The sequence below is a fragment of the Bubalus kerabau genome, chromosome 1 (assembly GCF_029407905.1).
Source record: "Bubalus kerabau isolate K-KA32 ecotype Philippines breed swamp buffalo chromosome 1, PCC_UOA_SB_1v2, whole genome shotgun sequence".
Taxonomy (NCBI): domain Eukaryota; kingdom Metazoa; phylum Chordata; class Mammalia; order Artiodactyla; family Bovidae; genus Bubalus; species Bubalus kerabau.
The window spans coordinates 173,511,189-173,788,875 of NC_073624.1; the positions used below are offsets into that span (position 1 = coordinate 173,511,189).

General features: G+C 53.1%; 11 protein-coding genes and 2 long non-coding RNA genes across 35 annotated transcripts in view; 8 read left to right on the top strand and 5 right to left on the bottom strand.

The window, feature by feature from the left end:
* Nucleotides 1–646: 646 nt before the first annotated feature.
* Nucleotides 647–4,683, top strand: MEF2B (myocyte enhancer factor 2B). Its single transcript, XM_055566478.1, has 8 exons — nt 647–725; nt 1,239–1,442; nt 2,442–2,576; nt 3,041–3,188; nt 3,354–3,487; nt 3,576–3,669; nt 3,811–3,922; nt 4,238–4,683. Exons 1-8 carry the CDS (start codon nt 672–674, stop codon nt 4,461–4,463), a joined length of 1,107 nt encoding a protein of 368 aa, XP_055422453.1. The 5' UTR covers nt 647–671; the 3' UTR covers nt 4,464–4,683.
* A 6,568-nt stretch (nt 4,684–11,251) lies between these two features.
* Nucleotides 11,252–15,473, bottom strand: LOC129623341 (uncharacterized). The gene is made up of 3 exons (XR_008700495.1): nt 15,280–15,473; nt 12,995–13,115; nt 11,252–11,445 (listed from the first exon to the last, which is right to left on the bottom strand). It is a non-coding gene; the product is annotated as an uncharacterized LOC129623341 (long non-coding RNA).
* On the top strand, nt 11,635–25,913 carry TMEM161A (transmembrane protein 161A). Of its 2 annotated transcripts, none has more exons than XM_055540635.1 (12): nt 11,635–11,729; nt 15,379–15,482; nt 16,054–16,134; nt 16,530–16,627; nt 16,728–16,884; nt 18,314–18,510; nt 22,552–22,612; nt 22,712–22,855; nt 22,966–23,079; nt 23,233–23,407; nt 23,534–23,630; nt 23,929–25,913. In XM_055540635.1, the coding sequence occupies exons 1-12, from the start codon at nt 11,727–11,729 to the stop codon at nt 24,177–24,179; spliced, it is 1,482 nt and encodes a 493-aa protein (XP_055396610.1). In that variant the 5' UTR covers nt 11,635–11,726; the 3' UTR covers nt 24,180–25,913. The 2 variants fall into 2 exon arrangements, with proteins under 2 accessions (XP_055396610.1, XP_055396616.1); XM_055540641.1 differs by having other exon boundaries at nt 18,314–18,465.
* Nucleotides 25,914–28,182: 2,269 nt separating this feature from the next.
* SLC25A42 (solute carrier family 25 member 42) lies at nt 28,183–72,898 on the bottom strand. 2 transcript variants are annotated; one of them, XM_055540671.1, is made up of 8 exons: nt 72,614–72,898; nt 40,124–40,237; nt 35,512–35,617; nt 33,743–33,768; nt 32,663–32,829; nt 32,213–32,329; nt 31,577–31,728; nt 28,183–30,439 (listed from the first exon to the last, which is right to left on the bottom strand). In XM_055540671.1, exons 2-8 carry the CDS (start codon nt 40,202–40,204, stop codon nt 30,132–30,134), a joined length of 957 nt encoding a protein of 318 aa, XP_055396646.1. In that variant the 5' UTR covers nt 40,205–40,237; nt 72,614–72,898; the 3' UTR covers nt 28,183–30,131. The 2 variants fall into 2 exon arrangements, with proteins under 2 accessions (XP_055396646.1, XP_055396636.1); XM_055540661.1 differs by lacking the exon at nt 72,614–72,898 and adding an exon at nt 71,442–71,542.
* A 3,923-nt stretch (nt 72,899–76,821) lies between these two features.
* On the bottom strand, nt 76,822–93,205 carry ARMC6 (armadillo repeat containing 6). 6 transcript variants are annotated; one of them, XM_055540787.1, is made up of 10 exons: nt 93,068–93,201; nt 91,437–91,562; nt 87,595–87,666; nt 87,335–87,504; nt 85,962–86,044; nt 82,460–83,033; nt 80,288–80,433; nt 79,181–79,312; nt 78,693–78,830; nt 76,822–77,604 (listed from the first exon to the last, which is right to left on the bottom strand). In XM_055540787.1, the coding sequence occupies exons 3-10, from the start codon at nt 87,657–87,659 to the stop codon at nt 77,392–77,394; spliced, it is 1,521 nt and encodes a 506-aa protein (XP_055396762.1). In that variant the 5' UTR covers nt 87,660–87,666; nt 91,437–91,562; nt 93,068–93,201; the 3' UTR covers nt 76,822–77,391. The 6 variants fall into 6 exon arrangements, with proteins under 6 accessions (XP_055396762.1, XP_055396782.1, XP_055396734.1 ...); XM_055540807.1 differs by lacking the exon at nt 87,595–87,666; XM_055540759.1 differs by having other exon boundaries at nt 87,335–87,666.
* Nucleotides 93,206–93,212: 7 nt separating this feature from the next.
* On the top strand, nt 93,213–122,379 carry SUGP2 (SURP and G-patch domain containing 2). Of its 9 annotated transcripts, none has more exons than XR_008700496.1 (12): nt 94,152–94,286; nt 95,024–95,152; nt 98,824–100,431; nt 102,926–103,046; nt 107,641–108,128; nt 109,156–109,267; nt 113,293–113,813; nt 115,891–115,952; nt 118,777–118,913; nt 119,537–119,657; nt 120,132–120,225; nt 122,107–122,379. XR_008700496.1 is itself a non-coding variant. In XM_055540720.1 (11 exons), the coding sequence occupies exons 2-10, from the start codon at nt 95,035–95,037 to the stop codon at nt 119,655–119,657; spliced, it is 3,288 nt and encodes a 1,095-aa protein (XP_055396695.1). In that variant the 5' UTR covers nt 93,213–93,346; nt 95,024–95,034; the 3' UTR covers nt 122,107–122,379. The 9 variants fall into 9 exon arrangements, 7 of the variants coding, with proteins under 7 accessions (XP_055396695.1, XP_055396687.1, XP_055396703.1 ...); XR_008700497.1 differs by lacking the exon at nt 122,107–122,379 and adding an exon at nt 121,228–122,100; XM_055540720.1 differs by lacking the exons at nt 94,152–94,286; nt 120,132–120,225 and adding an exon at nt 93,213–93,346.
* Nucleotides 122,380–147,138: 24,759 nt separating this feature from the next.
* LOC129641907 (uncharacterized) lies at nt 147,139–149,085 on the top strand. Its single transcript, XR_008709502.1, has 3 exons — nt 147,139–147,662; nt 148,704–148,769; nt 148,874–149,085. It is a non-coding gene; the product is annotated as an uncharacterized LOC129641907 (long non-coding RNA).
* Nucleotides 149,086–185,970: 36,885 nt separating this feature from the next.
* HOMER3 (homer scaffold protein 3) lies at nt 185,971–194,639 on the top strand. 2 transcript variants are annotated; one of them, XM_055540835.1, is made up of 10 exons: nt 185,971–186,077; nt 188,220–188,301; nt 188,387–188,543; nt 188,999–189,130; nt 190,783–190,890; nt 191,969–192,090; nt 192,619–192,775; nt 193,109–193,219; nt 193,329–193,412; nt 194,236–194,639. In XM_055540835.1, exons 2-10 carry the CDS (start codon nt 188,288–188,290, stop codon nt 194,425–194,427), a joined length of 1,077 nt encoding a protein of 358 aa, XP_055396810.1. In that variant the 5' UTR covers nt 185,971–186,077; nt 188,220–188,287; the 3' UTR covers nt 194,428–194,639. The 2 variants fall into 2 exon arrangements, with proteins under 2 accessions (XP_055396810.1, XP_055396809.1); XM_055540834.1 differs by lacking the exon at nt 185,971–186,077 and adding an exon at nt 186,371–186,528.
* A 646-nt stretch (nt 194,640–195,285) lies between these two features.
* DDX49 (DEAD-box helicase 49) lies at nt 195,286–203,358 on the bottom strand. Of its 2 annotated transcripts, none has more exons than XM_055540821.1 (13): nt 203,213–203,358; nt 201,730–201,853; nt 200,994–201,079; nt 200,783–200,904; nt 200,023–200,210; nt 199,763–199,903; nt 198,725–198,800; nt 198,341–198,417; nt 198,096–198,193; nt 196,826–196,900; nt 196,106–196,194; nt 195,926–195,997; nt 195,286–195,827 (listed from the first exon to the last, which is right to left on the bottom strand). In XM_055540821.1, exons 1-13 carry the CDS (start codon nt 203,325–203,327, stop codon nt 195,639–195,641), a joined length of 1,452 nt encoding a protein of 483 aa, XP_055396796.1. In that variant the 5' UTR covers nt 203,328–203,358; the 3' UTR covers nt 195,286–195,638. The 2 variants fall into 2 exon arrangements, with proteins under 2 accessions (XP_055396796.1, XP_055396806.1); XM_055540831.1 differs by having other exon boundaries at nt 195,691–195,827; nt 196,106–196,214.
* Nucleotides 203,359–203,663: 305 nt separating this feature from the next.
* On the top strand, nt 203,664–221,843 carry COPE (COPI coat complex subunit epsilon). Its single transcript, XM_055540836.1, has 10 exons — nt 203,664–203,868; nt 210,669–210,731; nt 212,312–212,412; nt 216,086–216,238; nt 217,372–217,425; nt 217,883–217,964; nt 218,943–219,098; nt 220,305–220,373; nt 221,415–221,489; nt 221,644–221,843. Exons 1-10 carry the CDS (start codon nt 203,743–203,745, stop codon nt 221,689–221,691), a joined length of 927 nt encoding a protein of 308 aa, XP_055396811.1. The 5' UTR covers nt 203,664–203,742; the 3' UTR covers nt 221,692–221,843.
* Nucleotides 221,844–224,426: 2,583 nt separating this feature from the next.
* Nucleotides 224,427–243,897, top strand: CERS1 (ceramide synthase 1). 2 transcript variants are annotated; one of them, XM_055540889.1, is made up of 7 exons: nt 224,427–224,904; nt 227,096–227,255; nt 232,160–232,340; nt 234,438–234,599; nt 235,139–235,286; nt 235,503–235,612; nt 243,723–243,897. In XM_055540889.1, the coding sequence occupies exons 1-7, from the start codon at nt 224,668–224,670 to the stop codon at nt 243,763–243,765; spliced, it is 1,041 nt and encodes a 346-aa protein (XP_055396864.1). In that variant the 5' UTR covers nt 224,427–224,667; the 3' UTR covers nt 243,766–243,897. The 2 variants fall into 2 exon arrangements, with proteins under 2 accessions (XP_055396864.1, XP_055396855.1); XM_055540880.1 differs by lacking the exon at nt 243,723–243,897 and adding an exon at nt 241,957–242,517.
* Nucleotides 243,898–243,984: 87 nt separating this feature from the next.
* On the top strand, nt 243,985–245,844 carry GDF1 (growth differentiation factor 1). Its single transcript, XM_055540900.1, has 2 exons — nt 243,985–244,431; nt 245,035–245,844. The coding sequence occupies exons 1-2, from the start codon at nt 244,107–244,109 to the stop codon at nt 245,817–245,819; spliced, it is 1,110 nt and encodes a 369-aa protein (XP_055396875.1). The 5' UTR covers nt 243,985–244,106; the 3' UTR covers nt 245,820–245,844.
* Nucleotides 245,845–246,197: 353 nt separating this feature from the next.
* UPF1 (UPF1 RNA helicase and ATPase) overlaps nt 246,198–277,687 on the bottom strand; it is a 33,761-nt gene continuing 2,271 nt past the window's right edge. Inside the window, exons 2-25 of one of the 5 annotated variants that reach the window (XM_055540851.1) lie at nt 268,010–268,108; nt 267,437–267,579; nt 265,708–265,797; nt 263,221–263,388; nt 262,657–262,837; nt 261,373–261,534; nt 260,661–260,745; nt 260,379–260,477; nt 259,821–259,929; nt 259,505–259,664; nt 259,283–259,401; nt 258,698–258,862; nt 258,490–258,604; nt 257,559–257,702; nt 256,973–257,186; nt 253,877–253,994; nt 253,324–253,480; nt 253,015–253,157; nt 251,444–251,618; nt 250,852–250,933; nt 249,423–249,584; nt 249,074–249,291; nt 248,617–248,739; nt 246,198–248,038 (exon numbers count right to left, since the gene is read on the bottom strand). In XM_055540851.1, coding sequence (XP_055396826.1) covers nt 248,620–248,739; nt 249,074–249,291; nt 249,423–249,584; nt 250,852–250,933; nt 251,444–251,618; nt 253,015–253,157; nt 253,324–253,480; nt 253,877–253,994; nt 256,973–257,186; nt 257,559–257,702; nt 258,490–258,604; nt 258,698–258,862; nt 259,283–259,401; nt 259,505–259,664; nt 259,821–259,929; nt 260,379–260,477; nt 260,661–260,745; nt 261,373–261,534; nt 262,657–262,837; nt 263,221–263,388; nt 265,708–265,797; nt 267,437–267,579; nt 268,010–268,108 — 3,228 coding nt within the window. In that variant the 3' untranslated portion in view covers nt 246,198–248,038; nt 248,617–248,619. Of the gene's footprint in view, nt 248,039–248,595; nt 248,740–249,073; nt 249,292–249,422; nt 249,585–250,851; nt 250,934–251,443; nt 251,619–253,014; nt 253,158–253,323; nt 253,481–253,876; nt 253,995–256,972; nt 257,187–257,558; nt 257,703–258,489; nt 258,605–258,697; nt 258,863–259,282; nt 259,402–259,504; nt 259,665–259,820; nt 259,930–260,378; nt 260,478–260,627; nt 260,746–261,372; nt 261,535–262,656; nt 262,838–263,220; nt 263,389–265,707; nt 265,798–267,436; nt 267,580–268,009; nt 268,109–277,687 lie in introns of all 5 variants that reach the window. The other 4 variants (XM_055540842.1, XM_055540843.1, XM_055540870.1 and 1 more) reach the window with 4 other exon arrangements.

Genomic DNA, 277,687 nt, shown 5'->3' on the forward strand with positions numbered 1-277,687 from the left:
ATATATTTTAATGTATGTTTTCTGGTAACCATAGCCCTCAACTTTGCTCACGGAAGGGCTGTCGTGGGTGGACTGAATGAGTTGAAAAGTGTCTGCTGTGTGGATCAGGCTTACTTCCAGATCGCTGAGCCCCGCCGGGTACCATCATCGGATGGCCCTCCAGCCTGGCCTGTTGAGAGCCTCCAGGCTGCCGCCGGTGTTCATAACAGCACTGCACCCAGGGCAGCTGCTGTCTGCAGGGCAGATCTGAGTGCCCTGTGTGGGTTGGCTCATTTTATGCTCCAGCAGCGCTGGGCAGTGCACCGCGCTGTTATCCACGCACAGACAGGGGTCAGGCTCCCCTGAGGTCCCACAGCTATCAGCTTGTTTTGCTTTAGAGCCTCAGTTGGGGGCACCTGTACCTCTCAATCTTTCCCCCTTGGTCAACCTCTTCCTTATAAGGCATTGGTCTGAGGTGTTCAGTGAGCATTTGATGCATCCTGGGCTGGTTGATGGTGTGAGATGTGGGGGTGACCCAGCCCACCTCATTCTCCCCATTGTCTCCTGGCAGGGGTGGGAGGAAGATAGGGGTATGCTGGGGTGCCTGTCCCCACTTGCCATCCACCTGCTCTGTTCTCTTCTCCTCCCCACCCCCCACCTCCAGACAAAGGGCACTCCACCCAGCCTGGGACATGGGGAGGAAAAAAATTCAGATCTCACGCATTCTGGACCAAAGGAATCGGCAGGTGAGTTCACTGGGTGGAACAGTGGCTGGGGGAAAGGCTTTCCTAGCAGAAGAAACACAGCCTGGGCAAAGGCTTGGCCATCTGGGGGAACTGCAAGGGAATAAGGAGACTTGATGTAGTGTCAGGAGTTTGAGATGTAGCATTTACTCATTCTGATGATGATTTACTCATTGATTCTCTGTGATGACTGGAGCTCCAGTCACAGGAGCTCAACACACATCCAACTCAAAGTGCTGGGCCAGAGACAGGTACAGAACTGGGGAAGCTCAGAGAGCGAGTGTGGGGTCTGCCTGGAGACCAAGGAAAACTTCCCTAAGGAGAGGACATTTGGGCCAGGTTTTGAAGCATCAATAGGAGTTTGCCAGGTTGAGAAGTGAGGAGCAGTACAGTTGGAAAGAGCACATGCAAAGGCATGAAATCAGGAAGCATGTTCATGGAAAAATACGCCCCTCGACTCCCCCTCTCACCTGAATTTTTGTCTTCTCCTGCCCTGCCTTTGGATACTGAGTCCAGGTAACATTCACCAAGCGAAAGTTTGGGCTGATGAAGAAGGCCTACGAGCTGAGCGTGCTCTGCGACTGCGAGATTGCCCTCATCATCTTCAACAGCTCCAACCGCCTCTTCCAGTACGCCAGCACAGACATGGACCGGGTGCTTCTGAAGTACACGGAGTACAGCGAGCCCCACGAGAGCCGCACCAACACTGACATCCTCGAGGTACCCCCGGGACCCTCCTCCCCGGCCACACGAAGCCCAGCACACTCTGCACACTCAGAGCCTAGGGACTCTTGGTTTGCACAAAAGATGAGCTTTGCAGTTTGGCTTTGCTGGATCCCCTGGAGAGGAAATGGCAACCCACTCCAGTATTCTTGCCTGGAAAAATTCATGGATAAAGAAGCCTGGCAGGCTAGAGCCCATAGCATCGCAAAGAATCGAACACCATTGAGCGACTGAGCACGCATGCACACACGCATGCCAGTCAACAGGTCTGGGGTAATGGAGAGTCCCCTCTAGGGGCAGCTGCCTAGCACCATCCAGGATGAGCAAGATCACTGTTCATTTATTTTTTTTTTTTCTTTTGATTTTTGGCTGTGCTGGGTCTTCACTGGGCCCTCATCGTGGCACGTGGGCTTTTCTTCAGATGTCACAGGCGGGCTTCTCTCATGGAGCATGGGCCGTAGAGCTCACAGGCTCAGTACTGTGGCGCGAAGATCACTGTCACTTTGGATCTGGGCATCTTTACCCAGGAACGGGAAGCTGAAGCCACTGGGTGGACAGAGCACTGGGAGCCCCAAGGTGACAGAGTGGGGAAAAGCTGGTAGAGGAGAAGCAGGGGTCTAGGAGTACGGAGATCACTGGTCCCAGGGGCGTGACAGCTTAGGAGAGCCTGTCAAGTAGCCTCTAGATGCTCAACTAGCTGCATGCCAGGCTCTGAGGCTGCGCCTGGGTGCAGAATGGAGAAACCAAATCACACTCAGGAGGAGCATTAGGATAATGCCAGCAGGCCCGGGTGGATCTCCACCCCTGCTGTGTGACCTGGGCCTCTCTGGTCCCAAGGCAGGACAGTCCCTCTCTCACATACAGTTGGAAGTTACTAGATGACTCCCTGGGGTTTTTGGTTAATGGGATTGAGCTGGAGCAGCTGTGCCTGCACTCTGCCTGCCCACAGAGCCGGGTGGGATGGGGGCGTCACCCTGCTGTCTTCCCTTCCCACAGACACTGAAGCGGAGAGGTGTGGGCCTTGATGGACCCGAGCTGGAGCCAGACGAGGGGCTTGAGGGGCCAGGAGAGAAGCTGCGGAGGCTGGCAGGTGATGGGGGTGACCCAGCCTTGCCCCGGCCCCGGCTCTATGTAAGTGACTCCCTGTCCCACCTCATGGGGCCCTCCCCCCACTTCCGAGGCCCAGGTAGCTGGGGCTGAGACCGAGAGAAGGACTCAAGACCAGGATTCCTAGAGTTGGGGGGCAGGGAAGACTTCCTGGAGGAGTAGGAATTATAGTAGGGGCTTTGAAGGATGGAAAAGAGCTCAACAGACAGTTCCTTCTTTCTTTATTTCTTTAATGTGTCTAAACCTGGGAAGCCCCCTCAGGACCAATCGTTTGCTTAGTAAGAAGTTTCAGCTCTGGGCCTAGCTGTCAAGGAGTGACGGAGGCAGACACAGGCTCCCCAGCCACGGGGCGTTTAGGCCAGAGGGGCGAGTAGTGAGGGCTTCCGGAAGTGGAGGAAGCTGGCCCTCGAGCTCACTGGGATTGTCTAGGTTGAAGTGATGCCCTCATCTCCGTGCTCCTCAACCAATCCTGGCCTCTGTGCCCGCAGCCCGCAGCCCCCACTATGCCCAGCCCGGACATGGTATATGGGGCGCTGCCCCCACCGGCCTGTGAACCCACTGGACTTGGGGAGGCCCTGCCTGCCCAGAGCCGCCCATCCCCCTTCCGGCCAGCAGCCCCCAAAGCTGGGCCCCCAGGTGAGCATGGGGCACAGGCCCTGGGCAGGGGGTGAAGGTTCCGGGGGGCTGTGCAGCGGGGAAATGTTGGCTCTGGCCCTGCTTGGCTGTGGGCGTCACTCTGGACCTCAGACTTCATCAGATGACGTGGCTGCCTGCCTCCTCTGGGGGTCCCCTGCTCCCCAGGCCTGGCGCACCCTCTCTTCTCGCCGAGCCATCTCGCCAGCAAGACACCACCGCCCCTGTACCTGGCAGCGGACGGGCGGAGGCCAGACCTGCCTGGCGGCCTGGCCGGAACCCGAGGGGGACTGAGCAGCTCAGTGAGTGAGGGGAAGGGGTGGAAGGGCTGCAGGGGCAGGGCGGCCTGGCTGAGGGTCTCAGGCTCCCCTTTACCCTGTGTCCCCGCAGAGAGGACTCTACGGTGGCCTGCAGAGTCCCTGCTCCACCGCTGCCCCCGGACCCCCGCTCGGGAGCTTCCCCTTCCTCCCTGCCGGCCCCCCAGGTATGCACTTGCCCTGGCTTTGGGAGGGTGTCTCCACACTCCCCCGCCTGCCAGAACTGCAAACTGGCGGGTAGGGCGGGTCAGGCTTGGGGAGGGGCTCCCTGGGGTCAGGGCCTCAGTTTTCTCTTCTTGCCCCCGCAGAGTATGGCCTGGGGGATCCTCCTCCACCCCCAGGCTTGCTGCAGCCCCCCACCCTAGCCCCCTGGCAGCCCTCCAGGGCTGATGGGCCCCCGGCCACCCCCACGCAGCCTAGGTAAGTGCCTCAACTGTCTCCCCGGTCCCTCACTCCCCGAGTTCGGGTTCACAGTTGCTTCCCCCCCCCACCGCCAGTCTCTCAAAGCCCCTAGCCACGGCTGACCCCTGGTGGCCACTCTCAGTTCTGCACACAGCTCCTCCCGACTGGTCTGGTGGGATGGGCGGCTATTTTAGAAGCCCCAAGAGGGATCGCCACCCCCTCCTTTCCCAAGGTTCTCCTGCCCAATCTTTGCCCAAGCCATGCCACCTTTCTGGCTTCCTCGCTGAGCTCACGGCCCCGCTCCTCTCTCTCTCTCTCTCTCTCTCCCTGCAGTGGGGGCCGCAGCTTGGGCGAGGATGGCCCCCCGGCCCGCGGCGCCTCCTCACCCACCCCTCCAGTCAGCATCAAGTCCGAGCGCCTCTCCCCGGCCCCCGGAGGCCCCGGCGACTTTCCAAAGACCTTCCCCTACCCTTTGCTCCTGGCCCGGCCCCTAGCAGAGCCCCTGCGACCTGGACCCCCTCTGCGGCGGCTGCCCACTGCCGATGGCTGGCCCCGGTAGTCGGCCAGGGAATGGCACCGGTTCTGACCCTCATGTCAGGCCAGGCGAGGGCACGTGGGGTCCCAACCTCTCTCCCTGCATCCTTGGAGAAGACGCAGCAGTTACCACTGTTTCTGCGATGGGGGCGTGGAGTGGGGAGGCCGGGTTCGGATTCACAGTTGGGGGTTCTTTTCCCCTTTCCTGTGTGTGTATCCATCAATAAAACACACGTGGTTTCCGTGGACGAAACTGTCGCTGCTCAGAGCCACACCCCCGCCTGGCTCCTCCCATCTCTCTCCAGGGGCCTGTCTTGCCTTGTCTTGGTTTGGGTACCTACTCCGGAAGGAATAGGACGCTGAGAAGAGGCCTCCTGTGAGGCTTGGAAAGGGGTGTAGTAAGGGGAGAAGCCCTGTAGGGGCGCCAACGAGCAGGTGACGCCCCTGGCAGTGGGTGAACAGCCCACTGGGGGCCCTGGGGGGGGCCTGCGTAGAGTACGCACTTAGAGTGATTCCACCCCAGGAGCAGCGGGCTGGGCTATTTACCCTCCATCTCCTGGGAGTGTTGGGTCGAGGGCTCAGGCTGGGTCACAGTTCCTTGCAGCAAGGAGCAGTCGGGATCCGTGAGTGAATGCTGGGTTATGGGCTCGCTGGAGTGGCCGCTACGCTGTCCATCTTTAAATGGGCATATCTCTTGATCTCTTGACTCAACAGTTTCATTACAGCGGATGGAGGAGGGGGCAAGGCGTTTATCCACCCACTTTGGGATATGGCCAAATTCCTTCCACTTTGGCCTGTCCTGTGTAGGGCAGACTTGGGGGTTCAGGGGGGAGCCAGAGGGAGCTGCATCTGCTTCTCCCCTCCAGCTACTCCCCAGCGGGGTCTTTATAACAGACCTGACCCCTGACCTTCCCGAGCTCCTCAGCTGCCTCCACCCACTCTGTCCCCTGCCCTGAGGTCTCTAGAAATACTTGTTCCAGGCTAAGGCCATACTGATCCTTCCTCCTGGGCCACCTCCTGCAACCCCCAGCTGACTTCCTTTTTAGACTGTTTCTACCCTTCAAGGCCCAGCTCCATGTTCCCTCCTCCAAGAAACCCTCTGCACTGCCCCAAGCTGAGAAATGGCTCTGACAATTCTCAAAGGGTTTGCTTAGTAGAGATCACTGATTCAGACCAAAAAAATGTAAAACACACAGTGTTGGTATCAGCATTTGTAAGGTTTGTGTGCTCCTATCCCACATTGTAGCTCAGATGGTAAAGAATCTGCCTGCAATGCAGGAGACTCGGATTCGATTCCTGGGTTAGGAAGATCCCCTGGAGAAGGGAATGGCTCCCCACTCCAGTATTCTTGCCTGGAGAATTCCATGGACAGAGGAGCCTGATGGGCTGCAGTCCATGGGGTCCTAAAGAGCTGGACATGACTGAGCGACGAATGTTTTCACGACTTTTCATCCCACCATCATTCTAGCAAGGTCCAAAGCTGATTGGTCTAGCTTGGCCAGAGACACGTGAGTCAACTTGACCAATAATTTCAAGACCCTTGTTCTGGGTCTTCCTTGGTGGTCCAGTGGTTAGATCCCTGGTCAGGCAACTAGATCTCACATGCTGCAACTAAGACTGGGCACAACCGAAAAAAAAAAAAAAAAGACCCTGACCCCGTCACCCCAGCACTCCCCAGCGGGCGTCTCTCGGTAAAATTCAGTCTTGCATTCCACCGCTGGCGCACACAGACCTGGACGTGGATACAGAGGCAACATGTGTGCAGGCTTCAAAGTCTTCTAAGGGGTAGGAAGAGAGGGGAAAAGTATAAGCTGACAGACCCTCCTTGTGAAATGAGAGCTCTTGCTTGAACAGCCACATGTATAACACCATTCATGTCCAGATCCAGCCTGGGGTTTGTCCTCCGATCTTCCCAGTCCTCGTCACCTTCATCCCCAGTGAAGTTGGGGCTTCGGAGTTCCAGTTTCCAGGGGAGAGACATGATAAGATCAAAGTCTGTGCAAGCCTCCATCCCTGGGGCTTCTGTGGGCGGGAGTGGAGGTGGGGTCAGGGAGCAAAAGAGGCAGGAGACCGAGGGCGCAGTGGAGGGACACTCCAGGGTGTGTTTGGGGCACAGCCACCAGGACCTGTGGATGGCTCGGATGTCGGGGTGAAGGGCTTCACACGCGACTCATACAGGGAGTTCCCTCTTACACAGGGAAACCTGCAGAGAATGCAGAGGCTGTGGGGTGAACTCAAGGCCTCTGTGAAGTGTTCAAGTTCAGCTGGAGAGCTCTCTCACCCAACTCAGATGCAGGTCCTAAATCCTCCCACCTGCTTCCTTCTGTCCCTTCCTACTCCCAGAGAAGGGGCGGGCCGCTGTCTGCACCCCAGCCCGTGACAGCGCACTCTGGGCATCCGGCTGAGCACACAGCCCCGCCACGCCCAGCAGCACCGTTGCCACATGTACCACGGTCGCTATGCGAGTGCAAATTTCCATCTGGGGTACCCTTCTGGGGACCCCCTTCCTCAGGTCTCAAGGACCCTGGCCGTGCACATGAGGTGCACGGACTGCCAAACTAGAGCCATCCGCCCTCCCCAGGCCGCCTCCTCGCCACAGTGCCGCACTCACAGCTCCCCATACAACCAGACACCGGGCCAGGGACTTAGGAGGAAGAGACAGCAAGGCAGCCAGTCCTCTGGGGCAAACTGAGGTATGGCCAGAAAGGGCCCCTTTTCAACCTCTGGATCTTACCCACATGGTGGATAAGAAGGTGGGCCGGGCCCTGAAGTCAGTGCCCAGTGTGGAATTCATAAAAATAGGGGCTGCTTTCAAACGCTGGGGGCCTCCAGGGCCGACGGGTGTGGCTCTGCTCAAGCCTGGGGGGTTGCACTTTCACCATCTGCCTTTAGGTGGCGCCCAACAGTGCCCTTTGGATTCCGAAGTCCCCACGTAAAGTTTCAAAACAGTGAAATAGTAATAAATGGGGCTTTCCAGCTGGTGCTAGTGGTGAAGAACCCACCTCCAACGCAGGAGACATAAGAGACACGGTTTCGATCTTTGCGTTGGGAAGATCCCCTAAAGGAGGGCACGGCAACCCACTCCAGCATTCTTGCCTGGAGAATCCCATGGACAGAGGAGCCTGGTGGGCCACAGTCCATAGAATCACAAAAAGTTGGACGAGAACTGAGGCGACTTAACGCACATAATGATAAGTAAACCTTTCTTGGCTTCCAGGGAGTCTGCCCCATATTTTTCGTCTGAGGCTGAGGAATGAAAGAGGCGGAATGGCATGACACATGTCACGTGTGTGTGACTACACAAGTCCATTAAGATGGACTTGTGGGCTTGCTACCAGGCTCTGGAAACGCCCCTGAGTCCAGTGCTCGTTCTGCCCCTGCTGGCTCTGTGACAGTGGAAGCAAGGAGGGCTGTGTGGGAGTGTCCTACCACCAGTCTTTCTAAGGACACCATGGTGATGCTGGCCACGGCCATTGTCATCATCAGAGGGAGGGCCAGGTTTCCCAGGAGCTTGGGCACTGGCTGGAAGCGCCGTGGGAAGTCTGACTTGGATAAAAACAATGATGAAAGTCAGAGATAAGAAAGATGCATTTTTGAAAGCACTATAAATAGAGACAGTGAAACAGTGTGAAATGGGAGCGTGGACCTCAGCGTGGTCAGAAATTGTGGGAGGTTAGACATAGGGACTACGTGAAGGTGAAAAGTGACGTCATGTCCGAGTCTTTGCGACCCCATGGACTGTAGCCTATCAGGCTCCTCTGTCCGTGGGATTTTCCAGGCAAGAGTGCTGGAGTGGATTGCCATTTCCTTCTCCAGGGGAATCTTCCCGACCCAGGAATCGAACCCGGGTCTCCCGCATTGCGGGCAGATGCTTTACCGTCTGAGCCACCAGGGAATAGCCAGTCTAGGCCAGAGAACATGGACTCACTCAGTGCAGAACAGACAATGAAGAAGGTCCAAGGGAAAACGGGCAACATGAACATCCAACGTAGAATAGAGAACGCAGAATAGAGGGATGTCCAGTGTGGAACAAACAGCATAATACATGCAGTGTAGGACGGGGAGTGAGGAACGCTTCCTGCTGTATAACTGAAATGTTGGCATTTCCTGGTGGCCAGTGGCTAAGACTCCACGCTCCCAGTGCAGGGGGCCTGGGTCTGATCCCTGGGCAGGGACCTAGACCCTGCAGGCTGCAACTAAGACAAGACACAGCCAAATAAATATATTAAAAAAAAAAAAAAAAAAAGAACTGGGGCTTCCCTGGTGGCTCAGTGGTAAAGATCTGCCTGCCAATGCAGTAGACAAGGGTTCGTTCCCTGATCTGGGAAGATCCCACACGCTGTGGAGCAGCTATGGAGCCCGTGCTCTAGAGCGCGGGAGCCACGACCACTGAAGCCCATGCAGCCGAGACTGCTCTGCGACAAGAGGAGCCGGACAATGAGAAGGCTGCACACTGCGCCTAGAGAGGAGCCCCCGCCTGCCGAAACTAGAGAAAAGCCTGCGCGGCAACGAAGACACAGCACAGCCAAATATATAAATAGAGTTATTGTTCTTGTTTTTTTTTTTTAAGAGCTGACATGTTGAGCAAACAGTGAAGGGTGGACTACATGGGCCAAGAGCAGACTTTGGCATTTGTTCTGCGTGAGGTGGGAGCAAAGGATGGTTGTGAGGAGAGAAGGAATACATTCGGGTTAAGTGTTAACAGGTGCCTTTAAGATGCTTGGGGAAAACAGACTGTGGGAGTGGGTGGGGAAAGCAGAATGGAAGCTGCAGGAGACCAGGGAGGAGGGGGTTGCAGGTGGGAGATGAGGCTGGACTGGGTGCAGGCTGTGAAGGGAGGCAGCGGGGCTGGGTGGGACAATGGTCCCAGTTGGAAGGTGAAGCCATTAGGAGGGACTAACAGGTCAGGCATGGAGCAAGAGAAAGAACTTAAGGCCAACTTCGGAATTTGGGAATAAGCACCTGGAAGATGTAGCTGCCTTTTCTGCAACAGGGAGAGGCTGCAGAGGGAAGATCAGAGCTCCAGGGGGCGGGATGTGTGCGAGCTGCCTGCAGTTCACCACATGAGGGCGCTGTGATGCCTCGACGCATAAACCCGATGGCCCTGGGAGAAGTCAGGGTGTGGATTAGAGATTGGGGCCTTCCAGAGTCTCAGTATGTTTATCAATTTAATGGCGACAACTGTCCCAGCACCCTGATCTGCTGCAGAAAGCAGTCGAGTCAGCCTTCCAGCCTGGTGAGCAATGGACCTGCAGCAAAAGTCCCCCTTTTCTCTTGGTCCACCTTTTCTGACACCCTCCCCAAACCCCAGCTTCCCTGGATCCCACCTGGATGCTGTAGCCCTGAGGGATGTCTCATGACCCCCATGTAGGACCTGTGAAATCCTAGCAGCCCTCACTGCCTCTGTTACCCACCCTCTCTCAAGCCAACACATTGGCTTGAGATTAAAGTCACAGAGTGAATCTTCTGCAAACGGACATCCACATATGCTCATATGAAATGACAAAAACACTCACAGAGACAAGGCAATCAACTATTCATATTTGTATCAGATCAGATCAGATCAGTCGCTCAGTAGTGTCCAACTCTTTGCGACCCCATGAATCGCAGCACGCCAGGCCTCCCTGTCCATCACCAACTCCCAGAGTTCACTCAGACTCACGTCCATCGAATCAGTGATGCCATCCAGCCATCTCATCCTCTGTCGTCCCCTTCTCCTCCTGCCCCTAATCCCTCCCAGCATCAGAGTCTTTTCCAATGAGTCAACTCTTCGCATGAGGTGGCCAAAGTACTGGAGTTTCAGCTTTAGCATCATTCCTTCCAAAGAAATCCCAGGGATGATCTCCTTCAGAATGGACTGGTTGGATCTCCTTGCAGTCCAAGGGACTCTCAAGAGTCTTCTCCAGCACCAGAATTCAAAAGCATCAATTCTTCGGCGCTCAGCCTTCTTCACAGTCCAACTCTCACATTCATACATGACCACAGGAAAAACCATAGCCTTGACTAGACGGACCTTTGTTGGCAAAGTAATGTCTCTGCTTTTGAATATGCTATCTAGGTTGGTCATAACTTTCCTTCCAAGGAGTAAGCGTCTTTTAATTTCATGGCTGCAGTCACCATCTGCAGTGATTTTGGAGCCCAGAAAAATAAAGTCTGACACTGTTTCCACTGTTTCCCCATCTATTTCCCATGAAGTGGTGGGACTGGATGCCATGATCTTCGTTTTCTGAATGTTGAGCTTTAAGCCAACTTTTTCACTCTCCACTTTCACTTTCATCAAGAGGCTTTTGAGTTCCTCTTCACTTTCTGCCATAAGGGTGGTGTCATCTGCATATCTCATATTTGTATAGTTATATACAAATATACATATATAGTATATATACATATATACATGTGTATATACATATACAATTAACTATACACAGGCCCCACAAAGACCCTCAGACAGTCACACTCAGAGAATATGTCCACGTTCAGGCAGACATACTTATCCACAGAAATACAGCTGCAAAACTTGGGCTTGAAGCTCTTTCCTCTAAGCCTTGAAACAGAAAGCAGTCGATTCCTGAGGCTGACATTTAGTTCTTGATCTAGCCATGCCGGAAGCTGACAATGCTTTTGGAGTTTTCACACGGGCCAGTTTTTGCCCTTTATTACTGGAGCCCATGTAGGTTGGCCTCCTCACCCTCCACTCCCCCGCAACCCCCCACTTCCCCGCAACCCCCCACTTCCCCTTTCCACCCCCGGCCCCCACTTGCAACCAGAGATGAATAAGGCTTTTGGCAGATGAAATAAAGGTTGGGGGGAAGATACAAGAAAGCAGGGCTGGTGGCTAGCTGTACTATTGTGAGTATAATAGTGTTGGCAGCAGACTGAAGTCAGGCAGAGGGCTCCGGATTCAGTCTGAGCAGTGGGGGTCGCCGAATGTTCTTGATCATTGGAGTTCCAGGCTCCGAACTCTCTAACGGGAGACAGTGATTTGATGAATAAGCATATTCGCTTTAAACCTGCGAAATAGGTGCAGGTGAGGAGATTGGGTCTCAGAAACAATGGTCTCCCTGGGGTCCCAGGGCCCCCGATCGGAGCGCGTCAAACATCTTTAAACTACAACTTCCGCCAAGCAATGCGAGTGACTCCTGGTCCTCGCGATTTGCCCCGACTCCAAGCCTGACGATTGGTTGGATGGGCTGCTTGTCAGACCAAAATCGGATTCTGATCGGTCGAGTTCCGCGCTGAGCTCTCTGAGCTCCAGGCCCAGGGGTACCCGCGCCGCGCTCCAGTCCGCAGCATGGTAAGCCCGCAACTCTTAGCATGCGGCCCCCTGAAAGGCTACGGATTCCGCCGTGGGGGAGTCCAGAGAAACACCGAGGAGACAGAGATCCCTCTGTGGGGACTGGGGGCTCTGAGGGATTCGGGATCGCGCTGAGGGCTGTGTTTCCCTCTCTGGAGTTAGGTCTCGCTCCGCGATCTATGAGGGGGTCGGGGTTGTGCAAGGGAACTGGAAGGCCTTGAGCGTTCTGGGCTTCTGACAAGTCCCTGGGGTGCCTTCTAGGGGCCTGGGATCCTGCTGAGGGGCCGTCCCTTGGAGGGTGCTAGGGATCTGAACACCTTCGGAGCCCCGCACGGGAGATCTGGGGTCCGACTGGGTCCCATTCTGGCCATGGTGTCCTGCAGGTGGGGACATACCGACAGGGTCCATCTGGGCTCCCTCGGGGTATGGGGTGTGTGAAGTACCAGGGAGAATCCTGAGAGGGGAGGGCCATGCTGAAGGGCTCAAGGTGGGCTCTGGGCGGGCGAGGGTCCCAGAATTGGAGAGAGAACAGTTGGAACCCTCAGGTCTCACGTGGTTCTGGGTCCAACCCATTCAGTTTATTCTTCATTATCCTGGCCTCTGTGGGCAAGGCTGGTGTTGGGTGAGGGCGGAGGCCCCACCCCCCACCCCAGTCCCTAGGACTGGGCAGAGGCAGCGACAGACTGGAGCGGCTGGGAAAGGGGCCTGAACTTGCCTGCAGTAGGGGGCGTCCCTGAGGTGGGGTGTTGGAGGTGGGTCTGAAGTAAGAGCATTGATGAAAGGGGTTGGTGAAAGAGGAGGTCATTCCAGGGTGTGGGACGTTGTAGGAGGTGAGGGGAAGGGCTGTCTGAAATGGGATGCAGGAAAGTCCCATTGATGTTGTTGTTGACTTGCTAAGTTGTGTCCGACTCTTTTGCGACCTCATGTATAGCCTGCAAGGTTCCTCTGTCCATGGGATTTCCCAGGCAAGAATACTGGAGTGGGTTGCTATTTCCTTCACCAGGGCATCTTCCCTGCCCAGGAATCAAACCTGTGTTTCCTTCATTGACAGGTGGACTCTCTACCTCTGAGCCAGCAGGGAAGCCCGCCACACTGATTTGATGTTACTTAGCAGGATTCTGGGATCATTGATCTAGGGAAGGGGTTTGAGCAGAGGAGGGACATGGGGTCATGGGAGGCTCCAGAGATCTTTGGAGATCTGCAGAGCGTGGACCCTAAGACCAGAGCTGTGCGGGGAGGGACATGAGAAACATCATTGGACAGACCTTGGGAGCCTTAGGTGGGGGGATGCATGCCTTCCTTCTCTTCTCTTTCTCCCTCTCTTTCTCTCTTCTTCTCTTCCTCTCCCAGGTGCTGGGATCACAGTTTGAACCATGGGTCTCCTCCCTGAGAGGTGTCCGGGGTAATGGGGTTAGCGATGGAGAAGCCCTGGGGTCTGGGAGTGTCTCTGAGACCCAAATGGTTGGGCGTAGAGGGCGTTGGGGGAGAGAGCTGGGCAGTGAGGCAGGACCTGAGCAGGGTCCGCCGAGCCTTGCGGGCTGAGGAGTGGAGCTGGACATTCATTTGTGAGACTGGGAAGGTCCTGGGCCGCCTGGAGGAGGCATGTCCGGGGGAGGGATGGGTGGATGCTGGGGTCTCCAGGGAAGGGCCTGGAGGAGGCATGGCCTGTGGGCTCAGCAGAGAGATCTTGGCTGGAGATGCCGATGGGCTGGAGTCTTGCTGGGCTGTGTCGGTGGTTAAAACCCTGCCAGGGGATGGGTCACAAGGGAGAGGTGTCTGGAGAGCTAGGGAGACTGGAGAGCAGCTGCTGGGAGGTGCTGGATTTCCTAGGGAGGAGTGGAGGATGGGGTCCACGGGGAAGGGCAGGGCCCTTCAGAGAGCCCGCCCACGGGCTCCAAGCCGGCCCACTGGGCTATCGGTCATTAATGCCTGCTAACCAGTCTGCACTTGGGTAGGGGTAAGGGTGAGCAGTGAGACCAGAAAGATGATGTCCCACCTCCTTACAGAAAAAATGCTCCTGGTGTCAGTTTACAAGTCACAACATAGAGAAAATATCCTAATAGTCCTTTAATTTTAAAGATGAATTTCTCAACAGTCATTCTGAATTACAGGGCTAAACCCGATAGCCATCACATTAGAGCTTTTCCTATTGAAGTTAGCTTATTTTGGCCTGATTAAAGGATAATTTTAATAATTAGTTTTAACATTAACATAATCTTTATTTCATTTAGTTGTTAATACCATAATAATAGCCGACAGCCTTCCTGAGCACTTTATTTTACATAATTAGCAAGCCGGCTTCCCAGATGGCGCTACTGTTCAAGAACCCACCTGGCAATGCTGCTGCTGCTGCTGCTGCTAAGTCGCTTCAGTCGTGTCCAACCCTGTGCGACCCCAGAGACAGCAGCCCACCAGGCAACCCTGTCCCTGGGATTCTCCAGGCAAGAACACTGGAGTGGGTTGCCATTTCCTTCTTCAATGCATGAAAGTGAAAAGTGAAAGTGAAGTCGCTCAGTCATGTCCGACTCTCAGCGACCCCATGGACTGCAGCCTACCAGGCTCCTCCATCCATGGGATTTTCCAGGCAAGAGTACTGGAGTGGGGTGCCATCGCCTTCTCCGTCCACCTGGCAATGCTGGAGACAAAAAAGATGGGAGTTCCATCCCTGGGTCGGGAAGATCCCCTGGCAGAGGAAATGGCAATCCACTCCAGTATTCTTGGCTGGGAAATCCCATGGACAGAGGAGCCTGGTGGGCTACAGTCCATGGGGTCACAAAAATTCAAACATGACTGAGTGACTTAGCATTGTTAGCAAATGGTTATTTACTACATTCACGCAGGAAAACCATCTTCAGACTGATTACCAGAAACATTTTTTTTCTAAAAAATTTTAAAATAAGTATATGGAAATTTGTTATGCTTGTTTATGTTCCATAAACATATATGGAAATATGTTTAAAATGTTGTTAGTAGCACTCGGTGAGAAAATTCCTAATTAAAAAAATTCATCCCACTCAAATGTGTAAGTGTTAATCCTGAAACAGGTAGTGGCCAGAAATAGACCAGACCTCTTTTCTCTTTGGTTGATTACAAAGGAAGGGAGACGGAGAAAGGATGATTTCAATTTTCAGGGATAATTTCAGATGGAGAAAGACGTGGGGGATAGAGTCAGCTGGGTGAACAGGGAAGCTGGAAGTTCAGCTGAGACACAGTTGGTGCGTGGCGGGGCGGGGCGGTACCCCGGGAGAGGAGTCGCTTTCACTGGGTGTGCCCGGCTCGCTGTAGGTCCCGGAGGTGGTCGTGAGAGTATGTGAAACAAAATAGGAAGCACCCCATTTCCAGATGAGGAAACTGAGGCTCAGGGAGATTGTTACCTTAAATCCTTAGCACAGGAGGATATTGAGCCCCAGTCTCTGCTCCAGCAAGTGCTCTCCGCCACCGCACACCCCTGCCAGGACCCGCGCCTTGCTGGGGCTCCCAGGGTTGGGAGCCCACCCTCGGACCCTTCCCCAAGTAGCAGCTGGAGCCAGGGAGGGCCTCCCTCCCCCACCTGGCTTCAGTTTCAGCGTCTCTCTATAAATAGCCGGGTTTTCGAAGGTGAGCTTGTAACCCTCTGGCAGGCACTGCCTTTCACGTCTCCTCCCTGCAGGCGGTCCTTGGAGTGCAGCTGGTGGTGACCCTGCTTACTGCCACCCTCATGCATAGGCTGGCGCCGCACTGCTCCTTCGCGCGCTGGCTGCTCTGCAATGGCAGGTGAGCCACGCCCCTCCCCCGGGCGGTGGGCGGGACCCCAAAGGCTCCGCCCCCTTGTTTCCCCAGCCCCGCCTCACGCCCTGTAAGGCGAGGGTTTTTTAAAGAACTTTACTGAGATAATTGACCCAATAATTGCAAGCACACAGTTGGATCAGTTTTGACAGATTGTACACATCGCTGAGACCATCTCCACACTCAAAGGAGTAGCTGCTCCCCTTTCTCCCTACTCTACCTATAGATCTTATTTCCTAAAATTCTTTGTCAGGGTTTGGGTCTTGGACCCTTTTTGAAAACCCAGGGGCAATTGTGAACTCTCTTTCCAGGACAATTCACATGCCAGTTCCGCCAGGAGAGTTAGCCAGAAGATTCTAGGGTGTCTAGGACCCCTGCTGCACTACCGTGTCGACCCCCAGCCCACCTCCCCCACCTTCCTTTGACCTTCGATGACACTTGCCCATCCTGTCCCAGGCTTATCAGGGCCAGTCTTCCCTCTGCAGTCTCAGCTTTTGAGGTTCACCACACTGATCCCGTCCATGCCCAGGCTTTCCTGACCGCCTCTGTTTGCCTTCAGTCTCTTCCGATACAAGCACCCTTCGGAGGAAGAGCTGCGGGCCCTGGCAGGGAAGCAGAAGCCCAGAGGCAGGAAGGAGCGGTGAGTGAACCCCCAGCTTGAGGTCAGTGGCTCCCTTCCAGGGGAGACCCTGAGGGCACAGCGCCTGCCCTGCACACGTCCAGGCACTGCTCTGGGCATAGGCAAGTTGGAGACACCCCAGGAGAACTGGGGACACCCCAGGCTGAGGAGGTGGTCGCTGTCTTTCACTGTTTGCCTTCCGTTGGCATCCAATGCTCATTGGAAGTTTGCTCGGGGACAGCCCTGTGGTGGGTGGTGGCTACCCCCTGGCATTCAGAGGACACCCAGGCTGGGGTGAAGGTACCCTCTAGACACTAGAGCCTCCCAAGCCGGGGTGGAGGATGCCCCCGTGGCTCCCTGGGCAGGGGAAGACGGAGGCTGCCGACGCGATTCCCACTCATCTCCCCTGCTCCCAGGTGGGCCAATGGCTGTAGTGAGGAGAAGCCGTTATCTGTGCCCCGAGACGCTCCGTTCCAGCTGCAGACCTGTCCGCTCACAGCTGTTGATGCACTTGGTAACAGCTGGGTCCCCACCCCCCACTCACACCCTGGTGGAGTTGGTGGGGAGCCTCCTGGGCAGGCTAAGCTGGGAGCTGAGTGGCGTGCTTTCTGCAGTCCTGCGCTTCTTCCTGGAGTACCAGTGGTTTGTGGACTTCGCCGTGTACTCAGGCGGTGTGTACCTCTTCACGGAGGCCTACTACTACATGCTGGGCCCAGCCAAGGAGACCAACATCGCGGTATTCTGGTGTCTGCTCACCATTGCTTTCTCTATGTATCCTTTCTCCTGCTGGGGGAGGTGGAGGCCCCCGGAAGCTGGATCTGAGGCTCCTTCTCCCCACTAAACTGGCACATCAGTTACCTAGTGCCGTGCGGTAAACCTGCCCAAAACTCGGTGGGGGTAAAACAATTGCCGTTTTATTTGTTTTCCTGGCCGGGTTTCAGCTGGGTTGCTTCATCTCTGCTCCAGGTTAGAGCAGGCTTCCTCACCCAGAGCGGCACTGCAGGCCCCCTAATGCTTGGCCTGAAGTCGGTCCACCCCATCCCTGTCCATTCTCTGGGTCAAAGCAGCTCACAGGCCGGGGTAGATGCAGGGGCTAGCAAAGAGACACCCCTCTCTAATTGTCTTTACTAAGCTGCATAGAGAACAGAGGCGAAACTGTGACTTTGAGGACCCAAGTTGGAGGCGGTGTCCTTGTGGAATGGGGTTGTGAAGAAAGGCAGCCCATCTTGAAACCCACACCACTGGTTCTGGAAAGCCCTGGAGGGTCTCTCTCAGGAGAGGTTAGAGATAGAAGCTCTATCTCTGGCAGCCTCTCGGAGGAGCAGGAAACAGGACCTGTGAACGCAGCTGGGAGGCCGTGTGGGTAAGGGAGACTTGACCTGAAGAGAGAGTTGGTGGCCGGTGCTTTTTCCTTGGTTGGTAGTATTTACTTTTGGCTTCGCTGGGTCTTTGCTGTCGCAGGCGGGCTTTTCTCTCTAGATGAGTGAGCAGCAGGTTCTCTCGCTGTGGATCACAGGCTCTCGGGCACGAGGGCTTCAGTGCTTGCAGCCCCTGGGCTCAGTAGTTTTGGTACACAGGCTAAATTGTCTTAAGCCTTGTGGGATCTTCCCAGACCAAGGATCGAACCCCTGTCCTCAGCACTGGCGGGCAGAGTCGTAACCACTGCACTACCGGGGAAGCACAGGGGCTACTCTTGGTTGTGGTGCTTGGGCTTCTCACTGCAGGGGCTTCTCCTGTGGGGGAGCACGGGCTCCAGGCACACGGGCGCCAGTCGTTGCGGCTCTCAGGCTCTAGAGTGTGGGCTCAGTAGTTGTGGAGCACAGGCTTAGTTGCTCCATTGCATGTGGGATCTTCCCAGACCGGATATCGTGCCTCCTGCATTGGCAGGTGGATTCTTAACCACTGGACCACCGGGAAGCCCGTGCTGGCCATTTCTACCTGACCACAGGCAGTGTGATGAGGCCAGGCTGGAGGCCTGGCTCGGGCTCACTCGCTCTCCGGTAACCCAGGCCTGAAGAGTAGTGAGCCTTGTGTCCTGGGCTTTCCCAGCGTCTGTCTTCTTTATCACGGCCCTGCTCTCCAGGACTCTGAACCTGAACGTCCACGTTTGTGGTCTGGAGTTGGGGGTCACTGGCTGCGGTTGGAGGATGGGGTGGGGGGGTCACTACAGATACCCGAGGCCTCCTTAGCCCTGCCGCAGCAAGGTGTTCCTGACGGTGACCCGGCTGTACTTCAGCGCGGAGGAGGGAGGCGAGCGCTCCGTCTGCCTCGCCTTCGCCTTCCTCTTCCTGCTGCTGGCCATGCTGGTGCAGGTGGTGCGGGAGGAGACGCTGGAGCTGGGCCTGGAGCCAGGTGCGTGCGTCCGGGGCCTGGGGCGCCACCTCATCACTCCCTTGTGTAAGCTGGTGAGGGTGGCTGTGAGTGCCTTTTCACCTCCATGCAGAAGGTGAAGGAGGGAGCCCTGGGGCCGGGGCAGTCTCCACGGGTACTCGGCACCTGCGTGCCCCCTTGGGCTTTGGGGAGAGAGGACACCCCTCTCACCGATGGGGGCCTGCGCCGGGACTTTTCCCGGGCCCTTCTGCTCCCCAGGCTGTCCTCTGCCCAGCAGCCATGGTGATTTAATATTTACCCACTCTAATTCAATTTGGGAGAGGAAATAGATATATAGAGTAATATTCATAAAGTACAAGAGGATATAGAATAAAATCATCCTTCCACACTGGTTCTCCTCCCCAGAGGAAACCTAGGGTGGCATGTTGCCTTATTCACGTAAGACGGCGTACATGGCTCTACACCTTGTCTTTTTCTCTTAAAAACAATATTATTATCATATTAAGTGCAGTAAGTCAGACAAAGAAAGACTAATAGTGTATGATACTACTTATATGTGGAATCTTAAAAGATGATATAAATGAACTTATTTACAAAAATAAAAAAAAACCTTACAGGCACAGAAAACAAACTTATAGTTACCAAAGGGGATGGGGAGGGGCAGATAGGTTAGGAATTTGGGATTAACATAGACACACTATTATGTATAAAATAGATAAGCAACAAGGACTTACTGTATAGCACAAGGAGCTATATGCAGTATCTTGTAATAGCCTATTGTGGAAACGAATCTGAAAAAGAATAGATTTTTGTATATATATCTGAACCACTTTGCTGTATACCTGAAATTAACACAACATTGTTAATTAGCTGTACTTTAAAAAAAATAAGTATTGGAGGTTGTCCCTAGATGCTACATACAGTAATAGAATGTTACAGTAACATAGTAACAGTAATTCGATACCGCATTTTGTAACTTTATGAATTTTCTGTGATTATTTAACTAGGCCTCAATTTATGGACATTTAAGTCTTTCTCCTGTTAAATCTGTTGCACAAAGCCATGCTATTATACAACGGTGTTGCACAGGAGCAACCTTCTGCCTGTGACCCTGTGCAAGAAAGTGCATGTGTAATTTTAATAATGTTGTTGGAAAATTGCCCATCAGAAAGAGGTGTGTGAACATACATATCCCCACATCCTCGCCAATGTATTTCCTCAGACTTTTTTGTCTCGGGGGATCTGATGGGTGAAAATGTAAAAGAGGATCAGCATCTTTCCGTGTGTTGAAGAGCCATTTCTATTTCCCTTCTGGGAAGGATTTGTTCTTTTGCCCAGTTTTCTACTGGGTTGTTGACCATTATTTTATTGATTTGTAGGAGCTCTTCATATATTAAGGAAATCGGCCTTTATGTGTGATAGGAGTCGTACTTTTTTTTTTCAGTTTCTCATTTTTGTTTTGATTTTTTTTTTTCTGCTTCTTGAATGATCTTTTAAAAACATAATTTGGATCACTCTTCTGCCCAACACCAGACTCTAATGGTCTTTGGATAAAGATAAAAATCCTCACCGTGGCCCACATGACCCTGCTGACTCCTTGAGCTTTGTTATCACCAATACTTCCTACCTTTCAATTTTTAAATTATGTGATGAATATATATATATATATATATATATATATGAGAACAGATATATAAATTACAAAGCCAAATAATGTAAACACTCATGAATCTACTCTCCCATTCAGTAGGCTGCTTTTTTGTTTTGTTGATAGTTTCTTTCACGGTGCAAAATCATTTTAGTTTAATAGAGTCCCATTTGCTTGTTTTTGCTTTTGCTTGCCTTGCCTGAAGATACATGTTCAAAAAATATTGCTAAGACCAGTGTCAAAGCGTGTAGCACCTATGTTTTCTTCTAGGATTCTTTTGGTCTCACATCTTACATTCAAGTCTTTAATCCATTTTGAGTTTATTTTTATATATGATGTGAGGAAGTAACCCAGTTTGGTTTTTTGGCATGTAGCTGTCCAGTTTTCCCAGCATCATTTATTGAAGAGGCTGTCTTTTCCCATTGTGTATTCTTGCCTCCTTTGTTGATTAATTGACCTTGTAGAGTGCTCCAGGTATTCTTGATTAACATATATTCTCTTCCTCTCTGTGTCCAATAAATTCACATTTCCATCTTTCCATCTTCTGACTATATCAGAAACAAAAAGGGTTAATCTCCCTCTGGGATGGTACTGTGCTGTGCTAAGTCGCTTCAGTCATGTCCGACTCTCTGACCCTATGGACTAAAACCCTCCAGGCTCCTCTGTCCACGGGATTCTCCGGGCAAGAATACCGGAGTGGGTTGCCATGCCTCCTCCAGGGGCTCTTCCCAACCCAGGGATGGAATCCTCCTCTCTTGTGTCTTCTGCGGTGGCAGGTGGGTTCTTTACCACTAGCGTCACCTGGGAAGCCCCAGACTTCTGGGATGGTGGAAGTCTTAATTTCTCTTAGTAGTTCTGTAAGTGTTTTCTTTATATATTTTGAAGCTAATTGACAAGGTGTTTACAGGTTGGAAAATGCTACATCTTCCTGGAAAATCAGCCATTTTTTTTCATGATGTATTGACCCCTTCTGACTTACTTCCATCTTAGCCTAGTTTGTCTGGGTCAATATAGTCTTTTCAGCTGCTTTCTTCCTTCCTTTCTTTCTAAATTGAGATATAATTGACATATAACATTATATTAGTTTCAGATATATAACATGGTTCAATACTTGTGTGTATTGCAAAATGATCACAATAAGTCTAATTAACAACCTTCACCCCACATAGTTACACATTTTTTTCCTTGTGGTGAGAATTTTAAGATCTACTCACTTAGCAACTTTCAAATTTACAGTACTACCTTTCTTTTGACTAGTACTTTACTTTCAACCTTCCAGTGACCTCATGTTGAGATATGTCTACTTTAAAACACAATCAAGTCTGACAGGCTGTATCATTTAGCTTCAAGTTTAATCCACTTACATTTATTGTGATTTCTGACCTTTTTGGCCTTGTTTCTACCATCTTACATTTTCACTTTCTATTTGTTCTTTTCTGTTGTTGCTCTTGAGAGTGACTGCCAAATTAATTGTCCTTCCTTTTAGGTAGGACTTCTGACTGCTCTGAGTTCTTTGTTTTTGGTATTCCGCAATTTCACCACAGTGTGTCTAGGTATGGATGTCTTTGTATTTATCTGGCTTTATATACTTTGTATGTATCATGCATTCTGCAGACTTTTCAGTCATTCTCTTCCAATATCTCTTCTCCTTCATTCTCTCTCTTCTCTTGCTTTGGGGCTCTGACTTAACCTGTATTGAACTTTCTATTGTGTTCTCCTTGTCTCCTAATCTCCCTTCATATTTCACACCTTCTTGTCCTTCTGAGTTGGAATCTGAGTGATTTCTTCAGATCCAGTTAATCAGTTAATTCCTTGGGCTGTTTCTAGTATCATTTCAATAATCATATTTTCCTTTTGGAAGAGCTTAATTGGTTCCTTTGCAAATCCACTTGGTCCTCTGAGGTAGTCTCATGTCACCTGTTCTGTGACTCCAGCTTTTACTTTCCTCAGTCACTTCACACAGAATTTATAATACCAATTTCTGAAGTCTTTGGAACTTAAGCTTATCTTTTTTTTTTTTTTCCTTCTGCTGATTCACTTTGATGATTTGTTTCCTCATGTGTCTGGTGATTTTGGTTGTGAGCTCATATTTATTTGCTTCTACTCTATGGGAAATGTGGGGGCCTGAACTGAGAAATCTTTCCGGGACGTTGGTTTTCTCCTATGGAGCCCTTCATGACCCGCCAGCATCCAGGAAGCTCAGACTCAGTGCCCTGTGCCCCCATGTCCCCGAGTGTCTGCCTAGCACATCCTCCTGATATGCACATCATCCTGAGACGCACATCCTCCTGAGACGCACATCCTCCTGAGCCGCACAAGACTGGGAACAGTGCTTGTCGCAGGGCCAGGCTGTCACTAGTGTGTTCTCACCTGGGGAGCGAATGCACGTCTGGGAGGTGAGGCAGAGCGGCCCTGGGCCTGGGGCCTACTGGACACCGCCCTCTTTCTGTCTTCCCCAGGCCTGGACAGTATGTCCCAGAACTTGGAGCCGCTTCTGAAGATGCAAGGCTGGGACTGGGCGTGAGTCCTGGGAAGGGAGGGAGAGCCGTGGCAGGCTGCGACCTGCACACAGGGTGCGGGCCTGCCACAGGAGCCCCCTGACCCCTCTCTTTCCCCCAGTCTCCCCCTGGTCAAGCTGGCCATCCGCGTGGGGCTGGCGGTGGTGGGCTCCATGCTGGGTGCCTTCCTCACCTTCCCAGGCCTGCGACTGGCCCAGACCCACCATGATGCACTGACCATGTCTGAAGACCGGCCCATGCTGCAGTTACGTGGGGGACCGGCTGGGTGAGGGGTGAGGGGTTAGGGAGCCTGGAGGGGGGTGCAAGGGGGGCGGTGGGTGCCCTCGCCTACCAGCTCCGTGCCCTTGCCCCCAGGTTCCTCTTGCACACCAGTTTCCTGTCCCCCCTGTTTGTCCTATGGCTCTGGACCAAGCCCATGGCGCGGGACTTCCTGCACCAGGCTCCCTTGGGGCGCACGTCGTTCTCTCTGTGAGTATGGCAGTGGGGCTGGGAGGCCGGGCAGCTGGGGCCCCCTCTGGGTACTCCGGACTCTGAGGCTAAGGGAGGAGCCCTGGGTCCTGCGGGAGGGTCCTGCGACCGAGGACGGCTTCACTAGCCCCGTCGTCGCCCCTCTCGGCACAGGCTGTCTGATTCCGCCTTCGACTCACTGCGCCTCTGGGTGCTGGTGGTACTGTGCCTGCTGCGGCTGGCGGTGACCCGGCCCCACCTGCAGGCCTACCTGTGCCTGGCCAAGGCCCGCGTGGAGCAGCTGCGGCGGGAGGCCGGCCGCATCGAGGCCCGAGAGATCCAGCGGCGGGTACCAACGCTGGCGGGGAGGGAATCCGGGGCTCGGGGTGTGGGCCACTGGCCCCTGGCCCCTGGGGCCTGAGGTTACCCGGAGCGCGAAGGTCCCCGGCTGCAGCCACTGCTACCTGCCCCCCAGGTGGTGCGGGTGTACTGCTATGTGACGGTTGTGAGCCTGCAGTACTTGACTCCGCTCATCCTCATGCTCAACTGCACGCTGCTGCTGAAGACCCTGGGTGAGAAGAACCAGCCTGGGCGGGAGCGGGGTGGGGCTCGGGGCTGGGGTTGCAATGGGGTGTGTGAGCGGCGGGCATGGCCCGGAATGGATCGAGGTGAAGGCGAGGCCTGGCGATGAGGGAGGGGGCAGAGGCTGGAGAGGCTGGAGAGAGCGAGGCGAAGCCTCGAGTGGGGACCGAAGATGGGGTGCGGGTAGAGCCTGGGACGGGGCGAGTGACTGTCAGCCAGGGTCTGGGGTCCCGGAGGCCAGCACCGCCTGTACCTCCACCCGCCCCTCCCTCTACCCTCTTCTTGCAGGCGGCTACTCCTGGGGCCTGGGCCCGGTCCCCACACTGTCCCCCACCCCGCCTTCAGCCCACGATGGCCCGGTCGGCCCCGAGGAGGATGAGGCCCAGCAGACTGCAGCCCTGATCGCCGGGGCCCTGGGCAGCCTGCTCACGCCTCTCTTCCTCCGCGGAATCCTCGCCTTTCTCATCTGGTGGATCGCCGCCTGCCAATTGCTCTCCAGCCTCTTCGGCCTGTACTTCCACCAGCATCTGGCGGGCTAGTAGCTCTCTTGCAGACACTCCTGTGGTCCCGGGTTTGGTCCTGGGCCAGCGGGGCCTGGCTCACCCCCTCGGTGTCCCCAGGTGCAAGGCGCTCTCGGGAGTTCCCGCTGCGCGGCTCCCTCTTCACCACAGTGCCTGAGCCGTGGGCCTGGCCTTGGACGCTGAGCTTCTGCCTCAAAACCGCCTCCCCAGACCCAGCAGCAGAGGGTCCCACGGCCGGCCACTGTTCCCAGAAGGCACCTGCCCACTTTGACTGCAGGGGGCGTCTGCGGCGTCGGAGGGGGCACTCTTCTGAACAAATAAAGGAGCGAGCCGCTTTTAACAAACAGGATTCAAGTGGTTTGGGAGGCAGCTTTCTGCATGTTGTGGCAGGGTGGGTGGGGGCCCGGAGAGTCTACAGAGGGCCTACATTGCTGAGTGAGGGGAATGATGAAGGAAGAGCTTAGCAAAGGCCTGGAAGGAAGAAGCAAAGCCCTGGTAGAAAGCTGACATGGGAACAAGTAAATAAACTGGGAAAACTACACGAAAAGAAGTGATTTCTTTTTACAAGGAACGATCTCAGATGGACTCCGGGGAGAGACAAAAAAGCAGGTAGTGTTAAATTGTGACATGCTATTTTTTAACTTGTCAGATTATGGAAGATCAAAAAGGCTGGTGTTTATGATCTGAATTGTGTCTTCCTCCCAGTTCCTATGTTGAGGGCCTAACCCCCAGGACTTCAGGATTGGATTGTATTTGGAGATAGGGATTAAAAGTGATTATGCTGAAATGAGGCTGGAGACTTCACTAGTGGTCCAGTGGTTAAGAATCCACCTGCCAATGCAGGAGACACAGGTTTGATTCCTGGTCCGAGAGGATCCCACATGTCGTGGAGCAGCTAAACCCGTGTGCTGCAACTATTCAGCCTGGGCACTTAGAGCCCGTGCTCTGCCACAAAAGCAGCCACCCCAACAAAGAGTAGCTCCTGCTCGCCACAATTGAGAAAGCCCAGGTGCAACAGTGAAGATGCAGTGCAGCAAAAAACAAATAACAGATAATTTTTAAAAAATGAGGTTGATAGGGTGGGCCCTGATCCAGTAGGACTAGTATCCTTACAAGAGGAAAAAAAAAAATTATTTTTACAAGAGGAAATTTGGACCTGAACTTGTGTTACCTGAAAACTAGGTTCAGCTCTTGTCAGGTGTTGAGCCAAATGACACAACCGAGCCGAAAATGAACGAAAGGAAGGGCTTGTGTTGGCTTTCAGCAAGTAAGGGAAACACTCGGGATCTTTCCCAAAGCAGCGTCTCCCTGAACAGCAAAACTGGGGAAGTTTTAAGCTCAGGGTACACGTATATTCATGAAGGGGCTTGAGCAGAGGAGAATTCAGCATAGAACTGGGGCACAGGTCCACAGAGTCCAAGCTTTAGTTGACTGAAGTCAGAAGAATCAGTCATTCCACCCTCAACCTGCTTGGGGGCCTTAGTTCCTGCAGAACTCGAAGATATATTATCATAGGGAAAAGAATCTGAAAAAGAATATACATATTCTGTGCTGCACAGCTGAAACTTAACACGATATGATACAATAAATCAACATCAATTAAACATGTGTTTAAAGAGGCGGAACTAGGACTCTGCTTTATTGCTACACTGTTGTTTGACTGCCTTTTCTCTGTTCCCTCCTTCCTTTGTTCCCTTAAGATCGTTAATTACTGAGACCTGTTCAAGGGTAAGCACTGCAGCCTGGCTTAGATCACAAAGTGGCTTAGGCCACAAAGTGGCTTAGGCCAAAATGGCTTCTCTTATGTCAAGAGAGCCATTCCTGGTTCTCTTTCTCCTGGAAGCCCCTGACTTATCTGCTTACACTAGCGCAGAGCAAAGACAAGGCGGAAGACACAGGAAGAAGTCAGTCAGAACTCAGCGACAGATCTAGAACACGTCCCTCCCTCCTGGCCCTCAGAACCAAACCTGCCAACACTTTGATTTCGGACCTCTGGCTTCCAACTTTGACAAAATTAAGTTCTGTTATTTTAAGCCACTCAGTCCATAGTACTCTGTTAGGGTGGCCATAGGAAACTCAGACACCGAGGGCACGTGGTGTATATGGACACAATCTCTTTGCAGGAATAGCTAATGTTTCTATTCATCTTGGGATAGATTTCCCCCCAAAGATGACCCTGTCTCTAAGACTCAGGGACCTCACCTGAGAGGTGACCTCAGGAAGCCTCTAGGAGGGTAGGGATGTGACACAGGGAGGAAAGAAGCCAGCAGGGAGTGCCAGTGAGCCAGTGACTCTGGGCAATCTGGGCTGGGTCCTGCTGGGACCTCAGGGGGAAAAGCACAGTGCGCAGCCTTAGAGTGGCCCCACGCCGGTGTTGAGGGGCTGCATCACACACCCTTCAGCAGTCCAGTCACTGGCTCCTGGACTGCGTTCCAGCGGGGAACCCTAGGCTGGCTCCAAGTGACTTATAGTTAAAAACAGGGTGGGAACCATGAATGCCAGGCTTGCCACCAGCATCAACTATACTATTAACATATCCCTGATATTTACCCAGCATTTTCATTCCTAGAAACTTAGGCTACACGAACACTACCTTATGAGCTCAAAGAGGTACATACAATGAGGTTTGTGTCAGAAAGGGCCAGGAAATTCAATTCTGTTTTAAATAGAGAATAAAATGACTTGTGTTGTTGGAAGCTGAGAGGCAGTTTGGCTTCAGGTAAAGCTGAATATAGCATCCCAAACAGTGTCACCAAGAAATCCAATTTCTCTGTGCATCTCTGCTCTACTTTAAAAAAACCAAAATTTATTTGGCCAAGTCAGGTCTTAGTTGTGGCCTGTGGGATCTAGTTCCCTGACCAGGGGTTGAACCTAGGCCCCCTTGCACTGGGACTGTGGAGTCTTAACCACTGGGCCACTAGGAAAGTCCCTCTGCTCCACTTTCTGCAGTGGCATCTTCACCCTGGGATTGGTTCCTACCTTGCAGTCATAAGATAGCGCCAACCACCACCCAGGGTCGGGGTTTTAGCTCCTGGGCCAGCGGAAGAGGGAGGGTGCGTCTCGAAGGTCTCCCTGGAAATGGTTAGCAAACATCTTTATTGTCACAGGTCCAGATGGGGTCAAGAGCTCACCTCTGTATATCAGGGGATGCCGCAATGTTGGAGGAGAGTGAGGAGGGGCCGACCTCACTCCTCAGGCTCAGGAGATGGTGTGAGAAATGGTACAGACCAGAAGTTAGGATGGATGTGGGGGGAAATTCAGGAACCCCCAGGAGCCACTAACCAGGCTGTGGTGGCAACAACTGAGTAACACCCTAGCTGTTGGTCAGTAAGGGATTGGTGGTCTCATCACAGGCCACCCCCTGGGGAACACTAAACTGCTGCTAAGCGCATCCTGTGTTTGACAGCTACTGACCTGCAAGAAATACGGCTGGCTGAACGCAGCGCGCAGAGCAGCTCAGCGGACCGTCCCGGGCCTAGTTTGCCTCTGTGCGCGTGCGCGTGCGCTCACCTGGCCCCGTCTCTCCCCTGCCCGCGGAGGCTCCCGCTCCTGGTCTCGGTCTGGGTGGGTGCTGCCAGTCATTCTACACGATGGGCTGCAGGTGAGGTGAGTCTCAGGGGCCCCTGGGAGCCCTCTGGTGGCCTCAGCCTCCACAGAGCAGACCCAGGGCTCCAGGAAACCGTGGGGCTCTGGGGGCAGTGCTTGCTGATGGTCACAGCCCGTCCCGACTGACGGACCCAAAGGGACAAGTGTGTGCACACAGGATCTCTCCTAGGGGCACTGGCCACGGGAGATGTCCCTGCAAAGGGAACAGGAAGCCAGACCTACTTCTCATGGTAAACTCCTCACGCAGTTTGCATTTTCTAGCAAATCCTGACCAAATCAAGGTCGGGATTAACAATCCAGACAGCTGTTACATTTAAAAAAAAAGGTTATTCAACAATCTGTCAAAATAACTTTAACCATGTTTTTGGTTCCTAGGAAATGAGGATCAGAGCCGAAGAAGAGATATGGGCAGGAGAAAAAAAATCATTTTGATTTTTATTAAATATACTCTCTTGGCACAAATCTTTAAAATATATAAACATTATATATAAACAAAGTGTCTTCATGGCATCAAAATGTAACTCCAAATCAGGCCAGGCAACAGTGAGAGGGGTATGACTGCCGAGGGCAAAGGTCCAGCTGTGTGCAGGGCTCAGGGTTGAGGGGCGTCAGCGCTGCCGAGGTGCGCTTGGCTGGGAGCCACCCTGGAGAGCCGCACTGGGGCTGGGAACCCTGGGGGCTCTCCCTGCTCCTGCCCAGCCTGCAGCTCAGGGAGGGCCCTGCCTAAACATCCATTCGGTCTCACCCACCAGGGGTGGACCCCCAGCCTGGGCACCTTATGTTCCCATCCCGTCTCCCTGTGAGGGGTGCCCCTGCCTCTCCTGAGCGCTGGGCAAGGCTGAGAGACAAGGTGGGTGTGACGTTTACCCAATGGGACAGCTCGGGCTCCCTGGGAACAAGAGTCTGGGAACAAGACTGGGGCTGGCTGGTGGAGACATGCAGGAAGGACAGAAGGAAGGGTCTTCCCATCCAGGGGACTAAGGCAAGAAAAATGGAAACAGGACAGAATAAAAGGAGGAAGTGGAAGTCACAACCGGAAATGCACATGTGGCAGAGACACACCCTCTCAGACTCTCACACCTCACGGCTATTAAGCCCACTGGGAAAACCGGCCCTCGCCTTGTTCAGGTCCTGGAACCAGACTGGACTGGTTAGGGTTTACGGTGTCTAGACCCAGGGCCAGCCGGATTGAAAAACAAAAGCAAATATCAAACTCCAAACATCATTAGAAAACAGGTGTTTCTGAGCCCCTGTGGTTCCTGGTGGGCCCTGGGGGCTCTGTGGGACCAGCGCCCTGGGGGCCTGACTCTCTCGGGCTCCACCCTGGGACAATCAAGGCTGCCAGCTGCCTCTGTGTTCTCCATTCACGGGAAATCAGACAACCCGATGGGCCTTAAACTGCCCCAGGTCCCAGCCAAGTCACTGCTCGGGGGAGGGGGGGCGCCCACAATGTGCCAGATGCCATGGGTCCCCCCCCCCCCCAGGAGTCCCCACGCCTAGGGGCAGAGGGTCAGGGCCTGAGGCCCAGCCTCCACTACTGCAGCCAGTGGAGTAGGGCCGAGAGCTTCCTGGCAATCCAGGCAGATGTCTCCAGGTTGGGACTCAGACCCAAACCCTTGGCGATTTCTCAAACCCTGTTGCCTGGAGGCGTGACCCTCCTGGGAACCGTACAAACTGGGTGGGAGTGGGGTAACAGAGGGGAAGACCCAACTCTGGGACCTGGGATCAGGAGTCTGTGATCAGGATAACACTCTTGGGAGAAGCCTCAGGCTCTGGGGAGGGACAAGTCACCTGGGAAATAGTGGTGAAGGCAGGAAAGGCGGGGCAGGGTGGGAGCCTGCACTTGGAGCTACAGCTGAGCAGAAGGCTGGTCTCATGGAGGCCAGGCCTTGGCCTCAGCCTCTCTGGGGCTCCCCCTACCCCCTCCTACCCCCGCCCAAGAACACATACTCAGAACAGCAAGGGGCAGGCGAGGTCTGGCTCTGAGCCTAGTGGGGACCAGGTCCCTAGAACCAGGAGCCTGTCCAAGGGCAAAGAACACCCTAGGAGGCAGCGCTGGCCACGCCCCACTCAGGGCGTTCCCGGCGAACACCTCCAGTGGCAGCCCCAGCCCAGCTGAGGCCGGAAGAGGAGGGCGTGAGAACCCCGCCCCCAGTCCCAACGACGTACAAGGGCCCCGGGCTTTCCCCTCAGACCTGGGCCGCACTGAGCTCAGGCCCCCCAGGCCCCCAGCTTGTTCCACAAGGCGCATCCGTGCGCCTTCTGGGTGGAACCCAGCACATCTTTGCTCCCTGGACTCAGACACGGAAGGAGTCAGCGGCCCACCGCCAACTGAAGCTCAAAGGCGGCCGACCCCACCCGCCCCTAGCTCTGCAGGTGTCGCAGCAGGATCTGCATGAGGTCGAAGGTGGTGAAGCTGATGCCCACGGCGATGGGACCCTTGAGCCAGTTCATGCTCAGGCCTTTGTAGAGGCCGCGCACCACGCCCTCCTCCCGCACGATGGTGCGCATCGTGCGCACGATGGAGGTGCGCTGGTGGCCTGTGACGCCAGCCGTCTGCATGCGCCGCCGCACCACGTCCAGCGGGTAAGAGGCAGACTGCCCGATGAGGCCGGCGCAGGCTCCGAAAATCATGCGCTCAAAGGGGTAGGGCTGCGGGCGGCCGCTGTACTCTGCAGGGGGAAGGGTGGGAGGGACTGTGAGGGCGATGGGAAGGGGCGCCCTGGCAGCCAGAGGTGCTGGCATCCACCCGCGCCCCCTGCACCGCGCTCACACGTGAACACAGCGTCACAGCTGTGCTTCAGGGCCGACCAGCTGTCCTGGGCCTCGGCGTCCCTTCTTCCTCACCTACTGATCCCCCGTTTTTAATCAAATGTGAGATCCAAAAGATTTTTACAACTGAAAAGCACAAAGAATCATATAACCAAGTTCTGTGACCCAGAACAAGCTCAGACCCAGTCATTCTTGTGTCCCATCTTGTAAAGAAAGAATATCACTCTGCCCCGAACCCTCTAACTGCCCAGCCTGCCCAACAGGTGCCCTCTCTATGGGTGGTGTGAGGACCCACTGGCTGAAGGGAGGAGGGAACAGCAAGGGATCAATAGAGATTCTTTAAAAACATGCTCTTTTCAATTAGAAACTAGGGATTAAAAACAGGGAGCCGCCCTATTCACCCAGCAGACTGGCAGAACATACGGAACTTGTCAGCACCAGGAGCAGGTGGGAAGGGAGCCTGGTCCCAGTGCAAGCCTGGCCACTGGAAGAGCAGAGGGTGGAAAAGGTAAAGCAAAGAATGAGGTCTCACACCCACACAAGGAGGACAGCTCCTGGATGTCAGCTGAAAACCCACAACAGCCTCACCGCCCCAAACAGGACGGATCGGAGCTGCACTACCCATGTGCAGGGGGCAGCCACTCAGGTACCTCCTCTAACCAGGAACAGCACAAAGGCTGCACACGAGCCCAGGCAGAAGGGTTTGCAATGAAGGTGAAAGCCGGAGCCGAACCCTAATAAAGAGGCAGGGCTGAGGGGAGATGAGCTGAGGATTGGGTACCGGGTATCTGGGCTTAACCCTGTTTTCCTTAAAAAAAAAAAAAAAAAAACTTGGAGCAAATAAGGCAGATTGTTACCACCAGATCAAACCAAGTAGCAGTTATCAGTGGGCTTATTTGCTCTATGTCTTCTCCTGATCCAGACCCTGGGCCTCCAGCCTGCCCCTCCCTCCACTCGCCCCATCCACCTCCACCTCCCCACCCATCCACAGACAGGTGTGTGCCCCGCGGAGGTGCTGCCCTCCTGGCGCTCCTCACCTCGGTGCAGGCTCTTGAGGGTCTCATAGGTGAAGAAGCTCAGGCCGGCGTAGGGAATGACCCCCAGCACGGTCGGAACAAATCCGTGGTAGAGGGTCTTCAGCCCCTCTTCTCTCGAGATGCGGATGAAGACGTGGAAGATGTTGCTGTACCTGTAGGACAGAGCAGTGCCGGGGGTGGGGTGGGGGGCTGCAGACCTCAGCTCACTAATGCTCTCTCCTCCCCGTCAGCGGGGGCAGGCCTGGATGTCGACAGAACCCCCATGCAGAAGTTCTGGCATTTGAGGGGGCCGTGCATGCCCAAAGCCACCTTCACCACTGGGCTCTTTGCTGTGCTCAGCCCCTGGCTTTCTACTCAGATGCATTTTAAGCACATGTGTTTTCGACTCAACACAGAGACTCTGGGTTTCATGGAAGCACATTGCCACCCAAGCTGAGAGACCCAGTTACTGTCCTTCTGGAAAGCTGCAGAACCCAGGGAGGTCGGGGCAACACAGCCTCAGCACAGCTTCATCAGCCACTGCAGATAGAAGCCCAGACCCTATCCCCAGGGGCCAGGTTGGGGGAGCCCTCCTGGGAACCCCACTAGACACAAAGCCCCTGGTGCTGGTGAAAACGTCACCAGGGTGAGACTCACATTTCCTTTGGGGTCACAGCCATCCGCGCTCTGACCAGGTCCAGCGGGTAGGTCAGCGAGGCGGCCGTGGTTCCAGCCAGCGCGCCGGCGAGGAGGCGGGGCCAAGGGGGCAGGGCCCTGAAAGCGGGTAGGGGCGAAGGTGAGCCCCCAGGGCTCCAGGTGCCCACAGGTCTGGGGTGCGGGAAAAGATGGAACGGGCGGCCAAGCTGATGGGGGGGCGGGGGTGTCTCTTGGGGGGTGCCTGCCTTTGCCCCTGCTTGTCTGAATGAATAAGGGCAGGCGTCTTTCCACCTGCTCTGGGGCACAGCGGGGACTGTGGCCATCCTGGGATGTAGGTTCAGGGAGACCGGGGAAACAAGAAGTTCTGACATGGTGAACAGGTGGAAGACAGAACAGGGTGAGGTGGCAGAGCTGAGAGGGCCGGGTTTTTTGGGGGAAGGGGGGTCTCACTCTCCACGGAAGCCGTAGTAGCTGCCCAGGAGGCGTTTGTACTCCTCGTGTGCGCTGAACTGGATGGCGGCGTAGGGCACCACACGCACCATGGTGGCCGAGTTACCGCGCCACAGGCTCAAGAAGCCTTCGTGGAGGTAGGTGAAGTAGAGGAGCCGGAAGGCCTCCTGGGGGGCAGGCAGTGGAGAGGGGCAACCTCAGTGCCCTAGGCCTCTGAGCGTGGCCTTTGCGGGCAGAGCGCAGCTGCCCTCTCAGCTCACTTGACTTTGCCCAGCCCTGTGCCTGGGAGGGGGGGGGGTGACATCAAAGACCCCCTCCCACGTTCCCTGGGCTCCACACTGGGACCCCCACCCCTTCTCCAAGTCTGGGAATCATGAAGTGAGCGGGGGAAAGCATGGCTGCGAAGCAGAGGGGGTAACCCCCACTAAGGGGGTTTTGTAGGTGTTTGGTAGCCTAGCTTTTTAAAATCCTCTTTATTTTCCTTTATTAAGAAGGAAACACCTGCTCTGTGGGCTTCCCAGTGGCTCAGTGGTAAGCAACCCATCTGCCAATGCAGGAGATGTGGGTTTGATCCCTGGGCAGGGAAGATCCCCTAAAGGAGGGCATGGCAACCCACTCCAGTATTCTTGCCTGGGAAACCCCATGGACAGAGGAGCCTGGCGGGCTACAGTCCATGGGGTCGCAAAGAGTCGGACACAACTGAGTGACCAAAACAACAACAAACAGCAACACTTGCTCTGTGTTTAAAAATAAATCAAATATGAAACCTGTGAGTTTAGACCATCAAGTCCCCTCAGCACCACCCCCAGGACAGGTGGGTCTCCCGTCACTTCCCAGGGTGGGCTGTGTCCAGGCAGACTTGGGGTGCAGACAGATGGCCTTGGCCCCCGTGCCTGGCAGGGGAGGCCTTGGTCACCCAGCAGTCCTGCAGCTGGCCTGGGGTGGGGGTTGGGGAACCAATGGGAAAAGCCCCTTGAAAAGCGTTTGCCCAGCCCCTACCACCCACCTCCCTGCCTCTGCCAGCCCAGTAGGGCAGAGGTGAAGGCCCCAGAGACGGGGGTCCATGACCGAGCGGCTCACCTTGGCAGAAAATCTTTTTGAGGACACTGGAAAAAAAAAAGCAAACACAACACAGATTGTTGGATATGAAGGATGGGACCACCCTCCCACTCCAGTCTGCATGACCCCCACCACAGGGGTCTAGTTTGAGCATGGGGAGTGAGGGCCTCCCCTGGAAATGCCCCCCTTCAATCCCTATAAGGGCCGAGGTGGGGGCATCCCCAGCAAAGTCACCCCCTCCCCAGGAGCCTCCCCACCACCCCCCACACCCAGGCCACTCTGCACCCAACTTCTCCCCTTCTTCAGGGAGAGGAGCCCAGCTGCCACCTGACCCCGCAGGACAGTGAGGGCCTGTGGAAGGACGCAGCTCTCCTGGGGGATGTCCACCGGCTGAACTTCCTCTCCCCCAAGTCCCCTGGAGGGGAGGCATCCCAGCCACCGGCCATGCGGGGGTCAGCTAAGCGGCTCCAGCTCCCTCGGCAGGGGGCGTCTGCCCTCTCCTCCAAGGCCTGGCTCGGGCAGCCCTAGTTCCCACTCTCCTGCCCTCCGGGGCGGCCCGGCCCACCACCACCCCCTACTCCACGGTGAGCTGCACCACGTGGCCAGGTGGACCCGGAAGCCCAAGTCACGAGGGGGTCTCGGCCTGGCAGCACCCGCAGCGCCGCACTTCCCCAGGTCTGCTGCCTTCCTAGCACAGCCCTGCCCTCCTCTCTGTGTGGACGTATGAACAGCGCCTGCCTTCGGAATGAAACTCAGCTCCCCAATGAAACTCAGCTCCCCGTGTGGCACTCCAGAGGGAATCTGTTCCAGGACCAGCTCAGCTGATGGAGACGTGTCCTCAACTGCACACCTGCCCTCTCCCATATCAGCTCACTCCCCCCTCCTCAGGCAGGAGGTTGGTATCAACGGTCCTGTTATATGGACAAGGAACCTGAGGCCGGGAGAGGTGAGGGGACAGCTTGAGCAAGGGGAGGGGCCTGGCTCCAGTCTGCAGCTGCTTCCTCCCAAAGAGCTGAGGGGCAGGGGTCCCACCATGTACGGGACACAAAGGCCTCATCTTCCAGGGCCCCTGCGCCTGCTAAACCCTAAGGAGGGGGAAGCTGGATTCCTGAACTGTGTCTTCCCAAAGAAATATGCTCTCACTCTCAGTGCCTACGAATGAGGCCTTAACTGGAAACGGGCTCTCTGCAGGTGTAATCAAGTGGAGGTCATGCTAGAGCAGGGTGATCCAATGGCGTGGGTCCTTAGAAGAGGATCCAGACACACAGACTGGGATGGGGGGTGCAGTCACAAGCCAAGGATGCCTGGAGTCATCAGAAGCTCGAAGAGGCAAGGAAGGGTCCTCCCTCAGGGCCCCAGGAGGAGCTAACCCTACGGACCCCTTGAATGTGGACTTTCGGCCTCCAGAAAATGAGAATAAATTCCTGCAGTTCTAAGCTGCCTGGTTTCTGGTACTTTGTGATGCCAGTCCTAAACACTGACAGACTTTCTAAGTGGATTCTAAAGAGGCATTTCAAGGGCTTCCCTGCTGATCCAGTGTCTAAGAGTCTGCACTCCCAAGGCATGGGGCCCAGGTTCGATCCCTGGTCGGAGATAGATTCCGTGTGCTGCAATGAAGACTGAAGATCCCATGTGCCGCAACTGAGACCCAGCGTAGCCAAATAAATAATTTTTTTTTTTTAAAGAGACATTTTAGAAAGCCCGTGGCAGTGCGGTGTGGGGCCTGGAGGAGGCGGTGAGCGCCCGGCAGCCTGTCCTTCACAGGCGGTAGGTGCGCAGGCAGAGCTTACCTTGGAAGATGATTTTGGTTCGGTCCAGGGGAGCTACAGCTGTTTTGGCAAGAGCACCAGCCAGTGCCCCAGACAGAAGGGAGCTGAGAACTTGCCTGTGATCACTCTGCAAGAAAACACACGAACACGCTGTCTGTCATCAGGAGGGAGAGGAGGCGTCTGCTCTGCTTGGAACAGTGTCCAGGACAAAGGCTTTTCTTCTCCGCCTGGCCCCGGGCGGCTGGACGTATGGTGGCCAGGGTGACACCGCCCTGCTGGGCCCTGGGCAGGCTGCGGCACCGGCCACAGAGCCTGGGGGCACACAGTGAGAACCTCCTGGGCCGCAGGGACCATCGCGTGAGAGGCTGGGGTGTCGCGCGTGGTTCTAAGTTCTCAGAGACGGCCTCCAGTGGGATCGATGCCAGGCGTAAGAGTTGCTCTTGACCTGTCCTACCTTAGTCCCACCCACTGCCCACGTGCGAGGCACTCTTGAGCTTCCGTGTTTCAGGGTAAAGGCTCCTTGTGGTCTGGGGAGTGGGTGGTGGGTGTGACTCTGCTCAGCATGTCCGCTTTCCACCACTTTCTATCAGGACTTCCAGGGCCGGTGTCTGTGGCTCTTTATCCAGCTAAGCCGAAGGTGATGGGGACAGGCAGGGCTGACTTGCACTTCGTGCTCCTGTGGCCAGTCTCCGAGTTGGTGCTTTCCCGAGTCTTCCTGTGGCTCCCAGAGCCCTGGCTCAAACAGCCCTCCTTCCCTTGAGGCCCACAGAGCCCCGAATCGCAGCCCAGGAAGCCGTCTGCTCATGGGGCCGGAGGCTCCATTCCCACCTCCCCCAGACCCCCGCAATGACTCAGGCATAGCGCTTGCCGGGGGCTCTGTGCAGGACACACCCCACCTGTCCTCACTGCAGTGAGCAAGGAGGTGAGGAGCAGGGGGCTCAATAAGTCTGGGAATCTGTGACGTCCACTCGACCCAGGTGCCCTCAGGAGCCTGGAGTCAGTGTGGGGCAGGGGCATGTACGAGCCCCCACCGCTCCCCTCACAGGGCTGCCAGTCGGCAGAGGGAGCCAGACACGAACGAGCTCTTCAGACAAATGTGTGCAGAGTCAGCAGTCTGGGAGGGGCTGTGGGGAGGGGGCTGGGAGTTCCAGGAGAATGCAGTCTACGGGCCAAGGCTGTGTGATGAGGCGCACCTAGAGGCAGGGCGTGGCTGCGCGCACGAGTGCGTGTGTGTGACACTAATCAACCGGGAGGAACTGAACACTCAGAGGCCCCAGTGAGGAGCCGGGGACCACAAGGAGGGCAGGGCGGACACAGGGAAGGGGAGGGCCAAGGGAAGACAGAAGTGACGAAAGGTGGGCGAGGCTGGACCCCACAGAGCCTGACAAGGAGGTTGACCGTGGCCTACAGAGAAATGGAGACGCGTGCAAGGTGAACAGGTTATTTTAACTGGAACCAGAGGAGAGGCAGCTCCTGTGAAACCCAGGGTTGAGACGGCAGAGGCCGGGACCAGAGGAGGCTGCGAGAGGCGAGTGATGAGGGGGCATGTGAGGGGTTCGGCTGGCAGTCTGGGTTCCTGAGTGGGCTTGGTGGAGTCTAGGGCGATGCCCAGGTTTGCTCAGCTCTGTGGGTGTCTCAGGGTGGGGCTGGGTCTGCCCGCAGTGACTGGAGGGCCTCTCTGCACCCCGGTCCCTCACCTCGGTCACAGTCACGTGCTGACTCCTGGCCCAGACCCCAGATCGCGTCCCAGGTGAATGTCGCCAGGGCCCTGTGCCCCTCGACCTGGCCCCTCCCCTTAACGTCCCTGGTGCCCCCTCCACCAGCCCAGCCCACCTCTCCCTGAAAGAACGAGTCCCCACAGCAGTGTGTTCTTGACTCAGTTTCTGAGGCTGAGCTTTACCAGAGGGTTCCACCTTTTTGCTTCACAGAGACCCGTCACTGGGGACCCCTGCCTTTTCTGGGTCACACGGCAAGGTTCTGGACATCTGGCTTCCAGGGACGTGGACAGCAGATGCCAGAAGGCTCAGGGGTGTTTCTGGCACCAGCTTTGAGGCCCATCTGCCCCTCTGCTTCTGTCTGCTCTCTGTGAATCCGTGTGGCAACCACCGAGCTCAAGCCTCTGTGAGCACAGGGATGCCCTGCGGCCTGCCCACGGGCCTGTGAGCACTGGAGGCAGAGCCCAGGTGCCCCTCCATCTCCCCCACCAGGCACTTCCTGGGATGCCTGCGGTGCTCATCATCGCCAGGCCAGCGCTGCACATGCAAGAACACACATCCTGAAACCCAGCCCTTGGCGTGCAGCTCCGAAGACACTCGGTGAGGAGTGCACGCTCAGTGCAGAAGGCGGCTGCTGCCTTCCGCCGACACTCCCGGGGACTCCGAAATGACGCAGCTGGCTTATCCTTTAAAGATGTGTTAGTTGCTCAGTTGTGTCCTATTCTTTGCCGCCCCATGGATTGTACCCTGCTAGGCTCCTCTGTCTGTGGGATCCTCCAGGCAAGAATACTGGAGTGGGTTGCCACTTCCTCCTCCAGGGGATCTTCCCGACCCAGGGATTGAACCTGGGTCTCCTCCACTGCAGGCAGATTCTTTACCATCTGAGCCACCAGGGAAGCCATCATGGTTGGCAAAGGCATCACCAAATGGTCAAAGTCTCCACGACTATCATATGAGTTGTGGTTGTTCAGTCTCTAAGTCGTGTCCAACTCCTTGGGACCCCATGCGCCGCAGCACACCCGTCTTCACTGTCCTTCACTGTCTCCCAGACTTTGTGCAAAGGCATGTCTGTTGAGTCAGTGATGCTATCTCATCATCTTATCCTCCGCCGCCCCCTTCTCCTCTTGCCCTCAGTTTTTCCCAGCATCAGAGTCTTTTCCAATGAGTCAGTTCTTTGCATCAGGCAGCCAAAGTACTACAGATTCAGCTTCAGCATCAGTCTTTCCAATGAACATTCGGGGTTGATTTCCTTTAGGATGGACTGGTTTGATCTCCCTGCAGTCCAAGGGACTCTCAAGAGTCTTCTCTAACACCACAGTTCGAAAGCATCAATTCTTCAGCGGTCAGCTTTCTTTATGGTCCAATTCTTACATCTGAACATGACTACTGAAAAATCATAGCTTTGACTAGATGGACCTGTCTTGGCAAAGTGATGTCTCTGGTTTTTAATATGCTGTCTGGGTTGGTCATAGCTTTCCTTCCAAGGAGCAAGCGTCACTGTCCTTGGAGCTCAAGAAAATAAAATCTGTCACTGCTTCTGCTTTTTCCCCTTCTATTTGCCATGAAGTGATGAGACCAAATGCCATGATCCTAGTTTTTTGAATGTTGAGTTTCAAATCAGATTTTTCACTCTCCTCTTTCACCTTTATCAAGAGGCTCTTTAGTTCCTCTTCTCTTTCTGCCATAGGGGTGATGTCATCTGCATATCTGAGGTTATTGCTATTTCTCCCATCAATCTTGATTCCAGCTTGTGATTCATCCAGCCCCGCAGTTTGCATGATGTACTCTGCATATAATTTAAATCAAGACAGTGACAACATACAGCCCTGTCATACTCCTTTCCCAATTTTGAACCAGTCTGTTGTTCCATATCCAGTTCTAACTTCTCATCATAGGAGAGATCCTTGCAAATGAAGAATGAGGCAGGCAGCCTGATGGAGAGAAAACGGGTGGTCCACAGACAGGATCCACACAAGCAGCAAAACCACAGGAAGATGCCCGGCTCTTTCACCAAAGAAATGGGACACTGTAGAGTGAGCTCCCTGCACTGGGTTAGCCAAGCAGGCAAGACTGATGCGGGTCACGCCGGCCAGCAGGAGGAAAACTACTGCCGCGTGTGTCTGAGTGCAGGCTGGGCACAGGGGCCTTTGCTGGGCATGTCTGCTTGGCGGGATCCGTCTGGGCCAGTGGAGGGAGGGCCACATCTCCCTCATATGCTAAAGTTCACTGAACTGTGAGGGATGGGGTGCCTGCTCTGGGGCTCACCCCTCTGTTGACCAGCGTGGTGATGGGTGTCCCGAGAACCAGGCCTCCTGTCCGCCCGGTGCTCCACGGAGCAACCTGGAACTTGGGGAAAGGTCAGGAGGGCCAGAGGTTGACGCTGCTTCAGCCTTTGAGCCCCTGGACTTTGAGAACTGCCTGCGGGCGCCTGAGCCAGCCTGGCAGTGAAGGTGGATTAGTCCATGCTCGAGGTTCTGGTGGGAGAACTTCTCCTGGCTTCTGTGGTGAACAAGCACGGGCCTGATCCAATTTCTTTACGAGGGAATAAACCTTTTGTCTTCAACTGAAGGGCGTCACTGGGGATGAACTTCAGAGCTGAGGGTAAACTCCTCCCTGGCGTGAGGAGCTCCCCTCAGCCCACCCCACCTTTGGCTAATTACTCTGTGTTGGCAAATCTGAGTCAGAAGAGGGACCCAGGGACACCTTTGACATCCCTGCCAAATGTGGGTGAGGTTTTGACTTCTTGCCAAGCGATGGGGCGGCGGGATCCACAGCACAGACAGGGCTATAAAAACAGAATAGGAGGCCGTCACCCCCCACCGCCCCCGCCCTTAGTGTGGGAGGGGGTGATTTATATGAGGTGCGAGCACGGAAGAGGGAGCGGGTGAGCGCGCCCATGGAGGGGCAGGGGTACTTGCCTTTGAGGAGACGTGCGCGGGCAGGACGGGCTCGGCATCGTCACGCAAACGCACCACGCCTTCCTTCACACCAGTACCCATTCCAGGCCTGCTCAGGACGGCGGGGACTCAGTCCTGGGGAGCAAAACGGGGCGCAGTGAGAAGGCAGCCTCCTCCACCAGCCCAGGGCCTGGAATTCATCCTCAATGACCTCATGCCAGCACTGCCGCAGAGGCACACTTCGCCTAACCTGACTTCGGTCTCCCTGCAGGATAAAGGCAACAGAACCTGCATCTGGATGCCAGAGTCCCCTGCCCTGACTGCTTAATCATTTACAAGAGCACTTCCCATCAGCTCTGTGATTTCGTCGTCACCAACAGGCCTCTGAGTCCTCCATTGTTTTCCAAGCTGGCACCGACTGCTTAGGTTGGCTCAGAGAGGTTAAGCTGCCAGCCAGGTCACACAGCAGGAGGTGGGGGGGCAGGGTGGGCTCTAGAACGTGGAGGCCGGAGGTCTCCACCTGCCCTGGAGCCCAGTCCACTTTGGGGTGATGCCAGCTTGGACCTGAGATTCCGTTCTCAGAAATACTTTTAGAAAATTAATCTTTGAGCTTCACTAGTAGTTCTGAGCGACTTCACTTTCACTTTTCACTTTCATGCGCTGGAGAAGGAAATGGCAACCCACTCCAGTGTTCTTGCCTGGAGAATCCCAGGGACGGGGGAGCCTGGTGGGCTGCCGTCTATGGGGTCACACAGAGTTGGACACGACTGAAGCGACTTAGCAGCAGCAGCAGTTCAGTGGTTAAGAATCCACCTGCCAATGCAAGGGACATGGGTTTGATCCCTGGTCTGGGAAGCTCCCACACGCCGCGGGGCAACTACGCCTGCATGCCACAACTACTGAGCCCTCGTGCCCGGAGCCCGTGCTCCACGGCAAGAGCAGCCACCTCAATGAGAGGCCCGCGCACCGCAACACAGCAGCTCTGGCGTGCTGCAGCCAGAGAAAGCCCGCTCACAGCCACAGAGACCCAGGGCAGCCAAAAATAAGCAAATACAAGTAACTTTTTAAAAAGGAGATAGTCTTTGTCCTCCTGTGTGGCTGCCGGCCCTTTGTGGCGAAGCTTATAGTAAGTGTCCTAATACTTGAGGATTTCTCGCTGGCAACCTGTAAGCAGATCAATTAGGGAGTCCCTGGAGAAAGAGAACCAGGAATGGCTCTCTTGACAAAAGAGAAGCATTCTGGCCTAAGCCATTATGTGATCGAAACCTGGAGGCAATGACTGCCCTTGAACAGGTCTCAGTAATTAATGATCTTAAGAGAACAAAGGAAGGCGGGAACAGAGAAAAGTCAGTCAGATAGTAGTGCAGTAACAAGGCAGATAAGAAACTGTGGAACATTCTGAAAGAGATGGCAATACCAGACCACCTGACCTGCCTCCTGAGAAACCTGTATGCAGGTCAGGAAGCAACAGTTAGAACTGGACATGGAACAACAGACTGGTTCCAAATAGGAAAAGGAGTACGTCAAGGCTGTATATTGTCACCCTGTTTATTTAACTTATATGCAGAGTACATCATGAGAAATGCTGGACTGGAAGAAGCACAAGCTGGAATCAAGATTGCCGGGAGAAATCTCAATAACCTCAGATATGCAGATGACACCACCCTTATGGCAGAAAGTGAAGAGGAACTAAAGAGCCTCTTGATGAAAGTGAAAGAGAGTGAAAAAGTTGGCTTAAAGCTCAACATTCAGAAAACGAAGATCATGGCATCTGGTCCCACCACTTCATGGGAAATAGATGGGGAAACAGTGGAAACAGTGTCAGACTTTATTTTTCTGGGCTCCAAAATCACTGCAGATGGTGACTGCAGCCATGAAATTAAAAGATGCTTACTCCTTGGAAGGAAAGTTATGACCAACCTAGATAGCATATTCAAAAGCAGAGACATTACTTTGCCAACAAAGGTCCGTCTAGTCAAGGCTATGGTTTTTCCTGTGGTCATGTATGGATGTGAGAGTTGGACTGTGAAGAAGTCTGAGCGCTGAAGAATTGATGCTTTTGAACTGTGGTGTTGGAGAAGACTCTTGAGAGTCCCTTGGACTGCAAGAAGATCCAACCAGTCCATCCTAAAGGAGATCAGTCCTGGGTGTTCATTGGAAAGACTGATGCTAAAGCTGAAATTCCAATACTTTGGCCACCTCATGCCAAGAGTTGACTCATTGAAAAAGACTCTGATGCTGGGAGGGATTGGGGGCAGGAGGAGAAGGGGACGACAGAGGATGAGATGGCTGGATGGCATCACCTATTCAACACACATGAGTTTGGGTGAACTCTAGGAGTTGGTGATGGACAGGGAGGCCTGGCGTGCTACGATTCATGGGGTTACCAAGAGTCACACGACTGAGCGACTGAACTGAACTGAACTGAATAAGGCAGAGCCCTAGTTTCTCCTTGGAGAAGGCAATGGCACCCCACTCCAGTACTCTTGCCTGGAAAATCCCATGGATAGAGGAGCCTGGTGCGCTGCAGTCCATGGGGTCGCTAGGAGTCGGACACGAATGAGCGACTTCACTTTCACTTTTCACTTTCATGCATTGGAGAAGGAAATGGCAACCCACTCCAGTGTTCTTGCCTGGAGAATCCCAGGGACTGGGGAGCCTGGTGGGCTGCCGTCTATGGGGTCACACAGAGTTGGACACGACTGATGCGACTTAACAGCAGCAGCAGCAGCAGTTCCTCCTCAAAGGATATACATAATAATAAATATATCTTTGAGTTCTGTGGGAACTAAGGCCCCCAAGCAGGTGGAGGGTGGAATGATGTTGATCCTCCTGACTTCAATCAACTAAAGCTTGGACTCTGGACCTTTGCCCCAATTCTATGCTGAATTGTCCTCTGCTCAAGCCCCTTCCTGAATACTCATGGACCCTGAGCTTAAAACTTGCCCAGTTTTGCTGTTCAGGGAGACGTTGCTTTGGAAAAGGTCCCTTGTATTTCATTTAACTTGCTGCAGGTCATAAATCCTTCCTTCTCCCCACCTTTGGCTTGGTTGTGTCTACTGGCTTAACATTCACGAAGAGGCAAACCCAGTCCTCAGGTTAATACAGGTTTGTGTCCAAATTTCCTCCTATAAAAGAACGTTTTTTCCTCTTTGTAAGGACACCCAGTCCTAATGGATAAGAGTCCACCCTAACAACCTCAAGTAATAAATCCTTCCTTCTCCCCATCTTTGGACTTGGTTGTGTCTATTGGCTTGACATCCACCAAGAGGTGAACCCACTGTTTTGGTAACAAACCTACCTTTAACCTCCCAGAGGAAGCGCACTCAAAGCTTAGCCAACCACAGGGAGAGGACCAGGAGGAAAAACATACAATATGAAGGACCGGTGTCACCGAGATGCCACTGGGCACTGGTGTGCTTGGAGGCCTCAGTTCCATGCTTTAAAATCACCCAGTGAACCCACAGGCTTCCTTGGGACTTCCCTGGTGGTCCAGTGGTTAAGAATCCGCCTTCCAATGCAGGGGACATGGGTACAATCCTTGGTGGGGGAACTAAGATCCTACATGCCACAGGGCAGCTGGAACCCAAGCCAAAAATAAAAATAAGTATTTTAAAAAATATTATGCTTTCCTGTGCTCAGTCACGTGTCACCCCATGGACTGTAGCCTGCCAGGCTCTCCTGTCCATCCCGGCAGGAATACTGGAGTGGGTTGCCATTTCCTCCTCCAGGGGATGTTCCTGACCCAGGGATCGAACCCGTGTCTCCTGTGGCTCCTATGTTGGCAGGCGGATTCTTTAGCGCTGAGCTACCTGGGAGGCCCCATGCTTTCCTGTAAATGATGCAAATGAGGCAGATACCCGCTGAGCCAGCTGTGGAAGCCCCTCCTGCCGTCTGGGCCCTCCCAAGCACCCGCTGGCATGGGGCATCTTAAGAAGCACAAGCAGGATTGTGTTCCAAGCGGCCTCTGCTGCCGTTTCCTACCTAAAACGGTCCCTGACTCGGGGAGGAAGGGCTGCTTCTAAGACAGGGCCAGAAATTTAAGGATGAGCCTGGGCCACCCTGGGGTGCCGGGCAGGAGCCACAGCCCATGGTGCTGTGTCAATGGGACACAACGGCAAATCAAGGCGCCCCCAGCGGCCAAAGCAGGAACACCCTGAGCAACACAATCAGTAAAGCGGTGTTGGACTACGATTATTATTTTGGCAGCACCACAGCATGCTGGATCTTAGTTCCCCAACCAGCGATGGAACCCACACCCCCTGTAGCCCAAGTGCGGAATCTTAACCACTGGACCAGCAGGGAAGTCCCAGCAGTGTTGCATTATAACCCAAAGTGCAAAATAAATATCCACAAGTCCACACGAACATAAATAAATAATTGAATAAATAAATGAGGAGGAAGAGACAAATGTCCCAGGTTGAAGAATGTCAGTCCCAAGTAACTGACACAGGTGCTCAGCCCTGGAAGAGGGGAAGCATAAGCAGGAGCCCTGAGGTGTGGGCCATGGGTGGTGACTTCCTTTCAAAGGGCACAGCACAGAAAGTGGAGGGGAGTCACTTTAGTGAAGACAGCTGCCAGAAACCCCTCAGCCAGGCGCTCGAGGCCAGCACCGCAGTGGTAAGGCACGTTCACGGCACACGCCCTGGGCACCTGTGTGATGAAAAAGGCTCCTCCTCTCCGAAGCCCAGTCTAACCATGAGAAAAACATCGGACAAATCCCAACCAAGGGCCATCCTACAGAACACCAGGCCAGTTTTCCTCCAACCTGTTATGGTCATCAAGACCAAGAGAGTCTGAGAAACTATCTCAGCCCAGAGAAGCCTAAAGAGAAGTGCTGGTGATGACTAAATGTAATGGGAGGATCCTGTGACAGAAAAAGGACATTAGAACTGGAGAAGGAAATGGCAACCCGCTCCAGTGTTCTTGCCTGGAGAATCCCAGGGACAGGGGAGCCTGGTGGGCTGCCGTCTCTGGGGTCGCACAGAGTTGGACACGACTGAAGCCACTTAGCAGCAGCAGCAGCAGCAGCAGTCTTCTAAAATAATGTATCACACAAAGTTGTGTAAGTCTATGATAATTTATATAATATCAAGTTGATTTTATCAACTTGATAATTGATAATTTTTTCCGTTATCTTTATCATTTTTATTATCTTCCTGCTAGTCTTTTTTAGTTTGTTTTTAAATTTGGTTATTAATTTCAAACTTCTTGAATTTAAGAACATATATTGTTCTCTAAGAACTGCATTGTACCACTGTATATGTTTTGTTATTCAATATAATGCAATTCAATCTTAAATAGTTTATTATTTTTATTTTTCCCCTTTAACTGAGAATGTATGTAGAAATATATTCTTTAATTTCCAATAAAAAATAAACTCTGTATAGTTAGTTAAAAAAAAAAAAGAAAAAGGACATTAGGGAAACACTAAGGAAACATGAATAAACAATGGACTTTAGTTAATCATCCGCCTGCCGACGCAAAGGACATGGGTTTGATCCCTGGTCCAGCGAGACTGCACAGGCCTGGGGGCACCTAGCCCACGCATCCCAACTACTGAGTCTGAGCTCTAGAGCCCAAGAGCCACAACCCCTGAAGCTCCTGTGCCCTGGAGCCTTTGCTCTGCAGTAAGTAAAGCCAGGACAATGAGAAGCCCATGCCCCACAACCAGAGAAAGCCCGCCAGCAGCCAAACTAGGAAAATTTTTAAAAATTAATCACTTTAAAAATAATGACGTATCGGTACTCGTTCATTAGTTGTGACAAACGTAACACACTAACAGAAGATGTTATTACTACAGGAAACTGGGAGTGTGCGGTGGGGGGGGACTCTGAATTACTTTTGCAATTTTTCTAAATCTAAAACTGCTCCCAAAACAAACAAAGAGAAACTAGGCTGGAGGGCTTTTTCTCAGGCCGCTGCTGGGCGCCCCGTCGGGGTGCCTGCCACTGTGTCCCGCCCCACGTGCCTGCTGGCGCTCAGCAGCGCTGCCAGCGCTCTGGGGGCCTGTCTCCACGGCTGGGCGCCTGCGTGCGAACAATGCAACCTTTCTTTCTTTCTGTATTTATTTATTTGGCTGCTTCGGGCTTAGCTGAGGCACCCAGGATCTTTGCGCTGCACGGACTTAGTTACACCTAGGCCCTGGAAGAAGGGAAGCATAAGCATGAGCCCTGAGATGTGGGTCAGGGTCTTAGCTCCCGACCAGGAATCAAACCCACGTCCCCTGCATTGCAAGACAGACTCTTAACCACTGGACCACAAGGGAAGTTCCTATTTTTATTGTTCCTGTACTGCTCGACAGGTAGGATCTTAGTTCCCCGATCTGGGTTGGAACCTGTGCCCCTGTCAGTGGAAGTGCGGAGTTGCAACCGCTGGACTGTCAGGGAGGTCCCAATGCAGCCTCTCTCAGGGCTGGGTCAGGCGTGGTGCATGTGGACACATTCTGATAAACTGCCCTCTTGACAAAGGATCCAGCCCTTCGTACGGTCCAGCCTCATACAGTCTAGAGTCTGACGACTTGTCTTCTTGCCTCCCTCTGACTCTTGCTCCACGCTCCCCAGGAGGAAAGAGTCCCTGGCAGGTGGTGCAGGCTCAGCCCCGGGTTCGCCCGTGTTGCCCTCTGAACCATTCTTCACTGTGGCCCGGGCCAGGGGCCTGGCCTGGGAACTCTGCAGACCCAAGACAGGTCCTTGGTGTGGTGGACATGGACAGAAGCAGAGTCACTGCACAAATCAATGAAGACCTACAAGAGCATGTCCCATGTCACTGCTGGTGACAGCCAAGGCCAAGACACGGGAAGGCACCTGCAGGGGCTGAATGGTGCCCTGCCCCCTGCCCAGACCTGCCTGTGCCCCCAGAATCTGTGAACAAAAGGCCCTTGCAGAGGTCATTAAGGTAAGGATCTGGAGATCCTTGCCCTGGATGAGGCTGGGTCCTCAAATCAAGGACAAATCAAATCTCTTATCTCTGATAAGAGACAGAGAAACAGACACAGGCAGGGAGGCCCCGTGACAGAGGTGTCAGGGTGACACACCCAGGCCACAGGCCTAGAAACGCCTGCGGTGTAAAAGCTGGAAGAGACCAGAAGAGCCTCCTGGAGCCTGAGGAGAATTAACGTGGGGCGTGTGGCCTGCAGAGCTGCGGAAGGATACACTTCTGTTGTCATAAATAGGTTTGTGCTGGTTTGTCACTGGGGTCAGAGGAAACTAAGACGCCTTTTGGAGGAGAACGTGGGGTGCCCCAGGCTCCCTAACTCTGAGCAGAGGGGCAGCCAGAGTTTGCAAGCTGCTCCGCCAGGGCCTGATGCCTCCAGGAAACTCCCCAGGATTGCAGGGCAGAGAGAAAGAGATTCCTTCCACAGAGCTGTGGAGGGGTGCTTTCAAGATTTTGCCTCTCAGGCCAAATGCTAATTTCCTAGCTTCTGCCCTTTCAAAAAAAACCAAAACAAGCTCAAGACAAGGGCAAAGAAACCACCAGATCACTGGGAAGGAAATCCATGGGGTCGCAGAGAGTCGGACACGACTGAGCGACTGAGCTGAACTGGGGAGGAAAATCAACAACTAAAGAATACGACAGAGGGACTCCCTGGTGGTCCCATGGCTAAGACTCTGTGCTCCCGGGCCGGGGCCCTGAGTTCCACCCCTGGCCAGGGAACTGGGCCCCACAGGCCTCAGCTAAGAGCTGCATGCGCAACTGAAAAGAGGTCCTGCACGCCTCAGCTAAGACCCAGTGCAGCCAAATAAGTAAGTGACAGGTACCAGCCTGCACTCGCACGGAGAAAGGCAGGTTTAAACCCTCGTGGGGGCTGCCGGCGTGTGTCGGGACAGTAACTTAACTGGTGGATGAGCGGGCAAAGAGGCAGGCCGTGGGCAGCTCCTCTTAGCAGGTGACCTGGCGAATGTCTCAGAATGCGCGCTGTTCCCCTGACAGGTGAGCATGGAGCCTCACAGGCCAGTAAGGCCATGACCAGGCGCTGGTGTGGCCTGAAGGTATGGTGGTCTGGATGGGAAGCCACGGGGAGAGAAGGGAGGCGGGCACAGGGAGAAGGTGTGACCTCGGCCCTCATGGGAGGACGCCAAGCGGCCTGTCACTAATGAGCAACCCTGCCTGAGCCTAGGTGGGAGGCTGTCCAGATGCAAAGACAGGAAGCAGATCATGTGTTTACAAAGTGCTGTCAACAGTGAGGAGGACTCTTGGACACGGAGGGGACAGGGGACGGGGGGAGCCTGACCACGGGTGCAGACTTGCCAGCAGTTGGCACTTCGCTGGCTCCCACTCACACAGCCGACAAGGCCCCACACCCACAGTGCCCTTCCCTGGTCAGACCCCTCCCCTGCACTCAGGGACCCCACCCCCGCTTCCTCCTTGCTTCTTTCCCCCAAACCGCCACATGATTCTGAATTGACCCCTCAACTTGCCTCAAGAGGCCCCCTCACTGACTTAGGGCCCCCACTTCCCACACTGCTCCCATACTCAGGACAGTCATCAGGCCGCCTCAGCCACCAGGGTGGGTTCACTGAGGCTGGGACTTCTCCGCAGCTGCTGAGGCACACGCCTAGAGCCGATGCTCTGCAACCAGAGAAGCCACCGAAGTGAGAAGCCTGGGCGCTATAACGAAGGTCAACGCACTCACCGTAACTAGGGAAAGCCCGGGAAAAGCAACAAAGACCCAGCACAACTGAAATAAATTTAAAAAAATCTTTTTTCATACATTTGTTAGCTGACCAGTTATTTAAGAAATCTCTGTGACTGTAACCTACATTCAGAAGTATGTTTTGTATCATATATTCACTTATAGACGCTTCTGCTTCCATGCCCTAACTGCAACAAGAATTTCAGGAAGGAATAGGTAGCCCTTTTATTTTTTTATTTCTATTTATTTAAGAATATTTTTGGCTGTGCCACACAGCATATGGGATCTTAACTCCCCAATCAGGGATCAAACCCGAGTCCCCCAGCAGTGGAAGCGTGGTATCTTAACCGCTGAGCTGCCAGGGACGTCCCATAGGTAGCCCTGGGCTTCCCTGGTGGCTCAGTGGTAAAGAGCCCGCCTGCCGATGCAGGAGACCTGGGTTTGATTCCTGGTTTGGGAAGATCCATGGAACAACTGAACCCGTGTGTTACAATACTGAGCCTGTGCCCTAGAGCTTGGGAGCCTCAACTACAGAGCCCGTGTGCCCTGGAGCCCGTGCTTCACCACGAGAGAAGCCACCGCAGAGAGAAGCCTGCAACCGCAACTAGAGAGGGGCCCCCATTCGCCGCAACTCGGGAAAAGTCTGGGCAGCAACGAAGAAGACCCAGCACGGCCAAAAAATAACAATAATAATATTACAAATAGAATATAAAAAAATGTTCACATGCAATTCGCTCTGCCATCTCCCCCTCCCTCCCCTCTACTTAATTTTGATAAAGCTAACCACAACCAACTGCACTGACTTCATTAATAAAGGGTCTCAAGCAGCAGACTGAAGGAACACTGTTACAAGCTGTGGGTTGGGAGATGGTCATTTTTTCCTATCTTACGCATTTTATATTATGTATTAATACATGTGTATATGGCAACCCAATCTAGTATTCCTGCCTGGAAAATCCTATGGACAGAGGAACCCGGCGGGCTACAGTCCATGGGGTCACGAGTCAGACAAAACTTAGCGACTAAACCATACATAACACATCTTAAGCTCAGACTTAAACCCAAATTTCTTTCTAGGGTAGTGATACAAAATAAGCTTTAGGTGAATTAAGTTAGAGAAGAAAACTGTGCAGTGAATCCTGGAACAGGAGGTGCAGCTTTCATAACTGGGAGAGGAGGTCCCTAGGGATCTCAGAGGCACCAGGCCCACGGGTCACCCCGCGTCTCTCATCACAGCAGAGAGATGCTCTCTGTGGTCCAGGAGCCCCAGGGGAGAAACCAGATGTCCTGGGGTCAAGGGCGAGGGTCAGATTAGGGCAGCCACTTGCTCAGAGTGATAGATTTGCTCCCTGACAAGCAAATATACTTCCAGCCCGGATGAACCACATAAGCATCTTTTGCGTGGGGAGCAGAGAGAGACCTTTGGTTTCGCATCAAAGCCCACACAACTTTCTCAAAATGCAAGTTGCTCACAAATTCAAAGATGTATTTATATAAAATATCTGCAGCAGGGAAAGGGTGTGGAACATTAGATTAGGCCAGCTGGAAATGTTGGCTCCTATAAAACAATCTTTCCTAAAAGATGGAAGAGAGCTCAGAGCTCTGGTCCCCAGTGTCCCCCCAGGGCCCTCCGCGGTACACACTCCCTGCGGCCCCGCCTCTCTCTCGGTTCCTTTGTTGGAATGTCTGACCTCCTGTGGCACTGCGTCTGCTGCACGACCGCAGATCTCAAGGACCAGAGGGACACACGTTCCCACTCCTTGTGCTGCTGACACTGTCTCTCCGCGGGGCTCTGCGCTCAGCTCAGTCTCAGGTTCTGGACGCCCGTTCACGGGGAGACCGGTGCTCACCCTCGATGCTCCAGCCTCCTCTTGAAGTTCATGAACATCCCACAACCAGCGGGAGCTCTCCGGCCAGAGGTTATTTCTGTTAGTATTTACCATGAACGACACCCTGGCAGGCACTCCGCTGAGCGCACTGCCCTGTGGCTCTCCTTCCAGGAGAGAACATGCTTTTAAGTTTGAGTGCACATTCCTCAATTCAGAGGGGAAGTCGAGCAAACTCTAAAGTGAGGCTCCGGCTTGGTTTTAGCTCATGCAGGCAGACCAGGCCCCCATGAAGAACACTGTACAGGCAATGGGACTTGGGTGAGAGTTTTTCTGAGGGGAGAAGGGGTGGGAGGGGATCTGAGATCCTCCTTAAAAATATCTTCAGCACAAGAATAAAACAATTTGTAACTATGCATGATGACATATGTTTAGCTTACTGCGCTGCCTATTTTGCAATGTACACAAATATTGAGTCATTATATTGTAAACCTGAAACTAATACACAGTCAGCCCTCTGTATCCACAGGATCTGCATCTATGGATTCAACCAATTGAGGACTGAAAACAGTTAAAAAAGAAAGAAAGAAAGAAAGAAAAAACAAAACAGAAAGTTCCAAAAAAGCAAAACTTGAATTTGCTGTGCACAGGGCTTCCCAGGTGGCTCAGTGGTAAAGCCTCCATCTGCAGTGCAGATGCGAGTTCCATCCCTGGCTCGGGAAGATCCCCTGGAGAAGGAAATGGCAACCCACTCCAGTATTCCTGCCTGCAGAATTCCATGGACAGAGGAGTCTGGCCGGCTACATCCAAGGCAACTATTTATATAACACACTGTATTAGGTATTGTAAGTAACCTAGAGATGATTTAGGGGCTCCGCTGGTAGCTCAGCTGGTAAAGAATCTGCCTGCAATACAGGAGACCTGGGTTCAATCCCTGGGTTGGGAAGATCCCCTGGAGGAGGGCATGGCAACTCATTCCAGTATTCTTGCCTGGAGAATCCCATGGACACAGGAGCCTGGTGGGCCACAGTCCATGGGGTCGCAGAGTCAACACGACTGAGGGACTAAGCACAGCACAGAGATGATTTAAAGTAGACTGGAGGATGTTACATGCAAATACTACACCATTTTACAATGAGGGACTTGAGCACCCCCAGATTTTTATATCTGAGGGGGATTCTGGAACCAATCCCCTAAGGATCACAACGTAGGTGCTAAGTCGCTCCAGTCATGTCCGAGTCTTTGTGACCCCATGGACTGTAGCCCACCAGGCTCCTCTGTCCATGGGATTCTCCAGGCAAGAATGCTGGAGTGGGTTGCCATTTCCTCCTCCAAGGGATCTTCCTGAGCCATGGATCGAACCTGCATCTGTTATGTCTCCAGCCTTGGCAAGTGGGTTCTTTATGACAAGTGCCGCCTGGGAAGCCCAAGGATCACAACAGGTGACTATAATATGTCAATTATACCTCAATTAAAAATGCAAAAATTCACCCCCATTAACAAATATGAACTATTATACATAAAACAAATAAGCAACAAGGATTTACTGTACTGCTTTGGGAATTATATTCAATAGCTTGTGATATCCTATGATGGAATATAATCAGAAAAAAATATATAACTGAATCACTATGCTGTACATCTGAAACTAACATGAAAATCAGCTATACTTAAAAAAAAAAGTTCTCAGTAAAACAACAACAAAAAACAAAACAAAACCCAAAAATCTTTGGGTAAGAGAGACAGAACATATACAGGAACAACAGCCAGATCATGCATGATGGTAGGACTCTGACCCACGACCTCTGCAATAAGCAGCCAGGGAAGCAAACCATAATGACTCCAGCAACTGGCCCAAAACAGCTGGAGTTCGGTGACTGCAGCTTCCCTAATTTTTGTTTCTGCTTCCAACTTAGGACAATCAAAAAAAAAAAAAAAATAGTATGCCCCCCTGGCCGTTCATGGAAGGCAACTGCTGTTGGCAGGCATCCCCTCACCCCACTTCTCTTGCCAAGAGCCTCTAACAGGCACACCTGAACCTTCTCTTTTCCGCCATAAAGCTCTCTCCCCGATGCTGTCAAATCTCTGCCAAACGCAGCGGTGGCAGCTGACCCCTGTCTCTAGCAAGCCTCTGCTGTTTTCACTGAAGTGGCCTTCGTTTATTTCTACAGGTAATTGCATGAAGAGAGAAGAGACAGCTTTTCCTTATGGCAGAATTTCAACTAATGAACGTACAAGGAATGATGGACACAGAAAATCACCAACAGACAAATATTGGTGTTCACTATTGCTGCCAAAAACTGCGAATGGGACTTCCCTGGCAGTCTGGGGTTTCAGAACCTGCTTGCCGATGCAGGGGACACAGTTCAATCCCTGCTGCTGGAAGGTTCCACATGCTGCGGGGCAACTGGGCCCATGTGCCACAACTGCTGAAGCCCGAACGCCCCAGAGCCTGTGCTCTGCAACTAGAGAAGCCACTGCAATGAGAAGCCTGCCCAGCACAAGAGAGTAGCCTCCCGCTTGCTGCAACCAGAGAAGCCCACACTCAGCAATGAAGACCCAGCACAGCCAAAAACAGACAGACAATTCATTACCTTAAGAGAAATTTTACAAAAAAGAACTACGGGTGGACCGACACTAAAGGGAGAGAGTGAAAATACAATGAGAAGGGGGATATCTGTGTGATCTTCAGCATCTCTCCACAAGACACTTAATTTCTCTGGACAGAGCAAGCTGGCAGACCCCATCTTGACCAAGCGATCAAGGTCAGCCACAGAGGACAGGACACAGCAACAGCTTGCACGCTGGATGTAACACAACGGGAAGGACACAGCGTCACTTGTGGGGTTTCTGCCAAAGACGCACAACCCTTGATCTGATCCCGAGGAAACATCTGACAAGCCACACTGAGGCACACTCTGCAAACAGCTGAGCGGTTCTCAGCGCGAAGGTCACGGACAACAAGGGAAGGCTGCGGAACCATCGCTTCACAGATCGAAGGTGACTCAGGAGACACAAGGACTAAATGCAACATCCGAGCCTGGACCAGAAAAAGAACCCAAGGGGGAAAGCTGATAGCATGAGGTTCCAGTCTGGGGACGAGACCCTAGTGTCGCGCCGACGTTTAGTTTCCGGCTCAGACAACTGCATCGTGTGAGACGCTAACCGCCGGAGCCGCTGGGTGAAAGGTATCAGGAACCCTCAGCTAGTTTTGTCATTTTCTGTGAGTCTAAACTTATTTCAAAGTACACAACTTAAAAAAAAAAAAAAAGAAGTTATGAGAAAACCAGGAGCTTCTGGGACTGCCAAAGTTTTCAGAGAAACAAGTCAGATGCCTGTGGCTAGAGGGGCTGGCACAGTGGCCTGGCTCCTCCCTGCCCACCGGGTGCCTTTGAGCAGCGTCTCCAAGCTCTGTGCTGGGGAAGGGTGCTAGCAGTCATGGCCCCACAGGAGAGATTAGCGTTGCCTGGCTTGAAGGGAGACCCGCATTCTTCCTGGCAGGCGCACCCTGACCCTGGTCTCTCCTCAGGCCAAGGCCTTCACCCTCTGCCTCTGGCCCTGCATGTGGGGGTGAGAATGGGGTGAAGGCTGATACTCGACACGATGGAACAGTGGCAGCTGTTGTTCATTAAATCCATCTGCCCCTGAGTTCTCTGTCCAGCCTTAACCAACGCCCACGGATGGCGCTTTACAGATGGGGAGGCTGAGGCAGCATGCGCCTTGCTGGAGACTGTCATGGTGATAACCAGCACAGCTGAGAACTGGGCCGTCACAGTCACTGCTTTATGTCCCTGCTTTGCTGACGAGATGTGGAGCAGCTTGGCCAGACCAAGAGCAGAAGCAACTCCAGCCTTGACATGGGACTCCAGAGCCACAACTGAGTCCGTGTCCACAGAGCTCAGCTTCTCAGTGACCTCAATATCATTTCATCCTGAATACTTCTTCCAGAGAAGCACGTGCCCCTTAAGAAAGACTCTGTTTAACCTGAAGGAACAGTAGCGCAGGGGAGGCAGGGCTAAGAGTTTGGCTGCACTCAGCTCCTGAGACAACTCTCAAAGCCAGGTGGAACTTGAAGCCAAAGAGCAGAGACCCCTTAGATCTGAGGGGGCTGGGTCACTGGAGGCCAAAATCAGCAAGTTCCTGAGATGTGAGCCTGGAAGAGGCAGCCAAGGGGCCAGCTGAGCAGTCGGTGGGGAGAGCAGTCAGTGATGGAGACCCTGAGTAACCAGTCCTTGGTGGGCACTCACCAAAGGCCGTGGGGTAGAAGGAAGGTGCTGGAGGGACGGGGCCTGGTGTCTGGAAGCCTGAGAACTTTCAGTCTTGAACTTGGAAGAAGGTGGCCCCAGTCTCTGGCTCCCTCAAGCCTGGAAAGAGCCAGAGGAAATACTGTCTGATGATACCCTGGACCTTGCGGGATTTAAAAAATCTAATATCTTGGGCCTGACCTGAGGTAACGAGGCACAAGGGGAGACCAGATGAAAGGAGCAGAACCACCCGACGTAGGCAGGCTGGGCAGATGCCACATTGGAAAATGCCGACAGGTCGTTCAACAGGGAAGGGCTAGAGCTGGTTCAAACCCCAGTTGCCCCTTCTTCTGAATGGAGGGCCTCGTGTGGACCACTCCCTGCATGGAGGTGACTTAGGGGCAGTGGGCAGTGTCACATGGCAGTGCCTGATAAAATAAAGAAGCAGGGGCCTCTTGAGACCCCGCAGTGTCATGGTCCACAGATCTGAGAAGGGTGACCGTGCAAAGGGAGCCTGGGCTGACCCGGGCGGCGAGACCTTTACTGCTCTTGTTCTAACATATCTGTCCGCTGAACTCCTGGCTTTCTTCGGTTTTGTGAGTTATTCCCCGAATCTCCCTTTTCTGCCTCTGTGTCTCATCCATGAGCTTGAGGCCTTCCTCGTGCTGCATGATAACTTCCCCAACCCCCCGTCTGGGCTTGTCCCAAGTGTTTTCTCACCATTAGCCTGGGTTGTGGGGTTCCAGGAGGTACACAGAGGTGGGGGGCCCTCTCCCAAACATTACATCAGGGGGCCCTGAGGGCACAGATTTACTCCAGGGGCAATGAACCTGGGCTTCTTGGTTAAAGTGGGGACTTTAACCCCCATCTAGTAATCCTTTTCCCCTTTCTAGACTCCTCTCTTTGGAACCAGCCCACTATGGGCAAGAGGTGGGGTGGAAGAAGGAAGTTAAGCAAGAGGTTGAGAGGGGAGGATATATACATACACAACTCAGACTTCTTCCAGAACAGTGGTCTCCCCGCCTCCCTTATCTACTTGCATGCTAAACTGTTTCAGTTGTGTCCAACTCTTGTGACCCCATGGCTCCTCTGTCCATGGGATTCTCCAGGCAAGAGTACTGGAGTGGGGTGCCATTTCCTTCTCCGGGGGATCTTTCCGACCCAGGGATCAAATCCGAGCCTCTTTTATCTCCTACACTGGCAGGTGGGTTCTTCACCACTAGCGCCACCTGGGAGGCCCGTGTGTATTTGCTTATTCAGCCATTTATTCAGATCATTTATTCAGCCCATTTATACTGTGGGCTAAATCAGTGCTCTGTTACTTATTTACTGCTTCACCCTTCCAGCACTTGCCGTGTGGACTGAGCTGTTTTCCATCCACTGGAGATGGAGGGGCAGGTCTGGGGAGGGAGACCCCGAGGACGATGAAACAGTGGTCCAAAAGGTTCCAGCAGCTGCAGGAGTCAAAACTGGGAGTGTGCAAGGAACAAACATCGGTGTGCGCCTATAGGCCTCGAACCCGACTGTGCAGATAGATGTGGGCCAGAGGCAGGGCAGGGTGCCTGCTCCTGTCTGAGGCCAGGCGCCACTGCTCTGCAGACAACCCTCTGAAGGCTGCCAGCCACCCCCTGCCCCCAGCACCTGGGTAGTGGGAACTGAGGGGAATTTACTCCTTCGCTCTGGGTAAGAGGACCTCAGACAGGGGGAGTGGTGCCACCAGGCAGGGCCAGGGTGGGAGGCTTGTGAGCAGGGACCAAATGGCCTGGAACACTCTTGTCCTGACATGTGGGGTAATGGTCCTGGAAAAGGGATCCATGAGGACCACTCTGGTCCAATATTTAAAGGGCTGTGGTAAGCTGAATGGTGGCCCCTAAAGACATCTGTCCTAACTCCCTGGGACCTGTGGATGTCACCTTACATGGCAAAAGGAAGTCTGCAGGTGTGATCAAGTTAAGGAACTTGGGATAGAAAAACTGTCTTGGAGTATCAGGATGGCTCTAATGGCATCACAAGTCCTTAAGAGAGAAAAGTACTTCCCTGGTAGTCCAGTGGTTAAGACTTCATGCTCCCAACGCAGGAGGCCCGGGTTCAATCCCTGATCCCACATGCTGCAACTAGGAGCTCACACACAGCAAAGAAGATCCTGTGTGCCACATGTGAGGCCCGGCACCACCAAGTAAACGGAGAAAAAGAGAGAGAGGGAGGGAGGCAGGAAGGTCAGAGAAGGAGAGGTGACGATGGAGGCAGATCTCAGAAAGATGTGAAGATGCTACCCTGGCTCTGAAGGCGGTAGAAGGGACCATTGTCAGGAGCACACAGATGGCCTTTGGAAGCCGGAAAAAGCAAGCAAAACAGATTCTCTTCTGGAATCTCCAGCCCTGCAGACCCGTTTTAGACATCTGACCTCCAGAACCAAAGGATCCTGAGCTTGTGTGGCTTTCAGTCTCCGTGTGTGTGGCAGTGTTACTGCGGCCATGAGAAACTGACAGACTGTCACAAGATGCTGGGCAGTGGCCCTGGGGGACGGTGCTCAGAGCCACAGGAGAGCGACTCCAGGGCAGTATAAGACGATGAGAAAAGCACAACGGCCAGGACGGCTTGCAGCCCAGCGGCTGCCCCGGGGAGGCTGGTAGGTGCCCCGAGCCTCCTTGTGCCAGGCCCTGCTGGGCCCTGGGGGCATGGCAGCAAACTGGCATGTGCCCTCACGCAGAAGCAAGCAAGACAGTTCAGGGAGCTGAACCATCACACCCTAGGAAGGAAGGGAACAGGGAGATGGGGACCCAGATTCAACCCTGGGTGGCTAAGCTGGCCTCCTGAGGCGGGTGTTGGAGCTGATGCTGGAATAGACGGGGTTGAGGGTAGAGGCGTTGGCAGGAGCTGCATTCCAACAGTGAGACAGGGTGTACAAAAGGCCTCCGGGCAGGAATGAGCCAGCCAAAGAGAGGAGAGCCTGTGGATCTGTATGGGTAGCGAGGAAGCTGGGGACAGGCTAAGGAGGCCTAGAGAGGCTGCCCGTGGGGTCACTCAGACAGGACAGGGTCCGACAGAGGGAGGCTGGGGGGACCCAGGAACCTGCCCACGTCCTCTCTGAGACCCTGGAGTGGTGGGCTTGTTTTCTGGGATGAGGCGGCCTGGGAGGGGCCAATGTGGGGGCAGGGAGGCCAGCAGGGCAGGTGGCCCTTGTTTCAAGGGCTCCACCCTTGGCAGGTTCTTGCCCACCCCCGACCCTGAGCTTCCCAATTGAGAAGAGATTGCTGAGACTTCTGGTCCTATCTTGTGGTCCCATTACAGCACTGGGGAAGATATGAAGGCAAAACACATAATGCATCTAAGTTTAATTAAAAAATAGACCCAGTGGGGGACTTCCCTGCTGGTCTAGTTGCTAAGAATCAGCTTTTCAATGCAGGGGACACAGGTTTGATGCCTGGTCTGGGAACTAGGATTCCACATGCCCTGAGGCAACTAAGCCCGCACGCTGGAACTACTGAGCCCGCAGGCCACAACTAGGACCCAGTGCAGGCAAATAAATAAATGTTTTTAAAAACACAGTGGAGGGACTTTCCTGATGGTCCAGTGGTTAAGACTTCCCTTTCCAATGCAGAGGGCGAGGGTGCAATCCCTGGTCAGGAAGCTAAGATCCCACATGCCTCGTGGCCAAAAGACCAAAACATAAAATAGAAGCAATATTATAACAAATCCAATAAAGACTTTAAAAATGGTCCATATCCAAAAAAAAAAAAAACCAAACACAGTGGATTTGCACTGGAAATCATCTAGCGTCAGTCCTGTCTCTGGGGGTGCTGCCTCCTCTCTCCCGCTCCCCACCACCCTCTGCCTCGCCACTCACCCTGACCCAGGCTGGCTGCAATGGTCACTCCTGTGGTTCCTTCCAGGGTCGGTGCTCGGCCTCCCCTCTGCCACCTGTCAGGGAAGTATAACTGGGAAGGCAGAGTCCTGGGTCCAAAGCTGGTTCCGGCTCTCGCCCGGTGCACGCCCTTGGGCAGTGCCCTAATGCCTGGGGCCCTGGGCTCTCTGACCTGTGAGCTGGGCCTGGCCAAGCCTGGGGTGAGTGAGCCGGAACACAAGAGAACCACGCTCCCCCGACTTCATCCTGCTGAGGTCTGCCCGAACTTGCCCCAAGGACCTGGAATCCTCCTGTTCCAGAATGTGCAATAGGGCTGTGGCTGTGGAAATCAGTCTGGAGGCTCCCCAACTACTTGAACACAGAGTTACCATGTTGACCCCAAGACTCTACTCCCACTCTGAAGAGCTGAAAACAGACGTTCAAGCAAATCCTCGCACCCTGTGTTAAGAGCAGCACTAGTTGCAATCGCTAAATTATTATTACTCAGCCATAAAAAGGAATGAATTCCTCTGGGGAAAAAAAAGAATGAAGCACTTACATGAGCTACAACATGGACGAACCTTGACAACCTTGTGCCAAGAGCAAGAGGACAGACACAAAGTGCCAGGTGTTACGAGACTCCACACGGACACATGAAGCGCCCACAGCACGCAGGTCCCCAGGCACAGAAAGCAGGCTGGAGGTTGTCAGAGGCTGGGGGCAAGGGGCAGGCTTCCTCTTCAGGGGGTAACGAGGTTCTTTTGAAGCGGCAGTAGCACAGCGCTGGGACTGCACTACGCGCCACTGAACTGGGTGGAATGGGAGAATCCCCTATCGCTCCAGTGGCTAGGACGCTGAGATCCCACCGCAGGAGGCACGGCTTCAATCCCTGGTCAGGGAGCTACGAGCCTGCATGCTGTGAAGAACGGCCCCAAAACCAAAAGAACAAAAGGTAAAATGGTAAATTTTAAGTTAACCCAGCCGGTCCTTCCCTGGTGGCACAGTGGATAAGAATCTGCCTGCCAATGCAAGGGACACAGGTCCAGTTCCTGGCCCAGGAAGAGCCCACATGCTGCGGAGCAGATAAGCCGGTGCGCCTAGAGCCTGTGCTCCGCAGCAAGACACCCCGGTGAGAAGCCTGCGCACTACACCCAAGAGTAGCCCCCACCCACCGCAACCAGAGAAAGCCCGCACACAGCGACGAAGGCTCGGTGCAGCCAAAAACAAAGAAACAAAATTTAAAACAGTACACTAAACAGCCCTCCACTCCATCTGCCCTGGGAGGCCCTTCTCTGATCCATCAGAGAAGCGCTTCCAGTGCCCTTCCAGGGTGGTAGGAGCCTGGTCACACTTCAGGCCTCCCTTTCCTCACCAACCCTCTTCTCCCCTCAGTTCAGTCGCTCAGTCGTGTCTGACTCTTTGTGACCCATAGACTGCAGCACACCAGGCTTCCCTGTCCATCACCAACTCCCGGAGCTTGCTCAAACTCATGTCCATCGAGTTGGTGATGCCATCTAATCATCTCATCCTCTGTGTCCCCTTCTCCTCCCGCCTTCAATCTTTCCCAGCGTCAGGGTCTTTTCCAATGAGTTAGCTCTTTGCATCAGGTGGCCAAAGTACTGGAGCTTCAGCTTCAGCATCAGTCATTCCAATGAATGTTTAAGATTCATTTCCTTTAGGATTGACTGGTTTGATCTCCCTCCAGTCCAAGGGATTCTCAAGTGTCTTCTCCAACACCATAGCTCAAAAGCATCAATTCTTTGGCGCTCAGCTTTCTTTATGGTCCAACTTTCACATCCATACATGACTACTGAAAAAACCACAGCTTGACTAAATGGACCTTTCTCAGCAAAGTAATGTCTCTACTTTTTAACATGCTGTCTACGTTGGTCATAGCCTTTCTTCCAAGGAGCAAGTGTCTTTTAATTTCATGGCTGCAGTCACCATTTACAGTGATTTTGGAGCCCCCCCAAAATAAAGTCTGTCACTGTTTCCATTGTTTCCCTATCTATTTGCCATGAAGTATTCGGACCAGATGCCATGACCTTAGTTTTTTGCATGTTGAGTTTCAAGCCAGCTTTTTCACTCTCCTCTTTCACTTTCTGGAGAAGGCAATGGCACCCCACTCCAGTACTCTTGCCTGGAAAATCCCATGGACGGAGGAGCCTGGTGGGCCACAGTCCATGGGGTCGCTAAGAGTTGGACAAGACTCAGCAACTTCACTTTCACTTTCACTATCCTGCACTGGAGAAGGAAATGGCACCCCACTCCAGTGTTCTTGCCTGGAGAATCCCAGGGACGGGGGAGCCTGGTGGGCTGCCGTCTATGGGGTCGCACAGAGTCGGACACGACTGAAGTGACTTAGCAGCAGCAGCAGCAGCTTTCACTTTCATCAAGGGGCTCTTTGGTTCCTCTTTGATTTCTGCGATAAGAGTGGTGTCATCTGCATATCTGAGGTTATTGATATTTCTCCTGGCAATCTTGAGTCTAGCTTGTGCAACATCCAGCCCTGCATTTTGCACGATGTACTCTACATATAATTTAAATAAGCAGGGTGACAATATACAGCCTTGATGTACTCCTTTCTCAATTTGGAAATAGGCGTTGTCCCATGTCCGGTTCTGACTGTTGCTTCTTGACCTGCATACAGGTTTCTCAGGAGACAGGTAAGGTGCTCTGGTATTCCCATCTCTTTCAGAATTTTCCACAGTTTTTTGTGATCCTCCCCTCCCCTACTAGGTTATTTTGAGTCAGATTAACTGGGTGGTTGCCATGTACATGCTCTGGGGAAGCGCCACCGTGGAGAGGGTGGGGCATGGCAACCCACTCCAGTGTTCTTGCCTGGAGAATCCCGTGGACAGAGGAGCCTGGCGGGTTACAGGGTCACAAAGAGTCGGACACAACCTAAGAGATTCAGTGCAGACACAAGGGCTGGGGGGCAGGGCGGTTAGTGTCTAAAGGGGACAGAGTTTCAGTCTGGGAAGACGGGAAAGTTCTAGAGACGGATGGTGGTTACGGTTGCACAACAGTGTGAATGTACTTAATGCTACTGAACTGTACACTAAAAAAGTGTTAAGATGGTATATTTTATGTTGAGGGTGTATGAATGCTCAGTTGTGTCTGACTCCTGTGACCCCATGGACTGTAGCCTGCAAGGCTCCTCTGTTCATGGAATTTTCCAGGTAAGAATACTAGAGTGGGTTGCTATTTCCTCCTCCAGCGGATCTTCCTGACCCAGGGATTGAACCAGCATCTCCTGCATTGTGGGAGGATTACCCCTGAGCCACCTGGGAAGCCATATTTATTTTGTTGTATATATCTTAACACAATTAAACAAGAAATTCTAGCACATACAAAATGCACCTGTGATGTTAGGATCAGATGGGGTTACCTTTGGCGGGTCAGACAAGAAAGGGGTGTGGAGAGGCCAGCTGGGGGTCTTGAAAGGCTCTGTATCTTGATCAGGTTTCACGTGTGAATGGACGTAATAATTCCTGAGCTGTACATTTATGGGTTATTCACTCTACTGTGTGTAAATTACAGTGCAATAAAAGACTTTAAAACCATAGAACAAAACAGAAACCTTCTTGGCCCCTCCCAGGCCAAGTGAGTCTGAGCTTGAGAGTCATGTTCCTAACTCCCAGGGTGCTCTGGTGGCATCTGGGGCGTGGGGGGTGACATGAACTGCTCACTGCCGCTCATTCCCCTCCCCGCCTGCAGAAGAAATACCTCGGATGACTTTGAAAATAACTGACAGTCTGGAGTAGATGCTTAAGCTCCTGCAAGGTGGGCCACACATGCCATGGACGACCAGACCTCTCCTGGAGACTGCACCCTGGTAGCCACCTACTCCACCCTCTATCTCCTTGGAGAAGGGGACGCTGACCCTCCCCTTGACTCCAGGGTGACTTGGGTGACCCTGCTCAGGTCATGAGAGCTCACTTTCCTGGGTTTGAAGTGCTGGAATCAAAGCTGAGACTTTTGAGGGAGCCCCCTGTGCTAGATAAGTCCTTTTTCTCCAAGGAGGGGAAGTTAGGCCAAGGGCAGTCAACACAGAGCCAAGGTCAGGAGGGGGAGGCAGACACCAGCAGACTTGGGGTGTCCTGGCACCCAGCAGGCCAAAAGAATCTGGAAGCTACAGGAAGCACCTGGACTTCTTCTCCCTGGAGCCCACAAAGCCCGTTTTCAGTTCGCCCAGTTTGGGACTTTTCCCAAATAACATTTTGGGATTTTTTCCCAAATATTTTCCCCCAAATAACAAGTGTTTATTGGGACTTTCCCAGTGGGTCCAGTGGCTAAGACTCTGTATTCCCAAGGCAGGGGGCCTGAATTCAATCCCTGGTCAGGGAACTAGATCCTACATGCCACAGCTAAGACCCAGCACAGCCAAATAAATGCCTTTTAAAAAGCAAAAACCCAAGTGGTTATCTTTTCACCTGCTATTTCTATACCACTCATTAAACAAAAGTTAAAGTGAAGTGGGGATGGGGGCAGGGGACGCCATGCAGCAACATAACTTACTGAACAGCACTATCCAAGAAACATGAACCTCAGACTTTCCTGGTGGTCCAGTGGTTAAGAATACGCCCGCCAAAGCAGGGGACACAAGTTCGATTCCCGGTCTGGAAAGATTCCACGTGCCTTGGGACAGCCAAACCCTTGAGCCGCAAGTACTGAGCCCACAAGAGAAGCCATGGCGATGAGAAGCCCGCGCACCACAACCAGAAAGGAGCCCCTGATGCTGCAACTAGAGAGCCCAGCTGCAGCAGTGACGAGCTTGTGCACTGCAACTATGGCCATCAGAGCCAGGAGGAGGCCGCTAAATGTGCAAACAAAGAAACACGAGCCTGGGCCACAGGGCCTCAGACAGCCCGGCCTACGGGCACCACGCTGCAGCCGCTCCACGTCCGAGGCCGTCCTTACTCACGGACAGACACACACACACTCACAGGCAGCTCCCTGAGCAGGGCCACCAGGCGTGCCCGCGTGCGGCAGGGTCACCCACAGCTGGGTGACCCCCCGTAGGACGAGGTAAGTGTTTACACAAACGGGGGTGCAGTTTCTCAGGAGATGGAGTTCCCAGCAGCTGTGGCACAGACTCCGTAATCTCTTGGTAAAGGGAAGCCTATTAACATCCTATCTGCCTGTTGATAAAGGCTGTTTCCTTTTCCAGTTAATGGGCCTAAGTGAGGGGAGGCAGCATCTTACGTAATGGCCTTTCCCTGTTAACTCTGTCTGCCCAGCTGGCTGCTGCCTGCTCCTTCTCCCTGCTGCACGTGCCCTCCGGTGCATGTACTGCAGACCAACTCCGGTCACTGAAACCCTGTGCTGCTGTCTCTACAGGTCAGACACCCATGTCCTGAAAGACCCAGAACGTTCTATGGGCAATCACTGTCCTTGGTCCTGGCAGACAGTGCTGCCAACGCCTGTGGTCAATGGTGTGTGAAGTACCCTAAAACAAACTGAGACATTTAATGGTCTTCATGCTCCTCTGCTAAGAGGCTGCACTTGTGTAACATCTTTACCCCAAAGCCGTGTGTTCCTGAGACACGGAGCCCAGCACAGGGCTACTCAATTGCACCTACTCAATTATTTACTGGATGAGTGAATTGATTTCGCTTTGGCCGTGTTCTCCATCCTACTCCTACGCCTGGCAAACTCCTCTGCATCCTTCAAAGCCCATCCTCAATATCCTGGTCTCACCTTCCCAAGGTTAGCTGCTCTGCCCTGGACTGAGCACTCCGTAGTTCCCTGCTGTGCTGGGAGGGGCTGTTTTCCACACCCCTTCCCCACTAGCCTGGGGACCCTGGAAGGCAAGGGCCTGGGTCACACTTAGTGGCAGTGCCTAGCAGAAAGCCAGAGGTGTGGACCTGAAGACACTGTGAAGACAGCGTATTCACTGTCTTCCTGCCCTTCAGGTATCATGTGCCAGCAGCATGAACACCCCTCTTCTATCACTGTCTGCGTTGTTCCCCGGGTGGGAGCATGCCCAGGCTCCTTGCCATGCTGAACTGGTGTTGTGGGAGGATGGAGTCTAGTGTGTGACCTTGGACATGTTATTAAACCTCCTTGGCCTCATTTTCCTCCTCTGTCACTATCTTCTGAGGCTGTGGTTGCCCAAGCAGGTCTCTGGGGTATCGTGCTCCCTAATGAGGAGTCAGACCGGGACTAAGGTCATCTGGTTCTACCGAGCAGGCCTCCCCAGCTCCCATGCCTCACCATGTACTCACACACTTCCATGCTGGGGCTTCCCAGAGGGCTGAGCATCAGTCTGTGGCATCCAACCCTCGACTCTGTCTCCCACAGGTTCATCTCCTCAAAGTGTTAAAATCTGGAGAGTGGCGCCCCACTGTCCATTAAATGATGGCAGTTTAGGAAGCTCCTGCTCTCCACCAAGCCCTCGGCCATGGGGCCATGCTACCAGCACGGCTGCTCAGAGTCAGCAGGGCAACCTCCGACTCGGATATTCAGGGCCGGTCAACATTTGGCTCTGACTGATCAAAGAGGCGCCCTGGGGGACTTCCCTGGTGGTCCAGTGGTTAAGACTCTAAGCTTCCACTCTTCCACTGCAGGGGGCAATCAATCCCTGGTTGGGGAACTAAGATCCCACATGCCATGTGGTAGGGCCAAAAAATGGGGCTCATAGGCCCCAAACTGTCTGTTCTTCAAAGTCTGGCTCTTAGGCACCTCATCACTAATGGGAGGCTAGACTAGTCACTGGCTAAGGTGTGACCAGCAAGGCTATAAGCCATATACTCCACCCCATCCTCTCCCTTCTCATGGTTGCAGAGACCTGCCCAAAGTAGGGGAGGGGAGGGCAGCATTTCAACTAAACCCCCAGGAGCGCCTGTCCCAGAATCTCTGGTGACATTCGTGCAGGGCTCTTGCCCCGAGACATAAATCAGAGTCACTGAGTGTGACCTAGGAATCAGCTCTTTAGACAGGGCGAGGGTGAGATTAGCTGTGTTGACACTGTAGACCAGGCAGGTCATGGGTCAGTGTGGCTAATTAATACCTAATGAAATGTACATATTGACTTTCTCAACTCGTACCATGGCAAAGGTACACCACTTGGAGACAGGGCAATGGCTCTGACATCCGTTTGGAGCTCTGTCCTGGCACATTTCCATCTTGGAAGTCTCGAAACCATTCACAAGGCAGGTCTTCCATTCTGGTCCTCATCTCATAGGCGGGGAGGTACAGGTGGTCAGAGGGTCTGCTGATCGGCCTGTCCACAGTGGCCTGGCCTCAATGCAAGACCTCTCCTGTGTCTCTCATCACGGACCAGGTCCTTCAACCCAATCCCCTCTCAGGACCGTGGTGTGTTCCCTGGTCCGGCCTTCTCTTGGGTCCTGCCATATTCAGGCTTGCTTGTTTCCTCTGCTTATAACGCTCTGTCACCTCGCTAACTCCTTGCTGGCTTTCAGGTCCCTGGGAGCCCCTGAATTAGCACCCCCAGCCTCTGCTCAGGACCCATCAGATACAGTGCCCCAGTTCCTTGGGGGTATGTCTGAGCCGCTCCCATGGCCCACACCCTTCTGCGCTGGTGTTTCTGCCTCCCCCACACCTGTCCCTGACCCTGGCACACAGATATTTACAGATGATTGAAAAGCTGTGCTGTAAGGCTTCAGGTCTGTTCCACTCCTGGAAGCTGTGCTGGTGGTGGCATTCCAGGACATTGTATAAATATCAGATTCTAACAGTGGCGGGAAGCACAGTGCTATGGGTGACTTGTTTGAAGGAGGACAGGGCCTGGATTCAGGACAACCTAGGTCTGCCTTAGCTTTCCCACGTTTTTCCTATGTATCTTTGGACCAAGGTCCCCTGACGCCTTGGGCACCCTTCTGTAAAACTGAGATGATCCTGACCAAACTCCGTAGGTAAGCACATGCCAAGGAGTGGCAAAGAGCAAAATGAAGACATCTGTTCACATGTCTGGGTCCTTGCTAGCACCAAGCAGGTGCTCCCATCTTCCAGCAGGGAGGCAGGTGAGTGAGGGAGCCGCGGGGACTGTGCTCACGGGCCACCTGGAGGGCCTGAGAAGTGTGTTCTGACCCTGCCGGCCCATCTTGTCCGAAACAGCAGAGGCTGCTGGACGAGCACCTCCTTCAATAATGTCCTGGCAGGAGTGCTGGCTCTGCAGCTGTAGGGGTTAAATGAGGTCTCCTGAGGTTCATGTCTACCCAGGACCTCAGGAAGTAACCTCATTTAGAATAGGGTCTTTCAGGTGTAATTAGCTAAGGATATCAAGATGAGTCATCTTGGACTTGGTGGACCCTAAATCCAATGATGGCTGTCCTTAAAGGAGGATACACATACGGGGAAGACGGTCACGTGAAGACAGGGGAAGGGACTTCCCTGGTGGTCCAGGGGCTAAGACTGCACTCCCAATATGCGGGGCCCGGGTTCAGTCTCCGGCTGGGGAGCTAGATCCCACATGCCAAAACTAAAAGATTCCCTCACCCCCCAACTAAAGCTTCTATGTGCCACCACGAAGACCGGAGACCCTGCGTGCCGCAAGTAGGACCCGGCACAGCCAAATAAATAAATATTAATTTTTTTAATTAAAAAATAAATCTTCAGAAGACAGAGATGGAGATTAGGGTGTTAGAGCTGCAAGTTGAGGAACTCAATCAACGACTGCTGGCAGCCGTCAGAGGCAAGGAAAGGGTCTCCCTCAGGGTCCAGGTAGGATACAACCCTGCTGTCTTAGTCAGTTCTGGCTGCTGTGATAAAACACCGCAGGCTGGGTGGCTTGTAAACAGAAACGTATTTCTTGCGGTTCTAGAGGCTGAGAAGTGCCAGCAGATTTGTTGTCTGTTCAGATTCTCTTTCTGGTTCACAGAAGTCCACCTCTCTGCGTCCTCACAGAGCAGACGGGGCAGGAGAGTTCTCTTGGGGCTCTTTTAGAAGGCCATTAATCCCACTCGTGGGGGCTCCACTCTCATAACAGAATCATCTCCCTAAGGCCCACCTCCTAATACCATCATATGGGGGATTAAGTTTCAACATATGAATTTTAGGAGAGACACAAACATTCAGTCCACAGCACCTGCCAATCCCTTGATTTTGGACTTCTGAACTCCACAACAGTGACAGAATAAACTTCCGTTGTCCCATGCTGTCCAGTTTGGGGTTATCTGTTATGGCAGTTCTGGGAAACGAATACAGCAGGACTCCGAGCCTCCCAAGTGCATACTGTGCCTTGGCTAGCGACCTGCCCATGGCCCTGAGGTCACCGCACCTCTCTTTGTATCCCATAGGTTGCCCTGATGGCCAAGCTTCAAAAGAAAACCTGGCTTCTCCTGATCGCCATTGAGACCCTGTAACCTAAGCTCTCAGCTGCAGCAAAAGGTATTCAGTGAAGAAAACAAACGTTGACAAGCATATTTTAAAAATAGCACAGGGACCAGGGAGGGGCCGCTGGGGCAACATTCAACTTTTTAAACTGGGTGTTGGTTTCCTTATTCTTTCTACCTTCTTTCTTTTCATGTGCACATTATGTACTATTATTACTAAGAAGTAGTTCACATTTAAAATAAAAAATACAATGCATTTTTTAAAAGAGCTGGCTTGCAAAACCCAAACAAGCTAACGGCTCCAATCAACTCAATATTCCTCTAATGTCTAAGTGCCAAAAAAGAAGACTAAAATACGGGATGACAAATGTGAAAAGGCCTGCCCTTGGGCTGATGACGCCCTCCACCTGGCACCAATAGTGGGAAATCACTGACAACCAAGAAAGTCTCAAGACAACTTCCCAAATAGATTTAACATCTGTGACTTGTGTCAGCCTCATCTGACACCTTCATTCTTTTGCTGGATCCAAGTGTTAAAAAAAAAAGAAAGCAACAGTCAATATTTCCGACCTGCCATCCTGGGACTCCAGGCAGTGCCTGCATCTTTCTCTAGAAAGGACTGCCTCTCCCACCGCCAACCACTATAGTTACCTTCAGAGCCCTGCAGAGGAGGGACTCAAATATTTTTTTGGACTGAACTTTAGACTCTCGAAGAGAAACAAATCTAATGTTTAATCACCACCCACTACGGGCAGGAACACCTCAGAGAGGGACGGATAGAAAGATTGGCGAGACCACAGCTTGACAATAACAGCCCTGGCCGCCAGGGGAGGAAATGGGCATTCCAACTCCACAGCTGAGAATACTGATGACCGCACGGCCTCCACGGAGGAGCATTAACCATTTAGATGTACGTGTCCTGTGGCCTGGCCACTCTTAGGAGGTTGCTGCAGTTGGATGTTCAACTCCATGAAGACAGAGATGGTTTGAAGTGTCTGTGCTTGACTGGAGCCCCACACACTTTTACTACGAATTTGCTCATGCAAGACTCAATCTATTCACTGCAGTTTGGTTTGTAAAAGCAAAATATGAGGGACTTCCTTGGTGGTCCAGTGACTAAGATTCCAGTGCTCCCAATGCAGGGGGCCTGGGTTCGATCTCTGGTCAGGGAAATAGATCCCACATGTCGCACCTAACACAGCACACAGCTGCAACCAAGACCCGTGCAAAAATAAATAAAAAATAAATATTTTATAAAAAAGCAACATATGAGAGACAACTTAAACAGCCATCAGTAAGGAACTGGTTATAACTGGTTATATATCTCACCCACCCTTTTGATACAATTTGATACAAATTTACCAGTGGTTTAAAAGGGGCCCTTAGACCACCTCTAGAAGGGAACATTGTTATATAGGAGAAACTATTAACAATGAGGCCCTCCAGAAGGGGATAGGGTACAGGTATGGAGAGATCTGCCTGGTTTTTCCTCTTGTTTCCTTTCGTACTGCTTGATTTTATTTATTTTTACCATGTATATCAATTACCTTGTCAGTTTATCCATATCTTTGCGTATGTATATATATATATAATACATGCATGTACATACATATAAAATGTGTGCATGTGTATAACCAAATATATACAACATCTACAGATACACATACACACACACGCACACATTTTAAATGACTCTGTTTGAATTTGGACAGAAAACCCCACTGGCTTTAGAACAAGACCCTTCAGAACATTCCAGCACCATCTTTCCAGGAAGAGACGGGGGCGAGGGGTGGGTAGGTGTTAAGAAGTACTGTGCAAGCCTTACAGGAAACGGCACGTTATTGCTTTTTTAACAATAAAGCCACCAGCCTCCTTCCACACTGCACACTTGTAAGTCACACTCAAGGGAACTTAAAAAGTTCCAGAAAAATCTTTATCCCCAGCACCAAGCTAGGCTACAGTTTTGCAGTTTATCTCTAAGCAGCTGAAACATTAGCCTTCTCATTCTGAAGAGTGTTTCCTTACTCTCTCGGTTTATCAGCATCAAGGGCCCAAGGAGCTCTCCCGGGTCAGCAAGGAGACTCAGTCTATAAGAGCTGGAGCCAGAGTCCCAAAGTCTGGCAATCCCCGCCACCAGGCGACACTGCGAGCTGGGCCAGAGGCACCCTAGGTGTTAAAGCCCAGCTGCAACAGTGCCCCCACCCCCCGCAGCTCCTGAACTCTGAGACACGTGCTCAGAAAGCAACCAGGGGCCGCCCCTTCCAGTTCAGCCTTTCCGGACCCAGCCAAAGTCATGACTCCTGAGGAACAGCTGCAGGGAGGGTGGGGGTCCCCTCCCTACCAGTCCCTCAGAAATAAACACAACAGATGGGCAAAAGTTGGGGAGGTCCACAGAGAAGGGTCAGCAGCAATGCTCAGTGCTCAGGAAGAGATGGGCAATGCCACTCCGGTTCAAATCGCTTTAGGTTCGTTGCTGGTGAAATGGAGATAATTCCAGTTTGTCTGGCTGATAGGATTATGCTAAGCCTGGAAATCACTTAACAGACCATCATAAATGAAAAGATATCATCTGGGTGGGCTTTTTCTCAGAGGGTGGTGGTGGAAGGTGCCGTGATCCTGAGATAGCAAGGCTTGGGTGAATGTTGGAAAACCTGGATTATAGAGTGGGCACAAACACAGGTGCATGTGGAAGAAAGTACAGGTGGGTACAGACCGGGGGGGGGGTCAAGTCACAAGGGACTGCCAAGGGCACTAGACAGGTGTGTACCTGTGCAGGTGGAAGTACCTGAGGGCACTGACCCAGATGACTTAAGATGGGGGCAGTGAGAGGGGCACAGACTTGGGTGTGATAAAAGCCAGTGAGGGAACAGGAACAAGTTGAGACGTGAGTGGGGAATGGTGAGTTTGGGGTCACAGGCTCAGGCGTCGGTGTGGGGGTGCAGGCCCAGGTGTGGTGGCGCCGAGAAGAGGAGAGGAACGCCCTGTGGTGTAGGGCGCATCGTCAGGGAAGGTCTCAGACGATGTGCGAGGAGGAGGTGTTCGCGAGTTGGGGGCGCGGTGTCAGCTGTGTGAGGGGGAAGGAATATAAGGGGGGGGGGGTCAGAGAGACAGGTGCGCGTAGGGGTGCAGAGTCAACTGTGCGAGGCACCTGGTGGCACGGCCTCGGAGGGTGAGGGATGTCAGCGAGGTGGACAGACTCAGGTGTCTGACGGGAGATGTCAACGAGAAGGGCTGTGCTGTCAGTTATGTGTGGGCTGTCGGTGAGGGCCTCAGATACGGCTGTGGGGATCCCAAGAGCGCATCAGGTGCGCAGTGTGGGGGTCGGGGGGTCGGCTTTAACCTCTCCCCGTCCCCGCGATGCTGCTGTCACGCCCCGCCTCGTCCGCCCCCGCCCCGGGGCCATGACAGGACTGCGCCTCGCCCTAGGTCGGCCCGACAGGCGCGGGCCCCCTCGACGCCTGAGCTGCCCCGCGCCCCCCGCGCCCCCTCACCGGCTGGGACGTGTCGCCACCGCCGCTGCCGCCGCCGCCGCCGCCGCCGCCACCTCCAGCCCGCCACAGCCCCTCCCCGTGCACCCTCCGCGCGCGCCGCGGGAGGGGTCCAAGCCGTACTCCGATTGGCTGCGTGCTGGCCAACCATCCCTGGAGGCAGCGGATATTGGTGGACATGAAGCGGACGAGCAGCCCCTGAAGCCAATCACTGAGGGGTGGAGGCGGGACTATTGGGAGAGACGATGGGGCCCCCGGGTGGTCCAGCTGGGCGCTAGGTGCTGGGAGGCGAGGGCCCGGAGGCGGGCGAAGATTGGAGCCGCGGAGGAAGACGGGCAGCCCTGATGGCCAATGGCTGGGGGTCAAGGGCGGGGCTCCGAAAAACCTTGCGCGACTGGCGCTAGAGGAACTGAGGGTGTAGCCCGGAGGGTGACGGAGATTGGCTAAGAAGCAAAGACTGGCAAGGCCGGCGGCCAGTCGTAGGGGTCGTCGGCCGCGCTCCCGGACAAGACTTGGAGCAAAGTGCAGAATTTGGCCCTGAACGCGGTGACCGGAGGTGGCCTCGAGCGTCCCACGCAGGGTCTCCTGAGGCTGTGGCGAAGTCAGACCCTCTGGCCACCCAGTGCAGAAGCAAGACCTCACACTTAGGATGTGAACTTGGCCATCACGGCCGAAGGACTCGTGAATAATTCAATTCCTTACGACCCACTATTCCGCTGCAGATGATACAGAGAAGACAGAGACTCAATGGAGGTCACTCAGCTGCAGCGCAGGGTACTGCGAAGACGTGGAAATAGGTGGAATCCTACTCACGCGCTTTATCATTTTCTGAAAATGTTTGATTTCTCCGAGTTTAAGCTTTCTCTTCCAGGGATCAAATGACATCCGGGCCACCTCCCTGCTAAGCCTTTGGTGAATAAACCGAATCCTAACCACAAGCCCGTGAGGTCAAAGTGACCATTGGCTCCATTGTACAGAAACCAGAGCACAGAGAGGTCAAGCTCCTTGCCCCTGGTCACACAGCACTCCAGCAGGCTCAAAGTAGCCTGCTTTTTGGAAAAGGGGTGGTAAAGACCCTGCCTGCCAATGCAGGAGATATAAGAGATGTGGGTTCTATCCCTGGGTCAGGAAGATCCCCTAGAGGAGGGCATGGGAATCCACTCCAGTATTCTTACCTGGATAATCCCATAGGCAGAGGAGCCTGGCAGGCTATAGTCCATAAGGTTGCAGAGTCTGACACGACTGAAACGACTTAGAATGCTCTCAAGGCAGTGTGAGAGCTCAGCCACTGGGGGCCTGAGTGACCAGCCACTGGCTGACAGATGACACAACCTTGAGTAAGGCCCTCAGATTCCTCATGGGACAATGATTCCTACATGTTGACCTTTCCTCTCTGGGACTGCTCCTCTGGGAGAACTTATATTCCAGCCCTCCGCTTGACCTTCAAGTGAAAGCCTTTCCCCCCTCTGCAGGTTACATCTGGCCTGCGAGCCCCAGCTTTTCTGTGAGGTGTGGGGTCATGGGATTCTTTGCAGATAGGGAAGCAGCTGCTGTCCAATACTAGGCTGTGTCATTGGCACCTCTCCCGAGCCCACCCCGTTCTCTGACTCACCAAGTGCCAGGGCAGAGAGGTTTACAAATGTTCCAGATACTGGCTCTTATTTCCTCTAGGTGTGGGCTGGGGTTGGTGGAGATCAAGTTCAGAGCCAGGGAAGCCTGGGAGAGAACAAGGTTGAGCCAGGCTGTGAAAATGGCTCACATTTCAGGGCTGTGCAAACCCCCTGCCAAGTACGTAATCCATAACTTCTCAAAGGGCCTCTGTAAAGAAGCAGTGTGGGGCTCACAAGTGGGAGCCACTAGCCTGGGCCTACCATCTGACTCCTGATATTCCCAGCATATTCCCACCTGAGCCTCTTCTCAGGCATCTCCCAATTGTAGTTTGCTTCCCCTGCAACTTCCAGGCCCTGGTCTCGATTTGGCCCTCTGGAGAAGAGGAGGGAGCTGCGTGCTGAACACCTGCTGGGTGTTGGGTCTTTCCTGAGCCAGACACTTCTCAAACACCATCTCATGACCTGACTTCCAGATGCGGGTGATGATGCCCATTTTGCAGATGGGAAAACTGAGCTTTGTGCAACAAGTGTTTCTTGCTGGGAGGGCCCAGGGCTGGGTTTGAACCCCTGCTTTTCTTGACTTGCTAGCTACAGGACCTTCCACAAGTGCCTCAAATTCCCTTGCCTCAATTTCTTCAATTAGCTCCTAGGGTTGATGGAAATATTAATAAAATGAATGGAAGCAAACCACATGTTGGCCACAGCAAGTGTTTCTGAATGTTGCCTGGATAAACTGTTCTTTTCAGGGTCTCTGTTTCCCTCTCTGTAAATAGCATCTGATGGAATGTAGATATAGACCGACTGTGGGGATGGTTTGCCATGCAAAGAGGGAGGTATTTGTACTGGAGAAGTCCCCAGCTGCAGCGCCCACCTGCTAGGTCCTGTGAGGGAGGCAGCAAGCTCCTGGAAAGTCCCACAGCACCCCCAGGGACAGTGCCAACTGGGGCAAGGGTCAGGCAGTGGCCCTGGAGGTGCTCACTGGGCTCTGGCTTCTGTTTGCTCATCAGCAAGCTGGTACTGGCCCACCTCTCAACAATGGCAGACAGTGCCTCTCAGCATCAGCAATAGACACCCCCCACCACAGGCACCTTGGCTGTACCTGGCCAGGGTGCCCAGGGGACCCAGCTCTCCCCTGTCTGCTTGGCTTCCCCTGGGCAGGACACTGACTCTCTGCATCTCCAGTTCCTTCTGTCTCGGGAATCCCAGGAATCGTCTGACATGACGGCCATGAGCCAGGCCCGGGCACGGTGACAAGGGCTTAATCAACCAAGGCTAGAGAGCCATTTGCCCAAGGTCAGGTTAGCAACACTGGCAGCAGAGGAGGGGCATGGAGGTGGGCTAAGCCAGGTTCCCATCCCATCTTGGCCCCTCGAAAGCCGGCGAGTCTGCTTCTCATCTGGAAAATGGGGTTCCCAGGGGTTCCTCTCACAGGTGTTCACAGTGAGAGCAACGTTGTCCCTTTCCCAGGACCCCAAGCCCTTCCCTGGCGGGTGGGGGGACACATCATTGACACCTTGGACGCCACAGAGATGACAGTCAGGACTGACTGGTTTCAAGGCAGCCTTAGTCAGTGTCCCAAAGGCTCAGAGAGGGCAGGACCCCTCCCCTAAAAGCACATGGCAGTAGAGGAAGAACTGAATGTGCTGGCCCCTCCCTTGAAGCAGTTTCCCCCTTGGCCCACATTTCTATCGTCAAGGAGGACAGAAGAGCGCTGTGTGCCAGACGCCCACAGCCAGGCAATGCTGGGGGCTGTGGCCCTGTGCGGGGACACACTTAAGCCCATTTCCAGATGAGGAGGCGGAGGGCCACCTGAGGGGGCAGAGGAGAGACTGGAACGTGGGCCTGGTGGACCTCAGTGAAATGCGGGCTCTTCAGTTGGAGGTGGGGTTCCACCCCGCCTGGGGATGTCCAAACAGGCCCTGACCCACACCCAGTGAAGGCACGCTCAGGCAAGGTGGAGAGGACTGATAGGCAGGAGCCAGTCTTCTAGAAGAGGGCTGCAGCTGTGGGAAAGCTGGATGGGATTCCAGGGGAGGTGACTAGGGTGGCCAGGGCAGAGGCCTCCCCTACAAGCACCCTGGGTATCTCCTCATTTACTCGGGTGAACATCTGAAAACACTGATGGGAAGTTGGCGCAGAGCGGGGAGACAGGAGCCTGCTCATGGGCAGTGGGCCGGAGCAGGGGAGTCAAAGGAGAAAAGCACACAAGTGAGGTGACCTCAGATGGGGGCAGAGGTCAGGGACACAGCCCGTGATCACGGGGCACCAGGGCAAGGGGGCAATAGGGCACTTCTCTGAGAAGGCAACATGTGAGCTGGAACCGGGTGCCAGGAAGGAGCCAGCCATGGGGAGGGCTGGGGAAGGATGCTCCATGCAAAGCATGACATGTGCACAGGCCCTGAGGTGGGGAGGCTGGAGTGACCGGAAATGTGATTACAGGGGCACATGGGGAAGATGCAGATGGGAGGTGGGTAGGGCCTGGAGGACAGTTTGGTTTCATGTGGAGGGCGATGGGGAGCTACAGGAAGACTCAGAGCAGAGCTGAGGCAGCAGTTACAAGGCTGGCACCTCAGGCTTCCCCGAAATGGACTAGCAATACCCACTGCCCATGAGACAGATGGAGGAACAGGAGGCTCATGGGGCCTCCAAGGACACAAGACTGATCCAAGGTCTCATGGCTGGAGCCTGGAGCGGGTATGGATCATCCCACCCACGGGCTGAGTCCCCAGTGAGTGAAGACAGGCCTGGGGGGCTGGGGCAGAGGTTCTCATCAGCCCATGGAGCTGGCAGGGCCCTCCCCATCCGGAGGGGCGGTGGGACCCGGATGACGCTCCTCCCGCAACTCTTCCCGCGGGCCAATTTCCACCGGGACCAGGAGCCTCTTGGGAAAGGGCTTGCGCTGACTTTGAGGACTGAATTCAGACCTTTCTCAGCCTAGAGGAGGCGAATGACAAGCAGGGTGGTGGAGACTCAGACGGGTGATAAGGGGCTCCTGCCCTGTGGGCTTGAGCTGTCGGGCATGACACCAGGAGGCCACCAGGGGGCCTGAGGCGGCCCTGACCTGACTGGAACACAGGGGATGCCCGGAGCTGCCAGGTGACCACACCATGAGCCTGCGGATGAATAAAGAGGAGAGCTGGGGTCTGCCAGGCACCGCTGCTGGGTGACACCTCCAAGACACTTGCAGAGGGTGGGCAATGGGGGCAGCAACAGTGACGCCCACCTTATGGATGGGGAAATGGGTGCTCAGAGACGGAAGGCCGGCTGCCCCAGCCAGCCAGCTACTGAGGACCTTGACACAATCCGGTGGGGGAGAGCGCAGGGTGATTCTCCTGGGGTGACTCGGGCGCTGAACTGAGATGACTGGGTGTTTCCCATGTGGCCCAGCTCTGCACCACCACCCTTTGGAGGGGGCTCTAGCCCCTCCCCTCTCCCCATTTTATGGAGGAGGAAGTCAAGGCTCAGAGAGATTGTGTCACTAGCTCAAAGCCACAGAGCAGAGTGGGGGCCAGACACTGAGTGCTCCAGAGCCCCCAGGGCAGTGCACATCCAGGCACAGCAACGTTGGCACCCACAGATCCCAAGTCTGATGAAGACCCCAGCAGCCCACCCCTCTGAGTGACAGCAAATCACACATCCCAGGCTGTTCTCAAAACCCTTTGCTTTCCTCAGTGAATCCATGACCTCCCCAAATGCGCACCCCTCTCCCCTGTCCTTTGAGGCCGCTGGTTGCAGCCCCCACACCCCGTGGTGCTACGGAAGAGACCCCTCCATTGTTCAACCAACAGTCTTTTATTACCAGGCTCCACTGGCTGGCCTGGGACACCTGGAGACCATCAAGCCTTGGTCCCTGTCCTCTGTTCGGCACGGCAAGGCACCTGGGATCCAACTTACAGGTGAGAGAAGCAGTAGCAGTGATGAGAATGGACTCGCAGGAACAGAAGCAGGATCCCTGCCCTGCTTTGCGATTGGCCAGTGTGGTTTCCAGATTTCAGACGGACTTCCAGCCAGAAGCAACGCTGAGGGGGCACTTCTCCTAGCAAAGGGCAGCGGGGTGGGGGTGGGGTGACACAGGGCAGATGGAGCGATGCTCTCAGCTGGCAGCCGCGTGGACGAGTGCGCAGAGGGGCCGGGCCTCAAGGGCCACTTTCTGCTGTGCGGGTGCCTCACTACGACTCCCTTCCCACTCCCTGGCTTCTACCTGGCACCAGTCAGAAAAGTCCTCTTCTGGACGGGGGAGGAAGCTGGGGGCAGAGTGGCAGGACTCGGATAGCTGGCCTGCCCCCAGGCCGTTCCTGAGTCACACGACTCGCCCAGAGTCACAGCGCGCACTGGGTCTGTGGTCACGGCGCCAGGTCGCCCTTCTGGCCAGTCCACAGCTCCCGGAGCTCGACGTGGCAGCCCAGGTCCCGCAGGGCAGCCTTGGCCACGTCCTCACAGTCGCGGTGGGTGGCTCGGGCTCTCGAGATGAGGGCCTCAGCCCCCAGGTCCAGGATGGGCTGTGAGAAGGCTTGGCTGCGGGCCACCAGGTTCCGGATCAGCATGCAGGCCTGTTTCTGGAAGGGAGAGCAGGTCAGTGGCTGAGAGTCGGGGGTGGGGCCCGGGGGTGGGGTCCACCCTGACCTTGGGGTCATCATAACACAACACAACCACTGGCAGCATGCAGCAGGTGCCTAGGCTCTGACTCATCAGGCGAGGCCCATGCCTCCACTTCAGCCTCTTGGCACCCTGGCTGGGCTGACCCCCCAGCTCCCAGGTGAGGAGACTGAAGCTCACAGTGGCCAAGTGTTGGGCAGGCGGGGCTGACTCCTCAGGTGTGGGACTCAAAGTCTCTGAGCAATGTCCTTGAGTGCTGGCAAGAGCCTGGCCAGGAGAGGAGGGCGGGGAGACAGAGGGAAGAGCGGGGCTGTGCCCAGCGTCCATCAGTCAGCACACTGTTGACTCATTCAGTTAGCATCTGGGCCCTCTGCCTCTGCTGGGCAGCAGTTCCAAGAAGCACCCCAACACGGGAAAGCCGGGGAGAAGCAGGTGAAATGAGGGCTTGCCTGGCCAGGGTGGTCAGGAGTGGGCAAGGTGATGGGCCAGCCACGGGTACAGTGTCCTAGAGGGAGCCAAGGCCTCCCGTGGGACTCAGCCTGGTGCGTCTCCAGACCAACCAGGAGGTCCCTGAGTCAGGATGGTATGAAAAGTGGGAGCGGGAGGAGGGTGGGTTTCTGACAAGGGTGTGCATGGCCCTGTCTATGCTTCAGCTTGACTGACCTCCAAAGCAGCAGCCTAAGGTGGGGCCAGGAAGCTTCCATGAATCCCAGCAGAGCCCCATCTGTGGGTCCACCCAACTCCCCCCCACCAATATCCCTCTAAAGAGACTGTTAGGAAAAGGCAAGATCAAATGCAGGAAGACCAACGGAACAGGAGAGAGAACAACAGCGGGCAGAGTTAGGCACATTTTTGGAGGCTGGGATGGAGATGCAGGACACTGGAGCCGAGAAGGAAGGAGACCCTGGAGGCTTGGGTCACGGTGGTAATGGGCCAGGTCAAAGAGGGCCTGCACCCTCCGCTCTGCCCGCCCCAGGACCTGCTGGCGGGCCTCTTGCCCCACCTGCCCACCAGGCTCCCGTCCTCTCCGCCTGTTGCCCATGCCTACTTGGACGCCAGCCTCCTGAGGGTGTGCCTTCATGGCCTGCAGCGCGGCCTGGGCCCCGCCGCCCTCCATGATGACGCGGCTGTTCGCTGGCTTGCGCAGGGCCAGGACGCACAGGGCTGCACAGCTCTGCTCGCACACCTGCAAGGGGGTCACAGGGACGGCTGAGAGGAGGCAGATGACCCCCCACCCCGACCAGCTCCCCCAGTGAGTGCTCTGTGACCTCACTGGGACAGACCACTGTGCGCCTACGTGTGTACCGACCAGCAGTAACGGAAACGATACCAGGATGCACCAACCAAGCTCTTAGGGGTGACAGTCTTGCGCCACCCTGGCCCTCACTCACCCTGCCTTCAGCCGCTGGCTTGCTGGCCTCACCCTAGGCCTGGGCTGGCTTCCCAAGATGGGAAAGGCCATCACGTGCTACAGGTACTGACCTGGCATTCCAGCCGCGTGGCCCCGCCTGTGTGCCCCCGCCCTGGGGTGAGTACCTGGGGACTGGCCAGGTGCCGGGTCATGGCGGCCACAATGGACTCGGTCCCGCCGGCACGGACGATGGCATCTTTCACATCATCGTTGCCTGCAATGGCCCTCAGAGCACTCAGCACCTGCTTCACCAGCTCCTGGAGAGAGAGCAATGCACAGGTTACCCCCAGCAACACCCGGGCATCAGGTGCTTGGTGGCTGGATGGTGGGAGGGGGTCTTGAGGGGGGTGTGGAGCTGTTTCAATGTCTGCTGTCTGAACACACAGGGGACAACTCCGGGGCGTGGAGGCAGCATGGAACAGCAAGCTTATCTATCACTCGCTGTGTAGAGAAGGCAGGGGAAGCTTGGGGAGGTGGGCCGTGTGGTTCTGGCCACCTGCGTCCAGGACAGGCATTTGGATGACTTTGATCACCACCCCCAGACACACAGAGGGGAGTGTGGCTCAGGTCAGCACCCAGAGCACAGGTGGCCTTGCTCAAGCACCACACCCTTCAGCTGCCCCCACCACACCCACTCTGCTTCTCTCACTGCTGATTGAAAATACAAAGGTGCTTAAGGACGGTGAGAGAGGGTGGGTGGGTCTGTCTTCCCCCTAAGCTTTAGTTCCTTCTCACAGGTCCTGACAAGCAAAAACCGAACTTTGATTCTGGGCTCTGCAGACAAGGCCAGCATGTTCTGATGCAAGCCTGTCTGGCTGACCAGGGCCAAGAGGGGCCGAGTTCACTGCGAGACCCAGATCCTTTCCCAGATATCGAGAAAAATGACAGACTGAAATTCAGGCGAGGGATTTCCCTGGTGGTCCAGTGGTTAAGAATTCACCTGCCAATGCAGGGGGCACGGGTTCGATCCCTGGCCTGGAAAGGTTTCACAGGCTGAGGAACAACTAAACCCGTGTACCACAGCTACTGAGCCGTGTGCCCTAGAGCCTGCGCTCTGCAACAAGAGAAGCCACCGTAACGAGAAGCCCATGCACTGCAGCTAGGGTAACCCCGCTCACCGCTGCAACTAGAGGAAGCCTGAGCACAGCAACGAAGACACAGAGCAGCCAAGAGTAAAGAAGGGAAACTCAGGCAAAGGGACTTCACACCCTGAGACAGCTGTGGACGCCCACCTGGTGGTCATTGCAGTCAGCCAGCAGGGCCACCAGGACGCTGAGGCCCCCGAGGTCGACGACCTCCTGGCAGAACTCGTTGCGGACAGCCAGGCGGGACAGGGTGCTGCAGAGCTCACTCAGGATGCTGGGATTGTCGGGGAACACTGCAGAGGGGGGAGGGGAAACCCCAGGGTGAGGAGCGGAGAACCAGCCCTGGCTCTGAGCCAGCACTCCTGCTAGGAATCCCAAATCCCGCTCCGCCAGGGCAGCCTGGCCCCTCTGCCTGGCTGGGTGGCTGCCTGTTGGGGTGGACGATAAGGCAGGGGAGAGGAAGGACCACTGGGGGCTGCCCAGGCCTGCGGTGCCCCCTACTGGCTGTTGGGGAAGACACGGGAATGTGCCTTCCTCTCTGCTGTGCCCCAGATAAATTCCAGAACAACTGATGATCTCGACTAAAAAAAGAAAAACCATAATAGTGCTATAATAAACCATCCGAGACTATTTTTATGATCTTGGGTTGGGAATGACCTTTCTAAGTGCAACAGGACACCTAGAAACTGCAGAAGGACATATGGATAGAGTTGACCCAGGCGAAAATGAAACACAGATGCTGCAGACAAAGTTCAGAGGCACCAGGGAGGATAGGCCTGACTGAGGATGGTGGTGGGGAGGAGGGTTAGGGGGTTGCTGGTAGGGGGGTGGGTGGCGGGTGGGCACAAAGAGCCATAAGAACACAGAGCTCAGCGATGGTCAGTGCATATGGCCCCCTGGCCAGGCCACAGCCCCCAGTGCCTCCATGAACTGTAACCTGTGTGTGTCGTGGAGATACTCTGGAGATGTGGTGACACCCAGGACCAGCTGACTTTTAAGTATAGCAGATGACCCTCGATGGTCTGGGTGGGCCTCGTCCAATCTGCCGAGGGCCTAAAGAGGGAAACTGAGGTCTCCCTGAAGAGGAAGAAGCTTGCTAGTGGCCTATAGTGTTGGCTCCTGCCCAAACCTCAGCCTGCTACTTAAGTCTGAAAGCACCACAACCCCATGAGCCAATTTCTTGCCATAAATCTTCCTGTGTATATATGTATACATGCACGCCAACACACACACACACACACACACACACACACACACACACGCCCCCTACTGGTTCTGTCTGTCTGGAGCACTCTCACTGATATGTGTGTGTTAGTCAGTCAGTCGTGTCCAACTCTTTGCGACCCCATGGACTGAAGCCCACCAGGCTCCTTTGTCCGTGGGATTCTCCAGGCAAGAACACTGGAGTGGGTTGCCATTTCCTTCTCCAATGCGTGAAAGTGAAGTCACTCAGTCATGTCCGACTCTTAGTGACCCCATGGACTGCAGCCTACCAGGCTCCTCCATTCATGGGATTTTCCAGGCAAGAGTACTGGAGTGGGGTGCCATTGCCTTCTCCACTCACTGATATGAACCCCTGTAAATAAACAAGGAAGATGTAACCCACCCCTCAGAAAAGCAGCTCAACTTTGCAGCCAGTCAGGCCCTGTTTTTCCCCCTCTCTGGAGGTGCAGAGGGGAGACTGGGGCAGGCCCCACTTCCCCACAGACAGAGCCAGAGTCGCACACACTGGCCTGGCAACAGAGTCAGAGCCACAGGGCAGGCTGCAAAGGGAAACTCACTCTCCCAGCACCTTCTGTGCGCAAGACCCCAGTCCGGCCTTTTCCAGGGGGTGCAGTGCCCAGGGGGCAGGAGTTCTGGCGCCCAAGTGTCTGTGCTGTGACCTCCTGTGGCTGGCTCATCGGGGTCACCTCAGAGTCAGGCACACGGACATGCACGAGAACTGGTGACCAAGTATGAACTGAAGCGCAAACCTCCCCCTGGGAGCAGCCCCGGTGAGTGCCAGCAACACATCCCCACCTTTGGGAAACAGCACCCTCCTTCTTCCCTTTAAGGAGCCCTCCCATCCCACTCTCAGTCTGTGTTGGTGGACAGAGTCAAGTGCTTCCCTAAATGGTTCTAGAGATGAGCAAGGGATGTGGTCCAGGCCAATGATTGCTGGCTTGGACTCTCCTGTCAAAACTAGGGGTAAAGACAGCATCCTGCTAGGGCTGTCATGTAGGTGGGACTGAACTGACAGATACAACTGGTGCCTGGAGCCAATCATGCTTGAAGCTGTCCCAAACCCCGACTCTTCACCCTCGCCACATCTGCTCCTACCTTTGGCGGCCTCAATGAGCACCTTTAAGCCTCCATTCTCCTGCACGATCATCTTGGCGTGGTCGTGGGCATGGCCAAAGGGCACACGGATGTCGTCGTCAAAGGTCATGACACGCAGGGCCCAGCAGGCCTCGCGGACCACGTCGGCACAGCGGCTGTGCCGGGCGATGGCACCCGTCAGCAGGGGCAGCACGCCAGCCTTCACCAGGCTCTGCCGATTCCGCTCGTGCTTCAGGCAGGCGAGGCGCACGCAGCGGATCCCAGAGCAGGTCACGTGGGCCGATTCAGCGTTGTGGGCCAGCGTGGCCACGAGCAGCTGCAGGCCTTGGGTGTCCAGGAGGTCGGGCTGGCCATCAGTCAGGGCAGACAGGGCATTGAGGGCCTGGAGGAGGAGGCCCCTGTCACCCGCAGCGGCCAACTTCCAGGTCTCCAGGAGGATGGAGTAGGCCCCCTTCTCGGCTGCCAGGAAGCGGCAGGCCTTCTGCTCCTTGCACTGCTCACAGAAGCGGGTGAGGTGTGCGGACACCTCCTGGGGGCGAGAGAGGGCCAAGGACTCCTGCAGGTCATCCAGGGCCTAGGGGACAGGGGAAAACATCAGGGCCAGCTCAGCCCGAGGAAGGTCACAGTGACCGTGCTGGGCCCCGGCGGGATCCCTCTGCCTGGGATCTGGGCCTCGGTGGAAGTGCTGTGGGGCCAGTTCCAGCTGGGGCCGCTTCCACACCTGTGCTTTCAGGGGGCTTGAGAGGCCACAGAGAGAGACAGACAGAGGCCTTACTACCTCAGTGTCCCTGACAAGGAGCCACACACACAGAAGTACAGGCATGAAACGTTCTAGCCCTGGGCGCCAGTGCATGAAGTCCCCACGTGAGACCACCCAGCAGCACCATCCAGCTGAGGTTAGCGAACCCAGAAAAATCACCAGAAACAAGACAACGGCCGTTGTTTGGGGCTGTTTGTTAGGCAGCCATAACTAGCTGACCCACCCACCAACGGCCAGCTCCCTGAGGAAGGTGAAAGCCACCTCCACCGGTTCTGCTCGTATCACATGCCTCCTGCTTGTCTCTCTCCTTCACTCCACAAGTATTTACTGAGCAACTGCCCAGTGAAACCCGACCGTACACACGTGGTTTACCCACGCGCAACTCTAAGCCCTTGGGGGAAAAAATTATAATGAGAGACGACAATCTGAACGGGGCAGACAAGTCTAGTGGCCACTCAGTGCCATGACTGTGGGTCTGCCTCAGCTTGAGGCCACAACGAACCCATGCACCTGGAGCTCATGGCATTATCTGCATCCAGCCCTAAGGGGAGTGGGTCTACAGAGACCATCAGCCCAAACGGCTTAGATTTGGCCTCAACTGCCACGATAGTCAACAATGCCTGTCAGCCAACCCTTGCTGAGCTCAAACTTGTGGATTTAACTAAGCGTATGATATGATGTGGAGAAGGCAATGGCACCCCACTCCAGTACTCTTGCCTGGAAAATCCCATGGATGGAGGAGCCTGGTAGGCTGCAGTCCATGGGGTCGCTAAGAGTCGGACACGACTGAGAGACTTCACTTTCACTTTTCACTTTCATGCATTGGAGAAGGAAATGGCAACCCACTCCAGTGTTCTTGCCTAGAGAATCCCAGGGACGGGGGAGCCTGGTGGGCTGCCGTCTATGGGGTCACACAGAGTCGGACACAACTGAAGTGACTTAGCATAGCATAGTATGATATGATGAAACTGAACATTAAGAAATTAGTTAAAACCAGAATGTGTGACTTGAATAAACGTTTCTTCAAAGATACATATACAAATGGCCACTAAGCACATGAAAAGATGCTCAACATCACTAATCACTGCTGCTGCTAAGTCACTTCAGTCGTGTCCAACTCTGTGCAATCCCATAGATGGCAGCCCACCAGGCTCCTCTGTCCCTGGGATTCTCCAGGCAAAACTACTGGACTGGGTTGCCATTTCCTTCTCCAAAGCATGCATGCATGCTAAGTCACTTCAGTCGTGTCCGACTCTGTGCGACCCTATGGACAGCAGCCCACCAGGCTCCTCTGTCCACAGGGTTTTCTAGGCAAGAATACTGGAGTGGGTTGCCATTTCCTTCTCCCACTAATCACTAGGGAGATGCAAATCAAAACCACAATGAGACACCATCACACCCATGAAGGTGGCTACTGTTACAACAAAGAAACAGAAAATAACAAGTGTTAGCAAGGATGTGGCAAAAACTGGAACCCTGTGTGCTGTTGGTGGGAATATAAAATGGGACAGCTGCTATGGAAACCAAGTTCAGTGGTTCCTCAAAAAAGTAAACCAAGAGTTCCAGCAATTCTAGACACATACCCCAAAAAACTGAAAACAGAAGCTCAAAAATATGTTGGTACACCTATGTTCACAGCAGCATTATTTACAACAGCCAAAAGGCAGAAGCAACCCAAATGCCCATCAGTGAGTGAATAAACAAATGTGGTGTTTCCATAAATGGAATATTATTCAGCCACAAAAAGAAAAGAAATTCTGACAAGTAGTACAACACAGATGTACCTTGAGGACATCAAGCTAGGTGAAATAAACCAGTCACAAAAGGACGAATACTGTATAATTTCCCTTAGGTTCACATCCAGGGCTGCCTCCTCCAGCTTCCCTTTTTATTACTACTTTCTTTTGCCGCTAGGTGAGTCACTTTTTCCTCTTTGGATCTCAGTTTTCCCATCTGTTAAATGGGGATGATAACCCCACTGTTGCAGGTATCTTTGGGCTAATAACTGAGATGGCACAAAGCAAGTGCCTGGGATAGAACTGAATTCACAGATGGTTCTCAATAAACACTAGAACTTTCTGCTGTTTTACCAACAGCTTACCAGTTTGATGGATGACCTTAAGGAAATAAAGACTGAACTCTGTGAGCTGTATTTTCCTTGTTTGGGCCACGGTAAAGTGAGGGCAGGCTCTGGGTCTCTGTTCACCCATCAGAAAGCCAGGGATGACGTACTTACCTCACACAGGCCAGTTTAAGTGTGACGCGGAGGGGCTGTAATGTGCCAGTAAACAGTGGATGCACAATAAGTGACAGCCTATGATTGCACTCTCTTTTCCTGGGATTCTTGCCCATTTTACTGAGCAAATTCAGAGCTTGGAAGGCCCAGGAGAGGTTCCTCCAGGGGGCCCTCCACCCCAAGGCTCCCAACACCAGGACAAACACGAACACTGTCCACCCCTTAGGCCTAGAGGGCTGTCCGTTCCCTGTCCACTCTGTCAGCTCTAATCCCACAATGTCACATGTGGGTGGGTGGGCAGAGCATGGGGGGCCCCCACGAGGCCCTCAGACATTGACTCAGGAAACCCTAGCTGCCCACTCAGGCTTGCCTGTGCTTGCTGGGCTGGCTTGGACCTTCTGAGTCTGTGCCTGCCATCTGGAAACACGGAAAAAGGTGATCCTGACAGAGTAATGAGGTGACGCAGGATCACACACGTGAGGCCCACGTGGGCTGCCCTCTCCTACCTGCAGGATGTCATGTATCGGATCCTGGGGTCCATCCGCAGAGACTTTTGGAGTCATCTTTACAATGTTGCTCAGATCAACCCCTGTGGGAGGGCGGGGAAGTCAGGAAACAAGAGACGGTCGTCAACCCTGCGGGCCTGCAGCAGTCACACCTGGTGTCCCTTCAGCTGGGACCACCCTACTCTGGAGGCCTTCTGGGATCTGCACAGCTCTCCAGCCCACCCCTCCCTGCCTGGGCAGGGCCCAGCAGCCATGCCTACATGGGGTGTGGGGTCTCTGCACCTTGGCCCTGTCCAGCCAATGGGGGGCAGAGGAGCAGTGAGGATGCACGCCAGTGCTGCGGTGAGGGATGCACTATGCCTGGTGGGCTCAGAGGGGAGTGCAACCTGTGGTCTCCTCCCTGGGGGCTCCAACGGGTCTTCACCCTGGCTGCATCCCACCCTTGCTGGCAGACCCAGAAGAGGCCCCCACTGTGCAGAACACACAGGTGTTCTAGGTGCCCCTCCCGTCCCTGTCCAGTGTTTAGTCCCTACTCTGTGCCCAGGGTGCCAGCTCCTGACCTGGAAGGTTGGATCCCTGGACTTCCTTGCCCTCTGGTGTCTGACTGGGTTGGCCAATGGGAAGCTGGATCTGAGAGCAGAGGCAGGAGTGGGAGGATAGGGTGTTCATTCCCAGGTTCCTGCCTCTGCCTCTCAGGTGACCCCCATCCCTTGCATGGCCTGTGGTGGGAGGGGGGAGGTCCTGCTGTGGGCAGCACAGTCTCCCAACCCTGCCCACATGACTGCAAACAGCTCCCTCCTAACCATTCTCCTCCATGGTCTGGCTAGGGCATGCTACCTGTTTTCAGAGGCTGGTGACCAATACCCCTTCTGCCTCCGTGAACTCACACTGGGGTGCAGTGGGGGCAGGGTGGCAGGTGGGCCTGTTTCTTTGGAGTGGGGTCAAGAAAAGTCTCTTCAAGGAAGCGACCATTGAAATGAGACCCACCTAGAAAGACCCAGCCCTGTAGATGTCAGGGTGCGGTCAAGGCAAGTAGAGGGTAGGCATCAGCGAGGTGGGAGGGGGTGGCTAGCCTGCCTGGGGCACAGTGTAGAGAGAGGACAGTGCCCAGGGCAGTCATGCCAGGAAGGATGTGCTCACGGCAGGACACCACTCTTTCACACATTAGGCACCATGGATGGGACTTCCCTGGTGGTCCAGTAGTTAAGGCTCCATGCTCTAGACGCAGGGAGCGTGGGTTTGATCCCCGGTCAGAGAACTTGGATCCCACGTGCCAAGTGGGGTGGCAACAACAACAGCAAAAAGAGCCGTGGACTGAAGGTGACTCAGGCGAAGAGCTAGACCGGCGCTGAGACCCAGTCGCACTGCCCTACCTTGTGATTCGAACTGCTCCACGGCCTCTCTCACCGCCTCCTCTGGCCCCATCTCAAACTCCTGGATGTTCTCTCGAACAGCTGCGTCAAAGGTCTCCTGGGTGATGCGCTTGGAGGCCATCTTTATCTCCTCCACGTGGGGCCAAGGACACCCAGCAGCTGCTCTCAAGCTGAAAAGGTAGACGCTAGACTTGTTGAGGGTCAGAGGGCAACCAAGAACCTGGCCACCACCTAGACAGCACCTTCCAAGGGGCCAGAACCTGTACTGTCCTGGAAGAATCCTAACAGCCTGAGTCACATGAAAGGGTGATATCCCAACAGCCATAGGACGCCTGAAAGTACAGAAGAAGGCAGGTAGTTTAGTGCATTTTATCTCAATGGGGCATGTTAATATAACGGATGCCCTTATGGTAAAAAGTTGCTGCTGTTGTTTAGTTGTTAAGTTATGTCCGACCCTTTTCAACCCTATGGACTGCAGCCTGCCAGGCTCCTCTGTGCATGGAATTCTCCTGGCTAGAACACTGGAGTGGGTTGCCATTTCCTTCTCCAGGGGAATCTCCTGGGCCCAGGGATCGAATCCCCATCTCCTGCATTAGCAGGTTGATTGTTTTACTGCTGAGCCACCAGGGAAGCTCCAATAGTGAAAAGCAGCAGTAGTAAAATAAAGCTAAAACAGTATCTTAATAATACATGTTGTGGAATTTCCCTGGTGGTCCAGTGGCTAAGACTCTGCACTCTCAGGGCAGGGGGCCCGGTTTTGATCCCTGATCAGGAAACTAGGTCCCACGTGCTGCAACTAAGACTTTGCATGCCAGCATTAAAAAGCCCACTTGCCACAGTGAAGACCAAAGGTTCCTCCACAGCTGAGACCCGGAGCAGCCAAATGCATAAATAGTTAAAGAGTGATAATAATATTAGGGCGTACGTTATGTGATTATATTATATTGTTTAATATAACGTTACACTACTCTATTATACAGTTATGCACTTTAATATAATTATATAACGAAATAACATTATCATAGCATACCATGGCACTAATAAAATATAAATGAAATTAATACTGATGTTAAATAATTAAAACTAATATTAAATCATACCTATTGCTGCTGCTGAGTCGCTTCAGTCGTGTCCGACTCTGTGCGACCCCATAGACGGCAGCCCACCAGGCTCCGCCATCCCTGGGATTCTGCAGGCAAGAACACTGGAGTGGGTTGCCATTTCCTTCTCCAATGCATGAAAGTGAAAAGTGAAAGTGAAGTCACTCAGTCGTGTCCGACTCTTAGTGACCCCATAGACTGCAGCCCACCAGGCTCCTCCGTCCATGGGATTTTCCAGGCACGAGTACTGGAGTGGGGTGCCATTGCCTTCTCCAAAATCATACCTATTACTTATTACTTTTTAGACTTTTAAATTACTTTTATTTATTTTTTATTACTACTAATAAATAATAAGTAAATTAGAAGCTAATAGAAATAGTTACCTGTAAGAGGAGGTAGAGAAAAGGGTGGTGAGAGCAGGAATAAAAGCTGGATTATTCTCTCTTAACGTACCTTGCTTTAGAGGGTTGAATTTGGAACTCAGGTAAATGATTTATGTGATTAAGAAAAGGAATATGCCAAAATAAAAATAAAAGCAACCCCTAAAAATTAACAGCAGAATGAAACCCATGAACCTAACGGTATGTCTATGTGGGTGAGATCATTTCAGGCAATTTTAAAACACAGTGATATGACTGCATATTCTACCTGGGATCTACCCTAAAGATGAAAGTGAAAGTGAAAGTTGCTCAGTCACATCCGACTCTTTGCAACCCCATGGACCTGTGGAATTCTCTAGGCCAGAATACTGAAATGGGTAGCCTTTCCCTTCTCCCAGCCAGGGATCTTCCCAAACCAGGGATCAAACCTAGGTCTTCCACACTGCAGGCAGATTCTTTACCAGCTGAGCCACAAGGGAAGCCCAAGAATACTGGAATGGGTAGCCTATCCCTTCTCCAGCAGATCTTCCCAACTCAAAAGATAGAACTGCAAAAGAAAATCTTCAACAGTTTTCAGTAATCATGTTATTGGAAACCTCATTAGTAATATTATTTGGAAATGATTATAGATATAGTAAATAAGTAATGATGTTTATATCATGAATAATCAGCATAAAAGAAAATAAGATTTTAACAAAATCAGAGAAGTAAAAACTCAGAACTCCTACATTTGAATTGGAAATACGACATGAATTCATTTTCTCTTAAGCAAATAAAGAACCAATTTTCTATTAATATGAACTGAAAATGCCTGGAGAAAGTAATACTACCATGCAGCAGTGAGCACCCGGAACACCAACTGTGGTCTCTACCATTTCCCACCGAAGAACCAGGGCTCTTAGAGTAAGAGGTGATTCCAGTTTTAGGCAGGAAACAGGCCAGAGGAGTCAGGAGCATCAAGTGGGCCCAGAAAGCGAAGAAGCATCTAAAGACCACTGGCATCATGTCAAAGGACTCAGGAGCCAACCCTCTGGGGCACCTGCTAGCTAAAGATGGGATAAGTGAGCATCAAAAAAAAAAAAAACTACTGAGGCCACAAGCCGCAACGAAGATCCCGTGTTGCTGCAATGAAGACCCCAGGCACCCAAATAAACAAGTATTTAAAAAAAAATTTTTTTAAAGGACACTCTCTTATACATTCACAGCAAAACTGAAATCTAACACTGACAATGATGCTATTTTCTAACATACAGTTCACAACGGACTATCTTGATTACTGTAATATGGTCTTTTAGAACACTTTTGTTTTTCTCAGGTCCTGGGTGCATTCCAGAATCATGTGTCACAGAAAGCACAGAAACTGTGATAGGGAGATGAGGGCAAAGATGGCAGTGGGCCAGTGGCACGGGCGTGTGCGAACGTGGGCCGTGGGGGGACAAGCCACCCAAGCCCTCACTTGTCTCTGTGCAGGCAGCGCAGGATGTGACTGTTCCACCTGTGTTTGGGCAGAAGCTCAGGGTCAGGTGGGGGAGGACAGGCTCCAGGGCAAGCGGGAGCAGTGGGGCTGTTGGTCAACTCTCACGTGTGACACAGGACAAAGAATCTGCCTCACAGAATGTAGCGAAAATCCAACCCACCAATTTCAACAAAGCACCGAGAACAGGACCTGGCACAGAGCTCAATTAACATCACTTAGTTATTCTTTTCCTCTTTTGCTTAAGAGGCACTTCGGCCTCAGTTCCTTAGGGGGTAGGGGATTTTAGGGACTTAAACATCTTGCCTCTCTCCCTTGCAGATCTCCCCGTCTTTATTTCCCAGAACAGGGAGCCTGTTCAGCGGTTGCTAAGGACTTCCAAATCAAAGCTGGAAGAAAAGAATAAGGATTTTCTGTTTCAAGATAGAGTTTCTCCAACTTGACAGTCTGTGCTGCAATGAAAGATCCCGCATGACAAAGTGAAGATCTTGGTGCTGGAGCTAAGACCCGATGCAGCCAAATAATTTTTTTTTTTTTTTTTTTTAAGATACAAGAATTTCTCAGTGGGGAGCCTGCTCTGGTGAAGGTAATGGGTCCTGGCCAGCTCTGGGGCTGGGTGCTACTGGGGAGACTCTGCTTCTGGCTCTGCCACCACATGTTGCTTCCACCACCTTGGCCAGGCTTCAGACCCAAGTGGGCCAATGATGAGAGGCCACTGGGTCACAGAAGAAATCATAAAGGGGAATGTCATTGTGTCTACTTTAAGGATGACGAATCTGAAGCTCAGAGAGGCAGCAAGAAACCCGGCCAAGACCCTGTTCTGTCTCATTAACACTTTCCCTCCACCTAGCTTCTCTGCAGAGCTTCCACCTGCTTGTCCAGGCTGCCTCCTCACGGGAGCCTTCCCTGGCTACTCAGACAGAGCCTGTGTACCCTCGGCTCTTCCCAACTCAGGAACCTCTCTCTGCCCAGCCCTGAGACCCCTGGGCAAGGGAGGTCAGTGCCTGGCTCTGGAACCACCACTTATGAGTCCTTCGAGGTCCCCTAGGTCCAGCACAACCTGTGTGTGGGGCTGGGGGCAGAGATGAAAGTACAGAGCTGGAGCTCATGAGAAAGATGGTGCCTGGGAATGGTCATCTGGGAGTTACCTGGGGAACAGCGCAGGCCAGGAAAGGAGAGAAACAGCATTGCCAGCCTTCACGCTGCGTCCAAGGCAGGCTGGGCCCCAATATTCACTGCAGCACTATTTACACCAACCAGGACCTGGAAGCAACCTAGACGTCCATCAGCAGTTGAATGGATAAGGAAGTTGTGGTACATAGACATGATAGAATATTACTCAGCTATAAAAAGGAAAGCATTTGAGCCAGTCCTAATGAAGTGGATGAATCTGGAGCCTATTATACAGAGTGAAGTGAGAAAAAGAAAGATAGATACTGTATGCTGCTGCTGCTGCTAACTCGATTCAGTCGTGTCCAACTCTGTGCGACCCCATAGACGGCAGCCCATCAGGCTCCCCCGTCCCTGGGATCCTCCAGGCAAGAACACTGGAGTGGGTTGCCATTTCCTTCTCCAATGCATGAAAGTGAAAAGTGAAAGTGAAGTCGCTCACTTGTGTCCGACTCTTAGCAACCCCATGGACTGCAGCCCACCAGGCTCCTCCGTCCATGGGATTTTCCAGGCAAGAGTACTGGAGTGGGGTGCCATTGCCTTCTCCAATATTAATGCATATATATGGAATTTAGAAAGATGGTAATGACGATTCTACATGCAGGGCAGCAAAGGAGACACAGATGTAAAGAACAGACTTTTGGAGAAGGCGAGGGTGGATGATTTGAGAAAACAGCATTGAAACATGTTTATTACCATATGTGAAATAGATGAACAGTGCAAGTTTAATGCATGAAGCAGGGCACCCAAAGCCAGTGCTCTGGGACAACCCAGAGGGATGGGGTGGGGAAGGAGGGGGGTTCAGGATGTGGGGACACATGTATACCTGTGGCTGATTCATGTTGATGATGTATGGTAAAAACCATCACAATATTGTAAAGCAAGTATCCTCCAATTAAAATAAATAATTTTTTTTTTAAAGGTATGCTAGGGAGAAGGGAGTTACCAAGGCTCCCAACTAACAGCCCGCTTCCCTCTCTAAGCCACCGTTCTGCTTATCAAGAAAACAGTGCCCTGACAAACCAGGGGCCCTGAATGATTAATCCTCCTCCGCCTGCCACACCCACCTTGGTTCAGGTGGCATCACCTGCTTCCTCCCAGTCGTACCCAGTGCCTCTGTTCTCCACGAGGCAGCCAGAGGGTGAATGGAAAGCAGAGACCATCTCACTTACTTAAAACCCTGAAGTGGCTTCCCAGCCTTCTCTGAACAAAATCCAGTCTCCTTACCAACACTTGCCTTACCTAGACCTTCTCACCTGTGCCTTCCTGCTTCTTTCTCATTCTTCCCAGCTACCCGAGGGACATCCTTCATAAAGCAGGCCCCGCTTTCCTACTCTCTCTTATTATTTTAACATATCTGAACATGGAGTGAAATGTTTCTTCTATTTATTTGCTTTTACTGCCCTACCCTCCTCCCCAATGAAATTTAATCTGCATGAGAGCTGGGGCTGGTTTTATTAAATACCCCGACTACCTAGGATGCGGCCGGGCATGCAGCAGGCACTCAGTACATACATAAGCAGTGAAAAATGAATACATGAAAAGAAAACGACAGACAGAAGAGTGGGCAATTTTGTCCACGGGCGGCTTCCGTAAGTCTATCATTTACCCAAAGCTAAGTCCTCGCGGGGCGCGTCCCCGTCACTAATCCGAGCCCGCGGCGTCCACTCCCGGCTCCTCGCGCGAGGGGGGCTCGGCGGCCGCTGCTTCTCACCCGGTCTTCGGGGGCACGTGGGGAAAGGGTGCGGTTCGCGGCGGTCTCCGGCTGCACCGCCCCTGGTCCCTTTCGGCCGCCGTACGTGCGCAGGCGCGCTGGCGAGGGCGCGCCTCGGCCTCCGTCAGCCCTGTGAGCCGCTCCCGGGGTGACCAAGAGTGACCGCGAGTACAGGTAAAGCTGAGAGAGCCAACAGGTTTGCGGCGGCGGCGTCTCTGTCGCCTTTTTCGGGTCGCTTCCCGTCGCCGCCGGTCCAGGGAGAGAAATTTTTTGCCTCGAGAGTGTCTGCCTTGAAGGTTGGGCAGTGCGCCTGCGCGAGAGGCTTTGGCGGCGGCCGCCTGCGCCTGTACCTTGAGGCTCGGCCGCGGCCTGCGCCTGCGCGGCGCGGCGCTGCGGAGACCGTTGGCTTATTTGCATGTCCCCGCCTCGCGCGGTGGCGGCGGCGGGTGAGGAGCCTGAGGCGGTGGCGGGGGCGGCTCCGCGCGCGGTGGGCTCGGGGTGAGGCCCGGGCTCGGGGTGAGGCCCGGGCCCAGGCGTTGTTGGCGGGTGGGCCCGGGGGTTGGGGGTTTGGGCTCGATCCCGGGAACCCCGGGTCTCCACGATGGCGCAGCGGGCTCGGCCCTCGGACTGCGCGGCGGACGCATAGCGGCCGGGTCGGCCTGGGGGGCGATCTGCGGCCTTCGAGGCCCGACGCCCCCTTTTCTTTGACCTCAAAGGCCGGGAGGAGGCGGGCCGTGCCTGAATGGGTTCATTCGTTCGTTCATTCATTCAGCCTGAGCCGGGAGCGGCCCCTCTCGTGGGGTGATAACGGCGGCGGGGCTCCGACTCCGCCTCTTTAGACATTTTTTTTAACTGGTTCGGTCCCCACAGCAACCTCTACCAAGAGCTGCCGGTTTAGATGGGGAAGCGGAGGCACGGAGAGGTTAGATCACTTAAATTGATCCTGGACCACCTGGCCGGGACACCCTGCCCTTCTATAGCAGAGAACAAGGGGGCCAGGGAAAAGGCCTGAAGGATAGGGAAAGGGGGTAATGGTGATAAGAAATGACTGTCAGGCAGGGGCAGGCTTGGGTTTTGAGGTTGGAGGCTTCTAGATGGAAGGAATATCTTGCTGGTAAGCCACCACTGGATTTCTCAATATAGCTTCTCAGTCTTTTTCTAATCAGTCTTCAGGGCTTTGTCCCCACAACCAGTGCCCTGTTTCCCAGGTTCCAGCCCAGGCTGGTTGACCTTGAATGGGTCACTTAGCCTGAACCTCCCTTCTGCACTTCTGTGTAATTTCATTCATAAGAGGCCCCACTTGTTTATTGGGTTGTTGCAAGAAGTGTTGTGGGAGTCCCTCGCCTTCAACAGGAGCTGGCACAGAGTAAGCTCTGTCAGGGATTTCTCCCCTCACTTGCTGAGATGCCTCTGTCAGACGGGAAGTTAGCTCTCAGAGCCTCTTCGCCATGTCTGTGAAATAGGAAAATGGAAATGGGAAAAATCATGTCTTTCCTAAACATTGTTTGCAAAGATTTATGCTCCTGTTGTGTGTGTTGCTTCATACAGCCTCCGGGAGACAGAGCTGCTTTTATAGCGCTTCTTTTAAGGAATTCTGAGAAAATGGCCTCAGAGAAAGAAGCAAAATAGATTGTCCAAGATCAACAGCATTGTCTTACTCCTTCTTAGCCAACACACACCTGTGAGGTTATGTGGGCAGAGCTCCCCTTAAAATAAACCGGCCTTCTTCTGAAGTGCCATGCCAGATTATGGATCACTGCTTGGTTACTCTTAGGATTAAGTGGAATAGATCAGGCTTTGTGGGCATTAGTTGTCACTCTTAGTGTCTTTTTCCCCCTCTTCTCATTACAGGTCAGAGAAACATGGCAGCAAGGAGAATTGCACAGGAGACTTTTGATGCTGTATTGCAGGAAAAAGCTAACCGATATATGGACCCCAGTGGTGAGGCTGTAGGTGAAACTCTTCAGTTTAAAGCTCAAGGTAAATTAAAGTACGTGGTTTTGGGGGGAGTGACGTGGGTGGGTGGAGCATGTATTTAGAATTGGGGCCCAACCTGCAACTCCTCGGATTTTACCTTCTTAAGTGGAGATAAAATTTTCTCTTGATCCACCTGTTAAATCATTATGTAGAAGGAGGTATTGTCATCATCCAGAGCTTCTCCCCAGACACCCTGCCCCACCTAAAGAAGGGTTCTTAAATAAATTGCCTGACTGCATGCCCACTATCACTACCCAGGTTTGAGCTCTTATCAGGTCTTACCTGGATTATTGCAGTAATCTCCTCCTGAAATGTCTTTCAGTTCCTGGCTTCATTCCCTCAAATCTTCTCTCCCCACAGACCTGTTAATGCTAACTTTGCAGGACCAAGGCCAAGCTTAGGCTCCTGGGGCTCCCTATTTTGGTTTTACATCCTCAGATAAGTGCAGGAGCAGCCAAGTAACTGGTATGCAAGACAGGAGGGCCTTGGAGCCTTGTGGAGCTGCTTAATGTAGGCCCTGCCTGAAAACGTTCCTTTTGCAAAGTTTTGAAGCATCCTGTCAGCAGGATAAAAGATGGTCCTAGTGTAAATGGCAGGACAGCCTGGAGGCCCCACCCCACAGTGCATGAGGCTCCTAGCTCTCATCCTCTGCCTTAGGCCTGTTGTTTCACCGATACTGTGTGCCTGTCTGTGTTGTGAATCCCTCATCTCAGCTCTGTGTGATTAACTCCCTCAGTAAGACCTGGCCCACAGGTGTCTTCGCGCAGGAGGCCCTGGTAGGCCTGGAGGTGATTCACACCGAGTCCTTGGTCCCCTGCTGTGGGCTGGCCCCTCCAGGCCGCCTCTGGGCCTGTGCTGTGTGCTGCTGCCCCAGCCCTGGAGCCAGGCCTGCTGTGGAGAAGGCTTCCTCAGTGTTGGCTGGATGAGTCTGAGTGCTTGGGGTGGGGATAACTTATTATGTGCTTTGGACCCAGAGAAACTGAGGCTTGGAAGCTGTCTCCAAAGTCTGAGTTTTCAAAAATTGTATAAGCAGCAGACAAAACCTTTCCTGTTACAAAAGATTGGAAGGATTAAGTAGTTAAGAACAGAATGTCAGGACTTCCCTGGCCATCCAGTGGTTAAGACTCCACACTCCTAAGGCAGGGTTTGATCCCTGGTTGGGGAACTGAGATCCCACATGCCACACTGCAGGGCCAAAGAAAAGAATAGGATGTAAAAAGCCTCTTTGCTGCTTCCTTATTCCTCGGAAGTAACCGTATCTGTGGTGGTTTGTGCATCCTTTAATTCTTTTAGCCATATATGAATCCTGAATACTTCATGTGTTTTTATATATATACACATGTATGTGTGTGTACATACGTATATATGTGTACGTAAAAACACATGTACGTGTATCTATGTATGTATATATATATATTTGGAGATTTCAATTGGTTTATCTTGTCTAGAGACTCAAACACTAACACATATCTTAAGTTACCTCAAGAAAGGTTGGGGGAGGGGGAGACTGTGAACCCAGTAGGACACTAGATGGTTCTGGAACCATCTCTGTGTCATAGAGCTGCATCGGTCAGCCTTTCTCTGTCTGCTGCATTTTTCTGAGGCCTTGTAAACCAGGTCCTATTGGGCAGAATCCAGCCACCACTCTTCCTCTAATGCTCCCACCGTAACCAGGCCATCGGAAACCATCAGTATCTGGATCATCTTGGTGGACTCCTTGCTGGAACTTCCACTCTTGTCCCTTGCAGTCTGTTCCCCACACAGCAGCCAGTGAGGTCATCCTTTTGCTTCAAACCCCCCATGGCTTTCTGTCTCATTCATAGTAAACTCTGGAGTCCTGTCAAGGGCCTGGCTTGATCTGGTTTGCACCCACTTCTGTTTGCATCTCCTGTCATAGTAATTCACTAATTTTGCTGCACATTAGAATCCTTTGGGGGCTTTTTAAAAGTCCTAATGCCCAGGTCACATCTCATCCTAGTTAATTAAGTCAGGATGCCCCAGGCCTTCAGTGTGCAGGAGAATCTAGGTGCTGCACCGCTTTGTCCCTCCTTCCCTCTTCCATTCTCACCACATTTGTCCTGTACTCATCTCAGGGCTTAGTCCTCACACTCCCTCTACCTGGTAGGCTTTCCCCATAACTGCACATTCTGACCCCTCACGCCAGGCCTCTGCTACTCAGATACATTGTTGTTAGAGCTGCCCACCTGACCAGCCTGTTTAAAAATGGCTTTCCCTCTTCACATTCCCACCGGTTTGGCATTTCCTTACACCTGAAGAATTTTTTGTTTATTATTTGGCTTCCTCAACTGAAAAGTCCAGGAAAGTAGGGACTTTGCTGTGTCTTCCCTGCTATAACTTCAGGGCCTAGATCAGTGCCCATATACAGTAGGTGCTTAGTAAGTAGTTGTTGGACAGATAAACTTGGATTTATTCAAAGGTCTTGTTTCCTGTGGCCTGTTGACCCGTCACTACTTCCTGGCATCTTTCTCTCTCTTTTATGACTGACTTTTTGACTAGGTAATAGATTCTGGTTCAGAAAGTAAGAAAGGTGCTCTGTACAGATGTCCCCCTGAGGCCCTCTGTTCCTGTGTGCCTATAGTTCTCTTCTGTTTTTGACTTCTTACGGTTTCTTTCTTCTTTTTGGCTGCCATGCTGCATATGGGATTTCAGTTTCCTGACCAGGGACTGAACCCAGGTTCTTGGCAGTGAAAGCGTGGAGTCCTAACCACTGGACTGCCAGGGAATTCCCCTTACATTTCTTTATGCGTGAATGAACACATGCAAACATAGTTTCCTATTTTTCTCATTTCTGCACGGTGGAGGACAAAAGCACGCACTGTTCAGTTTCCACTGTGGTTTCTGCTGTCATGGCCTGTTTAACTTCTGCCTTCCCTCTTGTTTGCTCAGTCTCTCTTCAGGTATTGGTTGGCTTAACGACCCTTTCTGGGGGAGCCTGTCAGCCGCCTTTGGATCAGGTGCTCAGCTAAGGTCCGGCCAGCAGTGGTGGGTGCAGTGTCAGATGTAGCTCCCACCTCAGTGGCACTGTGGGCCGAGAGTTCCTCATGGGAAGCAGGGGAGGCAGGCAGCCTCTAGAAAACCTGTCTGCTGTGTGATAGAAGTAGAAATACACAAGCGTTCTGGTCACAGTAAAGACGACCAGGTTATTTGGGAACCAAATGCCCATCCCTGAGTCTAAAAGAAGGCTTGTAAAACAGAAAGTGAAGTGAAAGTGAAAGTTTCTAGTTGTGTCCAACTCTGCGACCCCACGGAACTCTCCAGGCCAGAATACTGAAGTGGGTAGCCGTTCCTTCTCCAGGGGATCTTCCCAACCCAGGGATCAAACCCAGATCTCCTGCATTGCAGGCAGATTCTTTGCCAGCTGAGCCACCAGGGAAGCCTTGTAAAACAGGTAGGGCAAAGGATCTGGCTGAGTGAGCAGCACTGCTGCCTAGCCTCCCTGGACTGTCGTCAGGCCAGAGGCCCAGTACTCATAGCCCTTCTGTTTGCATAAGTAGAAACCTAGGTTTTTAAGTGAAACCACACATATTTTCCATGTGAGTTTCTAAAATGCACTCTGACTGGGAAAGCACCCTGCTGGTGGTCTGCAGATCACCCACTTGCAGCCTCTGGTCTGACACGTACCTTTGTGTTTCTTTTTGGATTGCTTATTTCAGATCTTCTAAGGACAGTCCCAAGAGCCAGAGCAGATATGTTTGATGACATTCACAGTGACAGCAGGTACACTCTGGGTGCATCTGTAACTCATCCTCGAGACACTGGGAGAGAAGGCCTGAGAGGTGATATATTTCCAGGACCTTCCTTCAGGTCAAGCAACCCTTCTGTAAGTGAAGACAGCTACTTTCGCAAAGAATGTGGTCGGGATCTGGAATTTTCCCACCCTAACTCCCGAGACCAGGTCTTTGGCCACCGGAAACTGGGACATTTCCGTTCTCAGGACTGGAAATTTGCACTCCATGGCTCTTGGGAACAAGACCTTGCCCACTCAGTTTCTCAAGAATCCTCTTGGTCACAGGAGTATAGTTTTGGCCCTTCTGCATTACTGGGGAACTTTGGCTCCTCCAGGCTGATTGAGAAAGAGTGCTTGGAGAAAGAGAGTCATGATTATGACGGAGACCGTCCAGGGGAGGCAGACTCTGTGCTCAGGGGCAGCAGCCAAGCCCAGGGCAGAGGCCGAGGCCTAAACCTTGCCGACCAGGAGGGTGCTGTCTTGGGAAAGGGGGAGACTCAAGGCCTGCTCACTTCTAAAGCAGGGGTTGGGAAACTTGTCATGCTGAGAAACGTGAGCACGAAAAAGGTACCCACTATGAGTCGTATCACTCCCAAAACTCAGGGCACTAACCAAATCCAGAAAACCACCTCAAGTCCTGACGTGACCCTGGCGACCAACCCAGGGACAGAAGAGGTCCAGTTCCCTACCCGGAAAGTCCCTCTGGGGCTTGATCTGAAGGATGTCCGGCTCCCCAGGAGAAAGATGAGCTTCGACATCATAGATAAGTCAGATGTCTTCTCAAGATTTGGGATAGAAATAATAAAGTGGGCAGGATTCCACACCATAAAAGATGATGTTAAATTTTCCCAACTTTTCCAGACTCTCTTTGAACTTGAAACAGAAACCTGTGCTAAAATGCTCGCCTCATTCAAATGTTCCTTAAAACCAGAGCACAGAGATTTTTGCTTTTTTACTATCAAATTTTTAAAGCACTCCGCTTTGAAAACACCCAGAGTTGATAACGAGTTTTTAAACATGCTTTTAGACAAAGGTGCTGTGAAGACCAAAAATTGCTTTTTTGAAATCATAAAGCCCTTTGATAAATACATAATGAGACTACAAGACCGGCTGCTGAAGAGTGTCACGCCCCTGCTCATGGCCTGCAATGCCTACGAGCTGAGTGTGAAGATGAAGACCCTCACTAACCCCCTGGACTTGGCTATTGCCCTGGAGACCACCAATTCTCTCTGCCGGAAGTCTTTAGCTCTTCTGGGACAGACATTCTCCTTGGCCTCTTCCTTCCGGCAAGAGAAAATCCTGGAAGCCGTTGGCCTCCAAGATATAGCTCCATCTCCTGCCGCATTTCCAAACTTCGAGGACTCGACTCTGTTTGGGAGAGAGTACATCGATCACCTGAAGGCCTGGCTGGTCAGCAGTGGGTGTCCACTCCAGGTGAAGAAAGCTGAATCCGAGCCAACCCGAGATGAGGAGAAAGCTGTTCCTTCTACAAAACCTGAAATTCAGGCCCAGGCACCGAGTGGTCTGAGTGATGGTAAGGACAGCAGCGACAGTTTCTGTTTGTTGTGATTTGTTTGCTTTTTTGTAATGTCTCTCACTTTCTGATATTTGTACATAGAAGTTCTTTAGCCAGTTGGAAACAAATCAGAATTTTAGGAGAAAACTCACAGTGACTGCCACTCATTCATAGATGCCTGCCACTCATTCTCTAAGTATTGCTTTACTATCTGGGTTCTTTGTATCACCTTACAGCCAAGGTTAAGAAGCCTTGTTCCAAAAGTATCCCTTCTCTGACCCGCCCCCCCACCTGCCAGCCCCGAGTTATTACTTGAAAGTAAATACAGGCCACAGTCTCCAAGGATCCCCCAGGCTTCCGAGGGGAAGAAATCACAAACCCAGCCCCTCCTGTGCTGGGATTAAGGGGATATAGGAGAGGCCCCAGCCCAGCATGGGAGTCAGGAAGGTTATTTCTGAACTGTTGTGAGGGCTAGGTGATGGAGGCACCTTTTCACCTGCTCACTTTTCTAGATTAGCTAGAGGTTGAGAGATCACTTCAGTATACCTGGTAACCTGCAGTTAACGAGTTGGCTCACTGGGGAGGGGAAAGACAAAGAAGGTAATAGAAGTAGAAGTGACTGGCTGTGTAGTGTCCCTTTCCCTCCCCCTGTGCTCCCAGGATGGATGTTTTCACAGCCCAGAAAGCCCAGAAGTCATGAGCACACATAGTGGCCATTGAGGAAGTCCTTTTTTCCTCTGATATAGTTTTTGGCTTCCATTGCTCCAGTCAAGTTGTTAAGTTGCATTTGTCCCTGAATCTCCTCAGTCTTCACCCTTGTGGAGCCCTGACTGCCACAGGCACTGGGTAGGTCCCTCCGTGGATGGGCGGCCACACCTATTGCCAGAGAGGGAGCCTTTCAGAAGTGAGCTCAGGGCTGAAGTGGGAACTCTTCCCCACATCCCCCAAGATAGTGGGGTGGAAAGTCTGTGGAACAGTGATACTGAGGAATGAAAAAGTCCCCCGCAACCTAAAGTTGCCCGCGACCACCCCCTGGTTGTGCTGCTGTGCATGCGTGCCTGGAGCTGCCATCTTGCTGTACTGAGAACACTGCAGTCTGCTCCTCTACAGGATTATCAAGGGCTCTTTGCTGTGTTTCTGCAGCATTTGCTGCATCTCCCTTGATGTTGGAGTCATAGTGCCTTTTATTAAAGGCTTCTGAGCCTGAGCAGAGCTGGGTCCCTGTGAAATTGGCATCTGCCAAGCATTGGCTCCTTGTCTGGTCATCAGGTAGATGGCGCCAGTTCCACATCTTATGGGGCACAGGCTGCCACTACTTCCATTACTGTTAGAAATGCTGGGATGAAATTGGTTGATTTCTTGCTTCTTACTATTATTTTCATTAAAAAAAAATTGAATCCTCCTTAAAAGGAGATATCCACAGAAAGATTGCTGGGCCAAAGGTAAGATCCACTTTCTGGCCCTTAACTGTGGTCATCTTCTCTAGAGTTGGTTGCAGTGATGCACAAATTTCATTGTCTTTGAAAGCCTCTGACTTTGAAGCTGTTACTGTTTTTGTAAAATCATGTAAAACTAGCAGTTCTATAAAGTGAGAGCCAACAACAAAAAAAGAAAGTAATTTCAGAGGGGAAATGAAATGACAGTTGAAGGATTGACGCGTCCTGTTTTAAGAACTCACACTGATGTTGAGAATGTCGATACCATGCCACAACAAACTGGAAAACCTCTCCAGGTCAGGGCTGATTTTTATTGAATGAATGAACAGATAGACCATCTGCGCTATTAAAACTAGGAAATATCAAAGGAAATTCACACTTAAAAAAATGTTTTTTTTCAAACATTCAACAGAGCTTTCTTTGAACACCTATCTTGGAACTATTGACATTTTTTAATATTAACTTTTTAAATTGGACAATTTTTCTTTGTGAGCTTATATATGTTTTCTGATTACACATCACATGTGTTTATTTTTTATAGATAAAGCACACAGAAAAGTGAAATCCCTGCTAAATCTACCACCCATAGATAACCTTTGTTAACTTTCTGGTATATTTCTGTCTAATCTTTTTTTCTGTGTGTCTATTTATTTGTACCTCTTCTTCCTTTTTTCATATTGCAAATTACAGTTTAGATGCACTTTTTACATTATTTTATACCTAGCTGCATTTTATATCTTTCTGTTTTCCCCTTAATATTGTGAACAAGTTAAGCTGTATGCAGAAAGTGATAAAGAGTTGCTACATACTATTTCCTTCCATAGAATATTGCTCTGTACAGTCACTAAGTTTGCGACTGTTTCTCTCCTATTGATTATGCTACTATAGCCTTTGAGAGGATATTTTGTATATTGGTTTGTAGAATAACAGGCCCTTTCCCTCTTCAATGCTGGTCTCGTGAAGGAGGATTTCAGTTGCTGGTGCCTGCTTAGGCTCCATCTTAGGCTCTATCCTGATCTTCCCAGGCCCCATGTGGTCCAGTATGTTTCTCAGAGAAGACCTTCTGTGTGTTCCAGAGGTCCCCCAGCGAGCAGATCACAAGGTGGTGGACATCATTGACCAGCTGGTCGCACGTGTCATTCGAGGCAGCCTGTCTCCCAAAGAGAGAGCTCTTCTCAAGGAGGACCCTGCTTACTGGTAGGTCTCTAAATGGTGCTCTTCTGAATCCCTCCTGTAAAGTACAGGGCAGTGTTTCTGTTGCTCTGATGGTGTCCAGAGAAGAAAGTGAAGTGTTTATTTTGAGCTGTGGTGTCAGTCAGTAGGAAGAGTATGAGGGTGGGTCAGGTTCATATGGGTTTAGACTCCTTGTCTGTGCTGATTTGAGGATGAGGTGAGAGACACATGCAAAGAGTGAGTGTAAGATGAGGCGTATGTCACGGCAGTTGTTTGTGATTTATTGCTCCTCTCTGTTCAACTGTCTTCCTTTTGTCTTATTGCCTCTTTGCTTGAATAGAACAATTTTTTAAAATTAAAGTTTCTGCCATAAATATTATTGTTTATTAGAAAAGGAGAAGAAGAATAGAAAGTTGGGCGAAGCCACCTGTGCTCTTACTGGCACTCACTGGCATCTGGGGGTATTTGTTGGCAATCTTTCTGCTCATTGGAGCTCTCTGGTTTCTCACGCAGTTGTAATTATGCTGTGATATACCCTACTCCTTTTACACAGGAAAGTGCTCGTGTTTCCTGCTTTTTGAAGACATTTCAGATGGCTGTGTTTACTGGTCTGAAGAATTGATGATCAGTTTATTTAGCCATTCCTCTCTGTTGGATTTTTAGATTTTTTTGTTTTTTAAATAACATGCCCTTCCCTTATTTTTTAAATTTTAAAAAATTATGTACTTACTTGACTGAGTCACGTCTTAGTTGCGTCCTGTGGGGTCTTTGAGGCGCGTGGGCTCCAGTTGTGGCTTATAGGCTCCATAGTTGCGTGTGGGCTTAGTTCTCTGCGGCACGTGGGATCTTCGTTCTCCAACCAGCTATTGAACCTGTGTCCCCTGTATTGCACAGTAGATTCTTTTTTTTTAATTTATTTATTTTTGGCTACACTGGGTGTCTATTGCCGCGTGCAGGCCTTCTCTAGTCGTGGTGAGCAGGGATGGCCCTTTGTTGCAGGGCGCGGGTTTTCCATTGGTGTGACTTCCGTTGCAGAGCACGGGCTCTTGGTGCGTGGGCTTCAGCAGTTGCAGTATGTGGGCTCAGGAGGTGTGGCCCATAGGCCTAATGCCGCATGGCATGTGGAATCTTTCCCAACCAGGGATCAAACCCGTGTCTGCTGCATTCGTAGGTGGATTTGGACCAGCAGGGAAATCCCTGAATTTTCTGTTCTTGCTGTTGTAATTACTAAAGATGCTTGAAAGGTAAAAATTTCTGTATAACGGTGTCAGAGCTTTGGTGGTAACCAGTATGATTGCCAGGAGGAGAGTTAGAAATTGTTATGTTTTTATTTTGACAGAATTCTTGAATTCACCGAGGTCATGTTCATATGTTGAATAAGGCATATAACTTAAAGTTAAAAAAAAAAAACCAATAGCCTAATTGCCCCAGTATCACTTATTGAATACTTTATATTTAGCAAATCTTTTGCTTTTTGTGCACTTGGTACCGTTCTAAGCACTTTACTGATTGAAGCATTAGCTGGCCGAACCCTCATAAACAATCTCTTGAAGTAGATATGTTGTCGTCTTTACAGACAGACAGAAAACTTGAGGCTTAAAGAGGCCTCTTGCCTGGAGGATACACAGCTGGTAACAGACAGAGCTGAGATTCACACTCAGGCGCTGCGGTCTCAGCCAGTGCTTATGCTGAAGGAAGGAGGCTAGGTAGCCTCAGACTGACGGATGAAAGCAGGGACCAGTTACTCTGGGTAGGATGTCATGTAGACCTGAGAGACCCGGGCAGTTTCCAGGGGATTGTCGAGGTAACTGGGCTGGAGGGAAGGGGGATGCTGAGAGGACTGGGAGCATGTGTCCCTGCCCCGTGACCGCTGCACACTCCCCACAGGCTCCCGGTCACTGACAGCCGAGGGTGGTGGACTGAATCAGAGCCAGGCTTGGGGGTATGTGTGGTGGTGGTGGGTGGGCCTGCAAATCAAAAGTAAGCATGTATTTGAGGAAAATCAGCATCATGAAAGAGGATCACCAAACTCAACAGATCTGACACCTAAGACAAGAGTTACTGTAAGAAAAAGAAGATTGTCTAAAAATACATATGTGATTAATAGTCTTAGATGGACAATAGCAGATTATATCTATGAAATAGGAACTGCTTATTATGGAAAATAGCCAATTAAGGATCTTGGAATTGAAGAATGTGATTGTTGAGATAATCTCAGTGGTTGGCTGATAGAAACAACCTGAATGAGGAGCAGATTAGGGAGCTGACTCAGAGATTTGATCACCTGTGAACTCCTTCAGAGTTACCCAGAGCCTATAAGAAGAAAGAGTGTGCAAAGAAACAGAGTTAAAAAAAAAAAGTAAACTTAGGTTTAAATTCTTAAGTCAAAGTTGTATTTGTATGTGATTTACCAAAAAAATTGATGTTATAACAAAAGGCAAAATGTTTCTGCCATGCTCCATTCTTATGCCAGTTCCACTCTTTTTTTTTTTTTGGCCATGCCAGTGCAGCCTGTGGGGTCATTCCGCAACCAGGAATCAAACCTGTGCCCTTCCTACAGTAGATGAGTGGAGTCTTAACCACTGGTCTGCCAGAGACGTCCCTGAGTTTGCTCCTTAGAGACAGTCACTTTTAGCTCTTTAAGCTACTTTTAACAGTTAACTGTTATATCCCTAGAGATGACACACCGATGCTGCTCTTTTTTTTTTTTAATGCCTGAGCTGTGCGTCTTGTGAGATATTAGTTCCCCAACCAGGGATCGAACCCAGGTCCTGGCAGTGAAGGCACCAAGTCCAAACCACTGGCCCACCAGGGAATTTCCCAAAGCATTTTTTTCATAACAAAAAGTGTATAATTCACGCCTCACAGCAACATGGTGAAATAACTTATCGTTATCACGCATCCCATCTTATAGATGGAGAAACTGAGGCACAGAAAGACTCAGTAAATCTCACAGCTAGTGAGTGACTGCACTGGGATTTGAACCTGGCGGGCTAGCTCGGGAGTGCGCTGTGCTTTTGATGTTATGCTCCACTAGAGCTGGGGGAAGTGGGCTTGTGACTGATGTGTTGAACCTGCACTTGGCATTAGAATCGACCACAGAAAAGGGACTCTTGCGGTGGGGATCTGGTCACCTGGCATCTACTCCGCTTTCTGCCGTGGATAGGGGGCTGCATTTGACTTGAGAGCTGGCGCATCCCTGTTGGTCCGCCTTCCCTCCTGTAGGAACCTAGGCTGGTTAGGGTGCAGTCTTACGGGATGCTGCTGCCGCCCGGCAGAGTGTCCCGGGCAGCAGGGGAGCCAGCACAGCCTGTTCTCCCAGATCCAGCCAGACCTTGACTGTGTAGTGAGGGTCGGCAGGAGCTCCATACAGAGCCGCCCGCCAGGGACACGCCCCGTCACACAGAGCTGCCAGCACCCTGCTGCGCACTGCCGCCTCGTGGCCAGTCTGGCAATGGGGAAGCTTATCTAATACGTGGTCTCAGTAGCAAACAGTCCAAAAGCCTCGTGAAACACTGCCATACTCACCAGACACTACTTACTCTTTAACACAAATTGAAGTTGAACGTTCACAAAAACCATGGTATGAAAGAGGTCATGGGCAAAATTACAGACCATCCCAGGAAAGGAAAATCATGTTGGCCACATTGTGCCATGCATAAAGCTTGAAACCAGCAACAGCCTAAATAAAACTGGCTTCTAATAACTTTCCGTATGAAAGAGAATTAGAATTGAAATTAGAAACTCTTCAGAAGGAAGTAGCAGGTTGGGGGAAAGGTACAACCTTGCATGTGTTTATCAGAAATGAAGAGTGAAGATAACCATTCAATTGATGAGGCAAGGAAAAAACGGTGAAAAAAGCCCAGACTAGGAAGGAAGGGTTAATAGAGATGAAAGAAAGTGCTAATGAAATGGGCCGCAAAGTAAATAATGTGAAAGACCCCTCCATTCCCCTTTCTCACCCACTTCTTAGAGCAAATTCTTATGTTTACTTTTTATTCTTTCAACCTGTGTGGAAAAAAACAAATATGCGTGGGTGTTATGTACACAAAGGCAGTTTCATAGGGGATGTTTCAGTGTTGGATTTCTGTAGCTTGCTCTCCATGGGCTGTATCACGGATCTCTTTCTGTGTTAGTGCATGTAATGTCAGTACGTGTAACTCAGACTCCTCTTTTCTGTACTCTTCTCCTTATGACTCTGGCACATGATTTCACATCAATGGCACGCTGTGCTGAATGATGTAATTAAAAGGTCGCTGAGTGTCCACCATTTGAAGGGTTTCACCTCCTGAAAGCAGTGTCTGGGAGCAATCCCTGCCATTCCCTGGCAGCAGAGGGCTTCCATGTGAGGCCGCCAGAAGCTGTGAGCTCCTTCACGGTGCTGAAATCGAGCAGGAATCAACCAGTGCTCCATCAAAGCTCCTGATCACCCTGTGGTCACTCTGAGCAGGACACATGACCAGGGCCCAGTGCTGGGTCCTTGGTAGAGCTGGGCAGAGCCTCTCCATCAGCGAGGAGGCCACCGAGTAGAAAGGGTTTGCAGAAGTGTATTTACAGCAGCAATTTGGTTGTGCTGGTATGTTCACAAATGTCCTGCTGTTCCTGTTTTGTTACATAGGTTTTTGTCTGATGACAGTAGTCTGGAGTATAAATATTACAAGCTGAAGCTGGCAGAAATGCAGCGGATGAGCCAGACCTTGCCAGGAGCAGATCAGAAGCCAACAGCAGCAGAGTGTGCGGTCCGGGCTATGCTGTATGCCCGGGCGGTCCGGAGCCTCAAGAGGAGGCTCCTACCAGGGCGGCGGCGGGGGCATCTTCGAGCTCAAGGGCTCCGGGGCTGGAAAGTGAGGAGAGCCACCACCGGGACCCAGACCCTACTCTCCTCAGGCACCAGGCTGAAACACCATGGCCGGCAGGCTCCGGGCTCCCTGCAGGGCAAGTTGCCCCAGCCAGACAGAAGTGATGCTGCCAAGGACTGCCCCCCAGAGCTGGCCGGACCCTCACCTCGGGACCCCAGCCCTGAAGCCTCAGGCCCATCCCCCAAGCCAGGAGGCTTGGATGTCTCCGAAGCCCCTCAGACCTCTTCTCCCTGCCTGTCTATTGATGGTGAGTGCTCACCCCTGTCTGTCCTCTGGGCCCCAGCCCCAGCTCTGATCCATCCCCAGGGGTCTCTGCAGAGGCAGGCAGCTTCCGTGGGCTGGGCGGGGCGGGGCTGGGCAGCAGAAGGTGGCAAAGGGACCCGGGCCGGATGGCGCATGCCTAGGCGCGCTCCTCTCGCCTCCCCAGGGGGCTGGCCCTGGAGTCCTGCTGCCCCCTCCTCTCTCCTGAACATGGATCCAGCATGCATGCCGCCTGCCGAGTCTGTGCTTCCCCACATAGTTCCCCTTCTGGCCAGCAGGGTGTGCCACGTGCCCGTGCTTGGGGCGTTGAGCTCCTTGATCCGATTCTCTGTATTCTTGCCCCTTGCGCTTCTCATAGGGCTGCCCTGGTTCTTGTTCTATTTCCTCTTCCCTGCTAAGCTCTCTCGTTTCCTTCCTTAGAGTGACTTGCAGTTTCTTCTGTTTCTCCCAAGCATTGCCTTCTCCTTCCACAACAGGGCTGCCCTATGGCCAGTGCTTCCCCTCAGCACTAGATGGGAATGTAGAGGGAAAAACATTTTTCTAGTTATTGCTATGTAACAAGCCAGTCCCTACTATGGCTTCAAACAGAAAGCATCGAGGGTTGTTTCAGGTCGGCTAGGCTGGGCCTGCTAGCTGCCGGCAGTGGCCAGTAGTCAGGGACTGTTTGTTGGCTGAGGAGATGGAGCTTGTGGGCTACATACATGCCTGTCGCCCCCCAGCAGTAAGCCTGATGGTTGGATTGGGTATCCAGGAGACGCAGAGGAGGTGCTTGAGGCGCCTCAGGCCCAGGCTCCACGTTTCTGTCACATTCTCAGTCAGGACGAGTCCAGGCCAGCCCCAATTCAAGGGGAGAAAGGAGAGTCCACCTCTGCTGGACAGAGTGACAGAGGCACGTGGCAAAGGGTAAGACCACAGTGAAGGGCTGTCTTTGTAATCAGTCTCCACAACCCCATGATGTTCACCTGGAAATTGGCAGCTCAGAACCGGTACATGACAGTTGCTTTATTTTGTAGTTGATACGAAGACAATGGAAACTGCAGAGAAACTGGCCAAATTTGTTGCTCAGGTGGGACCAGAGATTGAACAGTTCAGCATAGAAAACAGCATTGACAACCCTGACCTTTGGTACGTACCCATCACACCCCTTTGATTTATGGTCACCTCATGAGTGTCCTGAGAGCCCATAGAGGGTCGCCCCCAGGATAGATCATGACTTCTCTTCCACTGAGCTCAGGGCTTTTTGGGAGAAGCATCTGTCTGGGGTTGTTGGAGACCTGTCCTCGTCTGGGGCGTCAGGAAAAGCCGCCCCCAGAGGGAAGTTTAAGCTGGATCCAAAGGCTCAGTGGGGGGTGTTGGTCAGGGGAAGGGGGAGAGAATGCACTGGCAGAAGGACGTGAAGGTTCCCCAGACCCTTTGCAGGGGCAGAGAGGAGAGTGTGTGCTCACCCGCGAGCCTGAGGAGGAGGGCACCGTCCCTGCTGGTGCTGGCAGCTCTGGGCGGGGTGAGAGTGTGCTGCTCATGTAGCATGGCGATGGGGTTTGGTCCTGGTGTGAGCAACAAGCACTTCCACATAGTAGTGGCTTGGCACCCTTGTCCATTCTTCAATGGGGTAAGCATTCAACATTCCATAGCCCAGAGGCCAGAGAACCCACTCTCCTGCGGGGTGCCAATTCTCCTGAAGGCGGAGGCCGCCTGAGGGCCGTGTGTTCTCAGTACTGAGCCTTAACGTGGCTGAGCTCGCTTGGAGTGGGTGGGATTCCCATGCTGTCTGGATCGCATCCTACAGCCAGCTAGGGCTTCCGGACCCTTGCCCTGTTCCCAACGTGCTGAAGAGTTGTGCCTTAAGGATACAGTTAAAAATTTTACGTTTCCTGGAACATTTCTGGGAGTCAGTGCGTCTAAGCTCTTATAGCAGATTTGGATGTTGAGTAGGTCTGCACTGGGTACCTCTTGCTTCCTGTGAGACTCAGACCAGCCACATGGAGCACTGGCGGCTTTGCAGGTACTCAGCCTAGTACTGCCTTTTACAGGCCTTGGGGCTGCTGGGCCTGACAGGTCTTAGAGCTGGGCTGCCACTGCACGCAGGACCTCACACTGGCAGGGCCAGGCAAAGGGGACAACTCAGTGAAGGGCAGGCGGGAGCATTGCAGCAGTTTGCTTTTTTCTCCCAATGCAGAAAGAGAACTCTGCATTGTCCTGCTTATTTGGCACTGGCAGGGCTTGGTGTTATTCCTCAGTCTCTGTGGCAGCCTTTTCCGAGCAGCGTTCCTCAGAAGATGCTGTCTGCTTTGTGCCCTGCAGAGAGAGCCAGAAAACTCCAGCAGCCTCAGTGGGGTGATGCATTCTCGCCCCCAGTGCTCGTAGGATAGTTGAAAATGACTGCATCCAACACCCACCTAGCTAGTAGGAGGCGAGATGACTGTGTTTCTTCTCTTAGAAGAGTCACACCTGTAATGTGTTCAGTGGTTGCTTCAGTTAATTCATTTTGTGTTTGTGGTTATGTCCTCATTTTGACACAGTCAAGTTCATTTGTTTCTGCTGAGAATCTATTTGGAGGGTTTTTTTGCTTATCCTTTTTAATTTAATTTTTAAAATAAGTACAGAATTTGTATGGCTCTAAAGTAAAAATTACAGGAGGTAGACTCAGAGAAGTCTCATTCCCCCATCCATCAGTAATAAGAAGCCATTTTCATTTATCTGTAGCATGTGTGTGTGTATTTCTCTCAGTTCTTCCAGCACACGTAGGTTTCTGTATGTAACAGGGGCTTTTGTCCCTCGCCGTTTCCCTTCACATGTCCAGAGGTCCCTCCGCCCGTCCCACCTGTGTCCTCGCTCTCCAGTCTGTTGTGTTGCCCTCCCCATGCAGCCACATCTGGCCCGGCTCCCAGTGTGCTTGAGTTATGGGTCAGCTTAAGAATACAATTAAGAGGGCTTCCCTGGCGGCCCAGGGGTTTGAGAGTGTGCCTGCCAGCACAGGGGACGCAGGTGCAGTGCCTGGCTCCGGAAGATTCCACATCCCCTGCACCGCAACCACTGGAACCCAAGCACCCCAGAGCCTGTGCTCCGCAGCAAGAGAGGCCACAGAAATGAGAAGCCCACCCATCTCGGAAGAGTAGCCCCTGCTTGACGCAGCTAGAGAAGCCTGCACGCAGCAACAAAGACCCAGCACAACAAAAATAAATAAATACGTCTTGGAAAGAAAGGAGTACAATTAAGAGAGCTGCATGGGCTGGACTTGCAAAGGGATCAGCCTGCCTTTGGCAGGAATTTTATTGCATCCTTCCTTGGAAAAGAAGAAACAATAAAAGAAACAGCTTGTTCAAAGTCCGAATTCTTACTTCATGGAGTAAGTCCAGGTAGCTACAAGATTACCCTGGTTTGCAACCATGCTCAGACTGGCGCTTTGCGTAAGTTGTTCCGTAGTGTTGTGTCAGCCCACAGGAGGAAAGACCAGATTCCTAGAAGGGCGTTCATTTGGAAAAGCAGCACCGTGATCCACACAGCCTCCTGAGCTTGTGTTCTCTCACAGGAAGCCTCATCAGTTCAGTAATGCCGGTTCATCTGCCTAGATTAACTAACTATGCTTCATTTTGTAAGGTATACAACTCGCTCTCCTATTTTGATGTCAGTTTTTCAATAAAGTTTTAATTATGGGTGAAAATAATACAATTAAAAATATTTCCTGTAGCATAGAACCAATTTAAATATTTTTCTAAAAAGCTGCCTAGTTGTCCCAACACCATTTGTTGTAAAGGTTGTTCGTTTTCCACCTTCATCAGATGCTGTGTTTCTGGTCTTTCTCTTGATCTCTCTGTCCATAGACCAGTATCATACTGTTTTAGCTGTAGAGGCTTTACACACCTTGTAATATGTGGTGGAGCTGGGCCTCTCCTGACCTTGTTCCGGGGGTGCTCCTAGATATTCTTGAATACGTAGGTTTCTGCATGCGTACCTGGTGGCTCAGACGGGAAAGGCTTGGCGTGCAGTGCTGGAGACCTGAGTTTGATCCCTGAGTCAGGAAGATCCTCTGGAGAGGGAAATGGCGGCCCACTCCAGGATTCTTGTTTGGAGAATCCTGTGGACAGAGGCGGAGAAGGCGATGGCACCCCACTCCAGTACTCTTGCCTGGAAAATCCCATGGATGGAGGAGCCTGGTGGGCTGCAATCCATGGGGTCGTGAAGAGTCAGACACGACTGAGCGACTTCACTTTCGTTTTTCACTTTCATGCATTGGAGAAGGAAATGGCAACCCACTCCAGTGTTCTTGCCTGGAGAATCCCAGGGACGGGGGAGCCTGGTGGGCTGCCGTCTAGCGACTTAGCAGCAGCAGCAGCAGCATGGACAGAGGAGCCTGGCAAGCTATGGTCTATGGAGTCACAAAGAGTTGGACACGATTGAGAGATTAACCCTTCACTTCACAAACTTAAGAATCACGTTCAGATCCAGAAAAAAAAATGATGCTTTTACTTTTATACATTAATATTTAGTTAGGGAAGAATTGACTCCTTTATGAGGCTGAGTTGTCCTTTCCAAGAACAAGGGCTGTCTTTCCTTTGGCCCAGTATATTATGTGTGTTTTTGGTTTCTCAGCACCAGCCACACCTCCAAGCTATGACTAAGGCCGTTGAACTCTAAGGTGCAGAGAGGCCTTGTTCCCCCCGTATTCACACAGCTTTGTTGCGGGACGTGAGGCAGGAGGTGCTGTGCTTGGCACACCTTTCTCCATCTCATGGCTGGAGGGCGGGAGGAACAGAGAGTCACAGCACACGCAGGCCTAGAGTGGCCGGTGATGTAATTAGAGATGAGGTGAGGCCCAGGCCGGAATTCCTGGGGGTGCTGTTAGAGCTCGTTCCAGCATGTTCCCTGACCGTCCCTGCGTACCTTGTTCCTCCAGCTCCCTCCCCAGGAAAGCAGTTAGGCCTCTTCTGGCTCCTTTGTTAAATTACTAATACTCCTCAAACTTCCTATCTCATTGTAAGGCTGACCGTCAAGAAAGAAAGGCCAACTTTCTACCACAGCTAGTAGAAAGAGGTCGTGTATCTGCTGCTTTATGCCACCCGCAGTTCTTTCGGGTCCATTTGGACAGTTTCAGCAAATAGGAGTGTGTAGAGAACCCTCTGGTTAACCAGTGTGTCTCATCTTTATCCTAGGTTTCTACACGACCAAAATAGTTCAGCTTTCAAATTCTATCGAAAGAAGGTATTTGAACTGTGCCCATCGATCTGCTTTACGTCATCTCCACTTACCCTCCATGCCAGTGAGAGTGCCGATTCTCAGGAGAGCCCCCTGGAGCCCATGGAAGGGGAAGGAGAGTTTGAGGACGAGCCCTCTCAGCACGAGGCTGAGCTGGAGAGCCCAGAGGTGATGCCTGAGGAGGAGGAGGAGGAGGAGGAAGAGGACGAAGAGGAGGATGAGGAAGGGGGTGAGGAGGCCTCCCCTCCTGGAGGGGCCTCCAGGCCGGCAGAAGGGTCCAAGTCTGAGGGCTCGGAGGGCAGCCCCCCAGCCGATGGCCTCCTGAGTGAGGTGGCCGAGGACAGCCCGGCTGGCGGGCCTGCCCTGTCCCAGGCCTCCTCAGGGGCCTGCTTCCCCCGGAAGAGGATCAGCAGCAAGTCACTGAAGGTCGGCATGATCCCAGCTCCCAAGAGGCTGTGTCTCATCCAGGAGCCCAAGGGTGAGTGCCTGGGTATTCGTCCAGTGGCCTCAGCGCATCTTCTGTTTAATACCTGAGGAGGAATGATGCTCAGCTGGGGGCCATGGGAAATTGTGGAGACGTGGCCTCTTTTGAGGAATTTACCTGATCCCCCCAGCCCAAGTTTAGCTGCAAGATGACTGCTGGCCCCTGTCACCCCTTCTGCCTCTGATCACTCCAGCTGACCTTTGAGAATCCCCCTAGGACCAGCACACCCCAGGGCTCTTTGCTCTTGTATTTTATTTAACCCAGAATAGTCCTGTTGGTTTTGCACAGTCCAAAATGTTCATGAGAAACTGACGTTTCCAGCTGGTCCAGAGATGGCACTCTAAGGAGATGCTGCCTTTGGCTTCTAGCACCGCACACGTTGCTTGTTATTTTCCGTTATTGCTCAGCTTCCAACAGGGGAATCCTGGCTGTGGAAGGAACAGGCCTGGGTCATCTTGGCTGCTGCCTGTGATCTAGAGGGGTGCCCAGCTTTCTGAGCACTGCCCCCCCCCCCCACCCTCCTGCAAGGCCCCAGGGTAGTGATACCTGCTTGATGATGTTGAGGCAGGGGCCATGGAGCGGTCTGGGGCAGCAGTTAGTGAGACCTGTGGAGTCCACGCTCTGCCGGCCTTGGCCATGGAAGGCCATCTCCTGCTCGTCTATAGGGAGGGTCAAGGTTCTTGAGGTACAGTTTACCAGCAATAAACGTGCACCCTTTTCAAGTGGATAGTTGATGGAGTTTTGGCAAAGGTGTACAGGCGTGTGCCCCCAGCACTGCTGAGCTGGAACTTCTTCCAGAAGTGTCTCTCTGCCTTTCCACAGTCTCCTACCTGGCCCCAGCAACCACTGACCATTTTCTGGCCTTGTGGTTTGCCTTTTTTGGACTGTCAGTAGGTAAATCACATCATGTGCCGCTTTTGGTGGGCTCCCTGCTGCCCACCCAGGTCTCCACACAGCCAGGCCCGGGTCGTGTTTCATTTGTGGGGCTGATCCTTCGATGCTTGTGTGGGAGGAGGTGGTTTTGGTGAACAGTGCTCCACTGTGTGTAGAATCTTTGTGTTCTAAGTTATTGAGAACATCATGTTCACACCCAACTGTATCAGTCTAGTTTCTCCTGCTAACAGTTCTCATGGTTTCTGTTTAGAAACAGTGTTGCAATCGATTGCTAACTCTCTACTAAGCTCTTCTGTCCTTCAGAACTTACCAGAGGGCGGTAGCACATCAGAATACTTGTTATGATGGCCTTCATGGGGGGAAAGTGAGATTCTTTCCATTTTAGAAGCTCTCAGTTATTTGATAGGGTGGTTGATGAGATAGTACCAGACCTGCTAGTCTCTCTTTTGTCAAATATAATAATATATGATCTAGTGCTCTGTATGGAGAAGGCAATGGCACCCCACTCCAGTACTCTTTCCTGGAAAATCCCATGGATGGAGGAGCCTGGTGGGCTGCAGTCCATGGGGTCGCTAAGAGTCAGACACAACTGAGCGACTTCACTTTCACTTTTCACTTTCATGGATTAGAGAAGGAAATGGCAACCCACTCCAGTGTTCTTGCCTGGAGAATCCCAGGGACGGGGGAGCCTGGTGGGCTGCCGTCTATGGGGTCGCACAGAGTCGGACACGACTGAAGTGACTTAGCAGCAACAGCAGCAGTGCTCTGTATGAGAAGTGTGATTGTTTTTACTGGAAAGTTCTGTGTGGCCTTTGGTTCTTTGTCTATGGAACACTTGCAGAGACATGAAGAGGGCGCAGTGTCACAAATCAGTTATTTGTTGAAGCAAAATGCCTTCCTCCAGTCATGGAAAGCAGTGCATGTGTTGGGTCCTTCATCATAAACATGGCAGTCACACTTACGGAGACTCTCCCACAGCAAGGCAGCACTCGGCTGAGCCTCTGTGTTCGTTTCTGCACTCTGCAGGCCAATCGGCTGGTCCCGCAGTACAGCTCCTAGTCTCCTCTGTCGGCAGAAGGGCCATTAGCCAAAGCTGCAGCATGCTTGTCTTTTAAGTGTCAGTAATCTGGGGAAAGGACCTGTGTATTTGTATATATACATTTCTTTTGTCTTCCAGTTCACGAACCAGTTCGAATTGCCTATGACAGGCCTCGGGGTCGCCCCGTGTCCAAGAAGAAGGTGAGCATGGCTGAGCGTCCTCAAATGTGACATAGAGCTTGCCCTAGTTCTCAAGGGTACAGGCTGCAGGCTGTACTCACTCTGCAGGCCAGGTGTCAACATGCAAAGAACAACATACAGCCTTATCTCTCTTAAAACTGTTTTGCATTGCCCAGAGCACAGGATGGAGTAATTAGTCTGTTTAAGGGATGGGTAAGGCCTGATGTGTGCAGTGGATCGGCGAGATGAACAAGATAATGTCTCAGCCATTGAGAGCTTCAGATTTAGTAGACTATAATTGTGGTTAAAAGAATGCGCTGCTTTGCTGGTAAGCTGAGCATGTGTGTGCACGCGTGCATGCGTGAGTGTGCGCGCACGTGTGTGTGCGTGAGCGTGTGTGTGTACACGCATGCGTGTGCAAGTGTTCATTAACGAACCGGCACCAACCCCCTGTGCTCTCTCTTCCATCTGCCCACCCAGAGGCAGCAGTGAGCAGGGCTGTCAGCAGCAGCAATGTGCAGAACTGAGCATGGTGGGTGAGGAGGAGCAAGGCGGGAGGCCTGATAGAAGCCCCAGGGCAGACGCAGGTCAGCAGCGAGCCCTTTGTGCCTGGCGTGGAGCAGTGGGGTGGGGCGCTGAGGCAGTGGAGGTGGCAGCAGCCAGGTCACATGGGGTCTGTAGGTGGGTGTCAGCACTGTGCCCCTTCTTTGGGAGAGGCGTCAGGGGGCCACACCACAGTGGGGATTTGGGTAGAAGACATGGCCATTATAACTACCGTGTGGAAAGCAGCCTGTGGGCTAGCGGGCCAGGCAGAGCTGAGGCCCAGGCGGGGTGAAGTGGAGTTGGTGGGGCTTACTGATGGACTGGATGTGGACCAGAGAAAGCCAAGAAGAGTCCAGGGTGACTCTGGGGTTGTCGGCCTGGACAGTTAAGGGAACAGGGCTGCTGTTGACTGAAATGGGGTGGCCCTGTGGGGGGTGGGTCATTGGAAGGAGACGAGAGTGAACCTCAGGCAGGTGAGGCTGGCCCAGGTCACCTGGGACACGTGGGGACATCACAGGTCCCTAGCAGTCCAGGAGGTGTCTCTGCAGGCATCCAGGGGTGAGGAAAGCCCATGTGGTGGCTCAGACTGTTGGGAGTGCATGGCGCCAGTCTCAGCAGACAGACGAAGCACCAGTGTGACCTCAGTTACAGCTGGGAGCAGGAGCCTTCCTGTGCCGGAAGCGTGTGTTTTTAACAGGTGTGTTGGGTTTTAAGCTGAGCCAGCACCCAGGTACCCATCTGGTGAGGCATAGCCTGGTGAGAAGGCAGCTGTTCAGGCTCAGCCTGGCCATCTAATCTTGGCATGAGGTTCTGTTTGTACATCTGTAAAGTGGGACAGTTGCACCTCCCTTGCAGGTAGGAGATCCGCGAGGATTAAATGAAATGGTGTTAACCAGTGTGCAGCCAGCTGGTACCCTGCCACCGTGGGTTTCTCTGTGGGGTGACTGCTGACAGGGCGGAGGTCTCCTCGTAGCTCTCCGTACACTCTGCAGCCTGGCCTTGGGTGCATGGCTCTGCTCTAGCCCCGGGAGACCGGGCAGGGTGATTCTTAGACACAGTTGAAAACTCACCAAGACGTGTCCTGCTGAGTGGACCCCTGTTCCTCTTGTTGCTTCCACTTTCGCAGCTTTCCCGAAGCGGGGTGCAAGCCTGCCCCGGGGGACCTGTGGCCAACCTTTCCTGCCCCTTCCCCACCCTCTTCCCACCCACACTGAAACCCTCCCTGCTGCTCCTCGCTGCCTTGATCGGGACAAAGGAACCTCTCCCTGGGAGCACATGAGCCCCTCTCAGTCTCCCAGGCCATAAATGGATAAAAGAAACAGGCTCAGGTGGCAGGAACTGGGAGCCCCTAGCTGCCCAGACTTTGCAGCACATGAATATTCATGAATGAATGGAAATCCCTGTAGCTCACACCAGGCAGGTGTCTCCTTCACAGGCCTCTGGGCCTTTCTACAGCCTGCTCTGGAGCCCAGATCTCTGCCAGGGCTTCTTACTTCTCCACCCACAAGGTCATTCCCAGGCCCCATCCTTTCCAGCTGCACCCACTCAGCGAGGTCTGCTCTGTGCTAGACATGGACCCCAGAGTCCAGGTAGAACCTCATCCCTGTCCTTGGGGAGCACTCAGAGCCCCAGACCTGGGAAGGACCAGACACACACATAGGTTTGGTAAGTAATGCCTCAGGGCTGCCCAGGAAGCTTCCAGAATGGAGTCACTGTCCAGCGTTTTGAAAGCTCATAGAAATGAATGAAACCATGAGAGAGGAGTGGACGTTGAATAGAGAGGACCCTTTGAGACAGTTTTTCTGTACAGCCTTTCTCCATTCCTGTCTGGTCCCCTTCTGCCTTAGCCCTGCTTCCTCTCTGACTCTGGCGCTCCAGGGGCCTTCCTGCCTCGAGGCCTGTTCCACCCAGCCTGGGATATGCCCCTGATCATCACTTGGCCGCTTTCTTTATTCAGGTCTCCACTCTGGGATCTTCCTAGTCAAAACTTTTGGGCCGAGTCCCTACCATCCCCTCACAAAGTTTAGTTCACAGTCTCAACACTGCAACAAGAGCGGTCGCTGCGAAGCCTGAGAGACTGGTTCAGTTCTCTGGGGACACCTCAAGCTGTGACCTCCAACCTTTACAAATATCAGCCCACCCAGGGAATATTTCCAGGACTGTGCTTGATCTTGAGCATCCAGGGGCATTGAAGGGGCATTAGGGGTGTTAGTGCTGGACCATGTCCAGGTGCAGCCCAGGGCAGACTCCTGATCCAGGCGCGTTGCTGCCTCTCACGTGCTACACTCTTCTCTCTCCTCAGAAACCCAAGGACTTTGATTTTGCCCAGCAGAAGCTGACCGACAAGAACCTGGGGTTCCAGATGCTACAGAAGATGGGCTGGAAGGAGGGCCACGGCCTGGGCTCCTGTGGGAAGGGCATCAGGGAGCCGGTCAGCGTGTACGCGGCAGGCGTCAGGGGCCGGGGGGCAGGCAGCTGTGCCCGGGGAGACAGGCTCTCTGGGGGATTCTGGCCCTAAGTCCTTTGACCGGCGCCCCTTGGTTTCCCTGGCGTAGAACGTGGCTTCTGGCAGGTCGTGTCCCTGTGCAGGTGTTCACACAGTTTCTGGCTGCATTTGCATAGACTTGGTCCCTGGCATTTGGCCATGTTCATCATTATCAAAAAAGCCAAGTGGTAATTCTGGGTGGTTACGCTAACAGCCACTTCCCTTTTCTGGGAACCCACACTCAGACTAGCCGGGAGAGAGCACGGCCCACAGTTCAGGAAGCCCCACTAACATGCAGCAAGCATTTCCGTTAAAAGTGAGCTTAGCACCTGCTGGGGAGGCTTTCAGCTGTAATAAGGGGCTGGCTTCTGAGCATGCTTCTCAGAAGGTCCACAGGCCTGCACAGGTGAGCGTCCCTTGTCTCCACCGTGAGCTGTGTCTCTATTTCCTCTTTCCCTTGCTGTCACCGACGTGTGTCCCTCATACCGCGTGCCCCTCTGGCGGCTCCAGCTGCGTCCGTGCCCTGGTGGCCAGGCCGCGGGCTCAGGCGTGGCTAACTGTCCGTTTTGCTCCTCAGGGGAAGCGCGTCAGAAGGGGAGGGGCTGGGTGCCGACGGGCAGGAGCACAAAGAAGACACGTTTGACGTGTTCCGTCAGAGGATGATGCAGATGTACAGACACAGACGGGCCAGCAAATAGGTATGTGTGTGTGCCAGTGGGGGCTCTCTGCCTGAGCTGATATGCCAGGACGTAGGACACAAACACCAAAGTGTCACTCCCCCAAAATCATAAAACTCTGTGAGGGAAACACTCGGGGTGTTTGGCTGTGGGTGCGTCCCACCTCTCACCTTCCAGGTGTGGCTCAAGGAGCGAGCCCCGACTCACCCTGCACGCTGCCTGCAGCCTGTGGTGGGCCTGAGCGCCGGGCCGTCCTGTGGAAACAAGCTGCCTCTGGAGTGGCCTTGTGTCCTGCACGTGTCAGGGTGACCTCGAAGCTGGCACCGCAGAGGACGCCACTCGTCCCTCATCTCGATTTGAGGGTCTTCCAGCCCTTTTCCTTCCCGAAGGCCTTTGGCCTATAAATATCCTTATATTTCTCCCCTCCTTTTAGTTGTCTTCCCCACCCATAATTTCCAACTCAGTTTTGAACAAAATCGTTCTCTCCCTGAATAGATGAAAACCATTGGTGAGAAAGATAAGGCTTGAAGCAGCAATTACTCTTAAAACACCACCTCTGTCCCGGATCAGCCCTGGAGCCAGTGCCCAAGTAGGTTTGGTGTGTACACGGAAAACAAACATCTCTGCAGTTTCTGGTGTGGAGGTTCCACCCCCTGGCCTTTCTTTTTCTTAAAAAACAAAAAAAAAGACCCCACTTCCAGCCTGCTTTTGCCTTTCGCCCTTCTTCCAAATGCTTCTGGCAGCAGGTCTTCTGCAGGTCTCTGCTGGCCCCACTCAGAAGGTGGGGTTGCCCTTGCAAGCACCAGCGCCCGGCGAGCGCTCGGGAACCGGCTGCTGTCGGGTTTCTTGTCCCAGGACACGCTGCTCTCGAAGAGCATACTCGATCCCGAGACAGTCACGGATTGTGTCTTCTCAAATTCAAGTAGGGAATATGAATCAGGAATAATGAAGCCTGCGCTCTAGTACCACAGCCTGTCGGTCTGAGTGCTGAAGCTCTTTACACAAGTGGATTCAATGAACATGTTGTTTATGGAGTCTCAACTCGTAAATGCATCCCTAGAGACCTAATGAAATTTCACCAATGTATTCAGTAGCTGAATTCATTGGGGAGTAACCATTAAACTAACGAAACTTTCCCCAAATTTACATTCTCTTTAAAATCCACAAAGCAAACTAGTTTTTTTTTAAAACCACGTATGGAGTGTTTCCTTTGCAGAAAGGGTAGGAGGTGTAAACTCTTGAAGATTTTGTTTTTTGCGTGTGTGGCAGTGTAAAGAATTGTTTTATTAGGGCCTTTGTGCAGAACAGAAAGGATCCTCTTGGGGTGGGATCTGCAGCTGTTTGCTATTTCGAGACGTATGATGCCGCCCCTTCCAGCTTCTCAAACGCTGCCTCTTGCAGCTACATGTGGAATTCTCAGGCTGTGGGGATCTCTCAACCCTTCATCAGAAAGCAGCAGTGTTGGAAGTTTTAAATATGTGTCAAAATCTGAAAAACGAGGTCCTGCTGATACTGTGAGCTTGGGAGACAGAGCAGTAAATTACCCCATCAGCCACTTTTATTGGCAGTTATGAAATGCTCATTTTCTCAGATCCTCAGCTCTCCTGGCTGTAGCCCAGCCTCCTCTGGATCTCTGTCTGGCCCGCACTCACTGGCACAGCATCGTGTTCCCTGCTGATGGTGCCTTTCTTCATGTCACGGGTAGTCCCCTGAGCTCTGCTTGCTTCTCGTCACTTCTGTTGTTTTGGCAGATCTTTATGGGTGGACCTGTTGGAGGTTCTTCAGCAGAGTTGAAATAGCCTGGTGGTGTGGTTTGGGGGAACCACAACCTGGGGGAATCCCCTCGTTTCTTTTTTAATCCTTCCAGCAGCCTTCCATGTTGGCTGTGGGTCAGGCAGAGTGATGGAACTCTGAGACCTGGGCCTGGCTCCCCATGGCCTGTCGCAGAGCATGCACGCCCAGCGCACGCCCAGAGTGAGGTGTGCACCCCCAGCATGGGTTCTCGCTCTTCAAGCATAGCTTTGACCAGCATATTGACTTTGTCCTAGTATGCTCATTCTTAGCTTTCTGCTTTTATTTATAAATAAAATACTTTAGGAATTCCCAGGATTCGAGCGCTATTCAATCCACAGCCTCCTGCGACTCCTGGGGGTGTCCTGCTTTGGCTAACAATGAGCCTTTGGCAAACGTCAAAGGGAACACCTACTTCTTGAGCCTGGAAAGTCCCGTAAACACTGAGGTGACATTTCTGTGGAGATGGCATTGAGGCAGTCAAGGCATTGTGGGGGCCAGGGAGGAGCATGGCGGTGTGTCCTGTGCCGTCTGTCAGCCGGGGTCCAGCACACTGGCCCTCCGTGCCTGCCTTGCTCTCTCCGGCAGAGGCCACTCTGCAGGAAGCATGCATACAAGCAAGCGTGACGTGCAGCTGCGTAGCCTTGTCAAAGTCACAGTGTCTTTTCTGTCATTCTAGTTCCAGGGGCTCTTCCGTGAGGACGACAGGCATCCGGAAAGTGCTAACTCGCCACTTTGGGTGCTTACTGTCTCTGCCTCGTTTCCATCACTGGAAATCATATAGAGAATTTTAGCTTTTTGGTCCTTGGTAAAACCTAGAAGACATTTGTGATGTTACAAAATGGAAGTTTTGGGGGTTTGGGGTTGTTTTTTCTTTTCTTTTTTTTTTAATCTAAGAAGTTGTGGATGTTGTTAATCATTTAGCAGTTGAAATAAATGTAGAGAAAACCCAGTTTTCCATGGTCTCCATTGATGCATTTTTCAGTCATACTGGCTGGGGAACATGTGGTGGATGTGGTGGGGCCTACGTGGAGAAAGATTGTAAAATTGTTGCCTCTCAGGCATGTGCTCCGCCAGCAGGGGCCTCTCTGACTGTCCCACTGCAGCTGGAGGGCCTGGTAACTCAGGAGGAAAGCCTGAAGGGTGCCAGAGAGCAGGTAGTGATCAGGGCCAAGCACAGTGGCTGGGTCCACCGTATTTTTTGTGGAGAACGAGGGGCGGGTTGCTGGGTACAGAAATCTGCCTTTGAGAGCGTGTCGGGATATGGGAGCTTTACCTGAGCTACCCACAGTTCACCTGCCCACCTCACAGCCTTCCCAGGGTTGGGATTCGAGCTGCCAGAGTTAGAGCAAGGCCCACTCAGGCTTCGCCCTGACTTCGGAGCCGGCCTGTGGAGTATCTTCAGAGCTGTTGCTGTTCCCATATTCGGCCCTGTCTGTCTGCCTGCCCCACCAGCAGCCCCTTGGCCCTTGTGGTGAGGACACAGGCTGGCAAGCCTGGCGCCTGCAGGACCTGTGGGGACCTCCACCTGAGCACAGCCTGATGGGCAGCAGCTTGCTTGTGCCCAGGGTAGCAGACAGCCCAGGAAGGTTTGGGGGGCTTTGTTAGCAAGTTAGGGGTGGAGGAGCCAAGGCCCCTTAGGAAGCTGGGGCGGGTGCCCTGAGCCGCCGCTCTCACTGTCCCAGAGGACACCCGGGAGTGACGGGCCCACATAATCGTGATGAGGGCTTGTCAGCCAGGAAGCCCCACGTGTGCTGTTGTCCTCGCCAGAGCCCTGAGGCGGTGTCTGCCCACGAGAAGACTGAGACCCTACAAGGGCCCCACCCACTCTCCTCCTCCCTCTTGGGAGACCCCCTTCCCAGCTCCTCTCACTGCGCGGGGCTGGGGAAGGTTACCTGCACAAAGGCACGCAGAGCGAGGTTCTCTGCCCAGGAGAACTCAGGACGGTCTTCACCTCAGGCCTATTTCCCCTGTGCGATTTGGGAAGGATTTCTTTCAGTTTGGAAGGTAAAATTTCCTCTGCTACCTTGTCATTTAGGGCTGACTGGAACCTGAACATACCATTACCAGTGTGGATGGGCTCTCCCCACCCCTTCCTCCCCCTCATCCTCCCCTCTCCTGGGAAGCCTTTGGACCAGGACCTTGAGAAAGGCGGGGTGCTGCTGGAGAAGCTCTAGTCTATGGACCTATGTAACATGTACGTGTAATACACGCAAGCATACACGTCCAGGCAACATGAGTATTTTCTTTGTCAAAGACTTTAAAATGCAAAACCCAGATAGATGCAGAACAAAGCACAGAGGTTTTCCCTCTTTCCCACTCCCATGTAAAAGTAACAAAAAAAAATTCAAGACTCACCATGCATGCTACCTTGCTCCTTGGAAGAAAAGCTATGACCAACCTAGATCAGATCAGATCAGTCGCTCAGTCGTGTCCGACTCTTTGCGACCCCATGAATCGCAGCACGCCAGGCCTCCCTGTCCATCACCAACTCCCGGAGTTCACTGAGACTCACGTCCATTGAGTCAGTGATGCCATCCAGCCATCTCATCCTCTGTCGTCCCCTTCTCCTCCTGCTCCCAGTCCCTCCCAGCATCAGAGTCTTTTCCAATGAGTCAACTCTTCGCATGAGGTGGCCAAAGTACTGGAGTTTCAGCTTTAGCATCATTCCTTCCAAAGAAGACCTAGGGCTGATCTTTAGAATGGACTGGTTGGATCTCCTTCAGTCCAAGGGACTCTCAAGAGTCTTCTCCAACACCACAGTCCAAAAGCATCAATTCTTCGGCACTCAGCCTTCTTCACAGTCCAACTCGCACATCCATACATGACCACAGGAAAAACCATAACCTTGACTAGACGAACCTTTGTTGGCAAAGTAATGTCTCTGCTTTTGAATATGCTATCTAGGTTGGTCATAACTTTCCTTCTGAGGAGTAAGTGTCTTTTAATTTCATGGCTGCAGTCACCATCTGTAGTGATTTTGGAGCCCAGAAAAATAAAGTCTGGCACTGTTTCCACTGTTTCCCCATCTATTTCCCATGAAGTGGTGGGACCAGATGCCATGATCTTCGTTTTATGAATGTTGAGCTTTAAGCCAACTTTTTCACTCTCCACTTTCACCTTCATCAAGAGGCTTTTTAGTTCCTCTTCACTTTCTGCCATAAGGGTGGTGTCATCTGCATATCTGAGGTTATTGATATTTCTCCCGGCAATCTTAATTCCAGCTTGTATTTCTTCCAGTCCAGTGTTTCTCATCATGTACTCTGCATATAAGTTAAATAAACAGGGTGACAATATACAGCCTTGACGAACTCCTTTTCCTATTTGGAACCAGTCTGTTGTTCCATGTCCAGTTCTAACTGTTGCTTCCTGACCTGCATACAGATTTCTCAAGAGGCAGATCAGGTGGTCTTGTATTCCCATCTCTTGAAGAATTTTCAACAGTTTATTGTGATCCACACAGTCAAAGGCTTTGGCATAGTCAATAAAGCAGAAATAGATGTTTTTTGGAACTCTCTTGCTTTTTCTATGATCCAGCAGATGTTGGCAATTTGATCTCTAATTCCTCTGCCTTTTCTAAAACCAGCTTGAACATCAGGAAGTTCACGGTTCACATATTGCTGAAGCCTGGCTTGGAGAATTTTGAGCATTACTTTAGTAGCGTGTGACATGCAGCTTATTAAATAACTTTGCCAACAAAGGTCCATCTAGTCAAAGCTATGATTTTTCCAGTAGTCATGTATGGATGTAAGAGTTGGACTATAAAGAAAGCTGAGCACTGAAAAATTGATGCTTTGGAACTATGGTGTTGGAGAAGACTCTTGAGAGTCCCTTGGACTGCAAGGAGATCCAACCAGTCCATTCTAAAGGAGATCAGTCCTGGGTGTTCATTGGAAGGACTGATGCTGAAGCTGAAACTCCAATACTTTAGCCACCTGATGCGAAGAACTGACTCAGAAAAGACTGATGCTGGGAAAGATTGAAGGAGGGAGAATAAGGGGACGCCAGAGGATGAGATGGTTGGATGGCGTCACTGACTCAGTGGACGTGAGTCTGAGCAAGCTCTGGGAGTTGGTGATGGACAGGGAGACCTGGCATGCTGCAGTCCATGGGGTCACAAAGAGTCGGACACAACTGAGCAACTGAACTGAACTGCCTGCTACCTAGAGACTTGCTTCCTCATGGTCTAAACAGTCTTTCCACATGAGTATAATTTTCAAGTACTGTTTGTGAATAAGTAATGCCTAGCTAAAGTCAAAATGTACAGAATTGTGTTCCATGGGAAAATAATTTTCCACAACCCAAGGCACCCAGGCCTCAGATCCCTTTGTGTAGATGATTTTATATATGGGCATGTTTTAGACAGAACCCTTCTTAAAAATGCAAATTATACTTCACATTCTATTCTGCCTTCTGCGTTTTTTCACTCAACTTTCAAAACATTTAAGTGTATATATGTCTTCGACTGGTCTTCTCAGGTGGGTGCTAGTGGTTAAGAACCACCTGCCAATGCAGGAGACATAAGAGACGCAGGTTCTATTCCTGGGTCAGGAAGATCCCCTGGAGGAGGGCATGGCAACCCACTCCAGTATTCTTGCCTGAAGAATCCCATGGACAGAGGAGCCTGGCGGGCTAGTCCATAGGGTTGTAAAGAGTCAGATATGACTAAGCACGCACGCACGCACACGGATAGCCTTGGACTATCATTTATCTCACAAGTTCCCCACCCATAGCCACATGGGTTGTGCAGAAACTGGCCTGACATCACAGATTACCTTTGTGGAAAAAGCTCTAGAAGTAGCATTTCTGGAGCCCTCCCTGAGGTCTCTCCTCCTCACTGCCTCCCTCCACAGTGTTCCCATGTCACCTGACTTTGGGGGCAACCCTGGGGGTGCCCTTGTTTCCCCAGCTGTGTCTGCCTTGCCAGAGCGTAGAAGGGCTGTAGATCCTGAAAGTGCTCCACTGCAAACCAGAGCCTGTGACCCTGACCCCTCTGGACCATGTCCTTGCTCTGTACTCAGGACCCAGGCCCAGCTGCCACCCGTCTTGGCTTCCCCCGGATTCCTTTAACCCCATCACCCCCTCCACCCTATTTTGACCCGTGTGGAGTAAGCACAGCTGTAGCCGATGGTTCCCAGAGTGGCCATCGACCAGGATAGAGGACCCTGCCTCTCCAGGCCTTGACTCCCCCGCTCTACACCTTCTCAAGTGTCATCGTGAGGGCTGAGGGTGCACCAGCTGGGAGTGAGGGAGACGGGAAAGGGAGCCTGCCACAGCAGGCGGTGGGGCTCTATACCTCGGCTCCTCCAGTGAAATGGGATAGCTAATTTGCAGGGGAATCCAGGCCCACTTCTGGAGAGGGACTGGTATGGTTACTGACCCTTCCTTACCCCATCCTGTTCGGCCTCACTTTCCCCACCTGTGAAGCAGGCACTGACTGTGATGATCCCAACCCCCTTCAGAGTGCCCTCCTCACCCCTCTCCATGGGCAGAGCCACACCCCCAAAGCTGCTCCCCTTCCTAGGCTGAGGCCTAGGGTCCAACCCCTAGGAGAGGAGTAAATTGTCAAACTCCCACGTGTTTGGGGCACAGGTTCTATTGGAGGGGACGACCAGGGGTGACTTTCTTTTGCTGGGGCTGGAGCCAAACTCCTGCTCAGCTGGAAGATTCTGCCAGCTGTCCTGTACCTTTTGTACAGATGGGGAAACTGAGGCCCAGGAAGGGGAAGAGCCCAGGCCCAGGCTGCACAGGGAGCACTTCAGCCTCTGTGCCTGCTCAAGCCTCAGTTTCCCCATCTGGGGAGGGCTGGCACCGCTGTAGCAGGCAGCAGCCTTTTGAGCCAGTCCTTGAGACTTACAGCTGAGCCCTGGGGTCAAGCATTGTCTTCTGCTCCTGGATGTCAAGTGTGAGGGAGACTCCTAAACTACCCTGCTGGCCATCAGTTGGGGGTGACTCTCCACCCTGCCCTGAGGCCCCACTCTGCCTGCAGGATCTCTATTCAACCTTCAAGGCCCACCGCCCATGTCTCCTCCTCCAGGCAGCCCCCCCTGCTCTGCCCAACAGAGGCCCAACTTCCCCTCTGGCTTCCCCAAGTCCGTCCCTCAAACCCTTGGCTTGGGGCGTTCAATTCCCACTGTCTCACCCAGGTTGAGAGCTCCTTCACCCAGACCTTCTTGTCTTAAACCCCCAGCACTGAATGAGTGTTTCATGAAAAGACAATGAGCACAGTGTCTGAAGGGGACCCACTTTGGGGTGGGACATGCAGACCCAAGTCAAGTCCTAAACCGGGGCCATGACAGTGGGTGACCTTGAGCAAGCTCCATGACCTCTAGGACTCCATCTCCTTCATCCATAACATCGGATGATGAAGTATAAGTTCAGAGAGTCTGAAACATACCACTAATTGAAAAGCCACTTTTCTCCAGTATTTTACAGTGCCATTTTAATTATTTACTTTTAATTTTTGGCCACACGACACAGCTTACAGGATCTTTGTTCCCCAACCAGGGATCGAACCTGGGCCCCTGGGCACTGAAAGCGCTGAGTCTAGGGAAATAGAGATACAAGCTCAGAATACATAATGCATCATCACAGACAAATTCTGGAAAACTCCACATCCACCTGTCAACAAGGGTTCCCTGGGAAGTGGGCTGAGCTGTGGGTGGAGTTTCCTCTATTTATCTCTTTGTGGTTTGAAATGTTTGCTTATATGATTTTAGAGGGACAGAAATTTATGGTCTAGGAAAACGTGGATGATGAACTAAGCCTTGGCTTTGCTTTCAGAGTCAAAGGAGATCACAGGTGTCGACTTGGGAGCCTATACCCCAGACTATGTGCTGTAAGCAATCTCCTTCCAGTGGTCTCCCTGGACTGTAATCTTCACTTCCAGCAGGAGCTGGCCCATTTCCCAGCGGAGAAGCTGAGGTCTGGAGTCTGACTCCAGTCTCACACTAAACACCAGGATTTCCAGTTGGTCTCACTGTTGCCAAAATCTTGGGCTTGCTTTAGTTTTTTTCCTTTGCAGAGTTTCAAAGTGAACACAGCTAGCATTAGGCAGCCCAGCTGGGTCCGGTGTCCCTGAAGTTATCAGCCCTTGACCTTTCTGAAATGCAGAACGCTACAACGGAGAGTAGGGGGAAAAGAATGCCACGTGCAGATTATAATCTATATGGAGTCAGAGAGTAATTAGCTTTGTAAAGGACAAGTCCAACTACAAGTGTTTGTTGGTAGTAACAGTTAAGAATAACCAGATTGTTTAACTCTTTCAGGCCTGTTTGGCTGTTCACTCATTTCTGTTTTTGCTACAACAAATTCCCCCATTAGTTTATTCCCTCCAGATCAATGCAGGAAGGAAAATAGGCATTGTTTCTTGTCTGGCTAAAGGCAAAACTTCAGTTTTGCTCCATTTGACAAACATCAGTTTCCTGGTCCAGGGGCCTCATCTACCTCCTTCTTCAGCTGCTTTCTTCAGAACCCCAGGAGGGGGACCTCACGAGCTGAGCTGAGCTTGATTTTTCTCCAGAGACTCCTCTGTTTGGGTTTGTGGGAGCACCATCTCCCAGTTTCTGGAGTTCCTGGTCCAAGTGCGAGATCTGAGGCTTCGGCTTCGGCTTCAAGATCTCAGTGTCTACTTCTTGATAACTTGCTTTTGCCCAGAGGCAGCTCAGAGCAAAGCAGAACTTGAGGGTTTGAATCCTCAGTCCTAATATGTCCTCCCTGTGCTGTGTGACGTAGGGTGAGTGATTCACCTCTCTGAGCCTTATTGTCCTCATCTATAAAACAGGAGCATGGACGGAGGAGCCTGGTAGGCTGCAGTCCATAGAGTCGCTAAGAGTCGACACGACTGAGCGACTTCACTTTGACTTTTCACTTTCATGCATTGGAGAAGGAAATGGCAACCCACTCCAGTGTTCTTGCCTGGAGAATCCCAGGGATAGGGGAGCCTGATGGGTTGCCGTCTATGGGGTCACACAGAGTCGGACACGACTGAAGTGACTTAGCAGCAGCAGCAGTAACATCTAATCCCAGGCTTCTGAGAATCAGCACCAGCATGCTTCAAAGCTCACAAATATTCGCTGTACTGTTCCCATTGTTCTGTGAGGCTGGAAGCCTGTCACTGAGGGTCCTTGTTGGCCTTCTCCTCCTAAAAATAAAGTCCCAAGTTCCTGATGTGAAGGAACAGCCATAATGGGTGATCTTGGAAAATTCACCTCATCCCCTGGGAACCTCAGTTTCCTCATTTGTAGATAAGGATATTAACGCTGTCCTGGAGCATCAGCCAAGAAGTGTGAATGAGCAAGAGATTTGGAGGAAAGCAATGCACGCAGCCAATAAATCCCTGAGAAGAGGTGGCCTCGCTGACCACAAGCCCCGACAGGTGTGAGAATTGCTAATGCCCAGTGGCTGCCTGCATTGGCAGGAACTGCACTTCCCTCCTTGCTGGCTTCCATGAGGATCACCCCAATTTTTTGTTTCTTATTGATGTAAAATTCACATAACATAAAATTCACCGTTTTATCCATTTATTTTGAAAATTTAAAGTTTTTGGCCGTGCCGCATGGCATGTGGGATCTTAGTTTTCTGACCAGGGATCGAACCCACACCCCCTCTCTGCCTTGGGACCATGGAGTCTCTTAACCCCTGGATCACAAAGGAAATCTTGAAATTTACCATCTTTAAGGGAACAATTCAGTGACATTTAATACATTCATGACGTTGTGCGAGGACCATCCCTATCTAGTTCTAGAACATTCACCCCAAAAGGAAACCCCATGCCCACTATCAGTCACTCCTCAGTCCCCCGACCCAACCCCTAATAATCTGTACTCTCTACTCTGCCTTCTGTCTCTGGATCTGCATGTTCTGGACATTTCATAGAAACCGATCACATATTATGCGGCCTTTTGTTTCTGGTTTCTTTCACTCAGCATGGTGTTTTCAGGGTTTGGTCATATTGTAGCATGTTTCAGTGCTTCATTCCTTTTTACAGCTGAGTAACACTTCGCTGTGTGGCTGGATCCTATTTTGTTCATCCACTTGTTTGTCAGTGGACATTGGGATTGTGTCCTCCTTTTGGTGATTGTGAATAGTGCTGCTCAGAGTACTCACTTATAAGTTTTGAACTCCTGTTTTCAATTCTTCAGGGGCTCCGCCTAAGTGTGGAATTATGGGATCCTATAGAAACTCTACATTTAATCTTTTGAGGAGCTGCTGAGCTGTTTTCCATGGGGTTGCTCCATACTCCAGCCTTTCTGCCAGCTGATCTGGGCCAGTGTCTTTAAAAGCCATGATCTTCCCCCTCACCTGGCAAACACACTGAGGTGAGCCTAGGGCATGACTCTCGATGTCCACAGGTGTGAGGTGGAATCCTGAGAACAGAGCAAACAGAGGGAAGGCAGGGAGAAGTTAAGGGGTCTTTGATGCGAGATCTGATGTAGCTTTTCACAAAGAAGTTAGACCCTGGGGGCACAAAATCCAAAACGTGATGTGATTTTTTTTTTTTTTGTAGGAACCTAACAGATAAAATTGCAAAGCATGATGTGATTTTTGTAGAAAACATAATATATAAAATGTAAGCAGATCCCCCACATGCAAAGAGAGAAGGGTCTGCTCCAAACTGCCTGAGTCATGGGGAAAGTGGTGGGGGTGGGGCAGAAGCTCTTCCCATCCCTTCCCCAGCCACCTGCCTGGGCACAGCAGAGTGCACGCCTATGCAGTTTGAAAAGAAAACCCATTTAAGAACATTCAAAGGAAGTAAGAATGACGAAGCGTGTGCCGGCGTCAATTGTCGGTCTTTGTTTCAGAGGCAGCTGCACTCTTAGGAGAAAAAAGAACCAGATGAGAATCTAGACAGTTTCTTCCCGTGTCAAATAGGTGATTAAACAGCACTTCCTCCAGGACTGCTGTTTGTAAGCTGCCATGCAAGACCCTCCAGCATCTCCCTGACACCATCTTGGTAGCTAACCCCTGTCCATCTCTGTTGGTTCACGCACTCATTCATTCATTCACTCATTCATTCATTCACATATTCATTGATTCATTCATCACTAATTCATTCATTCATTCACTCACATATTCATTCATTCACTCGTTCATTCAGTCACGCATTCCTTTGCTTACTCATTCACTCACTACACATCTGAGAAACACCTAACTGCTCCTTCCTGGTGGAACTTTCCATCCAAGATCTAAAACCACAATGAAATTACAGCCTGCAGTCAGTGATTTGAAGGAAGCTTCCCTGATAGCTCAGCTGATAAAGAATCGATTCCTGGGTCAGAAGATCTGCTGGAGAAGGGATAGGCTACCCACTCCGATATTCTTGGGCTTCCCTTGTGGCTCACTTGGTAAAGAATCCGCCTGCAATTCGGGAGACCTGGGTTCAATCCCTGGATTGAGAAGATCCCCTGGAGAAGGGAAAGGCTACCCACTCCAGTATTCTGGCCTGGAGAATTCCATGGATTGTATAGTCCATGGGCTTGCAAAGAGTCAGACATGACTGAGCAGCTTTGACTTTCAATTTCCCAAGGTACAGAGAAAGGGCTGTACTGGAGCCCGTCTGGGAAGGATGAATAAGAGCAAGCAAGGCAGAGAGAAAGGCACGTAAAAAGGTCGTGAAGTATAAATGTGGAAGGGGAGGGAGATGAAGAGAAGGGGGAAGGCTGAAGGTGAGAGGTGTCCAGGGTGGGGGATAAGTATAGATTTTGTCCTAAGACAATGGGGAATCGTGGGAGGCTTCAGAGCACAGCAGGGGCATAGCCCTATTTATGCTTTTTTTAATTGTTGTAAAAGTTACACAACATAAAAGTTACCACTTTAAAATGTTTAATTCCATAGCATTTAGCGTATTCACAATGTTGTATGACCACCACCTCTATGTGTTGGGTTGGCCAAAAAGTTCACTCAGGTTCATAAGTTGTTACTGAAAAACCCAAGCGAACCCTTTGGCCAATCCAATAGTTCCGGAACACTTTCACCATCCCAAAAGGAAACTCCACCCACATTAGCAGTTGCTGGCCACCATCACTCTGCTTTCTGTCTCTGTGGATTTGCCGGTTCTGGACTTTTCATATAAATGGGATCACACAACACGTGGCCTTTTATATCTGACTTCACCAAAGTATGCTTTTAAAAGAGCAACTTGGAAGGGCAGGAATAGAAATAGACACTATGCTAGTCCATCCACACCCCTCCATCCCTCTCCCTGTTTAACCTAGAGGACACTGTGTGATTGCTTGTGGTTGCCAGGGGCTCCTCTGGGCTCCTGGAGCACCCTTTGCCTGCATGCCGAGCAGAGGGCCACAAGTACCTTGAGTTGACATCCCCCAGGGCAGCCCTAACCAATGGCATAAAACATTTCCAGATCTCCCATCAGGACAGAACCAACACCACCCTCCAAGGACTCTGCGGGATGCATGCCTGGACTTTTCTCCCATCCTTCCACCTGCTCACATCTTCCCTTCCCTGGCCTTCTGTGATTTTCTTTAAAAATCACTCGAGGGAAAAAAAAGTCCCTCAAGGGACTTCCCTGGTGGTCCAGTGGCTAAGACTCCATGCTCCCTGTGCCGGGGGCCCGGGTTCAATCCCTGGTCAGGGAACTAGATTCCACATGCTACAACTAAGAGTCTGCACGCTGCAAGTAAGACTAGGTGCAGTCAAATAAACACATAACTAAATATTTAAAAAATCACTTGCCCACAAGTGCTTGTTCCAGGCTCTGCTCCAAAAGCCAGTCACAGATGCGAGAGGCCAGGGCAGAGGGTGTCAGTCCTCCAGGCCAACGTGCCGCACCATTCCTGCCCCTTAGTGGCCCAAGAGACACAGAGCAAAAGACCCCACGTGCTGAACAGCTAGCTGTTTAGCAAAACGACCATGAGGAAGGCTTTTTCAGGCAGTTGCATCAGTGCATCAACACTACTGTGTCTCCGGGGCTGTCAGAACAGCCTCCATCTTCCGCTGTCACCTGAAATGGGACAGCAGACAAAGTGGTGGGCTCCACCCCAGCCCTGAGCCCAAGGGAAGTCACTTCTGGGGGCTTCAGAGCCAAGCCTGTCCTCTCTGGGAGCGGCTCATCTCTCCCACTGTCTGAGGTTCCCACCCTGGAACCTCAGACTCAAGAGCCCAGCCTGAGATGCCCACTCCCCCCATCCTTCTGGCCTTCGGTGTTCCTGGAGGACGGTCGCAGTGGGGAGGAATGTTTGGGCTCACTGGCACCACTTGGAAAAGCTTTCTGTGTCTGTATCAGGAGGAGCCCAGGGTGAGCTGGAGGCGTGCTAGATAACACTAGAGAGTTTATAACACCAGGCACATGGGACTTCCTGGCGGCAGTCCAGTGGTTAACACTCCACACTTCCACTGCAGGGGCACAGGTTCAATCCCTGATTAGGGAACTAAGATCCTGAAAGCCAGCTGGTGCAGCCAAAAACAAACAAACAAACAAAAACTCCAGGCATGGCACAGCTCAGGGCACCTGCAGGGCACTCATCCCTCATGCCCCTTTCAACTTAGACAGGCACAACTTGTTTTACAGAGGAAGAAACCAAGGCCCAGAGAAATGAACAACCCTTAATTAAGGGCTAGATCCATGCCAACTCTGTCAGCTGCATGAAGGCTAAAGGGAACTAATTGGTTAATGGGATTGAACATGATAGCTTCAGGCTCAACGGAACCAAGGTGCGTAAGCTACTTCACTAGGCAGCCTCTGTGTCATCTCTCAACTCCGCTGTCCTGTGTCAGCTTCATTTCCAGGCAGGCGAGATCGTGGCCAGCAGCTCTGAGCTGACAGTCACACACTTAAGCGACGTTTCAAAGAGCTCTGTTTTCTAATAGCTATAGTAGAAGCAGGGCTTCCCAGATGGCGCTAGTGGTAAAGAACCTTCCTGCCAGTGCAGGAGACACAGATGCAGGTTTGATCCCTGGATTGGGAAGATTCCCTGGAGGAGGGCCTGGCAACCCACTCCAATATTCTTTCCTGGATAATCCCATGGACAGAGGAACCTGGAGAACTATAGTCTAGGGGGTTGCAAAGAGTCAGACACGACGGAAGTGACTGAGTATGCGTGCACAGTAGAATCACCACGACTGCATTTTATTGACCCAGCCTGGGGCATATGCCTCTCTCTCCAAACCAGTTACAGTGGTTAAAGGGCCCCAATACACTGATTGGGAGGGCCTGGGAGACTTCACTGAGAGGGGAGAGGATCAGCCCTATTCACACCAAGATGCTGTTCCCAGAAGGAGCAGAAACAAAGGCTGTAGGTAGGTACAGCCAGGATCAAAACAGGAGCCTTCACCCAGAGCTCTACTGATCTACTGATCTCAGCTGCTTTTGATCACGCACACCCACCCCTTCAGATACCTCCCACCTCAAAACTGTAAAAATCAGACCAGGGGAGGATACCTGGAGCCCCTCACTACTGAATCCTAATCTCTGCTCTCTTCCCTTTTCTTTTTTTAAAAAACCCTTTATTGTTTCTTTTCTATTTTCTATTTATTTGTTTATTTTGGCTGCGCTGGGTCTTAGCTGCTTTGCACGGGCTTTCTCCCGTTGGAGAGAACAGGAGCTACTCTGCAGCTGTGCTTGGACTTACCGTGGTGGCGTCTCTGGTTGCGGAGCGCAGGCTCGAGGTGCGAGGGCTTCAGCAGTTGCAGTACGTGGGCTCCGAGGTTGTGGTGCACGGGCTCAGGGGCTCCTCAGCATGTGGGATCTTCCCAGAGCAGATATCGAGCCCGTGTCCCCTGCATTGGCAAATGGATTCTTATCCACCGTGCCACCAGCAAAGTCCTCTCTCCCCTTTGCTGAGCCTCAATTTCCTTCTCTGTAAAACGGGCTGAGGGCAGGGAGCCTACTGCACTCAGTGAACAGTCAAAGGTCACCCTGGGTTTACAAAAAGAGTTGCAAGGGAAGGACTTTTCTGAATGCTAAAGGAGTCCACCCTGAGAGAGGTGTCAGCCTCAGGGGTCAAGACCCAGCAGGGAAGGCGTCAGGAGGCTGGGAGCAGCTGGGGGCTCAGCAGAGGATCAGCACACGGCTGTCAGCCCAGCCCTGGGAGGCCAGCCTCTGAAGGCTGCCTTCATCTTCTCAAGAAAATCACAGTTCTCTCTTTCCCCTCAGCCCTTCCCAGTCCCCTCCTCTGCCCTCATTTCTTGTTTACTCATTCAGGGCCATGATTTATTTTTGGACGAGAATGTTGGTCCTCTTTGCTCTCGCGGCCACCCGCCAGAGCCACCCGCTGGCCACACTGAGAGAAGGGAGGCCGGGCAGGGGGAATCCAGCCTAGCTGAGACGGGACGGGACCTGCGGGGAGGGTCTCCATCAGCCCCAGCCCTTGTTCTTTTGTTTGTCTTCACAGACAGCAGCTAGGAGTACAGGCAGCCAAGTTTTTGGATTTCTTGATGAACAAAGAGACTGACTTGTCAGTCTACAGCACTGTCTTTGCTGTGGACATAAACAGTGTCACTCAGAAATTGACATGGGTAAGCCAGGCATGGTTTGGGGTGGGTTGTGAAGTGTCCAAATATGCACTCTTTCAGTTCATGCAGACAAGTATGGGTGGGTTTGTTTTCATTTTTAAAATTACGTTTAGGACTTGCCTGGTGGTCCAGTGGTTAAGACTCTGTGCTTTCAATGTATGGGGTGTGGGTCTGATCTCTGGGCAGGGAAGATCTGCACACACATGGCCAAATATATATATATATATATATATATATATATATATATATATATCCCCTCTCTGTACTGTAAGAGGAATCCTCCAGGACTATGGCCATCTGCTTATGACGCTGTCTCCTGCTCTGGGCTCCATTCTAGCACCTAGCTCAGCGCCTGGCATATAGTGGGTGCTCAACAAATGTGGGACTTCAGGGGAACATTTTTAGAAAACAGCTTTATTGAGATATAATTCAGGTATCACTCAATTCATCCATTGAAAATATGTAATTCAATGGTTTTTAGGATATTCTCAGATATGTGCAGCCACCACCACGGTCAATTTCAGAACCCTTTCACCACCCCCCAAATAAACCCTGCGTCCATTTCAGTCACTGACACTCCTCCTCCCTGCAGCCCCTGGCAACTACCAGTCTACTTTCTGTCTCTATGGATTTGCGTGTTCTGGACATTTCACACAAATGGGATCCCACTACATGTGGTCTTCTGTGTCTGGCTTCTCTCACTAAGCATGTCTTCAAGATTCAGCCACATTGAAGCATGTGGATTCATTCATTCAGTACTTCATTCTTGTTGATGGCTGAGTAATATTCCGTTGTGTGGTTGGACCACACTTTGTTCCTCCCTTCTCCTGTCTATGGACACTTGAGTTGTTTCCAGCTCTGGCTACCATGAATACTGCTACTGTGAACATGTATGCCAGGCGTTTGTGTGCATGTAGGTTTTCACTTCTCCTGGGTATGTCCTAAGGACCGACAGTAAAGGTTTCCTGGTTATATTGAACCCTGTTAGAGTTCAGTCAAATAGTCACCTTGGGGGATTTCCCTGGTGGTCCAATGGCTGTGACTCTGTGCTCCCAATACAGGAGGCCCAGGTTCTATCCCTGTTTAGGGAATTAGATCCCATATGCTGTAACTAAGAGTTTGCATGCTGCAATGAAGATCAAAGATCCCAAGTGCCACAACCAAGACCTAGCACAGCCAAATTGATTACCTAATTAATTTTTAAAATAGTCACCACTGTGGAGAACAGTAGGAGATTCCTTAACAAACTAGGAATAGAACTACCATACGACCCAACAATCCCACTACCGGGCATATACCCTGAGAAAACCAGAATTCAAAAAGACACATGTGTCCAATATTCGTTGCAGCACTATTTACGTTAGCTAGGACGTGGAAGCAACACAGATGTCCACTGACAGGTGAATGGATAGAGACGCTGTGGCACTTACGTACAATGCAATATTGCTTAGCCATAAAAAGGAACCAATCTGAGTCAGTTGTAGTGAGGTGGATGAACCTAGAGCCTGTTACACAGAGTGAAGTAAGTCAGAAAGAGAAAAACAAGTATCATATATTAATATATGGAATTTAGAAAAATAGCACTGATGAACGTATTTACAGAGAAGAAATGCAGACACAGCTGTAAAGAATGGACTTGTAGACACAATGGGGAAAGGAGAGGCTAGGAGAAATTGAGAAAGTAACATTGACTTATATGTACTTTAATGTATAAAATAGACAACTGGTTGTTGTTGTTCAATCACTCAGTCATGTCCGACTCTTTGAGACCCCATGAACTGCAGCACGCCAGGCTTCTCTGTCCTTCACCATCTCCTGGAGTTTGCTCAAACCCATGTCCATTGAGTCAGTGATGCCATTCAACCATCTCATCCTCTGTTGCCCCCTTTTCTTTCTGCCCTCGATCTTTTCAAGCATCAGGGTCTTTTCCAGTGATTTGTCTCTTCGCATCAGGTGGCCAAAGTATAGGAGCTTTGGCTTCAGTATCAGTCCTTCCAATGAATATTCAGGGTTAATTTCCTTTAGGATTGACTGGTTGGATCTCCTTGCAGTCCAAGGGATTCTCAAGAGTCTTCTCCAGCACCACAATTTGAAAGCATCAATTTTTCAGTGGAAAGCTGCTATATAACACAGGGAGGCCAGCCTGGTGCTCCGTGAGGATCTAGAGGGGTGGGATGGGGGGAGTAAGGTCAACAGGGAGGGGATATATATATAATTATGGCTGATTCATGCTGATGTACAGCAGAGACCATCACAACATTGTAAGGCAGTTATCCTTCAAAAAAAAAAAAATCAGTCACCTTGGTTGGATAGATAAACTATCCAATCCCTCAGGCTTTGAAATCAGGAATGCCAGCTGGAATCTCCCACTGGCTTACCTGTGAGGAGGACCCCAGAGGCTCCTGGATTCCTCTGATCGTCTCGTAGAGGCCCTTTCATTGTCAGCTAGTACAATCACTTCCTCGATCCTGGGTCTCTCTAAAATGATTTTTTTTGTGTGTGTGTGGCCAACTGGTCTACCCCTCAAGGGGGTGGGGAACCAAAGATAGCCCTGTTCATGGGACTGGAGACACCTAGATCTCTGATCTGGATCAGGCCTTGGGGTTTTGGAGTGGAGCTGATCTCAGGGCATCCTTCCCTGGGTTTATTTTGGTTGAGGGTGGCGGGCTAGGTCAGCATGTTGGGGGTGGCCTGTGCCCAGAACCATGAACCCTGAGGCCTCAAATCCACGTCCTTGGCATGCAGGTGTCTTGGATGGCATCTGAGGCCGAGAACCTGGTCTGGGTCCAGTCGGGAAAGGGCGAGGTAGGATGTTCTTGCCTCTGCTGCTGCTGCTGCTAAGTCACTTCAGTTGTGTCCGACTCTGTGCAACCCCAGAGATGGCAACCCACCAGGCTTCCCTGTCCCTGGGATTCTCCAAGCAAGAACACTGGAGTGGGTTGCCATTTCCTTCTCCAATGCATGAAAGTGAAAAGTGAAAGTGAAGTCACTCAGTTCTTGCCTGTAGATGCTCTCATTTTGTCAAGGAAATGGCATCTCTAAAACGCAAGCCCTGGACCTCATTGATGGTCCGTGGTTAAGACTCCATACTTCCAGTGCAGGGGGCGCAGGTTCAGTCCCTGGTTGGGAAAGTAAGATGCTGCATGGACAGAAAAATAAAAAGCAAGGACTTCTCTAGTGGCTCAGTGCTAAAGAATCTGCCTGCCAGTTCAGGAGACATGGGTTCAATCCCTGGTCTGGGAAGATCCCACATGCTGCTGAGCAGCAAAGCCATGGGCCACAGCTATTGAGCCTGTGCTCTGGAGCCTGGGAATCACAACTACTGAGCCCTTACCCAGAGCCTGGTGCTCTGTAACAAGAGAAGCCACTGCAGTGGGAAGCCCGCATGCTGAAACTAGAGAGTAGCCCTGCTCGCCGCAACTAGAGAAAAGTCTGAGCAGCAACGAAGACCCAGAACAGCCAAAAATTAAAATAAATATAAATAAAAAAAATAAAAAGCAAGTCCTGTCTCTGCCCACTGTGAGGCCTCTGGGTGCCTGTATCAGTGAGGGCCTTCTAAAGAAACAGAGTCAATGTGATACATGTAGGGACTTCGCTAGTGGTGGAGCAGATAAGAGTCCACCTGCCAGTGCAGGGAACATGGGTTTAATCCCTGGTCTGGACGACTCGATATGCCATGGAGCAGCTAAGCCCGTGTGCCACAACTCCCGAGCCCCAGTGCTGCAGTTACTGAAGCCTGGGCACCTAGAGCCCATGCTGTGCTGCAAGAGAAGCCACCCCAATGAGCAGCCCACAGGCCGCAACCAAGAGTAGTCCCCCGCTCGCTGCAACCAGAGAAAGCCGGCGCAAAGCAACGAAGACCCAGTGCAGCCAAAACCAAAATGAACAAACAGCTGCTCTAGGTCTTAGCTGCAGCACGCAGGATCTTCAGTCTTTGTTGCAGTGTGTGGGATCTTTAGTTATGGCATTCGAACTCTTAGTTCCCTGGCCAGGGATTGGACCCGGGCTCTCTGTATTGGAAGCACCGAGCCTTAGGGAAGTTCACTGGACCACCAGGGAAGTTCCATAAGTTGCAATCTTGAAGAGAGTTCTTTTTTCCCAGGAGACTCTGTTTTGGCTCCTAAGGCCTTCAATTGATTAGATAAGGCCTACCCAGAGTCTCAGGGATAACTTCCTTGCCTTAAGGTTGACTGATGGGAGGTGTTAACCACATCTGGGAAATATTTTCACAGAGTGTGTGACCAAACCCCTGGGAACCGTTGCCTGACGAAGCTGACACATTTTCACCATCAATGTTTCCATGTCCTCCCCCCAAACATGAACCATCCGTGAGAATGCCAGCTCCTGTGAGAAGACTGCAGGGATGCTCCCTGGCCACAAGGGAGAGCATATGGAGGCATGTTGACTAACTGCATCTGGACAGAGAATGCGGGACGGGAAGGAAGCACGTGGGCACGTGAGGTGTCTGTGGGAAGGTGGTGGAAATGTCAGCAGGCCAGTCAAGATCTAGACTTCATCCCAGGGCCACGGGGAGCCAGAGTAGGTGTTGGAGCGTGTGGCATGGTTGGATACAGCCATTCCCTTCTCCAGGGGATCTTTCCGACCCAGGGTTCGAACCCAGGTCTCCTGCATTGCAGGCAAATTCTTTACCATCTTAGCTACCAGGGAAACTCATGCTTGGATACACTAACCATTAAAAAAGCTTGTTGCTGGGGGAACTTCCCTGCTGGTCCAGTGTATAAAATTTCATGCTTCCAATTCAGGAGGCCCGAGTTAAATCCCTGTTTGGGGAACTAAGATCCTACAGTACAACTAAGCCTGAGCATCTCAGCTACTGAGCCTGAATGCTGCTAGACCCACCTGTTGCAGCTAGAGAAGCCTGCGCACAGCATCGAAGACCCAGAGAAGCCAGAATAAATAATACATCTTTTAATTTTTAAAATTACCTAACAAAAAATTAAGGAAAAAAAAATGTCACTGACTGTTATGGGTCTCTTGGCACCCTCAGGTCTGGGCAGTGAGTGTTATGATCCCAGTCTATGCAGGACATGGCAAGGCCTGGGCCCAGGGCTGCGAGGATCGGGGTGGGGCTGGTTTAAAATGTTCCAGGTACATCAGCCTGGGATGAGTGTAAGTTGCTAAAATCAACACGCTGAGCTCTTTGGTTCAGGCCTCCACTCTCTTCTGGCAATTATGTCAGAACGACCCCCTTGGGCTGCACAAGGTCAGTGACCTGACCCTGAAAGTCTGTGGTGCCTGTGCCCCGCCCCCTGTGGGACCACTGGGGAGCGGTTGCCTAGAGACGGCCGCCTCCCCTCCCTGCTCCCAGTGGGAAGCTAACCCCCTCTCCCCTGGCTGATAGTCTGGCAGGGAAAACAGGCTCCATCTTGCCGTTCCCCAAACATGCAAAGATTTTTCCTACCCCAGGGCCATCGCACTGGCAGTTTCCTCTGGCTGAAATGCATTTCCTATCATTTTCCCCACGGCCAGTTTCTCCTCATCCCTCAGGCTCCACCTAACTTTCATCTCCCCCAAGAAGCTTCACTATTGTCAGTCTCGACATTGCTGTTCAGTCGTTAAGTCTGACTCTCTGCTGAGGGAGGAAAGGGACAGGCTGAGCTGACTCCATCTTAAAAAAGAAGGAAAATCCATCTTGCACTTTCAGTGAGCTTTGGACCATGTGCCTGGTAGCCATGGCGATAACATACCTACGGCCGAACTGGCCTCCCGGACTGATAAACACCAGGTTCCATACCGAGATTTCCCGTCACCAAAAAGAATGTAATGATCCCCTATGTGGTCAGTCGTCTTTGTAATCTTGATGGCCTCCACCCATTGGTGTAGGCCACAGTGTATAACCAGCTGACCCTTCTGATTATGAATCATGCCTGTAACCTGATCGTATCTCCCTTTGACATTTTTCAGGCTAGGTTTAAGGAATTTGGGGATGTGGGCTTGAGCAGTGCACGTAAGGTATACTTATGTATATGTAAGGTTTTCACAGAAGGTTTTCACAGAAGTCTTTGACTAAGAGGAGACTCTGCCTTGGGCCCGCTGGTGTAATAAACTGCACTCCACTATCTGCATTGTCATTCTGAGTGAGTTTGTTCTCCAGAACATGTGGCTGCAACACTGCGACCCCATGCACTGCAGCACGGCAGGCTTCCCTGTCCTTCACCATCTCCTGGAGTTTGCTCAAACTCATATCCATTGAGTCAGTGATGCCATCCAACCATCTTTTCCTCTGCTGCCCTCTTCTCCTACCTTCAATCTTTCCCAGCATCAGCATCTTTTCCAATGAGTCGGTTCTTTGCATCAGGTGGTCAAAGTATTGGAGCTTCAGCTTCAGCATCAGACCTTCCAATGAATATTCAAGGTTGATTTCCTTTAGGATTGACTGGTTTGATCTCCTTGAAGTCCAAGGGACTCTCAAGAGTCTTCTCCAACACCACAGTTCAAAAGCATCAGTTCTTCGGTGCTTAGCCTTCTTTATGCTTCAACTCTCACATCTGTACATGACTATTGGAAAAATCATAGCTTTGACTATATGGATCTTTGTCAACAAAGTGATGTCTTTGCTTTTTGATATGCTGGGTAGGTTTTTCATAGCTTTCCTGTGTCTCTGTGGCATCACCTGTTTTACCTCCCAGAATGTAAAACAATTTTATTTTCTTTTATGCTTCCCTATCTGGAGTGTGGAGCCATGAGAATGGGATTTTTTTCTGCCTTGATCACCGACACATCCACAGTTCCCACAACAATACCTATCTCTCAGTAACTGCTTGTTGAGTGAGTGAATAAAGAGCCACACCCCCTTCTTATCCTTCTCTTACCCTTTAAACAGCGACTCTGAACTCACACGTTGCTTCCCCTCCTCCCCCCAGAGTTTCCATGTCACCATGGAGACACTGATGCCACGGCTTCCCTCTCCTATTGCTTGCCTGAGCCATTCCTGCGGCTCGACCCTCACTCCTTCCGATGCATCCCCAGAGGAATATTTTATTTTTCATTATTTTTTGGTTGCCTTGCACAGCATGTGCAATCTTAGTCCCCCAGCCAGGGATCAAACCTACACTCCCTGCAGTGGAAGCATGGATCTTAACCAGTGGACCACCAGGGGAGTCCCAAGCGGAACCTTCTTGCAAGAGGTTGTGTTGATGACATGGAAGGATCTTGCCTAAGGGGTGGTGCAGTGGACCTCACAGCAGCCCCACTACTGTGGGGCTCATCTTGTTTTTTAAAAAATTTTTATTTGTTTATTGGCTGCTCTGCGTCTTCGTTACTGTGCTCCGCCTTTCTCTAGTTGCAGCGAGCAGTTGCGGTGTGTGGGCTTCTTACTGCGGTGGCTTCTCTTGTTTTGGAGCCTGGGCCCTAGGCACGTGGACTTCAGTAGCTGTGGCACGTGGGCTTAGTTGCCCCATGGCGTGTGGAATCTTCTAGGAGCAGGGATCAAACCCATGTTCCCTGCACTTGCAGGCAGATTCTGAATCACTGGACCACCAGGGAAGTCCCAGGGGCTCATCTTAGAGATGAGACATTGGAGGCTCAGGGGACCAGGGGGCAGGACATCCACCTGATGGTGCCCCCCAGGGGCAGAGTGCCAGTCTGGACTCTGCTCTACCCGCTGTGGGACCCAGATGTCACTGAGACTCGTGTTCCTCACCTAAGCATTGGGACCACGGTTAGACTTGGTGAGGAGGTGCTGTGCCCATCCACCCCAGGCAGTGAGCGGTAGGACCTCAATCCTCACGCTGCTCGTACATAATTACTTCTCTGTTTCAGTCTGTCCACTGGTAGGATGTACGTATCAGCGTATTTGTCATCCTAACCGTCTTTAAGCGTGCAGTTCAGGAGCACTAAGTACACTCACATTGCTGTACAGCTATCACCCCTGTCCACCTCCAGAACTCCTCCATCTTCTCAAACCGAAACCCTGTGCCCGTGAAACCCGAACTTCCCATCCCCTTCCTCAAGTCCCTGGTAACTACTCTGCTTTCTCTATGAATTTGACTATTATAGGTATGTCATATAAGTGGAATCATAAAGGCATCCTTTAAATTTTTTTTTTGGCTACTGTACAGCACCGGGAACTCTACTCAATATTCTATAATAACCTATATGGGAAGAGAATCTGAAAACGAATGCATAAATGTAGGATTTATTTCACAAAAACAGAGCTATGTTAAGCAACATGGAACTGAATACTATTTTTCAAATAAAGTTAGAAGCACATTGTATTTCCCTTCTGACCACTTGCCCAGTCCCCATCTCTTCGAGAGAGATAAGCTTCATCTAAATTGTTTCATCTGATTGATGATTGTCATTTATAACCTTATTGCTACTTTTGTCTCAGGTATTCCTTTGGAAAAGGTGTCCAGAGTCATTACATATTCTAACGTATTGTCTATAGATAAGATAAAGTCAAGCATTTATCTGCTGATACTTTTTAAGTTGACCTTTCTTTATACTTAGAAATGTCTCTTAACAGTAGGCTTCCCTGGTGGCTCAGATGGTAAAGAATCTGCATGCAAGGCAAGAAACTGGTGTTTGATCCTTGGGTTGGGAAGATCCCCGGGAGAAGTAAATGGCAACCCACTCCAATATTCTTGCCTGGAAAATTCCATGGACAGAGGAACCTGGCTACAGTCCATGGGGTCTCAAAGAGTCAGACATGACTGAGCAACTATCACTCACTCGGATGTATAAGTGGATCACCTTGCTGTACACCCGAAGGGGACAGATCAGATCAGATGAGTTCGCTCAGTTGTGTCCGACTCTTTGCGACCCCATGAATCGCAGCATGCCAGGCCTCCCTGTCCATCACCAACTCCCGGAGTTCACTGAGACTCACGTCCATCGAGTCAGTGAAAGGGACAGGACACTGTAAATGGACTGTTGGCTGCTGATGTATTTGTGTGCTCAGCTGTGTCCGACTTTGTGACCCCGTGGACTGTAGCCCACCAGGCTCCTCTGTTCATGGAATTTTCCAAGCAAAAATACTGTACTCTAGTATCAAACTAACAATTAACAATGGTAAAATAAAATGTAGAATTTACCATCTTAACCATTTTTTAAAAGATTTTTTTATGGACCACTTTTACAGTGGTCCATTTTTATTGAATTTGTTACAGTATTGCTTTTCCTTTATGTTTTGGTTTTTTGGCCCCAAGGTATGTGTGATCTTAGCTCCCTGACAAGGGATCGGGCTCACACTCCCGGCATTGGAAGGTGAAGTCTTAACCACTGGACCAGGGAAGTCCCCGTCTTAGCCATTTTTAAGTGTACAGTTCAGTAGCATTAAGTATATACACTTTGTTGGGGCAACCATCACCACCATCCATCTCTAGAACCCTTTTCACCAGGTAAATCTGAAACTCTGTTCCCATTAAAGAACTCTTTATTCCCACCTCCAAGCTCCTCAGCTCCTGGCATCTATCATCCTTTCTGTCTCCATGAATCTGATCATTCTACGTGCCCTGTGTTAACTGGAATCCTGCAGTATTTGTTCTTTTGTGACTGGTTGGAGAAGACTCTTGAGAGTCCCTTGGACTGCAAGGAGATCCAACCAGCCCATTCTAAAGGAGATCAGCCCTGGGTATTCTTTGGAAGGAATGATGCTAAAGCTGAAACTCCAGTAATCTGGCCACCAGATGTGAAGAGCTGACTCATTGGAAAAGACTCTGATGCTGGGAGGGATTGGGGGCAGGAGGAGAAGGGGACGACAGAGGATGAGATGGCTGGATGGCATCACTGACTTGATGGACATGAGTTTGGATGGACTCCAGGAGTTGGTGATGGACAGGGAAGCCTGTCGTGCTGCAATTCATGGGGTTGCAGAGTCGGACACGACTGAGCGACTGAACTGAACTGAACCGAACACCACGCATCATAACGTCCTCAAAGCCAATCCGTATTGTTACTGTTGTTGTTCAGCGGCTCAGTCACGTCCAGCTCTTTGAGACCCCATGGACTGCAGCATGACAGACTTCCTTATCCTTCACTGTCTCCCAGAGTTTGCTCAAACTCATGTCCATCAAGTCAGTGATGCCATCCAACCATCTCATCTTCTGTCACCCCCTTCTCTTGCCCTCAATCCTTCCCAGCATCAGGGTCTTTTCCAAAATGAGTCAGCTCTTCACATCAGCTGGCCAAAGTATTGGAGCTTCAACCTCAGCATCAGTCCTTTCAATGCATATTTAGGATTGATTTCCTTTAGAACTGACTAGTTTGATCTCCTTGCAGTCCAAGTCCATCCATATTGTAGAATGTGTCAAAACTTCATTGCTTTTTAAGGATAATGTTCTACTGTCTGGATACCCCACATTTGTTTTTTTTATTTATCCATCAATGGACAAGGGTTGCCTCCATCTTTTGTCTATTGCAAAAAAAAAAAAAAAAAAAAAAACTTCTGTACACATAGTGTACGAATACCTCTTCAAGTCCCTGCCATCAGTTCTTTGGGTACACCCGGGGGTGAAATTGCTGGACCAGGTGGTGATTCTATGTTTAATTCTTTGAGGAACTATCAGACCGTCTTCCACGGCAGCTGCACCATTTCACATCCCCACCAGCAACGCATGGTTCCAATTTCTCCGTATCCTCAACAGAGTGTTAGTTTCCCCTTGTTTTTATTATAAACATCCTAATGAGCGTGAAGTGATAGGTCACTGTGGTATTGATTTGCGTTTCCCTGATAACTAATGAGCATCTTTTCATGTACTTATCGGCCATTTGTGTATCATCTTGCCCATTTTTACTTATTTTTTTGTTTTGTTTTTCTGTTTTTAAGGTGAATTTTCTTTTTTTTTTTTTTTTAAACGGGGCTATAGTCTTTGTCCATTTTTAAATGGGGTTGTTTGTCTTTCTGTCTTTCAGTTGTATTATATATATGTGTGTGTGTGTATGCTAAGTCACTTTGTTAGGGGAAGCACACTGATTGAAACCGCCCACCCTGGCCAGGCATCATAGTAACCATTTGCATGAGTTGTTTTATGACAGGAGATCCTGATAAGGAATAGGGAACTAATAAGCCACCACCAACCGGAAGAGTTCAGGAAAGGTCGAAAGGAGACACTGCGTGTCTGTCCACTTCCCAGAATCCCTCTCGCTAGCATCCATCTTGGCTGAGCGATGTGTGCGCCACCAGGAAAGACTCTGAATTAGAATGATTGGCCAAAGACCACGCAGAAACTAATTCCATTACCATAAAATCCAAGGCTGCGAGCCACGCAGCAGAGCAGTTCTCCTGGGTTCCCTTACCCTACTGCTCTCCACCCGGGTGCCCTTTCCCAATAAAATCCCTTGCTTTGTCAGCACATGTGTCTCCTCGGACAATTCATTTCCGAGTGTTAGACAAGAGCCCAGTTTCAGGCCCTGGAAGGGGTCCTCCTTCCTGCAACAAACTTCAGTCATGTCCAACTCTGTGCGACCCTATGGACCGTAACCTGCCAGGCTCCTCTGTCCATGGGATTCTCCAGGAAAGAATATTGGACTGGGTTGCCATGCCCTCCTCCAGGGGATTATATATATATTATATACATATATAATTTTATATTGCCTTTTTACTCTCTTGATTGTTTCCTTTGGTGCACAAAAGTTTTTAATTTCCATGAATTTCATTTTATATATGTTTAATATATTTTTTCTTTTGTTAGCTGTGTTTTTTGGAGTCATATCCAAGGATTTTGCCTGATGTTTTCCTTTTTTCCTTCTTCCATTCAGGTCTCTGATCCATTTTGACTTCATTTGTGTGCATGGTGTTAGGTAAGGTTCCACCTTCATTCTTTTGCCTGTGGAGATCCAATTTTTCCAGAACCAGCTGTTTCGTTGAAAAAAAGAAAACCTGTCCTTTACCCCATTGAATGACCTTAACATCTCTACAAAAAATTATTTTACCATGTCTTTGAGGGTTTATTTCTGGGATCTTTGTTCCATTGATCTATTTGTTTTTGTACCAGTGCCACACTATTCTGATTATTGAAGCTTTGTAAGAAGTTTTGAAAACAGGAAGTGTGAGTCCTCTGACTTTGTTTTTCAAAATTGTTTTGGCTATGCAAGGTCCTTGAGATTCCATATAAAATTTTAAAATTTTTGGCCATGCCATGTGGCACGTGGGATCGATCTTCTTTTTACCAACCAGGAATTGAAACCATTCCCTCAGCAGTGGAAATGCAGAGTTTTAGCCAATGGATCACCAGGGAAGTCCCAAGATTCCATATACATTTTAGAATAGATTTTTCTATTTCTGCAAAAAAGGTCATTGCAATTTTTATATGAGTAGCATTGAATCTGTAGATTCCTTTGGATAGCATTTTCATCTTAACAATATTAAGTTTTCAATCTATAAACTCAGATGTCTTTCTGCTTATACCTTCTTTAATTTCTTTTGGCAACATTTTGTAGTTTTTAGTGCACAAGACTTCCCTTTCCTTGTTAAGTATATTCCTAAGTATTTTATTCTTTCTGATGCTGTTGTAAGTAGAATTGTTTTCTTAATTTTCTTTTTGGATTCTTCATCATTAGTGTATACAAACACAACTGATTTTTGCATGTTAATTTTGTATTCTGCTGCTTTGCTGAATTTGTTTATTAGTTCTAAGAGGGTTTTTTGTTGTTTGGCATGTGTGGGGTCTTTATAGGGTTTTCTACATATAAGATCTTGCCGCTTGCAAAAAGAGATCATTTTACTTCTTCCTTTCCAATTTTGCTGTCTTTTATTTCTGTTGCTTGTCTAATTGTTCTGGCTAGGCATTCTAGGGCTAAACTGAATTCAATTGGTGAAAGCAAACATCCTTGTCGTTACAGACTGAGTGTACCTACCCCCAAATTCATATATTGATGTCTTAACGACCAATGTGATGCTGTTAGGAGGTAAGACTTTTGGGAAGTGATTTGGTCATGAGAGAAGAGCCCTCATAAGTGGGATTCATGCTTTTATAGAGAGACCCCAGAGAGCTCTCTTACCCTCCTTGCAGCCTGTGAGGACACAACCAGAAAGCACCCATGCACAGCCCAGAAGAGGGCCCTCACCAGAGCCTGACCACACTGCACACTGATCTCAGACTCCCAGCCTGCAGACTGGGGGAGACACGCTTCAGCTGTTTGTGAGCCACCAGTCTGTGGCCCTGCATTATCGCTGCCCACATTGACTGACACTTGTCTTATTCCCGGTATTAAAAGAAAGGCTTTAGTTTGTCAGCAGTGAATGTGGTGTGACTTGTGGGGTTTTCAAACATGGTCTTTATTCTGTTGAGGAAGTCCCCTTCTATTCATAGTCTGTTGAATGTTTCTACTGTGAAAGGGTGTTGGATTTTGTCAAATGCTTTTTCTGCATTGATTGAAGTGATTGTGTGATTTTGGTCCATTAATTTTAAGTTGGTTGTCACACTGATCAATTTTCACACACAGAATAGTTTTGCCTGTGGCAGAATCTCATAAATGGAAGGAGAACTGATTCAGCAGATGTGGTGGTAAGTTGATGGTAGACTCTTTTTTGTGACTGTATAGTATTCCAGGTCTTCCCGGGTGGTGCAGTGGTAAAGAATCCGCCTACCAATGCAGGAGACACAAGAGATGCAAGTTTGATCCCTGGGTCGGGAAGATCCCCTGGAGTAGGAAATGGCAACCCACGCCAGTACTCTTGCCTGAAAAATTCCATGGACAGAGGAGCCTGGCAGGCTGAAGTCCACAGGGTTGCAAAGAGTGGGACAAGACTGAGCACAGCACAACAGTATTCCACAGCAGGCCTCAAGCACAGTGTCTCCATCCTTTGGTGGATGGGTATTTGGGTGGTTTCCCATTGGGGTGACTAGGAATGGTGCTGCTGGGAACATCTGTGTCATATTTCTGTGGGTCAAGCCTCAGGAGTGGAGTTGCTGGCATGGGTTCTGGTCCCGGCCCCTCCCTCATCACACCATGGTTCAGCATCTACACACTTAAAGAGCCCTTTTGGGGTAGGTCTGGGGGCTGCTTCCAGTTTTCCCCAGAAATAAAAATGTCACTGAGCTGTGCATTACTGTGCCAAAGCGTCACAACCACTTCTCGAGGAGTGACAGGGCAGGGGCATTTGAGAGTCCCTGATACCCCCTGCCATCTGGCCTTCCCTCCAGACGGTCCCTGGCAGTCAGGGTCACAGGGTTCCTGCATGCTGATTTCCCTTCAAACCTTCCACATTTTTTTTTTTTTTATGGCTTCTCTGTGCGGCTGTGGAATCTTAGTTCCCTGGCCAGGGATTGAACCCAGGTCCCTGGCAGTGAAAGCACAAGGCTCTAACCATTGGACTGTCAGGAAAGTTCCTAAACCTGCCACTTCTGACTGCCAAATTACTAGCCACCAGCATTCTGAACTGAGCTGGAACAAATGAATATTCTGAACTTCTCTTGAAAGAGAAAGGAGTTCCAGGAGGCTGAGGGTACTTTGTTCATGTCCACATCATTTGTTTATATACATTACGATGCCACACTGTGCATTGCCCCACACTAAGTGATGCTGGACTCAACAGCCCCCCAGGCTGGGGAGCAAAGGCAAACACAGATTCCCCCACCCCCATGGGGTCAGGGCTGGGTTGGAAAGAGGAATTGTGGCTGCAGGACCCCAGACCAGGGAGCTGGGCCCTGCTGGGGGCCGTTAAAGAAGGCTTCCTGGAAGAGAGGGCGATGCTGATGACTGGACAGGAGTCCAGCAGTGGGGGAGGACATGGCAGTGACCCTGACAGGGAATTTGCAAGAGCATGAGTTCGAGGGCGCTGAGCAAGCATGGGAAACTGAGCAGGTGGGCGCACAGAGGCAGCAGGGACACTGCTCAGGGGCCCCTACCTGCAGAGTGACCTCAGAGGGAAGCACCTCCTGCAGGAGCAGTGGACAGTGTTCCTCAAGTTCAGCCTGATAATGCTCCCTCCCGAGACTAGCACGTCAGCATCCTGCAAGACTAAAGACTAGACGAAAGCTTCTCTTATAAGAAACTTATGCCTCAATGAAGATCAGCATCATCTCAGTGCCTCTGGGAGCAATAATAGGACACCTACTGCATGCTTACTCCTCATTCCTGTTTTTGTTGTCTGGTCGCTCAGTCATGTCTGATTCTTTTGTGACCCCATGAACTGTAGCCCACCAGCCTCCTCTGTCCATGGGATTTTCCAGGCAAGAATACTGGAGTGAGTTGCCATTTCCTTCTCCAGGGGATCTTCCTGACCCAGGGATTGAACCCATCACATTTCCTGCATTGGCAGGTGGTTTCTTTTACCACTGAACCACCTGGAAAGCCCGAAAACAGCAGTTCAGGAAGGTTTAGGGCTTTGAATTTGAATCCTTGACTGCAGGCCTGGGCTAGGTGGGACCATCCCCTTCCTTGAATCTCTTCATTTCATCTTCACCCCCAACACCAGAGGAGAGTCCGATCTCCATTTATTAAGCCTCCAAGAGAAGATTTCTTTTTTTAAAAAAGATTGATTTATTTGGCTGGGTATTAGTTGTGACCCGTGGGATCTTCAATCTTTGTTGCAACGGGCAGGATCTTTAGTTGAGGCAGGCGGGATCTCATTTCCTGACCACAGATGGAACCCGGCCTCCTGCATGGGGAGTGCAAAGTCATAGCCACTGGACCACCAGGGAAGTCTCCAAGAAAGGATTTCTGCTTGAGGGTTGACAGTTCTGGTGCCTCTGAGAAAATGCATAGCCCACCACCCCCACCTACACCCATCTCCTCACAACCCTGAAATCAAACTGGCAGGAGGCTGAGAGGCACCTTCAGGGCCAGTCCCTGCCAGAGGCAACACCTGGAATGACAGCCCCACCCTAGGGTTTTATACGGTCATTTTCTCCTAATTATAAAAAGGTGGAGCAGTTACCAGATGGAGAATTAAAGAAGCAGAAAAGAAAACAAACAAAAAAAGACACGATCTCTCCCACAATCACTCCGCTCAGAGAAAACCTCTCCTGGCATTTCATGCACTGCCTCCCAGCATTTAAAAAATGGCCTTTTTATATTTTTGTTATTATCTAAGTAATGTGAGTCTCCTGGAGAATCATCAACTGACGAGCTAAGGAGAAGAAGAAATAAGCAGAAATTACCTCTCATTTACAAAACCAGGACTCTTACTATTTTCAAGTATTTATTTTTCTTAGTACACAACAACACTTCGTGTCAAACCCAAGGCAGAACAGTTTCTTTTCATTCCTTCATCTAGACATGAGCCTCGTTAACTCCATTTCTATGGTTTATTCATACTATTGAATGCGCAGGAGATGAAAAACAGCAAAGGCTTATGAGCAAAGACTCTGGACTCTGACAGTTCAGGTTCAAATCCAACTCTGTGCACTGACTGTGTGACTTTAGACAAGTAGCTTCGCCTCTCTAGGCCTCCGTTTTCTTTCTTTTTTTAGAGAAATGTATTTCCGGCTGCGCTGGGCCTCTGTTGCCGTGCACAGGCTCTCTCTAGTTGCAGAGAACAGGGACCCAGGCTCCAGTAGTTGTGGGGACAGGCTTAGCCGTGCCACAGCCTGCAGGAGCTTCCCGAACCAGGGATCAAACCTGCATCCCCTGCAGTGGCAGGCGGACTCCCAGCTTCCGGACCACCGGGGACGACCGTCCGTCTCTTATCTCTACAACAGGGAGGGTGGTCACTGTGCTTCTAAGGCACGGTGATGATCGAGATAACTCACTTGTTTTCCCCAGAACATCGTTTACAACTTGATTTTTATATTTCTTTCCTCTGCTTACAAAGATAAGATGTGCATACCATATACACAAAAATACACACACACACAAAAGAGGCAACAGCTAATAGGAAGGGACAGGCCGGCAGCCCCACCCAGCAAAGCCCAGCTGAAAACAAGTTAGGGCAAGAGAAGAGCCGACGTCCAGCCTCGGCCTGGTCCCACGGGGAATACCGCAGTGTGAGCAGCACCGCAGAGCTTGTCCCACCCAGAGGTTGGGGCCTGGGCTAAAACGGCTGAGTCTGCCCTCTCAGTGGCTGTTATGAACATTTCTCTCCATTTTGCAGAGGAGGAAACTGGGACCTGGAAAGGGAAAGGTGACTTGTCCAGGGTCCAGACTTGATCCATTACATAGATTGGTCAAGTGATTAGGAAAAAAGCGAATTCTTAAATTGTTTTCCTTTTGTTATTTTATTTTAAATACAAAAATATGATACTCTCAGTAGGAAAGATTCAAATTTACAGAGTCCTGTTCAGTAAAAAGAGAAGCCCCACTGTGCCCTTTTGAGAGCAGCTATATAAGTGTCCATTCAGGTAGTTTATACCTATATACAGATGCAGAAATTATATATATATAATTATTTTACTTATATATTATGATATATATTCTTATTATAATATATTACAATATATTCTTATTATAGTGTATGTTATTTTTACAGAAATTCAATTCTACTCTGCATATTAATCTGAAAATTGTCTTGTTCACACACTCTGATGTGAATATATGTGCACATCGAAACATAAATCTTTTTTTTTTCCTTCAATGGGAGACCACTTTAATTCCCCATTGACATTTTTTGTAATTTTTTCAAATTTTTTGTGAAACGTGGATTTATATATTTTCTTTTTTCTTTATTATTGCAGTATGGCTTACACCCAGGAACATGCATAAAGTGCATTGATTTTAGGTGTGGGTTTTAGTTAAATTTTGACGTGGGCACACCCAGGTAACCACCACCCAAGTTAACGTGGCAAGTCCCCTGGTGCCCTTCCCAGTACAACATGTCCCAAATAGCTGTATGCATTCTACTATCTTCATAGAGGTTGTCCCCCACTTTAAAAAATAATTTTATTGTTTTCCATTATTTTCATTATGCCTTGATCTTAATTTCTCAGCATTCTGAGTCTTTTTTCTCCCTTTCATTAAACATTTTTTTGGGGGTTTCATCGTCAAGTTATTTTTTTCTTTTTTTAAAAACTGAAGTGCTGTTGACTTACAATGCTGTGTTAGTTTCAGGTATATGGCACAGTGATTCAGATACACATACGTGCTGTGCTTCGACGCTCAGTCGTGTCTGACCCTTTGTGACCCCGTGGACTGTAGACCGCCAGGCTCCTCTGTCCATAGGGATTCTCCAGGCAAGAATACTGGAGTGGGTTACCATTTCCTACTCCACGGGATCTTCCCAATCCAGGGATCAAACCCAGGTCTCCCACATTGCAGGTGGATTCTTTACCAGCTGAGCCACAAGGGAAGCCCTGGGAAGTTATATATACATATATATGTGTGTGTGTGTGTATATATATATATATATATATATATATATATATAAAATACATGTATTTTTTTTCAGTTTCTTTTCCCTTACAGGTTATTAAAAGTATTGAGTATAGTTCCCTGTGCTATACAGTAGGTCCTTTTAGTTATCGTTATTAGATTTTTTTATTTCTAAAGTTATTCTAGATTCACATGCAGTTATTAGATTGGTGCAAAAGTAGCCGTGGTTTCAGACCCTGAATTTTAAATCATCATTACTAGGCTCAATGGAGAAGGCAATGGCACCCCACTCCAGTACTCTTGCCTGGAAACTCCCATGGATGGAGGAGCCTTGTGGGCTGCAGTCCATGGGGTCGCTAAGGGTCAGGCAAGACTGAGCGACTTCATTTTCACTTTTCACTTGCATGCATTGGAGAAGGAAATGGCAACCCACTCCAGTGTTTTTGCCTGGAGAATCCCAGGGATGGGGGAGCCTGGTTGGCTGCCGTCTATGGGGTCGCACAGAGTCGGACACGACTGAAGCGACTTAGCAGCAACTAGGCTCAAACACATTTTATTAATCAAAATAGGAAAAATTACAATCAGCACATTTTTGTCAACAAGAAATAAGTTTGTTTATTCCTGTAGCATAAAAATCCATGCTTTGGGATTCAATGATACTAAGAGGTGGCAAGAATATGCAGAAGAACTATACAAAAAAGATCTTCATGACCCAGATAACCACAATGGTGTGATCACTCACCTAGAGCCAGACATCCTGGAATGCGAAGTCAAGTGGGCCTTAGAAAGCATCACCATGAACAAAGCTAGTGGAGGTGATGGAATTCCAGTTGAGCTATTTCAAATCCTAAAAGATGATGCCATGAAAGTGCTGCACACAATATGTCAGCAAATTTGGAAAACTCAACAGTGGCCACAAGACTGAAAAAGGTCAGTTTTCATTCCAATCCCAAAGAAAGGCAATGCCAAAGAATGTTCAAACTACTGCACTAATTTCACTCATCTCACATGCTGTCAAAGTAATGCTCAAAATTCTCCAAGCCAGCCTTCAACAGCATGAACTGTGAAGTTCCAGATGTTCAAGGTGGATTTAGAAAAGGCAGAGGAGCCAGAGATCAAATTGCCAACATCTGTAGGATCATCAAAAAAGCAAGAGAGAACCAGAGAAACTTCTACTTCTGCTTTACTGACTACACCAGAGCCTTTGACTGTGAGGATCACCACAAACTGTGGAAAATTCTTCAAGAGATGGAAATACCAGACCACCTGACCTGCCTCCTGAGAAATCTGTATGCAGGTCAAGAAGCAACAGTTAGAACCAGACATGGAACAATGAACTGGTTCCAAATTGGGAAAGGAGTACATCAAGGCTGTATATTGTCACCCTGTTTATTTAACTTATATGCAGAGAACATCATGTGAAATGCAAGGCTGGATGAAGCACAAGCTGGAATCAAGATTGCTGAGAGAAATATCAATAACCTCAGATATGCAGATGACACCACCCTTATGGCAGAAAACGAAGAAAAACTAAAGAGACTCTTGATGAAAGTGAAAGAGGAGAGTGAAAAAGTTGGCTTAAAGCTCAACATTCAGAAAACTAAGATCATGGCATCTGGTCCCATCACTTCATGGCAAATAGATGGGGAAACAGTGGAAACACTGAGAGACTTTATTTTCCTGGGCTCCAAAATCACTGCAGATGGTGACTGCAGCCATGAAATTAAGAGATGGTTGCTTCTTGGAAGAAAAGATATGACCAAGCTAGACAGCATATTCAAAAGCAGAGACACTATTTTGCCAACAAAGGTCCATCTAGTCGAAGCTATGGTTTTTCCAGTAGTCATGTATGGATGTGAGTTGGACTATAAAGAGAGCTGAGCACTGAAGAATTGATGCTTTTGAACTGTGGTGTTGGAGAGATCCAACCAGTCAATCCTAAAGGAAATTAGTCCTGAATGTTCATTGGAAGGACTGACGCTGAAGCTAAAACTCCAATACTTTGACCACCTGATGTGAAGAACTCATTGGAAAAGACCCTGATGCTGGGAAAGATTGAAGGCAGGAGGAGAAGGGGATGGCAGAGGATGAGATGATTGGATGGCATCACCAACTCAATGGACACAAGTTTGAGTGAGCTCTGAGAGTTGATGGACAGGGAAGCCTGGTGTGCTGCAGTCCATGGGGTCTCACAGAGTCAGACACGACTGAGCTATTGAACCGAACTGAAAAATCCATGCTTCGGGATTTAATAAACTCTTGGAAAGCACTTTCTGCATCCTGCTGGTTGTGGAAGCATTTTCCCTGCAAAATGTTGTCGAGCTGTTTGAAGAAGTGGTAGTCGGTTGGCGAGAGGTCAGGTGAACATGGCAAATGAGGCAAAACTTTGTAGCCCAATTCATTCATTCACTCGTTCAACTTTTGAAGCGTTGGTTGTGTAGCATGCGGTCAGGCGTTGTCACGGAGAAGGATTGGGCCTATCCCATTGACCATGCTGGCTGCGGGCATGCAGTTTTTGGTGCATCTCATCGATCTGCTGAGTTTACTTCTCAGATGTAATGGTTTCCCAGGTAACCAGGGATAGGACAGTCAGCAACCTCTGACTCAACCCAGAGCAGTCTCCAGGGCCCCTGTGGGCCTGTCCTAACAGCTTGCCAGCCCAGCGAGCTGTTTTGTCAGCAAAATGGAATGACTCATTTAGCGCGATTGCCAGCGGAAGCAGGGTGGGGAGGCCCAGGCCCGCTCTAGATCGCTTCCTTCCTGCAGGGATGGCGAAACATCTCACTCTGCCTCCCGTCTGCCCTGACCCCACCTTTTCCATTTTTTCCCTTTCCTGCCTTCTTCTGAGGGGAAGGTGGTTGTCTGCACTGTGACTGTAGCCCTAGTACGGAAGGTCCAGCATGTCTTTGCCAAAGGGAAGTTCATGCTTCACGAACTATATGTAAGTTCGTGCTTACATATAGCACTTTGGTCCCCTGGGAGAGGGGAGCGTGAGGGTCCCAGGCCACCCTCAAAGAGGCTCGCTGTCCCCCGAGTCTCCCCAGATCAGGAAGTGTGCCTGATCAGTTGCTCAGTTGCTCAGTCGTGTTGGACTCTTTGCGACCCTGTGGACGGTGGCCGGCCGGGATCCTCTGTCCATGGGATTCTCCAGACGAGAATACTAGAGTGGGTTGCCATCTCCTTCTCCACAGATCAGGGAGAGGCTCTAAGGAACCCAAATATCCAGGAGTCTCCCTAGATTTCTCTCCTCCCTTAGGCCCTGGAACATTCCTCCCTTCAGCCAAATTCTTCCCCTGCTCCGGTAGATCATCTCTCCCCCAGCAGGTCTGGGGATGGTCAGGAAGCCAGGAGGCGTAGGGTCCACAGTTGGCGCCTAGCAAATACTGAACAGACCCATAGTTCTACTCTATGCCTCCTGACACCCTTGTCCCCAAGTCCTTTCTCCCTACAGCAGCCACTGGGAGCTTTCTAGAACTTAAAAACCATATCAGGTTACTCCCCAGCTCCCCCGCGTCTCCCATCACCCTACTCCCTGCAGCCCCCCAAGGAGCCTCAGGCCCTGCCTGTCTCCTTGGCCTCCTCTTTCTCCCTCCCCCACCTGCTCACCTGGCTCCAGCTCAGCACCACCCCTCTCTGTTCCTCAAACACTCCCATCTCTTTCCACCTCAGGGCCTTTGCGTATGCTGCGCCCTCCTCTGGAATGTCTTTCCTCCTGATCTCAGTGCTCCTGACTCCTACTCTTCCTGCTCTCACTTCAAATGTCCCCTCTTCCACTTGCTTCCCATTTCCTTCCCAGTGCCTATCACCATGTGACCTCTTCTTATTTATATGTGGCCCTTCATGTTTTTTTGTACCGCCCCCCACACCCAGTCCAGGGCCCATGACATGGTTAGAACTCAACACACCTTTGTAGAATGAATGAATGGACTAAAGTGGTTAAGGGGCCAGAAGTCGCAGGAATCCCTTCTGCGGGTCCAGCCATGGGGTAGACTGTTTACACCCTCCCCGGTTTGGAGATGATCTCAGCCATGGCCCCTGGGCCTCTCTGAAAGGGCCTCTCTGGAATAGGATGCGAAGGTGCAGGCCAGCCCTGCACTCGCCTGGCCTGGTGCCCTGGGGCAACCCCAGCATTCTGAGCCTCAGTTGTCTTCTCTGAGAAAATAATTTTGCCTTCCTCTGCTCTCCTCTGCCTTGTTTGGACCAGGACAGAGTCTAGGCACATCAGCTCCTTTCTCTGCTGGGATGACCGGCCAGCAGGAAAGCGTGGGAGCCACTTGTTGTTAGGCACTAAGTCGTGTCAAGCTCTTCTGTGACCCCGTGGACCCCAACAGGCTCCTCAGGTCATAGGATTTCCCAGGCAAGAAAACTGGAGTGGATTTCCATTTCCTTCTCTAGGGGATCTTCCTGACCCAGAGATCGAACCCATCTCCCTGCATTGTAGGTGGATTCTTTGCCATTGAGCCACTGGGAAATCAGTTGGGTTGCCCAACTTCCCAGGTGGCTCAGTGGTAAAGAATCCACCTGCCAATATAGGAGACGCAGGAGACTTGGGTTCGATCCCTGGGTTGGGAAGATCCCCTGGAGGAGGAAATGGCAACCCACTCCAGTATTCTTGCCTGAAAAATCCCCTGGACAGAGGAGCCTGGCAGGCTATAGTCCAAATGGTTGCAAAGAGTCAGACACCACTGAGCCACTGAGCATGCACGCACCAGGAAAACTGGTGTCTAATCAGCTGAGCAGAGCCACAGTTACTCTCCTTGCTTTCCTTGGGCTCTTAATTGGCAGAGCTTCAGGTACTTCTCTCTGCCTCCCTCCCCACTGCTTCAGGGGGTATGTCATCTCTCTGGCCCCCACTGCTCTAATTGAGCCCCTAGACTGGAGAGTAGATGGTGAATTTGGGCCTTAGGGACCCCACCCCCACCTCAACCTTGAGATTCATGGCCGCCCAGAAGAGGAAAGGGAAGCCCACAGGGGCTTCCCATTTGCCCAGCCTTGAGAAGGGAACTAAGCGGTGGGGTGGGGGGGTCTTCCAAAAGATGCCTCACTGGGCCTCTCCAGTACAAGCTAAGGACGGCATCAGGGGGGCGAGGTTCAGAGAGGTTACCTTGCTCACCCAGAAATAGAGAGGGGAGGGGCAGAACCAGGGTGCTCCTGAGACAAGGGGGTGCCCAGGCTGGCTCTGTGCCCTGCAGGACAATCAGCCCAAACACCCCTCTGCTTCTGAATACTGACAAGTGTCAGGTGTCTGAGTGCAGCTGGTCGAAAAGTGAGATGATCCTGAGCACCTTTCAGTGGAGACCCAGGGAACTCCCTCCCTTCCTCACTCCTCTCCTCCTTCCTTCCCTTCTTTTCTCCCTTCTTTCCACTAAAGACACCAAAAGTTCTTTTTTTTTTTTTTTTTTGGCTGCGTCTGTCTTAATTGCTGCCTGCAGAATCTAGTTCCTTGACCCAAGATGGAATCTGGGCCCCTGTGCTGGGAGTGTGGGGTTCTTAACCACTGAAACACCAGGGAAGTCCCTCCCCACAGGTCTTTAGAAGCATCCTTGCTTTCTGGACTCACAAGATGCTCCTGGATTCTCTGCCCAGTTCGGGAATCAGCCATTCCTCCAGGAGCCCTGGCTTCTTTCTTAGGAAATGGTAATTAGAGACCACATTTGGCATCAGGGGTGCTCACTGCTGCAAATCTGGTCACTGTTTCTAGGCCTTTTCAGTGTAGAGAGCCAGAGCATGCTTTTTCTGTTTAAGAGATAGTACATGCTGTATTCTTACTGATTTTCCAATTCAGTTATTTGGATTGCAGGATTTTACTTCTTTGCTCTATTTGTACATTTGTCTTCTAACACTGAGAATCTTGGTTTCTAACATTCACCAAATGACTTATTTGCTTCATTTAAAAATAGATATATAATAGTTTCAGAATAGCAACATTAATATTGTTACTAACATTACGATTTCCCATTAGAGAATGTGCTTTATGTAGTTATACTGTGTTCAAATGACTGTGTTCTAAAGTCATCTGAAATAATTCCTGTTTGTGTGCTTAAGCCCCCAACTCAAAACCACAATTAAGTTCATTTGTCTCTTTCTCTGTCTTGCTTTTTTGGCATCCTGCACAAGTTTGTGTAATCTTAGTTCCCTGACCAGGGATTGAACTCAGGCCTTTGGCAATGAAAGCACAACGTCTTAACCACTAGACTGTCAGGGGATTCCCCATTTGTCTCATATTTTTTTTTATTTCAAGGGTTTTTTTTTCCCTCTCTCTTTCATTTAATTTTGTTTTGTAACCATGCAAGACATTTACAGGCTCCCAAAGTCACATTTACAAAACAAGATAAGCTCAGATAAATCAGCTTTTAGCTTGTCCCTTTCATCTTGTTTTCCTTTAAAGTGTTGAGGTTTATTCTTCCTTTTTAGCTATAAGCAAGTAAATATACATTCATAATGCTCCTTAGATAAATGTTAGCCTATTGTCAATACACACACTTTTCTCTACCTTGCCCTTTGCACTTTATAACATACCTTGGAGATGACTTCAGTAATGTAGAGCTTTTACTTATTGTTTTTTACAATGTATTCCTTTGGGTGGGTGCATCGATAGTTCATCCCCTCATCCCCTCTAGGTCCTTTCCAGTTTCTTTTATTATCATGCACTTCCCACTCATCTCTTTGGACAAAATTCCTAGAAGTGGAGTTGCTAGTTCAAAGGATAGATGAACATGGGACGTCCCTGGTGGCCAAGTGGTTGAGAATCTGCCTACCAGTGTAGGGGACAGGGGTTGGGTCCCTGGGCCAGGAAGACCCCACGTGCCATGGGGGAACTAAGCCTGGGAACCACAACTACAGAAGCCCACATGCCTAGAGCCTGTGCTCTGCAACAAGAGCCACCACAATGAAAAGTGTGAATGCTGCAACCAGAGAAAGCGTGTGTGCAGCAGCAAAAACCCAGAACAGTCATAAATTTACTGCATACTTCCACCATGCCATTATACTAGGCTACATTCCCACCAGCAATGAACAGAAGTACCTATTTCTTCACAGCCTCACCAAGGATGTAAGGTCGTGTTTCTATCTCTGTATATTTTCTTCCCCAAACAAAATGGAAATTTATTTTCTATCTTGTAAAAGTCCAGAGATAAATAGTCCAGGGACGGTGTGGTACTGCTCTACAAAGTCCTCTGGAATTCAGCCTTGTTTCCTGGTGGCCTCCATGCCTAATGTCTCATGGTTCAAGATGACTGCCTCAGCTCCAGCCATCACACTTGCAGTCCAGGTATAGGAATGATGAAGGGATAGAGAAGGATAAGAGAAATTGAGATTAAAACTTTCCATTTCTCTTATGAGAGCAAGGTTGAGCATGTTTTCAGGGCCAGTGTAATTTTTAATGGGATCTCTTGTCCATTTTTAAACATAAGGTAGTTGACTTTCTTCTTTATTTCTGGGAACTCTGTATTAGGTATATATTAACCCTTTGTCTGTGATATAAGTTGCAAATATTTCATCAGACTTGGAAACTGAGGCTTAGAGAGACCAAGGGGAGTGGGGCTCAGACAGAGGGTGGGGATCCCACTTCCTTGAAGAGCAGCTTAAAGTGGCAGCCCCTTCCCCACCACAGTGCCTGGACAACGTGGCCCTGCAGGTTCTTGCTGGAGCTGCCAGAGCAGACAGCACAGTCTAGGCACAGCCATGTGCAGCTGCTCTGCCGAATCTCGCCCGCAACCATTCAGCACACTAATACCCTTCCATAGAACAGAGGGCCCAGCCCTGCCCACGAAATGCAGCGATCTGCCCCTCCCTCACTCCATGACTCCATCCAGCTGTTCTGAATAGCCTCGCCCCACGAGCCCCTTTAAGCGCATCCTCCAAGGGGCGCACAGGTGCATCCCAGCTGACCCCTCCTGTGGGGAGCCCTGCCCCCCAGGAGTGCAGCCTCAATGCTGGCATCTGGGTGTCCTCCGGCAGCTCACTGACCTCTAGGCCTCCCCCCTTGCCCCTCTGTACGGTGGCCTCAGGAGTAGTGTCACCTCAAAACCCACGCCTGCACGTCCTTGATGTGTGACCTTAGGTGTGCACTTCACTTCTGCACACCTCAGTTTTCCTCTCTGTACACTGAGCTCCCTCCTCCAAACCTAGACCCGCATTTCCCAGCTGGGCAAGGACCTTGACTGCTCTGTTTACCCATTCATGATGGGCTGTTGAGAGAACTTTGAGGAGTCACACTGGGTGCTCAGCATACAGCCGGCACTCAATAAATGTTTGGAGTTGTTCACTTAGTTCTTCCAGGTAAGGAGATGTGGAAACAAGTGGTGGTTGGAGAGGGTCATGGCTGAGGCAGAGGCCAGCAAGTGGAGGGGAGCCCAGGGTCAGCACTGAATCTGTTTAGCTGCAAGGTGGGCTTGTGAGACTGGGCAGGTCAAAGGGGAATTACCAGCCTGGGCTTTGAGACAGAACAGAGTAGGTGGTTTACAAATGAGGGTTTGGGGACTTCCCTGGTGGTCCAATGGTTAAGACTCCGTGCTTCCACTACAAGGAGACCGGGTTTGATCCCTGGTTAGGGAACTAAGATCCCACGTGCCGTGTGGTGTAGCCAAAAAAAGCCTAAAACAAACAAACAGAAACAAGGATTTCCCTCTGCTGGTAGCTACTCACTAGTGATAGAGAACCTGTCTGCCAATGCAGTAGATGTAAGAGACATGGATTCGATCCCTGGGTTGGGAAGATCCACTGGAAGAGGGCATGGCAACCCACGCCAGTATTCTTGCATGGAGAATCCCATGGACAGAGGAGCCTGGCGGGCTACAGTCCACACAATTGCAAAGAGTTGGTCACCACTGAAGCGACTTAGCAAGCAGGCAGTAACCACTCAGTCATTCCCGACTGGTTCCACCCTTACTGCAGGAACATCTAGGAACATCTATGGCTGGTTTCCAGCAGACCCCAGATGTTCCCTTAGAGAACACTGCCCAAGCAAAGGCATAAAGCCTGGAATACGCCTTTGAAGCCGAGATTGTTGAGGGTGGCTGGAGTGGGGAGGGGCAGGTGCCTGAAAGCTGAAGACGGTATGTGGGCTGGGGGAAGCGAGCCCAGATCCTCCTGTGAGTAGGACATGCTCCGGAGGAGGAGAGTGCATTCAACCTATAGTTTCACGGGGCACGTGGCGGGGAGGGGCCAAGCAGCCAACTCTGGAAGTTGAATCCTGGCCTGGAGTCTGCCTGACTCTCCTCAATCTGTCCCCCCGAGAAAGATACCTCACCCCAACTCACACCCCAAGCCCCAGACAAACTGAGCCACTGGGAAGAGCTGGGTTTGGAAGCCCACGTTTGGAGCCCTGCACTGCTGCTGTCTCTCCTGCCCTGCGGGCCCTTGGCCATGGCCATCACAGTCTTTGGGTTTGATTTCTGGATCTATGTCATGGAGATCGTCACACTGAACTTGGGAGGTTCAAATACCCCGGAGGTGGGGAGGGTCTGGTCAGGTGTTGGGGAGTGCGGGGCCGGGGGCGGGGTGGTTCTCTTTAAATGGCTGTAGAACGAGCAAATCCAGTCCATTCAGTTCAGTCACTTTCATCATCAGTAGCGCTGTTGTTGTTGTTTAGATCCTAAGTCATGGCTGACTGTTTTGCGACCCCATGGACTGTAGTGTGCCAGGCTCCTCTGTCCATGGGATTCTCCAGCAAGAATACTGGAGTGGGTTGCCATGCCCTCCTCCAGGGGGTCTTCCCGACCCAGGGATCAAACCCACGTCTCCTGCATTGGCAGGCGGATTCTTCACCACTGAGCCACCTTGGAAGCCCCAGCGGCAGTTTGGGGGCCCCACAGACTGACTCTAAGACAAGGACTTGAGGGTCCCTGGATTACTTGGGAGGTGACCCCAGGAAGAGCTGCTGGGGGGTGAAGACCTAGGATGCAGGAGCCAGAGGATGGAATCGCGCAGACAGTGCTGCGGGCAACTGGGGCTTGTGTCCACTGAGAGTCTCGCAAGACGCCCTAGACCACACCTCGGAGCAGCGCCACTCCAAGGCTGACACCACAGTGGCCTGGGCTGACCTGATACCAGTGGCCTGGCACTTCCAGCTGGCCCCCCAGGTAGGCAGAGAGCCATGGCCAGAGAAACGGTGCTGGGAGCTGAGCAGGTGCAGGGGGTACACAGGGCGCCTCATCAGCGGCTCCTCTTCACATCTCATCCCAGCGAGCCCTCACCCAGCCCTAGAGCCTGGTGTCAGTGCCCACTGGTGTAGCTGAAGTGAGTAAGACCCAGAGAGGGTGTGCACCTGCCCTTGTCACACAGTCAGGCTGGACAGCTGAGCTTCCCCCGGCCCATACTGTGGGGTCCCTATAGCACAGACTGGCTCTCAGCAAAGCCCTGGGCACTTCCTCACGGCTCTGTCCTGCTCCCAGAGGACAGGCACCCGCACAAGCTCACGACCACCATTCAGAGACCGTCATCATGGAACAGCCTCCTTAATCCCCAGTCCATGGGCTCTGTGGAGCTGTCTCCCAGAAGAGAAGGCCATCCCCTCCTCGGTCCTTGGCTTTGCCTATGGCAGCTTCTCCCTCAGAACAAGTGACTCCTTCAGACACCTTATCCCCAAAGATGTCTTATACTGTCAGCCCTCTGTATCCATGGTTCTGCTTCTTTGGATTCCTCCAACCACAGATCAAAAATATTCAAGAAAAAAAATTCCAGAAAGTTCCAGTAAGTAAAATTTTGTACCAGCAACAACCATTAACATTTACATGGTATTAGGGATTATAAGTAATCTAGAGATGATTGAAAATGTACAGGAGGATATGCATGACTCATACGCAAATACTACACCATATTATATAAGGGACTTGAGCATCCACAGATTTTGGTATCCAAGGGGGATCCTGGAGCCAATGCCCCCATGGAGACTGAGGGACAACTTTAGGACATCTTCTTATCCCAAAGACATCCCAAGTCAGCCCACTTCTCTCCACCCTGATGCCCCCACCCAAGCTGCCCCAGTCTCTTCTGGGAGGCCCCAAGCCCTGCTTCCTCCTCCTCCTCCCTACTTCTGCTGCAGGGTGCTTCTCAAAATCCTCCTGTGCACCCCCAGCCCGCTAGGGATAAAACCCAAGCTCCCCATCAAGACCCTGCCCCGTCTTGCCCCTCCTGATGGCCCCAGCCTGGAGAGTTCAGGCCACGCTCTGCCTCCCTCTGGTCACATTGACATCTGCCTCATCCCCACTCCTAGGCCTCTGCACATGCAGCACCCTTCGTCAGAAACACCTTCTCCTGTGCCTGCCTCTGTCACTGAGTTCTCCATCCCTGAGTGCCAACCATCCTCCAAAAGCCTGCCCCAGCTCCCAGCCCAGCTTAAGTCACCTGATAAAGCTCTCATGGAGCTAATTCTTTTCTTTCCAATAGCTCCATTCAAACTTAGACATTTATTTCTCTATGTCTTCTGTGGGCTTCCCAGGTGGCCCTAGTGGTAAAGAACCCGCCTGCCGATGCAGGAGACATAAGAGACGCGAGCTCGATCCCTAGGTCTGGAAGATCCTCTGGAGGAGGCAATGACAACCCACTCTAGTATTCTTGCCTGGAGAATTCCATGGACAGAAAAGCCTGGCAGGCTCTGGTCCATAGGGTTGCAGAGTCGGACACAACTGAAGTGACTTAGCACACACGCACAAGTATCTCCTGCACTGAATTGTTACTCCGTGATAATAGACCCAGGTCTCTATTTGTCCCCAGTGGCATCCCAGGCTCAACCCAATAGGATTCAATGCATGCTGAATAAACCTCCCCTGCACTCCCCCCAGGCCTGGACCTCCTTGTGTATATAGCTCTCTCCACTGTCTCCCAGCCAGTGTTTATTGAGTAACAACTGTGCCCCACATGATTCGCGGGATTGCAGGCTGGGAAAGGACTTGCATCCCAGAATCCTAGGCCATAAGTTCCCTGGATGTCCCTCTCTCGATGACATATGTCTCCAAAGCATTCTTGGTGTCAGGCCGTCGTCCTCATCCACTCCAGGCCCCTGAGACCAAAACCCCTGATGCCTCTCACGCCCAAACCCACGTTCACTCAGGCCTCTCGTCCTGACAAGTCTCCCTCCTCAGTCCTCAGCTCCACCCTGGTGGCTGTGCCTCAGCTCCTCCCCACACCCTGCCTGGGCTCACCCTGGAGGGTCACGGCTCCCCAGCACCCTCAAGCATTAGAAGGGCGCTCCATCTTGGCCCTGCCCAGTATGCAGAGCCTACTGGAGGCCGGGAGGCCCAGGAGGAGGCCAGAGAGGAGACTGCGGGTTCCTGCAGGCTATTTGTCACCCATCGACTTCATCCCAAGGCTGCTGGCTCACAGAGGGAGCTTGTTTTTGGAGGTCGGAGGCAGGCTGCAGTTCAGGAGCCCCCAGTCCTGGTGGCCCGAGGCCTCCTATTTGTGTCTTTATGGAGTTGCACCGTGGCGCGGAGCTGCTACCAGCTCACCCTTGACTGAGTCCCCTCCCTACTGTTCCAGGGCCCTGCACTTTGCCTACTGAACTCCCCTGGCCTGGTCTCCTCCCCTAGTTCTGGTTGGCCCACGGAGGCAGGGACCAAGGGTATTCCTTGCTCCCTTTTCACAAGCAAAGGAATCGCGGTGTCATGGCACACTAGGATAGGAACCCTAAATTTAGGGTCCTCAGCTATCTTAACCACTCTCATATAAGCCCATCACAAGAATTCACAATTGCTGGGACTTAGCTGGTGGGAGAAGGCAATGGCACCCCACTCCAGTACTCTTGCCTGGAAAATCCCATGGACTGAAGAGCCTGGTAGGCTGCAGTCCATGGGGTCGCTAGGAGTCGGACACGACTGAGCATCTTCACTTTCACTTTTCACTTTCATGCATTGGAGAAGGAAATGGTAACCCACTCCAGTGTTCTTGCCTGGAGAATTCCAGGGACAGGGGAGCCTGGTGGGCTGCCGTCTATGGGGTTGCACGGAGTCGGACACGACTGAAGCGACTTAGCAGCAGCAGCAGCAGCAGCTGGTGGAAGACAGCCTTTCAATGCAGGGGTTATGGGTTTGATCCCTGGTCAGGGAGCTAAGAATCATGTGCCTTGGGGCCAAAAAACCAAAACATAAAAAACAGAAGCAATATTGTAACAAATTCAATAAAGACTTTAAAAAAAATTCACAAGCATTCAGTTCAGTTCAGTTCAGTTCAGTTGCTCAGTCGTGTCCAACTCTTTGTGACCCCATGAATTGCAGCACGCCAGGCCTCCGTGTCCATCACCAACTCCCGGAGTTCACTCAAACTCACGTCCATCGAGTCGGTGATGCCATCCAGCCATCTCATCCTCTGTCATCCCCTTTTCCTCTTGCCCCCAATCCCTCCCAGCATCAGAGTCTTTTCCAATGAGTCAACTCTTCGTATGAGGTGGCCAAAGTACTGGAGTTTCAGCTTTAGCATCATTCCTTCCAAAGAACACCCAGGACTGATCTTTAGAATGGACTGGTTGGATCTCCTTGCAGTTCATGGGACTCTCAAGAGTCTTCTCCAACACCACAGTTCAAAAGCATCAATTCTTCGGCGCTCAGCCTTCTTCACAGTCCAACTCTCACATCCATACATGACTACTGGAAAAACCATAGCCTTGACTAGATGGATATTTGTTGGCAAAGTAATGTCTCTGCTTTTGAATATGCTATCTAGGTTGGTCATAACTTTCCTTCCAAGGAGTAAGTGTCTTTTAATTTCATGGCTGCAATCACCATCTGCAGTGATTTTGAAGCCCCCCAAAACAAAGTCTGACACTGTTTCCACTGTTTCCCCATCTATTTGCCATGAAGTGATGGGACCAGATGCCATGATCTTAGTTTTCTGAATGTTGAGCTTTAAGCCAACTTTTTCACTCTCCTCTTTCACTTTCATCAAGAGGCTTTTGAGTTCCTCTTCACTTTCTGCCATAAGGGTGGTGTCATCTGCATATCTGAGGTTATTGATATTTCTCCTGGCAATCTTGATTCCAGCTTGTGCTTCTTCCAGCCCAACATCCGCTGGATCATCAAAAAAGCAAGAAAGTTCCAGAAAAACATCTATTTCTGCTTTATTGACTATGCCAAAGCCTTTGACTCTGTGGATCACAATAAACTGTGGAAAATTCTGAAAGAGATGGGAATACCAGGCCACCTGACCTGCCTCTTGAGAAACCTATATGCAGGTCAGGAAGCAACAGTTAGAACTGGACATGGAACAACAGACTGGTTCCAAATAGGAAAAGGAGTACGTCAAGGCTGTATATTGTCACAAGCATTGAGTCACCTCAAAACCAGGGACATCCTGTCTATTTAAAGAGCAAGTGCTGAGTGGGTTCAAAGACTGAGCACGGTTTTGCAAGGAGGGAGGGGAAAGGGCATTCCAAGTGAAGGGCACTGCATGGGCAAAGGTGTGGTGGTGGGAAGGGCTGGGGGGGTTCTGAGGCCAGGTAATCGGACTGATGTCACTGCATTGGAAGAATCGGCAGGAGAGAGCAGAGCTGAATCACAGAGGCTTCTGAGACCTGCAGGATCCACAACTGCTACCGGAATTGACAGCGCCTACCACACACAGGCCGCTGGGCACTCAGCGCTGTTTGTATGTGACGACTTGGAAGACTGTGCTCATCCCCACTTTTCCTTCCTCTTTCTTTTAACTTTTATTTATTAACCTTTGGTTGCCCTAAGTCTTCATTGCGGTGCCCAGGCTTCCTCTAGCTGCAGCGAGCTGGGGCTGCTCTCTGTTACTGCGCTGAGCTTCTCATTACAGCGGCCTCTCTTGCTGCAGAACAGGCCCTAGGGCACTCAGGCTTCAGTAGTTGTGGCTCCCGGACTTAGTTGCTCTGCGGCATGTGGAATCCTCCCAGACCAGGGATCGAACCTGCATCCCCTGCACTGACAAGCAGATTCTTATCCACTGTGCCAGCAGGGAAGTCTTTGTCCCCACTTTCACACAAGCCCACGAGGCTGGGAACACAGGGTGGAAAGGGCGGCCTGGCAATGGGGCCCTAACCCTCAGCCTGATTCCTCCCTGTTTTGTGTGTGTGTGGGCGGGGGATTAATTCAGAACATCTAGTTGAACTAAGTACTCTTGCCTGGAAAATCCCATGAACGGAGGAGGCTGGTGGGCTGCAGTCCATGGGGTCACTAAGAGTCGGACACAACCGAGCGACTTCACTTTCACTTTTCACTGTCATGCATTGGAGAAGGAAATGGCAACCCACTCCAGTGTTCTTGCCTGGAGAATCCCAGGGACGGGGGAACCTGGTGGGCTGCCGTCTATGGGGTCGCACAGAGTCGGACACGACTGAAGCGACTTAGCAGCAGCAGCAGCTGAACTAAGGGAAGGATGTCTGGCTGTCCAACAGGTAGTACAGGACACACGACGGAAAGACTCCTCTGCTATCTCCACGCAGCTCTCTAAGCAGAGAGTGTAAGCTCTGACCAGGGACCAGGAAAAACAATCAAGGCGCCCCAGGGCTTGGGTTTTGTGTGTGGGGACCAATGTGGGCATCATCTCAAGCCCTGGGAGAGGGGGACACTTCTCCCTCTGGCCACTGCCCCCTGCTGGGCCCCGCTGTCCAGCCACTCAAGACCCAGCAGTCCCTCCCTTGGGCCAGGGTCCCCCAACTTGTCACCAAAGACACCTTCTTTCCCTCCCCTTTAACCAAGGGGAGCCACTCTAGAAAAATTTCTCCCATCTCCCATACTCTATGTGATGAAACACACACAGTTCATTTTCCCTTTATAAAGACAGACATGCGGAAAATACATGAGACTTCCCTGGTGGTCCAGGGGCTAAGATTCTGCACTCCCAATGCAGGGGACCCAGATTTGATCCCTGGTCAAAGAACTAGATCCCAGGTGCTGCAACTAAAAAATCCAATAGGCCCCAACTGGACTCGGCACAGCCAAATAAATTAATTTTTTTAAAAAAGAGGAAAGTACAATCAGGGAGGGCTTAGAATTGTGCGCTCCAGCACCTCCACTCCCTTGCCTCTCCCCCATCACCCTTCCTAGCCTGAATGACCTTTTTTGGGTGGATTGTGGTTTTTCTTGCCTGGGTGGGATTTCTCTGTGGTACACTATGTCTGATTTTTTGCCCGGCAGGGTGACAATAATTGGGTCATGGATACTATTTTCATAAACATTGATTTTTACAAATATTCCCTAAGGACCTACTGTGTGCCAAGCCTAGGTAGTGAATAAATGAATTAATGCCAGGAAGTAATGAGAGCTATGAAGATAAAGAAGACAGATGGAAAGTGCTGGAAGAGGTGCAGGGGCTTGCATGTGGTCGTGAGGAGAGGCTTCCTGGAGGAAATTTGAGCAGGGTTTGGGGGACTTTCTGGAAGCCAGAGACTCCAGGTTGGGGGTTCTGGTTTGTTGGCTAATTGGTTGGTTTTGATGTAAAATTCACATAACATGATATTATCCATTGTGGGCTTCCCTGGTGGTCCAGTGACAGGAATCCACCTGCCAGGGCAGGGGGCACAGATTCAGTCCCTGGTCCGAGAAGATTAACTATGCCCAGGCAACTCAACTACCGAAGCCCGTGCTTGGCAACAAAAGGAACCTCTGCCGTGAGAAGCCTGGGCACTGAAGCTAGAGAGTAGCCCTGGCCCTCTGCGATTAGAGAAAACACAAGCGCTGCATCAGCAGACTCAACACAGCCAGAAACAAACAAAGCTTAAAAAACGCAACAAAAAAGAAAGCAGCCATCATAAACTATACAATCCCGAGGCGTTTGGCACATTCACAGTGCTGTGGACCGTCACCTCTATCTAATACCAGAACACTGCCGAAATCACTCCCCCAAAGGAAACCCAATACCTATTAAGCACTCACTCCTCAGACCCCCTTGGGTCCCATTGGGCGCCTCTGATTTTAATCCACATTTTGCAAAGTAAACGTCTCTAATATTTATTTGCAAATGTCAACTGTTCAAAGAAATGGACAATGTCTCCCCAAACACTGGCTAAATTTTGGACCAAGAGAAGGAACTGAGAAATGGACTATTTCCTGTCAAATCAATCAACAATGATGAATCATCAGCCACTCCAGTCCTTCAATGTGAGCTGGTGAGCCCTGAGGGAACTCAGGAAGGAGAATACCTCCCAAACTCACGCCCATTGAGTCGGTGATGCCATCCAGCCATCTCATCGTTTGTCGTCCCCTTCTCCCACCTTCAATCTTTCCCAGCATCAGGGTCTTTTCCAATGAGTCTGTTCTTCGCGTCAGGTGGCCAAAGTATTGGAGTTTCAGCTTCAGCATCAGTCCTTCCAATGAATATTTAGGACTGATTTCCTTTAGGATGGACTGGTTGGATCTTCTTGCTATCTAAGGGACTCTCAAGAGTCTTCTCCAACACCACAACTCAAAAACATCACTTCTTTGGCTCTCAGCTTTCTTTAAAGTCCAACTCTCACATATATACATGACTACGGGAAAAAACATAGCTTTGAGTAGATGGACCTTTGTTGGCAAAGTAATGTCTCTGCTTTTTAATATGCTGTCTAGGTTGGTCACAGCTTTTCTTCCAAGGAGCAAGTGTGTTTTAGTTTCATGGTTGCAGTTACCATCTGCAGTGATTTTGGAGCCCCCAAAAATAAAGTCTCTCACATACATCAGATCAGATCTCACATACATAGAAAGCACTAAATTCCTTAACTTGGGATATCTGGTTTTCTTTTTTTTTTCAGATTTTCTTTTTTTTATTTATGCTGTGCTGGGTCTTTCTCTCATTGCAGCAAGTGGGGCTACTCTCTAGTTGCGGTGCCCGGGCTTCTCATTGCAGTGGTTGTCTTGTTGCGGAGCACAGGCTCTAGGCACAAGGGCTTCAGCAGTTGTGGCTCGTGGGCTCTGAGGCACTGGTTCAGCAGTGGTGACCCTGGGTTTGGTTGCCCCACGGCATATGGGATCTTTCCAGACCAGGGATTGGATCCGTGCATTGGCAGGCAGATTCTTTAACCCTGAGCCACCAAAGAAGCCCCTGGTTTTCTCTAATTGGCAGTAATCTTTTGACATTCAGACCACCTGCCCTTTGTTGCAAAACTTCTATATAACCTGGCTCTTATCCTCAGAGCAGTTCTCTCAGGGTTGCTTGAGATGCAGTCTCCTCAGCTTGAACTCCTAAAAATTTCTGCTGCATAAAACATAACTCTCAAGAAAAAAAAAAAGACACGCTCACCCAGTGGGACTGGAATGAGATATGGATACCCCTGTGGAAATACGGAAGCAGGGTGGCCCTCAGTATCCATATGCTATGCTATGCTAAGTCACTTCAGTTGTGTCCGACTCTGTGCGACCCCATAGACGGCAGCCTACCAGGCTCCCCAGTCTTTGGGATTCTCCAGGCAAGAACACTGGAGTGGGTTGCCATTTCCTTCTCCATCAGTATCCATAAGAAACCCGGAAAAATGTACAACAAAGGGATTCCGCTTTTAAGGCTTTCTCCAAAAAGCACTCATCGAGGAAGCAACCTAGATGCCCAACCATCGGGGATCAGTTTAGTAAATCATAGAAGAGCCTTCAGCTGGACAATGATGACATCTTTCAATGTAAGAGAGTCTAATGGTACTGATTGGTGTGGGAAGTTGACTGACAGGTCGTACAGTGTACGTACACAGTGTGATTCCATTGTAGCTGAGAAAAAAGAATCTGGAGTGAAATAGACAATCATGTTAGTCACAGTGGTTTCTGAGTGTTGATTTTATTTTTTAAATTTCATTCACTGGACTTTCCTGGTGGTCTATTGGTTAAGGATGCTCCTGTCATCTGCTGTATAGAACAGAGAACTCTACTCAATATTCTATAAAGTTAAATGGGGAAAGAATCTGAAAAAAATTCTATATATAATATATATGCGTGCTTCATCACTCAGTCTTGTCTGACTCTTTGGGACCCCATGGACTATAGCCCACCAGGCTCCTCTGTCCATGGGATTCTCCAGGCAAGAATACTGGAGTGGGTTGCCATTTCCTTCTCCAATATTATATAATAAACACATATACATAACTGAATCACTTTGTTGTACCGCAGAAACTAACACAACATCGTAAATCAACTATACACCAATAAAAATAAAAATTAGAAAAATTAAAAAAAAATCAGCAAGTAAAAAAAGAAAAAGAACCCACCTATCAAACGGGGGACATGGGTTCGATTCCTGGGCGGGAAAGATTCCGCATGCTGCAGGATAACTAAGTCCGCGAGCCCCAACTACTGAAACCTTCGAGCTCTAGAACCTGCGCTCCGCAACAGGAGGAGCCGCCGCAATGAGAAGCCCACCGCGCATGCGCACAGAAACCTCGCCCAGCAACAAAGACCCAGCGCAGTCACATAAATAAATAAAAATGTCATTCACTCAACACTTTGCCAGTGGTTTTTTTTTGTTTTTTAACGTAACAGTGAGCACTGGGCATATCATAGGCACATAATAAAAATTCACTCAGGAAATTAAATGCTATAACAAAGCACCTATTTAGATTATTTATGTTATGCTTGTTGCGTTTTCTGAAACTGTTTTGACACTGAGCATATTACTTTGGCAATCAGGAGAGAAAATACATAAAGCTAATTCCATTAGAAAACGTATGCTGGCATCTTTTACCCCCTCCTCACCCAGCATCACTGTTTATCTTCCCAGCCACCCTCTCCTTTCCTCCAGTCTAGTTTTTCCTGGCCTCTCATCCAGAGTAAAGTTGGTACATCCCAGCTCCTGGGGTCTGGGGCTGCACTGGGACTTCTAGAAAATATGCAATTAAGATGATGGAGAGGGAATTCCCGGGCAGTCCAGTGGCTAGGCCTCTGAGCTTTCACTGCTGAGGCCCGGAATCAATCCCTGATTGGGGAAATAAGACCCCGAAAGGCTCGGGTTGAGATGGAGAAATTTTCCAATGGGGGAACTGAGGTTCAGAGAGGTAATCTGACCTGTTCAATGTCACACAGCACATAAGCGTCAATGGAAGCTGTCTGCTCCTAGAGCTCCTTCTCCCTGGAAAGGACTCAGGCCGAGCCTGGATTCCTTCCTTCCCTGCAGCCATTTTATTAGGCTTATATGATAATGGCTTTATTATTGATAGAGGGAATTGTAGCCCACAGGGAATTTGATTTCTCAGTGGGTCATAAGCAGAAATTGCTGGTCTTTTCCGTCCCCAGTGTCTTAGTTGGTAAAGAATCAGCCTGCTGTGCAGGAGACCCGGGTTCGATCCCTGGTTCAAGAAGATCCCCTGGAGAAGGAAATGGCAGCCCACTCCAGTATTCTTGCCTGGAGAATCCCTTGGACAAAGGAGCTTGGACTGTAGCCCACAGGGTCACAAAGAGTCGGACACAACTGAGCAACGAACACTTTCGCTTTGACTTTCCTTCGTCAACACCTCACACTGGTACTGCCAATTCCCTGAGAAGCCTCAGCGCCAGGCCTGGGGGTGCCAGATCAAATACGTTTGCTCTCTGCTCCATGGGATCAGGCCTGGGCCAGATGCTCTGTCTGAAAAATCTGGAGGGCTGCATAGAGGAGGGGACGTAGAGTTGGGGCTTGAAGAATGAGTAGAAGTGTGCTAGACTGAGAAGTGGAAGGCTAGCTGGATGGATGTGTGGATAGAGGAGCAGGGGGTGGATCATGGATGGTGGATCATTTCTGGAAGGTAGGTAGGTGGATGGATGGATAGATGAATGAGTGGATGGACAGACAGTGAGTGGATGGGTGGATGGATGAATGAGACAAGGCAGGCTGCTCCCAACCACTGACTGACCACATGGCCAACCCTGTGGGGGTCACTCAGCCCCTCCTCTCTCATGTCTCTGCTCTTCTTCTCCCTGGAAGTTGCCCCCAGAACAGCAGAGACACCCCCAAGGACTCAGTCCAGCAACTAGACACATCCATGGTGGTGGTGGTTTAGTTGCTGTTGTGTTCAACTCTTGCAACCCCATGGATTGTAGCCTTCCAGGCTCCTCTGTCCCTGGGATTCTCCAGGCAAGAACACTGGAGTGGGTTGCCATTTCCTTCTCCAGAGGATGCACTGAGACCCCAAGTCTTTTTTTTTTTATTTTTTTATTTTTGGCTGTGCTGGGTCTTAGGTTGCTGCACGCATGATTTCTCTGGTTGCAGTGAGCAGAGACGACTCTTCATTGCAGTGCTCGGGCTTCTCATTTCAGTGGCTTCTCTTGTTGCAGAGCATGGACTCTAGGCACTTGGGCACTTGGGTGGTTGCCGTTCCCAGACTCTAGAGGATGGGCTCGGTAGTTGTGGCACACGGATTTAGTTGCTCCGCAGCATGTGGAATCTTTCCGGACCAGGGATTCAACTCTGCACTGGCAGGGGGATTCTTATCCACTGTACCAGCAGGGAAGTCTGAGAGATCTCAAGTCTTGATGTGGCAAGACCTCTTTCCCAGACTCTGAATTCCCCACTCAATTTGGGAATTGTAATAGTAGAGAATTAAAGGATTTCGAGAAGAATACCACATCTTTGGGGGTCTCCAAGATGTGACAAGAAGGCTGAGTCTGAACTGCCCCCGCTACATTCATCACGCTTGTTACCATTTCAGGAGGCTGAGGGGGTCAGCTTCCGAGCTTACGGCTCTGATGTTACAGTCTTTAAAGATCTGACTAATTTTTTGACAAGGGGCCCTGCAGTTCCTTTTGGCACTGGGTCCTGTAAACCCCACAGGCTAACGTAGCAACGTGCTCCCGCCTCAATCAACAAGCATTTAAGCTGTGCCAGGTGAATGCAAGCAGAGCCAACCCATGGTTCCCCTCCCTGGAAGCATGTGGCCGCTACTCTCAGGCCTCCCAGCCAGAATAAGACAGAGAAAGGCTTCCCAGGTGGCGCTTGTGGTAAAGAACCCACCTGCCAATGCAGGAGACATAAGAGATGTGGATTCGATCCCTAGATTGGGAAGTTCCCCTGGAGGAGGGTATGGCAACCCACTCCAGTATTCTTGCCTGGAGAATCCCATGGACAGACGAGCCTGGCAGGCTACAGTCCATAGAATTGCAAAGAGCTGGACATGACTTTGGGGGCTTCCCTGATGGCTTAGACGGTAAAGAATCTGCCTGCAATGTGGGAGACCCGGGTTCAGTCCCTGGGTTGGGAAGATACCTAGAGAAGGGAATAGCAACCCACACAAGTACTCTTGCCTGGAGAATCCCATGGACAGAGGAGCCTGGCGAGCTACAGCCCATAGCGTCGCAGAGTCGGACACGACTGGAGTGACTCAGCATGCACACATGGATTTGAGCCCAGGCCCCTGCCTGCAGCCGGGAGGTAGTGTCTCCCCTATATGTGGTTGGTGTCCAGTGTGTGACCCTTTCTCTGTCCCTTAGTGGTCCCCCTCCTCCAGCCCAGGGTAAAGCAGGCCCCTCTGTGACCTCCCTTGGTACTAGAGGATCTGTATGCTCCGGAAACCAGATGTTTCCGGCCTATTGGAGGCCTGGGATTTCGGTGATAAGGCCAGAGCCAGTGTGAAGAGTTTTTGAGAGAGAAAGAGGAAGGCCAGACAAAGCAGAAAGGGGGTTGCTGAGATGAGCTTCCTCCTCAAGGACCCAGGAGGGACATGTGCTCAGAGCCTGTGGCCATCCCTAAAGATTTAGTGATAGCTGATAACAATGCCTCTTGTCTGTCAAGCACAGTCCAGGATGCCCTCTGCTTCATGATAAACGAAGAGGAAAGTATTAGAATCACCCTCCTCAGTCCATTTGTGGCATCCTGGTGAATCTTATCTCAACCTATAAAAGCAAATCCTGTCCCTCTCCTGCTCAAAAGTCTCCCATGGCTCCCCAGTCTCCATTCTTCACTGGGGCCCAGAAGGCTCCTTCTGATGCCCAGCCCACACAGCCCCCAACTGTGCCCCCACTCACTCTGCTCTAGCCACACCTGATGCTGCCCCAAGAGGCGGAGTGCGTTCCCCGCTCAGGGTCTTTGCACATGCTCTTTCCCCTTGAATCATCATCTCAGAGCAGCCTTTGCCTACCAGCTGTCTTTGTCCGCTGTCTTGCTGGGTTTTCTTTCCTTCTCATAGTGCTGACTGAGGCCAGCCTGCTCTGCCCTTCGCTTGTCATCCATTTCGTCCACCCGACGGCTGTGAGTCCCCGAGGGCAGTGCCTCCCAGAGCACTGGCATACAGTAGGTGCTCAATAAACAGAAGTTACAAAGAGAAGATGCTGGGAGCCGGCATATTGCATGTTGAGTGCAGCACTTTCCACAGCATCATCTTTCAGGATCTGGAATAGCTCAACTGGAATTCTATCACTGCCGGGAGCCAGCGTGAGGAACTCCGCCCATGACAAAGGTCATGAGGAAGGAGGCTCGGCATACGCAAAGGTGGGATCGAGCCTCAGGAGTCCCCCTGGAAATTCTCGAGCATCTACCCCCCAAACCAGAGTCTGCCAACTTTCTGCTTTGTGCTTTCACCTACACCTCTGACTTTACGGGGGGCTGTCCCCCACTACCTCTCTCTGAAAAAAGAGTTAGCTTACAGCTCCAGTTAATAATTCCTGGGTGTGACAGTGTTTCAACCTAAAAACTCCTTTGGAAATCCTCTAGCCTGCCTGAATAGGTTTTTCCGGCCACATGTGATTGTTCAGAGCCTCCCAACTGTGAGAGGCAGGAGATGTTCTAAACTGCCTAAACACAGATTCCTTTGAGTAGTTAAAAGATTGATTAGAAATTGTATTGGTGAACGGTTTTTTCACTTGTTGGGCCAATGTTTGCTGCTAAGTCTCCATACTCCTTACCTACTGTGTCCTTGGCAGTGTATTGATTGATATAATGGGTGTATAGAAATGTAAAATGCAGCTTTGTCCAGTGCTTTTTTGGAGGCTGGTGCCTGACTTTGGAATAATCACCTTTAGAGAAAAATAAGTTTCTTAAAATGTTAACAGGCCTCCTGGCCAGAAGATGATGTCAATCACCTGAACTTTTGCATATGATAAGTTTGAAAGCCTGGCTTCGATTAGAACCAGGAACTGCTGTCCTTGCATGACTCCACCCCTTCCCCCATTATCCTCTATGCATAACTTAAGATATAAAAACTACTTTGGAAAATAAAGTGCGGGCCTTGTTCACCAAAACTTGGTCTCCCCATGTCACTCTCTCTCCCAAATTCTGGCTGAGTCTCCATCTGGAGCGCGGAACCCGCCATGCTTGCTAATTATGCCTGGGCTTCTAAGATCCGACCGGGGAGGCCTCAGTGTCTCCTCTCCTTCGGGAGAACGGAAGGACGCCTGCGGCCTACGTAAGTGGTGCAAACTTCTTGTCTTGAAGTTTTATTGGTCTCCCGCGTAAACCAAGCTACTCAGCCTCTTTTCTCCACTGAATTTTCCTACTGAGCTATCCTCATTCTATTACTCTTTGTATCCTTAATTAACGTGTAATTAAGCAGTTGTTTCCTGACCCTCGCCTATGCTGTCTGTCCTTCGAATACCCTGGATCAGCTGGGGCTGGACCCCGGCAAGAAGGGACTTCCCTGGTGGTCCAGTGACTAAGACTCTGAGGTCCCAATGCTGGGCCCAGGCCACATCCCTGGTCGGGAACTAGATCCCACATGCAGCAGCGAAGAGTTTGTATGCCGCAACTGAGACCCAGCACAGCCAAATCTATAATTGTTTTGGAAAAATGAAGAACCTCCTTCTTAAAGAGGAGGAAGCAGGGAATTCCCTGGTAGTCCGGTCCAGTGGTTAAGACTCCAAGCTTTCACTGCCGAGGGCCAGGTTCAACCCCTGGTCCAGGAACCAAATCCTGAAAGCTGCATCAGTTCAGTTCAGTTGCTCAGTTGTGTCCAACTCTTTGCGACCCCATGAATTGCAGCATGCCAGGCCTCCCTGTCCATCACCAACTCCTGGAGTCCATCCAAACTCATGTCCATCGAGTCTATGATGCCATCCAGCCATCTCATCCTCTGTCGTCCCCTTCTCCTCCTGCCCTAAATCTTTCCCAGCATCAGGGTCTTTTCCAATGAGTCAGCTCTTCACATCAGGTGGCCAAAGTATTGGAGTTTCAGCCCCAACATCAGTCCTTCCAATGAACACCCCGGACTGATCTCCTTTAGGATGGACTGGTTGGATCTCCTTGCAGTCCAAGGGACTCTCAAGAGTCTTCTCCTACACCACACTTCAACAACATCAATTCTTCGTCACTCAACTTTCTTTATAGTCCAACTCTTACATCCATACATGACCACTGGAAAAACCATAGCCTTGACTAGATGGACCTTTGTTGGCAAAGTAATGTCTCTGCTTTTTAATATGCAGTCTAGGTTGGTCATAACGTTCCTGCCAAGGAGTAAGCATCTTTTAATTTCATGGCTGCAATCACCATCTGCAGTGATTTTAGAGCCCAGAAAAATAAAGTCAGCCACTGTTTCCACTGTTTCCCCATCTATCTGCCATGAAATGATGGAACCAGATGCCATGATCTTAGTTTTCTGAATGTTGAACTTTAAGCCAACTTTTTCACTCTCCTCTTTTACTTTCATCAAGATGCTCTTTAGTTCTTCTTCACTTTCTGCCATAAGGGTGGTGTCATCTGCATATCTGAGGTTATTGATATTTCTCCCAGCAATCTTGATTCCGGCTTGTGCTTCCTCCAGTCCAGCGTTTCTCATGATGTACTCTGCATATAAGTTAAATAACCAGGGTGACAAAATAAAGCCTTGACGTACTCCTTTTCCTATTTGGAACCAGTCTGTTGATCCATGTCCAGTTCTAACTGTTGCTTCCTGACCTGCATACAGGTTTCTCAAGAGGCAGGTCAGGTGGTCTGGCAAGCTGCATGGGTGTGACCAAAAAATAAAAAAAAGAGAGGGAGAGAGAGAAGGAGGAAACAGAGGGCCAGGGAAGTCCCCAGGGTATCCATGGAGATGGGATGATTTGGAACGTTTGAGTCTGAGCCTAGATTATGCCAAATCTACCCGTAGGCAAGTGAAAGCCCTTTGGGTAAATAAGACTCTGAAGGTTGCAGGGAGCAGAGTCTGGTCTGTCAGATGCAGGTTTCAGGCCAAGCTTTTCCACTCGGCTAGCTTTTGATTTGGGGAACTGGCCTGAGTCCCTTGAGCCTCAGTTTCCTCTTCTATAAAAACACAGTTAGAGGATGAGATGGTTGGATGGCATCACCAACTCAGTGGACATGAGTTTGAGGAAACTCTGGGAGACAGTGAAGGACAAAGAAGCCTGGCGTGCTGCAGCCCAAGGGGTCGCAAAGAGTCAGACATGACTGAGCGACTGAACAACAACAACAAGAGGGACTTTCCTGGCGGTCCACGGGTTAAGAGTCAGCTCTTCCACTGCAGGAGACGTGGGTTCAATTCCTGGCCAGGGAACTAAGATCCCACATGTCACACAGTGTGGCCAACAACCAAAAAAATGAAGTTAGAGATCAGATCAAGGAGGCAGCCTGTGGGGTCCTGCCTTGGGCTGCCACGGCCGGTGTCTCCCTTTCTCTTTGTGCCCCACACTGGGGGACAGTGGAGCCCCTGAGAGCCCTTTACTCAAGTCAAGACTCTGAGGGACTCCCAGTCTGGGGTAAGGGCAAAGCCAGAGAGAGATACTCCTGTGTCTTGGAGGGTCAGGCTTGGGGTAGTGGAGGGAACCTGGAAAGACTTCCTGGAGGAGGAAGTTTAGCAGAGCTCGCATTCCAGGCCATAGATGGGGTCAAGTACAAAAGCTCAGAAACGAGGCCAAGTGCAAAAGTTCAGAGATGGGGTTCAGCAGCTTGGCCAATGGAAACGAGGTGCTAGATTCTCTCTCTGAAACCTCCAAGAGACTCATGGAAGTTGCTGGAGCAGGAAAGTGAGCCATGCCACCAGTTAAGGGATCCTGGGGGTGGAGATGCTGGTTTGGGGGTGGCCCAGAGGGGTGAATCCTGACTCTAGCCTGTGCCTGGGGACCAGGAACGACGTCCCCTGGCAGACTGAGGGAGGATGAGGCATCTGAGTCACCCAGTTCCTGCAAGAACATTCGGCACCCAGCGGCCTCATGTGGGCTGTCACCAAGCGGGAACACGGCCCCCGGAGCCCCTCCACGCAGCCTTCCCCGAGGCCTCCCGCTCTCTGTTCCCGCAGCTGTTCCTTCACGGCCACAGAAGGCAAGTAGGAGGAGAGGGCAGGCGGAAGGGAGTCCATGTAGGCTGCTTGGCCGGAATTTGGGAGCTTGGGGTGGGGGGAGGTTCCCTGGCTGAAAGTCCAGAGTGCCCTGGGGCTGCCAAAGCCTCTGGACTCTGTCGGACTGGGAAACTGAGGCCCAGGGTCTGCCGCTGTTCTGCACACTGTATAGTGTTCTGCATGTGTGCTAAGTCACTTCGGTAGTGTCTGATTTTTGTGGCCCTATGGACTGTAGCCCACCACGTTCCTCTGTCCATGGGGATTCTTCAAGCAAGAATGCTGGAGTGAGTTGTCATGCCCTTCTCTAGAGGATCTTCCTGACCTAGAGATCAAACCTGTATCTCTTGTGTCTCTGGCACTGGAAGGCAGGTTCTTTACCACCAGAGCCACCTAGGATGCCCATAGAGATACCTAGTTCTCTCCTAAGAGTTGAAACCCTGGAAAATTCTCTGGTCATTCAGTGGTTAGGATTCTTCACTTTCACTGCCAAAGGCCTGGGTTTAATCCTTTGTAGGGGATCTCAGATCTTACCAGCCTGCAATGCACATCCAATCACATCTTTCCCTCTCTGGCTCCAAACTCTCCCATGGCTCCCAAGTACCCTCAGAAGGAAACCCACCTACCTCACCACCACCCATGAGGTCCCACCAGGCTCCTGTGGCCTCCTTAGCCCTCAGCCTCCCCCTGCTTTCTTCCTACTCACTCTGTTCTGACCACCCTGGCTTCCTGGCTGTTCCTCCAACACACTAGTCCACCCTCACCTGAGGGCCTTTGCACATGCTGTGCACTCTGCCCAGAGCACTCTTTGTAACTTATGATCCCTGTTTGATCCCTCAGGAAACATGCAAAGAGAGAGGGTCAGGTGCCCAGGAACACACATCAAGTTGGGATGATTCAGGACTTAAAGCCAGACCTGTCTGACTAACACTAGCAATCCAAGCCCTCTCTCACCAATTATTTCACATTCAAAACAGGCCTCCAGACCCATCCACCATGGAGATGAATGAGTCTCAGCCTCTCCAGGTTTTGCTGGAGTGCCAAAGATCCTCAGCTCTAAGCCCAAATCCCCTGCTCAGGGGGCTCCTAGGCCAACTTGACTCTCAAGTCTCCCATTGTCTCTCCTGACGTGGTCCTGGTTTTTCTGCCCCACTTTCTGCCCTTCACACGAACGGATGGTAGAGCCTTCAAGGACGGCACAGCCAAAAATAATCGGGCCCCGACCTACCTCCTGAAAGTGGGGCAGCCCCGCCCAGCCACCTGGTACAACGGAGGTAATTAGTACATGTGGCAAATGAGGGTAATTAGGTCTGTGGGAACCAAACCACGGATCCAGGTTTGGAGTTTGGATGGGGCTCAAGTTCTACTTCCCTAACCCCCAACCCACCCTGGTCCTGGGAGGTCTAGTCCATAATCCAGTGCCAGACCCCCTGCCCCAGCCCCTTCGTGCCAGGGCTGGGGTGGGGTGGGGTGGGGGAGGTGGGTACCTGTCTTCATTACTTCCTGGGGGCTGTTGTTTAATGAATTAACCTTGGCCTTTGGCAGAAATTAAAATAGATCTGAATTTAAGGTGGGGTCAGTTTTTGTGTGTGAGTTGAAAATCATCAAACTTTCCTCTGCCATGAATCCCATGCAGCTAACCCATGCTGGAAGATGCCAAATCCAAGAGATGCCTCAGTTGAGCCCTTGAGATACCCTCGGGCTGGGGGAATCAGCCCTGAACACAGACACTTCCACCAGGAGGGAGGGTGTAAGGGAGGGTTTAGCAGGAAAGAAGCCTTCTTAGAGAAGAGGTCATGGGGGTGGTGGGTAGGGGTTTGAGGAATGAATAGGAGTTTGCTAGGAGGATATGACTCTGTGGCTGTCCCAACTGGCAAACTTGGGGGCATAGGAAGTAGGAGAAGGAGGGTGGTTAGAGAGGCACATGAAGGCCCCAGAGCTAAAGATTTAGAGGATATCATGCCACGTTGGACCCATTTCTGTCCTCAAGAGCTCACATCTGGTTGGGACCCTTCAAACCCTGAAAGTCTAAAGAACTTGGCTCAGTATCAAAACCGCCTGTCCAGATAGCCAAGAATAACTATGATGTTTATAACTAGCAAACATTTATTAAGCTCCTAGGGTCATGCCCTCTTCATGCCAGGCCATAGGGAGCCTTACAGGAAGCCTCAGAAGTGGGTACCATTCTTAATGCATGTTTTATAGATGGGGAAACTAAAGTACAGGGAGGAAAAGTGATTTCTTTAAGGTCCCCCTGCTGGTAAGAGGCACCCTGGCTCATGTAACATTGAAGGCCACCAAGGACCTAGGCAGGGCCCTTGGGATCCCTTCCTTGTGGCAACATTTACAGAGTTCCTGCTGCAGGTCAGGCTTGCTCTAGGTGGTGGGACAGAGGCTTGAACAAAGTAGGCAGTAACCAAATCATGACATAAACAGACCTGAGTGGTCCCCGTAATCCATGCCATGAGGTTGGGCATGTGGTTTGGGGGAAGAGTACAGACACTCTCCCCCCTTTGCAGCTCTGGTGGGACAGGAACCCTCCAGGGAAGAGAGACAATATAACTTCAGCCCAAAGTTTGGGTCGGATTTAATGAGACAGAGGCCAGAGCCTCACCTATAAGAGCTACTCTGGAATGCTGCAGTCCATGGGGTCGCAGAGAGTCAGAGGTGACTAAGCAACTGAACTGAACTGAGCTGAGAGCCGAATGAGCTGTTCTATTTCCTGCTTGGTTCCTCCTATGGCAGGAAGCGCGTTCCCTCACGTCCTTCCTCAGCCCCAAGAGGAAGCTGTCGTTTCTAGTCAGCCACCTTGGGTTGGTGGCCTCTGTTCGCCCCTCAAGGACATTCCCAGTCCTTTGTGGGAGAGGCCCAAGGACCACGCAGAAGAGGGCTCAGGCTGAGGTGGGAGTGGCCGCTCAGGGCAGCCTCCTACTCATCTACGCCCAGGGAACAGTGAGAAGCTGATGGTGTTGCCTGGATTCTTCTTGCCTCCTCCCCCCACCCCAGCACCATGAGCATCAGCCCCATTCTCCAGGCAAGAAAGCCCAGTCTTCACTGACAGAATCATTCTCTCAGTTTGAACTGGACTAAGACAACTTCAGGTCAGGGCTGCTCAAGGCCAGCTCCATCCCAGTCCTTCCTGGAGACTTGAGAGAGGACCCCATTCTCCATCACACTGTGGCCTCCTCGCCCACCCGCCCCCACAGAACAGCCACCTGACCCCAGTTCTACATCCGGCCAGTACTCAGCACATGCTGAGTGGCCTCCAAAAGCCTCAGCCCTGCCAGCACCTTTCCAGTTACACTTAAAAAAAATTTTTTTTTTTTTTGGTTATAAGGAAAAGTCACTCTCTGCACGAAACAGACGGTATTTTCTTTGTTCCCTACAGTGTTCAAGCGTTTTGTGGCTTCGGGCCTGAGAGCGAAGCCAAATCCTTTGCTTATGCAGATGCTGTGCGAAGTTAGAGGCAGGTGGAGAAAGTGAGTCTGTGGCTCTGTTTCCTGAGTTGGAGTGATAGTCCCTCTCACGCTGAGTGAGGTTCAGGCTCGAGGATGGGTCAGTTCTGGCCACAATCGAACCAGTAAATAAATCAGGGACCCCAAAGAAAGGGATAGGGTGGTGCAGCAGGGGTGGGCGAGGTCCCTACCAAGCTCAGGATAGTCAGAGAAGCATCTGGGAGGTGAGGGGGCAGTGGAGCTGAGCCTAGAAGGACAAAACAGAATATAGGCCTTTGAGAAGGGCATTCTAGGTGGAGGAAACAGCTTTGGCAAAGGCTGGGAGGGAGGAAAACTCAGATCTTGGCCTGGGATGAAGGCTCCAGAAACGACGTGACCTAGGATTCACCTAAAGGTAATTTGAAGGGAGCAACCAGCTCAGATGTGGGGGAAATAGACAAGAACAAGTAAAGGAGACAGAGGAGAGAAAAAGCAAAAAACCTTGAATGTGGGCTTCCCAGGTGGTGCTAGTGGTAAAGAACTCACCTGTCAATGCAGGAGAGATAAGAGATGCAGGTTCCATTCCTGGTTGGGGAAGATCCCCTGGAGGAGGGCATGGCTACCCACTCCAGTATTCTTACCTGGGGAATCCCATGGACAGAGGAAGCTGGCAGGCTACAGCCCACAGGGTCACAAAGAGTCAGACACGACTGAAGTGACTGAACATGCATATATGTGAGGCTCAGAGCTTCATGGAAGCGCAGGCAGGCCTTCCTCGGTTCAGTGCCCCTGTCCATGAACTGATGGCACTGTGTGACTTTGGAGGAGTCTCCAGAGAAAGGGTGGAGCTGGGACTGACAAGGGGGCTCCACAGGCTTGGACCAGGAGATCCTGGCTCAGCTCTAGAAGGGCTGTCTCCCAGAAGTGTAGGAAGGAAGTAGTGACAAGCCCAGGCCTGTGGACCTCCAGGCAATTCACCCATTCGGTGGCAAGTGGACATGGACAGTCCCCCAACCTGGGATTTGGGGACCCTTTAACAGCAATGATAATCCTAATCCAACCTCATCAACACTGTGACAGCTGTTTGGGGAGACACAGAAGCCCCAAGGTGGACAGAAGCTCCCACCTGGGGATCAGAGTTGGGTGGGAGAGCAGGCAGGAAGCAATCTGAGCAGCGCACCTGGGATCAAGCCCCATTAGCAGCAGCAGCATCTTCCAGCCTCCTCTCAGCCAAGGTCTCTTTCTTCATTTTCTGCATACGGGCACTGAGGACCAGCCACGCCTGGGCCCACCAAGGGGCAGATGTGCCCTGCACCTGGACTCCCTTCGGGTGAAGAGGGACCTGACTCCCCATGACAGACAAAAGCAGCCGTGGCCCAGAGGATCGGGGACACACCCCCCACATACACCCTTGAAAGGAGGATGAGGCCACATTCTCCTTTGTCCGCCTAGGTCTGTCTGCCTGTCGCCTGTGTCTCTGCCTCTCTCCTCCGTCTCTCTGTCTCTGGGTCCGGGTCTCTGGCTCTACCCTTTGACTGTCCCCCTCCGCACCCTTTTTAACCTCTTGCCCCCCACTCTCCCCCTCTTTCTGCCTGCTCCTGCCCCTCCCTCTCTCCCGCCCCCCCGCCGCGGAGGGCCGGCAGGGGGCGCTGCGGGGCGGCCTCGGCGGCCCGGGGAGGCGGGGCGGGCGGCGGCCGCGTCGGGACCCGCCGCGATGGGACCGGAGGCGGCGCGGGCGGCGGCGGCGGCGGCGCAGACAAAGGCGCGGGCGGCGCGGAGGGCGGCGCGGAGGGCGCGGGCCCCGGAGCCAGCGAGCTAGCGGGGCGCCGGGCTGCGGGGAGTCGGCGCCGCGGGGCGGCACCCGTCTCGCGCCCGGACACTTGAGGGGCGCCGAGCCGGCAGGGTGAGCCCGGTCAACCGAGCCAGCGCTGGGGGTGCGGGGGGGCCCGAAGTTCGAGAGCCCCGGAGAGGGTGCTGGGGGGGGGGTCGCCGAAGTTCGGGATACGGAGGCTGGGGGCGGCTGGGGGAGCCCCAAAGTGCCAGAGCTTGAGAGGGCAGGGGACCCCGAAGTTCCGGAGTCGGGGTCAGGGAGGGGACATTGGGAGGGGATCCCGAAGTTCCGACCCCGTCGTTGGAGAAGGCTGTGAAGGTGTCTCCGAAGTTCCGGACCTGGGATGAAGGGGCGACCCGAGGGAACCCCGAAATTCCCGACCTGGGGATGGAAGGGTGGCAGGGGGTCCCCGAAGTTCAGGAGTCAGGGACAGCGCGAAGGATCCCCTAAGTTCTGGACCTGCGGTTGCAGGAGGTAGATAACCTGTCCCCGAAGTTCTGGACCCGGAGTGTTGGAGGGCCGTGGCAAGGGATCTTGGAAGTTCCAGGGCTGGGGGCGACACTTCCCGAAGTTGGGGCGTCCTGGTCGTGACGCGGGTGGGGTCTTGATCCCGAATGAATATCCGATCCCCTGGACTGGGGCTCGTGGGGTGGGGCTTCGACCACCAAACGCAGTGTTGGATCCCAGACACCGGGCGGGTCGGGCTCCCCTTGGGGAGCCCCGCGGCCGGAGGCGTCCGAGGCGCATGACTAGTTGGTGAGTAACTTTCCCCAGTGCAGCAAGTCGTGGCAGGAGCGTCCGGACGGGCAGGAGGGACCTGAGTGTCTGAGACCCCTGCGCCCCCGGAACCCCGGCTCGACCCGGGACCCACCCCCAAGGCCGGCCAAAGTCACCGCCCCTCCCCCAACCCGAGCTCCGGTTTCAGACCCTGTGACCAGGACAGCAGCTGCCCAGAAGGGAGGGGGTGCACTCCTCTTTCTGACCACGGGGGCTACGGAGTTCAGGCCTCTCTTCCCTCCGTCTGCCTGCCCTCCCCCGGGTCTCTCCAGGACCTGGTTCCCACCCAACCGCACTTACTGGGATTCAGTGGTGATGGGTGGCCACCAAGTGGACCTGTTCAGCTGCATCTTGTCTCTTTAACTAGGCTGCAGGCTCCCTGGGGATTTTTGGACTTTGACTCCAAGGAGTGCCTCTGCTCTAGAGTGGAAGCTGAGGGGTTTCTTTGGGGGTCCTGTGGGGGATGGGTCTCCCAGTAGGCACCCAGTAATGCCTCACTCTTTTGGTGGAGGCCCTGCTTTGAAGAGTGCTGGGTGAATGTCAGAAGGTGCTGAACAGGAATTGGCCTTGGCCTCCTCGGCCCAGCCCAGAGATAGAGAAGACTTCACTGGGAGTCTTGTAAGCAGGAAGATGCAAGGTTTATGCCGGGGATGCCAGGTGCCTCCTGTCAGAGGCCATCTGCATCTGGAGGATGTTCCTGCAACACTCAGGACAGAGATGGCCTCTGGGGGCTCAGATGGTAAAGAGTCTTCCTGCAATGCAGGAGACCCAGGTTTGATCTCTGGATTGGGAAGATCCCCTGAAAGGGGGAATGGCTACCCACTCCAGTATTGTTACCTGGAGACTTCCATGGATGGAGGAGCCTGGCGGGCTACATTCCCTTCACTTTGGGGTCGAAATTCTGTGAATGGTGTGCATGGGGTTGGACATGCTTGGCCTCCCTCATCCTGGCCTGGGGGACACTCACAAACCCCCTCTCCCTCCAGAGGCCAAACCAGCAGTTCCTACCATCCCACTGGCTGCCACTTGGAGCCCACTCAGACCAGCCTGACCAATGTCCACAGCCAGGTGAGCCCCTGCTTCTGCCAGCTTGACCCTGAGTCCCTGAGGGTGGGTGTGTCTGGCCCCCACTGAGCACCCTCTCCCCACACAGGGAGCAGCCCATCTTCAGCACACGGGCACACGTGTTCCAGATCGACCCAGCCACCAAGCGGAACTGGATCCCTGCGGGCAAACACGCGCTCACTGTCTCCTACTTTTACGATGCCACCCGCAATGTCTACAGAATCATCAGTCTTGGGGGTGCCAAGGTCCTGGTGGGGCCTGGGTGGGGTGGCAGGTGCCAAGGATCCCAGGACAGGACTGGGTCCATTTGCTGCCTTGCTGTGTGTCTTGGGGGCCAGGGGATACTCTGAATGTTTCTGGGTCTCCATCTTCCTCCTGAAATGGCTCAAGCCAAGTGGTGCTAGTGGTAAAGAATCCACCTGCCAATGCAGGAGACGTAAGAGACATAAGTTTGATCCCTGGGTCAGGAAGATCCCCTGGAGGAGGGCATGGCAACCCACTCCCATTCTCTTGCCTGGAGAATCCCATGGACAGAGGAGCCTGGTGGGCTACGGTCCATAAAGTTGCAAAGAGTCGGACAGGACTAAAGCGACTTAGCACAGAAGGACTAATAGAAGGCGATTTTCTCTGGGGGTTTCCTATTGATTATTACCAGTTCCATCACCCATGAACTTTTCTTCCCGACCCCACCTTCCCCCAGGCTATCATCAACAGCACTGTCACTCCCAACATGACCTTTACCAAAACCTCCCAGAAGTTTGGACAGTGGGCAGACAGTCGCGCCAACACTGTCTATGGTCTTGGCTTTGCTTCTGAACAGCATCTGACTCAGGTGGGCCTGTGGGGGTACATGGTGGGAGGAGCAGGGCTGGGGTTGGGTCTTCTCTTGTGTGTACTGGGGGACCCTGGACAGATGCTGGGCCTCCATCTTCCCAGCTACAGAATGGGCATACAGAGTTGGACCAGCCTATAGCCCCTTCCCACTTCCCTGGTCCACATCCCAGCTCAGTTGGCCCCCTGCTTTCATTTTGAACACACCCTGCTCCTCTGGGTGCCTTTGATGGGCTGAGTGCTTCCCCACCCCTGGCTCTGCCTTCATTACCACCTCCCTCCACCCTCTGCTGCTTCTAGAATTCGGCATTGTCTTATTAATTGTTTCCCTGTATGGTTCATGCTCTCTGAGATGCTTTTCTTCTCCTCTCTTCTAGAAGCATTAGTTTCCCTTTCAAATTTAGATCTTTAATTAATTTCCGCGGGCGGTATAAAGTAGGAGTATTTTTTTCACATATGAGTATTCAGTTGCTCTTGGGACTTTTTTTTTGGCCACGCCGTGTAGCATATGGGATCTTTGTTCCCCAACTGAGGATTGCACCCCCCGCGCTGGAAGTGTGAAGTCTTAACCATTGGACCACCAGAGAAATCCTGGAACAGTTTTTGAAAACACTACCCACCACCAATACCCCCAATGAATGGCACTGGCCACTTTGCACAAACCAAGGGGGTGTATATCTGTAAATATTTTTAAAATTACTTTCAAGCTAAGAAAATTTATTTTAAAATTTAAAAAGGTTGGGGGCTTCCTTGGTGGCTCAGTGGTAAAGACTCTACCTGCCAATGCAGGTGAAACAGGTTCAATCCCTGGACCGGGAAGATGTGAGATGCTGCAGAGCAATGAAGCCTGTGCGCCATAACTATGGGTCCTGTGCTCTAGAGCCCAGGAGCTGCAACGCTGAGCCCACGTGCCCTAGAGCCTATGCTCTGCAACGAGAGAAGCTGCGATGGGAAGCCTGTGCACCGCAACTAGAGAGGAGCCCTTGCTCGCTGCAACCAGAGAAAAGTCTAAGCAGCAATGAAGACCCATACAACCAAAAATAAATAAATACATAAACAAAAATTTTTTTAAAAGGTTCCCTGGTGGCCTAGTGGTTAAGATTCCAGGCTTTCACTGCCATGGTCCAGGTTCAATGCCAGGTCAGGGAACTGAGATCTCACAATCTGCTTGGTGCAGCCAAAAATAAATAAAATGAAAAAAAAAAAAGTGTATCCTACTGTAGCTGGAAAACAGGTATGGGAGATTAATGTAAACTATAATATAACAAAAATGAGAACAGGGTGATTACTTTCCTACTGGCTGCAGGTGCCTGTCAGAGGCTCCAAGTGCAAGACCTGCTTTCTCTTTGTCACAAAGGATATTCACAAGCGTCCCAGGCATGAAAGACAGATTAGCACCCACCTGAGGCTCTCCTTACTGAGATAAGCTGATTGAGAGGGAAAGGGGATCTCTTTCTCAAGGTGGCCTCCGTGAACATCCCACCCCTGCCCTCTAGCCTGATACCCACTCTGCTCCTTGGGCATCATTTTCCCAGCCTTCTTTCTTCTCTTCCAAAGTGACAGAGCTGGTGCTGGGTGGGAGTCATGTGGTGGGGCCCTGGTGGAGGGGGCTGGGAGTTTGTTGACTGTCTGTTCCTATCCCTCATCCCTCAGTTTGCTGAGAAGTTCCAGGAAGTGAAGGAAGCAGCAAGGCTGGCACGGGAGAAATCTCAGGATGGGGGAGAGCTCACCAGTCCAGCGCTGGGGATCACTGCCCACCAGGTCAGCACTCCTTGTCCCAGGAACTCAACTGCTATGGAGGGGAGGGGTCTAAATACTCTGCTGGTGCTCAGGACCAAATGTCACTGATGATGTAAAACTAGATCCATGGCAGGGACCATGAAAAGGGTCGTGGGTGCCATGGGAGCATGTCACAGGCCTGTCTGAAAGTTAGATAAAGGAAGGCCAGAAAACCAGCTCACATGGCAGAGTGGAAATGCGAAAGTTGAAATGGCTAAGTAGCGGTGCGTGCCTGCATACTGTCACTTCCGTCGTGTCCAACTCTTTGTGACCCTATGAACTGTAGTCCGCCCGGCTTCTCTGTTCATGGGATTCTTCAGGCAAGAATACCAGAGTGGATTGCCATGCCCTCCAGGGGATCTTCCCAGCCCAGGGATATTGAACCTGTGTCTCTTATGTCTCCTGCATTGGCAGGCAGGTTCTTTACCACTGAGCCACCTGGGAAGCCCTAAGTAGTGGGGTGGGGTAAAAAACTGTCCCTGAGCATTTCCCCCCACCAACTTATTCAACATCATTTATTGACCACCTACTGTGTGCCAGACCCTGGACTGGGCACAGGGCTTAAGAAGATAAAAAAAGTGGGCTGGTCCCTGCCCTCGGGACTGTGGTCCAGGCACCAGGTGGATTCATAATGAATTTAGCCTAATGGAGTAGGTTTCCCATAGGAATTTTAAATAGCTGTTGAAATTTGGCCCCAGGAAAGGTCACTGCAGTGAGGGAACAGCACCGAGGCATCAGATTGCTCCCCGATTTGCAGATTATGAGTATCTGTCTCCCTGGGTTTAGGCTAGCCTGCGTTAGGTTTGTTGCTGGTGGGTTGGTGAGAGCCCAGCAGGCAAGGAGGCAGGACAGGGCGCCAAACTACAGCCCAGGGCCCATGTTGGGGCCACGGATGGTGGGTGAGGAGGGGAGAGGAACGATTGGATCCCAGTGCTGGGAAGGACCTCCTAACCCCCTCTCAGTCAGGACCCCTGACATCAGCCCTGACCCCAGCCATGACCTAACTGGCCCTTAACTGAAACCGCGCCCTACTTGACTTCACTTCTATCCATGCCCTTAGGTGCCTCCGAGCCCCCTCGTCAGCGCCAATGGCCCCGGCGATGAGAAGCTATTCCGCAGCCAGAGCGCGGATGCCCCGGGCCCCGCTGAACGCGAGCGGCTCAAAAAAATGCTGTCCGAAGGGTGAGGGGGTAGCAGAGGGTACAGAGGCGTGACGGGACGAAAGGTGGGGGAGGCGAGAGGAGTTTCTCAGAAACTGTTGGGACTCGTTCAAGTGGCGCAATCTGACAGTGGATCCACGCCCGGGATCCCAGTACAGGCCTGGGTTGGAGAGGAGACACCCAGATTACGCCCCTTCCAGAGCCGACCCCGCTTGCCTCATCCATTCCTCGGGGCTAACCCTGGCCCGTCCTCACCTCCCCCAGCTAATTCTAAACCCACGGGTGCCTCCCCACCACCCGGTTCTGTCCACATCCCATGGGTTGATACTGCCCTTCATGCGGACTGTGTCTCTCGCGGAGCGGACACAGAAGGGCCTACTCTGACCCCACCTCCCGGGAAGACCCCGCCTCCCCGGGACGTCCCCACCCCCTTGTCTCGAGGTCTCTTGACCCCGCCCATAGCACCGCCCCAGACCCAGCACCGCCTTCGCCCCGCCCCCGGCCCAGTGAGGCCCCGCCCTGCCCTCTGCCGACCCCGGCGCTCTCGCAGCTCCGTGGGCGAGGTGCAGTGGGAGGCCGAGTTCTTCGCGCTGCAGGACAGTAACAACAAGTTGGCCGGTGCCCTGCGAGAGGCCAACGCGGCCGCCGCCCAGTGGAGGCAGCAGCTGGAGGCCCAGCGCGCAGAGGCTGAGAGGCTGCGGCAGCGGGTGAGGGAGCCCCACCCTCCCAAAGACCCTAAGTGGCCCAAGGGTCACTGTGAAGGCCCTGCCTCCTATTTGTCCTGGGTTCAACTGGCTGAATGTGTGATCTCGGCAGGTCACTTCCCAGAGTCTTAGTTTCTTGCTCTGTAGTATGGGTCTGAAGTAATGTCGGCCACAGAGGGTCATCAGACCCTAGAGTCCTACCTGCCAGAGGTGAGGTAGTGGCCCAGATTGAAGGGATGAGTTCCCAGTCACGGGCTTGACTGATCAGGAGGCATATGCCCAGGGTGAGGAGGGTACAGACTGGGTCATCAGGGACTGACCTTCCTGTCTGCACAGGTGGCTGAGCTGGAAGCCCAGGCCGCGGCAGAGCCACCTTCAGCCAGTGAGAAGGAGGGACCCAGCCAGTCCTTGGACCAGCTGGAGGCGCTAGTGCAAACTAAAGACCAGGTGTGTGAACGCACCTGTATGCGTGCGTGCTTCCTCGGGCCTTGCCTTCCTTGATCTCCCCCAGGGGAGCCAAGGACCTCAGAACAGATTTGGGGAACTTTTCCACCAGGAGATCCAGACGCTGAGGAGCCAGACTAGTGGGTCCCGTGAGGCCGCAGACACCGAACGTGAGGAGACACAGCAGAAGGTGCAGGTATGTGTGGTTGCTGTGGGGTGGGGTGGGGTGACTACCCGTGGCAGCCAGCCCCTGGTACGGGACAGACATGATCTTCCCTTCCCACGGGTTCTGGGCAGCCGTGGGCCTTCCTGAACCTCCGTTTCTTCACCTATAAATGGAGTCAGGAAGACATCTAAGGTTGTGAAGGATTCAGATGACCAGGTGCATGGAAGGACTGAGTCAAATGATGGTTATTAGGACAAGGTTTCATCTTCTTCCATTCATTCAACAGGCAGTTTTTGAGTCTCTGTTGAATTTCCATTCTTGACTCCTATCAAATCCTCACACATCCCCGTCTGAGGCCAGAAGCTTGCATTTGTACCCAGATGTGGCTGGCCTGGCTTTCACTGAAGACTTTATCTGAGGAACGTTCATAGGGGCATGTCCTGTGAGTCCAGCAGGTGGAGAAGTTAAAGGATCTGGTGCCCCCAGAGAGAGAGTATTTGAGGGAATGCTCCCTGTTTTCTCCTGGGCAGCATGCACAGCAAATGCAGAGGCCCTGAGGTGGGGAGAAAGTATTCAAGGAACCACAGGAAGCCAGAAAGGCTGAGCTGGAATGAGCAAGGAGAGGGAGGGGTTTGAATTTCATTCCCAGAACAGGAGGATTTTGAGGAGGAATGTGGTCAGTTCAAATTGGCTGGGGGACCAGGGAGTATCTTGGGTACAGGTAGCTGGGAGAAAGCCAGCAGACAGGGAGAGTTTGGCCCAGAGTGGGGGCTGTGGTCCCCAGCGCCCGCTTTGAGATGCTGGACCCTTGAGACTTGCTGGGGCCCCAACATCGCCTGCTCTCTCCCTGTAGGACCTGGAAACCCGAAACGCAGAGCTGGAGCACCAGCTGCGGGCCACAGAGCGCAGCCTGGAGGAGGCCCGAGTCGAGCGGGAGCGGGCACGGGCTGAGGTGGGCCGGGCCGCGCAGCTGCTGGACGTCAGGCTGTTTGAGCTGAGCGAGCTGCGGGAGGGGCTGGCCCGCCTGGCCGAGGGCGCACCCTGAGTCCAGCCTCCGGGTCTGCATAGAGGAAGGGGCCTGTGGGAGCTGGTTTTACACAAACGGTTCCCGCCTGGGGCACAGGCCAGGCCGCAGGCGGCACGGTGGGCCAAGCCCCCTGGCAGCGACTGGGGCCCAGCTCAGCCTGGGGAGGGCTTGTCCACAGGACTCCAGCCAGCCCTGGCTGTTCACAGCTCAGAGGCTGTTTTTGAGCTTTTCATTGTGTAGAATTTCTAGACTCCCCAGGGCGTGTGCTAGTGCCCAAATTACATTTCTGAGCGTGGCTGTGTGCGTGGTGTCTGAGCAGCCCGGGTGTACCCAACCGCCAGCACTGGGCCCTCCGTCCATCTGCCCCCAGCCTGGTAAGCCACCTGGAGGGCAAGGTTCAGAAAGCCCAAGGGACCGCGCCCAGGACACATGGCTCTGCTTCCCCGTCTCCTTAAGCCCTGCCCATGTTGTCTGGACCACCTTGGACTAACGTGGACCCTGATTAATCCCCCCGCTTTCACTTCACTCTAGCCACAAACCCCAAATACAACCAAGTGGGCAAGCGGGAAAGCTCCTAGAATGTGGCTGTGTTCACTAGGCATGGAAACGATCTCTCCAAAACATCATGTCTACATCTGGGTAGTAGAGCGGTTGCTATACCCATTTTCCAGATGAGGAAACTGAGGCCCATATAAGGGACTTCTCCCACCCAAGGTCACTCGGCTGGAATGGTCAACACTACAGTCCAAGGCTTTGGGCCTGGCCTGACAGGAAAGGAGAACTAGTGGGTGGGGTGGCAGCGTGACGTTCCGGGGGACTTGAGAAGCACAGGCAGCCACACCCTCTTCTCGCTGCCCCTGCTCTCCAGAGCCAGGCTGCAGAAGCTAAAAGCCTCATTTATTAAGCACCTCCTGCAGGTGACACACCTCTGCTCATTGCACATCCAGGGTGACCCTGGGCTGGGGTCACTGTGCCCCAGGTGGACTGGGGCCCAACCTCACAGCCAGCGTTCTTTCTTCCTCAGCAGCCCGCCTCCCAGCCAAGGCTCTGAAAAGGGGCCACCAGAGGCTGCAGGGTGGAGGGCTGTGCGCTATACAGCATGTGTGTCAGCGGGCTCTGCTGAGGGGCACTGGGCAGGCTGGCAAAGGGTTCTGTCCTCAGGGGAGGGCACGCCAACCCTCAGCTTGATGAAGGAGTCCCAGGCTGGGCAAGTGGGCGCTGTGCGGAACTCAGGCTGGACCCTGAGTGGGTGCTGGGGACAAGGAGGCCTCAGGCCGGGCCCTGGGTGGGCGCCCCCTGCGGTCAGTCCTGCTGGCCTTCTGCCGCTGCAGTGTCTGCTCCACTTTCTCCTTGAAGCGCCGGTTCTTCTGCTTGATCTTGGCCAGCTCGGCCTTGCGCTTCGCCTCCAGGTCGGGGTCCTGGCACGGGCAGGACCAGAAGGTGGCTAAGCTGAGCGCCCTCCCTGGGGACCCTTGCGCCCTGCCCCTACCACACAGACGGCTCAGCCAGCCCTCACCTTCCCCTCCAGAATCATCTGCTTCCGCTTGTTAATCTCCTTCTTTTCATCGAAGTTGGCAGCCTCCAGTTTCTGGGCAGGGGGGGAAAGAGTAGGGGGAGGGAGAGACCATCACGGGGGTTGCCACCTTCAAGGAAGCACTCTGGGTCCCCGAGGACGAGCCCCTTCCCTGACACTCACAATCTCACACTCCCTCCGCACCACGTTGACCTGTGTGAGGATCTGTAGGACCTGGGCTTCCTCCACTGGGAACTCCTCCAGCTTCTTTTCTGTGGGGACAGGCAGGGGCCTGGGGTTGAGAGGGGGCAGGGAAGGGCAGGCACCACAGAGAGAAAGATTTCAACCATGTAGCTTTCCATGCAGCAGGGCACACAAGGCCATACAGTCATGTCAGATAAAGATCAGGTTGGCAAGAACTAGGTACAGATTGCTCTCTCTTTCTGGTTGTTAACAACACTATGAATTTGATTAGGAGTTGCTTTTTTTCTGAAAACAGTGTCCATTAAAGTCAAGACGTTTCTGAATCTCAGGACAGTCTGTGCAGTGGTTGGAGATGCCCCAGAGCTTCTCGGTCTTGGATATACATATATTACACCACCCAAGGGGATTTTTAAAAACCTGCCTAGGCCACAGCCCTGGGGCTTCTGACTCATCTGCAGGGACCACCCACACACTGTGGTCTGAGAAACCAAAGTCCCTTCCCATCAGATGTGGCTTTCGGCTGCTCAAGGCCATGAAGGAGTTTCTGCTTCAATTGCTGGGCCAATGAAACTTCTATGGGGGTTGCATAGGACAGAAAGTGCAATTTAAGCCTCCTCACATGAGCAGACAGGCAGGCATTGACAGGGTGAGTGGACGTCTCACCCGGAGGCACCACCCCCCCTTCCCCACACCACTCACTGATCTGCTCCTCGATGGCGTGAACCAGGTGGATATCATACTGCGTCACCAGCGTGATGGCCTGTCCCTGCCGCCCTGTGGGGACACACCCAGATTGTGTGCTGGAGGCCAGAAGAAGGGGCCGATACAAGCAGGTCCTGACCGCTAGGCAGCTCAGAGCTCCTCCTGATCAAGGGGAACTGTACAGGAGCTCAGTGGGTGGAGGAATGAGTGGAAACAAAGGAAGCTTAGAGCGTCAGGTCTCAGCCCCCTGCTTGACCTCTGTGTGGCAGGCAGGTCTGTCCCAGGGGAGCAGCCACTCCAGGGAGAGGCAGCTGTCCTGCCAGCTTGGCCTTAATCAGGGGCTGGTGATGTGGCTGATTTCCCTTTTTGGTGTGGCTGCCGGGGAGCTCAAGCCCAGTCCTGTCAGCAGGAAACCCAGACAGGCTTCAGCTCCGAAGCCTACATGCCACCTTCTCTGTTCCCGGCTTCCATGAGACAATGCCCTAGAACAGCCCTGGGAGCTGACCAGGCCTGAGGCCCTCAGAGCGGCCCCAAACAGGCGTCACATTCTTGTTACCCATTGTTGGACGAGGTGGTGGGGGCCCAGAGAGCTGATGTGACCGACCTGAGGCCACAGGGCAGGAGAGAAGGGCCAGTCTGGCCCCAGAAACCATGGCTCTGCCAACTCCAGGTGTGAGAAAATCTCCCGGACTCTGTGCCCATTCCGGGTGGGGCTGAGGAGCAGACACAAGGCTCCTACCAGGAGTCACAGCAAGTGGTTGAACTTGAACACTGAATCCCACAGGGCAGCATCTTACCCATCAGGACCTGTATACCTGTTTGCTGCTGGGCTAGGACGGCCAGCCCTGACAGATGAAGGGGGCTCAGGTGAGGCAAGAGGTAGTGGTGGGGAGGGGGTTGTGTGCCATGTCCCCAGGGGACAGCTCAGTGCTGCCTGGGTCATGTGGAGAAGACACAGCACCCTCACCTATGTCTTTTTGGTTGTTTGGGGGGCGGTTTTTGGCTGCAGTGTGCGGGATCTTCCCCAACAAGGGATCAAACCCGTGCCCCCTGCATGCGTAGCACAGAGTGTGAAACACTGGACTGCCAGGGAAGTCCCCGCCCATGGTTCTGAAAGGAGGATTCCCCCAGCTTGCAAGCACTACCTCTGGTATCTCTCACCTGCAGCCTGTGGCCCTCCCACGCCCCACCGGCTTGTGACTGGCTCTGCATGCTGTGGGCAGGCAGGAGGGTGGGTGCCCCAAGGCTGCCCGCCCTGTCTGCTCACCTGCGCGGGCTGTCCGGCCAACTCGGTGGATGTAGATCTTCGGGAGTCCGGGGGTGTTGTGGTTGATGACCACCTGCACAGTGGGAATGTCCAGGCCCCTGGAGGCAGAGGTCAGTCAGCACCTCTATCCAGGTGGGGAAACCAAGGTTGAGACTCACCCAAGGTCACTCGGCGGTGAAGCTGGGGCTGCCTGAAGCCACCCTCCCTCTCTGGCCCTTTTGTAGGGGCACCCTGGAGCCGCTCACCGGGAGGCTACATCTGTCGCAATCAGGATCCGGTAGATGCTGGACTTGAACTTGGCCAGGGCAGCAAAGCGTTCTTTCTGTGCCAAATTGGGAGAGAATTGGGGCGGGAGGATATCAGGTAGCTCCCAAGAAACGTTTCAGAGTGTATGCTTACTGTGTGAGGCCTGGGGACACGCACGGCAGAGGCCAGGACAGTCTCCGCCCTCAAGGGGCTCACAGTCCAGCAAGGGAGATGACCTTGAGGAGGCCAGAATGGGGCAGATGGGGTGGCAGGAAGAGTGTTCCAGGCAGAGGAGAGGGCCTGAGCAAAAGCCCTGGGGCCGGGAGGAGTCCCCAGGGCGAGGCTGGTCAGGGAGGGCTCTGGGTGGCCGCCTGGCGCCTTACCTGTTTCATCATGGAATGCAGAGCCACGGTGGGGAAGTTGAACTTGCGTAGCATCATGCATAGGATCTGGCAGGTCCTGGTGGGAAGGACAGGCTGTTGGTCCATCTAGTGCTGGGGTCCTGGGAAGGTGCTCTGCCCCCGCCTCCCCGCCCCGAGACCCCGAGCAGTGGCCCTGCATGACTGGGGAAGGAGAAGCAGGGGTGCCACGTCCTGCCTGCTGACCCCTTCCCTGGCCTAAGCCAACAAGAGAGTGCTCTACGTCCAGCCTTTTTTCTTCTGGTAGCCCAAGAAATTCTTGGGGGGCAGTGGTCAGGAGGTCGCCTCCACGTGCTGTGGGCTGCCCTTCTACGCTGGGTCAGGCTAGACCGGCCTACAGCTCCTTGATGCTCTCCCCAAATATGTCAAAGGATTTTGAAATCCCTGGGTCTGTGGAGAGGACAGCCGTGGGGGTGATGTGCTGGGCCTCAGTGACCCCCTGAGACCACAGTGAACTGGCTGCTCCAAGGCTTTCCCAGCTGCTGCAGGGGTCTCCTGGGGAGAGCCCAAGGCCCTCAGCTCTTCCAGTTAAGGGCAGGTCTCAAAAAGTGAAAGTGTTAGTCCCTCAGTCTTGTCTGACTCTTTGCAACCCCATGGACTGTAGCCCACCAGGCTCCCCTGTCCATGGAATTCTCCAAGCAAGAATACTGGAGGAGGTTGCCATTCCCTTCTCCAGGGGATCTTGAAAACTCAGGGAATGAACCTGGGTCTCCTGCACTGCAGACAGATTCTTTAGCATCTGAGCTACCAGGAAAGGGCAGGTCTGAGGACCCCCAAATCCTGGCTCAGTCTTTATGGGGGTGACCTTATTAGCAAACTGCTTGACCTCTCTGAGCCTCCTTGAGTGAATCCTCTGAAACTGCTGCTCGGAGCAGAGGCCCTGGAGTGCTAAGACTGGCCGTGTGCCTGACCCCTCCAACCGCAGACCACCTGCTGGACCTCCATGAGGCGCCGGGGGCGGGACGCCCAGGGGGCGGGAGCGGCAGGCCCGCCCGTGCTCACTTGCACGTGTTGGTGAAGATGATGATAGACCAGTCCTCGTGCTCGTCCTGGAAGTTCTGGATCAGGTGGACCAGGTAGGCGTCCTTGACCTTCTCAGGCACCAGCAGGTAGCGCTGGTCCAGCTGTTCTACGGTGCGCACCCTGGGCACAGGCAGATTGGTTTCCCCTTCTGTTGAATGAGGTCAATGACCTCTGCTGGACACCCCCGCCTCCCGCTTGCCCTGCCCCATCCCCCCGCCAGAAAGTAGCTATGGACTCACGGGGCCTGAGCCTCCCAGAAGAAGGGCTGGTTGGTGGCCAGGCCCTGTAGCTCCCTCAGTGTGTCGGTCAGCGTGGCGCTGAAGAGCAGCGTCTGCCTGCGGGCGGGCACGGCTGCCAGGATGACCTCCAGGTCGACGGTGAAGTCAGTGCAGCCCTGCTCCAACAGCCGGTCCGCCTCATCCATCACCTGTAGCATCAGCCGCAGCAGGCAGGGGGTGGGGACCTGGGCTGAGGCCGCTGTCCGAGGCCCGACCACCAGCCCGGGGCCCAGCCTACCTCCTCCGTGTGCCTCCTTCCTGGGCTCAGACGTGCACCCTGGAGCACTCTCCCTCGAGGTCTTGGAGGCCTGCTTTCTTGCCCATCTCAGCTTCAACGTTAACTCCTCAGAGAGGCCCTGCCCTCAACTAACTTTTTTAGTGTGTGCATGCACGCGTGCTCAGTTGTGGCCAACCCTTTGTAACCCCAAGGACTGTAGACCTCCGGCTCCTCTGTCCATGGGATTTTCCAGGCAAGAATACTGGAGTGGGTTGCCATTTCCTCCTCCAGGGAATTTTCCCCACCCAGGGATTGAACCTGCATCTCCTGCATCGGCAGGCGAACTTTTTACAACTGAGCCACCTGGGAAGCCCATCTTTTCTAGTACAGGCCCCCTTTTGTTGGTCCCTGAGATGTCATTATCACCATTCCTAACTCGGTAACGGATGGCCAATGGGACACACAGTTCCCAAATGGGTGAATCAGGGCCCCAGGCTGACTCACCAGGAAGCGGATCTTCTTTATGCTGAAGGTGTTGGAGCTGCGGAGGTGGTCAGCCAGGCGCCCCGGTGTGGCAATGACTACGTGTGGTTTCCGGGAGAGCTCCAGGGCCTGGGCCACCATGTCTGTGGGTGGAATGCGAGAGGTGGGGCTAGGTAGATGGTCTGAGGCTGCAGCAGTCCCATGCCCAGAGCCTCCTTGGGTCCCCCCATACCCATGCCGCCGACGATGATGCAGTCTTTCAAGCCCAGAGGCTTTCCCAGGACCCGGAACTGCTCTGCGATCTGATAGGCCAGCTCCCTGTGGGCATGAAGGGGCCAGCCTGAGTCAGATAGGGCTTTTGTGCCTGCCTCTCATTCCTGCCTCCATCAATAGGGCCTCCTGCTTGCATCTTTCCTGTTCACACACCCTCCATGGTTCCCAGTCCCCTTTGGACAAAGGTTCTAATACTGACCGTTGGAAGCCCGTTGTGGCTTCTGCCCTCTCACTAGGCTGGGTGCCCGAACAGAGTATGGCTTGTCCTCGGCCAGTCCCACCCAAACTGGCCTTTCCTCATCCCACGTCCTCAGCAATGGCCTTGACACCACAGTCATCAAAGCCTGAGACCCAAGTGTTAACCCGCCCGCCACCTGCACCCCCCCTCTCTGAGGCTGGTCAGTGGGTCAGTGGCCAAGTCCCCTCCTCTCTGCCCCCAGCTCTGTCCAGGCCCTTCCTCTGCCCATATGCCTACTTCCTGGCCTTCCTGCTTGCCCTGAGTCAAGCCCTGTGCTCAGCACTTCTCACACACCGTCCTGCTAATTCTTCAGCACCTCTAAGGGTTGGGCTAATTTCTGTTCCCATTTTGCACACATGGAAAGTGTATTTAAAGAGGTAAAGGCACGTGCCCAAGAGCACACAGCTAGTTCACTCACCAGAAAGGCATGTGTCTGTGTGTGGGGGGTGGGACTCACCTGGTGGGTGTCAGGACAAGGCAGAAGATGCCATAAGGATCCTCAGACAGCTTCTGCAAGATGGGCAGGACAAATGCTGCTGTCTTGCCGCTGCCTGTCTTGGCACAGCCCAGGCAGTCCCGACCTGGGCAGAGAACACAGCAGCGTCACAGGTACAGACAGGTATTCCATCAGGCACAGTTTACAGCAGCTAACATTTAATGAGCAATGACTATATGCTCAGGCTTCCCTGGTGACTCAGTGTTAGAGAATCCACCTGCTAGTGCGGGAGACATAGGTTCCATCCCTGGGTCGGGAATATCCTCTGGAGAAGGAAATGGCAACCCACTCTAATACTCTTGCCTGGGAAATCCCATGGACAGAGGAGGCCGACGGGCTACAGTCCACGGGGTCACAAAAGACTCGGGCATGACTTAGCAACTTAACAATAATGACAAGAACTATATGCTCAGTACCAGCCTGTACCCTTCCTGTTGAAGACATTATGACAACTTTCCATTTAGAGTAATTGACACATTTAAGGAGAGTGAGGCCATTATCGTTCCCATTTAAGAGAAGGGGAAACAGAGTCAAAGGTTTGCCCAGGACATACAGCCAGTAACAGCCTGGCCTGGAACCCATATCCATGTGACCTGAGATACTTGCTGCTGCTGCTGCTGGTGCTAAGTCGCTTCAGTCGTGTCCGACTCTGTGCGACCCCATAGATGGCAGCCCACCAGGCTCCCCCATCCCTGGGATTCTCCAGGCAAGAACACTGGAGTGGGTTGCCATTTCCTTCTCCAATGCAGGAAAGTGAAAAGTGAAAGGGAAGTCGCTCAGTCGTGTCCGACTCTTAGCGACCCCATGGACTGCAGCCCACCAGGCTCCTCCGTCCATGGGATTTTCCAGGCAAGAGTACTGGAGTGGGGTGCCATGAGATACTTGCTACTAACCACAATCTCATTTTGACTCCTTCCCTGGGATCAGAGCTTGGGAAACTCAGAATACCCTCCCCCAACCTGAATCTTATTCTCCCTACTGACTCCTCATTCTGTTTATTTAATGCCTTAACTTGTCACATCCTAGGCTTCCTGAAGGTGTCTCTTTGATGGCAAAACTGGGCTGGTCCAAAGGGGTGGAGAGAAGAGCAGTCTAGGGACCAGAGTCCTGGATTTACCAATAATCTTGACAACCTCAATTGCCATTTGTAAAATGAACACAGTAAAGCAAGTTCTACCGAATTTTCCCAGTACTATCTATTAGGTATTCATCAAACCCTCCCAGTGATGAGGCTACGAGTTTCAGAGATGGTATCACTTGTGCAGGCGAGTCAGTCGTACAGCCTAAACGCCAACATTACCTAGTCGTTCTCCAGAACCCAGGATCGCCCGTAAGGCCCAGGGCTGCCCCTTGCCTCACGGGACCCGCGTGGGCAAAAGCTGAGAGAAGGCAAGAGAAGCGACAGTTGCGGGGAAGCCTCCTGGAGAGGCCAAGCCACACTCACCCTCCAGGATGGCGGGGATGCAGCCCAGCTGCACGGGCGTGGGCTGCTTCAAACCCATCTGCCGACACTGTTCCACGAGCCACGAAGACAGCCCGAGCTCCGCGAAGCCTGCCATCCTCGCAGCCAGGGCAGTGTGAGCGCTCGTGTGAACGGTACTTCCGGCGCGTGTCGATGACGTCAGAAAGCGTTCCCGTTCATTAGATCTGCCTCCCGCTTGGTCCCACCTTCTCCAACTCACAGTTCAAAGCCTCGACCACATCCTTACCTCGTTTTCCCGGAATCCCGCGGGGAGGGGGCGGGGCGGAGGGCGGGGGGGGGGGGGGGCTCAGCCTCGAATTAAACTACAGTTCCCAAGATGCCCTGCGAGACGCACTTGCGTCTCCCGCCCCTCTATTCCCCTTTAAGAGTCTTCTATTGGCTCATCTCCAGGGAAGAGCCAGTAAACTACATTTTCCGGCGTGCCCGTAGGTGGCTGCCTCCTTCCGGCCGACGTGTCTTTCAGGAAGCGGAGCAAGTGAGAGGGCAGCGATATGGCTCCTCCGGCTCCTGGTCCGGCTCCTGGCGGCTCCGGGGAGGTGGACGAGCTGTTCGACGTGAAGAACGCCTTCTACATTGGCAGCTACCAGCAGTGCATCAACGAGGCGCAGCGGGTGAAGGTGCGGCGGCTCCGGGGCTGGGAGACGCTGGGGGCGGAGACGGAAGACGCTTCCTGGTGGCCACGGGTCGGGCTCTGATTTAAAAAACCCTACCTTTTCTCCTAGCGCCGTTTCACCCCCCACATCTCTTCAGAGCGCGGTGAGGAATTGTCTTTGTCCCTTGACAAAACTCAAAGCAGTACCATTTCGTGATAATGCTTGTGTTGATTGCTTACTCTGCACCTTAGGAGGCGTTTGAGTAAGAGAGAGGTTCACGCTTCTATAGTAATAGTAACAAATATAATACTATTCTGCGGTAGTAATAATAGTAATAACAATAGTAGCTCTCATTTGTTTCCGCCATGCCCTCAATACCCCTAAAGTAGAGACTGTTATTTATCCTCATTTTACAGGTGAGAGAACAAGGAGGCTCAAGAGAGAAAAGACTTCTCGCCTGTTACCCTGCCCCACTAGCCAGTTTATTTCTCCCCAGACTTGACATTCATTCATTCGTCACTGATCATCTGTATGGGCCAGGCCGTGTATCCGTGCTAGGCTCAAAGCTGTGACAAAATAGATAAAATTCCCATCTTTCTTGGAAACCTCAGCTCCCAAGGGAGGCAGATAAACAATAAGAAAGTAAAGAAAGTATCCGGGGCATCCCTGGTGGTCCAGCGGTTAAACCTTGACATTTCCACTACAGGGGGCATGGTTCCATCCCTGGTTGGGGAAGTTCCGAATGCCACGCCAAATACAAATACAAATAAATAAAAGTAAGTCATTTAAAAGGTGTCAGGAAGTGGTGTGATGGAGAGTGGTGGGAGTGAGCCAGACTGAGAGCTAGAAAGTGCACGTGGAAAGGCTCAGGCAGTGAGTGGGTGACAGGAGAGGGGGCAGCCGGGACTGCTAGCAGCACCTTTTTAGGAAGGAGATGTCACTTTGAGAGTGAGCTATTGGAGACTTTAAGAAAAAAAAACTTTTTTTGTATATTTATTTTTGGCTGTGTGGGGTCTTCATTGCTGCTCAGGCTTCTCTCTAGTTGCAGAGAGCCGGGACTACTCATCACATGAGCTTCTCACTGCGGTGGCTTCTGTTGCTGCAGAGCACAGGTTCTAGGTTTAAGGGCTTCAGTAGTTGGGGCTTGCAGGCTCTAGAGTGCTGGCCCAGTGGTTGTGGCACATGGGTTCTGTTCCTCCAAAGCATGTGGAATCTTCCTTGACTCATCACTGGCAGGCAGACTCCCTCCCAACCACTGGACCACCAGGAAATCCCGAGGATTTTTAAGAGCTGTGAATGTGACAGGGTCTTTGTCTGCCCTCACGGTCTAGTGTTCTGAAGAGTAAACAAGTAAAGAGTCGAGTGAATACATAATTACAACTTGAGCCCTGCAGGGATAGGAGATAGAAAGTGCTGATCAGATATTGGGGGGGGGGGGGGGTGCTGCTTCATGTGTGAGTGGTCAAATCAGACCAAGCTTCTGTGACTGTCATCTAACCCTTGTGACCAAACCTTGAGAAGGCTCTCACTCCATAGGTGAGAGTCCCAAAGGTGCTGAGACAGGGGTGAGCTCTGTGTAGTCAAGCCCTAAGAGGCTGGGGTTGCAGAAGTGGGGCGAGCGCAGTCGGGGAGATGAGGAATGAAGTGAACAGAGTGAGAGGCAGGGCCAGGGGCAGTGGCACAACAAGGGTTTGGAATTTATTCTGAAGGTCTGGGAGGCCATAGGAGCACCATGCAGGGGAGTGGCAGACGTCTTCACGGAGGCAGCCGAGGGGTTGGAGGAGTTTGGATTCTGAAGTGAAGAAGGCTTGCTTTCCCTTTTGGCCTTTGGTAGTGAGCCCCATGTCCCTGGGTGTCATCTGTGGTATGGAGGGTAAAACCTCCGACTTCAGTAAGAGGTTCGGATTCGTTGAAACAACGTTTGCATGATTGTATTAGTTTTCCATTGTCAATGTGACAAAAAGGACAGCTCAAGGCAACACAAGTTTACTATCTTGCAGCTTCTGTAGGTCAGAAGTCCAACCCTGCTCTCCCTACGCTAAAATCAAGGTATTGGCCCAGCTGTGTTCTTTCTGGACATTGTGGGGAAGAATCACTTTCCTTACTCATTGAAGTTGCTGCTTCTTGGCCAGGGGCCATGCTTAGCTCCTGGAGGCTTCTAGATGCTTCTCTCCAGCCCTCAACTTCCCACATCACACTTCCATCTCAGAATCAGCCATGGAAGGACTTTTCTGGTGGTCCAGTGGTTAAGACTCTGCTCCCAATGCAGGGGGCCCAGGTTCGATCCCTGGTCAGGGAACTGGATCCCACATGCTGCAGTGAAGATCTCCTGTGCCGCAACTAACATCTGGTACAGCCAAATAAATTAAAAAAGAGAAAAAAGATCCAGGCATGGGGGTTCTTGGAGTCTTGCAAGTTTCCCCTTCCCCTTCATTCCTTTTGTCTAAAAGTCCTCTGCTTTTAAGGGGTTCTGTATTAGACCGGACCTTCCCAGATAACCCAGCATGGTCTCCCCATGTTCAGGTCCATAATCTTAATCACACCTGTGACGTCCCTTTTGTGACGTAAGGAAGGCTGTCCCAAGGGCTCGTGGACGTCTCTCGGGGCCGTACTGCACTCAGCGTCAGGGTTGTTAACGTGCCTCCCTGCTGCGTAAAGCAGGCCACAGGAAGGTTTAGACAGGCCTGGCTGCCTCCGGCTCTGGCTCTTCTGTGTTCTCCCTGCAGCCAGGGCTGACACAGCACCCCTCTGAGCCTTGCTCTCCCCTCCCGTCAGATGGGAGCTGTGACTTTCATCTCAGCAGGGCCCCGTGAGGTTCTGCGTCACACTCAGCGATCCACCTTCTGTCTTCTGTTGTGTGGCTGTTCTGTTTATGTTACAGCAGTGTGTTCTTTGAGTCTTCCTGTGTCATAATATGCAGATTTTACCTCCCTGCTGAAGGAAGCAGCACAAGCTGCTGTATGCAGAGAGCTGTGGAAAGCAAAGGAAGCCAGATCGGCTGTCAGATCACTGTTGTGGGGGGCAAGGCTGTGGCGCAACCTCTGAGCTGGGGCCTGGGTGCCCTCTTCTGCAACATGGTAAAGAGGCACTGGCACCAAACCAAGAGATCCTCCCTGACATAGCCAGAAGAATCGGAGTCCTTTCCCTGCTGAGCCCTTTGACGTGCATTAATTCTGGTCCGCAGGCCACCTAAACCCTCTTTGGCAGCCTGTATTGAGTTAAATGGTGTCCCTGATGAGACGCGTCCGCTCGGAACCTGTGAACGTGACTTATTTGGAAAAGGGTCTTTGCACACTACCAAGTGGTGCATGGGAAAGAATCTGCCTGCTGATGCAGGAGACACAGGAGATGGGGTTCAATCCCCGGGTCAGGAAGATCCCCTGGAGGAGGAAATGGCAACCCACTCCAGTATTCTTGCCTGGGAAATTCCGTGGACAGAAGATTCTGGCGGGCTACATCCATGGGGTCACAAAGAGTCACACACTTCTGAGCAAACACACATGGAGCTGTAATGCAGTGAAGGATCTCTGGATGAGATCAGGCAGGATTTAGGATCGGCCCTAGACAAACCTAGACAGCATGTTAAAAGCAGAGACGTCACTTTGCCAACAAAGGCCCCTGTAGTCAGAGGTATGGTTTTTCTAGTAGTCATGTATGGCTATGAGAGTGGGACCATAAAGCTGAGTACTGAAGAATTGATGCTTTCAAATTGGGGTGCTGGAGAAGACTCTTGAGAGTCCCTTGGATTGCAAGGAAATCAAACCAGTCAATCCTAAAGGAAATCAACCCTGAATATTCATTGGAAGGACTGATGCTGAAGCTGAAACTCCAGTACTTTGGCCACCTGATGTGAAGAGCCAACTCACTGGAAAAGACCCTGATGCTGGGAAAGATTGAGTGCAAAAGGAGAAGGGGATGACAGGATGCGATGGTTGGATGGCATCATCAACTCAGCGGACATGAGTTTGAGCAAAATCATGAGATAGTGAAGGATAGGGAAGCCTGGCGTGCTACAGTCCATGGGGTCACAGAGAGTCGGACATGGCTTAGCACCTAAACAGCAACTAAATCCAGTGACTGGTGTCCTTCTAAGAGAAAGGCAGAGAGAGGCTTGAGGCAGACAGAAAAAGTGGAGGCGGAGGTTGGGGTGACGCAGCCGCCAGCCAAGGATGACCCGGAGCCACCAGCAGCTGGATGAGGCAAAGGCAGATCCTCTCGGCCTGTGGAGGGAGCACAGCTCTGCTGACACCGTGATCTCGGACCTCTGGCCTCCAGAACCACAAGAGAACAAGTTTCTGTTGTTCTGAACCCCACCCTAGGTGGTGGTTGGTTATAGCAACTTCAGACAGGCACCCCCAGAGGTGGCCCCAGGCGGAGCCCCTGGTGTGTTGCGGTGCTGGCCCCGTCGTGATGTCTGTTTCCCTACTTGGCCGTTTCTCGAGTGCCCACAAGATGGCAGGCACCGCACAGGTGCTAAGGATGCGGCAGCTAAGGAAGCCTCCAGGAGGTGCCGGTCTAGTGTGGTCAGGAGACACTGATGGCCAGTCAGAGGACGGGATGTGGTCCCCTTGCCCAACCCCATCCCTGGCCTCCCTGGACAGTCCCCTGGCTCTCAGCGCTGGCTGCACCTCTGAGCTGTTTGCAGGCAGTTTGAGGCCCCCCTCCCTGTGGTTGGATGTCACTGGTGGACGTGAGCCTCCTGGCTTTTGTGATCTTTGAGCTCCCAGCTGGCGCTCATGAGCCGTCAGGACTAGGCACCACGGCACTCCCCTGGTGGTACGCTTCATGGTTCCTGGGGTTCCCTGGTCTGTACAACTGTCTTCGTTCTTACGCCTCCCAGAAGCTCTTCTCTTTGGCTGCTTGGGAAAGTCCTGAGGTCTGCATGTGGGGTCTCAGTGACCCCACCTCGGCCATCCTGCAGGGTGGGTGGTGTGCTTGTTTGACGCAGAGGGCAGCTGAGGCTCAGGGTGGCGTCTGGTCCCTCACAGGGCATCTCACTGTGTCCCCGCTTCAAAGATACCAAGAGCCAGCATTTGTCTCTCTCTTTTTTTGAAGAAGATAATCTTATTTATTTTACTTTTGGCTGTCCTGGGTCTTCGCTGGTGCACGCAGGCTTTCTCTAGTTGCGGTGAACAGGGGTACTCAGAGTGTGGGCCTCACTGCAGCGGTTTCTCTGGTAGAGCACGGGCTCTAGAGCTGGGGCTTCAGTAGCTGTGGCGCACGGGCTCAGTGACCTTGCAGCATGTGGGCTATTCCCGATCAGGGATTGGACCCGTGTCTCCTGCATTGGTGGGTGGATTCTTTACCACTGAGCCCCCAGAGAAGCCCCTTGTCTCTCTCTCTCTCTTTTTATACTGCAAGTGGTGTGGGGACCCCAGCTGGGTTGTCCTCCCCAGTGTCCAGCTCAGGGTCTTTTGAGAGTCACTTCTTTAGGAGACACTGTGTTCCAAGTCCTGGCCAGACCCCGGCTGGCCACCGTGGCTGGAGCAAGCTGCTGAGACCCCGTGGCGAAGCTGGCTGGAGTCCAGCTGGGGCCAGGAGCCAGGCTTCTTGTTTGCAGTCTCCGGTGGCCTGAGAGGAGGACATGTCCACCTCCCTCACACCCTCAGGCTGGGAAGAAGGCCTGGGCACTTGGAGTCTGGTTCTCAGCCTCGGGGGAGGGTAGTCCTGGCATGCGCCCACTGGTGAGGCTCCAGGCCATTGTCCCCTAGCTCGGGCAGCTTGGCAGGCCGTTCTCTCTGTGGGTCCCCAGGCCCCGTGGTTTGGAGTGGCGGCTCCAAGGTGGCCAGGCCTGCTTGCCCGGTCACTTTCCTCTCCTGGCCCCTGCGTGGCCTGTCCCAGCACCCCCGCACCCTCTGGGCTGAGTTGCTCTGTGCCTGCCCACCCCAGGCACTGTGGGGCCTCCAGGAAGTCGGCCAGCACTCCAGGGCATGGTCCAAGGCTGTTCCCCCAAGGAGGGGCCCCTCGCGTGCCCACAGCCGCACGGGGGCCCTCTTCAGGGTGCTGCAGTGAACTCTGCATGAGCGCCTTACAGCTGCTGCTGGGTTCTGTGCGGCGACTGGGCTGACTGAACGTGGCCTGTGGACCTCGTCCCCACGGACACGGTGGTCCCCAAGGACTCCCCCCGCCTGGCTAGACCCCAACATCGCTGTGCTGGGGCAGCCGAGCTGAGCTCTCCCAGAAAGGTCCTCTGAGTGAGGCGAATCTTCGTCTCTCCTGTTTGTCACGTTTAAAGAGCATTTTGAAACCAAAGCAGCATGGAAGGATCCGCTGCAGACAGTAAAGTCTGCTTTGCATGTCCCGCACCAGGTCCCATCCCTTCTCCAGCATCAGCCATCCATTTCCAGATAGGAGTCTTCCCAAGCCTGCTTTCCGGGCTTGTACAGACTTAGGCATCAGTGCACGCCCACCCCCAACCCCACTGCGGGCGTCCTCAGACCACCCGGCCTGTTGAGCTGCTTCCATTTTGGTCCGCTGCACCTCGGGGTCCTTCCCCATCGGCATGAGCAGCCCAGTGTCCCGTGGTCAGAAATGTCGCTTCTGCCCTGGCCCCTTCTGTATGGCTGGGGCCGTTTCAGCACTGTTGTGTCCCCGTCTCTCACCCAGCCAGATGGGGGTGACAGTCGAGCCTCCTTTCCCAGGGGGATGTCCTGGGGGGCACAGAATGGGGTGCCCAGCTCTCCTGCAGCCGAAGGTCCTAAGGTGGCAGAGAGCCAGGGCGGGGACCAGGGCCCAGACTCCTGGGAAGGCTGCCCGCGGCTGGTCTCTGCAGGCCTGCTGGCTGCACGGCCCCCGTGAGTCCTGACCTGCCTTTGCTTCTGCAGCCATCCAGCCCGGAGAGAGATGTGGAGCGGGATGTCTTCCTGTACAGAGCATACCTGGCCCAGGTGAGTGTCGGCCCTTGACCATGACTGCCGGGGCCCTGGGACAGGAGAGTCAGGAGCAGAGTGTCGGAGGGGGCAGGAGCCACACAGCCGGTGTGGCCGCCGCAAGTCGGTGACCGGTCACTAAGGCCCTGCAGCACAGCTCAGGAGACCGGTGTTGGGGTTTCTTGCTTTGCTTTTTTTTTTTTTTTTCCACTTAATCAGTAGATTTTATTTGTTCAGTATGGTTCTGGGTTTACAGAATAACCGAGCAGATGATAAAAAGAATTCCAAACCCCCAGCCCCATCCCACAGGCATTTTCTCTCATTAACAGTTTGGGTTCGTGGGGCGCTTTTGTTACAACTGATGCACTGGTATTGATACTCTTATTAACTAGAGCTGGCAGTTTAGACGCTACAGTTAAATTTTTAAAAGCATCATTACGTGTTACGCTCAGTCATGTCCAACTCTCTGTGACCCTATGGACTGTAGTCCGCCAGGCTCGTCTGTCCATGGGATTTTCCAGGCAAGAGTACTAGAAGGGGAAGCCATTTCCTACTCCAAGGGATCTTCCCACCCAGGGATGGAACCCGCATCTCTTGGCGTGTCCTCCATTGGCAGGCGGGTTCTTTACCTGGGTCTTAAAAAGCAGCATTCCCCCGGGACATAATACAGTGAGAGTTCATCCCCCTGTTGTAAAAACAACCCGGACTCTGCAGAGGATTGAGCTGTGCCCGCCGGGTTCCCACCCCAGGCCCACAGCACGGGTGTGGCTGCCAGCCTCATGCCCTTAGAGCAGCGGGGAGGGGGCAGGCCTGGGCTGCTGTGTGGGGGGCACATGGCTCCACAGGTGCCCCCACCTCACGTCAGGCCTCAGGTAGCTTCCCAGGTCTGTTTGCATCTTTCCCTCTGCGGAGCATTCTAGAACCTGAGGGGACTTCCCCCTGAGGCCCAGGTGCTCCTCCCCTCCACCTCCCACCTCCAGGGTATGTGTGCCCCCCATCAGAGTAGGGTGCCCAGTACACTCCAGAGTCTCCTTGGATATCTTCATATATACATGTGTGTCTTTAAAAGATAAACATATATAGGTCCAGTGGTTAAGGCTCTGTGGCTTCCATGCAGGGGTCACAGGTTTGATCCCTGGTCAGAGAACTAAGGCCCTACATACCGCGTGGCAAGGCCAAAAAATTCTTTTTTAATAAATTTTTAAAAAATAAAGGTGAAGACACGTAGAAGGCAATGAACACACTGAAACTGCTTGGAAAGGAACAGGAAAATGGGTCCCTGATTCCAGTTTCCCTTGGCAGTGACCTCCCTGCTGGGTGTCTGTGGGCGGGGCGAAGCACGTGCCCAGATTCCCTGATCCTGGTGACCCCCTCCCCTTCACTACGGGGGGCTGCACAGTGACCGGCCAGGGTCTGCAGCTGGAGCAGCAGGCAGCCTGGCTCCCGAGGGCCAAGGGGCGTCCCTGGGAGCGGTAGGTACTGGGGCTTCAGCAGGGCGCTGCTGGCACCAAGCAGCCCTTGTGTGTTCCGCGGGGTCTGGGACACAAACCGCACCGGGAGGGTGGGCGGGGCTGACGGCGTCCGTGTCCTGCCCGCAGAGGAAGTACGGCGTGGTGCTGGACGAGATCAAGCCCTCCTCCGCCCCCGAGCTGCAGGCTGTGCGCATGTTTGCTGAGTACCTGGCCAGCGACAGCCGGAGGTGAGGCTGGGGCTCTCTGGTCAGCATCCCTGCTGTGTCCCCTCGCCTTGCTGAGCCTTGGCTACCCTCACCCGCACAGCGGGGGCAGTGAGGGGCCCTGCTTCAAGGAGGTCTCTGCGGGGCTGGGGGACCGGAGGTGGGGACTGCACAGCTGCACAGCTGTGGGAGCCTTGTTGCCCAGAGAGCCTCCCCGGGACACGCGGGGCCCCTCCCACCTTCCATTGCTGCTCGCCTGCCTTGCGGGGAGGCGCTGGCGGCCGCACCGCCTGTCATTCATCTCTGCAGACGGGTGGGAGGGTGGACGCTACATCCTCACTCTGAGCTGCATGTCCGCCTCGTGCCGCCGATCAGAGTCATCAGACTCCCTCAGGCGGTGGCCAGCAGAGGCGACGGTCAGGGCTGTAGGGACCCGGAAGCGCTGGGTCTTCCAGGACCAGGCCCGCCTGTTCTCTGCTGCCCGGCGTGGGGTCTGAGACCGCTCACGGTCCGGCCATGCTGGCTTCGGGTGGCTCCTGCTCAGGCAGATCTGGGCTGGGATGCTCACCCAGGTGCCTGTGAGCTCAGCCTCTGGCTGGGAGCTGTGTGGCCCTGCCTCACCTGTGCGTGGAGCACCAGCCTGACCCAGCAGGCCCTGTGGTCCCCCTGCACCTCGGTTCCCCCACCCTCAGAAATGGACTGCTCACAAGCCCCCTGGGATTTCAGAGGTGAAACACCCCCCAGAGGGTGGCTGGGCTAGAAGGCTGGGGCAGCATAGCCCGTGACAGGGAGACGCTCTGCTCTGTGAGCCGACTCCAGCTGCCCGTCCCAGTGCCGGGGCCTTCTCTCACAGCACTGTGAGGCCTCGGGGGATCTCAGGGAGGTCCTCTCCTGAACTCTGCCCCGTGGAGCGTGTTAGACCAGGATGTGGTCGTGACCTCATCGACACTAGCTTCCCTCGTGGGCTGCTGCAGCCCTCTGTGGGTCCCAAGTGTGGATATCTCCTGTGACCCCCACTCTGCTCCTCATGGAGGGCAGCACCCCATGCACAGCCTCCTTTGATCTGGCTCCTTGGTCCTCAAAGAGACCTGAGGGGTTTCTTCAAAGAGGCTTAAGCAGTGGCAGCTAAATCAGATCAGATCAGTCGCTCAGTCGTGTCCAACTCTGCGACCCCATGAATTGCAGCACGCCAGGCCTCCCTGTCCATCACCAACTCCCAGAGTTCACTCAGACTCACGTCCATTGAGTCAGTGATGCCATCCAGCCATCTCATCCTCTGTCGTCCCCTTCTCCTCTTGCCCCCAATCCCTCCCAGCACCAGAGTCTTTTCCAATGAGTCAGCTCTTTGCATGAGGTGGCCAAAGTACTGGAGTTTCAGCTTTAGCATCATTCCTTCCAAAGAAATCCCAGGGCTGATCTCCTTCAGGATGGACTGGTTGGATCTCCTCATAGTCCATGGGACTCTCAAGAGTCTTCTCCAACACCACAGTTCAAAAGCATCAATTTTTCGACGCTCAGCCTTCTTCACAGTCCAACTCTCACATCCATACATGACCACAGGAAAAACCATAGCCTTGACTAGACAAACCTTTGTTGGCAAAGTAATGTCTCTGCTTTTGAATATGCTATCTAGGTTGGTCATAACTTTCCTTCCAAGGAGTAAGCGTCTTTTAATTTCATGGCTGCAGTCACCATCTGCAGTGATTTTGGAGCCCAGAAAAATAAAGTCTGACACTGGGACCCCCAAAAGCTGTGAACCTGACCTCGTTGGAAACGGGGTCTCTGCAGATGTAAGTGGTTAAGGACCTTGAGCCCATCTTGGATGTAACGTGGGCCCTAAACCCAGCGACGGGTGTCTTCAGAAGAGGGGGAGAGAAGACGCAGATGCGGAGGCCACCTAAAGACACAGGCAGAGATCTGGACAAAAGAAGACACAAGCCAAGGACTGCCACAGCTCCGAGAGCTGGCGGGGTGGTCCCGGACACACTGTCCCTTGGAGCCTTGCAGAAGAAACCAGTCCTGCCAGCACCTTAAAAAAAACAAACTATTTGGCTGCACTGAGTCTCAGTTGGCACATGCAGGATCTTTGATCTTCACTGCAGCATCTTGAGTTGCGGCATGCGACATCTTAGTTGTGGTACTTGGGATCTAGTTCCCTGATCAGGGATTGAACCAGGGCCCCCTGCGTTGGGGGCATAGAGTTTTAGCCAGTAGACCACAGGGAAGTCCCCTGCCAACACCTTGATTTCAGACTGCTGGCTTCTAGAACTGTGAGAGAATACATCCTGTTGTTCCAGTGCTTCCTGGCACCTGGTGCTTTGTGATGACCCCGGGACAGTTAAGACAGGCGCCCTCTCTGCACCTGACTAGCCTGGGTGATGAGCCCTTTGGGAAGGGGAAGGAGCTCCGGGACTGCTACAAGCATTACAGAAAAGAATGGACAGGAAGCCCAGGGCATGGAGCTGGTGCTCACAGTGCATCCGTCCTGACAGTGCAGACTGCCACCCCGTGCAGACTGCCTGGCAAGCAGGTGGTGGAGAAAGCACCAGAGCCCACGGGATAACCACAGCACGTTCCAGTAACAGCATACAACACCGACGTTAGAAGGACAAGAGCAGGCTGCGTGTTCACCGCCTGTGCACCGGAAAGCAGGCAGGAAGCTTTGTGAGGTGGCCTTGGGGCAGCTCATGCCAGCCCCGTGGGATCCCTGCACAGTCCTGCCGCACGCGCAGTGGGCAGCACACTCAGCTGTGAAGTCGCTTGTCCGTCAGGCCCCTCTCTGGTGGGCACAGAGAGGCTGAAGACACGTCCCTGGCCTCCAGGGGCCCCGGGGTACACAAGCATTTGGTCACCGCCCCCCGGAACCCACGTGAGACGTAGGCGTTTGCTGAGATGACGTCGGTCCCGAGCCACAACCTTGTCCAGTAGTGACACAGGGCCTTTCCCTCGTTAACTGCTCAGCGGCCCTTTGAAACAAGAATCCCAGCTCCTCGATTCAGTTAAGCAGTGCATTTCTGGTGTAATGTGACGTGTGGGTGCGCCCAGCTGGTCCTCAGGCCAGCCTGGACTCTGGCCTGGCACCAGCACACCACCCACCTGTCGGAAGCAGTCAGGCTGGGGAGCCAGGGACAGCCACCTTGGCCGCGGGGCGTCCTCCCACACAGCCGCCCTCAGGACCCAGGCCCAGTGCTGACCGAAGTAGATCTGGACCCTCTGCTGAGACCACCAGCCTCCTGGGGAAGTTGGTGGCGTCATGAGGATGAAGTGCACCTGTGTAGCCTCATGTCCCTGCGGTGGGAGGTGCCCCCAGCAAAGCCAGCCCACCCCTCTGCATTGGGGTGGTGTGGACACCTCAGCCCTTGAGCACTGATGCCAGGGTAGCACGGGGCCTGGGTGGTCATCTGCGGGCAGGGCCAGGCACGACCCTTCCTGCACTGCATCTCCCCACGGGGCCTGGCGCACCTGACCCCACTTCTGGCCTCGGTTTCCCTGTGTGTGTGAAGGCTGAGAAGTGCCTGATGAGGTGGGGAGACTGGCACCCAGAGGGGCTCTTGGCGCAGACAGCTGGGCCCATCCTGCCTACTGCTGCTCTGTGCCCGCGGGGGCCTGACTCGCCATCTCTGGGCCTGTCTGTTCCCCCTGGGGGTGTGGCCACCTCCTGCCCCTGCCTTGGGCCATGAGCAGCTGTGTCTCACAGGGATGCGATCGTGGCTGAGCTGGACCGGGAGATGAGCCGGAGCGTGGATGTGACCAACACCACCTTCCTGCTCATGGCCGCCTCCATCTATTTCTACGACCAGAACCCAGATGCAGCCCTGCGCACCCTTCACCAGGGGGACAGCCTGGAGTGGTGAGTGGCCATCCTTCACAGGGGTTTGGGGGCCGCTGCCTGAGAGGCAGCTCAGAGTCTCATCAACCGTTGTCATAGGAACAGCGAGAGGGGCTGCTCGGAAAGTGGGCCTGGGGTGGGGTGCAGGCCTCTCGTTCCAGCGCCAGCTCTCGTTCCCAGTCCCAGAGACACTCTCTTCCGCACGGCTGGGCTGCTGCTCTGAGGACATGGCACCCTCTGCTGAAAAGCCTCTGTTCGCAGCAGCAGAGCTGAAAGCACCTTTGTCTCTGCCCGAGGCCTCTGTGCCCGCCCTCCCTCCACGAAGCCTTGTGCTCCTCTGTCCAGGGCCCTGGCCTGTCCGCCTCTTCCTTGGGCCCTCACCACCCTCCACTGAGGCTGGGCCTTTGGCACTGCAGGCCTGGGCCCTGAAGCCCCGTGCAGCCTGAGCTGGCTCCACCCCCACCCCAGGAGGCGGCTCTGGGCTGTGGTGTGACCCTCACTCTGGCCAGGGCTCCACGAGCCCTCTGGTTTCTGCCTTCCCTTGGTTAGTCTTCCTTCTCGTCCATTTATATCCCACCTCAATCCAGAAGGGGGTTTGCAGTGGGCCTGGTACGTGGCTGAGGTGGCAGTGGATCCACGAATGTTTCTCATGCCCCTCCCCAGGCTCTTCTGGGCACTGGGTCACGTTCTGGCGGAAAGCTCTGGAACACGAGGCCACATTAGTGATCGCCGGTCCCAGCTGTCAGGTCTAAGAGGGGCTGGTGGGTGTGGATGCTGAGGGCAAGGAGCACGTGCTTACCTGCAGCTCTTCCATCTGGGACTGCATTTGGAAAGAAGGGGGTGCAAACCTGGTGGCTGGCCATGGGATGGGCATGGAGCGGGCCGCAGGCCTGGGCCCCGTGGAGCTCTAGGCCTGATCCTGCTCGGCGGAGGCACGGCCTGGGAAGCGATGGGGCGCTGGTTGTGGCGAGCAGTGCCCGCAGAGTTTGATTCTACCGGGCTGATGGTCAGCTTCAGTTTTCCCCTCTGCGAAGTGGGACTGGTGGCCCGAGCACTGACAGGAAGTTTCGGGAAGGTGGTGCTTACATAGAGTGAGCTGCCAGTGGGAGGGTACGGTGGGGCGAGGGTTCACGGACCACACACCTTTCCCGCAGCATGGCCATGACAGTGCAGATCCTGCTGAAGCTTGACCGCCTGGACCTTGCCCGGTAGGCCCGTCCCCACCAGGGGCTGCTGGGCGATGGCCTGTGCCTGGGGGTGGGAGGGGAGGGTATCTTAGCCAAGGCCAGGCTGTGCTGGGACCCTGAATTCTCCAGAAACCGGTCCTCTGTCTTCAGTGGGGACCACCTCGAGCACGCCCCCTGGCTCAGATATCAGCAATGCGAATGTTTCTCCATGTAGTGCGTTCTGGTCCACGAGGGTGACGGCACCACTGCTTACCTACCCGTCCCTGCATGGTGCTGCCTGGGACAAGGGACGTCACTGCCGGTGCCTCAGTTTCCTTCTGTGAGGCCGGCAGCAGGGCCCGGCCTGCAGGGTGGGAGCAGGCTTCGGGTGTGTGCGGCTGCAGGGGGGTGCTAAGGCCTCGTGAGCAAGGAACTCGGGCAGGGGTGGGGGACAGCAGCCGGGCCCCACAGCCACTGGGCACCTCTCCTCCGCCCCCAGGAAGGAGCTGAAGAAGATGCAGGACCAGGACGAGGACGCTACACTCACCCAGCTGGCCACCGCCTGGGTCAGCCTGGCTGCGGTGAGCCCCTGCCCAGCCTGGGTGGGAGCACGAGGGCAGGAGCTGCCGGGTGCCCCGAGGCTGCAGCTGGGCTTCATGGACACCCCGGGCCTCATGCTTTCTTGGGGGCCGGTCACCTGGAAGAGCCCAGCACGTTTTCCCCATCACTCAGCCTTGACCCCTTCTGGCTTCCTATAGCCCAATAGCTTGGCCAGACCCAGGGTGAACCGACTGGGGGGCTCTGAACCAGACTCGGCATGCTCTCCCTGCACGCACTCGAACTCTGGGGCCTGGCCCCAGGCTCGGCTGCTGCTCAGCTTGCTCTCCAGCTCCTGGCACAAAGCTGGGGCCCGAGTCCCTCCTCGAGCCCAGCCCCCTACCCCCACATGCCCGGGCACCCTTCTCCTGGCAGCAGCCCTGTTTTGGTCTTGGGCTTTTGACTTCCTTTCTCTGAGTTCACGCTCTTGTCCAGGCTTTTTAAAGCGTGCTCCTTGTCTGCGTGTATCTGCAGGTCGTTTTGCACGGCTGAGGCCTCACCCCGCAGGATCCATTCAGTGCAGGGGACACACCCCAACAGTCCTCTCTGTAGCCTTGCATTTGTTCACAAGTGCATCTTCGTGTCAGGCTCCCCTGCCAGTGTGACACTGTGTCTCTGCCATGCAGACAGAACCTGCTGTTGAGAATGCGGGTGGGCGGGCTCAGGACCGACCATGGAGCAGAGGCTGGTGGGCCGTGTGCCCCAGCCCAGGCCTTGGCCCAGCTGCCAGCACGTGGATTCCTCCTCGAAGCTGAGCCTTTCAAGTCCGTAAACTGAGGGCTTGAGGGAGCCGGGTTTGAGGGGTCTGCACAACGCCTTGGCCCCTTCGCAGCACAGGCTGCTCAAGGGCCTCTGTGCGGAAGGGGTCGGCGTCCCCAGGGTGCCTGCCCTGAGATCCTCCAGGAGGGGGCAGGGCAGGGCAGCAGGGTGACAAGGCGGTGATGTCCCAACTGTCCCCGCAGGGAGGTGAGAAGCTCCAGGACGCCTACTACATCTTCCAGGAGATGGCCGACAAGTGTTCGCCGACCCTGCTGCTGCTCAATGGGCAGGCAGCCTGCCACATGGCGCAGGGCCGCTGGGAGGCCGCTGAGGGCGTGCTGCACGAGGCACTGGACAAGGTAAGGGCAGGCCCAGCCCCACCCCAGAAACAGGTGTGGCAGGGACCCCACGGCCTGCCTGCTGGCCAGGTGGGGATTCTCACGCTGACGCAGCTAAAAGTTGGGATTGTGAACCACAGTCCTCATTCTGACTTCTCTTGAAAATGGGAGGATCCGGTCAGCCTGGGCCTGAGCTAAGCAGACACACGGGCCTGAGCTAAGCAGACACACGCCCCGTCTCCTCCTCACTGATGCCGCCCCTGCCTGGCCTGGGGCGTTTCAGGGTGATGACCCCTGACCTGGATCTGTGCTTGAGAGAGACCCCTGCCGTTGGCTGCTGAGGAGCGAGCAAAGCGCACACACACATGTCGCCTGTGCCCGTGCTCGCCGAGCAGAGGGCCTGAGTGTGCCGCCCGCGGAAGCTGGGGGCCGCTACAGTGGCCTGCCTTCTCCCGACCGACAGCTGAGGCAGTTTCTGATACAACGAGAAACTGACGCCACTGGGCAGCCCCCCCACTTCACCTCTGCAAGGGGCCGGGCTGTCACGGCAGGCTGTTGGCCACGCGGGGACAGGCCAAGGGTGTGGTGGGGTCATCAGGCTGCGCGTGTGGAGCTGTGCCCCATGCCGGTGCCCAGGGTCCACGCGGCCCCTTGAGCCTGTGACACCCCGACTGGCATGTCACCGCCTCGCCCCCCATCAGGGCCTTCGGGCTGGGGTCCCTGGCCAAGGCAGCAGCCGAGCCCATTCCCAGGATTCCCCGGGCTTCAGCGCCCAGTGTGGGCGGGTGAGGGGAGGTCAGCTGCTTGGAGGTTCTGGTAATTTCCTGCAGTTTCCTGTTAAGTCCCCTGGGGAGTGGGCGGGCCCTACCCCACGGTCTCAGGCCTCACAGCTGTAGCAGGAAGACCAGCTCGCTGGGCTGTGATATGCTGAGGCTGCCTTGGCCTAGACTCTGTCACCTTAAGATTTGTGGTAAATAAATAGGCCCCTCGGAAACTGCAGCAAGCGGAGTCTTCATGTCAGTCTGACCTGTTCAGGAAGCACCAAGCCCCTGGAGAAAGCAGCTGGTGTGGGGAAGCAGAAGGGAAGGCTGCGAGGTCTCCACCTGGCCAAGCATGCAGTCATGGGGCACACTGCATCTTGTAGCCCCAGCCCTGTCTGAGCTGGGGGTGAGTGGGCCAATCCACTGGCCTGGAGAAGCTGACCCTGCCCGTCCCTTTTGTTGTCAGGACAGCGGCCACCCTGAGACGCTGATCAACCTCGTCGTCCTGTCCCAACACCTGGGCAAGCCTCCTGAGGTAGGCCCCTCCCCGCCCCCAGCAGGTGCAGCAGGGTTTTCTGGTCCTCGCAATGCCAGCCTGTGGTGGGCAGGGGTCTCCGGCGAGGCCCCGGCTCCACAGGGAGCTCGAGGTCACGGAGTCTGAACTTCAAGGCTAGCCTGGGGTTGGGGAAGGAACCTGCTCCCCATGAGTGGATGCGGCTGCCATTGACCCTGGGAAGTTGGTGGTACAGTCACTCCCCCAGGGCCCGCATCCTGCCCGGAGCTCTTAGAGTCCTGTGGACACGTGAGCTGAGGCTCAGGGCTCCCAGGGTGGGAGCCAGCCTGTGTCACCTCACAGTCAGGAGCAGGCAACAGGACAGAGAAATGGGGCCCAGGGGAGCCATCCCAGTGAGCCTGTCTCATCTGAGGGTGCAGGGGGAGGATGCGGGGCACTGCCCATTAGGTGCCAGGCCCAGGCGGCCAGGGGCCCCCCACCCCAGGGCTTCATGGGGGTCTGTCCCCAGTGCCTGTGGAAGGGCCCCAGCAGCCTCAGGGCTGGGGTGGTGTGGGACAGATAGGACGGTGCCCCCACTCAGCACAGAGACACCCCCAGACTACCAGTTTGGAAGAAGCAGAGCTGCATAGACGCCCACAGCCCCGTATGTCAGGGCTGGGTGCGAGGCTCTGTCTTGGCCCCAGTTCCCATCCCCAGGCCTCTGGGGTGTCTCCATACAGTGTGCCCAGAACAAACCCATCTCCTTTCCCAGCCCCATCCCCCTGACCTGCCGTCCACTCCGTCTGGCCCCCTGCCTTTCCCCGGGCCTGGGTCCCCACCCAGCCCCCATCCCTGAACCTGGTGCATCCCTTCAATCATGTGCAAGTACAGGCTCCTGGCCCCGCCCCCCAGGGTCCCCTCTAATTCAGCATGATTCCGGGGTGTGGGGTGATGGAAAAACGGGGGGGAAATCGGGGCTCTTGCCTGGGTCTGGCTGGGTGGCCCTTGTTTGATCCCATTCTGCTTTCCAGGTCAGAGCCAACGTGGGTCCCCACGTTTAGCTAACCTTGCCTCCTCCCACAGGTGACAAACCGCTACCTGTCCCAGCTGAAGGATGCCCACAGGTCCCACCCCTTCATCAAGGAGTACCAGGCCAAGGTGAGCCCTTGGGGGTGGCCCAGCTCTGCACCCCAGATCCTGCAGGCTCTACTAGGCAAGGTGGGGACTCGGGGCCTGGCTCACAGATTCTCCCGTTTCTCTGTCTCTCTGCCCACCGCCCCCCCCACTCCTGCACCCCCAATTCGCATCAAAGGAGAACGACTTTGACCGGCTGGTGCTGCAGTATGCCCCCAGCGCCTGAGGCCTGCCCCAGACGCACTTCGGAGGAGCCGTGGGAATGCGAGGCCAGGGCTCTGCTGCCCTCTCTGCCGGGCACTTGCCCTTTGGCTAGAAGTACAGGCTGGAAGCCCAGCCCAGCCTGCCGTTTTTCAATAAATGTCTCCATTCCAGGAATCCCCACCCAATCTGTGTTTGCTCCAGCCACTTTGAAGGGGCAGATGGGAGGGACCCCTGCTGACCAAACAGCTACCCCCACGCCCAGTTGGCATCCAGGGAAACTGAGGCACAGGGAGGTCACAGCCATCAGAAGGGGTACCACGATTTAAACGCAGCACCCCTGGGGGGTCTGGAGGTGGTGAGGGTGCCAGAAGTACTCGGGCCTCAGCTCAGTTGAGTGGGGAGGGGGCGTGCCGGGTCCTCATAGGAGGAAACATTGCCCTACCGCACCGGCCCCTGCTCCTTGCTGCCGTGCGGTGAGTCAGGACAGGCCCGCCATGATGGGGGCGTGGGTGCCAAAGCACCGCTGTGGCCGAAGCACTGAGCTCCCTGCCCAGAAAGGTGACTGCCTAGTGAGCGCCCCTTGATAAGTAGAAGCTGGATAACAGAGGGAAGGGGAGTGGCCGGGGTCTCTGGGATGAGGTCACCGTTGAGCTGTGTCCGCCTGAACAAGAAGGATCAGTCAGCCCAGGTTCTGGGAGGTCGAGCCTCCTGGGCAGAAAGAACAGCCTGTGCAAAGATCCTGGGGCCTCACTAGAGTCAACAAGCCCGATGGGGCTTTGTCTCTGGGCCCTTGCCTGGGGAGGGAAAGAAAGATGATACTTGGCTTCCCCGAACCTGACCTCATCTGCCTCAGAGGTGGCCTTTGACTGCCAAGACAGGACAGAGAGCAAGGGACCCCCAGCCCCTCCCCGCTAGGTCAGCAGGGGATTGAGGTGGCAGAAGACTTCCGGGGCAGGGGTGTGTATGAGGGTGAGGGCTGGGGTAAGCTCCCTGGGGAAGAGGAGACCTGCCCTTTCAGGAAGGGCAAGGTCCAGGTCCCTTTCTTGGGACTTCAGCAGCCCCCCTCGGAGCCCTCAGTGCCTGGGAGCTCTGGTTCCCAGCTGCCAGCACCAGGAGCCACCTTTTGTTTCTGCTCTGCACCCACCCGTTGGCAGCCTCCTACCTGGGCCGTGCCCAAATGAAACTTGAGGCTGGGCTGGGGCTGGTGTGGGGGGGCAGCTCTCCCCTTACTGATGGGTGCCATAGTGACCAGATAGTGCCTGGAGGGGTGGGGGCAGAGATGACTGGTTGGGACGGTGCAGGGCTACCCAGCTGGACTTACAGAGGCATGTCCAGCAGCCTGGGACCCCTTAGCTCCCCTCAGCTTGCCAGGCTGGCTATGGAATTGGTTATCTTTAATGGACAGAATCCTTGCTCACACGGAGAGCACATTAAAAAATAGTAGGAGGCAGAGCAGGACAGATGGTGACACATGCCAATAAGAAGGCTGATGGGGCAGGGGGATCTGGGAGGTGCAAGGACCAGCTGATGTCGGTAAAGCCTGAAGGGGAAGGAAGAGCCTTGCCAATACCTGAGGAAACAGCCAGTGCGAGGGCCCTGGGGCAGAACTGCTTGCTGTTGGAGAGCTACCTCCAGCCATGAGGCCAGTGCAGCTGGAATGGAAGGAGCAAGGTGAAGAGAGGAGGCCGTGAGGGTGGGTTGAGTCACAGTGAGAAGGTGGGCTTTTACTCTTGGTGATGGGAGCCATGGAAGGCTGTGAGCAGCGGAGGAGCAGGTAGGTTTCCTCTGGCCTGTGTGGGGTAAGGAGGAGGCACAAGGGTGGCCAAGGGTTCAGTACGGCTGTACAGATGCAGAGACTTGACTGGATTCTGGAAATGTCTGAAGGTGGAGTGAATTGGATGTGCTGGAAGACTAGGGGTCGGGACAGGCAGTAAGGGAAAAGAAGAGGGATGGGGGTCCTCTTGACCCCTCTCTCTCCCATTTTCACCTGTGTGCTTGAAGGCCAGGTCAGGCTAGTGGCTGTATGGAACCCAGCTGGGCTCCTGCAGGGCCCACACTCATTCTTTAACTCTGCACCTTGAAGGGTGGTGGGAGGACTCCTAGGTAGGGGGAAGGGAGGGGCACAAGTGTACAAGAATCCCGGGGGCTGGAATGAAGGCTGTCGGTGGCAGAAGAGACGATGTCCTCAAGAGGTGACCTTTGGGGGCTTTGGACACAGGGCCTGGTGGGTGGATAATGGAAGATCACCAGGGGTGGTCCCAATGAAGCAGTGGTTTGGATTCAACCCAAGTGGCCCCCCACACACCTTGGGGCACCCACTCCCTTGGCCTCCCTGAAGGTCTGTTAACCTGCTGCAGTGGCCTGCCGGGTCCTCAGGGGCACGGAGAGCAGCAGGTGGCCCTCAGGCCAGGACGTGGTGAGGCGTGAGTGTGGGACAGGGCAACAGCGACAAACTGGAGGGCCTGGGAAAGGGAATTCGCAGGTCCCGGGTGCGGCGTGCTGGTTGGTGTTCGCTGTGCCCCATGTCAGGGACACAGCCTGGTGGGGTGAAGGGGCCCAGGGTGATCAAGGGCATGCAAGCGGGGACGAGGGATGGGGGCACGGGGCCGCTCCGGTCCTTCTTGGGTTCAGGCCTGGCGGGCGGCAGGCCAGATGCCCGTTCCACCTCTACCCCGCCCTCCCGCGCCTGGGTTTCCTCCACTGGAAAACGAGCCCGAGCGCTGGCCCGCCTCCAGGACGCGGCGCGACAACGCCGGGACTTGTACACCGGAGGTCGACGCCACCGCTGCCTCCGAGGGACCCAGCTACCGCGCGCCCCGAAATCGTAAACGCCGCGCCCCGTCCCTGCGGGGCGGAGCTAGCGCCGATCCCGCCCCTTCGTCCCAAGAACTCCCGCCAGCGCGCCCCCCGGCCCAACTGCAGCGCGTGACGCGGGGCGCGCGGCTCCGGCGGCCACCGTGGGCGGGCGCAGACTGCCGGGGCGTCCGGGAGCGGCGGCATGGCGGCGGCGGGGTCGGCGGGGCCCGAGCCCATGCCGAGCTACGCGCAGCTGGTGCAGCGCGGCTGGGGCAGCGCGCTGGCGGCGGCGCGGGGTTGCGCGGACTGCGGCTGGGGGCTTGCTCGCCGCGGCCTGGCCGAGCACGCGCACCTGGCGCCGCCCGAGCTGCTGCTGCTGGCCCTCGGCGCGCTCGGCTGGACCGTGCTGCGCTCGGCGGCCACCTCGCGCCTCTTTCGGGTCAGTGCTGCTGGGGGTTAGGACATGGGGGCCCCCGGGCTGGAGGAGCTCGGGCCGCGGAATCGTGGGCCGCCGCGTGCCCTATCGGTCAGGAAGGAGTGGGAGTGGGGGTGGATGCGGGGGTGTGACCGGGCCGGGGAAGCGTGGGACGTGGGGACCCCGAATCGGGTAGGGTGTTCAAGATGGGGAACCGATCCGGGTAGTGAGGCACAAGGAGGCCCCGGGAGGTGGGAGGGCCTTGGCTGCTGCGCACTCTTTCGGACCCGGTGGAGCCGGAGACCGAGGAGCGGAGGACACAGGAGGAGAAGGTTCGGCGCACAGGGGCCTTCTGCGCCTTGCTTCTCCGGGTCGTGCGGGGCGCTCTCCGAACCGTATTGGTGTCCTGGGTCGGTGCGGCGGTGGGACTGGCTTGTCCGCTGCTACGGGGAAGAGGCCGGAGCTGCCCGGTCGCTGTAGCTCGTCTCTCTGGAATCAGCGCCACCCTCTGATCAAGGGCTGCAAAAGCCGAGGCTCCCTGACGACGCCGCGTTCTCAGTCTTTGGGAGAGATCGCGCGGCCTGGGTCCTTACAGCCGGACTGTATGACCCCCAAGGGGTCGCGACCGAACTACTGAATTTCCGGCGAGCCTGGGAAGGCCCCCCCCCCCCACACCTGGAGAGTGACCGGGGGTGACATTGGTGCCTGGACTCCCTCCCTTCCTTGGGGAGGGGTCGCTGCTGTGGGAGCTTGTGGGAAGGCGTTTGGACTCATCGCTGGGCTGTGACTCCCCTGAGGACCAGCTAGGGTCACTCCGCCCGTCTGACCAGAGCTGGCAGGGGGTGCAGGGACAGAGTGCCCAGAGCCAACAAAGGGGCCTTTCTCTGCTGGCGGGGAAGAGGCTGGCCCTTGTTAAGTCAAGGCTGCTTGTCCCCACCCCCATCTGACCCACATGGTGGGTAGAGACCCCAGCCACCACCCTGCTCCAGGGAGGGGGCGGCAGGCATGACGAGAGCCCTTCCATATGTAAGCTCTGGTCCCAGTCTGGCTTTGTTGCTTCCCCCACCTTACTAGTTTCCAGCTGGGAGGTGGGAGGTCCAGGAACACCAGAGCCTGGGAAGGGGATACGGTCACTTTGGGACTACCAGGCTGGAGCAGGCTTCCTCCTCACTTCCTGAGGGAGCTGGGTAGGGGACAGCAAGGTCACAGCGCCCCCACTTTTGGAATCCCCGGAGGTCTGGCACTCACTCCAAATTTGTGGCTCGCCCTTCCCCAGAAACGGGTGGAGGGGCTGCCTTGTCCTCCAAAGCTCATCTTTTTGGCAGTTGTCTGGTTGCCAGGGGTTACTGGAGCTGGCTCCAACTGTCTCCATGGCGACTATTGGTGCTCCAGCCCCCTCAGCCTCGCCTCCGGGAAGGGGGCGGGGCTTGGCCGGCCGCTGTGGAGCCCCGCCCCCAGGGAGATTGAGGCTCTGCTCCCAGGACTCCAGGGGCTCTGAGCCCCTTAGATTCCTCCACGTCTCACCGTTGCATGTCCCCACTTCTCTTGTGCCTTCCCCGATGTCCCTTCAGGTCCCATCTTTGATGTCCTTTCCCTCACCCTCTTTCTTCCTCTCCTGCATCCTCCCTTCCTTTGTCGCCCGGCGTTCCCAGGTCTTGCCCCACATCCCTACGCCATCTTCCACAGCCTTTTGTTCCTCTCAGGTCTCCCCAGATTCCACCTCTGAGGCACCCCCTTCCCCTCAAGTTTCTCCCCTTGGCGATCACTGGGTTCCAGCCCCCTGTGTCCCCCACAAATGCCCCCAAATTTGCCTCCATGCTCTCTTCACAGGTTCACCCCCACCGCCCCTTCCAAATCTTCTCTTTAATCCTCCCTCCTCCCTGTCATACCTCCAGCTCCTATTGAGACCCCCCACCCCCAGTCCCCTGGACTGACCCCACGATCTCCCTGGCTTTACAGCTACATGTCCCCTTCCTCTGCTCACAGCCTCCCCTCACGTTTCCTCTCAGGTCTCCCCCATCACTCCCCTCCCCAGGCCACTGACTGGACAGCTGGGCACTAAGTTTAGCTCTTGGCAGGCACTCATGGGCTCTGGTTACGTTCCAGGAGGCTGTGGGGACCTGGCCTGGGGAGTCCCTGGGCTTCGGTTTCCCTTCCCTGGAGGAGTGGACCTGGGCCCCCAGTGCTGATGGCCCACCCACCTTCTCACCCATAGCCCCTAGCCAAGCGGTGCCGCCTCCAGCCTAGAGATGCCGCCAAGATGCCTGAGAGCGCCTGGAAGTTTCTCTTCTACCTGGGCGCCTGGAGCTACAGCACCTACCTGCTCTTCGGCACTGACTACCCCTTCTTTCATGACCCACCGTCCGTTTTCTATGGTAGGGCCCCTCCCAGGGTGGGGCAGGTTGGGGGAGGGCTCCATTCGGGACATAGACACTCATGAGACATCCCATACTGGACATCAGCCCTGAGACAATGGCGATCAAGGGGCCTGTGGGCCAGGAAAGGGGGCACCTGACCCTGTGTCAGGACACAGGGAGACATCCTAGAGGAGGGGTACCCCTTGTGTGGGCCCTGGCAGTCAGTCCGGCAAGTGGAAAGGCCCTGGGGCTTGCATGAGCTCGATATGTAAAGATGAGAGGAGGATGGGCAGGAGCTTGAGTTTCATCCTAGATGGGGTGGGTTTGTGGATTATAAGAAACTTCTTCTGGCTCCCAGGAGATGAATCCTGGGTAAGAAGGGGAGCCGGGCCCAGAGGGCAGGCGAAAGACCAGTGTGGCTTGGACCAGCTTGGCGAGGAGGTATAGGTGGGGAGAAGTGGCTGCATCCATTGAGTGGATTCGGTGTGGAAGTCTGCTGGCCTGCGCTCTGGGTGGGGGGTGGGCAGGAAGGTGACTGCAGTGTCGTCTGTCACCACCCGGCAGGCTGATAGAGAACAGTCTGCAGTGAGGGTCAGACTTCGCTCCCCTTGTGCTGACCACACAGGCCATGTGTCTGGGACACGCATGGGCGTGTTTCCTGCCGTGTGATATAAACATCCTGAGAGGGTTCCTGTGGCACCAGGGAGCCGAGCATGGAAGCCCTGTGTGTCTGTCTTTCTGGGACCCTGCTGTCCACAGGGCACTTTTCCCATGTCATGCATCCCTGGGGGGAGGTTTTAGTTGTCATTCGATTTTCTGAGAATGAACTGTAATTGAACTCTCTCAAAGTTTCGGGCATGGACTTGCCTCTGGCTCCTCCTTATAAATTATTCTGTGAGACCACACTTGCAATTTAGCTACTTGTTTGGGTGCACATTTATTGAGCACCTACAGTGTACCAGGTGCTGTTCTGGCACAACTGGGCAGGTCAGAGAAAGGGCCCTACCCCTGTGTTTTGGGGTAGCAGACCTTGAAATAGCAAGCCTGTTAATGGGGACAAGTACAGATGAGAAATCTTGAGTGAGGAGAGGAGAGGGGATATGGGGTGTCTGGGAGGTGGGAAGAAGGGCATTTTCTACAGGGATGGGGAAAGCGTTAGCTAGTGTCCTACTCTTTGTGACCCCATGGACTATAACCCACCAGGCTCTTCTGTCCGTGGAATTCTCCAGGCAAGAATACTGGAATGGGTAGCCATTCCCTTCCCCAGGGAATCTTGCTGATCCAGAGACTGAACCCAGGTCTCCTGCATTGCAGGCAGATTCTTTACTGTCTGAGCCACCAGGGAGGCCACAGGGATGGGAATGGTCCCACCAAAGGTGACTTCTGTGTGGGGACTGGGAGGAGCCGGGGGCAGATAGGAGATGTAAAGGCTACTGTCAGACAGACATGCTCCTGGCTGATCAGAAACAGCAAGGAGCCCAGTCAGCTGGGGCAGGGGCACTGGGGGCCTTAACCAGAGGGCGGAGAGCAGAATGTGGGGCATCGACAGGATGACTTGAGGGGCTGAGGGCGGGCGCTGGTGTCTGTGGCCAGAACAGGGCTGAAGCCGGGAGAGAAGTGGTTAAGAACTGTTTTAAGGGGATTCCCCCTGGTTGCCCAGTGGTTAGGACTCTGCTTCCACTGCACAGAACACAGGTTTGATCCCTGGTCGGGAACTAAGATCCCGCATGCCGCTCGGCATGACCAAAACTAAAAGAGAGAGAGAGAGAGATCATATCATTAAGAAATTTTTTGAAAGCAGAATTGATAGGATTCACTGCCAAACCAGAGGTGGGTGTGAGAGCAGAGGAGGGTGGGGCTGATGCTGGGGTCTAGGGGCGTGGAGGTGGGGCAGGTTTGGGGAGACCAGGAGCTGATCCTGGAGGTCGAGGATGGGGATGAGGCGAGGGTGATGTGGAGAGTCCAGAGCAGCAAGGGAGTGTGTGTGGAGACAAGGTCAGAGGCCAAGGGACAGAACCCAGCCCTGCTTGCCCCTCTCCAAATGTGCCAGGAGGTACAGACGCAGCCTGGATGGGGAATTATCTGCTCCCCATTTCCCTCTACCCCAGATCCGGGGCCCAAGGCTGGAGAGGGGATGCTCGCTCCCCACTGTACCAGTCTTGCCGATGCGATAGGTGGAAAAGTGGGTGTCCAGTTTCCACAGAGGGCGCCTCTATGTCCCTTCCTTCTCAAGAGGGACAGAGGCGCCTGGCAGGTGCGGGGTGGGGGGCTCCCTCTGCTGACTGCAGCGCTGCTACGCGGCTGCACACACGACGTGCTGAGAGAGCCTCCTAAGACTGTGAGTTCGGCTGCAGAGTCTCGGGAGCCCTGGGCGTGTTAAAGTTGGGGGTGAGTGATCTGTCGGGTGTTTGGCATTCTTTTAATTAGTTACGCATAACAAAGAATTAACTATTTAATTTTATTTATTAATTATTTGGCTATACCATGTGGCTTGCAGGATCTTAGTTCCCTGGTCAGGGATTGAACCCATGCCACCAGCAATGAAAGTGTAGAGTCCTAACCACTGGACTCCCAGGGAATTCCCAGAATCAATGGATTTTAACCAGTCACAGAAAGACAAATATTGTGTGATTCTACTTATATGAGGCACTTAGGGCTTCCCTGATAGCTAGGTTGGTAAAGAATCTGCCTGCAATGCAGAAGACCCGGGTTCAATTCCTGGGTTGGGAAGAGTCCCCTGGAGAAGGGATAGGCTACCCACTCCAGTATTCATGGGCTTCCCTGATGGCTCAGATGGTAAAGAATCCACCTGCAACGTGGGAGACCTGGGTTTGATCCCTGGGTTGGAAAGATCCCCTGGAGGAGGGCATGGCAACCCACTCCAATATTCTTGGCTGGAGAATCCCACGGACAGAGAAGCCCACCAGGCTCCTGGGCTCCTTTGTCCATGGGGTCACGAAGCATCGGACACAACTGAGCGACTAAGCACAGCACAGGATTGTCAAGTCCACAGAGACAGAAAGGAGGATGGTGGGGGGCAGGGGCTTGGGGGAGGGGGAGCAGTGGGAGTGTCCGGTGGGAACGGAGTTTCAGTTTTACAACATGGAAAGAGTTTGGGGATTGGTTGCACGACACTGTGAATATACCTAGTGCTACTGAATTTAAAAGTGGCCTAGATGGTACATTTTATGTTATATATATTTTTAGCACAATTTTTCAAAATTCACCATTTTGAAGTGAGCAAGCAATTCAGTGGCAGTTAGCACAGTCAGTGTTGTGCAAGCACCATGTCTGTCCAGTTCCAGAACATTCCATCTTGCCCCAAAGGAGACCCATCCCCATTAGCAGCTCCCCATCCTCCCTTTTCCAGCCCCAGGTAAGCACTAATCTGCTTTCAGTCCCTATGGACTTGCCTGTTGTGCTCATTTCTTCTACATGGAATCATTGGTTTGTGATTATCTGTGACTAGTTTGTGTCTGGCTTCTTTTACTCAGCATAATGTTTTTGAGGTTTATCCACATTGTAGTGTGTTAATGTTTCTTTCCTTTTTGTGGCTGCACAATATTCACTGTGTGAATTTATCCCATTTTGTGCATCCCTTCACCTGCTGATGGGCACTGGGGCTCTTCCCCTTTCCTGCCATGAACATGGGTATAAAGGGCCCCTGTCTTCATTTCCCTTGGCTGTAGGCCGAGTGGGCTTGCCAGGTCATGGGGTCTGTGTATTCCCAGCCATCGAGGTGGCTGCGGGGAGAACGGACCGTCAGGCAGTCAGGAACTGGCTCTGGAGGCCGGGAAGCTGGGGCAGTGCTGGGAGGAGATGGCAGTGCCTGGTCCAGGGCGGGGGTGGGGGCAGGGACCAAGGAGGGACCCTCCGAGAGGGGCCCAAGTGGATCTCTGTTGCAGGAGGGGCTGGGGCACAGGCAAGGCTTGTCACTGGAGGAGGCAGCTAGGGGATAGGGCTCCAGGGGGACCTGAGTCTAGCTCCAGGTCGTGGAGGCCATTTCAGGGGTGCAGTGAACAGAGGAGCTGCAGACAGCACGGCACAGCCCGGAGTTCTAGGTCAGATCAGGCAGAGACTGGTGATGGGCTGAGGAGGGGAGAACAGAGCTGGTAGAAGTAGCTGGGGGTCGGAGTCACTGGGAAGGCTCAAGACGGGAGTGTGGGTGGGCGCATGTGTCGGGGGTGGGGCGGGGGGTACTACAGGAGGAGGGGAGGTGGAGCCGGGCCTGCTGTGCAGGAGCACCCACACTCATGGGCACTGGCCGGCACAGCGAGGCAGGTGGCACCTCCATCAGTCTGGATTTGCTGAGAGGGTCTCGAGCAAGCCTGGTGAGTAAGAGAAACAGGAAGGGGGCCTGGGGCAGAGTTGGAAATTCTGCACAGGACTGATTCCAGGGCTGCTGTTCAGTCGGTCAGTCGTGTTCAACTCTCTGCAACCCCATGGACTGCAGCACACAAGGCCTCCTTGTCCCTCACCATCTCCCAGAGTTTGCCCAAGTTCATGTGCATTGAGTCAGTGATCCCATCCAACCTTCTCATCCTCTGTCACCCTCTTCTCCTCCTGCCTTCAGTCTTTCCCAGCATCAGGGTCTTTTCCAAGAGTCAGTTCTTCGCATCAGGTGGCCAAAGTACTGGAGCTTCAGCATCAGTCCTTCCAATGAATATTCAGGGTTGATTTTCTTTAGGATGGACTTGTAGGAGTCAATTTGAGGGTAGGAGCACCTTTTTCTGTAGATCTAGAATTGGTCTAAACTGTAATGCCTATTCTTAATGACGGGTGGAGAGTGGGTAACAGAAGGCCAGTGACCAGCACACCTGCAGAGACACATGGCACCTGCCTGGCTTGAGGGGGTGAGTGGGGTCACTTGGGGGTCCCAGAGGCCCTGTGAGTCCCTGACAGCACGGTGCGGCCCTCCCCAGACTGGAAGACGGGCATGGCAGTGCCACGGGACATTGCAGTGGCCTACCTACTACAGGGAAGCTTCTACGGCCATTCCATCTATGCCACGCTGTACCTGGATGCTTGGCGCAAGGACTCAGTGGTCATGCTTGTCCACCACGTGGTCACCTTGGTCCTCATCGTCTCCTCTTATGCCTTCCGGTGAGTCCAGGGGGAGACAGGAGGGTGGAGGGTGCTGGCGTGAGCAGTGGCAGGAGGCTGGCACAGGACAGAGGCTGATCCTTGGGTCAGGCATGGGAGTGTCCGTGGGGGAGGTTTCTGGAGAGAGACTCTAAAGTGATGGGGTGAGACAGGTGCAAAGAGGCCCCCCTGCCCCCACCCCATCTGTGCCACTCTGACCTCTCCTAGATGGCACCCTTGGCCGGGTCACAAAGCAAGTGTTTACTGAACACCTGCCATGTGGCAGGTGCTGCTGGGGGTGCGACCATGAGCCCGACAGACAGACCCTGATGTTCCAGAACCCGCTGTGGCCACCATATGTGGTCACGGTGCTTCAGGGCAGAGCCTGTCCAAGCCACAAGCTGCTGTATATGTAAAAGCCACTCTGATTCCAAGGCAAAGGAGAGTGAAAATACCTTGCGATCCCTTTGTTACCTCATTTACATGTTGAATGACAATATTTAAGATATACTGAATTATTTAGAATATATTATTAGAATTCATTTTACCTCTTCCACTTTATTTTTTTTTTAATGTGGCTGATAGAAAATTTAAAACGAAATTGGGATTATCAGATGTAAATACTTACATATAGAAGGATTAAACAACAAAGTCCTACTGTATAGCACAGGAAACTATATTCAGTACCCTGTGATAAATCCTAATGGAAAAATATGAAAACGAATACACACACACACACACACACATATATATGTAAGAATGTGCTTAGTCACTCAGTTGTGCCCGACTCTTTGCGACCCCATGGACTGTAGACTGCCAGGCTCCTCTGTCCATGGGATTCTCCAGGCAAGAATACTGGAGTGGGTTGCCATTCCCTTTTCCGGGGGATCTTCCCAATCCAGGGATCGAACCCAGGTCTCCTGCATTGCAGGTGAATTCTTTACCAGCTGAGCTACCAGGGAAGCCTTTATATATATAAAAATACATATATATAAAACTGAACCACTTTGCTGTACAGCATAAATTAACACAATATTGTAAATCAACTGTACTTCAATAAAATTTAAAAAATGATGACATATACAGCTCATATTCTATTCCTATTGGACTAGCTATGCCCTCCAGCACAGTAGCTGCTGGCCATGGGTGGCCTTGTTAATGTTAATTAAACAAATAAAATCACACATTCTGTACTTCAGCGCCAGTATGTGGCTGGTGACTGTAGCTGGTGACTGGGTCTCAGACAGTGCAGGTTTAGAACATTCCTATCATTCCTGAAAATTCTATCAGACAGCCCTGCTCTAGAGGGTAGAGTCAGATAACATCCCCTCACCCCCCAAAAAAGCCCCACATTTATCTGAAGGTGATAACTGGAAAATTCGAGTGGAAAGATGAGGACTGCTGAGGTGGTGAGTTTAGGTGCGGGGGGTTGGGGGTGACAGGTGAGCAGAGACGAAGGGCGGTGAAGGAAGGCTCCAGGAACACCAGGGATGTTAGGTGGTGAGCACAGCCTGTGACTGTCAGGAGCCTGAGCTGTCAGGAGGATAGAGTGGGGACAGAGATGTGACGAAGGCACACGGCCACATCCAGGCTGGACTCAGGCCGCTGGGCCACGCAGCTCTGAGGGGTTGGGAGCGGGGCTCCAGGCTCCTGCAGATCCTGGTGGGGACCCAGCCCGTCTCAGGCAAACCTGCAGATTGTGGCCGTGTTCAGGTTAAATGTGTAAACCTGGGAACATCAGCGAGGCAGTCGTGTTTAAAGTTTGAGGGGTCTGGACATGTGAGGGTCAGGGGTTACAGAGGGGTCAGGGGTCACGGGTGGGGTTACCCGTCAGGAGGTGAGGAAGGATCAGAGAAAGTACTTCCAGAGAAGTTCCTGAGTCACGAGGGATAGGGTGAGGGCCTGGGTGGGGCTGCCACAGGGTGGACTCGGTCTGGGTGCTACTGCTGACCTAGCCCCATGAAGGGATGGGCAGGGCAGCCGGGCCAGGGAGGATGGCTCTGAACCCGCCCACAGGAAGCCTGAGCGGGGCGGCCAAGGGGGCCTGTGCTTGGGAGCCTGGGCGTGGGTAGGGTCCTATGTAACTGGTCCTCTCTGCTCTCCCGCTCTCCTCCCCAGGTACCACAAGGTGGGCATCCTTGTGCTCTTCTTGCATGACATCAGCGACGTACAGCTGGAGTTCACCAAGCTCAATGTCTACTTCAAGTCCCGCGGAGGCGCCCACCATAGGCTGCACGCTCTGGCTGCCGACCTGGGCTGCCTCAGCTTCTGCCTCAGCTGGTGAGGGGAGGAGGCGGGCCCAGTGGAAGGGGCGGGGACTTGGTGGAGGCGGGCGAGGCCAGGTCGGAAAGGGGGTGGGGTTTAGATGAGTGGGCGTGGCCAAGCCAGAAGAATGCGGGTCCCAGAGACGGGGTGGGCCCGGCAGGGAAGGGGGTGGGGTTTAGAAGGGTGGGCGTGGCCGAGCAAGGAGAAAGCCGGTCCCAGAGACGGGGTGGGCCCAGCAGGGAAGCGGGTGGGGTTGGTGAGGTGGTGGGGCCAGTTGGGGACTGGATAGGGCTTGTGGGAAGGGACAGGGCCAGGCCGGGGAAGCAGGTGGGGCTTGGTGGGGTGGGCAGGGCCTTGCAGGGCAGTAGGCGGTGCGAGTCGGGAAGAAACAAGTGGGCTGGAAAGGACAGAGCAGGAAAGGAGACAGATGGGCAGGAATGAACAAGGGTGGGGTAAGGAGACAGGGACAGATGGATGATTCCAGCCGGGACAGGTCAGGCACGGGGTGGGGCCATCCTCCGCTTCTCCCCCACAGCCTCCCCTCCCTCCTGCAGGTTCTGGTTCCGCCTCTACTGGTTCCCGCTCAAGGTCCTGTACGCCACGAGCTACTGCAGCCTGCGGTCGGTGCCTGACATCCCCTTCTATTTCTTCTTCAACGTGCTCCTGCTGCTGCTCACCCTCATGAACCTCTACTGGTTCCTGGTGAGTGGACGCCCGCAACGCCTCCCCACCTGGCCCTCCTCAGACGCCTGTCCTGTTCCGGTCCCCGTCCCTGAGGAGCCCTCCAGGTGCAGGCCCTTCTCACACAGGTCCAGTGAGAGGGCCACGTTAGGCAAGGGGCAGAGGGCCTGTGGCAGGAGCAGACGGCGGTCAGGAGGCGCAGGGCTCTCTTTTCACCTCTGCCTTCCCCTCCCACAGTACATCGTGGCTTTTGCTGCTAAAGTGCTGACGGGCCAGGTGCGGGAGCTGAAGGATGTGCGGGAATATGACACGGCAGAGGCCCCGAGCCCCAAGCCCCGCAAAGCTGAGTGAGTTTGGAGGGGCCGGCGGCCCCGGTTCATTCCTTTAGCTACCTCTGATGGAGCGCGCGCTGAGGGCGGGCCCTGGAGACGCGGCGGCGGATGAAGCCCAGGTGGACGCTGTCCCCCACCCGGAGCCTCCATTCAAAAGAGAGACTGCAATAAAGGCATGGACCATGTAGCTACAGAGTTAGACACTGTCAGAACAGACAGCGAGGAAGGTGGGGGCAGAAAGGTGCCTGGTCGGGGCAGAATGGTGAGGGGTGAGATCAGGGTCTCAGTGGTGGGAGCTGTAAGGGCCAAGCCCAGTGGTGAGGGGCGGCCGTTGGCCAGGACTGACAACAGCCTCTAAGCAGGTGGCAGTGGAGGTGGGGGCAGGGGGTGCTGTGGGCGCCAGAGCCTGCACTCTGTTCATGCTGATACTCCCTGGCTTCAAGGTCCCTTGAGGCAACCACTGGTCAGCCAAGCAGGAGATGGGGCTCAGGGTTTGGACCCAGGTGGGAGCCATAGGGACGGAGAGCAAAAGGGACCTCTTGAAGCTTTCTGGAGGTGGGCCTGGGGACTTCCAGCCCTGGGATGTGAGCCAGATGGCACCCAAAGCCCCTGGCCTAGAGGGGCCCCAGGGGTGAATGGAGGCAGGCTGGGGTGACCAGCCAGGTCCAAGGCATGCAGCACCCCACAAGCAATGTGAGGAGTGGTTGAGCAGCAGTGAGGTGGGGGAGAGGGGACCGCTGAAGGCCCCCAGGGTGCTTCCCAGCAGACCTCTGATTTGGCCCCTGGGAGATTGTGAGAGACCAGGCTGGGCAAGATGGTTCCCTGGAAGCAGTGGGCTCAGAGTGCAGTGACGCATGGGTCAGCATGGGCAGTGAGGAAGAAGAGAAAAACAGACCTGAGAAGGGGAGCAGAGAACTGGGGGATGGTCAGAGCCTGGGGTCGAGAGAGGAGTCAGGCCAGGGAGCGGGCATGGTGGACACAAGAGGTCTGGGCAGCAGGTGAGGTCATCCCAGTGGTCAGATCCCAGGTGTGTTGGAGAACTCACCAGACTTGCTCTGGATGTAGGTGAAACAGAAACAAAAGAATCAAGGATGATCCAAGACCTCTGGCTTGAGCTGCCATTTACCGAGATGGGACTCAGGGCAGGGCCGTGTGCACCCATGGGGGTGGGAGCTGGGAATCTAGTTCTAAGGGTGTTGGATTGTCTGTGTCCAGCAAATTTTAGTTGGGAATTACACATAGAGATCGGTGAGGTCTCACCAAGCAGTCTGATCAACCCTCAGAGGCTTCTGGAAGGAAAGCACTTGCTTGGCCAAGTCTGAAACTCTGAAAGCTCTTTCTGCTGTAAGACAGTGAACTCCTGGAGAGCCCAAGGCAAAGGGAAAGTCAGACCCCCTAGCCGCACCCCATTCCCTGCTCTGTCTCCCCTAAGAATGTCCAGCCAGAATGTAGGTTGGGAGGCTGGCACCTCCAGCCCCAAATGACAGCATTCCCACTAGGATGGCAAAGAACAAACTCCATACAGAGATGACAGGGGACCAGGGAATGCTGCCCGATCCCTAAGGATAACTAGAATTAGCACAGTTGAGTACAAAACAAGATGGGATAAAAAGCAATGAGAATGTGGGATGTGCCACAAAAGAGCTGGTCGGGACACCTCAAAACTGTCAGGTCATGGAAAACAAGAGACAGAGGAGCTGTCCTAGCTCAGACTGACTGAATGCAGTTGTGGAATCCTGGACCAGAAGAGACATCTGTAGAAAAACTGGTGAAATTCAAATAAAGTCTACTGTTTAGCCCATCGCAGTGTCCCCAGCGTTGGTTTCTTAGCTGTGACAGATGCACTGTGGAGATATGAAATGTCAGCGTTTGGGGAAGCTTGGACAAGGCCTGCCCTGGAACTCTTGATGCTATCTCTGCAAATCTAAAAATTATTCTAAAGTTGAAAGTTTATGAAAAATGTAAAAGACCCGAGAGACCAGTCAAAACAGCATCGGACGTTCAGTTACTTTCCTGGGTCTGCTGTAACAAAGTGCCACAAACCAGGGGGCTTAGAACAACAGAAGGTTCTTCTCTCACAGTTCTGGAGACCAGACGTCTGACATGAAGGTGTCAACAGGAGCCACAGATTCTCTCTGAAGGTCTAGGGAAGGGTCCTTGCTTGCCTCCTGCAGTTTCTGGGGCTCCTCTTGGCTTGTGGCTGCATCACTCGAGGCTCCATTTCCTGTCTCCACAAGGTCTCTTCTCTCCAGCTCTTCTCTTCTAAGGACGTTTGTCATTGCATTTAGACCACTATCATCTCTTTGCAATTTCCTTCATTTAATTACCTTTATAAAGACTCTTTTTCCAAATAGTCACATTCACAGTTCCAGAGATTAGGATGGGAACTTTTTATCTTTTTAGGGACCACTGTTCAACCTACTGTAGAAGTTGTCTCCAACAATTAGATACAGCTTAAAGGAGAATCAGTAAATTGAAAGCTGTAGAGAAATTATCCAGAATTCAGCTAAACACATGGAAAATATGACAACTCGAATGGTAAGAATTACCTGGCTGAGTTCTAAGAAGAGACAGACAGGAAAAGAGAACAATGAGAAGACATAACGCTGAGAATTCTTCCAGAAAGTGACAAACCATAAATCATCAGTAGGATGAATAAAAAAGCATCCTTGCCCCAAACATGGGGCTTCCCTGGTGGCTCAGATGGTAAAGAATCTGCCTGCAGGGTGGGAGACCTGGGTTCAATCCCTGGGTTGGGAAGATCTCCTGGAGAAGGGAATGGTTACCCACTCCAGTGTTCTTGCCTGAGAATCCCATGGGCAGGGGAGCCTGGGAAATGTGAAACAGCCACAGAAAAGAAGAGATGACCTACAAAACAGTAACGGACTAAAGCAGCAAGGGAAGCTGGAAGACTGTGGAGTCAGATACCACCTCCAACGCTGAAAGAAAGTAACAGGAAACCAGGGCTCTTGTATACAACTTGAAAAACAATTACTCAAGAGAAAAGATACCTGTTGGCTTGAATGAGATCCTGGATTTTGTCCCCAGCATCCCCATCGAGAGAGAGAGAGAGAGAGAGAGAAAAAAAAAAAAGAATATCCACAGGAACAAAAATTAAGAATGCTTACCACTTGCAGATCTTCTCTACAAGAATATTTCAGAAAACAAGAAAACTATACCCAAGAGATACATCAGCAGAGAAACTGACACATATCTGGGTAAAATTCTTTTAAATGCCTAATCTCAGAGATTTAAAAGAATTAGAGCTGGGACTTCTTTGGTGATCCAGTGGTTGGGACTCTGCGTTTCCACTGCAGGGTATGCAGGTTTGACCCCTGGTTGGGAACCAAGATCCCACATGCTGCACAGCCAAAAATTAAAAAAGAATCACAAAGATGCCATGTTTGGGTCAAGCTTAATAAAATAAAATAAAAATAAATGCCATGCTCTCCTCTGGGGGATCTTCCCAACCTAGGAATCAAACCTGCATCTCTTATGTCTCCGGCATTGGCAGGTGGGTTCTTGACCACTAACGCCACCTGGGAAGCCCCAGGGGATTACCTTTGGGTTATCTATGTTAGTCGCTCAGTCGTATCCAACTCTTTGCAACCCCATGGACTGTAACCCATCAGGCTCTTTGGTCCATGGGATTTTCCAGGCAAGAATACTGGAGTGGGTTGCCATTTCCTTCTCCAGGGGATCTTCCCAACCCAGGGATCAAACCCGGGTGTCCTACATTGCAGGCAGACTCTTTACTGTCTGAGCCACCAGGGAAACCAACTATAGTGAGTACTTACGTTAACACTATTAGGGTGTAAAGGGGAGAATGGAACAAAAAACAGGCATAACAAATACAGAAAAGGAAAGTTAGAAAAAGCAGAATAAGTAATGCAAAATAGAGCTCAGAATCTCAAATAATAGGCATCCAAATAAACCCTTATGGAATCATCAGGACAGTTATGAGACTGGGCTTTTAAATAAACCCACTTCTGACCTGGTTAAAAGACTTCAACTCCAGGATAAAATGCAAGTTGCAAGTAAAGGACAGGAAGAGACATTCGGGTGTAACCTTTGATCTGGAGGAATCTGCACAGTGCAGCCCTAAACTGTGGCGAGAGGGGACCCCGGGAGGTTAAGTCCATGCTCCCCAACAGGCGGCTCGGAAGCAGGAACAGGTGTTCTTTTCTGTATTTTTAAACTTAATGTTTATGACGTATTTTTGTCCGTGCTGGGTCTTAGCTGCTGCTCAGGCTTCTCTAGTCACGACGAGCAGGGGCTAATCTCTAGTCGTGGTGCTTGGGCGCTCGTTGCGGTGGCTTCTCTTGCTTCAGAGCGCGGGCTCTAGGGGGCACAGGCTCGGTGGTTGTGGTGCGTGAGCTCAGTCGCCCTGAGGCATGTGGTATCTTCCCAGTTCAGGGATCGAATCCATGTCTTCCTGCACTGGCGGGCGGATTCTTTACCACTGAGCCATCAGGGAAGCCCAGGGACAGATGCTCTTTTAAAGCACAGAACGCTGATCAAAATTGAAAAAAAAAAAAAAAAAAAAACCAGGCCACAGGAGCAACCTCAGTTACTCAGAACCGGGATCACGCAGACCATGTATGATGAGAAAATTCAGTTAGGTCTGAAAACAGTAAGAAAACGGCGACTGAGAATCACTTGGAAGGACTCCGGAGCGGAAGAACAAATCATGTGGCAAGGCGGCACCGATGCCTCCCTTGCTTCTGCTGGTTCTCTCTTCTGATCCGCCTCCACCCTGGGCCTGATCCAACCCCTCCTGGGCCTCCATCTTCGGGCCCCTGCAGTGACCCCCGCTCCCTGGGCACAACCTCGGCCTGAAGCCCCCGTCATCCTCTCAGGCTGCTGGGACCGCCGTTCATCCAGGCCCCTCACCCCACTCTGGCTCTGCTGACTTGCCAGCCCCACCTCCCCAGACATTGGCCTTCGCCACGCTCTCAGCAGGCCCTGCTGTATCTTAAGAGCTGAGACCCACGTTCTGGCCACAGCAGCCACGTGGGCCAAGGGTCCTAATGATGCCGGGGTGGTGCCTGCGCTCCTGGGACTCTCCCTTCTCCTCGGCCACCAGTGTCTTCATCATCGTCCCCTCACCTGATGACTGGCCCCCGTGTCCCCGGGAGGAAGATGTCCACCCTCTTGCCTGGCTGGCAGTTTGGTAGCTGGTCCATCTCCTTCTGAAGCCACCGTCTGGGCCACCGATGTCTACCCCCTTGCCTGCTCAGGGACATTCTGATCAAAGAGAGAAGCCGCTTCTCTGCCAGTCTGGCCAGCATCTTCCCCACCCCATCCCCCTTTACAGCACAGCACCCCGCTCCTCTCCCTTCCCAAACCCAGCTCCCTCTGGGATCTTTCCCCCGTCACCCACTGAGACCACTCCTGTCTGCTCCACTGATGCTAAACAAACCTGGTGGTCCCTTAAACCCCTCCCCTTTTTAAAAACAGTTTTATCGAGATAGAATTCACACACCATGCAGTTTGCCCATTTACTATGTAGAATTCAATGTTTTTGGTCCATCCACAGGGTTGTGCAACCCTCACCACGGTTTTAGGACATTTTTGTCAGCCCCCCAAAAGAAACCCCATACCCAGCCCGACCTCTCCTTTTGCAATCGCCAGTCTGCTTCTGCTCCCCACTTCACTTTCTGCCACCTTCCTGCTCATGTGCCTGGCTTCTCCCCCACCAGGGTCACTGAATCCAACCCGACTTCCCAGTGCCTCTCCCAGCTCCCAGTGCTGCTCTGAGCACCATTCTCAGCACCTTCTCAAATATCCAAAATCAACCCCCAGCCCCACTCCCAAACTACCTCTACTGTACATTTGCCCATCGCAGCTGACGGCAACTTAAATTGAAAACCTTGCAAAACCCTCGAGAGACCCCCTTCTCTCCCTTCTCCTTATCCGCAAGGAAATATCCAGAAACCCCCCTGGGTCCCTGCCTGTCCACATCTCCCTCCAGCTTCCACCCTCACTCTGATTTTTTCTTTCCCTGCAGTGTTGCACTGAGGCTAAAAAAGTGTAAATCTGATACTGCAGAGAGGCCATCCTGCCAGAATTGGGTACTCCCCTCCCCCCACAAATACTAACACTGTTTTTGAGGAGGGAGGGGACACGTGGAAGCTTGTGCAGAAAAACCAACCTGAATCACCCCAGGAAAGCTCTGATAAAAAGGTCCAGGGCAGGGAATACAGATCCTTGGAGGTATTAAACCTTCTATAAAAGTATAGGAATTAAAAACAGCAGGAACAGAGCTGAGCCTATCAAACTTTAACAAAGAAGGAACCCCGGGAGGGAAGAAGTGTCAGTGGGACGCTTCCTTGGTAACCATCTTTATCTCACATCAGCCCCCAGCACAGACTTCCAAAAGATCAAAGATGTCGGTGTAGAAATGAAGGCTGTGCAATCGAACAAGAGCAGAAACGAGAGACTGTGTCGTCCAACAACGAACGGAACTATGAGAAGACTCGAGAAGCCAGGAATCCCACCTATGCTCTGTCTGAAGGACCAACAGGCAAAGCCAGAAGCTATGGGACAGATGGGCGGTCCACAGGGGGCTTATCTCTGATCTCCTAGATAAAGGACTCCTGTGGTGGCAGTGAGAGAGCAGCAACCCACGGAGAAGTGGGCTGAGGGGGAGAGTCGTGCTCCCAGGAAGGGACATCCAGGGCTCCAGCCCAAGGGAAGAGCGAATCACAGTGACTGAGACTGTCTCCTCGGGAAAGTCCTCATATGAAAGGGTGTGTGGGCTAGAGTGCTCCACACACCAGAGAGCTGCAGAGGGCAGTAATCCACATATGTCTGTGAGCATTCTCAGGAAAACTAGTGGATTGTTAGGAGTCATCCAGTCAAACTGAGTTTGCTGTGCTTTCTGATTCTAGATCATGAGAATATATTTGTTGTTTAGTTGCTAAGTTGTGTTCGACTCTTTTGCGATCCCCTGGACTGTAACCCACTAGGCTCGTCTGTCCATGGGATTCTCCAGGCAAGAATAAAGTGGCTTGCCATTTTCTTCTCCAAGGGATCTTCCCAACCCAGAAATTGAACCCACATCTCCTGCATTGGCAGGCAGGATCTTTACCACTGAGCCACCAGGGAAGCCCAAGAATGTATTACTGGCTCAAAAAAATACATTTGTGTGTAAGCTGGACTGTAGAACTCACTTCAGCAGAGACTGATGGATCGATCATGTGCAAAGGCATGAAGAGTTCTCATACATGGGAACAGGAATGGCCAATGGCCATGACCATTAGGCTGCAGTGAGGTCCATCTTGGCATCAGCAGACTGGCAGTTAAACAGGGTGTAACTCTGAGCAAGGGCTGGAGGAGCAGTGAGGAGCAGGGCAGACCTGTTGGGTCCAGTAAGGTGGGCCTGGGTAGACCCCTCAGAGCGCAGGTCCCCTCCCAGTGGGGAGCCCAGAGATCTGCCACTAACACAGGCAGGGAAGATGGAATTAAGGAGAGTGCCAGGGCACATGGGTGCCATCTCAGCTGCACCATTTGGAAAATTGAAGTGCAGGAGCACACATCTTTCTAGACAGTTCAAAAGATGCAAACCGTGCACATTGTTTAGAAGTTAGGGGTCTTTCTGTGGGATCTCAAGCTGGGCACTTATAGTATTGATTCTTTTTTAAAACACTACATAACTTGTTTTAAGGACATGGAAGCAAAATAGGGGCTGTGGCAGATGTAGACAGCAGGCAGTGGATGGAGAATCGTGGCCTGGGAAGCCTTTCTTGGTAAGGCTCCTGGAGGTGGGTAGGAGCCTGCCCCGCTCCAGTGGGGTCGCAGGGGGCTCTGGTCAATTCTGCCTCCTGTGGAGGCAGAGGTCCAGGTCCTGGTTCAGGCAGAGTTGGTAGGTAACTTGCCCTCCAGCAGCCGCGGGTGGCTCAGGAGGTGGGGAGGGGAGAGAAGGGTTTAATTGTGGGGAGGAGCGGGGACCACTCGCCCAGCAGGCAGATGGCAGGGTCTTTTGGCCTTGTGGGCTGGGAGGAAGGGTGGAGGCGGAGCTGGGAAAAGAGATGTGAAAGGCTAGGAGGGCGGGACAGGGGTTGGGGGCGCTCCGCAAGGGCGTGGGGTCCCCAGGCTAACCTGGGCCGGTTCTGGCTCGCAGGAAGCCGCTGAGGAATGGCCTGGTTAAAGACAAACGCTTCTGAACCCCTCCACCCCGGCCTCGCCGCCCAGGACCCAGTCCCGCCCAACCTCGCCCTCGGAGACCAGCCACGCGGCTCCCCAACCCGCCCCAGGGACCCTAGCCCTACCAGGCCCCGCCCCCTCTCCCACCCACTCCTCCTTGGCCACTCCCTGGACCCCTGCCCCGCCCCCTGGAGACCCCGCCCCCGCAATTGGTCCCTATTCGGCTTCAGGATCGCGGCCACACCCCCCGGGACCCTGACCCAGCCCAGATCTCTCCAGGGACCCCGGTCCCGCCCCCAGCCCACAGGTCAGGGAGCCCGACAGGCCCTGAGCACTCGCCCGGCCGCTGCCTGTGAGGAAGATGCCACCTCTGTGCCGCCGTCCGGGCCGCCGAGTCCTTCTCCTCCTACTGGCCCTGCTATTGCCCTCATCACCCCCGGCCTGCGCTCCCGCGCCCCCGGGCCCCGCCGCCGCCCTGCTCCAGGCCCTCGGATTGCCCGACGTGCCCCGGGGCGCCCCCGAATCCCGTCCCGTACCCCCTGTCATGTGGCGCCTGTTCCGGCGCCGGGACCACCAGGAGGCCAGGGCGGACCCGCGGAGGATGCCCCCGGGGGCCACCTTGCGGCCGTGCCACGTGGAGGAGCTGGGGGTCGCGGGAAACATCGTGCGCCACGTCCTGGACCGCGGTGAGTGGGGTCTGCGCTGGCGGCGTGGGTCTGGGAGGCCGAAGAGCCCTGAGAATCCCCACCCGTCCCGTCCAGCCCGCAAGCAACCTGGGCTTCAGTACTCCATGAGGTCCTGGGCGTGGACACCTGTGGGGACAGGGGATGGGGGACAGCGAAGGGAGCGGTCCGAAAGCCAGGCTCTTCTACTCCGAGCCGGGCCCCCTGGCTTGCAGCTGAAGCCCTGCCCCCACTCCATCACAGCACCTCTGCCGCTTCACACCACTTGATGCCTTCCTGCTGATGCCACCCCGCCCCAGCATCGGTTCCCCTGGCCCCAGGCGGGCTTTCGTTCATCCCCCACTCGCCAATCTCCACCCCCCGCCCCCGCACGCGGCCCCCTGTCTGCCGAAGTCCCCAACCGCGGGTTGACGCAAACTGGGTAGGGCCTCTTCCTCTCAAGTGATGCCCTGCCCCCACCCCCTGGCGCTTCACAGCGCTTGACGGTGCGCCCCCACCTTCGGACGCTCACCTTTCTCTGCAGTCCCCAACCCAGGCCCCCCTCGTGGGCCAGCCAGCACCGCGAAGGGACCCAGCGCCAGCCAAGCCCTCTCCCTTTCTTCCCAGGAGCCGCCGCTCGCCCCCCGGAACCCGCCTCAGCTGCAGGGCAGTGCCCTGAGTGGACCGTCGTCTTCGACCTGTCGGCCGTGGAACCAGCCGAGCGCCCGAGCCAGGCCCGCCTGGAGCTGCGCTTCGAGGCTGCGGAGGCGACAGCGGGGACGACTGGCGGCTGGGAACTGAGCGTGGCGCCGGCGGGAGCGGGCCTCGGGCCGGTGGGGCTCCGCCAGGTGGTGCCCACCCTGGGACAGCCGGTGCGTGCTGAGCTGCTGGGCTCCATCTGGGCCCGCAACGCCTCGGCGCCCGGCAGCCTCCGCCTGACGCTGGCGCTGCGTCACCGGACCCCCGCGGCCTGCGCGCGCCTGGCCGAGGCCTCGCTGTTGCTGGTGACCCTCGACCAGCGCCTGTGCCACCCCTTGGCCCGGCCGCGGCGCGAGGCCGAGCTCCCAGTGGGTGGTGGCTCTGGGGGCTCGTGTCGCGCACGGCGGCTCTACGTGAGCTTCCGCGAGGTGGGCTGGCACCGCTGGGTCATCGCGCCTCGCGGCTTCCTGGCCAACTACTGCCAGGGCAAGTGCGCGCTGCCTGCGGTGCTGTCTGAACCCGGCGGGACTCCCGCGCTCAACCACGCGGTGCTGCGCACGCTCATGCACGCGGCCGCCCCCGGCGCCGCCGGCCTGCCCTGCTGCGTGCCCGCGCGGCTGTCGCCCATCTCCGTGCTCTTCTTCGATAACAGCGACAACGTGGTGCTGCGGCACTACGAAGACATGGTGGTGGACGAGTGCGGCTGTCGCTGAGGGGCGGGCGGGGCGGGCGGCGGGGTGGGGGCGGAGGTTAATAAACTCCGTGGTCCGCGCAGCTGGCCCCTCTGCTCTTGTTATGTGGCCCGGGGGGTGGGGGCTGGCAGCCACTGACCATCACCGTTGACCACGAAGGTAAAGGGTGGGGGTTCCCAACAATGATGCCATGGGAGAAACCGTCCCGGAGCCCAACATCTAACGTGCCCGAAACCTAGGAACCGCCGGACCCAGGCCCAGGCCCCCCTTTTCAAGCCCTGTCTCAGCTTTGTCATCAAGGTGGCTCTGAACCCCACATCCCCAACCAGCCAGACCCCCAGGGCAAGTGCTCTGCCACACACCCCTGCAGTTATCCAGTCCCAGTGTGAAAGCAAGAGATGTTTATTAAGATTTTATTGGTGACAAAAGAGCTTAAAACAAATTGACCAAAAACCAAAAGTTACATTGCCTTGGTACAGATGTTTTTCTAATTTGGGGAACTTATAGTAACTGCTGCTAAGAAGGTGGAGAAAAAAAGCAAACAGCACAAAGCAGAGGCAAAGCATTCCAAGGAACAGAACAGGGTGGGTGTGTCACCCGCGGGGACAGCGCACAAGGGGTCACAGCAGAAACCTATCCTAACTATGCAGCTACCAAAAGAAGTGGGGACCGAAGGCCCTGCAGCGAAGGTGATAAATAAGAGGCCTGCCAGAGAAGGCGGCCTGTGCCCCCTCCTGTGTGCCAGAGGAAGGGGGCCTGCGTCCCCTCTCCCCCGTGTGCCAGCTGGAGGTTGTGGGATAAGGCACACTGGGAGGGGGATGGTGGGGTCAGGGGCACCAGGGCCTGGACAGGCAGGGTTAGGGCTAGATGGTCCCCAACCAGGGCCGGCCAGGGAGGCTAATACCCCACCGTGTGTGAAGAGCTGGGCGTGGGGGGCCTCTGCCAGCAACAGTAACTTCAAGTTGCAGTTCAGACCCAGGCAGAGGCCGTGTGTAACGCCTGTGACAAACTCTTTCAAGCCCTTTAGCACAAAACCAGCTTACTTTGGAAACTTACTCCTTTCTCCCCCCACAAATGACCCCAGCTCATGGAAGCTGTGCCCACGTGTAGAGCAGCTCCAAACTAGTGGGGCAGGTGGGGAACAAGGTGGGGGTGGGGGCGTTCAGTGACTCCAACTGGCCTCAGGGTGGTGGGGGCCTCCCTGGGGTCGGGGATGGGTCCTCCTGACTGCCGCCTTTCACCAAATCCTCAGGAAGGACCCTGGGGAAGAAGCAACTGGCCGGGGAACAGCCACCTTCCGGCCTTCCAGCCTCACGGCCAGTCCCGCCCGAAGCCCCTCCTGTGGGGCCAAGTCCACGGCGCACGGGAGCGCTCTGCTTTGTGGGAGTCCAGCAGGGCCCTCGGAGCTGCCTGCCCAGCCCAGGACTGTGCTCCCTCACTGCCCTGATGTGCTGGGAGAAGCTGCTGGAAGCTAAAAACTGAAAACAATCCTCGTCCCATTGCAGGTGTTGATTCTAATCTTGAGTCGTGTTGGCATGTTTAAACTTCGTTTCTGGAAGCTTCTCGCATCTCCCAGGCCCACCATTAAGATTTGAGAGACAAACTCAGGAAAGTATATTTTTCAGTACTCCTTAGAAAGAATTTTTAAAAAACAAACAGAAAAACACAAACCACCATATTTTCTTGAAAACCCTCCTAGAACGCAGGCAGCATGAGTGCGGCGGTATCAGAGCCGGTGTGGACAGAACCCACACTCTGTGGGGCTCTCCCGGCACGGCCACCACTGCAAGCAGCCTGCTCAGCACAGAAACGTGAAGTTTTTTCCTGCTAAAACGTAGTCCCCTTTCAATAAAAGAGAAAAAGAAAGAAAAGAACAGAGGAAAGGGCTACTCTGAGATGAGGGTCTTCCTCCCTCCGCCCTGGTCGCAGACCCAGGTGTGGATGCGGCGGGCGAGCTGGGCTCCTCGCGAGCGGGGCTGGCGGGGCTCGCTGGCGGCGGTCCTCTGTGGCCGCCCCACCTCCCGCTCTCCCTTCGTCTCCTTGCCGCCACGTGCCAGCAGTGGGCGCTCGCTCTGCCTCGGGCTCCTCTCTCCCTCGGGTGCTCCTCTCCCTCTCCTGTTGCTCACAGTGGTGCTTCAGTTTTAGCAGTGGAAAACAGGTATCCATTTATTTTTATTTTTTATTACCCAGAATAAGATGCTGATGGACTAAGCCACATAGCTTAGCTCTTCCGCTGCCACCTGTCAGGGAGAGAGGGAGGGCAAGAGGCTTTAGAACAGGTGGGAGCCAGGGCAGCTCGTGGACCTGGCCTGGAACGCTCCCCCATTCCAGTGGCCAGCTGGGGGCCCCAACCACTGACTTCCCACCCAGAGACAAGGTGGCTGAGAGTCACAGCTGCTGGGCCTGTGCAATCAACAGCCCTGCCCCTGCTCCCAGCATCGCCAGCTCCCACAGCCCCTGGTCATGGGCGGGTGGGGCAGGCCCAAGGCCTTCTAACTCCACTCTGGCCTTGTTATGGGCAGACAACCATGACACAGGGCCCCCGAGGGACTGAGACGCACACCCAGAGGTGCCGCAGGCACCTGGGGGCTGGGCCCTCTCCACCCTCATGACCGGCCTCGTCAGGGTGAGGGGACCCTCTGCCTCCTGGCTGCCCACCAGAAGCAGTGCTAAGACCCTCTGGAGAGTGGTAGAGGAGCGCGCCTGAGGCTCACTTCCCCCACAGCTGAGCAGAGGCACCGGGACCCCGAGTGGCAGGGACAGGGTGGGCGGCCCCTGGAGGACTCGAGAGCCACACCTCCTCCAGAGGCCAGCTTGCCTTCTAGTACTGGGACAGCCCCGTCACTCCACCGTGCTGGTACGCCCGCTCGCCCTGGTATGTGGAGTCTTGCGACAGCGCCACGTCGATCTGTGACTTAAACTCATCTCCAAGGTAGCTGTCCTGCGAGACAAGGTTGGAGAGATGAGCACTGAATCAAGGAGGCGCACTCATCCTCCCGGCCGTGAGAACCTGCCATGTCCAACCCGTTGCTAGCCCCAAGAAATCATCTGGAAACTTACCTCGAAGCCCACGTGGCAGGAAACCCACACCAGTTACCTCGCCACTGGATATGTGCTACCCAGGACAGCACTGCGTGTGGGGTGTTCTCGACCCACAGTGCCTGCGCTGAGGTCGTTAGGGGCGAGTCACCGGGCCTGGGTGTGCCAAGAGGGCTCCCTGGGCTGCTCTGACCCCACCGTGGGCGTGCTGCTTCACGCTAGGGGCCAGGGCTCACCTGGGACAGCTCAGGCTGGGAGAGGCCGGGCTGGCTCATCTGGGAGGGCTGGCTCATGGAGATGTAGCCTTGGGTCAGGGCGCCCTGGGAGAAGGGCTGGGACGCCACATCCTGGCTGGCCTGGCTGTTGGGGAGATTCGTCTGACTGGGCCCAGGAAGTCCAAAGCGGTTCTTCTGGCGCCCCCCACGACCAGTCTTGCCTTTCGGGGTGCCTCGGCCTGAAAGACAGCAGTCCAGGGTTCCCTGAAAGAGGTTCTGAGCCTCACAGACAAGCATGCCTGCTCGACCCTAGGGTGTGACCCCAGCCCAGGCGAAACCGGCTTTCCACGGGACCCCGCTCAGCGCTCACCTGCGGCTGGCCCATTAGCTTGTCCAAAATACCCCGGTGGCGGCATGGGCGGCATGACCAGGTTGAAGGGAATGGGGATGTTCATGGCAGCCACATGGCTGGGGCCGGCGCTGATCATGCCGATCTGGTCGTGGGTCTGGAAGTACATGTTCGAGGGTCGGCCTGTAAGACACAAGGTGAACGGCAGGCGTCACACTGCATCCAAACGAGCCCACGGCCCGCTGCTCTGCCCACAGCGGGAGCGTCTGTCTTGTCCTCTCACTGCTGTCTGTCCCAGCGCTGCCTGGTGTGCTCCGACAGCAAAGTCACCTGATGCAGAATCGTACAACACATCCTCCCCACCCGACAGCCTCCTGGGGCTGGTGTCTGGGAGTGAACATTTTCTCCTGGGGGAATCTGGGAACCACTGGCCTACGGAGATGTGAAAAACGGAAACCACGCTGCATTTCTGATTTCTTTCAATAGCCCTTTTTACTGCAAATGTTATATCACAAGCTACCACCGCCACCCCTAAGAAAAAGCTTAAGCCTGATACACCAGTGGATCTCACTGAAGACAAAAGCCCCCAGGGCAACCTTCGGTCAAGGCAGATCCACGGGGCCTCAGGGATGAAGGATGGACCCAGGACACCCTCAGCTACACAGGGACTCATCAGATATGGTGACAAGATCTGTTGTTATTTAACAACACAACCCCCAGTCTGAGCCTAACGACCGGAAGAACACTGCGGCAGGGAAAGGGTCTCTAACAATTTCCTGTGGAAGAGGAGCAGCTGGGGTCCACCTGCCCTGGAGGTGAATGGCAAGCACGCAGGAGGCCAAAGGCAGCTGCGAGACTTGGGCAGGTGGCAGAGCACATGGGCGAGGCGCTGGCCCTCCAAGACAGCTGGCTCAGGGAAGGGTCCCGGGAGGCAGGGACCTGTGGGATGAAGGGGAACCTGCGACAGACCGCCTCAGGCCGGAGGAGGGGTTCCAGGCAGCAGGGCCAGGCTCGGCCTTAGTGCACAGTACACAGAAGCCTCACCCAGCTAGAGAGGCAGGGTGCCCAACCCTGAGGTCTGACAGATGGAGCTGAAGTTCAGGGAAAGCAGCAAAACCTGAGAGAGGCTGCAGGTGTGCCCCTCCCACAGAGAAGGAGAGCGAAGGGCAGGCAGGGTGGGGTGAGGGCGTACAAGCAAACTGACGGAGCTGCAGGACTTGCTGAGGCGCCACTGCACACCAGAGCTGCATTATTTAAAACATCAGTCTTTTGAGAAATTGCCCAAGACCAATTATTTGATTTCAAACAAGCGAAGCTGAGAAAACTCTCACTGCCAGGCAGGTTTCTGCGGACAGAGGCGTGAGAGGTCACGCAGGAGTGACAGGGCTGGAAGGTGTGGGCGTGGGAAGAGTCAACGAGTGCAGGGCCAGGCGGTCCCCCGCAGACTCACCCTGGCTGCTCCGGTCATAGACCGACCCCGGGATGATGGCCTCCCGGGCATCATACATGGCTGTCGTCATGAAGCGGGCTCCCTGCAAAGGGTTTAGGTCAGTGAGGAATTTGTCATGCTGACACAAGGAAGAACTTTCCAAACATCTGGTGGCCTGGGAGGTGGCCAAGCTGCACACACAGAGGCTTGCCACTCGTGTGCTCCGGGCTTTGCCCACCTTTCCTCGCCTGACCCTGCCTTTGATGCCCAACAGCTCGGGCAGCACCCACTCCTTAAGCCCCAGAGCACCATGGGTTACCAAGCTTCCAGCTGCTTGGGTCTGACGGCGAGCTGCTGGGCGCCACCTGTGACACAGTGTCCCACAAGGGCCGAGAAGAGAAAGCCTCGGACAGCCGAGGCGCCTGGCGTGGGAGCTCTGCGGGGACAGGCTAGCATGCACCGCTCGTCTTCACACACTGACACTCTCAGCCCACCCCCAGCTCGTACTCGTCACAAGTCCCACCTGCCATCACGCACTGCCACAGGCCCAGAACACTGGCCTGGGGAGGAGGGGGTTCCCAGCAGTCTCTCCCTGCCCGTGGCGGGCGCTCACCGGGTTGATGGTGTTGACCAGCTTCCTGGGCTTGCTGAACTGCATGAGGCTCTCCCGCAGGTTGTTCAGGGGTCCCTCCACCAGCACCTTCTGCTCCTTGTAGTAGTTCAGCAGGTGGTTCCATAACGGCTGCTTGGACAGGGCCTTCGGGTTGCCCACGATAATGACCCCATATCTGCAAGAGGTAGAAACCCAGAGTTTAGTCAAAGCTATGGCTTTCCAGTAGTCATGAATGGATGTGAGAGCTGGACCATAAAGAAGGCTAAGCGCTGAAGATTTGATGCTTTTGAACTGTGGTGTTGGAGAAAACTCTTGAAAGTCCCTTGGACTACAAGGAGATCAAAACAGTCAATCCTAAAGGAAATCAACCCTGAATATTCATTGGAAGGACTGATGCTGAAGCTCCAATACTTTGGCCACCTGATGCAAAGAACTGACTCATTTGAAAAGGCCCTGATGCTGGGAAAGACTGAAGGCAGAAGGAGAAGGGATGACAGAGGATGAGACGGTTGGATGGCATCACTGACTCCATGGACATGAGTTTAAGCAAGCTCTGGGAGTTGGTGATGGACAGGGAAGCCTGGCGTGCTGCAGTCCATGGAGTCGCAAAGAGTCAGACACGACTGAGAGACTGAACTGAAAGTGCAAGGTACCCAGGCAGCTCCCCTGGCACCCTGCCCACCACGCCCCTGTCTTCTCAGCACACAGGAGCATTGAGAGCCACCCTCAACCTCCCTGCCTAGATGCCCGGCCTGCCTATGCAGCACCCTCTGGGAATGCTGGGGATGGTTGGGTAACTGCGAACTGAGGTGACTTTCACTGGAGCCCATCCTGTAAGCTGCCAACCCTGCACTTGGGTTTATTTGAGGGCAGGTTTCTGTTGAGCCCAGATGTCAAAACATCTCTGTGGGAAGATGAACTCAGAGACGAGTCTCCTCATTTGCAGACCTGAGTCAGCCTCCTGGACAACCAAGTCACACGTGGCAGAGGCAGAGTCCACAGCCGCCTCAGGCATTCTGATGGGCTGGGCACGTCACTTGGTGCCCAAGCCAAGCTTCTGGGGGTAAGCTTACATTCATCAGCTGTTTCAGGGCTCTCCCGCCTATGCTGGCTACCAAGTGAAAACCAAGGTGCCCTCAGTGGGGAGGGAGCCAACATGTGAACCTGAGTCCCGCTTGCAGCTGGCACAAGGGTGGCTGTTGCTGGTTTCATGTGGGGGTGACATGGGGTCCACTTGATTCTCTGGGTCCCTCACTACTTCAAAAGTTATATTCCAGAGCTAAACAAGGCAACTGGACAGAAAGCCACCAGGACACAGAAACAAAGACAACTCACGGGCGAGAGGTTCTCTCTAGACTGCTGCTGGGAGCCCTCTGCCCCGGCACTGCCGAGGCCCCTCTACCGTGCCCCGTGCCACAGCCCAAGGCGCGGCTGGGGTGCGAGAACTGACAGAAGGAGAAGCAGGCAGGGAGCAGCTCTCAGGCCAACCCCTCCCAGCACCTCAGAAAGCCTCCTATGCAAGAAGGGCTGCCCCTTGTGTACAAGGCCCAGCGAGACTCAGCTCTCTGTACCGTGCTCTGGTCAAGGCCACGTTGAGTCGCCTGGGGTCATTCAAAAATCCAATGCCTTGGTGCTCATTGGCCCGCACACAGGAGAGGATGATAAAGTCCTTCTCACGCCCCTGGAACGCATCCACGCTGGCAATCTCCACCTCCTACAGGGGCAATAATCACGGTCAGCCAACAGGCTTCCTTCAAGGAGCCCTCAGCCCGCACAAAGTGTATCAAAATGCACCACTGAATCCCACAGATGAGCCTGGGACCTGAAGCTGGCAGAGCCCCCCGCTGCCAGGCAGTGGAAGGGCAGCACCCGGGGCGTACCTGGTAGAGCTTGGTGTGCAGGGAGCCGCTGAACTGCATGTACTGCACCAGGTAGGAGCGCTGGCCCTCGTAGGGCGTGATGATGCCGATCTGGTCCGGCTTGGCGCCCGCCTTCAACAACTTCGTGGTGATCTTCTCCACGTTTGCAGCCTCCGTCCTAAGAAAGTCAGGCTTTCACTTCCCAGGCTCCATCTCTGGGCTCCTGAGACCCCCCCAAGGCTAGAGGCTGTGGAAGGCTCAGGGGCAGCCTCGCCTCCAGTGCAACCCTGTGGAGGCCCTGCTTGGCACACCATGGCCGGGCAGCCCAGCTTTTACCAACGGAGTCAGGAGGGACAGAAAAGGCTCACACGGGGGCTCCTAAAGGATCTGCTCAACAGGAAACATACACTGAAAAGATGAGGTTGGACCTATGCTGCTGGTTTAAGTGTGTGGACAGAATGAGCACAAGGAAAACAAGGACAAGTTTCACCACAGTAAACAAGACCACAGGTGCGCAGCCACTGGAAAAGCTGTCACTGAGGCCAGAAGGCACCACAGACAAGTCTCTGCTTACCTGTTCAGGTAGGAGGTGCCTGAGCTGGCAATCTCCTCTTGGCCCTGGGTCACATAGAAGAACATTGGTTTATCCGGTTGGGGCCACTGAAAGTCAAACCCCTTCTTTACACGATCCGCTGGCATCATGGAAGAGAAAAAAGAAAACATCCTGTTAGAGAAGAAAAGTGCAGCGGGTCTGGGTGAGCTGAGGTGGAGAGAGGAGTGGAGGCCATTCCATCCTGGGCGCAGGCACACGGCAGAGCAGGAAACGGCATGCTCCAGCAATTGACCCAGGTCTGTGGGTCCCAGGGGAGGCCATTGGCGGGGGTCCTCTGACTGAAACTCCCAGCAACACTTAGCACTATACCTGGTACAAAGCTGGCTTACTCGCGGAACAGATCTCCCTGTTAGTGTTTTCTGTGGCCTATGTCTGCCCCGGGGTAAAGAAAATATTCTATCTCCTTCTAGAAGGTTTATGATGTACTTTAAGGGACTCATATGTACTCACACCTGGCTTTTAACAATGACATTGCTGATCCCCCACGTCTTGTCCCAAACCAAGGCGTGTGGACAGGTGGGTCTGCCTCTGGATTCTATCTCAGGCCCTGTGTGCAGCGTCTCTGGGACTGCAGCTGGACAGTAACTCGTGACATCCCCGAGTATGAGCTGCCACCGTCCTCAAGCTCTTTTATGTTCATCTTAGGTGCTCAGTCCTCTGCAAGTCCTTACGATGCTGAAAATCAGTCTGTCCAATCAGACAGTCCATCCATTCTTTTGGGAATTTCTGACTGGAGTTACACCTAATCAAATTAATGTAAACAAAAACTGGAATTTTTGCACCAAAACAGACTACCATAGATGAAGGAAAAGCCTGAGCTGTGAGGACACATGGTATGATCCCTTTTATGTCAAGCTGAAAATGAGGCAAAGACTCAATGTTTCAAGTGAGGGCAGTGGCTAGAGCAAGCTCGGGGCTGGCAAACGTTTAACCACCTGCGAGGGACAGGGCAAGGGCTAGCAAACAGTGCCGGCTAATTCCCATGCTGTAGACACGCCCCCACCACTGACGTCGGCCACCCCGGGGCGGGGCGCCCGCACCATCCCAGACAGGGCTCGCTGCTGGGCTGCAGGGTGCTGGTGAGGCGGGGCTTCCAGGTGCACGTTCTGGTAACAGACACGGTCTCCTCGTGAAAGCTCACTAAGCCTGGGCACTTCTTTACACTTCCTCAGAGTTTTTAAAAAACTTACTTCGGGGGTGCCATGTCCCAAACAGTGACGGTTCAGCAGTGAACCACCGCCAGCAACCTGTGGAGCCGATGCCATGAAGGTGGAGCAAGGCCAGCGGGAGTGTGTACCAGTGCTGAGTGGTGGCTTTCCCGACAAGCGTCAACTGCGTCACCAACAAGCTCCTCATGACCTGGCCTTTTCTAGTCCTACCACCCGCCAGACCAGCAGCTCCAAGGGTCAAGACTGTATCGCACAGCAGCTGTGTGGCCGTGGACAGGCACTCACACTTTCCGCCTCAGTCTCCTCATCTATAAAGTGGGCTAAACAAAGCCGATGTGATGGGCTGCTGGCATTAACAAGACTCTAAATCAGCAGTTCTCAAACGAATGCTGCTCTCAGCGTCTCTTTAAACTCTGAAAGTGGAGCAGTCCAAACAGCTATTATTTCTGTGCATTACATCTACTGATATTTATTGTATTTTAAAACCCCAAAATTTTAAATAATTTAAAGAATTCATTGAAAGATAAACATATTAACTTAAAAATATTTTTATGAAAAATAATATTTCACTAAAATATATATTTAGTGAATTTTATCAACACACTTCACTGTCCAGCTTACTCAACTGCTCCCAGTCTCCTGTGAGCCCTCACAGCATGTGAGGCTAGACAGGCCTCACAGATGCAAGTGGTTGGAAAAGGGAAGCATGTTTGTTTTCAAGTATTTATTTCGCTGTGCTAGTTCTTAGTTGCAGCACCTGAGATCTTTAGTTGTGGCACATGAACCCTTACTTGCAACGTGTGGAATCTTAGTTCCCTGACCAGGGATTGAACCCAGGCCTCCTGCACCAGGAGCACACAGTCTTAGCCACTGGACCACCAGGGAAGTCCCAGGAAGCATCTTTTAAGACCTTTCCCACTACTGTGGCATTATCTCAATTCTATCTGAAAACTGGATGAGAGGCTGCCCTGTAGCTCAGGGACGATGGCCTTTCTGCTCTGCCCTGACTTGCATGGCCTCTGACCCCCAGTGACGTGGAAGCACCCTTGCTGCCTGTTGGAATGGGAAGTGCTGCTCACCCTGTCAGGCAGGGCTTCCAAAGGCTGACACCCCTGACACATCACCACCATGATCTCATCAGAAAATTTACTCGGCACCTGGAAGACATGGTAAGCTCATACTAGGGGACATGTGTTTTCCAAAACTCTCATTTTGGAGTGAAGTCTCATATTTTATCACTGGTGATGAATACTGTGAAATGTTTTCCTTGAAGCCACAGGCCAGCTTTGATCCCTCTGAAGAAAATGCCTACGAACTGTCCAGTCTGTGTAACTAGTGTGTGGGTCCTTCCTTCAAGCACCTCACACACCTGCCAAGCGTCTCGGGAGACCATCCTCTCCCACCTCACACCGAATCCCAAGGACGTGCCTCAGGGACCAGTAAACGGAGTACTCTTCACTTTGAACTCGGGACAGGGCCTGCCACAGGTGTGTGGTGGTGCCAATGCACAGCAGCCTGTTGGCACCGCAGGTGTGAGCACAGCCCGAAGGCGCCCGACACCCCAGGGCCACCGCGGAAGTCTGCTCTCGGGCGTGCACAGGCCTCGAGAACCGCCAACAGAGGAAGCAGTGGGGCAGGCAGTCGTCTCACCGCCTCTTCTGTGTGTGATGCACCACTGCGGGAATCCTCAAGGCTGACTCTGCGAATCTTACCAAGATGCGGGCTCCCCCTCGCCCATGCCCAAGAACGTCCTGCACTCTAGAGCACACGTTTTGCCCACTGCACCTCTCTGAGGGGCCCCTACACACACAGTCACCACCTCAGGCCACTTGAGAAGGAAGCGAAACCAGGCACTGTCCCCAGACTCCCAGCACTGGGCCGAGCTTACCTGCGGTAACGCCATTCTGGAGAGAGCCCTCGTAGAAGATGTTGGACGGGAAGGCGCTGAGCGCAGGGTGCATCCGGTACTGGACCTGGAGGCGGATGGGGCGGATGCCCAGCACCACCAGGCGCTCAAAGAGCGACTGCGACAGCCCAGCCTTGGCCGCCTTCTTGCACATCACCACAGGGCCCAGCTGGCAGTGGTCACCCACGAGGATCAGCTGTGATAAGAGGCCCGCATCACAGTTCAAATGTGGACAGCCTCCATGTCCACTCAGGGACTAAGAGGACTGGGGGGTCCATACAACCACCCGCCTACACTAATCCAAGTGGCAAGACACTGACCTGGAGGGGGAAACTGCCCACCACACACGGGACATGCTCTTAACCTTCATGAAGGCACTCTGTGCCGTGCCCACCCGTGGAAGACCCCCTCAAGGCCTGCTGTGCACCCCTCTGTGCTCTGCCAGGGCAGGAAACAGAGCCTAGGACACTAAAGCAAACCTCCAGCACTAAGCATCACACAGAACTAGAACAAAAGAGAATGCACCCAAAACGTCAAGTAAGACTGTGATGGACGTGCTCTGGCCCACCTGCTTGGCTCCAAGGACCACGGGGACCATGCACTCTGGCTCGGTGGCCTGCGTGCTTTCGTCGATTAAAATGGAGCGGAATTGCATCTTGGCGAGCCTCGGGTCTCCTGCGCCCACACACGTGCAGCAGATGACATCTGCGTTCTGGGGAAGAGAGCCAGGCCTCAGGGCACCTGCAGGTCAAGGTTCCCAGACCCCAAAGGGCAGGCAGGACGGGACGCAGACGCCACTCTGGTCCACACCCTTCCTGACAGCTTCTACGGTCCAGGCTGTGGTGATCCTAAGTGCTTGCGAGTCATGCCTCAAAAAGGGCGTGGTGCCTCACGACAGCCTCTGAGGGGCAGTGCCGAGCCAGGGAAACCATGGTTTCAGTTGGTTAAGTCACCTAGAGTAGGAGACAGTGCTCTGGACCTGCCTGGGGCTCCAGGCACAGACCAAGAGTCCAGCCACAGGGAGGCTGGCAGGGAGTGGACTCTACCGCACAAAATTGTCATTTCAGACAATAAGATGTCTCTGTGTGACCTCAGAGGAAGCACACGGAGGATGGTATCAGAGTTCTCTCCTCAAATGGAATAGAACCCACTACAGGCGCTACACATGGACTTAATGCATCTAAACAGGTCCTCTGGCCCAGAGAACACGTAAAACTCCAAGTGTTGCTTAGCCGTGTCCCACTCTTTCCAACCCCATGGACCGTGGCCCGCCAGGCTCCTCTGTCCACAGCATTTCTCAGCCGAGAATACTGGAGTGGGTTGCCATTCTCTTCTCCAGGGGAATCTTCCCAACCCAGGGAGCAAACCCGGGTGTCCTACACTGCCAACAGATTCTTTACCGTCTGAGCCACCAGGGAAGCCCAAAGTGAACAAGTGAGGAAGACAAAGCCCAAAGGCCCAGACCCGTTCCCGGGCAGCAGGGCAGGTGAGGAGCTCACCATGAGCAGCTCCCTCTCGGCAGTGCGCTTCAGGGCTCTATAACGCTTCTCGTCCGCCGACGACAGCTCCCCGGTCTCATCCTTCAGCTGCTGCAGCTTTTGGAGCTCTGGCATGCTGCAAACACGGCGTGTGAGCAGGAGGTGGGTGCCGCCAGGGCCTGCCCCGGGGAGACGTGCCTCGCTTTAAGGCCAGGGACCCGACACCCACCTGTCCATGTTCCTGATCTGGTTGTGCAGGGCCAAGAAAGACACCGGGGAGTCTATGGCCTCGCGGCTCTTGGCGCAGAGCCGCACGACTTTCAGCCCGGTCTGGTGGATCTTCTCAGTCAGCTGATCCACGGCTATGTTGCTTGGAGCACAGACCAGCACAGGCCTTCAATAAAATGTGAGCGCAATGTCAGTGCTCGCCCAGAGAAGAGCCCAGAGCAAGACCACTGTTTGGATCACAGGTGGCAGGGGAGCCGACTCAAGCTCTAAGACTAAAGCCAGGAGTGACAGGGTGCTAAAGGAGCAACAAGGTGGGTGGTCTGGAACTTCCTGATCTTCACACTGTGCATGCCACTCCCCACTAACTCCTGATTCCGGCGTCATCACCTCCTGACCACACTGTTGAGCCTTTCCAAGCTCTGAGGTGCACACAGGCACAACACAACCGAGGATGAACCTACCCTGTGCAAGCTCACTTGTTACAAGCAGCCACAGAGGCCAGACCTACTACCAATGGCGTAGGAAGCAGCGTGCCAGGTACCCTGGGCCCCTCCGTTTCCCCACCCTGGGCTGCACAGAGCCCTACCCGTTGCCTTGCCGAGCCAGGTGGTAGACGATGGTGGCTGAGGTCACGGTCTTTCCTGTGCCCGGTGGGCCCTGGATCAGACTCAGTGGTCTCTGCAGCACAGTCTTCACGGCATAAACCTTCGGATACAAGCGCTCGTTAGGGGTGCAGACAAGGCGGAGGGCCGCTCAGCACGCAGGCCCTGGGGCCTGGGACCCTCCTGCCCCCGGGACAGGTGAGAACCTGAGAGTGGTTGAGGTCGGGGAGCCCCTGTGCCGTGAAGCGCTTGGGCAGCTGGCACTTGATGATCACATCCTCCACCTCGTGGCCGAGCAGTTTGTGGTAGATGTAGCCCGACACGGAGGTCTCGTCCACGGCAAAGGTTTTCAGTGCGCTCTGCATTCTGAAGGGGAAGCTGCAGGTCAGTGGCGGGCACACGGAGCTGCCAGGCAGCCTGGCTCCCCACAACACAGAGCAGTGGGGAGACTGCAGCCACACCGAGGGCCGGGGCCTGCCAAGCAGATGCAGGCAAGCGGCGGGCAGAAGGGGGTGGGCATACCTGTCGAATGAGGTTGACTTCCACACGAAATCCACCTGGAAGTTATGAGTCACCTCCACAGGGGCGCCCACGCTGCTCCGAAGCTCAATAGCAATCTCATCGCCATAATCTACACCGCCGAGTTAAGTCTCATCCTGTCAAAGCTTTCGCTCACTGAGGAGACAGCCCCTCCGCACCAGACACAGGAAGCACAGCGAGGGGCCCGTGTTCTCCATGGCAGGTTCCGGCCACTGCAGCCAGGGGCGTCTTCCCCACGAGCCTAGGGTGGCACCCAGCAAGGAACAGCCAAACCCAGGGCCCAGGTTCCACAGAGCCCTCGGGCACACGGTTCGGAGTACCCTGGTTTCTGCCTAAGCAGCTCTGTATCAGCTAGGACAACTAGAGCCTGATGGCTTGAAACAAACCAGAGTTAAAGGGGCTGCACACAGCCTTCCCTGCATTTGAGGCCTCAAGACCGCTCTCCATGGTGGCCCACACAGGTCTCTTGTACTTGGGACAAGCCCGTCGGAGCCTGGGGCAGAGGCTGCCTGTGCCGGCCCTTCTTTACACAAAGGATACTGTCAGGGACCTTGATGACGTGGCCGATCCCTTTCCAGAGGGGCGCCAGGTCCCCTTTGTACCGCAGGCATATCTCATCCCCTTGCATGAGCCGCATGTCTTACAGAGGGAAGACAACAGGAAAACCGGCGTTTTCACACGCATCACAGACACCACCACCAACAGTTCAAATTCAGGGACACTTTACAAGGGTGAAGCTAGGAATTTTATGCTACTTAGAGTCACAAATATTTTAAAACTTAAAATCACCTCTTAACCAAATTATGACTAAATCCTCATTACCAGAGTCAGTCTTGGGCAAAGTGAAGTAGGCGATTCTCTTCTTGTTAAGGCCCAGGTCCCACCTGACCGTGATGTTATCTTGAGTCTGAGCACATAAAAAATAAGAGCCCTGTTAGCCTGCAACACAGACACGGGTCTGGGCTCCTCGTGTCTGTTTTCCATAGGTAGGTGCCTCTAGGCAAGCAGCACCAGACAGCCTGAAACACCAACCAGGGCACATCCAGGAGAGAAGGCGTGAGGACCCCAAAACCTGCAGAGGACAACCAGAAGACCCCCCCCCACACGACGTCTGTTCTTGGAGACAGCTGCTCTGTGGGTGGTGGAGGGAGAGAAGGAAGCTGACGGCTGAGGACATGGCCCGTGAGCCTCGGGGCTCCCGATTCCCGTGCAGTTTCCAAGGAATGGGCACAGGAGCGTCCTCAGGGTGCTTCGGGCTCCTGGGGTCTGACTCTCCCCACCGCGGCAAAGGCTACAAGCCCAAATGGAAGCAATGTTTGTTGGACTTTAGATCAGACAGCACCTATATGGATGTTTGGCCATGAGTGGCGGGGCACCTGCCCACAGGCCTGTCCTTAATCCGCGGCTCCGTCTCTCAGGGGCTGCACCGAGGCCCAAGTCAGCATCTGCAGTCTGCAGAGAAACCCACCCTCCGCAGACCTGAGGAGAGATGCTCTGTTAAAATGAACAAGCCCTCGTGCACACACCACATCACCTGCGACTCTTTCAGCTTCTTGTCGTAGTCAGCCTCCAGCTTGACCAGAGGCCCGAATATGTTCTGGTACTGGTAGGCGTCCTCGTAGCGCAGGAGGACGTGCTGCGGCTCCTCGTCCACTCCGGGCTTCTCCAGGTCCTCCAAGGTGGCAGAAGGGTTCTCCTAGAGACAAGAGCCGGCACCACGCTCTTCCCCATTCTCACCTCTACTTAAGACGCCCTGTATGCGAGTGCACACCCGCCATCACTTCTCAGGACGAGCAGGGCTCCCAGTGGCCCAGCCCTCTCGTCAGGAAGCCCACGTGGCACACAGATGGGGAAGCCCCAGGAACACAGCCTGACACACTTATTCCACCAGGTGGGCACGTTCCTCAGCCAACACCTAGCCCCTGACACGGGAGAGGTTATTCTCCCCAGCTGCCAGAAAGAGCACTGGATTCCCCGAGTGTGTAAAAAGAAAGGAAGGCCCGGCTCCCCGTTTCCTCCTGATCCTACTACACTGCACCAAAAGGAGAAACACACTCTCTCTTGGCAGGTAAGTGGGCTGTTGAGATATAAACAAGAACAGCGAGATAACTGCGGCAACCTGAAAATCAAAGTGGAGAGGGTCCCTGCTAGCCAATGCTTCACAAATATTTTGCCCTGCAGCTGAAGAGAAGATAAATTCACATTTTTAAAATTATATGGGTGCCTAATTAAAATCTCTAGCCTAATTAATTATAACAGCAATTAGGAGTTCTCGGCTGTTCACTAGTTAAGATGCTGAGCTTCCATTACAGGGGCTGCAGGTTCAATCCCTGGTCAGGGAACCAAGACCCTACATCCTGCACCAAAAATAAATAAAATGTGTACGTGTGTGTGTGTGTGTGCAAGCAGCCAGAACCAGAGGAGGGCTTCCTTGGAGAACGGCCTGTGGGCAGGGCAGGAATCTTGCGGGCCCCCAGCCTGGTGTCGCCCTGGCTCCAACATGTCACACATCTCAAGCCCAAGCAGGTTTCACACAGTATACTGCAGTCCCAGCTGTCTGCTCGAGCCCGGCTCCTCCTGGCGTGTCCAGCCGCAGTCGCTGACCGCCAGCTTCCATCCTCCTCCTTCCCACCAGCCACCCCTGCCCTCAACAAGAAGAGAAAAACTCCACTGGCCAGAGCTTTCCTTTCCCAGAGACCTGGCAGGAGGCATCCCTGGCACCCTCCTTCTTGTTTCTGAGGACCCCAGCCCCGGTCCCAGCCCCCTCCCCCACCAACACCTGGCACAGAGTGGGACGTGCTTTGCTGTAGGCCCTCACCTTCCAGAGCTCCTCCAGCTTGTTGATCTGCTGGGCGGTGATCTGCCGCGCCCGCAGCTGCTCCTGCTCAGAAGGGATCTTGACCAGCCAGGACAGGAAGCACCGGTCCTGGATCAGGGGCTGCCACTGGGAGCTGTCCCAGTTGATGTCCTTGAGGCTGCTCTGACTGGCACAGGGCTGCCTGCAGAAACCCCGAGGGCGGGGAGAGCCCAGGTGAGGATGACCTCTGCCCCCTTATTACCTCTCACTTCAGAGTGGTGCTCCCTACATTTTACTGTATGATCACAGTGCCTTTAAATTGTCAGCAATAAATGCATCTCCCCATGCTCTTGAGGTCTGAACTCTTAAAACTTTTATGATTTAACCAGAAGACACCCCAAAAGGGTCATATGACATTCCTAGCTCTGTAACAAGCCCCAACCCTACAAACCTCCTTAGACCTCGCCAGTTGGCAGAAACCACTTAAAACTATTTTAAAGCTCCAGAGAGTTGGAGCCGTGGAGAGACTGAGTCTTCGCCTGAAAGGCACCCCCCCAAACAAGGGAACTGGGGCCCTGCCCTCACCTGCACAGCAGCACCACAACCGAGTCGGCCTTGGCAGGGATGAAGCCGAGGAGGAAGACGTTGCGGCAGCCGCAGTTATAACACTCCAGAACTGTCTCCCCTAGGGGCCCATCCTTGTGCAGAGTCACCTCTTTGCATTTTGCCCTCACAAGGTGATTTACAATGTGGCTGAAACCAGGAAATGATCAATAGTTAACACCCAAAATTTGGCTTTTCACCACTTCCAATTTTCGAGCTCCGTTAAAAGTTCCGGTACCGTTCACGGTCCATTAGCAGGAGTGGTCACACCTCATCCATCTGGCATCCAGAGGGACCGGCCTGCCCCTGAACTGGCTCCCCACTGAGCGCAAAAATCGATCCGACTTGAACCATTTCTAAGGAAAACTCCCCTAACATGCTTCACACAGTTCCCTCTCCCCCCATTCCTGCTTTCTCAAATCCAGCTTATTGGGCCTGACCGAATCTAACGCGGGTGCCAAGGCTGCTTCTTGGAGAGGAAGGCTCGCCCCTTCACTGCTCCTATTCACTCAACGTAGTTTCTCCGCTGCTCCTTTCGAAGTCACTTCTCCTGGCCCCGTGCCTGCTTCCAGGAGCAACACCCCTTCTCATTTGCTGCAGGCCAGGAAACCTGATAACCAAATGTACTAGAAACCTGAGGACAGCAAAAAAATACGGAGCAGGGGGAGGTCAAGGCTACTCTCCGGAAGCACAGGGCCGGCTCTGAACTGTCTGGAAGCCCCGCTGTCTCAGCTCTTTCCTTGTTGCGCGTGGCCAGAACTCTCGACACCTTTCTCATTTCCGGGACACGGCTCACCTAAGCCAGGCCCTGAGTCCCTGGTTTAGCGCTGAACTCGCCCTCCCCAACGCCAGCCTCACTCGGGGCCCCAGGTAGTGCCTGCTCCTGCCTCAGCTCTCCCAGCCTCCCCAGCAACCCCCAGCCTTGCTGTGCGTGTGTCACATGCTGAGCGCGCCTGCTGGGCCTCCAGCCTTCCTTGCTGCTCCCCTCGCATCACCTTGGGAAACCCCTCCTGTGCACGCTTTGGCTCAGAGGCCAACATCCTAATCCTCTCTGGCCCCACAAAGATTGTCAGATTACCCAGCTAATCACCACTGCTCTCTGTACCTCCAAAGCCCCCACCCCCTCCTCCCCTCCTGGAGCTGCCACCCCAGGGTATTCTACCAGAATCAGTGATTTCCTCCTGTCTTTTCTAGGCCCACCACACTCCACCACATTGGAAGCTTCCTGAAGGCGGGTTCATCACCTTCACAATGTGACCTTGCACAGAACACACAATGCTGGCTGACCAAGTCTGTTTTCTCTCAGAGATTCTCTGCTCACTTCCCTGACCTTGGCTCTGCTGACCTGAAGATGGGGTTGCCAACTAAGGCAAGTTTTATTTAATTGCTTTTCCTGCAGGAGAGGAACTAATGCAAACACAGTATCACTTAAATTACCCAGAACACTTGGAAAGTGGGATACCAGCCTCTTCTGGGTACCCTAAAGACGCTTCTCCTTTCATATCCCTAAAAAACCCAGCTCCCTTTCTTGCCTCACTCAGAAGCCCATAATTTGCATTACTGACTCCAAGGTGACATGAGATGTGAGCACTCTGCGTCCTGCACGAGATCATGAGCCCATGTCCGGCTGCCGAAGACATAGGAAGGGGGCCATGTACGAATAAAGCCGCCTACGGAATTTCGTCACTTTATTTCTATAAAACAGGAATCTCAGAGGAAGATGCTGCTTCCGTGCTGGTGACCTGGGAGCCCTGTCCCACGGAGACTCTGCTCTGCTTCTCTGTGGCAATGGCCTGAGTCCTCACCTCACGGCAGCCTCAGAGAAGCCAATAGGACTAGACCCGTGCCAGTGGTGGGGGCCGAGGAATCTCAACACTCGAGCCTAGATAAACGGACTCTCCCCTGGAATCTGAGTACCCGCATCATGCTGGTCTCACCCAAACCCAAAAAAAAGGGACCTAGTCACAGCTGCTGCTGATCAACAGCAGGAAGGGAAGCCCAGAGTCGACGGTCAAGTGAACTTAATTTAATCTGATGATTCAGGATCTGGCCCATATTAGCCTCAGGACTGCTCCAATGAGCTAAGGCCAGAGGGAGCCTTCTCAGGAAGCAGCTCCCATGGATGCCCATGGCTGTCTTGGGAACATCCTCCCCAGGCACCCAGTAATGAAGATGAACGGGCATGCCAGGAGCTCATCTTGCAGAAAAATATAAATAAAAACTGGGAATGAGAATTAAACCAACCCTACTTGCATAATAAAAAGAACCGCAGAGAATAAATCAAGGGTAAATACATTAAGGCATTCACACACCACCATCTGTTTCAAGTTAAACCAGTCACAGAGGAGGGGAAAAAACCAGGTTTGTTAGCGTGCTTTTATATTGTGCTTCGCTTCAACATTTCCATAATTTACACACAAATCTGAGCACAGCACTGATTAAAGACACATGCGCGGTTTGATTATCTACCTGCCAGAAGTATTTCCACGTCCATTACAGAACCACTTCTTGCTGGTGTTACAGTAAACGACGCAAGCAGGATCGTGTATTCCACAGTAACTAAAAAAGTCAAAACATCAACAGTTAAAGTTGGAAGATTGCTCTCTGGTTTTAATTTGGCAGGATGTAAAATTCTTTCCTCTTACAACATTTTTAAGTTTTTCATTAAACACATACTCAAACCCAACGATCCCACTAACAAAATCCAATCAGTTAACTGCAGAGGCTTCCTAACCCTGTGAACACAGGGAAGGGGTTAGGGGTGCTGTGGAGACTCCTCAGATGGCAGCCAAGACCCTTGCAGGCAGGGTTGGGGGTGTGGGGCACGAGTGCAGTGCAAGGTGCCAGGTGAGCCCAGCAACGTAGACCTAACACCCCCAAGGTGACGGAGTCATTTCCCTCGGTCTCAAGTTTCAGGAACTGTGACTTGTGAGCAGGGAAGTCAACATCCCTGGCTCTGGGCACACAGAAGGTACGCTGAGACCACGCTGCGTTCAGAGCCTCATACGCTCCGGCAGAGGGCGCCATGCTGCTGGGAACACTCAGCTCAACCCAGCAGTGGAGGGTCCCGCAAGGAGCACCTCGGGAGAGCCCCCGGACTCCCTTTTCTGAAAATCAACACACCAGAAACAAAAGCGCTGGCTCTGGCTCTGCACAGAGTCAAGTTCTGTATGTGCATAAAGCCAAAACTCTGTCTCAAACCAGAATGTGCTCTGGCCAAGAACCTTCCCCGCGGCCCCTCGTGCCAGGACAGCTCTCCCTCCTCCGCTCCAAGCAGGCGGCAGGAGTGCGAGGGGGTGTGCAGACTTTAACCACTGCAGCTTTACTAGGCCACCACACAGGCCTGTTGAGAACAGGAACACTAGTACAGATGTAAAAATGTACTGGGAGTGAGAGGGAGCACAGAACCAACAGAGCAAGACAGTCTGCCGTCAAGCAGGGAAGTAGCAGCCCTCTGTGCCGTCACGGGTGCTGATCGCGGAGGGCCGCGCGCCCGAGGGTGGGCAGGGCTGAGAGGCCCAGTGCCCTGACTGGCGGAGTGCCCCGAGCAAGAGCATTTCACCTCTTTTGGTCTCAATTTCCTTGTGTGCATATAACAAAAAAGCAAGAGAAAGTCCAAACACAAGGGATGGGTCCTCCTCTAGATCAGAATTCCCAATTTGGTCAACAGGCAGGTCTTTCTATTATTATTATTTTTCTTTGCTGCCCAACACAGCCTGTGGGATCTTAATTCCCCGACCAGGGATGGAACCCACGCCCCCTGCTCTGGCAGCATGGACTGCCATGGAAGTCCCCAAGGCAGCTATTTTAAAGAAGCCTACAGGAACCTCGTTGTGAGCGAAGTCTCAGATGCTCTCTTCACCCTCTGGACTCAGATGCTCACCCGATGTGCTGAGTTCTTTCGGATGAGTGAGGGGGCAGGCTCCGGGGAACAACCTTAAGGCCCGAGGAAGGCAGAGAAGGGGACTCTTTCTCCCTCCAGCTGAGACAATCAGGGATGACAGAGGGTGCTGACCCCACTCTCCTGCCCAGGATGAGGGATTTATGTGCGTACAAGGGCTTGAGCAACCTTATTTCCAAGGACAGTGTTTCCAAGTGTCACAGTCCATGGTCTTAGATGGGCCTCTGTAAAGTTGGAACTTGCATGTGGAAGGTGGATGCTCTGGGAGGCGAGTCCCCCCTCTGCTGAAGCGCTCACCTGCAGGCATGTACAGGCAGATCTTTTGTGTAATAGGTATCTTCTTCATCTTCTTCAAAGTTCAACTCGGCCAACAACTGGCTGGTCTTGGCCACGCTGTCGTCCACGGCCCCATTCTGCAGGATGCCCTCAGGGCCACCGACCTACGGCAGAAGGGCAGCATCACCATGAAAGGCCGCAGCTTCTGGGCCTCAGCCCAGGCACCTGGCACCTCCCCACATGAGCAGCCATGGCAACCTTCCCGTGAAGCACTGGCCTGCTCTCCACTGTGAGACAGTCCAGCTTCTTCCGATGTGACTTTTCATACTCTCCTCCCTATCAAACCTGCCTGGCCAGAAACAGGGCACGCGCAGCAGAGGTCACCCGCCTCGCCACGTGCATACCCCAGCAAACCCCATCTAGCCACAAAGCCACACCACCACCAGGGTGCGGAGGGCAACAAGGAGCAAGAGGACAGCTCACAAACCAGGCATGGTCCCCCCAAGGACAGATGCGCAGCGCCAGACCAGAGGGCCTGGAACCCCACCACGGTGAAGGGGCCGCCCCCCACCCCCCATTCCTCTGCCTAGGCACCAGAAGCAAAGGCTGAGACTCCTGCAGACGTAGCAACGTGGTTCTCTTGCTAGTCCACAAATGTTCTTCACTGTCAGTTCCCCTCTCCGGAAGGCAGCCCTTAAGCAGGAATTAGAAACTGAATGTTAAGACAATCTTCTAGTTTCAGGATACAATCGTACTAAATATACTACCTTTTACATGTTGTAACAGCAAAAACATACAAACAGGCAACTTTAAGTAACTAAGCAGTGAACTTCAGGCACTTCTGCTGAGCTCACACACCCATTCATGGGTACACGGACAGCTCATCCGAGGGGAAGAGACGCTCCCCTCAGATGGCAGCCAACAGTCCCCATCACCCCCAGGGGCCACAGCCCACACGAAGCTGGGTCAAGCAGCAGGAGCAGCCCGTGACGAAGGACAGGGAGTGACAGGAGCCCTGGTTTCTCTGAGCTGTGAGGCAGGTCAGACACTGGCCTGGCTCCCTTGCAGAACCACTGCCACGCACAGCTGGCAGACTGAAACTGTAACCCACACCCACGGTGTGCAGGGTCGGCCAGGCCAGCCCGTCCACTGCTCCAGTCACCCATCTGAGCCGGAGAGCAACACGTCTCCTGAGAAGGGCGCCCCAGAATTTCAAAGATGCATTCGGGTTGTCAAGAAAGCCAAGACCCAGCACAGGAATCCCTGTCTCTGTAATGGTCTCACCCAGATCAGAACCCCATTTCAGTTTCTGCCACCACTTTAATATACTTCCATTTTCAGAACGTCCAGGTTAAATGTAAGAAGACTGTATCCTTTGTTTAGGGGAATTTTTTTTTTTTTAATGAAAAATCAATAACAACTTTTGGGTTTTAATGTCATGAAGATAATATTATTAACATCATCACAAGCACCTCTTTGTGAATCCCTGAGCGCCTTTTTTTTTTTTTTTTTTTTTTAAGACAGCAAAGGAGAGGATTTATTGTACACGTTACATTCAGCTACAACTGAGAAGAGAACTAGTCCATAGTCATCACAGGTCCAGGGCAATGGACCAAAAGGATGGCTTCGATATGAGCAAGGTAGGTCTCTCAAAGGTGGTCAAGGCGATCAGAATGGCCATAGATGTTCTGGATCCATTGATAAGTTCTAGATAGTAGGCATGCAGTCCACACTTTGTACCAGCGTCCCTGGCCTCTGGCTTCCCTTGTTTCTGCTTCTGTGGCTTCCACGGGTATACAAGTTTACTTGGACCTCTGCCTCATCTTTCTTCTTTTGCGCTTCAGCCTGCGCATTCGCTTCTTCCTCCACTTCGCTCTCATGGCGCAGAGGTTTCTCAAAAGATGGCGCTAAGGCCGAGAGCCCTGATCTCCTTTTTAAAAAAATTTAAGTGGTTCTGTGGCATTAAGTACATCCACATGGTTGTTCAAACAGTACCACCATCCACCTCCACACCTTCCTCATCTTCTCAAACTGGAGCTCTGTCTGTCTTCCCTCCCGCCGTCCCTGAAACCCCCATTCTACGCTGTTTCTATGAATCTAACTACTACTACAGGGACTTCACATGGTGGAATCATACTGTATTTGTCCTTTTGTGACTGACATTTCACTCAGCATAAGGGGTTAAAGGTTCATCTATGTCATAACTGTGTCTGAATTTCCTTACTTTTAAAGGCTGAATAATATTCCATTGTACGGACACAACATTTTGCTTATCCATTCATCTGAAAATGGACAGTTGGGTTGCTTTCACCTTTTGGCTGTTGTGAATGATGTTACTATGAAGTCCAAGTCTTTCTTCAAGTCCCTGATTTCAATTCTTTGGGGTATATACCCAGAAATGGAGTTGCTGGATCATACAGCTACTCTATGCTTAACTTTGTAAGGAAGTTACTACTGTTTTCCACAGCAGCTACACCATTTTACTTTCCCACCCACCAGAAGTGCACAAGGGCCCTGATTTTCCCACAGTGTTGACAACACTTGTGATTTCTGTTCGTTCTCGACAGTGGCCATCCTGCGGGGCACGAGGCAGTGACTCACCGTGGCTTCTAACGATGCTAAGGGGCTTTTCCTATGCTTGTTGGCCGTTTGCATATCTTCTCTGAGGAAAAGTCTATTGAAGTGCTTTGCCCGCTTTTCATCTGCTGAATTCCTTGTGGTGCTCTGTTCGTCCAAAGTCGCCTCTCCTGCCGGCAGCACTCCCCCGCCACGCACAGCGGCAGCACCGGGGTGAGGCTGCGCACAGAGACCAATGCGTCTCTCGGGATGACCGCTCAGCACACACACGCTGGTTTTCTCAAAGTGTGTGGCCAGATTACGGTACCTGGATTTCACTTAATGGCAGTGGAACAGATACATATATCATGCTACAGGAGATCAAAGGATGTGGGCCACAATCTCAAGCTCAGAACGGTATTTACATTTTTAAATGGTTGAATTAAGTACCTAATAGTAGGTATTTGCTTCTTGTCCCACAAAGTCTAGAACATTTAGTACCTAGCGCTTTAAGAAAATGTTTGCCAATATTTCACCAAAGACATACAGATGGCTAATAGGTTCATGACAAGATGCTCAATATCGCTAATTATTAGAGAAATGCAAACCAAATAAGGTATCACCTCACATCAGTCAGAATGACCATGACTAAAAAGTCTACAAATAATAAATGCTAGAGAAGGTGTGGAGAAAAAGGAACCTGCCTACACTTGGTACACTGGGTAGGAATGTAAACTGGTACAGCCACAATGGAGGGTCCTCAAAAAACTAAAAATAGAGTTATCATATGATCCAGCAATCCCACTGCTGGGCATGTATCCTGAGAAAACTCTAATTTGAAAAGATGCATGCCCCCCAGTGTTCACAGCAGCACCATTCACAACAGTCAGGACACGGGAGCAGCCTGAGTGTCCACTGACAGATGAGTGGGTAAAGGTGTGGCACACACACAGTGGAATACCACTTGGCCATCAGAAAGAACGAAACAACGCCTCTTGCAGCAACATGGATGGATGAGAGAGTATCGTATTAAGTGGAGTCAGACAGAGAAAAACAAGTATCATATGATATCACTTATATGTTGGAATATTAAAAACAGACAAATAAATAATGAAACAAATGAACTTATTTACAGAACAGAAAGACTCACAGACACAGAAAACAAACTTATGGTTTCCAAAGGGGTTGAGCGGGAAGGTGTTAACTAGGATTCTGAGACTGACACGTACACACTGCTGTGTATAAAACAGATAAGCAATAGAGACCTATAAGGAACTATAGCAGAATACAACCTGAAAAAGAGTATACATATATGTGTGTGTAACTGAATCATTTTGCTGTACACCTGAAACAAACACAGTACTTTAACTATACTTCAATTTTAAAAATGGTTAATTTAAAGAAAAGAAAAATGAAAATCTCACCAACTCCTAGAGGAGGAGCCTCTAAAATGTGTCATCAGGCTGCATAAACTTTTTTCTTCAAGGAAACATTAGTGATGTGAATCTTTACTTTCCTGAAATGCCAAAATTAGTATGTAGAGTAATACAGAAACCTGCGTGCCACCAGGGGCCCCCAAGCTACACATCCTGCTTCATCCAGGCCTCAGACCCCACACTTCTCCCCTCACAGAGGGAGGAGAGAGCCAGCATCGGGAATGTGTGAGGCTCTTGAAAGCGGCAATCCTTTCCCTGCATCACTGTTATGAACCCTTCCGGCTTCATAAGGAGCAGGAAATCTAAGTCTGCTCTAGGAACTCTCTTGAGAGACAATGCAATACAGATGAGACAAAGTCAGATGGACTCTCCCTCAGCCTCTAAGGCAAGGAGACCAGAGAGAGCAGTCCAGATTCCCCGACAGGCTCTCAGCTGTGTGGCTGGGAGTATGGGTGTGACCCTTCTCACAAGTACTTTTGCACACGCACACGTGCATGTCCAGCCCCTGCCCGGCCCGACTCCTGCCCTGCTGTGACCTGACCACAGCACAGACTTCCATAGCTGGGTTGTTAGTTTCTCTCTCTACTTTCTGGAAAGTTTTAAGATAAACATTAACTTCAAAAATACATTTGACCTTAGAAACTATAATTAACTGAATTAAAGCACTAAAGAGTGCCTGGCACAGAGAAGGCACACAACCCAAGCCAGGCAACATAACAGAAGGAGGGAGGGGAAGGTCCCTGTCTGGCACAGAACTGACTGAAGTTATCAACCCCTCAACTACAGCCAGGAGCCCTGGGTCCTGCTGGGCTCAAGAGGGGAAAGGCCTCCCCAAGCCTCCCCCTGAACTCTCTGAGCACACCCCCAGGCACCAGGTCACTGGGTCTAGAAAGCCAAAGAAAGTTTCCTCTCCACCCCTGATCAAGGCCTTGCAGGGATTTTCTGCCAAGAGAGTTTCTTATGACCCACTGCAGAATTCTGTGCACATCAGAGCAGCAGGAAGAAAAGTCACTTCATTCTCACGGAGGAAATGCACGTTAATTAAAAATTACCACCAAATGTGTTGGTAAGAACTTTCAGACCACACATTACCCAAACCTTGTAAGCGTCAACCACTCACCATAAAATGGACCTTCCCCTCAGTCCCTGAATGGGTCCACTCCCCAGGCCTTTGCACTCACTACCCCCTTGGCTTCTGCACAGACAGCTCCTGGTCCTTCAGTCTCCATCCACTGCTGACCCCATCCAAGGGGTGCCAGTGAGGCCAACTCTGCCTGTTCTGCTTCCCGCTATGACCCCAGCACCTAGAACTAAGCCCACACCCTAGTATGCTCTCACAGGACAGGCTTAATGAATACATCTTCTCATCCAAAATATAAAGGTTGTGATGAAAAATGATTCATCATTTATTCTTTTCTTCCACCGTCTAAAAAAGAGTGAATGGGAAACTGCCTTTCCTGAGGTGGCCTGAGGCAGAGAGGAGCTGCTGGGTCTCTGAGCCCCGAGGAACAGCCTAACAGAAGATCCCTCTCCCTCAACTTTGAAAAAGTTTCAAAACTTCGAGAATGAATGACCACTCATCCCCCATTTGGATCTACCAGCCACTCCCATTTTACCAGGCTTGCTCTCTCCCTCTCTTGCTCTGCACAAGCACGCACACACACCAATGCTTTTACTTTCCTGATCCATTTCAGAGTCACAGGCCCCAGGACAAGAGCTTTCTCCACACAGCCACAATATAAGCATCACACTCAGGAATAATGCTAATATAACACTGCTATCTAACACACGTACACACCTGTCCCCAGTGCCCTAAAACATCCTTTATAGTTTTTTAAATTCAAGATCCAGTTAATGATTACACATTGTGATACAATCTCTTAGCCTTCTTTAATCTGTTTTAATCAAAAGAAACTGTTGCAATTTGACCATTCTGACCTGCAACAAAGGGGACTGCACACGGCCCAACCCAGCACCGCAGCCCCGACGCTTTGAGTTAAACGGGCCCCACCTGCCTCCCCTTTTCTTGTTCTCATCGAGAGCTGAGCCCACCCCTGCAGTTCATTCCAAAGCTCACAAGTACCCTCAACCTGTCTGGGGTGGCTGAGGCTTACCTCGCCCCTGACTACCCAGCTCTGGGGTCAGCCACTTTTCAGAGGAGCTCACAGACTGAAATGGGATCCACCCACACCTGCAGGGAGAAGCCAGACTATGACGAGAGGTTCGGTCCAGGAGGCAGGACCCCTCACAGGACAGTGACCTGGACAGGATCCTGGCTCGTGGCATAAAAAGAGAGAGGAGCTGCCCGGGAGAGCAGGGCTGGAGACACGACAGGCAGTCACATTAACACCAGCCCTCGCAGGGGTTGGGGCCAGGTAAACAACGTGACTGGAGAAAGGGAAGTCCTGTGTATCAGACGATCGCGGCAAGACTACCGTCGGCGCTGTTCATTTGATAACAGCAGTGAGGCTATGAAGACGCCCCTTCTCTGTTTGTAGAAATGCATTCTAAATACTGTAGGTCTAAACGGCTAAGTATTACTAACTCATATGGCTCAACCTCAGAAGAGCGAAATAAGTTGGATTTGCTTTAAAACACGTCAGAGAAGGAAAAGAAAAAGGAAAATCTTCACAATCATCAAATCAAGAAGAAAGAAGGGCAAGGTTTGCTTTATTTACTTATACACGAGAGATTTCGTAACATACATTTTTATACAATACAGGTGGTAAAGTGCTGCCCGGAAACTGTGTCAGCTCTGCAGAGCCACGCACTTGAGAGGAGGGAAGACAAGCACAGCCAAACGCCTTCCACCCGGGGACGAGGAGTGGCGCCGCCAGGCTCACGTCACCCCCAGCCGGTGAGCTACTGGAGGAGCTGGAGTAGATGGGAAGGTGCTATCCTCAGTCGTGACAAAGGTCCCCAAAGCTCCAGAGGCGGCCTGAGCCAACTGGAGGTCTAGAGGCCATCACAGCCCAGTCCACAGGGGTCCTGAGACGCCGGGTTTGGCTGTCCAGCTCGCAAGCTGCTACTGGACCAGCACACGTTTTAAAAGGACAAGAGGATCTGATGCCAGCCGTGGGACCCCAGGAGGAGGAAGGGCCACCTGGTACCATGAGCGTTCTCTGTCACACACACAGAAGGCCACACACCTAACCCCAGCACTCTCTACCTGAATCCCCCTTCTAGCTTCAGCCACACTCTGCCGGACCTCCCGCCATCCGAGGGCCCCGCTCTCCACACTCTGCCGGACCTTCCGCCATCTGAGGGCCCCGCTCTCCACACTCTGCCGGACCTCCCTACATCGAAGGGCCCCGCTCTCAAGTGAGGTCACGGCACCCTTCAGCTGCAACACAAGGCTCCCAGATCGAGCTGAGCCCCTCAGTGTAGACACTGGCCCTTGCCTGCACTCGCTAGCCCTCCATGCCAAGCCCTGTGTTCCCTGCCAAGTGCACACACCTTCCTGAACGACTCAAGGAGCACCACTCGTAAAGGCTTTCACTTTGCCGGGCAGACCACCCTCTCCTCTGGACCCTCACTGTCCCCATGGCCAACTGCAGACTGGGCAGCACCTGCCATTTCTAACACAGCAGCTTGACAAAGGACTCACTCTGCCCCCCAGCAGGAGCCACCACCCACAGTGCTCCTGGAGCACAGCAGGACACGGAAAGGGAAGTACGGAGGGGCAGCTGTCGAGAATCAGGCCAAGGAGGGCAGCCTGGGAGCCTGTGTGGAGGGAACCGAAGAACCGGCGAACAGACACACGGGGTGCACGGGCTCGTCACTGAGCGGGTGGCCAAGCCTCCGCACCCCGCCGCGGAACCCACACAGGCCGCACACGTCCCTGACGGGCCGGCTGAAGTGGCCAAGTGTGGGCTCATCTGATTCCCTACCTCAGGGCTTTAACAAGAGACTACCAAGATCAGCAGGAGCAAAACAGAAGAGGAAAGAGCGGTGGCATGAAACAGAAGACAGTGAGTGGCTGTCTGATAGCTGCACAGCTAAAAAAAAAACAAAACCCACTGAATCAAACACTTAAAAACAAGAGGACTCCACGGTGTACGACCATACCTCAGTAAAGCTGTTTGCAAGGTGTCTCCTCTTTGGTTGTGGGACCTAGGCTGATAGAGAATTTTACTATGGTGTTAGTGTTAACTTCCCCCTCAATCATGCTAAATCTGGGTAAAGAAATTAATTGGGTAAACAGAGTTAGAAGCTATTTCAGCTATTCAGCACTAAGCCACATAAGTCCTCCCTTTTGGTTTTCAAACCCCGGAAATCCAATGAAAGACAAGCGCTGTAGAATACTTGCCAGAGCTCCTGTGAAGTTCGCAGCATCTTAGCTCCCGTTTTCTCAACGCGCACTATGCCACAGTTGTGCTAACCGAGTGCTCACACAACCAAAAAAGGGCCACACAAAGTTTCAACTCGCCACTTTCAGGAACCCTGGGACTGTAAGGAACTCAGTCCTCATCATAAGCTAAGGGCCAGGAGTCAGAAGACGATCTGTTTACCTAGAGAGTCGAGGATGTGTCAGAACAAGCTTCCTGGACTTCTGAAGGCAGCCAGCGTCTGAAGACAAGGTAGCAGCTCTTTACAGCTTTTAAAACCGACACACACTGATGTATGTAAATACTCATGAATCCATCGATCAAGATAACAAGCACGTCCATCACCCCCAGTCTCTTCCTGCCTTTGTCCTCCCCTCCCCGCAGCCACTGTCCTACCTTCCGTCACCACAGGCTACCTAGCCCCTTCTAGAGTTTCATATGAGAAGAATCACAGAGTATATACTTTTTTTCAGCGCACCTTTCACCCAGCGTGCTTGTTTTGAGACGCATCCACGCTGCCGTGGGCATCAGTGGTTCACTCCTTCTTTTGTTTGGTAGTGTTCCCAACTCGACATTTTCATCATCCTAAGTCCGATGTTTGGAGGAAACACGACAGCAGCACCAAAGGGAAATATAACAACTAGGCAGACCAGAAGGCGCAACGCCAGCTGTCACGCCAAGGACTTCTGAACTCACCTTTCCCTGCCCTTGGAGACGCTGGGAGACAGGCCCCAAAAGGGTCAAATACTCAAAAGAAAACTGTTGCCTTATCTTAAGGACACTTGACAGGGCTGTGACAAATATCAGTTCATTTCATAAATAAGAAAACAAGTGTTATCTGAACCAACTCAGTTCAACTCAGCGTGCCATTCTCCCCGCTGCCCCAAGACACACATGTCTTACCTAAACCTTCAGGCAAAACCAAAGCTGGCAGTCAAGACTGATATTAGAGGTGGTATCAGTGATATAGAAAGCTACACATTAGAAAACAGTCTGGTAGCCCCTGAAAAGGTAACAGGCAGCTGTTACCAGACGACCCAGAATTTCACTGAAGGCTTACACCCACACAGAAATTTGTACACAGATGTTCACAGCAGCATTTCCCATAGTAGCTAAGCCAAAGGTCCACCAACAGACAAGTAGATAAACAAAATGTCGTCTGTCCATGCTGTGGAACAACATTCAGTCATAAAAAGGAATGCAGCAGATACATGCTACAACGTGGATGAACCTTGAAAACATACTCAGTGAAAGAGCAAATGACCACAGGCACAATATGACCACATACAGTCCATTTACATGAAAGGTCCAAAGCAGGTAAAGAGAGATCAGTGGTTGCCTGGGGTTAGAGAAAGGAGGACTGGCAGATTGAGGTGCGCCGGGCTTCTTTTCATGGTGACAAAAATGTCCTAAAACCAACTGTAGGCGAGGCTGCACACTCTGCACTAAAGCCACTGAGGAGCACACTCGGATTGCCTGAAGTGTACGGGATGTGAGTTCTATCTCAATAAAGCTGTGAAACAAAAGGAGTTGCACAGCACTTGACAATTCACAGCCACTCATCCAAAAAGATAAAATCAAAAGGCACTCGGAACACAAGCCCCACCATACATTTGGTTATACAGCAAGTCTTGAGGACAAATAAGGGAAAACCTCCCAAATGTCGTAGGCAGCCAATGCCACCAACACAGGAGATAATCAACTTTTCACTCCTCTTCCCCAAACACAAGTCCAAAGTTAGGCTACAGGTGGGTGGGTCATCAGAGTTACTTAAAAGTGAAAAAGGACAAACCCTTTTGATGTCATAACAAGTGAGCTCAACTGTAATGTTTCCCTCTGCTGGAGTGTTCTAATACTCTTAGTCAGTACAGTCCAGTGTTCAGGTGCAGTAAAAGAAATCAATTACTGTAAAGCAATTATCCTTCAATTAAAAAATAAGTAAATTTATTTAA

Bases quoted from the DNA above. Each gene is read 5' to 3' on its own strand.
- SUGP2 (XM_055540702.1), top strand. From the start codon at position 94,217: ATGACTGTCAGGCAGGGGCAGGCTTGGGTTTTGAGGTTGGAGGCTTCT. The intron at 103,047-107,640 runs GTAGGTCTCTAA...TTTGTTACATAG, and splicing joins AAGGAGGACCCTGCTTACTG to GTTTTTGTCTGATGACAGTA. The intron at 113,814-115,890 runs GTGAGTGCCTGG...TTTGTCTTCCAG, and splicing joins TCTCATCCAGGAGCCCAAGG to TTCACGAACCAGTTCGAATT.
- CERS1 (XM_055540880.1), top strand. From the start codon at position 224,668: ATGGCGGCGGCGGGGTCGGCGGGGCCCGAGCCCATGCCGAGCTACGCG. The intron at 232,341-234,437 runs GTGAGTCCAGGG...TCTCCTCCCCAG, and splicing joins GTCTCCTCTTATGCCTTCCG to GTACCACAAGGTGGGCATCC. The intron at 235,287-235,502 runs GTGAGTGGACGC...CCCCTCCCACAG, and splicing joins TGAACCTCTACTGGTTCCTG to TACATCGTGGCTTTTGCTGC.
- DDX49 (XM_055540821.1), bottom strand. From the start codon at position 203,327: ATGGCAGGCTTCGCGGAGCTCGGGCTGTCTTCGTGGCTCGTGGAACAG. The intron at 201,854-203,212 runs GTGAGTGTGGCT...TTCTCTGCCCAG, and splicing joins CATCCCCGCCATCCTGGAGG to GTCGGGACTGCCTGGGCTGT. The intron at 201,080-201,729 runs GTGAGTCCCACC...TCATGCCCACAG, and splicing joins CTTGTCCTGACACCCACCAG to GGAGCTGGCCTATCAGATCG.
- COPE (XM_055540836.1), top strand. From the start codon at position 203,743: ATGGCTCCTCCGGCTCCTGGTCCGGCTCCTGGCGGCTCCGGGGAGGTG. The intron at 210,732-212,311 runs GTGAGTGTCGGC...TCCTGCCCGCAG, and splicing joins ACAGAGCATACCTGGCCCAG to AGGAAGTACGGCGTGGTGCT. The intron at 221,490-221,643 runs GTGAGCCCTTGG...TTCGCATCAAAG, and splicing joins TCAAGGAGTACCAGGCCAAG to GAGAACGACTTTGACCGGCT.
- MEF2B (XM_055566478.1), top strand. From the start codon at position 672: ATGGGGAGGAAAAAAATTCAGATCTCACGCATTCTGGACCAAAGGAAT. The intron at 2,577-3,040 runs GTAAGTGACTCC...CTGTGCCCGCAG, and splicing joins TGCCCCGGCCCCGGCTCTAT to CCCGCAGCCCCCACTATGCC. The intron at 3,670-3,810 runs GTATGCACTTGC...TTGCCCCCGCAG, and splicing joins CCTCCCTGCCGGCCCCCCAG to AGTATGGCCTGGGGGATCCT.
- TMEM161A (XM_055540635.1), top strand. The intron at 23,408-23,533 runs GTACCAACGCTG...CCTGCCCCCCAG, and splicing joins CCCGAGAGATCCAGCGGCGG to GTGGTGCGGGTGTACTGCTA. The intron at 23,631-23,928 runs GTGAGAAGAACC...CTCTTCTTGCAG, and splicing joins GCTGCTGCTGAAGACCCTGG to GCGGCTACTCCTGGGGCCTG.
- SLC25A42 (XM_055540671.1), bottom strand. From the start codon at position 40,204: ATGGGTACTGGTGTGAAGGAAGGCGTGGTGCGTTTGCGTGACGATGCC. The intron at 35,618-40,123 runs GCAAGTACCCCT...GTTTTCTTGCAG, and splicing joins CCGCGCACGTCTCCTCAAAG to AGTGATCACAGGCAAGTTCT. The intron at 33,769-35,511 runs GTAAGCTCTGCC...TTTTTTTTCCAG, and splicing joins AACCAAAATCATCTTCCAAG to TGTCCTCAAAAAGATTTTCT.
- GDF1 (XM_055540900.1), top strand. From the start codon at position 244,107: ATGCCACCTCTGTGCCGCCGTCCGGGCCGCCGAGTCCTTCTCCTCCTA. The intron at 244,432-245,034 runs GTGAGTGGGGTC...CTTTCTTCCCAG, and splicing joins GCGCCACGTCCTGGACCGCG to GAGCCGCCGCTCGCCCCCCG.
- ARMC6 (XM_055540776.1), bottom strand. From the start codon at position 87,659: ATGGCTGTTGGGATATCACCCTTTCATGTGACTCAGGCTGTTAGGATT. The intron at 86,045-87,334 runs GTAGGGCAGTGC...GCCCTCCCACAG, and splicing joins GGAGCAGTTCGAATCACAAG to GGGTTGATCTGAGCAACATT. The intron at 79,313-80,287 runs GTGGGCGTCCAC...CTCTCTCTCCAG, and splicing joins CTGACTGCAATGACCACCAG to GAGCTGGTGAAGCAGGTGCT.
- HOMER3 (XM_055540835.1), top strand. The intron at 190,891-191,968 runs GTCAGCACTCCT...CCATGCCCTTAG, and splicing joins TGGGGATCACTGCCCACCAG to GTGCCTCCGAGCCCCCTCGT. The intron at 192,776-193,108 runs GTGAGGGAGCCC...CTGTCTGCACAG, and splicing joins CTGAGAGGCTGCGGCAGCGG to GTGGCTGAGCTGGAAGCCCA.